This window comes from Leucopleurus acutus, assembly GCF_964270905.1.
Source record: "Leucopleurus acutus genome assembly, chromosome: X".
In the NCBI taxonomy this organism is placed as follows: Eukaryota; Metazoa; Chordata; class Mammalia; order Artiodactyla; family Delphinidae; genus Leucopleurus; species Leucopleurus acutus.
The window spans coordinates 130310066-130587872 of NC_139148.1; the positions used below are offsets into that span (position 1 = coordinate 130310066).

General features: G+C 57.3%; 11 protein-coding genes across 22 annotated transcripts; 6 read left to right on the forward strand and 5 right to left on the reverse strand.

Annotated features, from left to right (window-relative positions):
* Positions 1–34645: 34645 nt before the first annotated feature.
* Positions 34646–37346, forward strand: DUSP9 (dual specificity phosphatase 9; the record flags this gene model as incomplete). Its single annotated transcript, XM_082864881.1, has 3 exons — positions 34646–35039; positions 36315–36764; positions 37021–37346. Exons 1-3 carry the CDS (start codon positions 34667–34669, stop codon positions 37344–37346), a joined length of 1149 nt encoding a protein of 382 aa, XP_082721007.1. The 5' UTR covers positions 34646–34666.
* Positions 37347–50570: 13224 nt separating this feature from the next.
* Positions 50571–52856, reverse strand: PNCK (pregnancy up-regulated nonubiquitous CaM kinase; the record flags this gene model as incomplete). Its single annotated transcript, XM_082864882.1, has 10 exons — positions 52787–52856; positions 52444–52575; positions 52146–52220; positions 51935–52073; positions 51670–51793; positions 51417–51492; positions 51209–51321; positions 51040–51118; positions 50861–50948; positions 50571–50708 (listed from the first exon to the last, which is right to left on the reverse strand). Exons 1-10 carry the CDS (start codon positions 52852–52854, stop codon positions 50571–50573), a joined length of 1032 nt encoding a protein of 343 aa, XP_082721008.1. The 5' UTR covers positions 52855–52856.
* Positions 52857–73112: 20256 nt separating this feature from the next.
* SLC6A8 (solute carrier family 6 member 8) lies at positions 73113–81007 on the forward strand (the record flags this gene model as incomplete). Of its 4 annotated transcripts, none has more annotated exons than XM_082864859.1 (13): positions 73113–73374; positions 74850–74981; positions 76067–76316; positions 76738–76870; positions 77877–78011; positions 78102–78205; positions 78294–78418; positions 79076–79188; positions 79321–79473; positions 79538–79640; positions 79732–79832; positions 79922–80092; positions 80495–81007. In XM_082864859.1, the coding sequence occupies 13 exons, from the start codon at positions 73113–73115 to the stop codon at positions 80633–80635; spliced, it is 1923 nt and encodes a 640-aa protein (XP_082720985.1). In that variant the 3' UTR covers positions 80636–81007. The 4 variants fall into 4 exon arrangements, with proteins under 4 accessions (XP_082720985.1, XP_082720984.1, XP_082720986.1 ...); XM_082864858.1 differs by having other exon boundaries at positions 79321–79458; XM_082864860.1 differs by having other exon boundaries at positions 79321–79449.
* Positions 81008–86298: 5291 nt separating this feature from the next.
* On the reverse strand, positions 86299–111438 carry BCAP31 (B cell receptor associated protein 31). Of its 2 annotated transcripts, none has more exons than XM_082864878.1 (8): positions 111375–111438; positions 110344–110478; positions 108785–108885; positions 104301–104448; positions 89672–89807; positions 88675–88795; positions 87815–87915; positions 86299–86647 (listed from the first exon to the last, which is right to left on the reverse strand). In XM_082864878.1, exons 2-8 carry the CDS (start codon positions 110433–110435, stop codon positions 86609–86611), a joined length of 738 nt encoding a protein of 245 aa, XP_082721004.1. In that variant the 5' UTR covers positions 110436–110478; positions 111375–111438; the 3' UTR covers positions 86299–86608. The 2 variants fall into 2 exon arrangements, with proteins under 2 accessions (XP_082721004.1, XP_082721005.1); XM_082864879.1 differs by lacking the exon at positions 111375–111438 and adding an exon at positions 110948–111051.
* A 363-nt stretch (positions 111439–111801) lies between these two features.
* Positions 111802–129225, forward strand: ABCD1 (ATP binding cassette subfamily D member 1). The gene is made up of 10 exons (XM_082864857.1): positions 111802–113117; positions 115878–116058; positions 120857–120999; positions 121090–121258; positions 121776–121870; positions 124632–124777; positions 125226–125371; positions 127496–127580; positions 127901–128026; positions 128126–129225. The coding sequence occupies exons 1-10, from the start codon at positions 112209–112211 to the stop codon at positions 128331–128333; spliced, it is 2208 nt and encodes a 735-aa protein (XP_082720983.1). The 5' UTR covers positions 111802–112208; the 3' UTR covers positions 128334–129225.
* A 13251-nt stretch (positions 129226–142476) lies between these two features.
* PLXNB3 (plexin B3) lies at positions 142477–154918 on the forward strand (the record flags this gene model as incomplete). The annotated part of the gene is made up of 34 exons (XM_082864851.1): positions 142477–143514; positions 143932–144111; positions 144712–144840; positions 144926–145026; positions 145486–145615; positions 145788–145944; positions 146033–146141; positions 146221–146335; positions 146452–146577; positions 146672–146788; positions 147061–147154; positions 147237–147406; positions 147652–147803; positions 148083–148188; positions 148898–149028; positions 149282–149458; positions 149573–149765; positions 149887–150117; positions 150203–150364; positions 150446–150597; positions 150761–150861; positions 150940–151163; positions 151281–151459; positions 151708–151774; positions 152038–152365; positions 152477–152580; positions 152667–152760; positions 153128–153306; positions 153428–153588; positions 153805–153952; positions 154101–154165; positions 154234–154309; positions 154432–154506; positions 154814–154918. The coding sequence occupies exons 1-34, from the start codon at positions 142480–142482 to the stop codon at positions 154916–154918; spliced, it is 5673 nt and encodes a 1890-aa protein (XP_082720977.1). The 5' UTR covers positions 142477–142479.
* Positions 154919–156609: 1691 nt separating this feature from the next.
* SRPK3 (SRSF protein kinase 3) lies at positions 156610–160893 on the forward strand (the record flags this gene model as incomplete). The annotated part of the gene is made up of 15 exons (XM_082864867.1): positions 156610–156733; positions 156817–156947; positions 157082–157190; positions 157320–157407; positions 157706–157793; positions 158300–158406; positions 158487–158652; positions 158761–158786; positions 159203–159332; positions 159416–159655; positions 159747–159847; positions 160147–160254; positions 160326–160395; positions 160476–160568; positions 160709–160893. Exons 1-15 carry the CDS (start codon positions 156681–156683, stop codon positions 160891–160893), a joined length of 1695 nt encoding a protein of 564 aa, XP_082720993.1. The 5' UTR covers positions 156610–156680.
* Positions 160894–161214: 321 nt separating this feature from the next.
* IDH3G (isocitrate dehydrogenase (NAD(+)) 3 non-catalytic subunit gamma) lies at positions 161215–169506 on the reverse strand. Of its 2 annotated transcripts, XM_082864497.1 has the most exons (13): positions 169273–169506; positions 165676–165714; positions 165319–165330; positions 164963–165060; positions 164525–164637; positions 163334–163394; positions 163104–163236; positions 162841–162974; positions 162479–162581; positions 162241–162387; positions 161810–161904; positions 161667–161727; positions 161215–161413 (listed from the first exon to the last, which is right to left on the reverse strand). In XM_082864497.1, the coding sequence occupies exons 1-13, from the start codon at positions 169351–169353 to the stop codon at positions 161312–161314; spliced, it is 1179 nt and encodes a 392-aa protein (XP_082720623.1). In that variant the 5' UTR covers positions 169354–169506; the 3' UTR covers positions 161215–161311. The 2 variants fall into 2 exon arrangements, with proteins under 2 accessions (XP_082720623.1, XP_082720624.1); XM_082864498.1 differs by lacking the exon at positions 165319–165330.
* A 146-nt stretch (positions 169507–169652) lies between these two features.
* On the forward strand, positions 169653–173549 carry SSR4 (signal sequence receptor subunit 4). Of its 2 annotated transcripts, none has more exons than XM_082864523.1 (6): positions 169653–169799; positions 171648–171766; positions 172550–172624; positions 172779–172868; positions 173125–173190; positions 173394–173549. In XM_082864523.1, exons 1-6 carry the CDS (start codon positions 169733–169735, stop codon positions 173496–173498), a joined length of 522 nt encoding a protein of 173 aa, XP_082720649.1. In that variant the 5' UTR covers positions 169653–169732; the 3' UTR covers positions 173499–173549. The 2 variants fall into 2 exon arrangements, with proteins under 2 accessions (XP_082720649.1, XP_082720650.1); XM_082864524.1 differs by having other exon boundaries at positions 171651–171766.
* Positions 173550–177205: 3656 nt separating this feature from the next.
* Positions 177206–205019, reverse strand: PDZD4 (PDZ domain containing 4; the record flags this gene model as incomplete). Of its 5 annotated transcripts, none has more annotated exons than XM_082865482.1 (8): positions 177206–178756; positions 178944–179054; positions 179298–179399; positions 179830–179892; positions 180481–180579; positions 180993–181083; positions 182226–182461; positions 204960–205019. In XM_082865482.1, 8 exons carry the CDS (start codon positions 205017–205019, stop codon positions 177206–177208), a joined length of 2313 nt encoding a protein of 770 aa, XP_082721608.1. The 5 variants fall into 5 exon arrangements, with proteins under 5 accessions (XP_082721608.1, XP_082721607.1, XP_082721605.1 ...); XM_082865481.1 differs by having other exon boundaries at positions 182208–182461; XM_082865479.1 differs by having other exon boundaries at positions 180993–181125; positions 182208–182461.
* Positions 205020–243121: 38102 nt separating this feature from the next.
* Positions 243122–256633, reverse strand: L1CAM (L1 cell adhesion molecule; the record flags this gene model as incomplete). Of its 2 annotated transcripts, XM_082864185.1 has the most annotated exons (27): positions 243122–243353; positions 244017–244089; positions 244444–244578; positions 245088–245243; positions 245373–245492; positions 245592–245765; positions 245876–245998; positions 246088–246289; positions 246478–246593; positions 247202–247424; positions 247599–247669; positions 247858–248055; positions 248285–248395; positions 248539–248663; positions 248882–249038; positions 249128–249294; positions 249406–249517; positions 250211–250354; positions 250483–250614; positions 250756–250940; positions 251070–251181; positions 251416–251586; positions 251676–251798; positions 252748–252950; positions 253193–253298; positions 253893–253907; positions 256558–256633. In XM_082864185.1, the coding sequence occupies 27 exons, from the start codon at positions 256631–256633 to the stop codon at positions 243122–243124; spliced, it is 3762 nt and encodes a 1253-aa protein (XP_082720311.1). The 2 variants fall into 2 exon arrangements, with proteins under 2 accessions (XP_082720311.1, XP_082720312.1); XM_082864186.1 differs by lacking the exon at positions 253893–253907.
* Between the last annotated feature and the right edge of the window lie 21174 nt (positions 256634–277807).

Here is a 277807-nt window from a genome sequence, read left to right on the forward strand (position 1 = left end):
CCTTTCCCAGGGCGGGCTCAGCCCCTCCTTGCTAAGGACCGTCTGGGGCCAGCCAGCCCTGTCCTCTTGGGGTCCCACCCGTGTCCACAGCCCAGCCTCCTCTCCCAACCTCGGCCCTCTGGCCCCCAAGCTTCCGGCTCTCAAGGCAGAGGAGAGTGGGGTACAGGTGACCCAGCCTTTCCTTCTCTGCACACACCCTCAGTCCCTCCTGGTTCAGCTGGGGGCCCCTCCAGCCAGCCCCCTGCCTCCAGAAATCCCAGCGGAGAGATAGAGGTACCCGCTGTGAGTCCAGTGTGCACCCCCATTCCCGGGGCCACGTACCCAGCTCTCCCCACACCTCACTTCCCGCTTGGAAGGCAGCTGGGAAGAGCAGGGGGGTCCTTCTCCCCAAGTGACACCCTTTGAGCCACCCCTCCCTGGACTAGGGATTACCCCTCCCACCATTAGACCATTAACAGCTTCTGAGTGAGGGGGGGGGAGGCTGCAAGAGGGGCACAGGCCCTGTCCTCCAAAGATGGCAGAGGCTCATGGTGGGGTGCGGAGGGGACTCAAGGAAGGCTTCCGGGGGGGGTGCTGATGGAGAGAAGGATCTAGAGGCCTGGGTGGAGCTCTTCAGCTGAGGGAAAAGCAGAAACAAGTCATGGGGAGGCAGCGAGGTTGCATTTGGAAGCGACTGTGAGGCTGCATCTGCAGCTATCGGGCCTGATTTTCTCCCAGATTTTTAGCATTTTAAGAATTTTTAAGAAGGAAAGAAAGCAAAGCATTCCTCTGAGAGTAGCTTGCGTTAATCTGAGTTTCTGCAGCAGTTAGAGTGGATCTCCAGGCCAGCTCCACGGTAAACAGTGAATGGATTAACCCGGTTAACTCCTCACCTGTGTGAAGGACACACCATTCTTGCCCCATTTTATGGAGGAGGCTGGTGTGACCTGCCCAGGGTCAAGGGCCAGGGACAGTGGAGCCGTTGGGTCCAGACCGGTCCTTTTCTCTTTTCTCATCTCTGGAGTTACTTTAAGGACTTTTTCGCCTTTTGATATAAGGATCTTTCCCTAAAGTTGTTTTGTTCTAGGAATAAGTATATTTTATTAGGGTATTTTGTGCATCACTTCCTGTCTTCTGGTCCTGTTTGCCTTTGTGGATTGGATATAGTGAGACGTTCACAGGCAGCCACTGCCCCTTCACTGGACAGACCCGGGCCGGGCAGCTCTAGGAAACGCTTTACAGCTAGACACGTCTACTTTTGAAAGAAGAACCAAAAGGGCCCCCAGGGGAGCCAGTCACCCCTAACCCAGCGCAAAACAATCCTTGGAAACACACCACAGAGACAGAAGGGCCGTCGGTGAACTGGTTTCAAAATGCTTAATTTTTTTTAATTAGGCAAATTGATCATTAGAGAACTGATTAAGCTGGAGCCACTGTTCGAATAAAAGGTGGAAATAAATTCCTTCATTTGAATTCCAAATTCAGGCTTGGAGGTGACCTGGTAATTAGGCGAACCGGTGAACTGGTCTTTAGGTAAACTGGCTGTGAACAGGGTGGCAAATGGATCCGGTGGGCGGAGGTAACCTTGACTCTTCCCTCCTCCCAGAGCAGGGGTGCTGGGCCCTTGCACAGCAGAGGCCCCAGGGGTGGTTCCAATGTTCCTCGCACTCGACCTGGGGTGGGGGGGCGCCAGGCATGGGGGCAGGGCGAGAGCAGGGTCTCAGGGGGCCTCTGCTGGGCCGGGCACAAGCGCCAGTTACAGCATCAAGATGGGGGCAGGGGGGCAGCAGGCAGGGAGCGGATGGGTGCAGGAGTCCTTCAGCACTTTAACCGCGGGTACCGCCTTACCCGGGGTTCCAGCTGCTGTGACCAGGACTGCAGGGTCACAGCACCCGGCCCTCCTCCCTGGGAAGACGCCAGGGCCTGAGGGCGGCTTCTGAGGTTTCCAGCCAGGACAGGATCCAGGTGCCTCAGCAGAGGTAATTCAGCAGAACCCTTAGTCTTTAAAATTGTTTCTAGTAGATGTAGAGAAGACACAACAGAATATTGACAAAACGTGTGTGAGTAGGAAGAACAGTGCCAGCAGCCCCTGCGTACTCACTCTCTTGCGGGACTAACCTCCACCCGTTGCGTCCCATTGTCCGCTTAATGGACGGTGGGGTTGATTCCACCTTTCATGCTGTTACAAACAGGGCTGCTCCGCACATCTGTGGACAGGTGTCCTTACGCTCAGCACAAGTTTCTCTGGTGATGACACGCAGGTGGAGGCCCCTGGGCCACAGGCCACATGTGTCCTCCACCCTGCTAAGGAAGGAAAAATCGCATTCCCAAGGCTTGCACCGATTGCCAGGCCGACCTGCGCATCTGACTTTGCTCGCGGCTCCCCAGGCTTGCCAACACCTAACGTTGCCAGACTTCATTCTCCACGTGGACAGCCAATTGTCCCAGGATTATTCATTGAAAGACATCTCCTCTCTCCACTGACCTGCAATGCCAGCTTTGTCATACATTGAATTTCTCCACGTGGCTCGTCTGCTTCCACTTTCCCTATTCTGCCCCCTTGGTCTGTTTGTCCCTCCTTTTGCTAACACCGCAGCGGCTTAAACGCTGTACCTTTAGAATCCGTCTCAGAATCTGCTAAGGCAGCTCCCTCCACCTCCTTCCTCGGGAGCGACTCAGCTCTGCCCGGCCATTTGCTCTTAAGAACTACCTTGTCAAGCTCCATTTTAAACATAGTATTTAGTTTTTATTTTTTTAATGGCATTTAGATTACTACTGTATTCGATCTATAAATCAAATGGGAAAGGACTGGCGTATTCAAAACATTGATTTTTTTGGAGCATTCTGGGTAGCCAAGATAATGGCAGAGGGGTCCATCTATCTGGAACTCTCAGCATAGCTCCCAAACAAAAATCAATTAAAAAAACAAGAACAAATAAAACCACACAAAACCCATGCCCTCAGCATAACTAGAAAACAGACAGCATCCAAACTTCAAATTACCTAAAATAAATAAAATCACAAGGGCGGGGGAGGGGGAAATATCCTAAAAATGGAATACAAACAAAAACCAAAAAAACAAACCATACATCAGACAATGTATAACCACTCCGGAGGGGAAGAAACTAAGCCAGGTAACCTTTGAACGGAGTCCTTGGCCTATATCTGCCCTTAAGCTAAAGACAAAGAACTAGAAACAAATATTGAACTCCAGAGAGTAGTTTTCTTGTTTGCAGAGACATGAGTTGACAATTCTGAAACTGCTTTCTGAGTATTCGAGGGTTGAGCAAATACATAAACGAACTGTGGGTGATGGGAGCCAGCTTTTCTCAATGATAGAAAGAAGTTACAAGTAAGCATGTGGGAAGAAGGCTAGAATGAATCTGGAATTAGAGATGTCAGTATGAACTCAGAGAGGGAGAGAGAGAGACAGATAGACATTAAATGATGATAGATGATAGGTAATAAATACAGATGTGTGGAAGTGTACATATATCCATAGATATACATCTACATGTATGCATGAATGTGTGCATATATACTTATATGCACGTGGGGTATGTGTGTGTTAATTTCCTAATAGGTTTCTAAATGCAATAATTATCCACTCAAAATGAACTAAGGATCCTAGGATAAATGGCTGATTGTAAGAATGGGGGCCAGGGAAGGTCTGGAAGAGCTTGGAACATCTTGTTCCTCCAGAAGGTAAGGAATCCATGAGTCCACGTTGATATAAATAAATAAGTAAGTGGGGAGAAGGGAAGCTCTTCCTCGCAGTAGAAGCCAAAGAATAAATGTAGAAGGAATGATAGAACTGGAAAGGCACCATCTGGCAGCCATCATAGTAATGACTGATTCAAGCAAGAATGATCAATGACTGAAAAAACTAGTGGGTGAAAGTTTGACAAGGACCAGTATGTTTAAATAGTCTCAAAATGTCCCCCTCACACACACACAAATGGAAAATATTAGCAACTCACCAGGGGAGAAACCTGGCAGACGCCACCTTAACTAAGTCATCAGAGTTACCTTCACCAGTAACGGGATAAACCACCACTGTGTGCCTCCAGGTTTAGCAAAAGTGCAAAACCTAAACCTAATGGCGAGGAAACGTCAGACCAAGCAAAGCAGAGGATATTCTATCAAATGATTGACCTACGCCCTTGAAAAATGTCAATGCCATAAACACAAAGACCAAAGAACTGCTCCAGGGATATGGTAACTGAATGCAATTCGTGATCAGAGATGCTCCTTTTCTAGAAAAGGCATTATTGGGACAATTGGCAAACTCCGGACAAGGATAAGATTATAGTGTTGTATCAATGTTAATTTCCTGATTTTTATAATTGTACTGTGCTTAGAGAATGTTCCTTGTTTTTAGGAAATACACACTGAAGTATTTAGAGATAAAGGACCATCGTGTCTTAATTGATTTGAAAGATTCAGAAAATGTGTGTGTGGATGTGTGTGTGTGTGTGTAGATGTAAGAGACAAGAATAAAGCAAAGAGAGTAAAATGTCAACATTTGGGGAATCTACACAAAAGGTATACAAGAAATCTATCTACTATTCTTTTTTTTCTTTTCTTTTTTTTTTGGCTGCGTTGGGTCTTCGTTGCTGCCTGCAGGGCTTTCTCTCGTTGCGGTGAGCTAGAGCTACTCTTCGTTGCGGTGCGTGAGCGGCTTCTCATCGCAGTGGCTTCTCTTGTTGCGGAGCACGGGCTCTAGGCACATGGGCTTCGGTAGTTGTGGCACGCGGGCTCAGTAGTTGTGGCTCACAGGCTCTAGAGCGCAGGCTCAGTAGTTGTGGCGCACGGGCTTAGTTGCTCCGCGGCATGTGGGATCTTCCCGGACCAGGGCTCAAACCCGTGTCCCCTGCACTGGCAGGCGGATTCTTAACTATTGTGCCACCAGGGAAGACCTACTATTCTTTTTTAACAGCTATAGTGAGGTATAATTCACATGCCATACAAGTTACCTATTGGGACTATACTTTGGGGTAGAATTGCTGGGTCATATGGTAACTCTACGTTCAACATTTTACCTTTCCATCAGCAGTGCAATGTATGAGGGTTTCAATTTCTCCACTTTCTCACTAACATGTTTTGTTCGTCTTTTTTTTTTTTTTTTCTTTTGGCTGCACTGCGGGCATGTGGGATCTTAGTTCTTCGACCAGGGATCGAACCCGTGCCCCCTGCACTGGAAGCAAGGAATCTTAACCCCTGGACCACCAGGGAAGTCCCTGTTCATCTTTCTGATTGCAGACACTCTAGTGGGTATGGAGTGGTATCTCATGATGGTTTTGATTTGCATTTCCCTGGTGATTAATGATGTTGAGCATCTTCCATGTGCTCATTGGCCACTTGTACATCTCTGGAGAAATATCTATTCAAATTCTTTGCCATTTTTAGATTTGAGTAATTTGTCTTTTTGTTGTGGAGTTGTAAGATTTCTTTTTGTATTCTAGACACAAGTCCTTTATCCAATATATACGGTCAAATGCTCTTCCCCTGCACTATACCCCCTTTTATCCAATATATGATTGGCAAACACTTTCCCTCATTCTGTGGACTGTCTTTTCATTTTCTCGATAGTATCATTTGCAGCACACAACTATTTAAAAGAAGTCCAGTTTACGTATTTTATCTTTCGTCACTCCTGCTTTTGGTGTCATGTCTAAGGAACCATTGCCTGACCCAAGGTCATGAAGATTTACACCTATGTTTTCTTCTGAGTTTTATAGTCTCGGCTCTCATATTCAGGTCTCTGATCCATTTTGAGTTACTTTTTGTGTATGGTGTGAGGTAGGAATCCAACTTTATTTTTTGGCAGGTGGATATCCAGTTGTCCTGGCACCATTTGTTGTAAGCACATTTTTTTCTCCCATTGAATTGTCTTGGCTTCCTTGTCGAAAAATTAATTCACCATAAATGTAAGGGTTTATTTCTGGACTCTTGATTCTATTACATTAATTTATAAGTCTATCCCTATGCCAGTGCCATACAGTCTTGATTCCTGAAGCTTTGTTAGACGTTTTGAAATAAGGAAGTGTGAGTGTTCTAAATCTGTTCTTCTTTTTCAAGATGCTTGCTTTGGTTGTTCTGGATCCCTTGCATTTCCATGTGAGTTTTAGGGTTGGCTTGTCGATTTCTGAGAAAATCCCAGCTGGAATCTTGATAAGCATTGTATTGAATCTGTAGATCAATTTGAAGAGTACTGCCACTTTAATATCAGTCCTTTGATCTATGAACATAGGATGTCTTTCTACTTATTTCGATATTCTTTAATGTCCTCCAACAAAATACTGTTGTACAAGCTTTGCCCTTCTTTTGTTAAATTTATTCCTAAGTATTTTATTCTTTTTTGTGATTTATAAATAAAACGTTTTTTTTTTCTTTTCTTTTTTTTTCTTTCTTCGGTACGCGGGCCTCTCACTGCTGTGGCCTCTCCGTTGCAGAACACAGGCTCCGGACGCGCAGGCTCAGCGGCCATGGCTCACGGGCCCAGCCACTCCCCGGCACGTGGGATCCTCCCGGACTGGGGCACGAACCCGTGTCCCCTGCATCGGCAGGCGGACTCTCAACCACTGCGCCACCAGGGAAGCCCTAAAACGTTTTCTTAATTTCATTCCCATTGTTTATTGCTGTGTATAGAAACACAATTGATTTTTGTACCTTGACCTTGTATCCTACAACCTTGCTCAACTCATTTATTCGTTCTAACAGTTTTTTAGTGGATTCCTTAGGATTCTTTAGGATACAAAATGATGTCATCTGTGACTAGAGATAGTTTTACTTCTTCCTTTCCAATCTGGATGCCTTGTATTTCTTTATCTTACATAATTTCCTTGGCTAGAACCTCCAGCACAATGTTGACTGGAAGTGACAAGAGCAGACAATTTTGTATTGTTCCTGATATTAGGGGGAAAGTTTTCAGTATTTCACCACAAAGTATAATGTTAGCTCTGGGTTTTTCCTACATGCCCTTCATCAGGTTGAAGATGTTCCCCCTCCCTTTATTTCTACTATTCTTGTAATCTTTCACAAATTTGAAATTACGTTAAAAAAAAAGAAGTTAAAGGGAAAAAATTATGTGTTCTAATCCATGAACATAGCATATATTTCTATTGTTTTTTTTAATCTTTCCTTCAATGTCTTTCAAATGATTGTAAATTTCTACATAATTTAGACATTATTGCATGCCCTTTTTTATATTTATTCCTAGATAGATATTTTATGCTATTGTAAATGTTATGTTTCTTTTGTTTATAAATTCTGTCCCTGTTTATTTTTAGATATCAATTTTGTATCCAGAAACTATGCTAAATTTTCTTATTAATTTGAATAATTTATCTGTAGAATCTTCAGGTTTTTTACATAGACTACCACACCACCTGCAACTAATTTCTAAATCTTCTTTTTTTTAAAATTTGGCTTACCCTACTGCACTAGCCAGGAACTCAAGTACAATGTCAAGTAGAATTAGCTGGTAATCTTATCTTGTACCTGATCTCAAACGTAATGCTTTCAACATTTCACAATTCAGTAATTTGGTTTTTAGCTATTTTACCCTGATATCCGTATGTGTGCATTTCTCTTCATATATTCTGCGTGTAGTTTCTAAGCCCTCTTTAATTTGTGGTTTGAGGTTCTGCCCCCCATTTTTGGAAAGTTCTCAGCTATTATGCCTTTTAATACTGGTTATGCCCCCTTCATCTCTCTTCTTCTAATTACACATATGTTGAGCTCTCACATATCCTGTCTCTTTCTCCCTTTTTTTAGTTTCCATCCATTTGTCTCTCCCTGCTTTATTCTGCATAGTTCCTTCTGACTTATCTTCCAGTCCACTGATACTCTCTTTAGCTGTATTCTGCTATTATGCCCATCCATTTGTTTATTAATTTTGGTTAGTGTCATTTTTAGTTCTAGAATTTTTAAGTAGCTCCTTTTTATAGCTCCAGTTCTCTGCCATAATTATCAATGCTGTCATTTATATCTTTGAACAGCGTATGCTTAGTTATTTTAAAGTTTATATATGATCATTCCAATATCTGGAGTCACAATCTATGAGGCCATGAAAACTGAAGCTCAAGGTCACCAGGGTCCACAAATGCTCTCAAGATTGGCCTCAGCATTCTGTTTACCTCTCTGGGTTTTTGTCTTGATTGAATTTTTGGACTCTGGGATTCCTTACTTTTTCACCATCGAATTGGTTCATTTAAAAGGATGATTTTTAAATCTTTTATTCAGCAATTTTAGTTATTTTCATCAGAAAGGTCATGCAGAGCATCTAGTTTATAATGCTGAAAGAAACAGAAATAAATGTGTACGTTTTGAAAGGTCACAAACCTTGCATCCACACTGACATAAAAACGGCTTCCTTCTTGGTCTTCTGATTGCAAAAATCTGGATACATTCATCTAAGATGAATTTCTCTTTCTCTCATTGGTTTTTTGTTGAGAGGTGGCCTTGTGTTTTTCTTTAATAGATAGTTTTGCAATAATAATAATAATATTAATAATAGGTAATTACCACAATAGGTAATAACAGGGACCACATCTGTTTTGTTTTCTCCTCTGTCAGTTAGGATTGGGTTCAGTTACACTTATGAGAAAAAACTCATAATAATAGTGGCTTAACCAAGAGACATTCATTTGTCTCATGTGTTAATGAAGTCCAGAGGTAAAACGCTCAGGACTAGTATGGATATTCCACAAAATCACTGGGGATCAAGAGTCCTCCCAGAGGGGCTTCCCTGGTGGCACAGTGGTTAAGAATCCACCTGCCAATGCAGGGGACACGGGTTCGAGCCCTGGTCCGGGAAGATCCCACATGCCGCAGAGCAACTAAGCCCATGTGCCACAACTATGGAGCCTGCACTCTAGAGCCCACGAGCCACAACTACTGAGCCCGCGTGCCGTATCTACTGAAATCCGCACGCTCTAGAGCCTGTGCTCCGCAACAAGAGAAGCCACCAAAATGAGAAGCCCACACATCGCAACAAAGAGTAGCCCCCGTTCGTTGCAACTAGAGAAAGCCCGCACGCAGCAACAAAGACCCAACCCAGCGAAAAATAATAAATAAATAAAAATAAAATACATTTTAAATAAAATCGATTCCTTCCAGATCATTCCAACTCACTGCTCCGTAATTCCTAGAGTGTGGCCTTCATTGCCTTGATCCAAGATGGCAGTCAGAGATCCAGCCATAGCACCAGGACGGAGAAGAGGAAGAAAATAGGGGAAGGGGTGAACAAGGAGAACACCAGCATCTCTGAAAAGTGTCTCCCAGAAGGAGCTATACTTATAGCTATACTTATACTACAAGACTCCCAGTTAATCTCACTGGCCAGAACTGGCCACATGGCCACACCCAGTTGTAAAGGAGCTCAGAAGTGTGGTCTTTACTCAGGCGGTCATGGGCCCAGCTAAGGATCTGTCAACAGAGAAGCAACCAGCAGTCTCCACCATAATCACTGCATCCAGAGAGCCAACTAGAAAATGCAGGAAGAATTATAGAATCAGAAAATCACCGTTTGTAACCCAAAATAATGGCCCTAGATGGAGATCATCAATGCCTACTAAAACTGCTAGGTGTACATTTGCTGTATCAGGCTGACCCCACGTGCACCTACCAATCCATCTTGACTTTGAAAGTGGGCAACTGGATGAGGTGTGTCTCCTGGCATAGGATGGGAAGCGCTCAGCCCCACCTGAGGAGTCGTCTTACCAACAAAATTTAACCTGAGGGCTTCCCCGGTGGCACAGTGGTTGAGAGTCCACCTGCCAATGCAGGGGACGCGGGGTTCGTGCCCCGGTCTGGGAAGATCCCACATGCCGCGGAGCGGCTGGGCCCGTGAGCCGTGGCCGCTGAGCCTGCGCGTCCGGAGCCTGTGCTCCGCAACGGGAGAGGCCACAACAGTGAGAGGCCCGCATACCGCAAAAAAAAAAAAAAAAAAAAAAAAAAATTAACCTGAATCTGATCATGCCTCTCACTCTAACTATCAGTTTATAGGAAATTCAGGGGGCAAAGGAACACAGTAGACACCACAAGGATGCCATCAGCCACATCTAGGCTGTGAGGAATGCTTCAGGAAGGAGTTGGCTTCTTCAAGATTTTAAAAGACATGAGAGGTGAATCAACCCCAAGCTAAGTGGGCACCTTGCTAGTGTTCATACCTGAACAAACCAGCTATAAGAAGGCAGCTTTCAGGCAAGGAAAGAGTGTGTTAAGTGACATTAAGGACTATTTCCATATCAGTCATTAAGTGTGATCGTGATTTGTGGGTTGTTTTTAGAAGCCCTTAACTGTTAAAAATCCATAGTTGTGTCTTTATGTGTGAAATGACATGATGTCTACAATTTATTTTCTTTTTTCTTTTTTATATATTTATTTATTTGTTTTTGGCTGCATTTGGGTGTTCGTTGCTACACATGGGCTTTCTCTAGTTGTGGCGAGCGGGGGCTACTCTTCTTCGCAGTGTGCGGGCTTCTCATTGCGGTGGCTTCTCTTGCTGTGGAGCATGGACTCTAGGTGCGCGGGGTTCAGTAGCTGTAGCACGCGGGCTCAGTAGTTGTGGCTCGTGGGCTCTAGAGCACAGGCTCAATAGTTGTGGCACACGGGCTTAGTTGCTCTGCAGCATGTGGGATCTTCCCGGACCAGGGCTCGAACCTGTGTCCCCTTCATTGGCAGGCGGATTCTTAACCACTGCGCCACCAAGGAAGCCCTACAATTTATTTTCAAATGCTCCAGACTAAAAACAATGTGGGATCCTGGATGGGATCCTGGAACAGAAAAGGACATGAGTAGAATAACTGGTGAAATCTAAATGAAGTCTGGAGTTTAGTTACTGGCATTGTACCAATGTTCATTTCTCAGTTTTGACAAACGTACCTTGGGAAGGCCAGGTGTTAACATTAGGGGAAGCTGAGTGAAGGGCACCCAGGAGCTTCTGTACTATCTTTGCAACTTTTGCATAAAAGTAAAATTATTCCACAGTCAAAAGTTCACTTTGGAGGAAGCCTCCTACACCTTTGGTGGGAATGTAAGTTGGCGCAGCCACTATGGAGAGCAGTATGGAGGTTCCTTGAAAAACTAAAAATAGAGCTACCAAATGATCCAGCAATCCTACTCCTGGGTATATACTTGGAGAAAACTCTAATTCAAAAAGATACATGCACCCCAGTGTTCATAGCATCAGTATTCACAATGACCAAGACATGGAAGCAACCTAAATGTCCATCGACAGATGAATGGATAAAGAAGACGTGGTACATACAATGGAATATTACTCAGCCATAAAAAGAAGGAAATAACACCATTTGCAGCAACGTGGATGCAACCAGAGATTATCATAGTAAGTGAAGTAAGTCATAAAGAGAAAGACAAATACCATATGATATCACTTCTGTGTGGAATCTAAAATATGACACAAATGACCTTATCTAAGAAACAAACTCACAGACATAGAGAATAGACCTGTGGTTGCCAAGGGGGAGAGGGGTGGGGGAGGGATGGGGGTGGCAGTTTGGGATTAGCAGATGCAAGCTAGTATATACAGAATGGATAAACAACAAGGTCCTACTGCATAGCACAGGGAACTATATTCAATATCCTGTGATAAGGCATAATAGAAAAGAATATAAAAAGAATATATATATATATATATATACACACACACACACACATATAACTGAGTCACTTTGCTGTACAGCAGAAATCAACACAGAACTGGGGAGTGGGACATCGGCCTCCTGTCCGTTTCTTTGCAACTTCCCGTGAATCTAATTATTTCAAAATAATAAAGTCCCCAGGGCTTCCCTGGTGGTACAGTGGTTGAGAATCTGTCTGCTAATGCAGGGGACACGGGTTCGAGCCCTGGTCTGGGAGGATCCCACATGCCGCGGAGCAACTAGGCCCGTGAGCCACAACTGCTGAGCCTGCGCGTCTGGAGCCTGTGCTCCGCAACGGGAGAGGCCGCGATAGTGAGAGGCCCGCACACCACGATGAAGAGTGGCCCCCGCTTGCCATAACTTGAGAAAGCCCTCGCACAGAAACGAAGACCCAACACGGCAAAAATTAATTAATTAATTAATAAACTCCTACCCCCAACATCTTCTTTAATAAAAATAAAAAAAATAAAGTCCCCAAAATACTGCATGCAACACGAAGGGTCTAAAGGAAAATTACAAGCCAGTTGATAACTGTTGACACTGGCTGGTCAGTCCCCAGGGCCTCATTAACGATTCTCTCCACCTTTGCTTAACGGCTGACATTTTCCGCAATAAACAGTTTTCTTAAGAGTCACTGCTAAACCAATGTCTGTTGAATGAATACATGAAGGATTAATGAATAACCAGAGTCAAAACCTGCGGTTCTATAGATCATGGAAGCAAGACCCAGGGAGGCCTACTCAAGGCCACGTGGGATCGCAGAGGGCAGGCCTCAAAGCCAGGGCTTCTGATCTCCAGTCTCACTCTTTGAAAATATACTTTTTAAACTTTACACAAGCAGTACATAAACACGCGCTTGTTATTTAAAAAAAAAAAAAAGGAAGGTGGGGGGAATTGACCATAAACTGAGGGCTGCAACATGGGGGCTTCCCAGGAGACAGCAAAGGGAAACCCGGGGTGCTGTGCTGCAAGAGATTTTCTTTAAGATGAAATCACTTGAATGCGTGGTGTGTTTGAACGTCTTGAGAGAACATTTACACACCAGGACGAGTCTAGGGTTGAATTAGTGATAAGTGCATGGGAAGCTAAGCAAACAGTCAGCCAGAGGACAATTATTAACTCCTGGGAAAACAAAATGCTGTGCAGAGAAGAAAAGTAACCATGGCTTGCTTGCCTTAACTGTGAATGGCATTTACGTGGCCGCATAATTTTCAAGGCTGGTGGGATTGGAGCGGGGGGTGGAGGGCAGAACCCTCGTCCTGCAGAGAAGCCCCGAAGCAGGCGGGGGTGCAAGGGCGCAGGGCCTCGGGGTCAGGCGACCTCGTGAGCAAAGGTTTGGGGGCAGGATGGCGGGAAGCCTACGAGAAGGTTCTCAAGATGTAGCTGGTCCCTCTTCCAGAAGGCCTGCTCTTCCCCCACCCTGGCCATCTCCGTGACCCACCCTGCCCTTCACTCCTCCCGTCCCTCCAGATGGCCTGTCCTTGTTCCCATGTGAGGCCAGCCCCTCCGCGGGGCACCGGGCCCCTCCCCACCGGCCTCCTCTCAGTCACACGCTGAGACCGCTCAGACAGCAAACTGTGCACGTGCCCAGCTGCAGACACACCAGGCCCCTCTGGGGGCTGAACTCCCATCTGGCTACGTGCTGGACAGTGGCAAGGTGACAGCCCACCACAGAGCACGACACAGCCTCACTGAGGCCCCTGCCCTCCGGCCTGGCTGGGGTCACCCAGGAACGCCACAAGCCGTTGGCCTCAGAAGTTGGGTGCTCGAGAGTGCGACACACCATGGGTGTGGCGGGGTGAATAGTAGCCCCCAAAAGATAGGTCCACATCCTGGCCCCGTGAATGTGCCCTTATTAGGACAAAGGGTCTCTGCAGATGGAGTAAAGTTAAGGCTCTGGAGAGGAGATCATTCTGGGTTATGAGGGTGGGCCCACATCCAACGGCAAGAGAAATAGAAGGAAGGTCAGGACCCCGTCGTGGTGCCTGTGAGGGCAGCCCCAGGACACTCCTCTGGGGGAGACAGCACCGGGGGGTGAGGGCTGCTGGCCCCGGCAAGCCCAGCAGGGCTTCACTCGGGGTGCTACTCCCAAGCAAGGGGCAGGGCCGGCGGCCTTCGAGCAGTGAGGGTCCTGGACCCAGCACGGCACCCCGTACGCTCCCACGACCACGAGGCTGGGTGACTGGGAGTCAGCACCGAGGCACGCCTGCAGCCACCACCCCCTTGCTGCAAGGCTTCTGCCCATTCAGGGGCCACCCACCCCTCTTCTGACATTGCTCTGGCCAAGGCCCTCCGTGTCACCAAACCCACTGGCCTCCGCCCTTTCCTTTCTTTCAGCAATGACCTTCCTCCCTGCAGGCCTGATGGCCCATCTATCTGTCTGTCTCCAGTTTTAGCTCCATGGTCTCTGGCCTTGACGGGGGGCGGGGGGAGCAGTAGAGACCCAGGACAGCCCGACAGGCCGGTTCTCCGAGGCATCCTTGGGTTTACGTGTCAAGACGGGGAGACTGTGGAGACCTGGGGATGGCACTGCAGGCAGGAGTGAACGTCGTACCCAAGTGAGACAGAATGTTCATTCAACCAGAGGCGAAAGGAGGGGAGAGCCCCAGAGGTTGCCCCGCAGGGGCGGGGGCTCCAGGGGGCGGCGTGCCAGCCTGAGCCCAGTCCCCTCCCTTCACGGCTGCTGGGCCGTTGCCACCCAGGTCCCACCAGTCACCAGAGGGGACCTGCCACAGGTACACCCTGAGCTTTGGGAAACGTGCCTTTCATCCGGGTAACCGTCCGGCTGCCCTGCTTGAATGTCAGCGCCTTAACAACAGTCACTCGGCTTTGTTCCCCTTTCCACCAGCACCTAGCACAGCACACGACACGTCAGAGGTGCTTCACTATTTTTTCAGTGAATGAAGGGGCCCATCACTCCCACCACAGCCCTGTGCCAGGTGCTCACTGCCCCTGGATCCAGGTCTCTTCCCCACCTGCCACGCCACTGGCCTCTGAGCTAACGCTCACCAGGCATGGAGGCCACGCGCCAAGGGGCCATGGCCCAACAGGCCGGCGGTCCCGAAGGAGGGAGGGGCAGGCTGACAAGGAGCCGAGGCAGGGAGGGGGCAGGGGGAGGCTGCCCCTGGCCCCCCGGCTGGCACTCTCCCCAACCTCCTCCCCGTGTCTGAGGCTGGCCCAGGACAGGCAGTCCAGGTAGTTGAGGCACGGGGGTGCGGGCTCTTGGGGCACTGGCTGGACCAGACATAGCTTCCTCCTGGGGGCAGGTCCCCGGGACCCCAGTGGGGAAGGAACCTAGAGAAAGGGTTCTGGGTGAAGCCAAGCCATCAGTGGGAAGTGAGCCAGACCCTTGGGAAGGAGGGAGAGCCCGAGCCAGCAGTGAGAGGCAGGCACAAGGAGGCCAGGGGCCGACTTTGCAGAGGGCAGGAAGTGACCGTCGGTGCCACGTGGGCTGGGCGGTAGGAGAGTGGGGGTACTGCCGAGAGTCCGTGGATGCAGGGCTGTCCTCCTCCACCTCTGCTCCGTCCGCCTCCCCTTCTTGTGGCCTCTGAGAGAGGTGGCCTCACCCGCTACGGGCAGGGACGGCACCCCCTGGGAACTTCGACCCATGCCTTTGCCAGCCAGGGCAGGGGGCTGGCCCGCAGGGGTGCCTTATGCTGGGCTCCGGCTGCCGAGTGGGGGGTGCCCAGGAACTCTGAGTTCACAAATCAGCCCCTGGTGCCCCATGGGTGGGACCAGGTCAAAGCCAGTGAGAGTGGGAGGTGTCTACCAGGGCTGCACGTGGAAAGCAGGGTCCTGGGATGGGAGCGGCCCAGACAGAAATCGCCCCAGGCGTTTGCCCTCACAAGGAGGGAGAGTCAAGGGGAAACAGGTCATAACCAGAAGAGAGAGAATGTGCGTCAGCTCAGGGCAAAGGTCAGGTGTGACCGGAGCCGGAGCCTCGAGGGGCGGGCAGGAAGGGGGCCAGGTGCACCGAGCCTGGGGCGCTCCCCCCACTGTCCGCGACCGGCTGTGCCTGGCCCAGGCCTGCCACCAAGCCTCAGATCCGTGGGCCCAACCGCCCAGCCACCATGTCTGACGCAGCTCCAGGTGCAATCGCTTCTTCCTACTGGATATCTTCCTGGCCTGTCCTCCTCTCTTCCTTCCAGACTGGCCCACGAGCGTACACACAGGCCTCCTGCCTGGAGGCTGGGTGATGGCCGTGGTGTCCCAAAGGCCCACTCCCCTTAGTACACATACAGGCTGTTTGGGGGTTCTGAAAGGCTCTGGCCCTTTCCCCTCCAGCAGTCCTCTGAGGGGACCGAGTGCAGGTTCACATACATGCACGCACACACACCTGCCTTTGCCTTGCACATACGGGTGAAAATCATTGGCTCCCCTGGGCAGGCCAGCCAGGAGGCTGGACCCTGCAGCCCCGGGGCTCTCTGCACAGCCAGATCTTGGAAGAGTAGCACATCAAGGGGTCTGTCCAGTGGTCACCTTCCTTTTGGCCCGGGAAGGTGGCTGGTCCCAGAGGTGAGCTTCCCAGGTGAGGACTCAGCTGGCAGGGCCGCAACAGGCACTGCTGTGGGTCGGTGGAAGCCTCCCTCCCTCCCTCCCTCCGTCCCTCCTCCAGTAGGCCCACCCTTTCCCACTCCATCAAGACCAGACCTGCTGGGCCCGCCCTGCCTCGCCCAGCCTCCCCTCACCCACCACTGGGAGGGTACAGAGAGCCAGGAGCTGGCGTAGGAGGGGGAAAGGGAAGGCTCTGCCGGAGGCAGCTAGCTACAAGGGGCGCCCCCAAGGGCAACCATGGCTGCTTTCCACTCAGCGGAGGTCAAGAGCTGTGTGTGTGTGTGTCCCAGGGGCTCTGGGAGACAAGCTGGCATCCGGGAAGCACCCTTGGGATCTTGAATAAAGCGGGCAGCCTTGGCCATTGGCCTCCCCATAGCCCCCTCCCCTGATGAGGCAGCCGTGTGTTTGTGCACGTCCAGTTCTCCAGCTTCATTTTTACCCCAAAGAGACAGACATGCATACGTGCCACAGGGAGTCTTTCTGGGTCCCTGAAGAGGTGAAGCATTTTCACGACTCCACGCTCTCACCCGTGCTGTGTCCGCATGGTACCACTTTCTTCCCTGCCCCACCTGGTGAAGTCCTACTTCAAGACTCAGCTCCAGGGGCTTCCCTGGTGGCGTAGTGGTTAATAATCCGCCTGCCAGTACAGGGGACACGGGTTCGAGCCCTGGTCAGGGAAGATCCCACATGCTGTGGAGCAACTAAGCCCGTGCGCCACAACTACTGAGCCTGCGCTCTAGAGCCCACGAGCCACAACTACTGAACCCAAGTGCCACAACTACTGAGCCTGTGCTCTAGAGCCCATGCTCCGCAACAAGAGAAGCCCCCGCGATGAGAAGCCCACACACCGTAATGAAGAGTAGCCCCTGCTCGCTGTAACTAGAGAAAGCCCCCGTGCAGCAACGAAGACCCAATGCAGCCATAAATAAATAAATAAATAAATTTATTAAAAAACCAAAAAAAGACTCAGCTCCAGCGCCCACCCTCTACAGAGCTTTCCCTTGGTCCTCCGCAATCTGTGGATTTTGCTGGCCACCAGTTGAAGGCAGTCCACTTCCTCCTGGGTTCTCAGCTGCCATCTCAGTAACTACTACCAGACCTAGATTACCCCCGGAAAGCAATCAAATTGGTTCGTTCCTTCCTAAAGATAAGCTCTTAGCTAACATAACTAATTATCAATTACTAGGTTGGGATGCATATTTAGGAAAAGCTATAATTTAGAGCAGGGTTTAAAGGAATGCCATTAATCAAGAATAAACTAAGGGGACTTCCCTGGCGCTCCAGTGGTTAACACTCTGCACTTCCACTGCAGGGGGACCGGGTTCGATCCCTGGTCGGGGAACTAAGATCCCATAAGCCGTGCAGTGAACCCCAAAAAGAAGGAGTATGGATGGACAATTTGCCTCGACTCATTCAATCAACAATATCTGTCAGGCCCAAAGCTTCAGAAACATACCCTTTAAAATAAAATTAAAAACCTGACTATAGCAGGAAGCTGGGAGACTTTAGTGCCTTATGTGTCACTGGATATAGATTTTAAACCAGATGAGTTGCACTGAGCCCCGGGTCTGCTTCAAACTGACCGAATTACTCTGAGAAAGTCATTCAAATGCTCCGAGTCCTAGTCTCTTCATCTGTGAAATGCTAAGACTCTCTACCTCGTAGGGATAGTTTAGCTTTAAATGATACAACAGATGAGAGAGCCGCCATAACCAAGTAGCACAAACTAGTGGCTTAAAATAACAGACCTTTATTGTGTCGCAGCTCTAGAGGCCGGAAGTCCTGGGTCACGTTGTCTGCAGGGTCCTGCTCCTTCTGAAGGCACCGGGGAAAGGTCTGCTCCGGGGGCCGCCCCTGACAGGTCTGCCTCCATCTTCATGTGGCATTCTGTGTGTGTCTGTGTCTAAATGTCCCCTTTTGGGATTCCCCTGGCGGTCCGGGGCTTAAGACCCCGCGCTTCCACTGCAGGGGTTGCGGGTTCAATCTCTGGTCGGGGAGCTAAGATCCCGCATGCTGCGCGGCATGGCCTATAAGTAAATAAATGGCCCCTTTTCATAAGGACACCAGTCACAGTGAATTAGAGGCTCACCCCCTCCGGTATGACCTCATCTTAATTACATCTACAATGGCGCTATTTCCAAATAAGGCCACATTCACAAGTACAGGGACATTAGGACTTCAACATGTGAGTGGGTGGCAGGGGGGGAAGGCAATCGATCCCATAACCAGGTCTATACTAACCTTGTATTAGAATAGTTCGGTCTTTTTGATTATTGTGTTTTGTTGGCTACACCTTATTGGTCCAGTTAAATCCTAATTGGCTATGTATGCGTGTGTGCATGTGCGCGTGCGCTTCAACCTTGGCAGACTCCCTGCCGATGTGCCTGGATGGCTGGAGAGGTGAATTTGTGCCACGTGAAGGCTCGTGCACATTCACGTGTGGACACCACGTGGCTACCCCAGGCCTGGATCTGCACGGCCGTAGCACTGCTGAGGAAGCAAGTTCCAGCACCGACGCAGGGAGCCAGGCTCCGGGTGCACACCTCTGGGGCCGTCCAGCGGGATTCCGTGCAGCCTATGGGCGCCCCGTCCCTCATCCCTTGATGAACAGAACTCACACGAGGCTCTGGTTTCCGCAGTAACCAAGGCCTGTGGCTGACCGGTCATGGAACCTGCAGCAGAGGTGTCCCAGGGATGCCAACGGGGTGACATGGCAGCTCGTCCCCCTCCCGCCCTGCCCGCCTTTCCTCTTCAGCGTATGCCCAGCCAGCTCCTCAGAGTGGGGCAGGCATGGCCGGCCCTGTCCTCGGAAGGCACCCACTCGGCCCTCTGAGGGCTGGGTGGGCAGGTGAGGGGCAGTGGGAGAGAAGGCTGGGGGGCTCTCTGATGGTGCCTGCAGGCTGTGGGGTACACCCGAGCACACAGAAGGAATCGAGGCAGTCAGCCAAGCTCAGCCCCAAGAATTCACAGTCCCTGTTTGGAGGCTGCGCGACGCATATGCCAAAAGTGAAGGGCAACCCCTGGCAGGGAGGGGGCGCCAGGATGTGCCTGGAGTCCCACACATGGGCAGGGGTCTCCCAGAGGCTGGCCAGGGCCTGTTCTCTCTGTGCCCTAACAGAGTGCGGTGCCTGGAAGGTCCATGCGGGGTTACACAGCTGCCCTGACTCAATATCGTTCACTCAGGAGACGTCGGTGGAGTGCCTGCGGTGCCCAGGCCCGATGCCAGGCGAGTAGGAGCCCAGAGACATCCTCAGTGTTGCTGGGCTCGCCAGCTGCCGGGCACAGAAGGAGACGACAAACAGGGAAGCCCTGCAACGCATGAGGGCAGGAGGCTGACACCTGAGGGATGTGCTCCGAGCTGTCTGCCCGAGCCGAGAAGCAGCTTGGGGTGGGTGCAGGTCGTGCGGAGGCAACGCCCCAGCGACAAAACGCAGGGCCTGAGTGGCTCCCTCAGTGTGCCCCATGCCACAGCCCATCAGGGACCCAGGCCGGCCCCTCCGCTGGGTCCCAAACGCTCCCCTTCCTAGTGCCCCGCACCCCCTCCCTGGCCTGCTCACGACCAGATGTCCAGTGAGGCCGAGAGCCAGGAAGGGGGTGGGGGACGATGGGGGATAAGATGGGGGGCGGGCCTGCCGCCACGTGCAACGCGATGGAAGTGCTGCCCCCGTGCCACCCGCAGGCGCAGCCACGCGGGCCCCTCTGGGGGCCGCCAGGGCAGGGGTCCCAGGCAGCAGCCCTCTGGCCGCACGGATGGATGGCAGGGTCGGAGGGACTCTCGCTCCGCTCCGCTCCCCGGGACAGAGGTGTCCGCGAGAAAGAGCCCGGCCACCGGCCGTGGCGCTGCGGGCCGTGCAGCCAGGGGCCCAGGAGGGAGGGATCAGGTGGGCTGGGGGGCGCCCAGGATGGCCGGCGCCTGCGTCCCAGCCCCTCCCTCCGGGCCTGCTGCGGGCACTGGGCCACATCAGGCGGGAGCCTCCCTCAGCGGCAGGGCCGCCCGCTCGCAGGGCAGCACTCGGGAGCCCAGCACCGAGGGGACCGGACCGTCCGGCCCCGGGCCACGTGCCTCCCTCCCAGGCCCCTGGCTCCAAACCAAGATGGGACGCTTTGCCCAGCTTCTTCCAGGAGAAACAGAGCTGAGGCCCAGAAGTGGGGAGGGGGTGCCAGGGAAGGTTCCCCCGGGCCTGGCGTGGCAGGTGGAGGCCCGCTCACGGCGGGGAAGCGGGCGCCTGGCCCTCCCCACGCTGCGCACCGCCGCCGCCGAGGGCGCCCAGCGCTTGCGGTCGGGGGCTGGTCCTTTCGCGGAGAAGGGCCCTCCCTGCGCGGTGGCCACCATCGTGCCCAGTGACCGTGTGCACAGACGTTCGGCAGGGAGGCCACCACCGCTCCCCGGTCTGGGGTTTGTGTCGGGACGCGGACGTGCCGGGATTACCGGCGTCCCGTGGTCCGGGGGGCGGAGGACGTTCCCAGGCCAGTGGGGAAGAAGTGCTCGCGGCGGCCCGGTGGCATCCACCTTCGTTCCGGGCCGGCCGGAGAGGTGACTCCAAAGCACAGCACGAGGACCAAGGCCCCGCGCTCTGAGGTCCCCCGCGGCCGGGACGGAGATGGCCGGCAGTGACGCCTGCGTCTCCCTGCCCCTCCCTTGGTTGCCGGCTTGGTTCTCCCGCCTCTTGATCAGGAGGGTCTGGCCATCCTGGGCTGTCTGGCAATTCTAGCCAGGCTCTTGGATCTGTTTGCTCCTGGGGTCTAGACACATTACTGGAGCCCCATCCCAGAGCCAGGCTAGGTGGTAAGCATTGGACAGAGACACCAACGCAACACGGTCCCTGTCCTCCAAATGTTCTGTCAACCCAAAGAGATGGCTTCCCGTCCAAGAGCTGCAGTGGTCCAGGCCTGGGAGTACACAGCCCACCCGTGCCAGGTGGTCCCAGCGAAGGGAAGAAAGAGGGTGTGACCTCACCAGGCTGACGGTGGGCTGTGACAGGAAGTGGCGGCGGCGTGGCAGGTGAAGACTTTAGGGGACGGCAGCGTGGCGGGATTTATCTTGCACGTGAGCTGACGTGAATTGGGGGTACGGGCCGGCCATGGCGGACTGACAGTGGCCCCGGAAAATGTGTGTGCCGGAGCCTCAGGGTGGGAGCTTATCTTGAACAAGGCAAATGGGCACGAGACAGCTGGTACCTTCTGGCGACTGCCAGCAGTGCGATGGGGCTGGAGGGGTGTCCTGGGAGAGAGGGGCTGGAGGGATGTCCTGGGAGAGAGGGGCTGGGAGGCGGCAGGAGCTGCTCACACAGGACCGTGCGAGCGGCTGAAGTGCTTGCACTTTTTCCTCAGGGTCACTTGGGGCCATCTTTAGGGCAATCACCACGTCCACCATGTGGGGGACGAGGGGAGGACGGAGCCCTGAGGCTGCGGACAGTGAAGAGGGGGCAGGGCCTGGCCAGGGACAGGAGGGAAACTCAGCAGAAATCAGCAATGCGAAGGGGTGGTGGAGAGAAAGGTGAACTGGGTGCCACCCCCGAGGCCAGGATGTGGGCAGCTGAGGGGAGACAGTGAGTTTCCCTGTGGCACACACTGCACCTGAGGGCCATGGGTCATCCCGGTGGCAGTGGAGACACTGACGTCACAGTTGTCACCCAGGAGAGGAGCCGAGGTCATCCGGGGACACACAGAGGGACAGGAGGACCTCAGAGCCTGAGACACACTTGAGAGAAACGGCCAGAGTGGTGGGAAGGAAACCGGGAAGGCAGAGAGGGGAGGGTTTCCAGGGTCTGAGGGACAGCAAGACAAGAGGGCACCTCGGCCGGTGGCATCCGGGGCAGCAGCTGAGGGCATGGGACAGCAGGCTGACCTGGGAGGGAAGAGGACCCCACCTCCTCTGAGCCTGGACGCCAGGGGCCCGGGACGACAGCTGTTGGTGGCTTTGACGCAGGAAGGGCAGGAAGTCCAGGGAGCTCTCCCCTGACGGGCCGGAACGTGCTTGGTCACTTGGGTGGCAAAGGCACCCGCTGGGAGGGTGAGGCCTCAGCTGGGCTCCAGGAGACCGACGGAGCTTGGGACTGTCCACTGAGGATCGTGGGAAGGAAGGTAGCCAGGTGCAAGTAAGGGATTCGACAGGTGGAAAGCAGGGTACCGAGTGGAGAAGGGGCCAGGGTCACCAGAGAAGCACTGAGAAGCAGGGGTTCGAATGGGCCACCCAGACCCAAGGCCCCAGGAGTGGATCCGAAACCAGGGAGTGAGAGGTGGGGTGGCTGAGAGGAAGAGCCTTGAAGGCCCTGGAGTCTGACAGGAAGGTGGACTAGTCACACCTAGAAGCCACCACCTTGTGAGGCGAGGTGATGCCAAGAGGCCTTGGGCTCCGGGAGAGGGTGTGGGAGAGCGCGCAGCGGTGTCTCCGCTCTGAAGGCACAAAGCGTCGTGGAAGGATTTTTTTTTTTGACATTTTGTGTTATTTGCCACAGATTTTTTTTTAATTTAACAAAGCATTTAGGGACTTCCCTGGTGGCCCAGGGGTTAAGAATCCACCTGCCAATGCAGGGGACATGGGGTCGAGCCCTGGTCCGGGAAGATCCCACATGCCGCGGAGCAACTAAGCCCGTGCGCCACAACTACTGAGCCTGTGCTCTAGAGCCCGCGAGTCACAACTCCTGAGCCCATGTGCCGCAACTACTGAAGCCCATGCACCTAGAGCCCGTGCTCTGCAACAAAAGAAGCCACCACAGTGAGAAGCCCATGCACCACAACGAAGACCCAACACAGCCAAAAATAAATAAATAAAATAAATACATTTTTTAAAAAAGCATTTATTTATTCATTCATTCATTTTATTGAAGTGCAGTTGATTTACTAGTTGTGTTAGTTTCACGTGTACAGCACAGTGATTCAGTTATATATAGATTCTTTTTCAGATTCTTTTCCCTTATAGGTTGTTACAAAATATCATGGAAGGACTTTTTTTTTTTTTTTTGGCTACATTGGGTCTTCATTGCTGCGCACGGGCTTTCTCTAGTTGGGGCTAGCGGGGGTTACTCTTCCTTGCGGTGCGTGGGCTTCTCATTGCAGTGGCTTCTCTTGTTGCAGAGCACGGGCTCTAGGCGTGCGGACTTCAGTAGTTGTGGCATGTGGGCTCAGCAGTTGTGGCTCACGGGCTCTAGAGCGCAGGCTCAGTAGTTGTGGCGCACGGGCTTCGTTGCTCCGCGGCATGTGGGATCTTCCCGGACCAGGGCTCGAACCCATGTCCCCTGCATTGGCAGGCAGATTCTTAACCACTGCGCCACCAGGGGAGCCCCCATGGAAGGACTTTTGAGAGCTGTTCAGGGACTTGGGCAGAGGCAAGGGTGGTGCTGAAAGGACAGGGGCCAGTGGTGGTGGAGAGGACACGGTGATGGGAGCCGTGAGGCTAAGAAGGAGACAGCGTTCCGAGCGCCCCAAGTGCCCCTTCCTGAAGATGAAGACAGCTTCTGGACACTTGTCTCCCTGTTGCCGTGGAGAATGGGGCCGTCACTGAGAGCCGGAGCACAGGACGTTTGCATCTGGGCCTTGGTGACTCCGTTCTGATGACTGGGAACGCTTATAGACTTGGGGACTCCATCTTTGATCCCCCCTTTCTCCTCTGGGGCTGCAGAGAACAGGCAGCTCAGGTCAGGGGTGCCATGGGGAGGCCGATGTCACGGTCACAGTCCCTGTGGCTCTGGCCAGGTCCCAGTAGCCAAGCCTTGCAGGTTGACACATCGGGCTCTGTGTTACCCTCCTGGTCCCCGCCCACGCCAGCCTCAACAGACGTCCCCAAAGTGGAGGTGCAGTGAAGAGAGGCTGCCACTGCTAGAAAGCCAGCCTCGGGCCACTGCTCCAGGTTTCTAACGGCAGAGACAAATGGGACCCCGGAGTGACTCATACTGAACCGTGACCCTCTGTGCCCCCCACCCCAGGTCCTGCCTTTTCTCTCCGTGATAATGAAATGGCGCTGGCAGGGGGCGGGGGCACCCAGCTGGCAGGTACTGAGCGCTAAACACCTGCTAGGTACCGGGCGAGGCCCGACAGGAGAAGGGACCCGCCACAATGCTCAGGCACATGGTGACGGAGGGAGACAGCTCTGAGGACCCCTGCAAGGAGCTCCCGACTCCCCACAGCCTCCGGCCAAGGGGCCCGGCTCCAACTGCAGGTCTGTGGCTGTCCCCTTCCTGCGTGCGGCGTCTCGGGGCGGAGACCAATCCCTCTGGCTCTGCTGCCACTGGGCCCTGGCCTTCCCCTCCCTCTTCTCCCCGTCTCTCTGCCTGGGGGTGCTCTCCTCTCTGTGGGAAGCAGGTACTGAGGGGTAATAGCTACTCTCTAAATTTAGAGGGGGAAAATCCCCACAGACTTGGCAGAAGTATCCTGCGCCTTCCTTGTGGAACGCCTCTCAAGCGTGAACGTTGGGAGGGGGCAGCGAGGGGGCGCTGCATGGGGACAGCGTTGAGGCTAAGGGACAGTGACGGAAGAGGAGTCCTCACCTGGGCCGGGGCGCACCTGGGGCCACAGCCTGGGGCTCCACCTCGGCCTGTGTGGACGGCTCCCCAGGGCCCCTCTGCAACTGGGAGCTCTGTTCTTCCTTGCTCTGGCTGGGTCGCTGGCCCCGCTCCTGCCACCCCCAAACCTACGAGAGAGAGCAACCTGGACCCGAGCCCCGACAGCAGAGGCAGTGCTCGCTCTGGAGGCTGGGGTCCTCCGCCTCGTCTCTGTGCCTCGGTTTCCTCATACAGAAGGCTCGTGGCCCTTGTTCCTGGCACGGTAACCAGGAGCTACTGTTTTCATTATTTAAGGGTCCCTCGGTGACAGCAGGGCTCCAAAGGGCAGCAAGTTGGCTGTGTGGCTTCACGTGGCGGGGCGCCACCCGAGTCTCCCTGCCAGCGGCCAAGTGGCTCCGTGAGCTGGCCTGGGCCCTGGGGGCCCACCCACAGTGCCTGCTCTGCCGCGGCCGCCTGCCCTGGACAGCGGTTCCTGCGTCCTGCAGCTTCACCGCCGCCGCCGCCACCGCCATCGGGCCATGGGCGAGTCCCCGCCCTGGGCCTTGTCTCCCTCCTGTCTTCCCTTAGCCCAGTCACTGTCAGGGGCTGACTAGGGCTTCCGGGGCCCAGAGCTGGGCCTGCAGAAGTGCTCCCAGACCAGGCCAGAGGGTGGAAAGCTCCTGCAGTGGGAGGAGAGGTGCAGAGAGTTGTTCAGTGGCCCTGACCCCAGAGGAGCAGTGACCCAGCCAGCCTGGTGTTAGGCCTTGGTCTGCGTGCCAGGAGCCAGCGGGGCCCAGGCTGGGCCTTGCAGTGCTGCAAGGCGGAGCGGGAAGCAAGGCGCTCAGTCTGTCATACAGGGAGGCGACCCCTGAGGACGGAGACGAGAAAGACCCTCTGCATCCCCAGGACTCCCTCCCCGCCCCCCAAAGACAACTGAGCCCAGGCCAGGGAGCTGGAGTGAGCCCCGCCTTGGTCTGGCCGCACTGCCTGGTTCACGCATCCCTTCCTGTGGCGAGATGGCTTGACTCAGGAGGCAAGCTCCTGGTGGGGGAACGGAGAGACGTGGCCAGGGAGCTGGGCGGGCCACTCACAGAGGCCTTCACTGGAGCCGTTGGCTCCCGACCTCCTGGCCTATCCTTCCAGCCGTGGTGGCTCCCCTCTCCTGGCCCCGTTCGGCCCTCTCTCTCCTCCCCTTCCACCGCTCTCCCGCCTCTTCCCTCTCGCCTCCCTTTGCCTGTCCAGCCAATGGGCGTGGGTGTCTGGCTCTCTCCTGGTAAAAGGATTATATCATCTGTAATGTATATCCAGACACGCGCACTGCTTCTCGGGAGGACAAGGCAAGGAGAGGGAGCCCGCGCAGCTGGCCGGAGGGGGTTTATAACCAGGTTATTGAACCTGAACCTGAGCCCTCCCGGAATGGGGCTGTTAATGGCTCCCGAGGTCCCGGACCCTCGGAAATCAATCGCTGCTGCACGACACAAGCTGCCTCTCGGCCCTGCCCCCTCCTCTCCCCTCAGCTCCCTCCTGGCTCTCACCCTCACCCTTTCACCTGGGCTGCAAGTGCCGATCTGAGAGCAACCACTGGGCCACTTGGTTTCAAATGTCCGGATGCGGTTCTGTCAGGGGCTGCTGCAGGCAGGTGGGGCTCCGGAACAGGGCCTAGAACGTGTTCCTGAAGGCAAGGCAACTGGTAGTGAGATGCGTCTAAAGGATGCTGGCTAAAGCGCCTCTGACGGAGGAGGGGCAGAGCGAGGCCTGTTACCCAGTGGTGGAGGGACGACGGCAGCCTGGGGGGGTGTTGTCACGTGAGCACGCGGATTCAGCGGCGGATATCGCTCTCAGTGGGACCCAATGGTTGCCCAGAAATAACGCCTCACGTGTGTGTGCACCCAAATGCCGGTGCCCATGGGGAGCAGGGTCTCCACGCAAGGACCAGGTGGGATGCGCCTCTCCTCAAAGCTCCAGCTGCTTGGAAAGGGACCCAGAATCGGACCGGAGAACAGCTGCACCTGCGCAGCTATGGCCGCCTTCAGCCCAAGGCCCGCAGTGGCACACCCCTGGCACATTCGGAGCACGGCCCAGCCTCCTGCTGGTGGAGGTTCTGGTGGGCGAGGGGGCAGGGCCACAGAGGAGAGGGCGAGGGCTGGAGCTGGCCCATCAGCCCACCCCGAGAGTTCTGTTAGGAGCAGACAGGAGCACGGCCCAGCTTCCTGCCGGTGGAGGTTCTGGTGGGCGAGGGGGCAGGGCCACAGAGGAGAGGGTGAGGGCTGGAGATTTCTGTTAGGAGCAACAGCATCTGAGCACGTGGGCTTGGCTGCTTCGGGGACGGAGGCCCAGCTGCATCTTCAGAACAACCTCGATTCCAACACGGTTGGCCTCTCAGTCGAGCGCTCTTCGAGAAGATTCTCCTTTTTATTCCTCAAGAGGGAACAGGTCAGGCCTGGCTACCTAAGACAAGTCCCTGGGGACGAGGAGGGAGACCCCGTTTCCCGAGGCGGAGCAGACCCGTGCCTTGGGAGCTCCCAGGACTGGCCTGGCCGTTTGTGTTGGTCTTCTCTCCCAGAGCTGGGTGGGTCTTGTTGCCTGGAGAGCAGAGGCCCTGTGGGAGGGCTGGGGTAGGAGCTTTGCAGGGGTGGGGGGGCAGCATCATTCAATCCAAATGTTCCTCCTCCAGCCGTTCAGCCCTGAGTCACTAAAGTGCAGGATTGTGGGGGGCGGGGGGCTGGTTATTCAACCTTCCCAGATACTCCTCTGTGAGTCAGCTCACCAAGCCTTTGCAGGGGGCCAGCTGAGTGCCCAGGGCCACGACACGGCTGTCGTATGTCTTCCGCAAATGGGAGGCTCACCAGGGAAGCCAGCCCCATCTTTTTCAGTTTCCACGTATTTTCACGTTTTGACAGATAAAATGGTCCTATTGATAAACGGCACGGCTTTGGGCACATGTTGATTTCTTAGCAAAGGCCCCCTGACTTGAGGACAGCTGGCACCGTGGAGCGTCACAGAAGCACGGCGTCGAGCGGCACGACCCACACACAGCTTCGTTTGCTCGCTCGTGCGGTGTGGTTTTGGCAGTTCAGTTCCACGCTGGACTCTGGGGCCCTGATGCTGAAGAGGAGGTGAAAGGTCAGCCCAGCCCAGGGCACCTTAGGCCTGCCTGTCAGATGCACCTGCCAGCGGCTGCAGCCCAGAAAGGCCCAGGGCCTCGAGCAGGGGGAGGGTTGTAAGGGTGGGCACCTGCTGAGGCCGGAAAGGGGCAAAGGGCAGGGTGGGCATGCCAAGCTCCCACAACCTGGAGAGAAACTGCAGCAAAGCTTAGCAGGGCCCTTGGAGATCATGAGGTCTGCGCCTTTCCCCAAATGTACGGATTAGGAAACAAAGCGGCCCCTCTCCTCTCTTTTCCAGGGGAGCTGACTCAGGGGAATTCAAGGCTGCTGCAGACACTAGCCAGGAAGCCTGGCCTCCCTCGGCCGCCCCTCATCCGTGGGGCGGCTGGCATCCCGGCTCTGCCTACCTTCTTCTCCATGCTCTCCCGGCCTTGAGCCCGCTCGGGCCCTGTCCCTGCACTCCTGTGTGATCGCCAGGAAACCACTGCCTCGGTTTCCCTACTTATAGCATGGGAAAGGTCTCCTCCGACTCCCAGACTGGTATAAGGACCAAATGAGGTCCTGGTGGCCTTGGGTCCGGAGGAAAGCAAACCGGGCCTGGTGACAGCACCCCCTCCCAGCCCCACCCCCAATGTCCAGCCTCCACCCCTTCCAGGCACTGAAGCCCAAATGCTATGACCATTAGCCGGAATCCGATACATGAAAGAGGGAGAAGATAGTGCCAGGGGCACCGGTGGCTGGGGACACTTGCAGTGCCGTCAGCTGGACCTTATGCCCTATCCCCTGTGGCGGCAGGAGGTGGCTCTGGGGGCCAAGCTGCGCCTGGTCCTCGATGGGTCCCTTCGCTTCTCTTGAGGGTAGCAGGGGTGCCAGCAGAGACTCTTCGGTGCAACCGTCTCCCAGCCCAGGCCCTACCTAGGTCAGGGCCCCCCACCCCACTCCGGCACCCCAAGCTTGGAGACCCCAGGCAGCGGGGCCGTTGGGGGCCGGGGGCTGCAGGGGACATCCCGGAGAGGGGCCACATTGGGCAGAGCGGGCAGAGGCTTGCAGGTGGGAGGAAGGCGGGCGGGGGAGGTGGAGGGAGACGCCGGGCAGGCCGCGGCCCCTCCCCGCTCCCTCCCTGCGCGCCGCCGGCGACATTGCCCCTCCTGGGCAGGGGGCGGAGAAGACGGCGACGGGAGAGGAGGAGGCGGCGGCGGAGGCGGGATTTGGAGTTTCCCTCCGCAGCGGCGGCGGCGGCGGCGGCCCCTCGGCTCCAAGCGAGGCCGCCGCCCGAGGCTCCGGTGGCGCTCGGCGGCAGAGGCTGTGGCGCTTCCCGCCGCCCGGGCTTCGGAAACTTCCCGGCCGCGACGCGCGGAGCCGGCGCAGGAAGCCGAGCGGAACGGAGGTGAGCGGAGGTGAGCGGAGCACGCGGCGCCCGGGCACCCACCCCACCCCCACCCTGCCTGGCCGCCCCCCGACGTGCGCTCCTCCACCCTGCACCCCCAAAGTCTTGCCAGAGCGCACCCCACAGGGCCAACGCACGCGCCCCTGGGAGACCCAGGCACGCGCCCCTGGGAGATCCACTCAGTGCTACCACCGCACACCCCCCGTGCACATCCCGCCCGTGCACCTCCCGTGTCCATGGCCACGCACACCCCCTGACACAGGCGCGTGCACAAACCATGCACCGCGGACCCAGGTCCCTGCAGTGCACACACCAGCAGCCGCTAAGTCACCATCCACTACTGTCCCCAACTCAGGCCAGCACCCATCCCAGACGCTGCCACGCCTCAGTACACACCCAGGCGCGCGAGCGCGCGCGCGCGTTCACACTCACACACACACACACACACACACACACACACACACGCCAAACACATCCCTGCGATGTCTGCACTAACATAGCTCTCCTCACCGTGCCCCACCATCTCCAACTCCCCATATGCTCATTACAGACACCCCACCCACGTTCCCAGCCCAGAGACACTGCAATCCGCCCAGCCCTGAACAAACCCCAACACTAACCCCCACCCCAGAGGCCGACCCTCCCCACTCCCTGAAGCCAGGCCCGCTCCCCAGGCACACACCTCTAGCATCCCCAGCACGCACTCCCATACACCCCAACATGTATGCACACCTGCTGGATTCATGCTCTCCAGCACCCTGCCCCGCCCCCATCGCAAATAGCCCTCAACATCCCCCAGCACATCCCGAGTCCCTCCCACCACCACTCCCCAACACCTGGCACGCGGGCTCTAGAGGCTGCAGCGTTTGGTGGCATCTCTGCCAGGCGCCTCTGGCTCGCCTTCGCAGCAGCAGCTCACCATCCTGAGACCCCCAGGTGCCTCCCTAAACAGACCTGGAGGCTCCCCAGCGACTGGCTTGGCCTCCTCCCTAAGAGATAAGGAAGGCACTTGGGGTGCAAGGTACCGTACTTAGATGGGGGGGAGGGGGCGGGGAAGAGGAAGGGAGAGGCAGGCACTGAAATAGAGGCGGCCCAGCTGGGACCAAAAGGGCCCCAGTTGCTGGCACGCACGTAGTAGGTGGGTTTCCTGGGAGCATGAGTCGGAGTGCCGCGTGTGCCCGTCTGCCTGTGCGGTGGGGGGAGGGCCGTGTGCGCACGTGTGCTTGTGCGTGTCTGTTGGGGGCGAGTGTGTGACCCGCTGAGGAAACAAGCAGGAGCGGTACCCTCCTGGGCTCCCTCACGCAACAATTGGTTTCATTCATTCATGCCTTCTTTTGTTAACGAGCATTTCTTCCGTGAGCGCCGCGTGCCAGGCCCTTCACTGGGGGCTGGGGCCAGCTTGGGGCCGGGCACACACCCGCTCCTGCCTTGGAGGAACTCCCAGTCCCGCGAGGAGACCGACCGGGAAAAGCAGAAAGCCATCCCCAGCGGAAAGTGGACTTGGTGGAAAAGACAGTGGATTTGGCAGGAACGCTGTCGCTGGGAGTTCTGCCCCTGGCCATGTGACCCGGCCGCGACAGCCGAAATTCTGCCACTCGGCCCGGCGGGAACCGTGTGTTTCGGGGAGGCGGGGGGGGGGGGGAGTATGGAGGGGGAGGCGGGGCGCCGCTCTCGGGAGGCTCCAGGGACCAGAAGGCGCACGCGGCGCGCGCGAGGCCTACGGGCAGCGGCGTTTCCGCGGCCTCCGAGGGGCACTGGCTGGGCCGGGCGGGGGGCCGGGGGCGCCCGGCGGGAGCTGGGGCGGCGGGCGCAGCGCCCACCCTACGGGAAGCGCGCGGCCTGGCTCCGCCCGCCGGAGGGGGCCTGCCGAGGCCCCGGCGCGCGGCGCTGCCTCCCCCTGCCCGGCGCGCCCGGGGAGCGGGTGCGGGGCGGGGCCGGCGCTGCGGGGGCCCGAGCGCGGGCGGGCCGGGCGAGGGTCGGGGGAGGGGGGCTTGGCTGCGTTCAGCCCTGCAGTGCGGAGGTGGCAACAGGTTCCAGTCTGTCCTGCTGCTGGCGCAGCGGGCGCTGCTGGCGCTGGGCAGCGAGCGCTCACTTTCGAGATTGAATCCCCCTCCTGAGCGCTCTCTCCCGGCGGGAGGGCTGGCCGGCAGGGGTCCGGAGCGAGGCTCAGGGGAGCCCCTCCTCGGCGTTGCGAGGCGCAGGCCCCGCAGAACCCCAGCCCGGGGGCGGGGGTTAGGGTTTCTTGGAGCCTAGTTTCCTCTCCCCTCACCCTTGCAGAAGTTGCCTCCCTTCTCATCCTCAGCTTCCCAGCCCGGCTCCGCTCTCCTCCCCCAGGGAGCCCTCTCCAGAAAGCAGGGCTAGGCACCTCAGGAGCTCCTACCTCCAGGGGGTTGGCGACCGTCTCTCCAACCACGCTGAGCTCTCAGGACAGGGCGGGTGGGGACACGTATCTCTCCACCTCCCTGTCGGGTGCTGCCACCCCCACTGCCCACGACTCTGCCAAGCCAGACACCCCAGGCTGGCATGTTGCAGAGCCCCTTAGTGCCTTCAGCCCCTGCCCACCCCAGGCTCCTGCCCACAGCTGCGGCAGGCCTGGAGGGAGCCCCCAGGCTTGGGGCCCATGGGCAGGTGGCAGCCAACCTCTGTCTCTGGGAGCTAGGATGTGAGGGAAAGGAAATGCCCCCACTCCGCTCCGGCCCAGCTGGCAACCTCGGGGAACTGAGCCCTGGAGCACAGAGGAGGGAGACAGAAACCTTGTGGGGAGGGGGGATGGCTGAAGAAGGAACAGAATCAGGACAGGCTGCAGAGGAGGCCAGGACTAGGGGCAAGGGGACCCAGCCCAGCTGCCTGAGGCCCCTGGATGCATGTGGTGGGACTCAGCCCAGAGACCTAGACATGTCCCAGGCTGGTGGCGCACTGGGCCCGGAAGGGAGGGAGGGAAGGAGGGAGGGAGGAAGGGGGCGACTGGAGGCCCCTTCGAGGCAACTGGCTCTCTGTAAGCTGCCCTCTCCCCAGCATTACCTCCCACGTTTTCTCATCTTACTTTGTGGTCCGTGAGAGGAGTCTTCGGCAGCCACACTGGACTGAACCGTCCCAGAGAGTGGCCCTCCAGTGGCTTTGCACCTTCGCTCCTTAGTTACTGTCTTGTGGTGCTCATCCTGTGTGCACAGCTCTGCCTTCTTTTACTTAGTTCCTTGGGGTGGATTCCCAAAAGTGGCCAGAGGGTGTGGTGTTCTTCCCAGCTGTGGAAGCATAGTACCAAGTTAATTCCCACAAGGGCCATACCAACAGAGAACCCTCTAGCAACCAGCAATGGAGCAGCAGGCCAGTTTCACAGCACCCCTGCCAGCACCGGGAGCTCTCATTTTGAGAACATTTCACTAATGTGACAGGTGGGAAGTGTTACCTTGTTTTCTGTCGTTGTTACCTTGTTTTTTTTTAATTTACTTTCCTTCCACGACTGAGGTTGAACCTTCCCCCAAACGCCTTGGCCGATCGCATTTCCTCCTTCGTGCGGTCTTTTCTGCTTCCTTCGCCCATTTATCTATAGGAGTCTTAACCTTTTGATTAAGCTGTATGAGCTTTATCTTATCTGCTGTACATTTTCCTTCAACTCTGCTGTTTGCTTTAGATGGGCTTGAAGCAGAGAAGGGACACAGACCAGACTTTTCAGAAACCTCCCCCACCTCGTTTCATTGTCTCAGCACTTATCACACCTGGTATTATCTTGTTCGGCCCCTCGGTTTATTACTGACCTGTCCTGCAGGCCTGGGAGTGCTGTGCAAGCAGCGGCCCGGTGTGTCCTGCCTGTTCGCCATCCTGTGTCCGTGGAAGGTATGGAGGACACCATGGGCCTTTGCTGCAGGGCAGGGCTGAGGGGGGTTGAGGCACACAGGCCTGGAGGTAGGGAGAGGCCTTTGGAAGCTATGATGGTGACCCAGGCCGGTGCAGGGAGCAGAGGGGAATGTCCAGATGTGAGAGACATTTAAGTGGACATGACTTGGCTCTTGACAAAACGAGGAGCCAGGGGTGGCTCCCAAGATCAATAATGTGGTAAGAGCACCCCACTTCAGGGCTGAGAGCACAGAGCTCCCGGGGCCGTTGGCCTGGCCTGTCCGAAGGAAGCCACTGTGGTGCCCAGAAGCTGCCCTCTGCCTGCCCAGCCCTCCAGCTGGCCTTGGGCAGGGTTCTGGCCAGGAGGCAGCAACGGGTTTCTGGTCCCGCTTCCCCCTCCCCTCCACGATTTCACCGGCATCCCATGGTAGCCAAGGCGGTGGCTGTGAGGGGCCTGTTATATAGACTGAAGTCCAGTCAGGGCACGCGGTGGTCACCCCAAATGAGCAGGGCTGGAGGCAGCCTCTGGGGCAGGGCCACTGGGCTCTTGTCCCCACCCCTCCCCCTGCCTCCAGGGGCCCGACTGGCGCCGGCCAGGGGAGCTGCAGCTGGCCCCCTGCTGGGCCCCTGACCTGCCCTTGGCCTCTGCCCTGGCCCAGTCCCGCTTCGGTGGAAGCCCCGGCTCAGCGCGCCACTGGCAGGGCCCACTCAACTGCTGTCGAGGGCACCCGTTGGTTCGCTGCCCCCCTGAGCCCGCCCCCGCCGCCCCGCCCCTCCAAACGGCAACTCCACGTCCAAAGGCAGCAGCTTCCAAGGTGGAAGCTGGGTCCCACTGCCAGGAAGCGGCCGGTGCGCGGGCGGCAGTGGACTCGGCCTCCACGTGCGCGCCTGCTCCGCTGCCCCGCCCTCTTCCCGGTGGCCGGGATCGGGGACTCCCTGCCCGCGGACGGCGCCCCTCGTCCCGCGGTGGCCGTGGCTGGGACGTCCGCGCGCGGCCGCTCGCCGCGGGATCACGCTCCAGGTCTCTCTCCTTTTGTTTTCTACGGGGGGGAGGAGGGCAGCTCCGAGAGGTCCGGCCGGCCGAGGTCCAGCACCTCGGCACCACCTCTATTACCCGGGCCCGCCTGGCCATGCGGGAGATCTCGGCCTGGACCCCCTCTCACGCGCACACGCCCCCCAAGTCGGAAGCTCGAACGTGGGGAGTGACTGCGGGCAGGCAGAGTGAGAGACGGACGCAGAAAGGGGGTGTGCGGGGAGATGGCTGCGGCCTTGGGCCCCCAGGAGTGGCCAGGAAGGGACCCACGGCGGCTCTCGAAGGGGCCGTTGGACCCCCAGCCTTCCTCTTCTGGGGGACCTCTCACTTCCCTTCCTGGGACGGGAAGCAACGCCGAGTGGCTGCCTGGGGCGTTTTTCTTGGGGCGCAAGGGGCGCCTTTCTGCATATCCTTACTGTAGGAGGGGTACGAGAAGAGAATCAGGCAGTAGAGGGGCGTCCCTGCGGGACCCTCGGCGCCCGCCTTCAGGACCCGGGCCTGGCTTCCCGTCTTGGCCCCCGGGCCAGCGCCCGTTGGCGGCCGGGCGCGAAGGACGCGAGCTCACGTCGCGCGCCTTCCCTCTCTCTGCAGCTCTCGGGGCCCGACGTGCCAGGAGCCGCGAGCCCATGGAGGGTCTGGGCCGCTCGTGCCTGTGGCTGCGCCGGGAGCTGTCGCCCCCGCGGCCGCGGCTGCTGCTCCTGGACTGCCGCAGCCGCGAGCTGTACGAGTCGGCGCGCATCGGCGGGGCGCTGAGCGTGGCCCTGCCCGCGCTGCTGCTGCGCCGCCTGCGGCGGGGGAGCCTGTCGGTGCGCGCGCTCCTGCCTGGGCCGCCGCTGCAGCCGCCCCCGCCCGCCCCGGTGCTCCTGTACGACCAGGGCGGGGGCCGGCACCGGCGCGGGGAGGCCGAGGCCGAGGCCGAGGAGTGGGAGGCCGAGTCGGTGCTGGGCACCCTGCTCCAGAAGCTGCGGGAGGAAGGCTACCTGGCCTACTATCTACAGGGTAGGTGCGGGTGGTGGCCCGCGGGCACCAGCCCGGGGAGGACCCCAGCCCAGGGAGGGCCGGGCCCCACCTTCTGAGGACATTCATGATTCATTTGACCTTGGGCAAGCCCGGCCTCATTTTGTCTAAAGTGGAGGTGAGGTTTCCCTCCCCTGAGCATGACCTTGGGGAAGTCCTTCACTCTTGGGAGCCCCAGTTTCTGAGTCTGGAAAATGGGGAGAACCTGCCCTGACCTGGCTCCCTGGATGCTCAAGAATGGAATGCCCAGTTCGGGCTCCCAGCCCCCATCCCATCATATCACCCCCTCCCCCAGCTGCTCAGCCATGGGTGAAGGAGGCTGGAGCCACAAGAGGACAAATCCCGCTCAGCAAAGGGTCTGGAAGGGGGAGGGGAAGAGAGGGAGAGAAGCAGTGAAGGCAGGAGGAGGCAGAGAGCTCCCCCCTCCCCCGCCTGCCATGGTCATGGCAGGGCTTGGGGGTGGAGGGGAGATGGGCTGATACAGGCATGTTGGCTCCTTGCCAAGCCAAACACCCCCAGAGATCCAGGGTAGGGACGAGATTCCCATGAACCTACAGAGCCAGCTGTCCCCACCTCCCCATCCAGGAGGGTCATTGGCCTGTCGTCCGTTGCTCCATTCTGAATGCACAGGGACATAGAAATACATAAAATGTCAAATTTCCAGGCCCCCACCGCCATCCCCAGGGAAATAGTAGTTGTTTGTAGATGGAGATGTTCACTTCTTGGGACTTTGGGACCATCCAGGTGGAGCGCTGCACTCTCTCCCAGGCTCTCTGCCCCTTGGGGTCGACCTCATCCCTGAGGAGAGCGCAGACACGGCTGTGACCCGGCCCCTGGCCTCGGGGTGCTCCTGGTCGACCTGGGTCAGGAGACCCCCAGGCAGAGAACTCACATCTGAACCTTTCCTCTCCTTTAACTGATGGCTGCTGTCCTCCCCAAGGCTGGCAGTACATCTAAACTCTGTTGAGCCCTCGTGCCTGCCTTGCCTTGGCCCTGGGGGGGGGTGTAAGGTCCTCTTTGGGTGGCTCTGCCCCCGCCTGGCGCCTTGCAGCTGCAGTGGGCCCTTGCCGTTCGGAGCAGCAGCCACCAGTGCTGAGCACACCACACGGGAGACCAGTGTAGGTCAGACTGCTGGCTTCCGAGTTCCCCTCGGAGACATCTGCCAGCCCCCTCAGGCATCGGAGTTGTCCAGGGTCGGGTCCCTGTCCCCAGCCAGGGCGCTCGGCTACCCGGGATCCTCCCCTTGTCCCCTCCCAGGTGGCTTCAGCAGATTCCAGGCCGAGTGCCCTCACCTATGTGAGACCAGCCTTGACAGCCGTGGGGGCCCAAGCACAGCTCCGGTGCCCAGCCCAGTGGTGGGGCTCGGTGGCCTGTGCCTGGGCTCCGACTGCTCCGATGCGGAATCCGAGCCTGACCGAGACTCCATGAGCTGTGGCCTGGATTCGGAGGGTGCCACGCCCCCCCCAGCGGGGCTGCTGCCATCCTTCCCCGTCCAGATCCTGCCCAACCTCTACCTGGGCAGTGCCCGGGATTCGGCCAACGTGGAGAGCTTGGCCAAGCTGGGCATCCGCTACATCCTCAATGTCACCCCAAACCTGCCTAACCTCTTCGAGAAGAACGGCGACTTTCACTACAAGCAGATCCCCATCTCGGACCACTGGAGCCAGAACTTGTCCCAGTTCTTTCCGGAGGCCATCGCGTTCATTGGTGAGGCCGCTCTGCACTCCCTCCTCCCTCCCCAGCCCCGGCCCCGGCTGCTGGCCTCTCCCACGTCTTCCCTGTCCCTCACCTGGGCTCCTCCAGGCTCAGCTGCCTCCCCAGAGCCCCGAGCCGGGATGGCCCTGCGGGGGCCGGGCACCACTGGAGCAGCTCCCCAGCTCGGAGGATGGGGCGGGGACTGCCAGGGACCCCCCGGAAGGCCATCACCCGCACCTCACGCGGGCCCCCCTCTGCCCCCACCTAGACGAGGCCTTGTCCCAGAACTGCGGGGTGCTCGTTCACTGCCTGGCGGGCGTCAGCCGCTCCGTCACCGTCACCGTGGCCTACCTCATGCAGAAGCGCCACCTCTCGCTCAACGACGCCTACGACCTGGTCAAGCGGAAGAAGTCCAACATCTCGCCCAACTTCAACTTCATGGGGCAGCTGCTGGACTTCGAGCGCAGCCTGCGTCTGGAGGAGCGGCGCGCCCGGGATGGGGGCAGCGGGGGGCAGGAGTCGGCCGCCTCCGACCCGCCCTCCTTCTTCACCACGCCGACCAGCGATGGCGTCTTTGAGCTGGACGCCACATAGGGCCCCGGGCTGCCCCCAGCGGGTGCGCCCAGCCCAGCCACCCGCGTGCTGGGGAAGAGGAGGGAGGGGGCTCGGCCTGGGGGGGCGGGGAGAGCACAATACCTCATGTGGAGCTGTGGGACGAGGCAGGAGCCGGGAGCCCCTCCAGGGTGGCGGTGGGGACAGGCCTGTCCTACCCACTTGAAACATCCACGGGAATCCTATTAAACGTGCCTATGGGCCGGGCCTGGGGCCGCCAGCCTGACCCGCGCTGCTTGTGGGCGGAACCCCGCTCCAGAACCTGCCTCTTCTGCGACTGTTCCTTTTTCCTTCGGGGGGGGGGGGGGGTGGGGATTCCCATCCCCAGAGACCATTCCAGGTGGCTGCACTCGGCCGAGCTGGTCGGGCGCCGAGCCCCCTGCGGCTTCCCTTTCCGGAGGGCCGTGGGCCCGTTCCGGCCACCTCGTCTGCCACAGGGACCCACTCCCTGTCCCATCCCTCTTCCCAAATGGCTACTTATGGGGAGGGGTGCACTGCCGACACCAGCATAGTCACCCACTGCTCCTCCGCAGAGGGCTTGGGCTTCCTGGGACTGGGGGCCTCCCCGGGGACATGGCCTTGGAGGCGCAGCGGCCACCCAGCGTCCGCAGGGACAGCCCCTTTCTGGGTGGCTCCTTGCTGGGCAGCGCTAGAGGGGAGGGCGCCGGCCTGGGAGCCGCTGGGCGGCTCCCGGCCGCACATCTGGCGCCCTGACTGTTTATCCACTTGACATTTGAAAAGATGCTTTTCTTCCTCTTCCCCCAGATGTCCTGACAGGATCACTGGGGCTCTTTGTGACTGAGGGTGGTCAAACTGCCGCCAGAGGAGATGGGGTCTCAAAGCAAGAGCTGGGGTGGGGGAGGGGAAGAAGCAGGCCTGGATTTTGCTGCTGTGGGTCCCACACGGCCGTGGTGGGTTTGGGGGGCGGGGAAGGGGCCGAGCTGCACACACACAGTCATTCATTGCAGTACATACCCCTCATGGGCGGCGTGTGTGCGTGTGTGTGCGTATGTCTATGTGTCAACACTCACACACACACCAGCCCGCTTACGGACCCGGCCCAGGGCCAGCAGTCCCCGCAGCAGGGCCATCTCACCCTTGGGAATGCACACCACGGCTGCTTTCCTCAATTGTTCCTGAATAGATGGTTTCTGTAAGATCCTAAACAGCGGGAAGCAGCTTCCTGAGCACCTTGGAGAGTTTGGGGGAGAAGGCAGGGAGTAAGACCTGGGGAGGGGGTGTGCTGGGCTGCTCGGGCACTCACGCACCACCCGCCCCCATGTCACTTCCCACCTGGCATCCACACTGCCTGTCGGCCCAGCCTCTGGCTGAGCCGCCCATTCACTCACTGAGCTCCTACTCTGTGCCCCGTGGCTCAGGACCAGGACCCTGTGAAGCAGCAGAGAGGGGAGCAGGGACCCAGAAGTGCCCATGGGGGGTTGGTAGCTGAGCCCTGAGAGCGCAGAGTCCAACCCAAGCCCCAGTGTGAGGAGATGGAGCTGCAGAAGGACCCAAGCTGGTGAGGGACACGGGAAAACTGCACATCCAAGCATGTGTCCCTCTGGCTGACACTGTGGAATTTGGCCTCCAAAGGCTGGGTTGGGGGCAGGGAGAGCCTGCGGAGGCCACTGGGCCACCTGCAGTGACCTGCTCCTTCCAGCCTCCCAGCCTCAGCTCTGGCCGCCTCCAGTGCCTTCTGCACACTAGCCGGGGCGGTCGCTCTAAAGACATGATTCCCGGTGATGGAGACACGGCAGGAAGTGACAGGAAGCTGGAGGGTGGGCGGAGACAAGCACAGTGTGAGAATGCAGTGGAGGCCTTGCGAGCAATGTGGACCACGTGTCCAGAGCAACCCTCCTGGTCCAGAACCTCTGAAACATAGGATGAAGTCTAAAAACATTTTTGAATGAATGGCTGAGCTCGTGGGAAAATAAGAGAAAGTCTCCAAGGTCAGAAACAATGATACTTGAGATGGGGAAATAGTCCTGGATTCTCCAGGTGGGCCCTAAGTGCCATCATATGCATCTTATAAGGGAAAGAGAGAGGCGGGAGAGTGAGATGAGATGTGGCGATGGACATGGGTCGGAGCCAGAGAGATTTGAAGATACTACGCTGCGTGGAGGTTCTCCCAGGACAAGACAGCTCATGAAGGCCAGCAGCTTCTCTGCCTAGGTTTGCAGGCGGCTAAGTCAATTTGGAGTGGTGGGTAATATCCACACCAGGGGGCATTGTCCACTGAAGTAACTTCTCAGGGGCAGACAACAGGGAAGGGCCAACAGCTCAGTGCTACTAGACAGGTTGTGCAAGTGGTTCATTGGGACAAGCATATTCCTGCCTAGCTGGAGAAAGGAGAGGTCCCGAGCCATCCACACTCCCCTGACTACCTTGAGGCTGTGCACAGGTATGTAGAAGACTCAAAAGGGTCAGTGAAAAAAAAACCCGGGAAGGCCTGAAATAGCCTGAAGATTGAAAGAACTCCCCTTCCCACACACAGATCCATCGGCAGAGCACACAAGCCTTAGTGGCTTGAGATGTTTGAGCACAGTTTCTGTCCAATCATTGTCTGGCCTCTAAGCTAGGCAGATACGGGGGCAGCCCCTAGAGAACCAGGCTTAAATTTTAAACTGGACTATTTCTTTTTTAACTCAGCAGAGACACCACTGACTGCACAGTGTGGGGCGGGGAGGGGACAGATTTCACAGACTTAGCCCAGAAAAGTCACACAACAAAGAAACAAACAAGTTAAAACACACACACACACACACACACACACACACACACACACGCCAAAACAACTACTTCTAAGGGGAAAGGGAATATGAGAATCCAGAGTTGATGAAAAATATTATCTAAAATGTTCAATTTTCGGACTTCCCTGGTGGCGCAGTGGTTAAGAATCCACCTGCCAACGCAGGGGACACGGGTTGGAGCCCTGGTTTGGGAAGATCCCACAGGCCGTGGAGCTACTAAGCCCATGCGCCACAACTACTGAGCCTGCACTCTAGATCCCGCGAGCCACAACTACTGAAGCCTCCGCACCTAGAGCCCGTGCTCCACAACAAGAGAAGCCACCGCAATGAGAAGCCCGCACACCACAACAAAGAGTAGCCCCGCTCGCCACAACTAGAGAAAGCCCAAGCACAGCAACAAAGACCCAATGCAGACAAAAATAAATTAATTCACTAATTAATTTTTTAAAACTATGAAATGGTTTTTAAAAAATAAAATAAAATAAAATGTTCAGTTTTCAGCAAAAAAAAATTACAAGACATGCAAAGAAACAGCAAAGTGTGACCCACATTAGGGAAAACAGTCAATAGAAACTGTTTGTCTCTGGGGACTTCCTTGGTGGTCCAGTGGCTAAGACTCCATGCTCCCAACACAGGGGGCCCGGGTTCAATCCCTGGTCAGGGAACTAGATCCTATATGCTGCAACTAAAGATCCTGCATGCCACAAAGAAGATCCTGCACGTAGCAACAAAGATCCCGCATGCCACGGCTAAGACCCGGCGCAGCCAAATAAATAAACAAATAAATATTTTTTAAAAAAAGAAAGAAAGAAAAGAAACTGTCTCTGAGTGTTCCCAGATGTTGGAATTAACAGATGAAAACTTCAAAGCACTTATTATAATTACGTTCAAAGTGCTAACAGAAACCATGTTTAAAGAGTTAAAGGGAAATGGGACTTCCCTGGTGGTCCAGTGGTAAAGAATCTGCCTTCCAATGCAGGGGACACAGGTTCGATCCCTGGTCAGGGAACTAAGATCCCATATGCCGCGGGGCAACTAAGCCCACGTGCCACAACTACTGAGCTAGTGCGCCTCAACAAGAGAGCCCGTGTGCCACAAACTACACAGCCCACACACCTTGGAGCCCATGCGCCACAACTAGAGAGAGAAAACCCGCACACCACAACTAGAGAGAAGCCCGCACGCCACAATGCAGAGCCCGTGCCACAATGAAAGATCCTGCGTGCCTCAACAAAGATCCCACATGCCGCAACTAAGACCCCGTGCAGCCAAAAAATAAAGAAAATAAATAAATATTTTTAAAGAGTTAAAGTAGGACAACAAAGAATCAACAGATAGAGATTCTCAATAGGGATACAGAAATTATGAAAGGATAAATAAATGGAAACAATGGATTTAAAGAGTACAATAACTGAAATGAAAAGTCCTCTAGAAGTATTAAAGAGTAAGTTCCAGATGTCATAAGAAATTATTACTGAACTTGAAAATAGATCGATAATATAAATTATCCGATCTGGAGAAAAGAGAGAAAAATGATTGAGCTTCAGAGACCTGTGGAACAACATCAAACATTCTAAAATATGTGTAATGGGAGGTTTTGAAGAAGAGGACAGAAAGGCTCAGAATAAATATTTGAAGAAGCAATGACAGAAATGTCCAAAATTTTATGAGAAACATTAATCAGGTCCAAGAAGTTCAATGAACCCCGAATAAGATAAAAACAGAGAGTGAGTCATAGACACATCACAGTCAAATTGTTGAAAGCCAAAGATAGAAAATTTTGAAAGCAATAGGAGAAAAATGACCCACTTAGAAGAAAACCACAATAAAATTCACATCAGAAACAATGAAGGCCAAAGACAGTGAAATGACATAATCAAAGAGCTGAAAGAAAAAAACACTGTCCATCAAAAATTCTATATCTAGCAAAACTATCCTTTAAAAAAACTGAAGGTTTAAAAAGGACATTTCCAGATAAACAAAGACTAGGAGAATTCATTGCTAGTATACTTCTTTACAAGAAATACTAAAAGAAGTCCTTCAGGCTGACACCAGTTAGTGACTTGAATTCACAAGAAGAAATGAAGAGCAGCAAAAATGATTAATATCTGGGTTAATATAAGTGTCTCTCTTAATATATTTTTCCTTATTTCTTCTCAACTTCTTTAGAAGACATAAGATTGTATAAAGCAATAGCTATAACACTGTACGGTTGAGTTTATATTATAACATATATAGATGTAATATACATGACATTAATAGCACAAAAGAGGAAGGAAGGAATGGAGCTATACTGGAGCAAAGTCTCTACATTTTACCGAAAATTAAATGAGTACTAATATGAAGTAGATTGTGATTAGTTAAGATCCGTATTGTACTGCAATTGTTCTTTGTGGGGTTTTTTAATATTTATTTTATTTATTTATTTTCCTTATTTTTTTGGCTGTATCAGGTCTTAGTTGCTGCACACAGGATCTTTGTTGAGGGATGCGAGATCTTTTTCGTTACAGCGCACAGTCTGCTCGGGCTTCTCTCTAGTTGTGGCCTGTGGGTTTTCTCTCTCTAGTTGTGGTGCATAGGCTCCAGGGCGTGTGGGCTCTGTAGTTGTGGCACGTGGGCTCCAGAGCGCATGGGCCCTGTAGTTTGCGGCACGTTGGCTCTCTCGTTGAGGCGTGTGAGCTCAGTAGTTGTGGTGTGCGGGCTTAGTTGCCCTGCAGCATGTGGGATCTTAGCTCCCCGACCAGAGATCGAACCCATGTCCCCTGCATTGGAAGGAGGATTCTTTACCACTAGACCACCAGGGGAGTCCCTGTAATGCAACTGTAATTCAAAAATATATAGTTAAAAAATCAGCAGCAGAAATAAAATGGTACACTAAAAAATATTTAACACAAGAGAAGGCAGTCAAGGAGGAAGAGAGGAACGAAAAGACAGGCAATATAGAGAAACCAATAGCAAAATGGCAAATGTAAATCCAACCATATCAATCACTACATTAAATACGCAGGGTCTAAACACCCCAATCAAAAATCAGATATTCAAAAAAGCAAGATTCAGCTAACTATATATTGTTTACAAGAGAAATTTATCTTTAAATGCCTAGACCAACAACAACAAGAAAAGGTCTCAAATCAATGGCCAAATGACATACCTTAATAAACTAGAAAAAGAAAAGCAAACTAAATGCAAAGCAAGCAGATGGAAGATTAGTGCAGAAATGAATGAAATAGAAAACAGGAAAACAATACAGAAGATCAGTGAAAAGTTGGTTCTTTGAAAAGACCAGCAAAGTTGATCTTACTTAGACTGATCAAGAAAAAAAGATTACCTGTTCTTCTCTCTGGCGGTCCAGTGGTTAGGACTCAGTGCTTTCACTGCCGTGGGCCAGGGCTCAATCCCTGGTAGGGGAACTAAGACTCCACAAACTGCACAACACGGCCAAAAAAAAAAAAAAAGAAGAAGATTACCAAGATCAAGAATGAAAAGAGAGGGGCTTCCCTGGTGGCGCAGTGGTTGAGAGTCCGCCTGCCGATGCAGGGGACAACTGTTCGTGCCCCGGTCCAGGAAGATCCCACATGCCATGGAGCGGCTTGGCCCGTGCACCATGGCCGCTGAGCCTGAGCGTCCGGAGCCTGTGCTCCGCAACGGGAGAGGCCACAACAGTGAGAGGCCCGCACACCGTAAAAAAAAAAAAAAAAAAAAGAATGAAAAGGGGGGGCTTCCCTGGTGGCGCAGTGGTTAAGAATCCGCCTGCCAATGCAGGGGACGCGGGTTTGAGCCCTGGTCCAGGAAGATCCCACATGCCACGGAGCGACTAAGCCCGTGCGCCACAACTACTGAGCCTGCGAGCCACAACTACTGAGCCCACGGGCCTAGGGCCCGTGCTCCACAACAAGAGAAGCCACCGCAATGAGAAACCCACACACCGCGACAAAGAGTAGCCCCCACTCGCTGCTCCTAGAGAAAGCCCGCGCGCAGCAACAAGACCCAACGCAGCCAAAAATAAATAAATAAATTTAAAAATAATAATACTGTAAAAAAAACAAAAGAAAGAAAGAAAGAAAAGATTACCTGTGAATTCTCTGGCAGTCCAGTAGTTAGGACTCAGTGCTTTCACTGCCATGGGCCCAGGTTCAATCCCTGGTTGGGGAACTAAGACCCCACAAGCTGCACAGCACTGTCAAAAAAAAAAAAAAAGATTACCACGATCAAGAATGAAATGAGGGGACTTCCCTGGTGGCGCAGTGGTTAAGAATCCGCCTGCCAATGCAGGGGACACGGGTTCGAGCCCTGTGCCGGGAAGATCCCACATGCTGCAGAGCAACTAAGCCTGTGCACCACAACTACTGAACCTGCACTCTAGATCCAGCAAGCCACAACTACTGAAGCCCGCGTGCCACAACTACTGAGCCCGAGTGCTTGGAGCCCGTGCTCCACAACAAGAGAAGCCACTGCAATGAGAAGCCCGCGCACCGCAACGAAGAGTAGGCTCCTCTCGCCACAACTAGAGGAAGCCTGCGCACAGCAAAAAAGACCCAATGCAGCCATAAATAAATAAATTTATTTTTTTTCAAAAAGAATGAAAAGAGGGACATTGCTACTGACCCATAAAAATGTTAAGGGTTATAAGGCAATGTTTTGAACAAGTTTATGCCAACAAATTAGACAATTCAGATGAAATGGGCAAACTCCTGGAAAGACAAAAATGACCTCAATTGACTTTAAAAGAAAGAAAATCTGAATAGACTTATAACAAGCAAATAAGTTGAATTTGTAATTGAAAATCTTCCCACAAAGAAAATCCAAACCCAGAAGTCTTCACTGGTGAATTCTATCAAATAATGCAACTGAAAACGTATGTCCACACAAAAACTTGCACAGAAATAATCATAGCACACAATAGCCAAAAGGTGGAAACAACCCAAATGTCCATCAGTGGATGCATGGATAGATAAAACATGGTCTATCCATACAATGGAACATCGTTCAGCTACAAAAACGAATGAGGCACTGATACATGCTACAACGTGGATGAACCCTGAAAACATTATGCTTCATGAAATAAGCCAGACACAAAGAGCCACATATTGTGATTCCATTTATATAAAATAGCAGAATAGGGAAGTCCACAGAGACAGAAGGTAGATTAGTGGTTGCCAGGGGCTGGGGGGTGGGGGCCGGATGGGGAGTTACCGCTAACAGGTACAGGGTTTTCCCTTGGGGTGATGAAAATATTCTGGAATTAGATCGTGATCACGTAAACTGTAAACACAGATCTTCCTCAACTTCTGATGGGGTTACATCCCAATAAACCCATCATAAGTTGAAAATATCCTAAGTCGAAAATGTATGTAATACACTTAACTTACCGAACATCATAGCTTAGCCTAGCCTTCCTTCAGCATGCTCAGAACAGCCATATTAGCCTACAGTTCGACAGAATCATCTAACACAAAGCCTATTTTATCATAAAGTGTTGAGTATGTCACGTACTTGAATACTGTGCTGAAAGTGAAAACCAGAATGGCTGTCTGGGTATAGAAGGGTCATAAGTGTATCCATCGTTTACCCTCGTGATCAAGTGGCTGAGTGAGAGCTTCGGGTGGCTGCCATGGCCCAGCATCACAAGAGAGGACTGCAGCACATATTACTAACCTGGAGAAAGATCAAAATCCAAGATCCGAAGCACAGTTTCTACTGAACGCGTATTGCTTTTGCACCGTCGTAAAAGTCGAAAAATCGTAAGTCAAACCATGGTAAGTCAGGGACATTTGTATACCAAAACAACAATAAATTGTACATTTTAAAGGGTGAGGTTTATGGCGTGTGAATTATATCTCAGTAAAAAAATTTAAGTTTGAAAGAAAAAGAATTGAACAAGATATGACAGGCAAGTATTCACGAAAAGAAAGATACAGTTGCTATGCTACTATCACTGTATAAGTCGACTATAAGGCAAAAGCATTACTAGTATTAATGCATGTTGCTCCATTTTGACCAAATGTGCAACTTACAAAATACGTAGCAATCCTAAACTCATCTGCACTTAATAACCTAACTTAAAAATACATAAGGCAGGGGCTTCCCTGGTGGCGCAGTGGTTGAGAGTCCGCCTGCCGATGCAGGGGACACGGGTTCCTGCCCCGGTCCGGGAAGATCCCACATGCCGCGGAGCGGCTGGGCCCATGAGCCGTGGCCGCTGAGCCTGCGCGTCCGGAGCCTGTGCTCCGCAACGGGAGAGGCCACAACAGTGAGAGGCCCGTGTACCGCAAAAAAAAAAAAAAAAAAAAAAAACATAAGGCAATAATTGAAAGAACTAGAAGGATAAACTGAGAAAAAACAACTGGGCCTCTACTCGGGACATCACTTGAGGCAGGCTGGGCTCCCTGGCATGAGGGGAACTATTGAAATCTCTCTCGGGCTTGGGTGGGGTGGCATCTAGAGATGAGATTTTTGTATTTATCAAGAGGGGCCAGATAGGGTTGAAAAATACTTGGAAACTGTCTTAAAACAAAAATCTCATCTGGCCACCAGTGGCCCTCCAGTGGCTCCCCAGTGCCGTCTTGAGAAAGTTCACCTTTCTGGGCAATCTCTAACCACTTGTCCCAACAACCCTCAATCAACCAAATCGGGTTATTCGGTTTTTTCCCAAACACTCCATACTTTGTGTCTTGCCCACCTGAAGAGACAGGGATGGAGACAGGGGTGCCTGGGCGGAGGTGGGGTTGGGCGGAGAACATGGCTACCATGGGCCCTGAATAGGCCTGCTTCTCTCCTAGACTCCCTCACAGTCCCCCTGCTCAGTCCACCATGACCAATGTCCATCTTTCCAGTCCCTCTTCAGCTCCCTCCGTCAGCACATCTCTCTCACCTTGCCCTCCAACATGGCCCCCAGACGTGCCCCTGCCGTCAGCCCAGGCCCTCACACTGAATCCCAGAGGGGTTCGCCCCATCAGCCAGGTTCCCGTTTCACAGGGAATTGACTCAATGAGCTAGAGGCACAGGGAGTGTCAAAGGCAACAACACCACCCGCAAGGCTGCGCTCAGCGAGAGAAGGGTGGAGAAGAGCTCCCCTGCCTTCTCCCCAAGTCCCCACACGGCCTTCCTGTTCCCAGCGAGCCCTCCTCACTTACACAGAGACCGGCAGGAGGCAGAGCCCAAGGCTGCGCGGCCTTGGCTCAGTTATGCGGCCTCTATGCCCCCGCCTCCCAGTATCCAAAGTGGGGATGACGATGATGAGAGTCGCTACCTCATAGTCGAGGCTGGAGTTGATACGGGTGCCTGGCACACAGTAAGTGCTCAATAAACACTCACCACCGGGACTTCCCTGGCGGTGCAGCGGTTAAGACTCCGCGCTTCCACTGCAGGGGGCAGGGTTTCAATCCGTGGTCTGGGAACTAGATCCCGCATGCCGGGCGGCCCAGCCAAAACATTTTGAAAAAGACTCACCACTGAGCTAACCCTTCTGACACCCCCAGATTCGCTCCAGGACAGAGCGTGTGACCCACCCTGTGTGGCCCAGAATGAGGGAGACAGCTTCTCGTGACGCCCACAGGGGCTCCCCCCTCAAATCCAGTCTGGTCCCTGACACCCGGGAAGGCCAGTCCTCTGGCCCCGGCTCCAGACTCACAGCGGCTCAGCACCTCCCCAGCCCGGACAAGGGCGCTCTCAGGCCCCCACCCCGCCAGCGGCTCATCGCAGCTCAAAGACCGAGGCCCAGCTCTCACCTCACCGGGCTCCAGTCTGACCCGTCCCTCCGGCACAGCCTCAGTTCCTGAGCACCTGCTCTTCCCTGAGCCCGAAATGCTCCCACGGCCTGGGTCACCCAAAGCTTTCTTCTCGCAAACTGCCCCCCCCCAGATGGGAAGGGCTCGGAGGGATGAACGGTGACGCCGCTGCCCGACCTGGGGGTCCCCCGTCTCCCTGCTCCCAGATGGGCAGGGTAGGCCTCTCCCCCAGGCTAGGACGTCCCTGGGGCAGGATTTGGGGGGGGAGGAGAAATGGTTTTGAGCAGCTGCCCCAGGTGCTGAAGGATCAACAGGTGGCTGATGGACGTGGAAAAATGTGACTGTGGCGCCTCCTGCTGGCGGAAGATCAAATTGCGCCCTGTGTCACTGCGGCCGGAGCTGGGGCCGGACTCTGACTCCGCAGCGAGGATGTGGCTGCAGCCTGGGCTGGAAGAGCTGGCTGTCTCCGAAGGAGTGTGGTTCCTTCTGGAAGGCTGGCTCTGGCACTCCTGATCAGGCCTCCCTGAGCAGCCAGCTGCTACCTTCCCCGGGCGGATCATTCCCACCGCCTGAGTAAGCCCACTCCCTCCACTGCAGGACCTCGTGCGTGACGGTGGGCACCTTGGCCGGTGGGCTCAGCGCCTGGCACAGAGTAGAGGCCCAATCAATGTTGATGGCAAAGCGAGAAAACGTGAGTGTGCTGGGAGGCCAATGTGAACAACCAAAAGAGGGGAGGAGAGCCAGAGAAGGGGACGTCTGAGGTGGCAGGACAGGAGATGACAAGGCCCCGCGTGGGGGGCTAAGGGGAGGCAGGACAGGTTGTTGGAGGTGAAGAGGCCAAGCTGTAGAGACCGGGCCAAGGTTATGGCAGCCTGAGGTCCCCCAGGCTATGGACAGAGAAAGGGGAGCTGGCGTGGTGGGACCACATTGTGTGACACCAAAGCCTAGAGCAAAGGATGGCCTAGAATTGGCCGTGGGGACAGAGGGGGAAGCTGCCTACCCCTCGGGACTTGCCCCGGGCTCAGGGGCCTGCGCGGCTGTGCACGGAAGGGGGTGGGAGGATGCTGGGAGGAGAACTCCGGAGAGGGACTTGGAGAGGGACTTGTACGTGGCTACCCTCCTCAGCGGAAGCCCGGCCCCTGCTCCAGCCCCACCCCCGAGGCCCAGGCCAGCCCTGCTCTGGGCCTCGCCATCTCCCTTCAGGTCCCAAAGGTCGACGTGGAGAGGTGTCTTCTCCAGCAGGCTCTGCGATGCAGGCTGGCAGGGACCAGTGGGCAGGGGTGACGGTGGGACAAAGGGGTGGCCAGCTCAGCCAGAACCGTGAGGGTGTTGCTTCTGCCCTGACCGGGGCCAAGGAGAGGCCCTAGGAGCCTTCCCCTCATGGGCGCAGAACAAAGGCCGAGCGGAGCCAGTAAAGGCCTGGCGCCCAGCAAGGCCGGGCTCTGGAGCCCTACCCAATCCAGAATGGGGGTGTGAGGGGCAGGGGCTGCACAGACCAGAAGACCAGCCACCGTTCTTCACACCGGAAGCCACGACCCACCCAGCCCGGGGTCCCCAGGGCCTGGAGCCCAGCGGTGCCAAAGCCACGACCCAGCACAGGGGTTGAGGCCCCAGCAGCGCCCCCTCCTGGCCGAGGGGCCCCTCCTCCAGCCTCAGAGACGGGCGGCAGAGCCTTTCGGTGCAAGGCGTGCTCTGGGAATGCTCTGTCTGGCCACGGCCACGGGAAGCAGGGGAAGGAAGGGAGACGGAGGGGGGGGCAGGGAGGGGGGTGAAGACAGCCCGGAACTCTGGTTGCCCTCCTGGCTACAGCACCCGGGGCTCCACTCGCCCCTGAGCCCGGCCCAGGGCCCCAGAGCCACACGCAGGCCAACCTCGAGGGTGGCAGAGCTGGCCGGCTCGGCTGCCTCTTGCCGGCACGTCGGGGAGTGGGGACAGGAAGTTCTTGGACAACCCGGAGCTTGTCTGCTGTGATGGGGGGAGCAGAAGTTCGGGTGGTGACAGGCGAGGTGGCCTGCCTCCTTGGTTTCCTTCCCAGCCCTCATCCCTCCCCCCAGCTCACCACTGCCCATTGCTCTGTCTGTCTTTATTGATTTGGGGAAGACTGGAGGGGGGCTGGAGGGCCACGACACAAGCAGGACCACCCACAGTCAGCAAAGCACAGAACAGCACGGGAAGGACAGCCCCTGGGCCTCTTGGTCTCTAGACGGGGTGTGGCAGCGACAGGGGAGGGAAGTCTGTGGACGTGCCCCAACAGCGCCCACCCCAGTGCCCTGCACCACACCCACAGGGCTCAAGCTCTACCGCAGAGGTGCCCTGGGGTGGGAGGGGGAGGTGGGGGGGACTGAAAGGGTCCATTGGAAGGGAGTCTGGGGGTCCGTGCGCTCAGCCTGGGGTGGAGAAGAAGAGAGAAGCACAGGGAAGGGGGCAGTCAGGAGGCGCCCCTGGCCTGCCCTGCGCCCCCTGCTCCCAGCCCAGGCTCTCAGCAGAGGTGCTCACTGGGCCCCTCGAGAACCCTCACGCCAGCGGCATGGCCTGCCCCCCACCTCTCTGTCTCATCCACTTCTTGGGGACCCCGGCCCCTCCCCTCTTTCGGTGCTCTCTGCCCTCAGCCCGCTACTCTGTGGGGTCCACCCTGCTGAGCTCTTGGCCACATGGGGCCTGCCACCCCCTGAGCTCAGCGAGGAGCCAGGTCCCCGCGGGCGCAGGGCTCACCCCCACGCACCTGGGTGTCACCACTTGGGGGGCTGGCCAGTGCGGAGGCCCGGGTGGCCGTGGCTCATCACCCTCCGTCCCGAGGCGTCCTCCCCCTCCGGGCTCTGCCCCAGCTTGCGGATGTGGCGCAGGAAGGAGGTAGCATTGAACGCTCGCTGCAGGGAGAGGGGTGTCAGGCCGTGTCCCGGCCCTGGTCCCAAGACTTCGAGGACCGTAAAGACCACCGGCAGCCCAGACCATCCTCGTGAGGCTGACGGACGGGGCGGGCAGCCTTGAGCCGCGTCCCCAGGCCCCTCCCCACACTGACCTTCCAGTGGGTCCGGGCAAAATTCTTCTGGATCTGCTCACTAACTGAGCCCAGGATGTCCTTGTCAAAGGCCGTATCCCCGGAGATCCTAGGGCAAGGCCGAAGGTCAGTGAGGGGTGGGGGTCTCTGAGGGTGTGGACCCTCTGGCGCCAGGACAGCTCAGCAGGGGTCCCGCTCACCAAAGATGCTGTAAGGCCTGCTGGCAGGTGAACCTTTTCTGGGGATCTCGCTCCAGAAGGTGCCGGATGAAGTCTTTGGCTGGGACAGGGAAACCAGGTCAGCCCGCCCCATCCCCACGGCCCCACGGCCCTCCCCGCTCCCTGAGCTTGGGGTCAGCCTCAAGTTCACCTGATTCTGAGATGTCATCCCAAAAGGGAGAGTCAAACTCGTAGCTGGCCCTCAGGATCTGGCTGAAGAGTTCGGGGTCGCTCTCATCATAGAAGGGGGGGTACCCACACAGCCTGGCACCCACAGATGAATCACCCAGCTGTCCAAACCTCCCCAACCCAGCAGGGGGCAGGCAGGCAGAAGAAGAGCCTTCCCAGTGGTCACTCACAGGATGTAGGAGATGACACCCAGGGCCCACACATCTACGGCCTTCCCGTAGGGTTTCTGCTCCAAGAGCTCCGGGGCTGGGGGCCAGAGACAGACAGACGCACGCCCGCGCACACGCACAGCACGCCTTCAGTGCTGCCGGGCTCAGCCTAGTGCACCCCAGGAGTGGCCCACCGCCTGCCCTGCCCCTGGCACCTCGGCTCCCACAGGGTACCCCGGCCCCCGGCGAGCCTCGGGGCACCCCCCTCACTTACCCACATAGCCCGGGGTCCCACAGGCGGTGCCTAGCATGTTGCCAGCCTGGATTTTGGAGAGGCCAAAGTCAGAGACCATGATCTTGGAGTCCTCGAAGGGCGTGGCATAGAGGAGGTTCTCAGGCTGTGACACACCGATGTCAGAGAGAACACCGGGTCAGCCGTGGCGTGGTCCCCGGGGCTGGGCGCCCGCAAGTCCCCCAGACCCGTGGTGCACAGGGACGCGGGGCAAGGCCTGGGTGGGCGGGCAGGAGGGCAGAGGCACCTTGAGGTCTCGGTGCACGATGCCCAGGCTGTGCAGGTAGGAGACGGCACCAAGGACCTGGCCCACCAGGTGGCTGGCGTCCTTCTCCGTGTACGAGCCGCGCTCCATGATGCGATCGAACAGCTCGCCCCCTGTCACCCTGGGGGGGCAGGGGCTCAGCTGACCCGGCCCCCCGGCCCCGCCCACCCCCGCCTGACCCCGCCCTCCTCACAGCTCCATGGCCAGATAGAGGTGGGAAGGGCTCTCGTGGACGTCCTCCAGAGCCACGATGTTGGGGTGGCTGACCCTGCAACGGCAAGAAAAAGCCCCTTACGGGCCGCCACGGCCCCCTCTGGACCCCCAGGGAAGCCCTTCACCCTCTTCTCTTCCTCCCGCCCCTGCCCCCTACCCTACCACGGGCCGCCCCTGCCGGTCCAGCAAGGCAGAGCCCCCGGCCAGGCCTTTCTGGGGACACGGAGGAGGCAGGGCGCTCCACCCCAGGAGGCTCCCAGCCACTGCGAGGCGCACACCTGCGGAGCACCGCGATCTCGTTCTCCACCAGGGCCTCCTTGCCTCGAAGGGCCTTCTTGGGGATGCACTTGAGGGCGACAAGGTGTGAGGAGCCCCGCTCCTGGGCCAGCACCACCTCGGAGAAAGCGCCCCTGCGGCAGAGGGGGAGGCAGGAAGGGAGGGGAAAGGCGAGGAGGAGGGCGGGGCGCGAGAGCAGAGGCGGGGAGGGAGAAGGGCCCCCTTAGCCGAAGGAGATGGGGAAGCCCTCCCCGTCCCATGCCACCCATCCCCCCACACAGATACACACATTCACTCTCACTCACACGCGCGCGCGCGCACACACATACACACACACACACTCACGAGCCGAGCTTCTCCCGGATCTCATAGACGCTGCTGATGTCCTCCGTCTGTTTCTTGAGCAGCAGCATGTCTGGGGGTGCAGGGAGAGGTGGAGGGAAGCTCCCTGAGCGAGGGGCAGCCCCGTCCCCCAAAGCCCAGATCCGGCAGTGCCTCAGCCACCCTCAGCCACAGCCCCATTCAGGAACACAGGTCCCACACACCCTCCCCCAGCCCGTTACATCTTGCCCCTCCCCCACTGTCCAGGTCCGCACTCCCAGGTGGACGCCTCCAGCGAGGCCGCCGCATAAACTCCTCCCCCTCCCAGATACGGCCACGATCCGACGCCCCGCGACCTGGCACCCCGACGACGATCAGCGCCCAGAGACCCCCTCTCCGCCCCCACACAACCTAGTCAGCCGCGATTGGCCGCCTTCCAGAAGGCTCCGTGCTCCCCCCACGGCCCCTCCAGGCTCACCCCCATCCGCAGCGCCCAGAGGCGCCCCCGGCCGCCCCCAAGCCTAGACCTGCCACCCACGGCCCAGCGCCCACAGGCACGCGCCCCCCAGGCCACCGACCCGCCCTAGATGCACCTGCGACCCCCGCGCACAGCCGCCCGCCACGGCCACCCACGCGGCCGCCCGGCTCAGCCCAGCCCTCGGCGCCTCGCGGCGGGAGGGACTCGGCAGCCCGGGCCTCCCGCGTCCCGAGCTGCGTGAGCCGCGCGCGTGCCGGCCGGGGGCGCGCCGGGCGTGACAGGTGTGCGCGGGGCCTGCCGTGGCCCGGGACACTGCACGCCCCCGCCAGCGCGCGCCCGCGCCCCGGAGCGCCGGGTGCGGACCTGGAGCCGAGGCGAAGCCGCAGCGTCGCCTAGCGCAGTAGCCACCGCGCCGAGCCCCCCGCCCGCGCCCCGGCGGCCCCGCCCCCCTCCGCGCGCGCCCCCGCCGCCCGCTGGCGGCCGAGCACGCGGTGGCCGAGCGCGGCCGCGGCACTGCAGGGCGCCTTGTAAGGCAAGCGGCCGGCGCCGGCCGCCCCCGCCTCTCTCCTTTGTCATTCGTGCGGGTTCCCGCCGGCTCCAGCTCCTCCCGGCGGCCTGACTGGGTCGGCCCCAGGGCCTTTGCACCACCGGTGTCCTCCACACAGAAGTCTCTTCACCCACATGTTGACCTGGCTCTCTGGGTGCCTTCGGGTCTCTGCTCTAATGTCCTCTCCGCAGACAGGGCATCCAGGCCACTTGACCTAAAACAGCCTCCTTCCCTAGCCCCAGCCCTGCCACTGCCACTTCTGCCACCTTGGCCTGAACCCCCATCAGCACTCAGTTGGAGGACAGCAAAAGCCTCCTCGCTGGGCTCCCCCTGCCCTCTGCCTGCACCCTTAACCTCTCCAACCGGCAGTTTCTTCCCCACCGAGCAGCCAGAGCATTCCTTTTATTGAGATCATGTCACCCCTGAGCTCCAAACCCTCCCACGGCTCTTCGTGTCACTCCAAACCAAAGCATGAGTCCTTACAGGGGCTTAAGAGTTCTGCGTGATTGGTCCCTCTTCCCCATCATTGCTTTGGCCCCTCTCCACCCACTCCCCACCACCACCCCTTGCTCAAGCAGCTCCAGCCACACTGGCTTCTTAACTGGTCCTCAAGCACACCACACATGCACCCGCCCCAGGGCCTTTGCACTCACTGCCTCTCTGCCTGGAACACTCTTCACTCAGGTATCTGTTTGGCTTGCTCCCTCACTCCATCAGGTCTCAACTCAAATGTCACCTCCTCAAAGAGGCCTCAGCTGTCCCCCTCCGACACATTCTATATAGTAATCACCCCGCCTGCCCTGTCTGAAGAGCCTGCACCTCTGCAAAATTACCTTCTTTGGCTTGTCTTCCTCAGCAAAGCATCCACTCCCAGAGAGTGTCTCTGTCAACTTGGCCCAGGAGAATCACTCAGGAAATAAGTGCTTGGTGAATGAATCCAATCCTTCATCCAACAATTAGTGGATTTGTCCCATCCAGTCTCATCTCGGTTCTGGCGCCCCTCCCAGGGAGTCCAGGTCCCACCAAGGATGGGGGCAACAGGTGTCCTGGCTGTTACCAAGAGTACATCCACACAGGCCAGGGCCCGGGAGTAACCTGCTGGCTCTATCTTTGCAGGGGTCTGTAGGCCCCCAGCCTGACACAAAGTCTTCAAGAGGGTCTACGGGGCAGGCAAAGGTTTTAAAAAATCATCTCTCCAGACCTCAGCTCCTACATGTCCTCTGTTCAAAATGGCGGGTCTGAGAAGGCCCCCTCAGGTTCCCTTTCCCAACCGCCCCTCCCAGTTCCTTCGAGAAGGCTCCAGGGGCCTCAGCACTTGGAAGCATGGGCCCCACTCCCAACTGCTCAAATCTGTGAACAGGGTTTCCTAGATCTTACATCTAAAAGAGAAAAAAAATAGGAATGGAACCGACAGTGAACCCCATCTCATGCTGGTGGTAAGTCCTATGTGTTTATGGACACTTGGACAAATTGACACAAACCAAAGCCCCATATTATTTGCTTGTTTCATAATTATGCATCCACATGTCGAATCCACTGCCCTGTGGTCACAGGTCCTCACAAGAAATGTAATGCATGAGTAATAAAAGGCTTCCCACGTGGGGAAGGACAGCAAAGGAGGCTGCTCTGAGGGGCAGCAGATGGAAAGTGGAGGCAGGAGGAAAAGGACCCACTTCCAAAGTGAGCCTGTGGCATCAAAATCAGGAAGTGGAAGTGTAAAAAGTGATCTCACAGTTTTTGTTTTAAATCAGTATTTACAATACACTGGAAATGACACCCTTCACGACTGTTGAAACATCCGTTGAAATACTGTAGATGTCAACTTCAAAAAACACATGTGTGTGTGTTAGATGGTGGTGGATGTAGAGCTTTTCAAAATCCTTTCAGGGGATGCCTTACAGAAAAATGAACGCAAAGTGGATCACAGACCTAAGTGTAAAATGCCAAACTTCTAGAAGAAAACATAGGAGAAAATCTGTCTTACCTTGGGCTTGGTGATGAGTTTGGGGATGCAATATGAAAAGCATGGTCCATTAAAGAAGAAATGATAAATTGGACTGTATCACAATGTGACATGTTAGCTCTGTAAACAACACTGTTAAGAGAATGAGAAAAAACGAGAGAGAATGAGAAGACAAGCCACAGCTTGGGGAGAAATCTTTGCAAAACAGATATCTGATATAGGACTGGCACCTAAAATATATAAGGAATTCCTAAAACTCAATAACAACACAAACAACCCAATTTAAAAATGGGCCAAAGCAATCAGAGAAGAAAAAGAACTAAAAGGAATACAAATTGGAAAAGAAGAAGTAAAACTGTCACGGTTTGCAGATGACATGATACTATACATAGAGAATCCTAAAGATGCCACCAGAAAACTACTAGAGCTAATCAATGAACTTGGTAAAGTTGCAGGATACAAAATTAATGCACAGAAATCACTTGCATTCCTGTGCACTAACAATGAAAGATCAGAAAGAGAAATTAAGGAAACACTCCCATTCACCACTGAAACAAAAAGAATAAAATACCAGGAATAAACCCACCTAAGGAGACAAAAGACCTGTATGCAGAAAACTATAAGACACTGATGAAAGAGATCAAAGATGCCACAAACAGATGGAGAGATATACCATGTTCTCGGATTGGAAGAATCAACATTGTGAAAATGACTATACTACCCAAAGCAATCTACAGATTTCATGCAATCTCTATCAAATTACCAGTGGCATTTTTTTACAGAACTAGAACAAAATATCTTAAAATTTGTATGGAGACACAAAAGACCCCAAATAGCCAAAGCAGTCTTGAGGGAAAAAAACGGAGCTGGAGGAATCAGACTCCCTGACTTCAGACTATACTACAAAGCTACAGTAATCAAGACAATATGGTACTGGCACAAAAACAGAAATACAGATCAATGGAACAGGATAGAAAGCCCAGAGGTAAACCCACGCACATATGGTCACCTTACCTTTGATAAAGGAGGCATGAATATACAATGGAGAAAAGACAGCCTCTTCAATAAGTGGTGCTGGGAAAACTGGACAGCTACATGTAAAAGAATGAAATTAGAACACTCCCTAACACCATGAACAAAAATAAACTCAAAGTGGATTAAAGACCTAAATTTAAGACCGGACACTATAAAACTCTTAGAGGAAAACACGGGCAGAACACTCTATGACATAAATCACAGCAAGACCTTTTTTGATCCCCCTCCTAGAGTAATGGAAATAAAAACAAAAATTAAAAAAATGGGACCTAATGTAACTTAAAAGCTTTTGCAAAGCAAAGGAAACTACAAACAAGACGAAAAGATAACCCTCAGAATGGGAGAAAATATTTGCAAATGAATCAACCAACAAAGGATCAATCTCCAAAATATATAAACAGCCCCTGCATCTCAATATTAAAGAAACAAACAGCCCAATCCAAAAATGGGCAGAAAACCTAAATAGACATTTCTCCAAAGAAGACATACAGATGGCCAAGAAGCACATGAAAAGCTGCCCAACATCACTAATTATTAGAGAAATGCAAATCAAAACTACAATGAGGTATCAGCTCACACCAGTTAGAATGGGCATCATCAGAAAATCTACAAACAACAAATGCTGGAGAGCGTGTGGAGAAAAGGGAACCCTCTTGCACTGTTGGTGGGAATGTAAACTGATACAGCCACTATGGAGAACAGTATGGAGGTTCCTTAAAAAACGAAAAATAGAATTACCATATGACCCAGCAATCCCACTACTGGGCATATACTCAGAGAAAACCATAATTCAAAAAGACACATGCACCCCAATGTTCACTGCGGCACTATTTACAATAGCCAGGTCATGGAAGCAACCTAAATGCCCATCGACAGATGAATGGATAAAGATGATGTGGTACATATATACAATGGAATATTACTCGGCCATAAAAAGGAACAAAATTGGGTCATTTGTAGAGACGTGGATGGGTCTAGAGACTGTCATACAGAGTGAAGTAAGTCAGAAAGAGAAAAACAAATATCGTGTATTAACGCATATATGTGGAACCTAGAAAAATGGTACAGATGAACTGGTTTGCAGGGCAGAAATAGAGACACAGATGTAGAGAACAAATGTACGGACACCAAGGCATGAAAGTGGCGGAGGGGGGCTGGTGGTCGGATGAATTGGGAGATTGGGATTGACATATATGCATTAATATGTATAAAATGGATAACTAATAAGAACCTGCTGTATAAAAAAATAAATAAAATAAAATTCAAAAAAATTTTTTTAAAAAGGGGGCCAAAGATCTGAACAGATACCTGACCAAAGAAGAAATACAGAGAGCAAATAAGCATATGAAAAGATGTTTAACATCATATGTCATTAGGGAATTGCAAATTAAAACAACGGTGAGACACCACTACACACCTCTGAGAATGGCCAAAATCTGGACCACTGACAACACCAAATGCTGGCGAGGATGTGGAGCTACGGGAACTCTCATTCATTGCTGGAGGGAATGCAAAATGGTGCGGCCAGTTTGGCTGTTTCTTACAAAACTAAACATACTCTCACCATACAATCCAGCAACCGCACTCCTTGGTATTTTACTCAAAGGATTTGAAATTTTATGTCCACAGAAAAACGAGCACAAAATGTTCATAGCAGCTTTTTCAGAACGGGCAAAAGCTGGAAGCAACCAAGATGTCCTTCATTAGGTGAATGTGTTAGTTTCTGCTGCTCAAAATGTGCATTTTAAAGACATGGCAGAGCTATGGGCTCCTGGAGAAGAACAGGTAGAGCATTTGTATCTCAAAGGCCTGGGGAGCAAAAGGCAAGTTCCTTCTAGGATGACTTTGTTCCCTTAAGGCCAGAAAAAAAAATTGTTTTCCCTCCGTACTTACAAGCCTCTTAAGATAAGGAGGGGCGGTTTGAGGGGTAGTAAAGGTTGGTGGGATGTGGATTGTTTCTGGAGCTCCACCTCTGATCCTGTACAGACTAGATTTATAAAACAAGGAGGTTTTTTTTCCTCAAAGAATTGAGTGGCCACCTCAATGGTATCAAAAGACTGACACACTCATTCACCTCATTCACCTATGTTGGAATGTTTTACTTGCCCTCATCTAGCTTAGGGGAGAAGGCCTCCTTCACCCCAAATTCCTATCAGCGATGGTTAGTTTAGTCAGACCAGTGGCCTCCCATTTTGGTAATTTATTTATAAACACTTTTGAGGATCCTCCCTGGGTTTAAGAAGCTCTCTGATCGTGGCCCTCGAGGCTGGCCTACAGCCTCACGTGGTCCCATTTCTAAAGGTAGCCTGACGATAGCAGCTCCGCCAGGGACCTCTGCGTCCCAGGCAGCGGGGTTCACTTGAGAAACAACCTGGGGTGGAGGGGAGACCCCCTCTGGCTTGGGATTGAGGCAGGCTCCCACGGGCAAGAGCAATCATTTTTCTTGGCGGGTGTCTTCTCCGTGAGGGTCTCCAGCTTGGACTATTGTCTGGAATTCAGTGAGCAAGTCCCTTCCCAGCAGGGGACGGGGCACTGAGGGGCGGGGCACTGAGGGGCGGGGCACTGAGGGACGGGGCACTGAGGGGCGGGGCACTGAGGGACGGGGCACTGAGGGACGGGGCACTGAGGGGCGGGGCACTGAGGGGCGGGGCACTGAGGGGCGGGGCACTGAGGGACGGGGCACTGAGGGGCGGGGCACTGAGGGACGGGGCACTCAGGGGCGGGGCACTGAGGGACGGGGCACTGAGGGGCGGGGCACTGAGGGGCGGGGCACTGAGGGACGGGGCACTCAGGGACGGGGCACTGAGGGGCGGGGCACTGAGGGACGGGGCACTGAGGGGCGGGGCACTGAGGGACGGGGCACTGAGGGGCGGGGCACTGAGGGACGGGGCACTGAGGGGCGGGGCACTGAGGGGCGGGGCACTGAGGGACGGGGCACTCAGGGGCGGGGCACTGAGGGACGGGGCACTCAGGGGCGGGGCACTGAGGGGCGGGGCACTGAGGGACGGGGCACTGAGGGACGGGGCACTCAGGGGCGGGGCACTGAGGGACGGGGCACTCAGGGGCGGGGCACTGAGGGGCGGGGCACTCAGGGGCGGGGCACTGAGGGACGGGGCACTGAGGGACGGGGCACTGAGGGACGGGGCACTCAGGGACGGGGCACTCAGGGACGGGGCACTCAGGGGCGGGGCACTGAGGGACGGGGCACTGAGGGACGGGGCACTCAGTGACGGGGCACTGAGGGACGGGGCACTGAGGGACGGGGCACTCAGGGGCGGGGCACTGAGGGGCGGGGCACTGAGGGACGGGGCACTCAGGGGCGGGGCACTGAGGGGCGGGGCACTGAGGGACGGGGCACTGAGGGACGGGGCACTCAGGGGCGGGGCACTCAGGGGCGGGGCACTGAGGGACGGGGCACTGAGGGACGGGGCACTCAGGGGCGGGGCACTGAGGGACGGGGCACTGAGGGACGGGGCACTGAGGGACGGGGCACTCAGTGACGGGGCACTGAGGGACGGGGCACTGAGGGACGGGGTACTGAGGGACGGGGCACTGAGGGGCGGGGCACTGAGGGACGGGGCACTGAGGGGCGGGGCACTGAGGGACGGGGCACTGAGGGGCGGGGCACTGAGGGACGGGGCACTGAGGGGCGGGGCACTCAGGGGCGGGGCACTCAGGGGCGGGGCACTGAGGGACGGGGCACTCAGGGGCGGGGCACTGAGGGACGGGGCACTCAGGGGCGGGGCACTGAGGGACGGGGCACTGAGGGACGGGGCACTGAGGGGCGGGGCACTGAGGGGCGGGGCACTCAGGGGCGGGGCACTGAGGGACGGGGCACTGAGGGGCGGGGCACTGAGGGACGGGGCACTGAGGGACGGGGCACTCAGGGGCGGGGCACTGAGGGACGGGGCACTCAGGGGCGGGGCACTGAGGGACGGGGCACTGAGGGACGGGGCACTGAGGGACGGGGCACTGAGGGGCGGGGCACTGAGGGGCGGGGCACTCAGGGGCGGGGCACTGAGGGACGGGGCACTGAGGGGCGGGGCACTGAGGGACGGGGCACTGAGGGACGGGGCACTCAGGGGCGGGGCACTGAGGGACGGGGCACTCAGGGGCGGGGCACTGAGGGACGGGGCACTCAGGGGCGGGGCACTGAGGGACGGGGCACTGAGGGACGGGGCACTGAGGGACGGGGCACTCAGGGGCGGGGCACTCAGGGGCGGGGCACTCAGGAGCGGGGCACTGAGGGACGGGGCACTGAGGGACGGGGCACTCAGGGGCGGGGCACTGAGGGACGGGGCACTGAGGGGCGGGGCACTCAGGGGCGGGGCACTCAGGGGCGGGGCACTGAGGGACGGGGCACTGAGGGACGGGGCACTCAGGGGCGGGGCACTGAGGGACGGGGCACTGAGGGACGGGGCACTGAGGGACGGGGCACTGAGGGGCGGGGCACTGAGGGGCGGGGCACTCAGGGGCGGGGCACTGAGGGACGGGGCACTGAGGGGCGGGGCACTGAGGGACGGGGCACTCACGGACGGGGCACTGAGGGACGGGGCACTCAGGGGCGGGGCACTGAGGGACGGGGCACTGAGGGGCGGGGCACTCAGGGGCGGGGCACTCAGGGGCGGGGCACTGAGGGACGGGGCACTCAGGGGCGGGGCACTGAGGGGCGGGGCACTCAGGGGCGGGGCACTGAGGGGCGGGGCACTGAGGGACGGGGCACTCAGGGGCGGGGCACTCAGGGGCGGGGCACTGAGGGACGGGGCACTGAGGGACGGGGCACTCAGGGGCGGGGCACTGAGGGACGGGGCACTGAGGGACGGGGCACTGAGGGACGGGGCACTCAGGGGCGGGGCACTGAGGGACGGGGCACTGAGGGACGGGGTACTGAGGGACGGGGCACTCAGGGGCGGGGCACTGAGGGACGGGGCACTCAGGGGCGGGGCACTGAGGGACGGGGCACTCAGGGGCGGGGCACTGAGGGACGGGGCACTGAGGGACGGGGCACTCAGGGGCGGGGCACTGAGGGACGGGGCACTGAGGGACGGGGCACTCAGGGGCGGGGCACTGAGGGACGGGGCACTGAGGGACGGGGCACTCAGGGGCGGGGCACTGAGGGACGGGGCACTGAGGGACGGGGCACTGAGGGGCGGGGCACTGAGGGGCGGGGCACTGAGGGACGGGGCACTGAGGGACGGGGCACTCAGGGGCGGGGCACTGAGGGACGGGGCACTGAGGGACGGGGCACTGAGGGACGGGGCACTCAGGGGCGGGGCACTGAGGGACGGGGCACTGAGGGACGGGGCACTGAGGGACGGGGCACTCAGGGGCGGGGCACTGAGGGACGGGGCACTGAGGGACGGGGCACTGAGGGACGGGGCACTCAGGGACGGGGCACTGAGGGACGGGGCACTCAGGGGCGGGGCACTGAGGGACGGGGCACTGAGGGACGGGGCACTGAGGGGCGTGGCACTGAGGGACGGGGCACTGAGGGACGGGGCACTCAGGGGCGGGGCACTGAGGGACGGGGCACTGAGGGACGGGGCACTCAGGGGCGGGGCACTGAGGGACGGGGCACTGAGGGACGGGGCACTGAGGGACGGGGCACTCAGGGGCGGGGCACTGAGGGACGGGGCACTCAGGGGCGGGGCACTGAGGGACGGGGCACTGAGGGACGGGGCACTGAGGGACGGGGCACTCAGGGGCGGGGCACTGAGGGACGGGGCACTGAGGGACAGGGCACTCAGGGGCGGGGCTCTCAGGGGCGGGGCACTGAGGGACGGGGCACTGAGGGACGGGGCACTGAGGGACGGGGCACTCAGGGGCGGGGCACTGAGGGACGGGGCACTGAGGGACAGGGCACTCAGGGGCGGGGCTCTCAGGGGCGGGGCACTGAGGGACGGGGCACTGAGGGACGGGGCACTGAGGGACGGGGCACTCAGGGGCGGGGCACTGAGGGACGGGGCACTGAGGGACGGGGCACTGAGGGACGGGGCACTCAGGGGCGGGGCACTGAGGGACGGGGCACTCAGGGGCGGGGCACTGAGGGACGGGGCACTCAGGGGCGGGGCACTGAGGGACGGGGCACTGAGGGACGGGGCACTGAGGGACGGGGCACTCAGGGGCGGGGCACTGAGGGACGGGGCACTGAGGGACGGGGCACTGAGGGACGGGGCACTCAGGGGCGGGGCACTGAGGGACGGGGCACTGAGGGACGGGGCACTGAGGGACGGGGCACTCAGGGGCGGGGCACTGAGGGGCGGGGCACTGAGGGACGGGGCACTGAGGGACGGGGCACTCAGGGGCGGGGCACTGAGGGACGGGGCACTGAGGGACGGGGCACTGAGGGACGGGGCACTCAGGGGCGGGGCACTGAGGGACGGGGCACTGAGGGACGGGGCACTGAGGGACGGGGCACTCAGGGGCGGGGCACTGAGGGACGGGGCACTGAGGGACGGGGCACTGAGGGACGGGGCACTCAGGGACGGGGCACTGAGGGACGGGGCACTGAGGGACGGGGCACTCAGGGGCGGGGCACTGAGGGACGGGGCACTGAGGGACGGGGTACTGAGGGGCGTGGCACTGAGGGACGGGGCACTGAGGGACGGGGCACTCAGGGGCGGGGCACTGAGGGACGGGGCACTGAGGGACGGGGCACTGAGGGACGGGGCACTCAGGGGCGGGGCACTGAGGGACGGGGCACTGAGGGACGGGGCACTGAGGGACGGGGCACTCAGGGGCGGGGCACTGAGGGACGGGGCACTCAGGGGCGGGGCACTGAGGGACGGGGCACTCAGGGGCGGGGCACTGAGGGACGGGGCACTGAGGGACGGGGCACTGAGGGACGGGGCACTCAGGGGCGGGGCACTGAGGGACGGGGCACTGAGGGGCGGGGCACTGAGGGACGGGGCACTGAGGGACGGGGCACTGAGGGACGGGGCACTGAGGGGCGGGGCACTGAGGGACGGGGCACTGAGGGACGGGGCACTGAGGGACGGGGCACTCAGGGGCGGGGCACTGAGGGACGGGGCACTGAGGGACGGGGCACTGAGGGACGGGGCACTCAGGGGCGGGGCACTGAGGGACGGGGCACTGAGGGACGGGGCACTGAGGGACGGGGCACTCAGGGGCGGGGCACTGAGGGACGGGGCACTGAGGGACGGGGCACTCAGGGGCGGGGCTCTCAGGGGCGGGGCACTGAGGGACGGGGCACTGAGGGACGGGGCACTGAGGGACGGGGCACTCAGGGGCGGGGCACTGAGGGACGGGGCACTGAGGGACGGGGCACTCAGGGGCGGGGCACTGAGGGACGGGGCACTGAGGGACGGGGCACTGAGGGACGGGGCACTCAGGGATGGGGCACTGAGGGACGGGGCACTCAGGGGCGGGGCACTGAGGGACGGGGCACTGAGGGACGGGGCACTGAGGGACGGGGCACTGACGGACGGGGCACTCAGGGACGGGGCACTGAGGGACGGGGCACTCAGGGACGGGGCACTCAGGGACGGGGCACTGAGGGACGGGGCACTCAGGGACGGGGCACTGAGGGACGGGGCACTCAGGGGCGGGGCACTGAGGGACGGGGCACTGAGGGACGGGGCACTGAGGGACGGGGCACTCAGGGATGGGGCACTGAGGGACGGGGCACTCAGGGGCGGGGCACTGAGGGACGGGGCACTGAGGGACGGGGCACTGACGGACGGGGCACTCAGGGACGGGGCACTGAGGGACGGGGCACTCAGGGACGGGGCACTCAGGGACGGGGCACTGAGGGACGGGGCACTGAGGGACGGGGCACTGAGGGACGGGGCACTCAGTGACGGGGCACTGAGGGACGGGGCACTGAGGGACGGGGCACTGAGGGACGGGGCACTCAGGGACGGGGCACTGAGGGACGGGGCACTGAGGGACGGGGCACTCAGGGACGGGGCACTGAGGGACGGGGCACTGAGGGACGGGGCACTCAGGGACGGGGCACTCAGGGACGGGGCACTGAGGGACGGGGCACTCAGGGACGGGGCACTCAGGGGCGGGGCACTGAGGGACGGGGCACTGAGGGGCGGGGCACTGAGGGACGGGGCACTGAGGGACGGGGCACTCAGGGACGGGGCACTGAGGGACGGGGCACTCAGGGACGGGGCACTGAGGGACGGGGCACTCAGGGACGGGGCACTGAGGGACGGGGCACTCAGGGACGGGGCACTGAGGGACGGGGCACTCAGGGGCGGGGCACTGAGGGACGGGGCACTCAGGGGCGGGGCACTGAGGGACGGGGCACTGAGGGACGGGGCACTGAGGGACGGGGCACTCAGGGACGGGGCACTCAGGGACGGGGCACTGAGGGACGGGGCACTGAGGGACGGGGCACTGAGGGACGGGGCACTCAGGGATGGGGCACTGAGGGACGGGGCACTCAGGGGCGGGGCACTCAGGGACGGGGCACTGAGGGACGGGGCACTGAGGGACGGGGCACTGAGGGACGGGGCACTCAGGGACGGGGCACTGAGGGACGGGGCACTGAGGGACGGGGCACTCAGGGACCGGGCACTGAGGGACGGGGCACTGAGGGACGGGGCACTGACGGACGGGGCACTCAGGGACGGGGCACTGAGGGACGGGGCACTGAGGGACGGGGCACTGAGGGACGGGGCACTCAGGGATGGGGCACTGAGGGACGGGGCACTCAGGGGCGGGGCACTGAGGGACGGGGCACTGAGGGACGGGGCACTGAGGGACGGGGCACTGACGGACGGGGCACTCAGGGACGGGGCACTGAGGGACGGGGCACTCAGGGGCGGGGCACTGAGGGACGGGGCACTGAGGGACGGGGCACTGAGGGACGGGGCACTCAGGGGCGGGGCACTGAGGGACGGGGCACTGAGGGACGGGGCACTGAGGGACGGGGCACTCAGGGACGGGGCACTGAGGGACGGGGCACTGAGGGACGGGGCACTCAGGGACGGGGCACTGAGGGACGGGGCACTGAGGGACGGGGCACTCAGGGACGGGGCACTCAGGGACGGGGCACTGAGGGACGGGGCACTCAGGGACGGGGCACTCAGGGGCGGGGCACTGAGGGACGGGGCACTCAGGGGCGGGGCACTGAGGGACGGGGCACTGAGGGACGGGGCACTCAGGGACGGGGCACTGAGGGACGGGGCACTCAGGGACGGGGCACTGAGGGACGGGGCACTCAGGGACGGGGCACTGAGGGACGGGGCACTCAGGGACGGGGCACTGAGGGACGGGGCACTCAGGGGCGGGGCACTGAGGGACGGGGCACTCAGGGGCGGGGCACTGAGGGACGGGGCACTGAGGGACGGGGCACTGAGGGACGGGGCACTCAGGGACGGGGCACTGAGGGACGGGGCACTCAGGGACGGGGCACTGAGGGACGGGGCACTGAGGGACGGGGCACTCAGGGACGGGGCACTGAGGGACGGGGCACTGAGGGACGGGGCACTCAGGGACGGGGCACTGAGGGACGGGGCACTCAGGGACGGGGCACTGAGGGACGGGGCACTCAGGGACGGGGCACTGAGGCATGAGCAGAGCTGATGTGTGAAGGTCCCACTTCCTAGCAAGCAGCTGCGGGGGGGCGCGCTGAATTGCTTGGTCTCATCATACACGATTGGGAGGACGCGGGGCCTGAGCCATCAGTCTGCACAGACTAGGCGGCCCCCATAGCTGGTAAGAAAATAACATTCCTACCGTCCGCGTCAAGGTTACCAGAGGCTCTTTACCGAAAGCTCGGTCTCTGTGCACCGGCGCCCAATCAAATCTTGGAGACAGAGTTTTGGTGGAAGTAGAAAAGGAGAGCTTTACTGCTCTGCCAGACAAAGGGGGGCACAGCGGGCTCCTGCCTCCAAAAGCTATGTGTCCCCCGCCCACGAGGATTTGAGGAGGGGTTTTATAACAACGGTTCAAAGTCAGGGTTCCTGACAAGATCGGGGTGTGCGTAGGGCTTTCACTCCCTTAATCTCGCCTCAGGTGGTGTGTCCTGATCTGGAGGAGCTTCTCGGGTCCCTTTAATCTCGTCTCAGGTGGTTTCTTGGCCGCTTCTCCCTTGATCAGCAACTGTTCAGCTCTGCCCTTTGGAACCCAGGGAAGGTCACGGAGGCTGGACTCTTGCCTACAAGAAACGGGGGACAAAAGTGCCTCCGTGCCTGGGAGCCCCACAGGGCCCGCTCACTTTCAGCTCCTCCAGAGAAAGGACCAGGTGTCCTTGGGGAGCCAGGGAGGGTCCCGGGCCCCAACAGTCTTAGGTCCTCTCGGCCATCGTTGGTTTGGGGGCTCAGAGTCCCCATCGGGACTGGGGGTGGTCCCACTTCCGGTGGCCCTGTCGTTTGCATGTCGGGCAGGATCCCAGTGGACTTTTCCCATACAGGGAGCATTTGTCCTTCCAGTGGCCCTCTTGGCCACACTTAAAACAGATCCTTTCCTGGTGAGACAGTGGCCCTGACCCAGGCTTCCTGGATCCTGTCCCCGTCATGGGCTTCCGTAAGGGAGGGCAACCCTGAGGCGGTGCAGGGGTCAGGGCTGCCGCCAATAACTGTGCTTTTCGCTGAATCCTTTTTACCTCTTCAACCTTATCTCTATTGTTGAATACTCCAAAGGCCAGATCCGTGGGCTGATTCAGGGGTGTTTGTGGTCCCAAAGCTGTCCAGATGTGGCGTTAGGGGTAAACAGGCCGGAAGACTGTCCCGCCTCAGAATTGGTGGGGGGGCCGGGTAGGAGTTCCTGGTTGTGGACCTCGGGGAGGTGGTCTCATAAGGGGATCACCTAAAACATCAGGCTCCCGTGGGGGAAGAAGGCACTTTGAAGGGATGTGAGCCAGGCACGCCCGGCAGGAGTTCTTTAGACCTGGATCTTAGAATAGGGTCATGAACATTTGAACATATGGGACTCCCATCCCATCTACCTTTCCTTTACAGAACAGGTCCAGCTGCAAGATGATATTGTCATTCAGTGACCCATTTTCTGGCCAGATCTCTTGGTCCCCTAGTTTGTACGGGGCCATGCAGTATTGCAAAAGAAAATTAATTATTTTTCTTAAACCATCCTGTCTACATTTTCCCCGGCTATCTAATATGCATTTTAGTGGGGAGCTCTTTGGGAGTGGGAGGGTTGTCCCAACTATTCTGGACAAGGGGTGGAGAGCAACAGGAACTGGGCCATCGCCCTCTTTCTGGCCTTTTATGGTCAGCCTGGGAACTGTCGTGGCACCTGTGGGGTGTCATTTAGCATGTTAATGCATTACAATGAGGCTCGAGGTCTACTGGAAGTGAATCTTCCACCATCTTGGGCCTAACTGGCTCTAACCAGTTTTTGTCGGATCCTGTTTTTCTCAATGGCTCCTCAGGCGTGGGCCATGGCTAGTGACTTTGTTCCCAAGAGGACAGGATGGGAAGGGGGAAGATTAAATTCAAAGTGGAGACACCTGGTGAACAAACAGGACCTCAGCCAGGTGACCCAGGTCGACACGGACAGTGGGAGTCGTGTTCAAAGCACGGAGTCTTGCTGGGATGTGATGAGAAGGGCACTTCGCCTCCGTGGTCCTCCTCTCAGTAACCATCACCCTGTCTACTCATGACAGAAAACACCAGAAAAACCCTGAGGGGTCCTGCAGGACCTTCGCCACAACACCAAAAACGAGGACAGTCACGGCCCAGAGGAGCCTAAGAAGACACAACGCCGATGCAGTGTGGGATCATGGGGCAGAAAAAAGAGGTGAGGGGAAAGTCAAGGACATATGAATAAGACTCTGGACTTTAACCCTCCTTTTGTTGGCAGGGATCAGGCGTGTGGTCTTGGGCCACGTAATGTAAGGACTCTGGCCCCCTCGGTGTCATGTCTTCAGTACTGGCAGCTTCCAAGCTCCAGGACACAGGGCAAAAAAAAAAAAAAAAGATTCTGGATTTTAGCTGGTGATCATGTATAATATTGGTTGATTATTTTAACAAAGGGACCACACGATGGAGAGTGTTAGTAACAGGGGAAGCTGTGTGTAGGTGTGTGGGGACTCTCACTCCTATCCCTGCAGTTTGTGCATCTAAAGCTATTCTGTTAGAAAAAGTTTATTTAAAACATAAAAACGGGGACTTCCCTGGCGGTCCAGTGGTTAAGACTCCGCGCTTCCAATGCAGGGGTGCGGCTTCGATCCCTGGTCGGGGAGCTAAGATCCCACACACCTCGCGGCTAAAAATCCAAAACATAAAAAAAAAAAAAAAAAAAAAACAGAAGCAATATTGTAATAAATTCAATAAAACTTTAAAATGGTCCGCATCCAAAAAAATCTTAAAAAAGAAAAACATAGAAAACGAATTTCAGAACCCTGTTGGGGGTTCTGCGTGGATGAACACAGCTGGCGGACCAGGGGTGCTGTGCAGGGGCCGCGGTGAGCAGGCCCCGGGCCTCTCAGGTTGCCCGCCCCCCAGCCTCCTGGGCAGCCTGCGCCTTTCTCCCCTTCCCAGCGGTTGGAAGCACAAAGCCCTTCAAGGTAGACTCCAGCCGTCCCTTTGTTCCCAGCTAATTCTAATTGCAAAGCTCCCCAAGCCTGGCAGCCTCCAAAGAGGCCCCCCACCCCCGCACCCATCTCCAGCTGCGAGGTCCTCTAGGCATAACCAGTCGACCCGGGGCCGGACGCCCTCCCACCCCGCCCACTCCGAGGTCCACGGTCGCTGCAGGCACTGGGTCCAATCCCCAGCCCAAATCCCCAGGCCTCCCTGGACAATGGGAGCCCTCCCTCCCCGCCCCCCTTCCAGCTCTCCCCTCCCCTTCCTCCTCAGCTCCTACTCTCACCCCCAGCCTAACTGTGGCTTCTGCCTGGGCAACGCTTTGCTTCTCACCCAGGAGCGGCGGTAGGGCACACCCACCCCCTCGTGCACGTGCTTGGGAACCAGCCTCAAAGGGCCATCAATACCGGGGCCCGGCGCGGGGCAACCTCCTGCCCTCAGCTGAGGGTCTGCCGCAGGGGGAGGGGGTGTTGGCAAATACACCTTTGCGAAGCCCTGAGAACCCACCGAGGGCTGGAAACCCCTCTGCCTCTGTTGGAACACTGTAGACGTCCCTATCAGTTGAGACACTCCTAAGGACTGCTCGGGTCAACACATCAGAGGCCAGAGTTCCGACCCCAGCTCCCACTTTGAGAAACTCCTGCCTGATCATCCCGCCAGAGGCGAGGATGTGTTCGTGAACCTCATGCATCTCCAAAGCCCAGCTCACCCCGTCTGGACACGGGAGGCGGTGCAGCTTGTGTGCAGGGGTCGAGGGCTCCCGAGTCTCCCTCTTTAGCCTCCTGGGCCAGGTGGTGGGTGAGCTGAATCCCACAGGATCGGAAGGAGGTGCGGGGAGGCGCAGCGCCCTCCAGCTCTGGAGAGCCCGTGGGCCAGCTCGTGCCTGATCGCAAACGCCTTGGAGGAGATTGTAGGCTGATCTTCAGCAGAGAGGAAAGCACAGGGAAGAGCGTATAGGGGAGGAACCGGTCAGATCTCTGCTGCTGAGAGAAGCACGTGGTGCCCGGGCCACAGGAGGAGACCACACGGGGGCTGGGGAGGTAGGGGGTGGTCTCATCGCCCACTGGGGCAGACTGGCGAGCGGGAGGGAGCGAGGGTGTGGCCCTGTCACACCCCCAGATGCGGAGGCCCGTGCTCCGAGCGGCTGGTGGTCCCTGGAGCGGCGGTAGCCGCTCTCTGCAGCCAGCTCGCCCTTCGCAGCTCTCTTCAGCCACCTCCAGCGAAGCCACCTCGCTCTTAGCAGCCTCTGAGCCCACAGAGACAATGGCAGCCGCAGGTGGCAGTTCCCCCCCCCCCCCGGTCCTGCCACTGGCCTTGGAACATGTCCCCTCTCGTCCTGGGCACGGCAGCTGAGGTCCCCACCCTTGCTTCTCAAGCTCCCTCGGCCTTGCTCGGTTCACCCTCTGCCGTCTTCAAAAGTGCCATTCCCAAAGTGCAATCAGCTCACCACGTCCTTCCCCAGCCCCTGCCTTCTCTCCCCACCGAGCTCCTCGGACAGGCAAGTTCTTAAATTCTTGTCTCCTGCCCCCGGCCACGGCCTCACTTCCCTGAGCTTCCCCTGGCGCCATCCGGCCTCTCCATCGAAGCCAGCCCTCACCCAGGTCACCGCCAGCTAATGAACGCCCTCCCCTTGCAGGCGTCACACCCTCGGCCGCAAGCACGCCCTGCCCCTTCCCCTCCACTTACTCCACCGGATCCTCTTTCCCCTCTCAGACTGCATAGGGGTGCCTGCGGTTCACTGGGCCAGGCCCCTTCCCCCTCAGTCCTCGCCCTGAGGGTGGCCCCTGCTTCCCCAGGCCATCTACGGGTCACTCGTAGGCTGGGCCAGGGAAGACTCGAGATTGGGTCTCCCGAGGGGCACCGGGACCCCGCCCCCTCGAGGGTCCCCGAGCCCCCAGTGCCCCCGCTCCACCTAAACACTGGAGACCCCGCCTGTCTCCCACACAGGCCCGTTAAGGCTTGCCCCTCCCTCACCTAACAGGTTCAAGCTGGCTCAGGCCGGAACTGCTTTTCTTCCTAAAGCCGCCCGGATGGCTGAGGGTTTAGCTTAACGGGATGAGCCATCTGGGGACTGCAGCGTGGCGACTGGGGAGCCTGGGACTGGGGTCAGGGGTGGGGGCGGGCACACTTCACATCTCCAGCCGGGATAATGACCCCTTCCTTCCCCATCCTATGGCTACTCTTGGCCCTGGGAAATTCCAAACAGGCTGCTCAGCTGCTGATGGGGAAGCAGCTGAACAACCTTGCCCTTGCCGGGGAGGCCTGCAGGTCCCTGGGGAGAGAAGCACAGAGGGTGCGGAGCTGGGCCCTCTTAGCTGAGGCCTCTGGGGGAGGGTCTGTGCACCTACCAAGCACCAGGGGGCAGCCTTACCCTACTCCTGCCAGAGTCTCACATAAGTCAGGCAGGGGTAGGGGTGGCAGGAATCCCTACCACCCTCCACTTTGGTGAAAAGGTGTAGCATTGTCCCTCGGTTGGGCAGGCTCCCCTCTGCCTGCTTAGGAGACTCACGGAGACCTGTCACTCCAAGAGCTGGGACCCTGACCCCCAGCTACCAGTGCTGTGTCCCTCACGGAGGGCCGAATGGCAGGAGACAGGGTCTTGGCAAAGCCCCACAGCACACACCTGGAGGCATACCCACACCCCCGCCCCAGCCGTTCCCCGATTTGGCCAGCTGGGCCCAGCCCTGCAGGAGGCGGAAGCACCCTGCACCCCCTCTGGTGCAGGGGAGCCGGAAAGCTGTAGGCCTTGGTACCCAACAGTGGCCCAAGCTGCAGCTGGGAGTCAGAGAAGGGACCGAGATGGGACAGGCTGGAAGGAGGAGGAGGGACGAGGAGGGGCAAGGATGTCGAGAAGGCAGCCCGGGTAGTGGCTGGCCTAGAACCGGGAAGGGCAGCTTAGGAGGGTCGACGTGCACCAGGCCCGGGTGAACCTGGGGTCAGGGGCGGTTCGGCTCCTGGGAAGGAGGTGCTGGCCGGCGCCCCAGGTAGCAGCCATCCAGCTTCCCGCTGGAGCGGCGTTGCCTCCTCGGGAGGAGGGCGGGAGGAGGTGGGCGGAGTGACGGGGAGGGCAGGCGGGAGGGAGGGACGGAGGAGGGGGAGGGGGAGCAGTCCAGTCGTGGGGGTGGGGCGACAGTGACATCATCCCGAAGTCGGTTCTTAAACGGCAGCCGGTCGGACCGGGGAGGAGAGGCAGGATCGCAGCGCAGTGGCGAGTCGCTGAGCCCGCCGCGGCCCCGAGAGCGGCTGGAGCCGCCGCCGCCGCCGCCGCCGCCGCCAGGAAGGAGGGGCGAGCGCGCCTAGGCCGCCGCCGGGGGAGCCGCGGGCGAGCCGAGCAGCCGCGCGGGTCCGGGCCGGGGCGGGGGGCGCGGGCCGTAGGCCCCTGCTCCGGCCGCAGCTTGCAGACAGTGGGCTCCGGTGGGCTCCGGCTGCCACCCGCGCCCCGTTAGGCTGAGCCTCGGGCCGGCCGAACAACCGCCGCCGCCGCCGCCGCCGCCGCCGCCGCCGCCGCCGCGGGAGCTGCGGGCAGGAGCCTCGGGAGCCGCCGCCGCCGCCCGGCCGGGCCCCGCCGCCGCCCGCGCGCCCCCGGGCCCCCGACACACATGAGATTCTTCAGGCTCACTTTCAAGTGCTTCGTGGACTGCTTCTGACCGCGCCGCCCCCGCCGTCCCGCACCCCGCCCGCCGCCCGCCCGCCGCCCCGAACCCCGGTCCGGCCGCCCCCGGCCCCCGGCGGGCCCGCGCCTTCGGGCCCCCCCCAGTGCCGCCAGCGCCCCCGCCGCCCGCCCGCTCCCGCGGGGCGCCGCGCCCCCGGCCATGGCGAAGAAGAGCGCCAAGAACGGCATCTACAGCGTGTCCGGCGACGAGAAGAAGGGCCCCCTGATCGCGCCCGGGCCCGACGGGGCCCCGGCCAAGGCCGACGGCCCCGCGGGCCTGGGGGCGCCTGGCGGCCACCTGGCCGTGCCGCCGCGCGAGACCTGGACGCGCCAGATGGACTTCATCATGTCCTGCGTGGGCTTCGCCGTGGGCCTGGGCAACGTGTGGCGCTTCCCCTACCTGTGCTACAAGAACGGCGGAGGTGAGCGCGGGCCCCTCCCCCGCCTGCCGCCGGCCCCGCCGGGGCGCCCGTGCGAAGTCCAGGGGGTGGGGAGGCCCCCCCGGGACGGCCGGGGGCGGCCCCTCGCCCGCCGTCGCCGCGCGGTGGCCCAGCCGGGCGGTCTCCGCCCCCCCACCCCCCCCCCCGGCCGGTCATGTGCCTGGCAGCGTGTGGGGGGAGGGGGCCGGCGAGCCTCCTGCCGAAAACGCCGAGCTGCCCCCACAGACTCTGGGCCCGAAGTGATTGGCCACCGAGGTGGCAAGGCGAGGCCTCCCCCTTGGGGGGGCTTCCAGAGGTGAGGAGCCCTGGCTGCCCCCACAGGTCAGGCACACAAGTGGCACATTGTGTGGGCCCCCCACGTGTGCACACACGAACACACACACAATGGGCCACTCTGTCCCTCCCTCTGCTTTCCCCTCCCTTCCCTCCTCTCTTCTCTTCCCCTCTCTCCCCTTCCCTCCCCTCCCCTCCCTCCCCTCTAGCCTGGGCCTGGAACACTGGGTGCCTGAGCCAGGCTTGGGAAGCCTGCAGCCTGGGCCGCCTGGCGCCGCCGCTGGACACACTGCATGCACACCCCATGCCCGCCCCAGCCCAGCTTAGCAACAGCGATGGGCACGCGTGTGTCCTGTGACTGCAAAGCAGCACCAGGGTTGGTGGGAAGCCGCAGGGACTAGATGACGGACGGGTGGGAAACTGAGGCCCAGAGAGAAGGCCTTTGCCCAAGGTCACAAGCAAGAAGGATGCTGAGACCTGAAGCCAAGCTCAGCTTTTGAGTAGTGGAGAGTGCCGAGCGGGGGCAAGGGTAGGGGGCCTGGAGAGGAGAAGGGCTCCCCCACCCCCAGCCTGAAGTCCCTGCCAGCCTCCCCCAACCTTGTCTCCTGTCCTTGCTCATATGCCCTTTCAGACACCCTCCACTCTGCCCACTGGCGGACGACTGCTACCCACCTACCCACCCACCCGCTCCCCTGCACCTTCACACTTGCAGGAAAGAGTCTGGGTGCTGGCACAGTCCAGGGCTCCCTTCCCCTCGCCCAAGCTCGGCACGTCCCCGGGCCTGAGCGCCGGCCACGGAGTGGCTTGTGTCCACAAGTGCATGTGTCCTCCGTGCCCGTTAGTTAGGTCACCGTAGGTGAGTAGGGGCAGAAGCCTTGTAGGGGACCCCCAGCCCAGGAAACAGGGCTCTAAGGCCCAGGGGCTGCCGTAGGCCCCTCGACACTCCACCTCCCCAAGACTGTTCACCTTGGGCCCCTGAGTCAGGAGCCACCCCTTGCACTGATTCACTCAGTGGGAAGTTATGATGGGCTCTGGGCGGAGCCTGAATCTGGGGCTCCACCCGCCTCCCAGGGCTTCTGAAAGCCAGGCTGGCTGGCCTGGCCTGGCTGAGGAGTTTGGGTCAAGTCCCCACCTGGCTAAGGGGCCACCCTGTGCAAGTGGCCACCTTGAGCTTCATCCCCCAGGTGTGTTCCTCATTCCCTACATCCTGATCGCCCTGGTCGGAGGAATCCCCATTTTCTTCTTGGAGATCTCGCTGGGCCAGTTCATGAAGGCCGGCAGCATCAACGTGTGGAACATCTGCCCCCTGTTCAAAGGTGAGCAGCCCCAGGCAGCCCCTCTCACCCTCTCCCTCCGGGACCTCTCCCCTTTCCCGCCACTGGGGCAAAGCTGGTACCCACTTGAGAAACCTCAAGTCTGAGCATCTCCTGTCTGAGCACCAGGCCTGGGATGCCCCCCAAGCTGTGAGGGAGAACCTGGAGGACATGCAGACCACCTGGCTGACCTTGGGGAGGTGGAGACTAGAGTGGGGGATGGACCTCTCCACCAGGGCGAGAAAGCCCAGTCCCAGCAGCACCCGGGACAGGCCCTGCCGAGTATACTTGGCTCGCTGGGGCTGAAAAGAGGGTGGCTGGGCATGAGACGCGATGGCAGGAGAAGCCAGAGGGCCAGCCTAAGGAGCTGGGACGGGAGCCATTGAAAGTTCAGGGTCTGAAGGGAAGGACCAGTGGGCAGGGTTACCACCAAGCCCCTTCTGTGTGTGAGCAGTGTTCCCCCATCAGCTCAAGGCCCTAGGAGGTAGGTCCTACTGTTACCGTCCTCGTTGGCTGGGGCACAGAGAGGTGAAGTAAGTGACTGGCCAAGGTTGCCTCCTGAGAGGGTGACTGTCTCCCACGCTGCCCCAGGTCCCCAGAAAACCCCCAGCTGCTGGTACGGGAGGCCATTGGGTGGGGGGCAGGTGGAGGCATGGCCTTCCTTCAACCGTCATGGTGGCAGTGGGACCCAGAAGGGGACAGGTATGTGAGACTAGGGAAACAAGAGGACTTGACTCTCAGACGGGGGCAGGATGTGTGCTCTGCTTTGGGGCTGGGGAGGATGCAGGAGGTGAAGCAGGGCGGGGGCAGGGAGCAGGGGCTGATATGGGGGGACAGATTGAGGAGTTAGCCTAGCGCTGGGGACACAGTGCAAGGGAGACTCCAAGGGGACTTGGAGAGGTCTGGTTGGACATCAACAGAGAAGGATTTAGTTGCACGGATGGCGGGGGAGGGGGAGGACGGCAGATGCAGGGAGCAGGATGTTGGGGTCCAGCAGGGACCGCTGGCAGTGCCTGGCCATGTAGATAGTGGGGACGGTGGGGAACTGGCCAGAAAAGAGCCTGCATGGAAACTCTGCTCCTCTCCAGGCCTGGGCTACGCCTCCATGGTGATCGTCTTCTATTGCAACACCTACTACATCATGGTGCTGGCCTGGGGCTTCTATTATTTGGTGAAGTCCTTCACCACCACGCTGCCCTGGGCCACGTGTGGCCATACCTGGAACACTCCCGACTGTGTGGAGATCTTCCGCCACGAAGACTGTGCCAATGCCACCCTGGCCAACCTCACTTGTGACCAGCTTGCTGACCGCCGGTCCCCTGTCATCGAGTTCTGGGAGTGAGTCAGGCACCTCTGGGCCAGGCCCCGCCTGTCTCTCTGGTCTCCCACACGTAGCTCAAGTCTGCATGTGTGTGCGTGTGCACGCGCGCGTGTGTCGGGGCCCGCCCTGGGGGGATGATGCCAGGGATGCGTAGTGGGTGGTGCCTGCCCACCTGGGGAGGGAAGCGGGGGGCTGCTGCTGGGCCTGCTGGGGACGGCGTGGGGCCGGACCGCCAGGGGCTCCAAGGCTCCGGGGACACAGACTGCAGCGACTTCAGGCTGCAGGCTTGGCCCGGGCTGGCCAGGTGCATGGGGGAGACCGGCTGGACGCAAGGGCTGAGGCAGCGGGGGTGGGGGGGGCGGGAGGCGCCACCCCAGGACCACCCCCAGTCTCCTGGCCGTTTGCTGGCACAGACCTCATGGGCTTTCCCTCCCCCAGGAACAAAGTCTTGCGGCTCTCCGGGGGCCTGGAGGTTCCGGGGGCCCTCAACTGGGAGGTGACCCTGTGTCTGCTGGCCTGCTGGGTGCTGGTCTACTTCTGTGTCTGGAAGGGGGTCAAGTCAACAGGAAAGGTACAGCCAGGGTGACGCCAGGGCTGGGGGCAGCACTGCCTGGGGGGGTGTGGGTGTCTGCCAGCGACCACTGCTGCCACGGGAGGAGACTGCACCAGGGCCAGAGCCTGAGGAGGGGCAGGGACTTCAGTCCGGACCACTTGATCCCCACCCCCTGGCGGGAGAGTCCTCCCCACCCTGCGCCTCCAGGCCCGGCAGCCTTTCCTCCCGAGTGGAGGTGGAGTGGCCCCGGCAGCGTCTGCCCCTTCCCTGGGGTGGGGGGCATCCCTGGCTCGCCTTCCCTGGCTCGCCTTCCCTCCCTTCCAGTTTCTCTCGTTTCTGGCTCTGAGTCAGCTTTTGACCTTCTCGGTCTGTCTCTCTCACCTGCCTGTCTGCCCTCGGGGACCCAGCGGGGAGTGTGGACCCATCCCTCCCTCAGGGGCTCCCTGTCAGGTTGTGGGCACAACTGTGTGAACAGACACACAATAAGACAGCCTGCCGGTGGTTGCGGGACACGCAGGACACGGCCAGGTCTCTGGAGGGCGGGAGCGTTCCAGCAGGGTCCGCAGAGCAGCCGCTTGGCGCTGCTTGCGTGGGAGGCAGAGGCGTTTGCTGCCGTCTTGATCTTGCCTCTGTCTCTGGCTAGCTGAGTTCTAATCCCCGGCACCAAGGACCCCTGCCTCTCTGCAGACCAGGACCTGGAGTCGGCACGGGAGGTGTGGGACCTGCGTGCGGGCTGCGGCCTCGCTCCCTGCCAGGGGAGGGCCCTGCCTCTCCCTCCCTCTGTAGCTGACCTATGCTCGCCGTGGGGCTGCTGGTGCCCCAGCCAAGCACCCAGCTTCCTTTGGGAGGAGTCGTGGCTCTGATGAGTAGAAGGGGGTGCCACTGGGTGGCCTCCCTCCTCACCACTGAGCACACCGGCCAGCGGGGGTGGGGGGGCGGGCAGGGACGGTGGCCTTCCTGGCAGCTCTGCGCAGGTGGGGGAGGTGGGTGCCACAGGACCCCTCTGAGCACCCCCGCCCCCCAGGTCGTGTATTTCACCGCTACATTCCCCTACGTGGTCCTCGTTGTGCTGCTCGTGCGTGGAGTGCTGCTGCCTGGAGCCGTGGACGGCATCATCTACTATCTCAAGCCTGACTGGTCGAAGCTGGCGTCCCCTCAGGTGAGGCGGAGGTCGGGTGGGGGACACTGTGCGGGAGCAGGCCGGCCTAGCAGCGCTCCTCACACCTGCTCTCCCCTCGCTCATCTCCAGGTATGGATAGATGCCGGGACCCAGATTTTCTTTTCTTACGCCATTGGCCTGGGGGCCCTCACGGCCCTGGGCAGCTACAATCGCTTCAACAACAACTGCTACAAGTAGGCACTACAGCCCTGCCACCCCTGCCCTGCCTGCCCGTGGGCAGCAGGCAGTCTCACCAGCCCACACGGTCCCCTCTGCCCCCAGGGATGCCATCATCCTCGCACTCATCAACAGCGGGACCAGCTTCTTTGCTGGCTTCGTGGTCTTCTCCATCCTGGGCTTCATGGCCACAGAGCAGGGCGTGCACATCTCCAAGGTGGCGGAATCAGGTAAAGACGCCCCAAGCCCCAGCCCGGGCTCCGGAGCAGCGGCAGCTGCTGTCGTAACGGACCGTGTACGCGAACGCACACAGAATGACGTTCTGAGAAACGAGAACAGTTCAAACTCAATTTGTCACATCACTCTGGGCCAGGAGGCCTGGCTGAGCAGCTGCGAGGCACAGCTGTGCAGCCACCTCAGGCCAGGCCACGTGGAGCCCCGAGCCCCCAGCCATCTGTATCCAGGGGCCTCGGGGTATGTCCTCACACTTGCCTGAGTGTTGTAGAGGGAAAGGTCGGCCTTTTCTGGGTCCGTGGTGATCTGCGACCACGGTAGCTGCCGGAACCCAGGTACAGAAGGCTGAGCCAGACACGCCACTCATGAGTACAGGTCTACCAAGGGCTTGCGGGGACCTTCCAGCCCCTGGTATGGCGCGCGCGCGTGCAGACACACACGCACACACATGCACACACACGCACGCACACGCACACGCACACACACACACGAGGGCCCGAGCGGCCCGGCAGTGTCTTGACAGAAGTGGAAAGGCCCTTGGCCACAGGGTGCCCTGGCATCGTCCACTCCTCTGGTACCGTGGTGCAGGGTGGAGGGGGACAGGTCGTGGGTGGGGGGCTCCAGGTGTCCACACCCTGCCCCTTCCCCCTCAGGGCCTGGCCTGGCTTTCATCGCCTATCCCCGGGCCGTCACGCTGATGCCTGTGGCCCCGCTCTGGGCTGCTCTGTTCTTCTTCATGCTGCTGCTGCTTGGCCTTGACAGCCAGGTTTGAGAGGGGGGATGCAAGAGAGGGGGCTGGGAGGTGGGGGGGAGGGGGACTGGCGAGCAGAGGGCACACTGGGCGACGGGAGATGGCAGGTGGGTGGGGAGGGGCACGGCCTGAGTTGCCCGGCCACAGTTTGTAGGTGTGGAAGGCTTCATCACCGGCCTGCTGGACCTCCTCCCGGCCTCCTACTACTTCCGTTTCCAAAGAGAGATCTCCGTGGCCCTCTGCTGCGCCCTCTGCTTTGTCATTGATCTCTCCATGGTGACCGATGTGAGTGGGGGCAGGGTGAGGGATGCCCCTGGCCTCAGGCTGCCGGCTGCCACCTTCCCTGACCTGGCTCCATCCCCAGGGCGGGATGTATGTCTTCCAGCTGTTTGACTACTACTCAGCCAGCGGCACCACCCTGCTCTGGCAGGCCTTCTGGGAGTGCGTGGTGATCGCCTGGGTGTACGGTAGGTCTGGGCCGACAGGCAAGCCGGGGGTGCGGCACGGTCAGGGGTGGTACATCTCTAGCCCTGGCCCTCCGGCCTCACGTTACCCCAGGAGCCGACCGCTTCATGGACGACGTGGCCTGCATGATCGGGTACCGACCTTGCCCCTGGATGAAATGGTGCTGGTCTTTCTTCACCCCGCTGGTGTGCATGGTAAGGGCCGGGAGAGGCTGGGCAGGGCGAGGGACACCGAGGGCCCGCAGTGGTGGCTGCCGGCTGAGCGCGAGGCTTCTCGCCCGCAGGGCATCTTCATCTTCAACACGGTGTACTACAAGCCGCTGGTCTACAACAACACCTACGTGTACCCGTGGTGGGGCGAGGCCATGGGCTGGGGCTTCGCGCTCTCCTCCATGCTGTGTGTGCCCCTCCACCTCCTGGGCTGCCTCCTCAGGGCCAAGGGGACCGTGGCTGAGGTCAGTTCCCCGCGCCCCGTCTCCCGCACACCATCCCTCCCCCCCGTTGGGTGGAGATGTGACCTCCAGAGCGCCCTGCCCCTTCTCCCACCTGCCGGGAGGGACAGACCGCTGTGCCGGAGCCTCTGGGCCAGCTCGGAGGGGGGTGTACGGGAGGAGAGTTGGCCCTCCAGGGCCTCGCTCAGGTGGTGGCGGCGGAGGAGAGGCCTGTCCCTAGCCTCTGTTCTAGCAGCCACTCGGCCCTCCACTGAACCCCTATTTCCCTAGCGTAGGGAGCGGGGCCTGGTCAGGAGGGGCGCGGCCCCGGGCCCCAAGTTGGTGGCAGGTGGCGGGAAGCGGAGAGAGGCCAGGGACAAGCAGGTGCCCCTCCCCAGGGACTCAAGGTGTCCCTCTCTCCCGCAGCGCTGGCAGCACCTGACGCAGCCCGTCTGGGGCCTCCACCACTTGGAGTACAGAGCTCAGGACTCGGATGTCAGGGGCCTGACCACCCTGACCCCAGTGTCTGAGAGCAGCAAGGTGGTGGTGGTGGAGAGCGTCATGTGACAGGTGCCCCGGCTCACATCACCAGCTCACCCTCTCGTAGCCATAGCAGCCCCTGCTCTAGCCCCCCACCCCCCCAGGGGGCTTGCCTTTCCCTGACACCTATGGGGTCTGCCGGGGGGGGGGGAGGGGAGGAAGCACCAGAGTGCTTATAACTAAAATAACTTTTTCCATTTTTAATAAAATGCCAAAAATATCACAACCCACCAAAAATAGATGCCTCCCCCACCCCCCTTAACCAAGCTGGTGCACACGCTGCTTCCCAAGCCCTGCCGCCCGCCCTCCAGTGCCCGCTACCGTCACGTCTCACCTGACCCCACCAGGCCCTGCCTGCCTCTCTCCAGGCTCTGCCCAGCACACCCCTGGGTGGCCCCTCACCCCAGGGGCAGCAGTGGCAGCTCGGGGAACAGGGGGACTGGAGAGCAGAGGGGGCAGGCGAGGGGGGGGCAGCAGAACCAAGGCGAATATTTCAGCTGGGCTAGACCCCTCTCCCCGTCCCTTCTCTAGAAGCTTAGAGAGCCAGCCAGCAAGGGAACCTTCAGTTCCTGAGCCAGTTGCCACCAGTAGCAGTTGTGTGAGCTTGAGTGCATGTGTGCGTGAGTACATAGGGTATAGACATAGATCTCTGTTTCTTAGCCAAGGTGAATACCAGGTGTAAATTGTGCCTGTGGGCAAATGAGGCTTGTATTTTGCACATTTTATAAAAACTTGAGGAGATTTCTGCTTGTATATTTCTAAGAGAAACACCCCAACGTCCCTCTCCTTGCCACGCCCCATCCCTTTCAGCCCCTCTTACACCTCTGCCCCAGCCAAGGAGTGTGAATTTATAGATCTCATTTTCATAGGCAAAACAGAAGCTTCAAGCTGTCGAGTGTGTGAGTCTGTCGTGTGGGTATGCACGTGTAATCCCTGGCCCCAGACTGGGGTGGGAAAAGTGCATGGTGGGGACCTCAGTGGGTGTCTGCACACTCCCCGCTCTACCCACAGGTCGGCAGGGTGAGCCGACGCAGGGTTCTGCGGGGGGATCCAGACCTGGGGCTGCTCACCCAGCATGCTCAGGCTGACCCACACCCTGCGCCCTGGGCCGGGCGCCCCTTCGGCAGGGATCTGAGGTGGGCATCCGTCCCCCGCCCCAGGGATCCTGCGCGCGGCTCCCACCTGCGAGCTTAAGGCTGACGCACTTTCCACGTCTCAAGTCCTCCGCGTAGCAGCTTCAGTTAACCCACGTCTGTGTCACGTCCAATCCCGAGACAGCCGAGGGGGCCCTAGAAAGGCTTCCCTCACACCCTGACGTGGGCTGGAGGGGTGGGGGGCGGGTGAGGGCGGCGGTCCAGCGGGGACACCCTTACTGTGCTCAAAAGCCACTGCAAACATAGCAATAAAAACATGTCATTTTCCAAAAGCTGGCTCCTGCCCCCCCTCTGTTTGTCAGGTGCCAGAGCTGCGGGTGGAGGCCTCCCCACCTCGAGCAGCTTCCTTGGGCAAGTATTCGCCCTGAGGGTCTCTGCACCCGGCACTGTTCTGGGATCTTGGAACGGAACAGGGAAGGAATCCGGCAGGAAGCCTTTTCCCCACGGAGCTGACATACTTGGGGAGCAAGGATAACGGCGTGCTAAAGAGGAGCACGCCGAGCGGGGAAGGTGGGTGTGAAGTCCGGGCGCTGAGGTTTGCAAAGGCTGCCCAAATGCTGCACTGAACAGGTGCTCTTCCGAGGGCAGGCGAGGGAGAAGGCTGGGGAGGAGGCTCCGATAGAGCCCCCGGAAGGAAGGTGGAGATCACTGGGTGGGATCAGGGCACTAGCAGTGCAGGTGAGAAGTCTCTGGGTTAGGGACCTGTTTGCGAGGCAGAGCCAACAGGCTTTTGGATGGCTGGGATGCCAGGGACGATGGCAGTTGCCAGGTCCTGCACCAGGGAGACGAGGAGGTTTGGAGGGGACGGTGGTGTCAACTGAGTAGAAATGTCCAGTAGGCAGGTGGACAAGGAGTTTGAAGTTCTGGAAAGAGTCTGGGCTGGACACAGAATTTTGGAAATTCTCATTACATAAAGATGGCCCCGAGCCTGGAATGAGCTCCCCAAGGCCGGGGCGGGGGGGGGCCACGGGCAGCTGGAGAGGGAGACGTGGCCCAAGCACTTGAGTGGCCCTGGGACACTCAAGAGGTGGCAGAGGGCTTCCCTGGTGGCGCAGTGGTTGAGAGTCCGCCTGCCGATGCAGGGGACACGGGTTCGTGCCCGGGTCCGGGAGGATCCCACATGCCGCGGAGCGGCTGGGCCCGTGAGCCATGGCCGCTGAGCCTGTGTGTCCGGAGCCTGTGCTCCGCAACGAGAGAGGCCGCGAAAGTGAGAGGCCCGCGTACCGCAAAAAAAAAAAAAAGGTGGCAGAGAAGAGGGGGGACCGGCTGCAGAGTCTGAGGAGGCTCGGGAGGGGCCCTCGAGTGCCAGACGGGTCCTGGAACACATGTGAGGACCCCCCCAACCCCGCCCTGGGCGTCAGGGAGGAGGGAGCAATGGGCTCTGTCGGGTGCTGCCCACGGTCACGGGAAGTGAGGCCCGAGATCGCCAGCTGCGTTTGGCGACAAGATAGGTGACAAAATCGCGGAGACCTGGATGAGAGAGGTCTGGTGTGGGAGGAAGGGCCAAAGTCTGATTGGAGTGGTATTAGAAAAGGAGTGGAAGCAACCCAAGTGTCCGCCGACAGAGGAACAGATGAAAACAATGTGATCCATCCACACGATGGAAAATCAGCCTTAAAAAGGAAGGAAATTCTGACACCTGCTACAACACAGATGAACCTCAGACATTACGCTCAGTGGAAGGGAAGCCAATCACAAAAAGACATAGTGTGTGACTCCACTTCTATGATGGCCCTAGAGGAATCAAATTCAGAGACAGAAAGCAGAACGGTGGGCGCCAGCAGATGGGGGGAGAGGGAAGGGGAGTTAATGTTTAATGGCGAGAGAGGCCACACACAGTGTAAGTGTACTTAATGTCACTCAACGATAATCCTAAAAATGGTTAAAGCAGAGTTTGAGATTACACACACTTTAGCCCAGTGTAAGGGAAGGGGTGGGGAAGACCTGGAGAAAGTGAACCCATTCAGGTCCTTGGCTCCATCCCGAGTGATAGGAGGAGGAGCATGACGAGGCATGGACATGGGGTGGCCAGGACCAGCCCGGTCATCATCTGAGGCAGGCCTGGGGTGGGGGTCAAGGTTGGGAACCTGCTGCCCACTCTGAATGCCAGCCTGGGCAGAAGGGAGGGGGTGGCCCTTCAGAGAAAAGTGACAACTTGCTCCTCTTCAGTCCCTCCCAGGCCAGTCCCTCTCCTTAGCAAGGCACAGTCCCCTTAGAGAGGAGGGGGCTTTAGCCCTCAACTGTACAGCCGGAGATGGGCTCCGCCTGTGACACGGCCATCAGCCCATGCTCTCATGATCACCAAGAAGAACCCAGAGAGCACAGGTCACTGCAGAGCTTGGGAAGGAACATCGGCCGAGCAGGCCCAACCCCAACTCGACCTGGGCCTTTGCTGGCGTGGAGAGGCGCCTCGGCGGTGCGACGGTAGCCCGGGCCCTGCAGGCCCAACACCTGACGACCGTTCTTCTGACCCAACCCGTCCCACCCTTCTCTTAAAAGACTTTTCACCCTACAAACCTCTGCTCTCGCCACGCCCACAACTCCAAGAACCCCGTGTGCTGGCAGCTCCCCAAACCTGCAGCCTGGCTCTCCTGAGCAGGCCCCTCACATGGTGCCCAGCCCCCACCCTGCATCCGCTCCTCCATCAACAGTCCCTGCCTCCCCTGCGGCTGGGCCTGCTGTCACCCCCAGGCCCTCGCTACTCCCCACCCTGACTCATACCAACTCCTTAACGTCTCCGTTCCCCCGACCACCGCCATGCCTTGGCTCAGATCCTCATCACCTCTTACCAAATGGCCTCCAAGCCACCTGCCACAGGCCAAGAAAGACTCAGAAAACATCAACAGCACAAAAAAGGGAACTTAGGGAATTCCCTGGCGGTCCAGTTGTTGGGACTCTGTGCTCCACCACAGGGGGGCCGGGTTCGACCCCTGGTCGGGGAACTAGGGTCCCACAAGCCATGCGGTACAGCCAGATAAATTAATTTTAAAAATTTAAAAAAAAAACAAAAAAGGGAACTTGACAGAGGTCATGCTGCTTGGCCAGGGCCCTGAGAGCAGTAGGCTGGCCCCATTCACTTGGGAATCTGTCCGTCCAGTAGGGGCTGAGAACCCAGTGACCAGCAGCCTAGCGGGGGAGACAGGCAAGGAAATGGAACAGCCCAGACCCGTGGAGCCCACGGGGTTACCAGAGCTGGAGGCAAGACAGGGGATACTGTCGGGCACAGTCCCACTCGGAATGGAGGCTGCCGGAGGAAAACAGCCCTCAGGATGGGCCAGAGGGGGCCGGTTTCCTCAGGCAGCCCTCCAGTGTAGGCTGGGCGAGCACCTGGCTTTTCACCTGCCAGAGTCTGCTGCCCCTGCCACTGTCTCTTCCCGTCCCCAGCCCGGGGCCTGATGCCAAGGGGGTTCAGGGACCACCTGGGACTGAACAGGGAAGAACCTAGAGGCACACTGTTTGGACTTTGGCCTGTAGAAGTTCAGAGAAGAGCGAGCTCAGGGAGGCCGAGGTTGTCAGGGAACGCTTCCTGGAAAAGCGGGACTGGCCCTCAGCCTCGGCATAGCAACCAGAGGGCGTCACCTGTGGGCTCCCTCCCCGGCAAACACCACCTAGAAGGCTGCCCAGAAAGGGGTGGCATTCCTCATGAGAATGTGGGGAAACGACAGCCCTGAAGGGAGCCACCAGCCTGCGCCTGGCAGGAGGAGCAGGTGCGCAAGGCTGGGTGTCAGCACCATCTTCAGGGGCCCCTTAATTCCAAGAGAAAACACCTCCGACCTTACCCCAATTCCCCTCGCCCAGCCCTCAGGGCCAGCAGAGGATGAGCACTACGGCCTGCCCAATGGCGGCCACCTGCCAAAGCCAGCCCAGGGGGCCACCAAGGGGGAGCCCGCTGCCAGAGCAGGCTGTCCGATCAGGGCGGTGCACCTACATGTTCACGGGCCGCAGGTGGCAGAGGAGCACTTTACCCGCCCGGAGGCCCTCCCCACTGCCTCGCTCTGCCCTGGGCCAGTCGCAGGTCACTGCCAAGGGCAAGTCTCCTCTCTTGCCAGCATTAGTCAGAGGTCATCCTGCAAACCTTCGGGAGGGGGTGGGGCAGGGAGTGACTGGTGGCACTCTGCCATGCTCTATCTGTCCTAAATGTGATGAACAGGACCCAGAGGAGGCAGGCGAGTCTGCCACCCGGAAGCCCCAGCGGTTTACCTTGCCTCTCAAGCTTCCCTGGGCCCAGCAGCCAACCCCCAGGAAGACCGACAGGATGGACACACCCCACGTGGCCATAAAGCGGGGCCTGGCCTAGGGAGCAGGAGGCAGAGTGGCAGAGAGGGCAAGTGTGAGCCTGCGCCCAGCCTGGGATGAGGAAGCCTTTAGGGGTTTGAACAAATGGAGACAAAATGTCTGGAAGGCCTCCAGGGCAAAGACTGGAGCGGGGGTCTCTGTCCGAGCTGCCTGCCGCCACCTTCCCAGCCACTCCAGAGAAAGGGATCACAAGGAGGTCTCCCTGCGGCCTCAGTTATACGCACGCACCACGGACACAACACAACAACGTTTATTTTGCCCCAAGAGAAATTCTACTCTTTCTGCTCCACCTGCCCTCCTGCAGGACCAGAGAAAAGGGGCCTTGGAGCCCCGAGCATCAATGCGCAACACAAAGGGGCTTAACCCAGCGGGAAGCAAGACCTGCCACAGCCTTACTCATCCTGGGTGGGAACTGAGTTCCCTACAGAATGCTGGGAGAGCGTGAACTGCAAGCGGCATGAGGGAACGGAAGCGGAAGGGAGCGAGCCGAAGTACCGAGGGAGACCGGGCTCTCGGGAAGCAGCCAGCCACGGGCGGGGAGCAGGGGCCCTCACTCCTCCTTCTTGTCCGTGGGGCCATCTACCTCCGCCTGCAAAGGGGACAGAAATTGCAAAGCAGTGGGTTGGCAGGCATACTCCTCCCCTTCGCCTTCCAGCCCCTCCACCCCAGAGGCCCAGTGGGGTGCCCCTTTCTGAAGATGCCAGGCGGTCAGATGAGCAAGGGACCCCCCCCACCAGCAGCACCTCACAGTCTGCCAGGGTGGGAGTGGCCCCACTCCACGAGGGCTGTAACCCTAACTCCAGCCAGGCGGGGGCGTGGGGCGAGGGGGCGAGGGGAGACAAGCCTCTGCTGTCGCTCTTTTCTCAGAGCACCAACCCCGCAGCACCACCTTCTCCTGGGCCTCACTCACACCCACCCTCGTGCCCACGGCTGCCTCCGAACTTGAGTCCCTTCCAAGTCCCAGTTCAGGCTCTTCCCAACTCTGCACACCTTCCACAGGTCCTGCCAGTGAGCCCGCCCTGCACTGAAGCTGTTGGTCCCCCTTTGGGGGCTGGGCCCTCCTTCTCCACCTTCCACGGTGCCCAAACTCAGGCCGCCAAGCACTGAATCAAACCATCAGAACTTAGGGGTGTTTTCCTAGCCCTCATGCCCAATTTCCAGGCCACCTGAGCTTCCAGACGCAGGTAGCCTGGGGACTCAGACCAGGCCTGCGGGCGGAGGTGGTGGCAATGACTCGGACCTACTGGGTGGGAGCTGGCTGTGATGTCCCCAGCTCTCGGCCTCACATCACCCCGCAGCCCCTACGGAGGGAAGGCCAGCAGCCAGCAGTGGAATTTCCCCTGCACTTCTCTGGCCGGTACTTGATGGGGCCCTTCAGTAAACCACACCATGGACCAGGGGTACGTGTAAGGGAAGGAGCTCTTCTCAAGGGCACTGATGCTGGGCACAAGGCTGGGCAGGCCCACAATGCAGAGGGCTGACCCGACTGCCAAGGCGACCTTAGTAAGTGGCTGCCATCTGCCAGGCCACACCCCTCCTGCTCCAGAAGGGGTTCCGGCTGTTGGGCCCATACTGGCCCCAGACTCAGCGGCAACAAAGGAAAAAAGGGGGACTGGGAGAGAAAGCAGCCAGCTTGCTGCCGAGGCCTCTCAAAGGGGACACGTTGGCCCTGAGGCTAAGCGAGTGGGAGGCCTGCTCTGCGCCTGCGCAGGGTGCGGGGGGCTCGGTTCCAACAGAGCGAGCTGAGCGTGCTGACCTGCAACTTCGCGTGCTCCTCCAACAGGCGGTCGTACTCCTTGGTCAGGCCCTCAGACTGCTTCCGCATGGCCAGAGCCTCATTTTCAGCTTTCTCCAGTTCTGGGGATGATGCAAGTGGTGAAGGAAGGAAAATTAAAAGATGAGGATTAGGGAGAAAAACACCATTTGCTGTAGACAGCAGATGCAGCCGCCCCAAATCTGTCCCCAGTGAGGGTGTCTGGGAGACCACTCCTCTCAAGAAAGCTCCTCTGCCAGCTGCCTCGAAAGCCTCCAAAAGTGGGGAGAACACTGAGGATCGCCCCCCAACCCCTTTAATGGAGGGACCCTGCATGGCTCTCAGCAGGGGTGACCGCAGGGAGGCTGACAGCATGGGGTAAACATCTTGAAAAGGTTGGGGGTAAGAGCAGGAGGCAGGGAGCAGAACCCCAGCCTCAAAGCTGAGAACGAGAGGTGTGTCGAGAGAGGCCTTCAGGAAGGGAGCAGATGGGAACATCTCAAGCAGCTCTGATGCAGCCTTTCCTTCCCCACCCACCAGGCCCCTGGTGACAAGGCACACAGCGCCACTCCCCATGCCTGGTGCTGGATGAGATGCTCTGGAGTTAGCCCATGGGCCTCTGGGGTTCCTGGGCCCTCCTCGGTTGGACCCTGAGTGCACTGCTAAACCACTAAGCCCCACCGGCTGGGGCCAAGCCCGGCTGTGTTTGGGCTGGACGAGCAAGGAGCCATTTGTTTGTTTTCACGCAGCTCCTGAGCCTGCGTGTGAGCTTGTTATTAATACTTTGGCAAGAGAGGTGTGGCAGCCACTGGCAGTGGCTCCCGAGCTCTGGGGGCCGCGGGCAACCCGACGACAGTGCTCACTTTGCTTGTTGACAGCCAGCTCGTCCTTCAGCCTCTGCAGATCAGCCTTCAGGCTCCTGTTCTCTTCCTCCACCTTCACTTCAGCGTCCCTGCCATCCAACTTGACTCCACCAGCAGCTTCCTAGGAACAGTGCCAAGGGCCTGGGTTACTCAGGAGGGAGGAGGGAGGAGGGAAGGAGGGAAGGAGTCCAGCTCCGTCCTCCCCACTGAGCTGTGATTCCTCAAGCTGCCCTGGGCACTTGCCCCTTCGGAAATGTCAGCACAGAACTGGGCCACTGCTTGTTCCCAGCCACCAGGCAAAGCCCAGGCCAGCAGGGCCACCTGCTACAGCTCCCAAGCCACACGCCCTGCCTGCCCTGGCCCCCAGCCCTGCCTCCTTTCTCGGCAGCTCCTCCAAGTTGACCAGTCCATCCAACGACTCCATTTACTGTCATCTGGGGATTGCTGCCAGTGACCCCCAACTGACCAATGCCATCGCTTCCTCTCCCCAAGCTCCACAGCTCACTCTAGCCGAGGAGCCCCCAACTCACCCCTGCCCATCCAACTCTATCCTGCCTATGAATCCAAGTCCATCCGTCTCCTTCCCAGCTTGGCTCACACCTCACCTCCTCTGACAAGCCTTCTAGGACTGCCCCGCCTCATCCCCAGATGATAGCAATCCTCAGGGGACCAAGATTGGTCCTATCCTATCTTGTGTTCTTCTGTGCTAACTTGCCCAATGTGCACAGCACAGGGCTCGGCTCCTTAGGGAGTCAGTTTATCAGGGAAGAGTCTGGCCTGGATGCACAGCGGGTAGAGGCAAGAGAGCAGCAAGGGCGCCCCCCTTCCCATCGCGTCCCCCAGACCCCTCCAGTACCCACCCCCTTCGTCCCTCCACCCAACTCCTCCGCTTTTCAAACAACAGCAGTGTTGCACGTTTCCCAGCCTGATAGGCTAACGGCAGCTGCTGTTGCCCATAAAGAATGTCACGTGGGGGGGTCGGGAAGGCCAAACTCACCTTCTTTAGCTGGTCATTCTCTTCCATGTACTTCTTGGCCGCTTCACTAGCGCTCTCTGCCTGCTTTTTAAAGGCTTCATTGGAGGCCAGCAGCGTGGCCTGCTGGGAGATAAGAGTCACCAGGCGTCTAAGCAAGCTGTAATTGTTTACAAAAAGAAGGGAGAAGTGAGCAAAAGAAAGAGGGAAAGATGGCTAGCATGAACTTCCTTCGTTTGCTCCCACCCCATACCTGCCTGCAGCCTAGACCTGTCCTTCTGGATTGCCAGGGAGGCAAAGCAAACGTGAGGGGAAAGATGGAGCCAGGAGCTGTCCTCTGCCACCAGAAGGATTACTAGTGCCCCCAAAAGGCCGCTCACAGCCCTGGGGCTCTCCTCCAGCCCAGAAGGCACAGGAAGCAGGAGCCTGATAGGACACAAGGGGCCACGCCTAGATACAGCCTAAAGGCCTAGAACCCGGCACTTTACAGGGCAGGGCCTGGACGTGCCAAAGCAGCCATGCTGCCACTCTCCTCACTGCGAGGCTGGGCTCGCCTTGATAAACAAGGGCAGCCCAGGACTTCCCTGGTGGTCCAGTGGTTAAGACTCCGTGCTTCCAATGCAGGGGGCGTGGATTTGATCCCTGGTTGGGGAACTGAGATCCCACATGCCATGCAGCAAAACAAACAAACACCACACAAGAGCAGCCAGTGCTGTGGGGGCTTCCAAAGGGCCGGCCGAATCCTCCAGCCCGCCTTGTGAGACAGTTGCTGCCACTGTCCCCGTTTCACAGAGGGGATGTGGAGGCTCAGCATGCTGAAGCAACTGGTCAAGAGCCAGAGACGAATGTGGCTGGAATCCGCACTCCTGCCTGTCTGACCCCAAGGCCTGAGCTGCCAACCACTACATGTTCTTGATTTCCAGGGAACCACTAGCTGGGCCAAATGAGAGAGATGGAAACAACCCTTCTCTCCTCACCCCCTTCCCAAATGCAGTCTACAGGCAGCTGCCAGACCACACCTGTTAGAAAACATCACCACCTTGAGGTTTCCCCAGGCAAGGGGGACAGAAAATGAAAAATCAGGGCCCAGGCACACATCTCAGGTTCAGGCCAGCCACGAGAGGCAAGCACGTGGCAGCTGAGCACACGCTGCTCCATTTCCCGACAGCCACCCTGCCCTGAGATGTTAGCTGGCAGAAGAGAGGATGGGAGGACTCACAGTGGGGGGCAGTGGGGGCACTTCCCCACATGTCTGGGACGGGCCTGGCCAGCCACTGCCCCGAGGAGGGTGCAGAATAGGCAGGCCCCGGGGACGAGGGGAGGACTCAGCATGTGTAGGGCGTTTCCACAACAAAGTGCTCGCTCAGAGGAGACAAAGCAGCTGAACCTGCCTGCTCAGAGCCGTCTTCCCTGGCCTTTGCAGGGCTCCTGTGGACACCTGCTGCTCATCAGGCCCAAGGGGACGAGGGGACTAGGGAGGGATGGGAGAGCAAACAAGGCGCCCAGCTCTCCCTGGCCAGGCCCTGGCAGAGCCCCTGCTGGGAATGAGCCCGGATGGGGAGCGGCTCGCAGGGGCTGTGAGGCACCCATCACGCTTCCTGGTTTAGGGAGCGGCTCCAGGGGCCCCTGTCAGGACCGGGAGAGCCAGGCTACTGGTTCCTGGCAGGAAGGGAGAGTTTCCAGTGACATGTGCTCTCTAAAATTAGCGACCAAGACCTCGTGGCCCAGGGCTCAGGTTTCCCTGTCTCAGCCGCAACTGCCCACCAGCCTGCCCCCCACCGGGCTGAAGCCCTGGAGGTGGAGGGGGCTCCCGAGTGCCCCAGGAGCCAGAGAGAAGCAACGTGCCTCAGTCACACAGGCAGAGTGGCAGTCACTGGGGGAGCCCAGAAAGAAAGGCAAGTCTGACTAAGCCCCAAGCTCGCAAGCACAGGGCGCTCAGGCAGCTCTGAGCAGATCCTGACGACGTGGAGGAGGCTGCTCCTCCCAGCCAGAGACTGGGTTGGGGGGGGAGGGCACATGTGCCACCTGGCAGACCCAGACAGCAAAGATGGAGCAGACAAGCCCAAAGGTGACGCTCCCCCTTCGCCTGCCCCCCCGCCCGACGAGGCTGGGCAGGCGGCTGACATGGGGCAGGACTCCAGCAGCACCGTGAGCCACCACAGCTGTCGCCCCAGTTACCCAGGGAGGCCAGGCCCAGGATGGTGGTGGCAGCGAGGACCACAGCAGTACAGCAGGGGCCGAGCTCTCCTCGGTGCCGTCCCAGCCCATCCCCACTTATGGAGAACCAGGGTTGCCAACAAGAGCCCGGGCAAACACGCGGTACCCAGCGCCAAGAGCTGTCCAGGGGGCCTCCCGCCACCTCAACCCGCTCAGCCCCCTGCCTGCCCTCGGGGTCTCCCACTCAGTGCAGGGCAAGAGCGTCTAGGGTAGATGCCCCTCCCCGCCCACGTGTCTTTCACAACATCCATCCACGCCATCCATCCCCTTCCTCTCCCTTCCTGTTAGACCTGTTCCTCCAACCCAGCCCCAGATGATTCTGGGTAATTCCTCCCTCCAGGAACCTCGCCCCTCAAGGCTCTGCCTCCCACCAGCCCAAGCCCCTCCTCTCTTCCTCCATTCCTCAACCACCACCAACCTATATCCTGCCCTGGCCATGCCACCAGCATGATCACCGGTGCCCTAACCGCCCAATCCAAGGAGCACCCTGGAGTCCTTGGGGCACTCGTTCTGTAGTACTTGGCACAGCTGACGGGTCACCCCCTTGGAACTCTCCCCTACCCTTGCCTCAAGCAACCCTCACCGCCCACCAATCCCACCCCCGACAGGGGTTTATCTCAGCCAGATCCTGACACCCAGCTGCCGACTCACCAGTGGCTCCTGCATGGCCCCGAGACACGCCTGACTCAGCCCATCCATGACAGGCCAACTGCTCCTGCACCGCGCCATGGTGGACGCCGTCACTGAGCTACCCAAGCTCTTGGGCCTACACGCCACCTTGGGCCCCAGACATCCCTGTGGCCTCACTGCTTCTTTCCTGGGTGACTTTAATAGCTCCTAAGTGGCCTCCTCCCTACCCTCCACCATACAGCTTTGCAATCCATGCCCCCAAGGAAAGCCAGTGATCTTTCTCCAAGACAATCTGATCATGTCACTCCTCTGCTTCCATCGCTCTGACGCACGCCCACTGTTCTGGCTGGCACACAGCCCTCTGCGAGCTGGCTCTTGTCCCCTCACCACCCGCATGGCCCTCTGCTCTACTAACACCAAACCACTGGCTGCTCTTGAACACGCCAGTCCTCACTTGCCTCATCTCCTGTCACTGCACGTCAGCCCACCAGTCTGCAGGGGTGTCTCCCCTTCTCTTTGAGAACTCTCGCTGATGACTCAAGACCCAGCTCCAGGGGACTTCCCTGGTGGCGCGGTGGTTAAGAATCCACCTGCCAATGCAGGGGACACGGGTTCGAGCCCTGGTCCAGGAAGATCCCACATGCCGTGGAGCAACTGAGCCCGTGCGCCACAACTACTGAGCCTGTGCTCTAGAGCCCACGAGCCACAGCTACTGAGCCCGCATGCTACAACTACTGAAGCCCACGAGCCTAGAGCCTGTGCTCCACAACAAGAGAAGCCACCCCAATGAGAAGCCCGCGCACCATAACAAAGAGGAGTGCCCGCTCACCGCAACTAGAGAAAGCCCACCTGCAACAACGAAGACCCAATGCAGCCAAAAATAAATTAAAAATAAAAAAGGGGATTTTAAAAAATCCGCCTGCCAGTGCAGGGGACGTGGGTTCGATCCCTGGTGCGGGAAGATCCCACGTGCCACGGAGCAACTAAGCCCGTGCACCACAACTACTGAAGCCCGCGAGCCACAACTACTGAAGCCTGTGAGCCACAACTACTAAAGCCCACAAGACACAACTACTGAAGCCCGTGAGCCACAACTACTGAAGCCCACGAGCCACAACTACTGAAGCCCACGAGCCACAACTTCTGAAGCCCACGAGCCACAACTACTGAAGCCCACGCGCCTAGGGCCCGGGCTCCGCAACGAGAAGCCACCACAATGAGAAGCCCGTGCACCGAAACGAAGAGTAGCCCCCCGCTCGCCACAACTAGAGAGAAGCCCATGTGCAGCAACGATAGACCCAATGCAGCCAAAATAAATAAAGACCTAGCTCCATTACCACTCTCCCCTCAAAGCCTCTCCTGAACCTCCCAGGTCCCCCTTCCACATGTTCCCACACCAGCCCCTGTGCCCCCTCATCTGGTTGCACGGTTCTTCCTCTCTTCTCCTCCCAATCATCTCCCCGCATCACACTGTCACTTGCTCCTCAACTGGCTGCCCAGCCACAAATGCCTTCAGACCAGGGAATGCACCTTCAACCTCTACACGCCCCCCCACCTGGTCCACTGGGAAGGGACCCTGCAGATGACTCCCCCCCGTCCCCCATGTGTGTGATGCCACACCTCAGGCCAGGACAGAATGTGAGTCTGGGGCCCTGGCTCTCCCCAAACTCAGCCTTCCCTCGGCCCAGCCGCACAGAGGGGGACACAGGCAGACACGGGCGGGGCTTGCCAGTCAGTTGAGCAACAGGGTGACGAGAAACAGCAGCAGGAAGGCGCCATGTCAGACCCGTGTTGATGAGCCAGCCAGGCTTGTGACTGCAGCGGTAGCTGAATAGGCACTTGGGAAAACACTCATCACCAAAGCTGGGGGCAAAGCCCAGTGCCCCGGCCCAAGTCCAAAGGGTGCCCCTGCAGGGCCCCCGGCTAAGCCAAGAGCAGCATTCCCTAGCACGGCCGACCGGGCCTGCCCAGGAGCTGGCCTTCTAGAACTTCTTAGTGCCCCTCACACATTAGGCCCCATGCTCTTGTGCCTGTCCCCAATTCACCCAAGATCCAGCTCCAACACTCCCCGAGAGCCTCCACCCTCTCCCAGGCACATCAATGTGCCCTTTTCGTGTCTGTCCCCTCAGTGTTCTGAGTCTCCACCGAGACGCAGGACAGAGCAGGGCATACGGTGGAAGGTGCTGAGCTTCAGAATCTCCAAATTTCAACAGCCCAGAGATGTCAGCCTAGAGAGAAGGCTGATGGACTGCTGTTCCCACTCCTGCTGGCCATCCTCCACCGTGCTCGGCTGCACTGTCCAAGTACTGTTATGCAGGTAACTATTTCTAGCCATTTCTGGACAACAGGTGAGAAGCCACAAGCCGAAGGGATTTCCCAAAGGTTCAGGGCTGGTAGAGGGGCCATGGTCTGGGTTAAATGCACCCAGCGACTGGGAGAGAAGTCAGTGCACGAACCGTAAGAGAATCCAGATGTGCCCTTGGCAGACAAACGTCATCCCCAAATACCTGAATTCAACTGGGCTTTCTCGGTAAGATGTTTCTGGACGCTGAGTGGGGCTTTCATGCTTTTATAAAACGTTGAGTAAACAAGGATCGGCAGGAGAAACAGAGCCAACCATATCAAGCTATGGAGACGTGGTTTCACATGTGCTTTACACCCATCCTGTCTCCCTCCTGTGGGCGAACAGGGAGAGGCAGACTTGGACTTTACAGGAAGTGGGACGAGAGCAAGGAGGAGGGTCCTCCCAAGTCCCAAAAGGAATATTCTATGCTTGTGGCCCCCCCTTGCCAATCCTGCCCACTAGCATTTACCAGGCATCTCCCAGGTGCCACGCCTTCGGGTCACTCAGCCCTCAGGGCCCCGCAGCGAGACAGGTTGGGCAGGCAACTCCCCTCACCCTGCTGCCCTGGGGAAGCGGGAAGCTGGTGTCACAGCGCCACCTGTTGACTCTCCAGGCTGACTACAGCTCTGCCTGTGGCGCCGCTCCACAGGGTGGCAGGTGGACTCCAGGTGAACTCGGCCCAGCTCGCCAGCAAAAAAACACTGAGGAGGCGGCGGCGCGGCGGCGTGGGGAGGTGGCCACCGTGGCGAGGAGCCAAAAGCCAGGTGCTGCCCCAGCAAAAACTTCGGACAAAGCAGACCAGTAATAACAGGGTGGAAGCCACCCCAGGAAACTCTCACCCTACAGAGTCTGGAGTCATGAAAATAAGGAGGCAGCAGAATGGGAAGAAGGAGAGTTTACTCAGAAAGATCCAGGGAAAATCTTTCAAGGGCTGCCCCCATCCATCTCAGGAGTACATCTCAGCACACATGCTCGGCCTTCCTCTTAGCCCTTGAGTTCGGACAAAATGGGAGGGGGCCAGGGTCGAGGAAAGGCCAAGGCCCTGCAGCAACTCCAGCTTAAGCCCAGGTGGTGCCTATCTACCCTGGGGACAGCAAGGCCAGCTAGAGGGAGCGGGGATGGGGGGCCCTCTAGAGCTGAAGAGAACCAGCGAACAGGAGCGAGCCTGTCACGTTGCCTTCTTGAAACCAGGGAGCAGAGGGATTCTGTATAAACTGGGGGAACAGAGAGCAACCAAAAGAGGCCAGACAACCTAGACAGATGTTCCAACGCTAAAATATGCTGGTGGCCCCCTGGCTACTTCAAGGGGACGGGAAGGAGGGAGCTGTCGACCCCCAGATGTGCCCCACGTGGTACTCCAGTCCAAAGGCAACAAGGCAGTGTCACCAGCAGGCGGTGGCGATGTGCTGTGGAAAAAGCCCAGGAAATAGGCCTGGCCCGGGCTGGGGAACCAACAAAGCAAAGAACGAGAGGTGGCATTGGCTACGCCGTCCAATACAGAGGCCACCAGAGATCCTTTCAGTTCAAATAAATTAAAATTACATTAAATGAAAAATCCAGCTCCTCAGTCACACCAGCCCCATTTGTTCACAGCGAGAGTGTCTCCAGCCTGCAGGCAATTGGTCACATGGCGCTGGGCTGGAGGAGCCAATCGCCCTTCCCATCTCCAGCCCTGCTCTCCGCTCACCCTACCCTCTGCCTTCAGAGAAAGGGGCCCTCCTGGAACATCAGGCTTCCGATGACCTTGGAATCAGGAAGACTGAACCCCTGTAGTTTGGCACCCTGCCCCCAAAGAGGTCATTCACCATTTGCCTTTAGAGTATGAAGAGAATTCTTCGGCCGAAATCCAGTAGCTGAGCAAACAATCCATATTTTAAAAGAAGCCAATGCGTGTCAGATGGTCTTCCATGGCCTCTTCGTAGCAACTCCCCCCGCATTAACACGGTCCCCCCTTTATCAGAGCCCCCTCCTGGGCCCAGCACCCACAGGACACCAGCACACTAGTAGCTGGGGTGAGTTTGGCTGGGGGGGGGGGGACTAGAAATCAACGGACTTATCGAAAAGGCTCTTACCCAGTGCTGAGCTGTGAAGCACTACTGTATTTGTAGTCTTAGAAAATGATGGCAGGGCTTCCCTGGTGGCACAGTGGTTAAGAATCCGCCTGCCAATGCAGGGGACACGGGTTCGAGCCCTGGTCCGGGAAGATCCCACGGGCCACAGAGCAACGAAGCCCGTGCGCCACAACTACTGAGCCTGCGCTCTAGAGCCCGCGAGCCACAACTACTGAAGCCTGTGCGCCTACAGCCCGTGTTCCACAAGAGAAGCCACTGCAATGAGAAGCCCGCGCACCGCAACGAAGAGTAGCCCCCACTTGCCGTAACTAGAGAAAGCCCGCGCGCTGCAACAATGACCCAATGCGGCCAAAAATAAATACATTAATTAATTTTAAAAAAAAAGAAAGAAAATGATGGCAGCTGATGGATGGATCGTCGGATCAAGAGGAAACAAAGGTCAGAAATCCCTTTACCTGGCCTTCTAAGGTCAGTCCTCCACTTAAATCACTTTATCTTTGGGTAGGCCCTGAGCATCAGATTTTAAAAACCCCTTAGGTTCCCTTATCTAGACACAGATTTAAACAAACAGTAAAAAAGCATAAACAAAACCTGCAAAGTAATCTGGGAAACGTGAGCAATCACTCCTGAGTTGGTTACTAAGGAGTTACTGTAAGGTTCTTGTAATAAGCAAGATGCTAGTATGCTTACGGTTTTTTAATAAAGTCCCTCTCTTTTCCAAGCGATAATCCAAAATATTATTTTGCCTGTAAACATAATATTTGGGATTGGTTTCAAAATAATCCAGAGAATAATGGGGAAGGGGGCAATCAAATGAGACTGGCCAGGGAGACACTCATGTTGAAGCTGAGTGACACCACAGGGGGTTGGCTCTTCTATGCTGCCTCCAGTGCTGAGAACCGGATGCCCAGGGTCCTGAGGATTCCTTGGCTTGGCCACCTCCAACCCTTATTTGGCCTCTCCCTGGGGCAGCCCTCCCCCCACCCTCTGCTCTGGCTGCAGTACCCGTCCTCTCTGTCCTTCTGTCCCACTCTGCTCTCCCGCCCCCACTCTCCCCACCCTGTGCCCAGCCTGGAATGTAAGACCCCTGAAGGCCAACACCAGCTTTCTCTTCAACTCCCTACCCAGGCCCAGCACAGCCTACCACGTGAGTGGGAAAAATCCCACGAAACTCTCTCACTACTTGGGGTGATGCCGGTAACAACTACCATTTATTAAGCACTCCCCACGTGCCAGGCATGATGCTGAGAACATAACCCAAGTCACCTCCACCCTCACATCAAGTGCTCGAAAGAGGCATCCTCAACCCCTGCGCAACAGGTAAGGAAAAAGGCTCCGGAAAGTTAAGTGACTTACCCGAGATCACACAGCTAGACAGTAACAGACCCAGAATCCAAACCCAGCCAATTCCAAAGTCCACTCTCACTACGCCCATCTGTCTCTCAGGACCACCATGGGCTGTTATACTCCCTTGGGCAAGGGAAGAAAGCACCCCGTGGCCACTGCAGGCGGCAGAGCCCAGGCTGGACGTTCATCCTCGCCTGCTGGACCCACGTGGCCTCCGTGGACACGGTGGCTCTGGCTTGTCTCGCCATCAACACAAGCCCCAGCGGCCACCTGGGCACCAACTATCTGCAGAGCTGAACGCTGGCAGCAAGCAGGGCTGACCCAAAAGCAAAGAAAGCAGAGCAGAACGTCCCGCTCACCCCAGAGGGTCTGGATGGATTCCACCTCACCAGCAGTTTAAAGGGCACGATCAACCTTCCAGGAGACAACCCAGCCCCCAAGTCACTGGTGGTTAAGCAGAGGAACTTTGTAGCAAAGCACGGGCAGCTCCATCTGGACTGACTGTGGTGACACAACCCAGCCCCAGAGAGGTAGGCAGAAAACAAGAGCTAACTGTGGACCAAGTTCAGGTCACTACAGATCGAGGGGCCTCACGCACAACGGTGGACCTTCCTGGGTCTGGATGGCGACCACTACTTGGGTCCTGACCAGTAACATTTTAGCAAAGGCGGAGAAAACAGAGCACTGCTCTCAGAACATGCAAAACTCAGCCCAGCAAGAGCTGCTGTGCAGCCACACCTGTAGCTCCAGAGGGATGCCGGCCAGAGGCGCTCCCAGAGCAGGGAAGTAGGCACTAAGGCAACGGATGGGCAAGAGCCCGCGAGACAGAGCCCGCGCTGCCGAGTCCACACTAAACAGTGCCCTGCGCCACACCCATCACAGACCAGAGGCCCGCTACGCAATGCTGGGACCAACGGCATCCACATCCACATCCTCGGGGCACCCAGACATGTGTCTTCACGAGCACCGCCCCCACCCCCCGGCGTTCCTGCTGCCAGAGCTCAGGAGACCTGAAGAGCTGGGCATCCAATCTAAAACACTCGACACAGCACTTCGATGAGTTCAACCTGGACATGGGCCTGAAGCTGTCCCTGTGTGCCCAGGACACTCCATTCAGTCCCTAAGGTGAAGGTGGCACAGAGCCAACCAGACTAAAGGGGGTGAGCCCAGGTCCCCACGCTGCCCCTCACAGGCCGCTGGGGCCCTTGGAGGACAGCTCTGTAAGCCAGTCCACAGCACAGCACGGGCCTTGCACGGCAGAATCAGGAGGGAAGGCCCAAATAAGCATGAAGAGGAGGTCTTGGCTAGACCAGCAGACAAGAGTTGGGGGGTTCCAGGCAGAGGCCACAGAAATACTCAGGGAAGGGGACCCACGAGGCTGGTTCACGACACGGGGCAGCCGAAGCAGAGACTGCAGAGGGCTGCAGGATGTAGGTTTCAAGCCTTGATGCCAAAGGTGCTCTGAAGGCACTGGAAGCAGGGGGTGGTGGAGTCGGTTTTACATGCCAGAAAGGTCACTTGGCTGGGGCAGGGTGGACAGGCTGGGAGACCAAAGCCAGCGGCAGGAAGCCTACTTGGGATGATGCAGCCCCACTGTGGCAGCACTTCCCCGGGGAACGAGGAAGAGAGGCTCAGGAGGTGAGATCCCTGGCTGTGGAGTGGGGACAGAGTTCCAGTTTTGCAGATGAAGAGTTCTGGAGGCTGCCTGTACAATAGTGCGCACGGGCCCAACACTACTGAGCCGTACACTTAAAAATGGTTCAGATGGCCAGTTTGATGTTAATGCATTTTATCGCAATTTAAAAAAGGAAAACACAGGAGCAGGGGATCACATGGGACAAAAAAAAAGAGGCAGAGCACCCCCAGGTTTCTAAGTAGAGACAGCTGTTCTCAGACTTTGGGGCCCAGCCCACAGAGAAAGGAGCGTGAGGACATGGGAAGGTAGCAAGCTGCCCGACGTCAGGGCGACCACGAAGCAGACGCAAGACAAAAGCCCAGACCCTGCCCCCTGCCCCTCCCCAGCAGACTGTTGCAGGGAAGTACAGACTTGTTTAAGGACGTGATGCGTCCTTTAAGCCTGGGGCCCCTGTTTTCAATCATGAGGGCTGCTCAAGGTTCCCCCCAGGTGCTTTTTTTTTTGGCCGCCCTGCACAGCCTGTGGGATCTTAGTTCCCCAATCGGGATTGAACCCGGGCCCTCAGCAGCGAAAGCGCAGAGTCCTAACCACTGGACAGCTAGGGAATTCTCCCCCAATGTGCTCTTGACCCCAGCCCCACGAGGAACCAGCGCCACCCCCAGCCTCTCTTCTGAGCATTGCTCTCTGCCTCTGTGGTCCCCTCACCCACTAACCTGCTGTCTCTCCCCCTGTCTTGCCTCTCCCTGCATCTGCTTTCATTCCCCTCCATCTCACTTCCAGGGAGCGGCCAGCACCTCCCTGTCGCCCATTCCTCGACCCCTTGGTGCAGTCATCGCCCTCCTCTCCCCCAGCTTCTTCGTTCCTTCCAGCAGGCCTCACCGGCTCCCTTCCTTCCACGCGGGTGGGTGTGCAGCCTTCCTCTGGGTGCTGCCACTCTGTGGGCGCCCACAGGAGAACCCACCACCACCTCAACCTCAGAGGCTTGGCATCCCCACTAGTTCCTCCCCTTTCTTCCACCAGCACCTCTGAAACCAGGTTCAGGCCACCAGCATGTCTCAGTTCGGCGACCTCTGACTTGGTCCCCCTGCTTGCAGGCTCTCCTGCTCTACTCCACCCCAGGCGCCAAGTATGAACACGCAACTCTGACCATGGCGCAGCGCCACTGGAAAAACTCAGTGCTGTACCACACAGAGTTCGGGTACAAACTCTGAAACTGGCATTCAAAACCCTCCACCCTCTCTCTGGCCACTCCTGACCCATCCACCCTGATCCACGTGCTCTTTTCCAAACAGCCTACAGGGGTTCAGGGACTGAGCCAGTACCTGCAAGTGAGACTTGCACAAATACAGATGAGAAAGAGACAGACAGTAAGAGGGGCAGAGACACTTTGAAGAGTACCAGGCGGTCTAGCTGAGAGGCACGCAAAGTGACAATTGAGAGGGGTTTTCCCTGTTTATGATATCAGAAAAATGGGGAGATCGGCCTGATGTTCACCAGCGGGGAATTGGTAGACACCTAAGAATGCTGGCAACAGATGGGGTGTCCTAGAACAATGTTAATGACAAACTCAATGGAAGACCCACGTTCCCACGTGGTAGTTACAACCTGACCCTGTTTTGAAGAAGCATGTGGCTGCTGAGGTCCCATCACTTCAAGTCTGAATTCTCAGCTCTGCTGATGACTAGTTCTGGGAACTGGGGTCTCTGAACCCCAGTTGTTTCTTCACAGGGCTACTATAAAAATTAATGTGTGCCTGGCATACTGAACGCTTAACAAGTGGTAGCTGCTATTAGGCATAGAAAAGTCTAGAAAAATATCTAACAAACGTATGTGTCAACAGTGGCTATGACAGCATCTTATGTTTATTTAAAGCCGCAACGTCCTCCACAGGTTCTCGACTACCAGATTGCTTAATAATCCTCAGATGCACAAATGGAGCTAAGAGATTAAAGTCGTTGGACTCCTAAAACTTAGACTAGTAAGACTGATGTACAGATCGTGTACTTGATCCAGGCACCTTCCTACCAAAATCCAGGGGAAAGAAGCAGCCCACTATCCAGTCTATGGTCTGAGGCAGGCTATACACCAACAATCTGGCACCAATTGCTCACTCCGATGCACACTAGCTGGCATCTGAACAGAGGGTCGGAACTCGGCGTGAGCTCGGGCTGGCCACTTAGAACCTGTGCAACTCAGGCCGCTCCATCTCTCTTGGGCTGCCCTTTTCCATTTATAAAGGCCCACTGAATTATGAAGAATTATTAAAGTCCTTACTGACTTCAAGCAGAACCAGAACCCAAACAGCTCACACGCACACAGGCGAGGCCACCTGGCCATCCAGTCTTCACGATAAGCTTTTGTTTTCTTTCTTTTTTTTTTTTTGGCCATGCTGCGCGGCTTGTGGGAATCTTAGTTCCCTGACCAGCGATTGAACCCAGGCCCTCGGCAGTGAAAGCGCAGAGTCCTAACCACTGGACGGCCAGAGAATTCACACGTAATCTTTTTTCTTCTTGGATGGTTAATGTCATGCAAATAGAGAAGTTCCTCAAGGGCCACGGCCGCCATACAGGATCTGACCCCTAGACTAGGGAGGAGTATATCATCTTAGAAAATTCTAGAAACAATTAAACAGCTCATTTGTGGGCAACTGATGAATCCACACTGATCCTTGGGGTCACTGTTTCCTTTTCTAAGAAGTCACACAAGACCAACCTCACATCCTTTTTTTGATCAGCTACTGGCCAGGAGGGACACGGGAGGGTATGGCAGGCACAGCAAGCTAAGATGGACAGGCAACAGATGTATGGCTGCTGGAACAACCAGGCCCAAGAAGTTACTATGCCCGACATGTTTTAAAGGGAATTCGATGAAGCCTTCCTTACACGCCTGTCAAATGGAGAGGTCAGAGCAAAGTGAGGGAGGCAGCTGACACGACAGAGCACAGAGTGGGATTGTGAGGGAGCATGGGACCTGTGGGCCCAAATCTCACTCTCCTCTCTCAGTCTCCGCGCGTCCCTTCAGGAACAGCCGAGGTATAAATGAGGACTGCTCTTCTTTGAATTCACCTGCTTGGGTTAGGAGACTGCCAACTACTCTGTACCCTGACGGTGGTGGTGGTGTTATCCTACTCTGCATTTGTCAAACACTCACAGAACCAGATGCCCATTTGTGCTATATGTCAATTTTTTAAAGTCAACTGCAGGAATTAAGCTGGAACACCTCGCTTCACAGTGTCGCAGAGAGGACAGAGCTGAGCACACACTCACTCGTCTGGTACACCTGGTTACCCACTGTCCCCTGGCCTTGTCAGATAATACCTGCCCTGGAGATCTCCTTCTGGAAGAGATCACAAAAGCAGAGCAGTCAGGAGAGTCTCAGTCCACAAGATCATACTTCTTTTTTGGAGCTTCCTGAAACCCTAAAACTCTAAGCTATGTGTCCAACTCCTCCCAGCCTTCTCAGTTCCTGACTCTCAGAAGTTGGAAGACAGCAGCCTTGCAGATCACTCCTGTGATCAAATGTATCCCCCTGAAAAGCCCTTTCCAGCTCCACCACCCGGCACTTTCCAACTATGGAAAGTGACTTTTTTTCTGAAACACTGAAACCCAGTCATTCCAATGCCCAAGAATCCATACACTGACCCTACTTCTCAGTAACCTCACGGTAGGCTCTTCCCAATAACTCCGGAAGCCCTTGGCCCCCAGGCTCCAATAGGCCTCATGCTCCTGTGACAGACAGGTCTACATCTGGGAAGGCCCTGGGGACAGGGTCGGTCTCAGCCCCTTCGTGCCATTTCTGCCCACTCTTCTCAGGACAGGACCCCATACACAAAAAGCCCCTGTTCAACTGGTCCCTTTTTGTTTTTCTTTTTTGCAGTACGCGGGCCTCTCGCTGCTGTGGCCTCTCCCGCTGCGGAGCACAGGCTCCGGACGCGCAGGCTCAGCGGCCATGGCTCACGGGCCCAACCGCTCCGCGGCATGTGGGATCTTCCCGGACCGGGGCACAAACCCGCGTCCCCTGCATCGGCAGGCAGACTCTCAACCACTGCGCCACCAGGGAAGCCCTCAACTGGTCCCTTTTAAGCTGGGCTCCAAAGAGCCTCTCCCAGAAGAGGGTAACGCCTGTCATTTACTTCACTCTGTGTACAGAAAGCGAGCTGGTGATAAGACATTTGTCCTAAAAGAACGTGTTGCAGATTACGGCAGAGCCAGAACGTGGTCTTCTGACCTTCTAGTCAGCCCGCTCCCACCCTCCATGCTGCCTCCGGAGGTCAGGAGAAAAATCAGAGGCCTCTGGGGAAACTGTGTGGTTCCCCTAACACAGAAAGGGCCTCCAGTTCAAGGCCACAGACTGAGGAGGCAGTCATGGGCTAGGTCCCTTCACAGTCCCCCAGCCCTCCCCACTCACAAGGACAGCAGCAAGGAGAAGCCAGCAATGTAGAGGTTCCTCTGGGCACGGAAAAGCTTCATGTGGAAGTGTTCCACAGCCCCGGGGTTGTTCTGGAGGTTCACCTTCTCCGTCACGTCATCGTACTTTCGAATCTCGCGAACAGCATCTGTGGCGGAGCAGAGAAGAGATACGGGCATTTAGCTCCCGCTCAGACTAGGCTGGCCTGTCCAGGTAAGACAGGCGGCATGAGCTGGGGCAGTCTTGCTTCCCTCGAATCTGTCTCCCCTGCTATCCCCCTTCTGTACACACCTTGGGGGATGCCTTGTCAGAAGCGCTGCCCTTGGACCTACTCTCTCCTCCAGCTTTTCTCACGTCACCCCCGGACCCATTCTACCCAGGCCATGAGCCTGCTCTCCGCGTCAAGATGCTCATCGAATCTGAGACATCGCCAGCAACAGAGGCAGCTCCCCTTTCCCATGGTGCCCCCAATGTTTGGTTCTGTTTATCTCAAACTGGGCTGGTCATGGGCCATCCAACTGATAAGCCGGGGTACTCCTGTTTATGGAAATGCCGGCTAGGGAGGCATGAGCTGCCTAGGAGTCAAGACCTGAAGCATGCGTGCTAGAGATTCAAGGGTTTTCATTTCTAAGCTTTATAACCCATTTTATTATTTAAACTGTTTTATTCTGATTACAAGAGAAATTCACACTTATCAAAGGTTCAAACATAGCAGAAATGCAGAAGGAGTAAGAATCCCATAACATAATCACCTCCAGCAGGACCTGCTACATGTGGCCAGCTTAGCTAAAAAGCAGTCATTTTCAGTCCCATTACCTGATGTCATTCTCTTTGCAATACACACATCTGAAATTACCCCAGTTACAGGTTTATTGTCCATCTCCCCCAAATTAGACTACAAACGCCACGAGAGCAGAAATCTTTTCTATTACACCCCTAGGGCCTAGCATAGTGCTAGGCGCACAGGGGGCACACAAACACCTGCTGAATGGTGAACAGCCTCTGCTCTGGAGAGCTGCTGCTGGCCACACAGCGCTCTGGTTCACCCGTGTATTCACATCTATGTGTTTGTGGAATAGAAATGGAACCATCACACAGGGAGGGGGAAGGGTAAGCTGGGACGAAGTGAGAGAGTGGCATGGACATATACACACTACTAAAAGTACAACAGCTAGTGGGAAGCAGCCGCATAGCGCAGGGAGACCAGCTCGGTGCTTTGTGACCACCTAGGGGGCGGGATGGGGGGGTGTGATAGGGAGGGTGGGAGGGAGACGCAAGAGGGAGGGGATATGGAGATATATGTATACGTATAGCTGATTCACTTTGTCATACAGCAGAAACTAACATAACAATGTAAAGCAATTATACTCCAATAAAGACGTTAAAAAAATAAGAAAAAAAAAGAAGAAATGGAACCATCCCATACCTACCGCTTTTCTCCCTCAACCCTGAAAGCTCTTTTTTCTTGAGGTACACTGATTTGTAACATTATGTAAATTTCACGTGTACAACATTTCTACTTCTGTATACCCTACAATGTGCTAAAAAACATGGAATGCTTCATGAATCTGTGTGCCATCCTTGTGCAGGAGGCATGCTAATCATCTCTCTTTCCAATTTTAGGATATGTGCTGCCAAAGTGAACATCTGAGACATCTTTTTAAGTCAGTACGTAAAGAGCTACCTAAAGAGGGCTCTTAATGGACCCCCATGGGAGAGGCTTAAAGTATCACTGTATGGCTATTGTCTGGTTCTTAATTTCTGGTTTGAGACTGCTTGTTTTTTAAGCTGATCTTACATTATAAAAATCTGTCCTCCTTTACTGGTGTTTTTGTGTTACATCTGTACCATGAAGCAAGCCCTCTTTCAACACTGTTGGCAGGGATATAAACCAGGACAACAATGCTTTTTATGGACTGCGTGTTCCTGGCCCCAAAAATTCCTAAGTTGGCATCCTAACCCCCAACCAGATGGTATTAGGAAGACGGGCCACTGGGAAGTGAGCACGAGGCCCTCGTGAATGGGATTAGTGCCCTTATAAAATAGACCCCAGAGAGCTCCCTTGTCCCTTCTTCCATGTGAGGACATGGCAAGAAGACAGCCACCTATGAACCAGGAAGAGAGCCCTCACCAGACACTGAATCTGCCAGCACCTTAATCTTGGACTTGCTGCCTCCAGAACTTTGAGAAATAAATGTCTTTTGTTCAAGCCACTCGGTCTATGGTCTATCGCAGCCCAAACTAAGACATAAAATTTTAAATGTTCATGCCCTTGGGTTCATCCATTCCACCTCTATGAATTTACCCTACAGAAAGTTTTGCATATATGTGCAATAATATGAGGATGCCTATAAAGAAGGAATTACACTATAACCATATGATAAAATACTACCCAATCTTTAAGAAGAATGAGACTGCTATAAGAAAAAAAGCCTAAGATACAGTAAGTGGAAAAAGCACAATCCAAAACAGTGTGTACTGTGATCTGAATCCAAGCCAAAAGGGTATGTACTAGTTTAATAAAGACGGCAGCATAGAAAATGCCTGTGGAAACATACCATAAACTTTTAACAATACTCACCTGTGAGACATGGGCTTATGGGGGACTTTACCTTTCTAGGTTGAATTTGTGAACTTTTAAAGATGTGTTATTTTTGTGATTTAAACAAACAAAAACCATGTTTTCCTACACTGTCTTCTGCATCCAGAAACCCCAGCACCTCCAGGACCACCTCTGGCTGATGGCAGAGAGCAGACCGGGGATAGGGGCGTTGGGCCAAACTAGCCCAAGTCACGCAGCAGAGTGCTGCCCTCTATCTCAGGCCTCCAGCCCAGGGTAGTTGACCCTGGACCCTCATTAAGCCCACTCCCCCAGTGAGATGTGCCCTAGGCCCCTCCCAGTGATGGCTAGGGGCCAGCCAGGCCTGCAGCTTCTAGCTGGTTATGTTATGTCATCAGTATTTGCTACTAGCTAACAACTTATTTAGGTAGGCCTCTCTAGATTATGCTTCTTACCCTTAGGATAGAAAGCAGCCTATCATCATAGCAGGACGTCTCTCTAGAACATCCAGGTAGTTCCCTGACCCCCAAAAAAGAAGAATGGCACCTTTGCCAACTACTGCCTTCTGCAAAGGGCCCCCCCTGGCCCACTCTGCCATACTAGGAGAGTTTGTGGAATCTGGTTTGCAGAGGGGCAAGGCCCCAAGTGAACACCCTCAGCACGGTCCCTCCCCACCCCAATTCTTGCCCCCAGCCCACACCCAAAAGCAAAAGCACACACACCCAATTCCAAAACCCTGCAGCCTGGCCTTTCCTGCTCACGGGAAGACACGCATAATCCCTACCTGTTCTGGACTCAGAGGCTGCTCAGGGAGAGAACCCTGATTGGAAAGAGCTGCCTCTTGGGGCCTTACCAAGTACTTCAAGAACAGTGAGGTCTGTGCGCAGCTGGCACCCACCCTCCACGGCTGGGAATGGATAGGCTGCACCTCACCTGTCCAGAGGCAGTCCTGCCTGAACCTATCCCATCAGGCCCCGAGACATCAGGAAGGAGACACGCCTAATGCTGCAGCTGGTGGGTGGAGCCCTGCACATTCCCCTGAACTATGGCTCCCTGGCCTCCCACCCCCTGCCACATTTCTGCTGGGGACTCAGGGAGACAGAAGTGCTCTGAGTCTAAGCAGGCATCGCACCTTGGAGACAGGACCACTGTCTATGGCAGAGGTGAGCCAATACTTTGGAGACCAAGCAGGGGGATGTACTGATCACTTACCGCAGCAAAAGGCACATTTAACAGACAGATGAGAGCTATACTGATTCCTCGGGTCTCCAAACAATCATGCCACCACCTGGCCTCAGGCCCCACCCCTGTTCATCTTTCAAGCCCCTGCTGGTGTGTACCTCAATGCAGGGTTTATAGAACTTCAGAACTGGAAGGACTTCGAGGAACCTGCAGTCTGACCCAGATCCAGAGAGGTCTGGGATTTGCCCCCTAGATATGCTATCAGACCTCTTGCCCCCCGTATACTTCAGGACATGGCGGCTTCTTTCCCAGCTTGGCTCCCTATCTATTTGGTAGCTCAGTCCCCTATCTGAGGCCTGTTTCAGGCACTGAGGAAGAGACTGACGCTGCTAAGTGCCCAAGGAGCAGCACTACTTGGACCAAGGTCAGCATGAGCCAGTTAGCTTCTCTTGGTTTCAGCTCTGGAAGGGCGTGAGGAGCTGCCTGAGACATGAGGTGGTCATCGCCAGGTACACAAAGGCCGCCGGTCAAAGTGAGGGCCCTGCCAGCAGCCAGCATCGCCGTCTTTGTGCATGAAAGGAGCCTCCTCCCCCAAGAGAAAGACAGACGCCCTTCAGTGGTCTGTCTCTGAGAAGCCAAAGCTGTACACTGCTTACGGAACATGGCACGGGGCTTTGCAGCAGAGGCTACTTTGGTCAAAGGGTCTAGGTCAGGTAGCTGCCCTCAGCCACAGCTCACTCACCAATGAGCAGCAGCACAAGGATGACAACGAGAACCACAAAGAAGGTGTTGCCATAGGTCACTACCAAGTGCACGAGGCGGGACTTGAAAATCTTCTGCCATCTGTGAAGAAAACAAAAAGGCTAAGGCCTGAAGAGAAAGAACGCACGCCGGGGATCCAGGGCCCTGTGAACAGAAATACAGTTTTGCACTCGTCTCCAGCGGCTGAATATCCCATACAGATTCAGCCTCAGCCACTTGCAATTCTCCAATTTATGGCATCCATTCAAGAGTGTTAAAAAGAAAAAAAAGATACATGTCCGTGTATAGAAATTTCTAGAAAACCAGTCTTAAACACTGGTAGGCTCTGGGGAGGGAAATGGGAAACTTACTTTCCCCTCTGTAGTATCAAAATGCTTGCCACGTACACATTTCTTTAAACTGTTTTCCCCCGTTGACCAATCGTGGTTCACCTAGACTCCCACCACCCTACATTACCATGAAGCAGACCGCAGACCTCTCTTCATTTCCCTCCATGAATACCTCAGGATACAGCTCTATCAGAGAAGAGCCTTCCAAAATACTAATCACGATGCCATCACCAGACCTCAAAAATATCAACAAGATCTCTCATCATCAGAACTCCAGAGCCAGAACTCCAAAGTCCAACTGAGACAATTATTTTTAGTTGGTTTGTTTGAATCCTGACAAGATTCTGATTCTGCATTTAGTTGGTAAGTATCTTAAGTCTCTCTTATTCTATAGGCTCCCTCTTCCCTTGCTCTTTTTTCTTTCCCAGTTTACTGTCTGCAGAAAACAGACTGTTTGTCCTACAAAGCTTCCCAGATTGCAGCTCCAAGGGGGCCTCTGTTCTGCATCTCCTGTGAACCGTACGAGGTGACTCACATCTCGCTTTTGTCAAGAATATTCCTTAAGCAATGTTGTATACTTTCTATCACATCACAACAGGGCCTTCACTTTTTCATTAAAAAAAAGCTTTTAAAAAAATATCCATAAAAACACAGCCTCATCTGTAATGCCCCAATTTAAGTCCAAACGTGTTCATATAATAAATGTAATTAAAATTAATTTCCAGTTAACTTTCTACAGGTCCTCTGTTCATTGAAAAGAAACATGGCTCCAGCCTTCATAGGCTGAGTAATGCTCATGAGGGCACTACGCAATGCCAGTGAGACTAGTTAAGAGAACAGAGGTCACCAAATCAACGGCAACGTGACCCCGTGATGCAAGTTTTGCAGATCCCACAATGCCATCCCCTGAACGCCAGGGCCCCCGAGGGGGTGGCAGGAGGGCATCATTCCCAGAACCATAACTAGGTCTTCTCCCCTCTGGGACATTCTGAAGACCAGAAGGCAGGGCGCACAGGAAAGGAACTCGGCAAGATGTGACAGAGCAGAACTGTGGGGAAGGTTGGCGATAATCAACGCAACCCTTGCCACCCCTACCCCAGACAGGTTCTACCTGCTTCCATCCGGCCTCAGTTCCAGGGCCCACCAACTCTGCAGGGATAAGCTGCGGAGCAACTCTCCCTGGCTCGCCTGCGCGCTCCACGGGCCATACCTTTTGGGAGAAATGAAGGGAATGCAGAGAAGCAGCACAGCGAAGACCTCTGCATAGAGGAAGGTGGCGACTGCAGTCCACTGCAGACTCATCGCGTTGCTAGCAGCTTTCCAACGGGGAGATGTGAGCCTGTTCCTGCGGGAGCACAGAAAAAACGGGAGTCGTGACAGCTGGGCGGCCCCCGCACCCGACCTCAGAGCCTTCCAAGGCCTGGCTGACACGGGCTCGAGCCCCGGCAGTCTGGGCGCTAACACACCCAGAGCCGCCTTTTCGGACAATTCCTTCCCGGTGGAGTCCGGGAGGCTCCTCCCGCCTGCGGAACCGGGGCAGCGTCTGGAATCGGAAACCCGTGGAGCCCGGAGACCGTCCTCGCAGCCCAGCGGGCCCGCCCCGCCCGCCCACCGAGGGGAGCGCTGCGCCAGACGCTGCCGCCCCCCACACCCCAGCCCCCGTCTCCATAACGCCCCCGTCCCCTTCCCTGGCGCCCGCGGCCCTCCCATCGGGGCCCACAGAGAACCAGCAGCCCCTCCCGGGGTAGGAGCGGGGCTCCAAGGTCTCCCGCCCACTGCGTCCGCCTCCGAAGGGGCGGAAGGGCTCGGGGTACCTCAGAAAGCCCCGGAGAGCGACTCCTAGAGAACGGGAGTCGGGGCCAAGGGCAAACGCGGGTCTCGACCCTGCACCTCACGGCCCCATCCAGAGAAACTTCTAGAAGACTGTCTCCTCAAAAGCCGGAGGGTCGGCCACGGCGTCCACCCCGCTCCAGAGAAACCCCGACGTGGCCCCGACCCGGCACGCCCTCCCAAGCCCCACCCCGGCGGCTCCTCCGGATGGACTCGGCCGTCGCCCCCCGCCCCCGGACTCCACCCGCCGCCGCCCCGACTTCCCTCTGCCCGGCCCTGCCCTCGCACTCCCAGCTCGGCACCGGCCCCGCGCCCCGGGCCTCGCCGCGCTGCCCGCCGTTCCCCCCCTCGTCGACGAGCCGGGGCACCTCGGCGACCCCGGAACCCGGCCGGGAGCGCGGGCTCGCTCACCGAGTTTCCCACAGTCAACCGTCACGCCCCGTCGCCGCCGAACTCTCCCACCTCAACCTCGGCCCCGCCCCTTCCCCGCAGCCGGAACCGGAAGCGCCCGCCGGGTCCCGCCGCGCCCCCAACCGCCGCGAGGCCCCGGAGGCCCCTCCCAAGGCGGTTTTCCGCCCCGCCCCCGAGCCGAGGCTCCGACGCCCAGGACTGGGGAAGAAGCTGCGCCTCGGGCGCGCGGGGAGTCGGGGCGAGGCCTTGGCGGGAAGGCGAGGTGCAGCTTCTCTAGCCCGCGCGGTCCTCCCACGTCTCTGTGGTCCGGGGAGGGGGCGGGGCCCAACCGTGGGGCGAGAACGGGGTGGGGCGCCCCGCGCCCTGGCTCCGCCTCCCACCCCTCCTCCGCCTCCTCCCCTTCCCCCGAGTTCCCCCTGGGGAAGAGTGGGTGGGTAGGTGGGGATTCCCGGCGGGTGGCGGAGTCACAGTCGCTTCAGCCAGGCTGCGGAGCGGACGGACGCGCCCGGTGCCCCGGGGGAGGAGGAGGTGGAGAGGAAAAGACGCCCTCTCTGCCCGAGACCTCTGGAGGCTCTGACCCCAGGGGCCAGGGGACTGACAAGTTCCTCCACCTCGGCTGCCTGAAGAGGCCGCGACCCTGGAGGCCCCTGAGCCCACCGCACCAGGGGGCCCAGCACCACCCGGGTGGCCTAAAGCGACAGTATCTGGGACCACTGCGAGGTTTCCAGTTGCCTAGACAACGAGCCTGGGGTCAGAGCCTCCACCCTTCCAGCCACCTGCCTCCTCTGCTGCCTCAGGCACCAGTCCCAGACCCGTGAGTCCAGCCCAGGTGACATGACGGTGCTCTCGACCCCCCGGCCCTCGCGGGTGACCACGCTGAAGCGCACAGCTGTGGTCCTAGCCCTCACGGCCTATGGAGCCCACAAAATCTACCCCCTGGTGCGGCAGTGCCTGGCTCCGGCCAGGGGCCCTCAGACGCCGGCTGGGGAGTCTGCGCAGGAAGCTTCCGGGGCCACGGTGGGCGCAGCGGCCAAGGCCGGTGTCAACCGGGTGTTCTTCCAGCGACTCCTGTGGCTCCTGCGGCTGCTCTTCCCCAGGATCCTGTGCCGGGAGACGGGGCTGCTGGCGCTGCACTCAGCCGCCCTGGTGAGCCGGACTTTCCTGTCGGTGTATGTGGCCCGCCTGGACGGCCGGCTGGCCCGCTGCATCGTGCGCAAGGACCCCCGGGCCTTCGGCTGGCAGCTCCTGCAGTGGCTCCTCATCGCGCTCCCCGCCACCTTCGTCAACAGTGCCATCCGCTACCTAGAGGGCCGACTGGCCCTGGCGTTCCGCAGCAGGCTGGTGGCCCACGCCTACAGCCTCTACTTCTCCCAGCAGACCTACTACCGGGTCAGCAACATGGACGGGCGGCTCCGCAACCCGGACCAGTCCCTGACGGAGGATGTGGTGGCCTTTGCCGCCTCCGTGGCCCACCTCTACTCCAACCTGACCAAGCCGCTCCTGGACGTGGCTGTGACCACCTATACCCTGGTTCGAGTGGCCCGCTCCCGCGGGGCCGGCACAGCCTGGCCCTCGGCCATCGCTGGCCTTGTGGTGTTCCTCACGGCCAACGTGCTGCAAGCCTTCTCGCCCAAGTTCGGGGAGCTGGTGGCAGAGGAGGCGCGGCGGAAGGGGGAGTTGCGCTACATGCACTCCCGGGTGGTGGCCAACTCGGAGGAGATTGCCTTCTATGGGGGCCACGAGGTGGGGCAGCTTGGGGCACCGGAAAGCGTGTAGCTGGGGGCTCAGGGGCCGGAGAGCCAGGGCTGCCTATGGCTGATGCCAGAGGTGTGGGCCAACCAGGGCCTTGGGCAGCTCAGATGGCACAGTAATGAAGAGGCAGGAAGGCTGGGTGGGGACTGCCCTGGGCCACTTCTGCTTCTTCTCCGCCTCACTTGTCTTGGCCTTAGGGCCGTGGACCCTAGCGATTTGAGGCTAGAGTTCCCTGGTTGCCCCATTCTTCTAGCCAACAGAGAGGAGGCTCCTGCCATCTGGGGACGTGGCCTTATGCCTGGGCCCCCAGACCCTTTGAAGGCTGGCCTCTGGCCCAGCTGGCCGGCTGGGCAGGCGGGCAGTATGGGCATGACTCAGCCCAAGCGGAGGTTAACGAGCAGCGCGCAGCGTGCCGGCCGCAGCGGTGGTGGAGCTCAGCGCTCCAGGTCAAGGCTTCCCCCATCTGGAGCCTGAAGGCCCGCCTGGCTGTGGGCTTGGCCGCCTCTCCGAGGCCCCGGCCCAGGATGCTGGGCCCAGGCCGCCACTGCGGCAGGACGCACTTCCTGCCTGCCCGGCGGCCACCCTGCCCCCAGCGTGGCCGCCCTTCCGCCTAGGTCCCAGTCGTGCAGCTTCCCGGCAGGCCGGGTCGGGGGGCCGGGCCAGCTACGGCCAGCCTAGGAAAGGTTACTCCAGGCCAATGCTCCCTTTATCTCGCCTCGGCCTCTCCCCTTCCTCGCGCCTGGGGTTGCGGCTGCCTCTGGCTAGGCTCTCTGCAACTCTGGTTTCAGTTCCCAGTGTTTCTCGGGGGAGGGGCACAATGGCATCCATCTCGTGAAGGCCCATGTGTCGTCCCCGGGTCAGGTGGCCTTGTGCCCCAGACCTTGTCTCACTGGCTGCGCATCACATCAGGCAGATAGGCAGGCTTGTCTCTGATTTTTAAAAAGGGTTTATTCCCGAGCAGATAGGGGGCATCCCGGGCATGGGCTGGGCTCCAGATTGGAGAAAAAGTGCCTGGTCTGCAGCTGCAACCCCCTCTCCTCCTCTCCTGTCCTCTGGGCCGCAGGGCCTTGGCAGGCAGCCGTGGCCTTGGGTGAGGCACTTGGCACGTTCCCCGTAGCTACATTGTCAGCTCCTGCCAGCTCCCAGCACGAGCCTGGATTGCCCGGGTGCTCATTTCAGGAACAGGAGATGGGCTTGAGGCAAAGCCACTGAGCCGTGCTGCAGACCTGGGTGGTGGGGGGCAGAAGAGAGATCACTGGCTCCTTGAAGGACTTCCTCTGGGCTAGTTTCAGCAAATCGCATGCTCACCGGGAGGATTCACCGGCCAGGGCGGGAGGGACCTTGTGAGCGTCCACAGCCTGTCTGTTGAGGCCTCAGCCAAAGGTCTGAAAGCAGTGTGGAGTGATGGGCCTTCGTGGGTGGGTTGATTGCCCTTACTGTATAATACGGCAGGTGGCTCACCCCAGTCCCATAGGCGGATGTCCGCATGCCCAGGCTCAGATCAACAGGCTGGGACGGAGGTGACTGGCTGGAGGGCAGACAGCAGGGTATTCTGCTGTCACTGGGATCTCGAGGAGGCTTATTTAGACATGCACATACAAACACACAACCTCTTATTGGCTTGTGCCTAGGTAGACCTTTCTTCATAAGTGGAAGCATGAAGCATCGTTTACAAGAATTTGGTCCTCCTAATGGCTCAGCCAATGTGACCCAAATTCCATACCTCTTGCTACCTCCAGGCTGGGTGAGCTGGGGCAGGTCACTTTGCCTATCTGGGCTGCAATGGACATGAGAATACACACACAGTGGGACGTGGTGAGAATCAAATGGAGAGTCAGCTGTGAAACCACTTGGCGGAGGAAACGGTTCCAGGCTGGGCAGCTGTTGTCGGTCAGGGGTGGGAAGGCGGGGCTCGGGCATGTGCCCCCCCCCCACAAGAAATCTATGCCCCAGTGGCCACCTTGCTGTGACTGCTTCCTGACCACTCCAGCCCCCCGCCCGTCTACCTGCTGCTGTCACAGGGAGCCTCTTTCTCTCCCACTCCCTCTCCTCCTCTCTCTTCTCCAGGCCCTGCATAGGTCCCTCTCCTGAGATGGCAGGTAGTGGCCAGTGCAGGAGGGGGAGGGCAGGGGAGGCCCACTCTCTGCTGAGCGGGTGGGCCAGAGTCCTCAGCTGGCTTGGGCATGGGGCTGTCCACTGAGGGCGATGCCTGCACGAGCTGGCTTGGGAGTGTGCCCTGCAGGTTCTGGTGGGAGAATGCAGTGCAAGTGTGTCACCCAGAGGAACTGTGGGAAAGTAGAGGGAGGTGGGGCCTAAGCAGGTAGAGGTTATTGAACCAAGTTCTTCAAAACCAACAACCGCCTTTTGCTTTCCTGTGCTGTGCTTCGCTTAGTTCAGGGTAGCCCCCCAGCAGTTGCCCAAAGAAACAGGCAAGGTGGCTGCCCTCAGCCCATGTTGAGAAGCTGTCCAGGGCAAAGAGGTAACGGAAAGGAGATGAGCGTGGGCCTCGGGAGGTGGGGGGGTGAGCCCCTTCACTGCCGCTGTACCCCAATGCTGTGATGTCGATCCCATACCTCCCCCGAGTTTGAGACCTGTCCCCTGTAAACGTGGCCCGGTCTTAACCCCCGGCTTTCAGCCTTGTCGTGCTCATCATACAGCATGGCCTGTGTGAGCGACACTTGGGGACTCTCGCTGTCGCCCCTGTGGGACTGACCGCCAGGCCTCTGGGTCTCTGGTGCCCGATCCCTGCAGGTGGAGCTGGCCCTGCTGCAGCACTCCTACCAGGACCTGGCTTCGCAGATCAACCTCATTCTGCTGGAACGCCTGTGGTACGTCATGCTGGAGCAGTTCCTCATGAAGTACGTGTGGAGCGCCTCGGGACTGCTCATGGTGGCAGTCCCCATCATCACCGCCACCGGACACGCCGAGTCAGGTGAGTGGGGGCCTGTCCTCCTGCACCGCTGGGCTAGGCTTGGGGGGCCCCAGTGCTCAGCCGGCCCACCTGACTTTTCTACTTCTGGGGTCGGGGGGCACCCGGCAGGTCACACTCTCCCGGAGCTCCTCGCTGCCTGCCACCCTGTGTGCGGCTCCCCTTTACAGCATCTCATGCTTCTTGGTCCCACTTGGCCAGGCCCAGGGACTGCAAGTCAGGAACAGCCTTCACCAGGCGCGTGCACCCTTGCGCATCTGGCCCTGCCCTCGGCTCATCTTGGAAGTGGGAGGGTGGGGAAGTACGTCGAGGGAGCCCCTTCCTGGCTTGGGCTTTGGCTTTCCCACCCACGCCTACAGTAGCTCTTGCAGGTTGTCGAGGGCAGAGCCCCCTTCCCCAAGGCCTTGGGGGGACTGGGAAGGATTCGCATTTTGTTCCTCTACTGGTTTGCAAGGAATTCATTCTGTTTGCAGTCTTTTCATGGTTGCCCTTCGAAGGTTAACGTGCTTACTTGAGAACAGTCTGGGTTAATCAGTAGCTCCTCCTCCTCTGGGCCCTTACTTAGAACACGTGGGCTGGAGGGCCAGCCCGCCTGACGTGCTGATGTCCCCAGCAACGGGTTTGCCGTTGCTTTATCCGGTTGGTGCGTGTTCAGATTCACCTGTGAGTTTCTGCTTTCTTGGCTTCCCAGCCCTTCCCCGCGGCCCAGTGACCCTCCTTCAGACAGCCGTCCTTCAGAAGTCCTTACTGTGACGCTTCCATCATGGAGCTTCGAGATGATTTTCTTGTCTGAAAATGTCTTTATTTTATCCTCCCCCTACCCCCGAACTGAAGTTCAGTTGGGTGAGGGAGTTGAGACGAACGGTCGGTTTCTCTCAGCCCATTGACAACATCCCATTGCCTCCGTTGGAAAATCTGTTACCAGCTTAACTGCTCTCAGCAGCCTGCGTGGTCTCCCTGGTTAGACTTTTCTCTTTTTCTGCAGTTTCTTTAGGAAGCGTTTGCCTGTGTGTTTCTGTCTATTCTGCTTGAGACTTGTTGTATGGCCGTTGAATACTCAGATTGTTCCATCGTTCTGGAAAGTTCTCAGCTGTTACCTTTTCAAATATTGCCTCTCTCATTCTTTTTACTCTTTCCTTCTGGAACTCTCACGATGTGTTGGGCTTCTCACTCCTTTGTGACTGTCCGTCTCTCTTCACTTTTCCCCATCTAGCACTGTCTATGCTGAATTCTGGGAGTTTTCCTCAGATTTTCCTGCTCACACATTTGCTAGTTTTCTCTTCGGCTGCATCTAATTTGAATTTTCTTTTTTTTGGCCACACTGCGCGGCATGAGGGATCTTAGCTCCCCGACCAGGGATCGAACCCGTGCCCCCTGCATTGGAAGCACAGAGCCTTAACTACTGAACCGCCAGGGAAGTCCCTAATTTGAATTGTTTTTTATTTCAATGGCTATTTCTGTAAAGTTCTGCCGGCGGCCATATTAATCATGCTCGTTCCATGGTTTCTGAGCAGCTATTCGGTTGTCTGAATTCTTGGGGGTCTAAGCCAGCTTTATCTTCCGTCTGCCGGTCTTCTTTGCTCGTGGTCGTTGTGGGTTCTGCAGCCTAACTAGAGGGTAGGATTGCCCTGCGCACATTTGCTTTAGTTTTAGCCAAGCGGCTGCCCAGTAATGAACCAGTTGGAGGCCACTTTCATGTTAACTTCTCTGCTTGGGGGAGGAGGGGTCCCCGCACTTGCAGGTGATATTAATTTGCAGCCCAGACATATAATTACAAATTCTTAGAGGAGACCTTTTGGTCCTTGCACCTAGAGCCCTATCTTCTCCGTCTCTGGGGATGTCACAGGAGCACCTGGCTACTGGCTTCTCATCTCACTCCTGGGAATTTCCCTTGCTTTCCTGCAAGCACAGCTCTGATTTAAAAGGTGTTACATTTTATGCAGTTTGGTAGTAAGAGGGTTTTCAGATCTATGTAAAGAGGGAGCGCCTGAAGTGCGTGCTTCAGAACCAGAAGTCTCTCTGATTCTCTCCCTATTGGTGTCTGTCCCTTGGGGCTTCCGTACCCTCAGCTGTCTGTCCCTCTCTGGGTGACCCCCAAGAGGAAAGATCTAATTGAGGGGGTAGTTGCTTCCACCAATGGACCTACACTAAGGGTGGCCTTGATTTAGGCCAGGAGCATGGGAACGGACCCAGGAGGAAACCCAGCCGTGGTTTCTGTGAGGAAGTGCCTGTGGCCGCTTCCCTCTGAAGCTGGCACAGGGCACAGCTCAGCCTGTCTAGTCCCCGAGGCCTCTCCCTCCTCTGAAGGCCTAGGACTTTTTGGCGCCTCTGCTGTGTCGGGCTCTGTCCCCACCCTCATGGCCCTTATAGCCAGTCACCTGTGAACACGTGGACCGCTCCCATCCCCCTGGCTCACTCCGCTTGTCTCACTGGCCTGCTTCCGCCTCAGGCCCTTTGCTCCTCCTGGCTCTGCCAGGAATGCTCTTTCCTCTGCCACCCCGTGGCCCCTCCCTCCCTCTATGGGAGCTTTGCTCACAGGCACCCTCTAGGTGAGACCACCGCCCCGCCTTTCTCTCCCCCTCCCCTGCCTCGCTGCTCTTCAAAGTGCTGAACAGCCGTCTGCTCCACGTCTGCGGCTGCCTTATAGAGGCTCTGCCACTTTAAACTCAAGGAGGCCAGAGGTTTGTCTGTTTTGTCCCTGCTGTGTCCCCAGTAACTGGAGACTGAGAGCGCTGGGAACCGGGTGAGGAGGCCAGCGATTATCCACAGGGAAAGATACCTTTGCCTTTCTGGCCTGCCGGCATGGCGGCCTGGCTGGGAAGAGCTGTCAGGTGTCTGGCTCTGGGGTACTCATCGTAGCCCCCAAGGCTCCGAGGAAAGCTGCAGAGGGTTATGCTGTCTCCAGGGAGGGGCCCACTGTTGCCAGGGCCCCCGCGCAGACCCTTTCCCTTTGTGCGCAGTCCCTTTCCAGCTCTCAGGATGTCCGGGGAGGAGGGTTTATGTCCCCCCTGCCTAGGGACCTTAGACTGTCAGAATCACCACTGCCCTCCCCCGCCCAGTTCCCTGGACTCCTGGTGCTCTAGCCAGCTGTCTGGCCCTATCCACCCCACACTGCACCTGCCCTGACCTGACTCCCTGGCCCTTCCCAGCCCACCCCCACCATCACATCCTTGAGGCTCCAACCTCAGATCCATTTATGCCCCTGGATAGAGTTAGCCCTCAGAGTTGGCCTCCCCCTTGCTCCCCATCACCATTTCCAGAACATTCCTTGTGTAAAAACCTTGCCCCTCTAGGGGCTCCAACGGTCAAGGGAGTCAAGACCATTGACAAGAAAGGGTTGAAGTGAGTGACCACGGGGTCTCAACTGAGACAGGGAGAAATAGTAGCATTGAGGACGGCCACAGAATACGGCAGCAAGGGGAGAGATGAGGGCGACACGGGGTAGACCGGAGGTCTGAAAGGGGATATTCCTGTTTGAGAGGCTCGGGAGGGGCTGCTGTTGTAGTACAGGACACAACATCTGCGTTACTGAGACATAATTAACGTACCATACAATTCGGCCTTTTTAATGGGTACAATTCAGTGGTTTTTGATGTAGTCACAAAGTTGTGCAACCATCACCACTATCTAAGTCTAGAACATTGTCACCACCCCAGCAAGAAAGCCCAGACCCATTAGTGGTCACTTCCCACCCCACCTGGCAGCCCCCAGCGACCACTAATCTGCCTGTTGCTATGGGTTTGCGTCTTCCGGACAGTTCACATAAATGGAATCACACAATATGTGGCCTTGTGTATCTGGCTTCTTTTACTTAGCATCATGTTTTTACATTTCATCCACGCTTTAGGATTAATCAGTACTTTATTCCTTCTTATGGCTGAATAACGTTCCATTGTGTGTACATAGCTTCCACGTCGTGTTTATCCACTCATCCATCGGTAGACATTTGGGTTGTTTCCATCTTTCGGCTCTTAGGAATAACTGCTACACATACTCATTTATCATTTTTTGTGTGGACCTCCGTTTTCACTCTTGGATATATGTACACCTAGGAGTGGAATTGCTGGGTCATTTGGTAACCCTCTGTTTAACATTTGGACGAACTGCCAAACTTGTCTTCCGCAGCAGCTGCGCATCGTTCATCGCCACCAGCGGTGTCTCATGGCGCCAGCTGCTCCGCTTCCTCACCAGCACTTTTACTGTCTTTTCAGCTGTAGCCACATCCTGGTGAGTGTGAAGTGGTGTCTCATTGCAGTTTTGATTTTGTATTTCGCTGGTGACCAATAAGCATCTTTTCGTACGCTTCTTGGCCATTTGTATATCTTGCAGAGGAAATGTTTATTCAGGTCCTTTGCGCATTGATTAATTGAGCCGTTTGTGTCTTTATTGTTGAATTGAAACAGTTCTTTACGTATTCTGGGACCTGGGACCTGGGCCCTTAGCAGATATATGATCTGCAGATACTTTCTTGCAGTCTGTAGGCTGTGTTCTCGCCTTCTGGATGATTTGTCACTTGTGCTCTCTGGTGTCGTACTTAAGGAGCCACACCTAATCCCAGGGCACGAAGGCTTACCCCTGCTTTCTTCGAAGAGTTGTGTGGTCTTAGCTCTTCCGTGCAGGCCGCTGCGGTGCTGCACTCTGAGTGAGTTTCTGTGTGTGGTGTGCGGTAGGGGTCCTTCTTCTGCATGTGGATGCCCGGTTGTCCGAGCACCATTGGCTGGACCGACTTGCTCTCTCCCCCAGTGGGTCAGTTACGATTTTCCACTGTCCTCGCCACTCCCCACCCCACTGTGCTCCGCAGACTCGGAGGTGGCGAAGAAGGCGGCCCTGGAGGCGAGGGAGGAGGAGCTGGTGAGCGAGCGCACGGAAGCTTTCACTATCGCCCGCAACCTCCTCACAGCTGCCGCGGACGCCATCGAGCGGGTCATGGTGTCCTACAAGGAGGTAACCCCCCGCCCAGCCCCCGCCCCTACCATCTCCCCTCCCTCTCCGCCCCCACTGGTGGGGGCTGAGCCACGGTCGCCCTCCCTGCAGGTGACAGAGTTGGCTGGCTACACAGCCCGGGTCCACGAGATGTTCCAGGTATTTGAAGACGTCCAGCACTGCCGTTTCAAGAGGCCCGGGGAGCCAGAGGACACTCAGTCAGGGTCCGGGGCCGTGGTGAGGTCTGGTGTCCGTGTGGAGGGGTCCCTGCAGATCCGAGGTAAGGGAGCCCTCCCCAAAGAGGCCGCCCTGGTCCCGGCCCTCCCACAGCAGGCTGCCCGGCGCCCCACGGAGGGCTTCCTGGGCACGTTGCGGCCCCCACAGCCCTCCCTCTCAGAGCGGCCACCGCTGGCCACCGTGCTCACGTGCCCAGTCCCTTCCAGGTGCCCCGGTCAGGGTTTCCCCTTGCGAGAGAGGGGGGCGCAGCTCCAGTAGGGGCTGGGGCACTGGGGAAGAGGCCCCAGGCGTCGCAGCCGCCTTTCAGGTGGTGTGGCGTTGAGGGGCTGCAGGGGCGGACGCCACGCTTGGGCTCCAGAGGCCAGGGAACCGGCTTTGCCCCTCCGCCGCCCAGAGCACAGCAAGGGGGCTGTAGTCAGCTGGTGGGCAGCCGCACTGTATTCCCAAGGGCCCCTGGGCCACACAGTGGCGTGCCGTCACGGGTGGGGGTCCATGGCGCCCAGCGGCAGGTGGCAGGAGAGCTCTGCTCCCTCTCTCCCTTCCTCACGTTCTCTCTCCAGGCCAAGTGGTGGATGTGGAGCAGGGGATCGTGTGTGAGAACATCCCCATCGTCACGCCCACGGGGGAGGTAGTGGTGGCCAGCCTCAACATCAGGGTAGGTCGAAGGGCAGAGGGGAGCCCCAACCTGGCAGCACGGGCAGGGCCGAGCCCAGCTCTGGGGCCCGGGGCCTGGCCTTCTGCACCCACCTCAGCCCTCAGCATCCAGCCTGGCCAGCCTGCCCGCACTGCCAGTAGCCATTGACCCCAGGTCTATGTGGCAGGCAGGCTAAGCTCAAGGTGAAAGACCAGCGTGTCTCTGACTGACTGTTAGTTCTGGGGCAGTGGAGTCAGAGCTGATTAAGAGGGCTGGGCTGGAGTCACCCAAAGGTTCCTGGCCCTATCATTGGCAGCACCCCACGCCCGCCCCTATCCCTGAGTAGCCCAGGACTTGGGGACTCTGGTCCAATTCCAGCTGTGATGAAAGAGATTCTCTTCCACTGACCCGGGCTTGAGGTCCCACAGATTTGCTGTGAGAGGCCCCCAGGGTGGGTGTGTGCCGGGTGCAGCCTGGCACACTGGGAGGGCTCTCAGCCATTACGCAAGCTGTCTGTGGAGAGGATGCCCTGGGGGCAGACATCCACCAGTGACCTGTGTCCCCAGCTGGAGCTTTGGACAGGGTCAGGGAGTGATAGAGTGAAGGGGAGTCCTGGGTGCAGTAGTCATTCATTCATTCATTCATTCATTCAACTAATGTTCCCTGAGCTCCAGGCTGGACACTGTAAACCCCAGGTAAATCAGGGGAACCCCAAAGCGTTACAGAGATCCCGGATTTGGGACTTCCCTGGTGGTCCAGCGGTTAAGACTCCACGCTTTCACTGCCAAAGGGTGCAGGTTTGATCCCTGGTCAGGGAACTAAGATCCCACATGCCGCCCAGTGTGGCCAAATTAAACTTTAATAAAAAAGAGAAAAGATCCATGGTTAGATGGCTGTCCCGGGTGCAGCGAGGGCCACAGGAAAGGCAGAGTAGAGGTCTGCATCCCTGGGGGAGTAGAGGTCACATGAAGCCTCACCCAGGGCAGGGACGAGGGGCCAGGGGCTGCGGGCCCAGGTCCTGCAGGGGCCACGCGTGCCCCGCTGAGGAGCCAGGGCAGCGGAAGCCACGGCCAGGCAGGGAATAGGCAGGAAGGGCCAGTGCCTAGAGCGCCTTTCCTTGAGCTGCTGAGAGGGGGCCTGAGAGCCAGCTGGAGGCTGGACGCAGGCCAGTGGTGTGATCCCCGTCACCCCGGGCAGTAGTCACCCTTGGGGTGTGGGGCTGCCACTGACGGCCGGTTCCTGCAGGGTGAATGGCTTCCAGGCAGGCCCAGTGGAAGCCCAGCTGGGCAAAGCTCAGAGGCCATGGTGAGCAGGGGCGTGGCTGGTTAGGGTGTCCTGGCAGAGCCGCTGGTGGAGCTGGGCTCCGGGGCTGGGAGATGTTGGGGGCGGCCAGAGGGACGCACGGAAGGAGACAAGGGAGGCAGCGTGGAGCTGGCTGGGGCCACGCAGCTCCCCGGAGCCAGGCACACAGAGGAGCCGGGCCCTGACCGACCAGCCCTCCCACATTTGCACGGAGGTAGGCCTGGGCCCTGCCCGGGGGAGTTTACAGTCTAACGAAGGAGGAACAGCAAACGAGGGGCTCAGCCAACAGAAGTTCACATCAGGGTGTCTAGGCCTCTCCCGGCTTCTGGTGTTTTGCCTTCATCTTTTTTTTTTTTCTGGGCCGCGTTGGGTCTTTGTTGCTGCGCGTGGGCTTTTCTCTAGTTGCTGCGAGCGGGGGCTACTCTTCGTTGCCGTGCGTGGGCTTCTCATTGCGGTGGCTTCTCTTGTTGTGGAGCACCAACGCTAGGCGTGCGGGCTCAGCAGTTACGGTACTTGGGCTCAGTAGTTGTGGCGCACGGGCTTAGTTGCTCCGCGGCATGTGGCATCTTCCCCGACCAGGGCTCGAAACCCTGTTCCCTTCATTGGCAGGAGGACTCTTAACCACTGCGCCACCAGGGAAGCCCCTGCCTCCATCTTCACATGGCACTCTCCCTGTGCACGTGTCTCTGTGTCCAAATGTCTCCTGTTTATAAGGACACCAGGTCACACTGGATTAGGGGCCCACCCCACTCCTTATCTAAATTTCATTATATCCGCAAAGACTCTATTTCCAAGTAAGGCCACATTCTGAGGTCCTGGGAGTTAGGACTCGAACACAGGACTCTTTGAGGGGACACGGCTCAACCCATGGCACTGACCGAGATAAACCAGATGGATGTGCGTATCCGCCACACTCTGGGATCTCGCGAGGACTGCACTGGCTGGAAGGCCCTTAGTGTTGCTGTGATGTCACACATGGCGGGGGGCAGCGGAAGCTGTACCCCGCGTGCCTTGACTCCGTGCCTCATGCTCTCCCCCACCCCGAGGATGGCGGGCTCCCTGCCATCTGCATGCTCCCCACCTGCTCGGGCGGCCTTTTTCCTATAGCAGGTGTTTCCAGAACACCAGTGGACATGATGTAATCGGCTCATGGCGGGCCTCAGGCGCTTGACGCTTGGCTTCCAGGTGAAGCGGGCTGCAGCTGCCATTGACCTTTTGGGGCGCGTACCCGTTTGCTGGACTGTGGCAGAACAGGCCCTCCTCCTGCTGGCCCCCTGCTCTCTGGGGACAAGGCAGTGCCTGAAACAGGCAGCCGGTTAGGGCTCCGGATACCAGAGCTCACCCTCGGGGCCCTGCCATTCCTCACCAAGAGATGGAGGATGGCATGTGCTGGGTGCGGGGGCCTCTCCGAGGCTGTCAGGCAGGCCGTGGGTAAGGGGAGGGAGGCCCGGGCCGGCTTCCACGGCTGCTGCCTCTACAGGTGGAAGAGGGCATGCACCTGCTCATCACGGGCCCCAACGGCTGCGGCAAGAGCTCTCTGTTCCGTATCCTGGGCGGTCTCTGGCCCACCTATGGAGGCGTGCTCTACAAGCCCCCACCCCAGCGCATGTTCTACGTCCCCCAGAGGTGAGCGGTGGGGTGCTGGGGCCACCGGCGGCTGGGTGGGGGTGGGGGAAGAGGGAGAGAGCCAGGGTCCCCAGGTCCGCCCCCACCCCTTCTGACCTGCGGAACCTGACGTCCCGGAGATGGCAGGGCCTGAGGCCTGGGCAGAGGACGGCAAGGTGCTGCCACCCCGCCCCGCCCCGCCCGCCCAGCAGCTTCACAGCTGGGGGTGCGTGTGCATGCGTGAGTGCGTATGGGCGAGTACCTGCATGTGTGCCGTGATGCGTGTGTGCAACCTGAGTGTGCGTGCGTGTGTGAGTGGGTGGGCGCGGCACGCTGTGCGGCAGTGTCTGCGGCCTTCCGGTCAGCCCCCCTCGGGCAGGCAGGGCCCATGCGGAGCCTGCTCGGGAGCAGGGCATCGGCAGGGAAGCCGGGCCGCCCTTCCCTCGGCGGACACGTGGCTCTCCCGCAGACCCTACATGTCTGTAGGCTCCTTGCGCGACCAAGTGATCTACCCAGACTCTGTGGAGGACATGCGAAGGAAGGGCTTTTCAGAGCAGCACCTGGAAGCCATTCTGGACATCGTGCACCTGCACCACATCCTGCAGCGGGAAGGAGGTAGGGGAGGGGGCATCCCACTCATCAGTGCCATACGGGGCGCCGTCGATCGATCGTCCTTTGTCCCAAGACTCAGCTGGGGAACCTGCTGCTGCCCCTGCCCGTGCCTCCCTCCTGGCCCCCGAGGGATAGTCCCCGAGGGACTGCCCCAGCCAACGTTCGCGAGTCCGAAGTGCTACGTGGCCTGGGGAGCCCCCCCTCCCCGGGGAGGACCGACAGGAAGCGCGCGGCCCCAGACCGCCCGAGTGCACTGCACTCGGGAAGGGAGCCAGGCCTGGCGGGGGCCATCCGACGGGGCACCCTCTCCAGGCTCTGGGCTCTGTGGCAGGCAGGGCCTCTTGGGCCAGGCAGGGAAGGAACAGGTCAGTTATGCATTTCAGCGAGAGGGCAGAGCACGGGTGTGGGCAGGGCAGCCTGGAGCGTGCGGAGCAGAGGTGGAGGGGACGCCTGCCCACCCACGTGTCTGGCTCGAGCCTGGGAGGTGTGTCTCCTGGGAAGAGACCGCAGGAGGGAGGGACAGGCCGATGGCCAGAGAACGCATCGCCTGGGGACTTCTCAGCTTGGTCTTTAATTGCCCATCGTGCCCAGAGGGGCGGAAGAGGAGAGTGCGGCCCAGCTGCCAGAGTTTGGATTTTTATACTGAAAGCTGAGTGGCAGAGGTCCGAACCCTGCCTAGGCTACCAAGGGGCAGCTTGACCTTGAGCAAAACCTGACCTCTTGAGATGCTTTCCACGTGTAGAAGGGGCCAGGTACCAGTCTCAACCTCAGTGCCGGCAGTAAATGAAAGAGCGCCTTTCAGGACCCATGGGGGCTCTGCAGGACATGGCGGGTGACTCATGAGAGTCCCTCCCAGGTGTCGTCACCTGGGCAGAAAGGGGGCCACAGGCAGTGGATTCAGTGGGGCTGTTCCTCCCGGGCCTGCCCTGGTCGCCACGGTCCCTGCAAAGCTTCATCCCCAGCTTCCCGCTGGCCTGGTCGGGCCTCTTTCGCTCGCCCTGGGAGTGTACCCCTCCTCCTGGGCTGCACACACCCCTGAGTGCCTGGGGCCCCTGAGGCCGAGCCCCACTCCACAAAGGCGCCCAGGTCACTCTGCTATATGTGGCTTCCTTTCCCAAGGTCACCTCACGGTCCAAGGTGGCTGCTGCGGCATCACATCATATCCCAGGCCATAGGATGGAGAAAGTGGCAGGGGCGGGGTTGGGGTGCAAATCATAGAGGGATTTAAAGAAAGTTCCAGAAGCTGCCACGTGTGTTGACACACTTATACCCCATTGGCCAGGATTCATCAAAGCAAGCGTGCCCTGCCAAAACCTCTAGTTTTCTGGAAAGGCAGTGGAGGGAGCAGGCGAGGAGGCGTTTCTGATGAATCGCCCACTCGCCTCCTGAGATGCACAGGCCTGGCGCTTGTGGGTGAGAAGCCTTCTGGAGAGCCCATCGCAGCCATCCTTGGGGCTCTGCCATGACTGTTTGATGCCCACTGGCACCCCATTAGCACCCCGTTAGGTCCTGTGTGAGTTCGCTGGCGCCACAGACTGGGTGGGGCAAATGACAGAGACGTGTCGTCTCCCAGTTGTGCAGGCCGGGAGGCCAAGATCCAGGGCTGTGGGCAGGGGCAGTTCCTTCTGGGGACCGCGAGGGAGGGTCTGTTCCAGCCCTCTCTCCTGGGCTTGTAGTTGCCATCTGCTCCTTGTGTCTTCACGCCGTCACTCCTCTGTGCGTGTCTGCGTCTCCAAATGTCCCCTTTTTATAAGGACACCAGTCCCATCGGATGAGGACCCACCCCCGTGACCTCACTTTAACTCGATCACCTCTGTAAAGACCCTGTCTCCAAATGCAGTGGCATTCTCATGTCCTGCGGGTGAGGACTCCCATGTGTCTTTTCTTGGAGGGGATGTAATTCTGCTCCCAACTCTTTTGAACTATTCCGGTGTCCCCACAGACGGACAGGTACCCAGAGCACACGTCCCCAGCAGACAGCCTTTCTCCGAGTCACGTGCGCTGCTGTGTTCCGCTATTGTTGGTGGCCCGGCCCCTCCCACCACAGCCACTGCGCCTGGGCCCGGGCCCTCTGCCCGTGCTGCCCGGCCCTTGTTGAACTGAACAGCGACCTTTGTCTCCTGCCAGGTTGGGAGGCCGTGTGTGACTGGAAGGACGTTCTGTCTGGGGGCGAGAAGCAGAGAGTTGGCATGGCCCGCATGTTCTACCACAGGTGAGCCACTCTGTCCTGAGTGGTTGGGCTCCCTCGGGCACTGGAGGTCCTCCAAGCCAGCGGCAGAGACAAGGGTGCTGCCTGAGTGCTCCCAGGAGCCTGCTCGGCATCTGTGCTCCCTGGGAGCCCCTTAAACGGGGAGGGCAGCGCCACCAGGAGGCCTTGCCCTGCCCCCCAGGGCCCAGCAGGGATGGGATCGAAAGGACATGGGGTCAGCACGCAGATCAGGCTTCCCGCCCCCACTGGGGGCTGGGGCCGGCCCGGGCTGTTGGGGCTGTTGGAGGGTCCACAGGCTCACCCACTCAGCCCCCACCCCCAAGGCCCAAGTACGCCCTCCTGGATGAATGTACCAGTGCCGTGAGCATCGACGTGGAAGGCAAGATCTTCCAGGCGGCCAAGGATGCAGGCATTGCCCTGCTCTCCATCACCCACCGACCCTCCCTGTGGTAGGTGCCCTCACTTCTGGCGAGCGACGCGCCCATGGCTTTGCAGCTGGGGAGGGGGCGGTGCTGCCAAACAACCTCCCTCTCCCTCTCCTGGGACAGGAAGTACCACACACACCTACTACAGTTCGACGGGGAGGGTGGCTGGAAGTTCGAGAAGCTGGACTCGGCCGCCCGCCTGAGCCTGACCGAGGAGAAGCAGCGGCTTGAGCAGCAGCTGGCGGGCATCCCCAAGATGCAGCGGCGCCTCCAGGAGCTCTGCGAGATCCTGGGCCAAGGCTCTGGAGTCCTCCAGGCCGCTGCCACCTGACAGACGGCCCTGGCTCTTAGCCCTTGGCCCACACCCCACACCAAGCCCTCGGATCACGTGAAGGAAACGGAGCGCCTGCCCACCAAGCCTTCCCCCCCACCGCCCCACTGCAGGCCCACCCTGCATGCTTTGCCGTCCTCCCAGGCCTCCCAGAGGACAGCCAGCGAAACCCATGCCCACTTCCCAGCCCCACCAGACTGGGACCTGGGCAAGTAGAAGGGGAGAGGGGCCAGAGGCGCGGCCCCGCTCACAGCGCCAGCCTGTGCCCAGGAGCCTTGGTGTTTGTGGGGCAGCGCCTCCTAAGTCTGGAGTCCCCCCATTCCCTCCTCTGTGGTCCCTTGGAGACATCACAGATGGTCCATCTCTCTATTGCCATCATCCCAGTGGCCCGCCGAGGCTCCCGTCCCCCGGAACACCCTCACTGCCATAAAGACGGCCAAGTGGGCCCAGCGATGAGGCAGGGCCCGTATCTGTGCCCCTTCTCCCCACCAGTCATCCCAAAGAGCCCTCGGGAGAAAGAATTGCACAACGTTTCCTACCGAGCAATGACGAGAATGTAGTCCCTGTCCGCCTCCGTCCCCAGCCCTCCCTCCTTCAAGCTAATTTATTGGATTCCCCTTTGCAGCCCTCTCCATCGCCAACATGAGCACCCTGCTAGCGGGAGAGGTGGCCTGGGCCCCCAGCCAGCCCGCTACCCCACCGGCCTACACTGCCAACCGCCAGGGCGTGGGTGGGGGCGGGGACGCTGGGGCTGCCAGTTCAGTGCCAAAGAGGGGTCAGTGGGGAAGCTGTCTCTGCAAAGACTGCCCCCACCCGAGGGGGAGACCCCGCCACCGCGCCGCCGTGTGCCTTTCGGGTCGGGGAACCTCCCTCAGTTCCTCAGTAAAAACCTCCTGTGGAAAGTGCAGTCCTGCCTCCCAGCGTCTTTGTCCGTCGGGGCTTGGGGGAGAGGCGGGACGGGCAGCAGTGGCCTGCGTGGGGGGAGGAGCCTTGATCCCACCCCCAGGCGAAGATGCTGCCCTGCGCGTCCTCTGGCAGACACAGCCGTGGGCAGGCGGCATCAGCAACATCTCTCGGAAAGGATGGCTGAGCCGGAAGGGGACTCTGGACCCAGCCCGACCTTGTGCCAGGGTGGAGAGGAGAGGACCGAGGTCCAGTCCACCCGTGACGAGCTCCAAGAGAGATGCTGAGAGAAAACCAGTGAGCTGCCAAACGGGCTGGCAGGGTACACGGAGGAGGAAGAGTCCCGAGCCAGCCAGGCAAGGAGCAGTGGGGACACAGTGCTTCTAGACCTCCTAGGAGGGGGAACGCTTGTGCCGAGGCCCAGGGGTAAATCAGGAGCAAGATGCAGGGAGCAGGGAGGGGCCTCACTTCCAGAGCCTGGCCTTCAGAAGCAGCGAGAAGCCACTGAAGGGTTTGCAGCAGGATGGAAACAACATGGGATTCATGTGTAAAGGAGGCTGCGTGGAGGGTCGCTTGGAGGGAGGCAAGAGCACTGCGCTTGGCTCACACACTGCTGCTGGGACAGAGGTGGGGCAGCCATCGTGGGGAGCAGTGTGGCAGGTCCTGGAAAGCTAGGCAGAGTTCCCGTGTGACCCAGCACTTCCACTCGGAGATGTGGACCCAAGAGAATGGAAAATAGATGTTCAATCAAAACCTTATACATGGGGCTTCCCTGGTGGCGCAGTGGTTAAGAATCCGCCTGCCAATGCAGGGGACACGGGTTCGAGCCCTGGTCCGGGAAGATCCCACATGCCACGAAGCAACTAAGCCCGTGCGCCACAACTACTGAGCCTACGCTCTAGGGCCCACGAGCCACAACTACTGAGCCCGCATGCCACAACCAATGAAGCCCACGCGCCTAGAGCCCGTGCTCTGCAACAAGAGAAGCCACCGCAATGAGAAGCCTGTGCACCACGACGAAGAGTAGCCCCCACTTGCCGTAACTAGAGAAAGCCCGCGCGCAGCAACGAAGACCCAATGCAGCCAAAAATAATAGATAAATAAATTTTTTTAAAAAAACCTCATACATGAACATTATTAACAGTACTATTGATGGTAACCAAAAGTGGAAACAACTCGAATGTCCATCAACAGATGAATGGACAAGCAAAATGTGGTCTGTCCGTACAATGGAGTATTATTCAGCTTGACAAAGAAAGCAGACCAGTGGGTACCAGGGGCTGGATAGTGACTGCTGAATGGGGTCAAGGTTTCCTTTTGGGGTAATGAGAATGTTCTGGAACTACAGAGGTGATGGTGGCACAATACTGTCAGTATGCTAACTACCAACAAATTGTGCACTTTAAAAGGGTTAATTTTGTGTTATGTGAATTTCGCCTCAAAAAATAGATAATAGGTGATGGATACATTGATCATAAAGAGGTAGAAGTGATCGATGATTGATAGATAATAAAGAGAGATGATAGACTGGTGATGATGATAGATAGATGGATGGATGGATCACAGGTAAAGAGATAGACATAGACGAAGGAGCACACCGCTTGACGCAACCCAGGCCAGATGTGCTGAGGCCTGAAATCCCAGATGCACTAGAGAGAATAGAAGAAAGTCATGCGGGGGGTACCTCAGACTCTGGGGGAGGGGACGGGTGGAGTGAGAGTCAAGGTGACCCCTGGGTTCTGGCTTGGGTGGCCGGTTGGGCGATGGCATTCATTGCAGAAGAAGGGACAGGTCGGGGAGAAGGTGCTGCCTGATTAGTGCTTGCTGGGCCCAGGCCCTTGGCCCCAGCGGAAATGATGAGTAAGCGCTAGGAGGGTGTGGCTGGCTGAGAGCTCCAGACTGGGGGTGGTCCGAGGGTGCATTGGCCAGCAGAGAGGCAGCTGGTGGTTGAAGAGATGCATGGACGCGAGGTGCTTGGTCTCTCATCTGGGGGACGGGAGATAGACGGCATTTTCTCTGAGTTTTTTTTTTTTTATTTATTTTTGGCTGTGTTGGGTCTTCGTTGCTGCGCACAGGCTTTCTCTAGTTGCGGCGAGTGGGGGCTACTCTTCGTTACGATGTGCAGGCTTCTCATTGCGGTGGCTTCTCTTGTTGTGGAGCACGGGCTCTAGGCATGTGCGCTCAGTAGTTGTAGCACTCAGGCTCAGTAGTCGTGGCTCACAGGCTCTAGAGTACAGGCTCAGTAGTTGTGGCGCACGGGCTTAGTTGCTCCGCGGCACGTGGGATCTTCCCGGACCAGGGCTCGAACCCGTGTCCCGTGCATTGGCAGGCGATTCTTAAGCACTGCACCACCAGGGAAGTCCCTTAGCTGAGTTTTGAGGTTAGGATTTGTTCCTGATCCAGGACAAGTGGCAATTTGGAGGGTTAGGAGGTGTTCCTCCATCTCTTCCCAAGATTGTGCAAGCCGTCCCTACCTGATAAAAAATCCTTTTTTTTTCAACTTACAAAGCTAGAATGGTTCTGTGGTCTGCCACCAAACCCTAATTGATACAAATGGAAACAGACATACCCAGCGAATACCATTCAAAAGGGAGTTAGTGGAGAGAAATTAACATCAGACAAAGTACACCTCAGGGCACAAATCATTATTAGGAATAAAAGGGGTTGCTGCCCAATGATTAAAGAAGCATTAACCATTCTGAATGTGTGTGTAGCTGCCTAATGACAGAGCCTCAAATGTACATCAAACAAAAAAGTAGCAGTGGGCTTCCCTGGTGGCGCAGTGGTTGAGAGTCCACCTGCCGAGGCAGGGGACGCGGGTTCCTGCCCCGGTCCGGGAAGATCCCACATGCCGCGGAGCGGCTGGGCCCGTGAGCCGTGGCCGCTGAGCCTGCGCGTCCGGAGCCTGTGCTCCGCAACGGGAGAGGCCACAACAGTGAGAGGCCCATGTACCGCAAAAAAAAAGTAGCAGTAAAAGGAAAAATTAATAAATTTGTAAATTCACCACAGTAAATCACACTACCTCTCACTCCAATTGGTAGCTCAAGCAGACAAAAATAGGAAGAATATAGCACAAACTGAACACACTTGATTAACAGACATCCCAGAACTAGAGACTACACACTTCAAGTTCACCTTGAACACTTAATAAAACCCACCATGTTCGCAGCCACAAAACAAATCTCAGCAAATGCTAGAAGAATGGGTATCATACAGATCGTGTTCTCAAACTGCAATAGAATAAAATCATAAATGGATAATAAAGCTAAAATTAAGTCCTCCCATATGTTTGAAAATTTAAATTTACAAATTTAAATTTAAAAATACACTTCCCAATAACTGATTGGTCCAAGAAGAAATATAATGAAAATCTAAAAAAATGTTAGAACTGAACAACAATGAAACGCGACATTTGAAAACGTGTGGAGTGTAGCTCAAGCAGTACTTAAGAGTAAATGTATAGCCTGAAAAAAGTAAGCTGAGCCCCAACCCAGGAAGTTAGAAAAACCACAGTAGAATGAACCCAAAGAAAGTAGAAGGAAGGAAATCACAAAGCCAGCAGAAATTAATGAAATAGAAAAAACAAAGATCAAGAAAACCAAAAGTTGGTTCTTTGAAATTAGTAAAATAGACACAAGGCTCTGGCAAGAATGAAAGGAGAGGAAAAGAGGGGTAAGACCACGGATACCATAGCCCTTTCCAACGTAATGAGAGACTCTGGCTTGAGCATGGGAGCTTGGACACCTGTGCAAGAGGCTGCTAGATCACATATATTTCGATTATATATATATATCAGCTTTATATATATGAAGCTGCTAGATGCTCACAACTTTACCCCACCTCATGCAGAAGACCAGACTTTATTCCCTGGCAAGTTAGAACAGAGGGTCTTTGGAAATGCAGATTAAAGCCACAGTGATATATCTTTTTATTCCCATCCACTGACTGATAGAAATGAAAAAGTCAGACAATAGTAAGTGTCGCCATTGATATGGAGTAGCAGGAAGTCATACACTGTGGTGCTATACAAACTTGTACAGCCACTCTGGAAAACAATTTGGTGTTATCTAGTAGAATTAAAGATGTACGTATTTATGGCCTAAAAAGGTCACTCTTGGGCACACCCTAGAGAATGTCCTTCACAAATACCCCAGATTACACATACAGGTCGTTCACAGGCAGCATTGTTTATAATAAGCAAAAGCCAGAAAAAACCCAGGTGTCCATTAACAGGTGAATAAACAAACTATGTTGCAGTCATATGATGGAAAACCATTCAGCAAATGTAATATGGAACTAAAGCAACAGGCTACAGAAAAATACATCCAGTATGATTCCATTTATATAAATTCTAAAAATATAAAATATATTGTTTAGAGATGATGCATATATGGGACAAGTAAGAAAAGTAAGGAAAGGCTAGTGGTTGCTTATGTCAAGGGAGGAACAGGGTATATGGGGGCTTCGGAGTCATTGGGAATATTGTCTTCTGGTTGACAGTAGGGACACGTGTAGCAACAAAGGATACAACAAACAGAGTAAAAAGGCCTCCTACAGAACGGGAGAAAATATAAGTCACATATCTGATAAAGGGTTAATACCCAGAATATACAAAGATCTCCTACAACTCAACAACAACAAATCCAATTACCTGATTTAAAAATGTGCAAAGGGACTTCTCTGGTGGCACAGTGGTTAAGAATCCGCCTGCCAATGCAGGGGACACAGGTTCGATCTTCCCTGGTCTGGGAAGATCCCACGTGCCGTGGAGCAAAGAAGCCCATGCGCCACAACTACTGAGCCTGCGCTCTAGAGCCCGAGAGTCACAACTACTGAACCCGCGGGCTACAATTACTGAAGCCCGCAAGCCTGGAGCCCATGCTCCGCAACAAGAGAAGCCACCACAATGAGAAGCCCACGCACCGCAACGAAGAGTAGCCCCCGCTCGCCGCAACTAGAGAAAGCCTGTGCGTGGCAACGAAGACCCAACGCAGCCAAAGATAAATTAATTTAAAAAAAAAAGATTTAAAAAATGTGCAAAGGCCTTGAATAGACATTACCCCGAAGATGATATACAAGTGGCCAACAAGCATATGAAAACATGCTCAACATCACTAATCATCAAGAAATGTAAATCAAAACCACAATAAATTACCTGACACCCATTAGAATGGTTACTATTTTTTTAAAAAAACCAAAAAAACCCAGAAAACATCAAATAGTGTCAAGAATGTGGAGAAATTAGAAGTCTTGTGCACTGTTGGTGGGATTGTAAAATGGTGCAACTGCCATAGAAAATGGTAAGGAAGTTCCTCAGAAAATTAAGTATAGAACTACCATGCGATCCAGCAATCCCACTTCTGAGTATATAGCTAACAGAATCGAAAGCAGAGCTATTTACACATCCATGTTCATGGCAGCACCATTCGCGACAGTCAAGAGGTAGAAGCAATCTCAGTGTCCATTGACTGACGAAAGGATGACCAAAATGTGGTCTATACACAAAATGGAATATTATTCCTCCTTAAAAGGAAGGAAATCCTGCCAGATGCTACAACATGGGTGACCCTTGATGACATTATGTTATGTGAAATAAGTCAGTCACAAAAGACAAATATTGCATGATTCCACCTATGTGAGGTCCCTAGAATAGCCAAATTTATAGACACAGAAAGTAGAAGGGTGGGTGCCAGGGGCCGGGGAAAAGCAGAGTTGCTTAATGGATATAGCATTTCAGTTTTGCAAGATGAAAAAGTTCTGGAGATCCGTTTCACAACAATGTGAGTGTACCTAGCACTGCTTAACTGTACACTTAAAAATGGTTAAGATGGTAAACTTTGTTATGTATTTTTGACCACAATAAAAAAAATTGACTCAAGAAGAAACAGAAAACCTGAACAGTCCCATAATTACTAAAGAAATCGGCAATGTAATTTAAAATGTATGGATAGAGGGGCTGGTGGCTGCAAAAACAAGGAAGGCCTAGATAGTTTTACAGATGTATTCCATCAAGCCTTTAAGGAACTGATAACCCTCGTCTTAGATAAATTGTTCCAGGGAACAGAAAAAGAGGACATGCTCCAAAAACAACAACAAAACCAATCCAGCCAATACACCACGACAAAGTTGAGTTTAGCCCAGAAAATGCAAGGGTGGTTTAACATTAGATAATCAATTAACACAACTGAACACATTAACTGATGAGAGGAGGAACATTCTGTCATCAACTCCGTGCTTTTTCTGAATGCATTTGATAAAATTCAACATATAGCAAACTAGGACTGGAAGGGACCTGCCTTAATCTCATAAGGGTGTCTGCAAACATCTTAATTAATGATGAAACCTTAAGAATATTCTCTTTGCTTCCATTCAACCTTGTACTGTCCAGGGAAGTAAAGTGAGAAAAAGAAACTGTAGTTAAAAGGACTGGAAAAGAAGAAACAAAACAGTCATTCCTCCCAGATGGCATGACTGTGTAAGTAGAAAACCAAAAAGAATCCACAGGGGACTTCCCTGGTGGCACAGTAGATAAGACTACGAACTCCCAGTGCAGGGGGCCTGGGTTTGATCCCTGGTCAGGGAACCATATCCCACACGCATGCCGCAACTAAGAGCTCACGTGCCGCAACTAAGGAGCTGGCAAGCCGCAACTAAGGAGCCCGCCTGCCACAACTGACACCCAGCGCAACCAAATAAATAAATAAATTTTTAAAAAAAGTCACCTTCCTTGGAAAAACATAAAAAGAATCCACAAAAAGAATCCACAAAGAATTATTAGCCCTAATACAAGCATTTATGAGGTTGCTTGAGACAAAATGCATACGCCAAAGTCAATTCTGTTTCCTTTGTTGTACGCCGGAAACTAACACAATATTGTAAATCAACTGTACTTCAATTTTTTAAAAAGTCAGTTGTGTTTCTATGTACCAGCAGCACAATCAGAAAGTGAATTAAGAAGATAGCATTTATAATGCCATAAAAAAGCAAGTCCTGGGACTTCCCTGGTGGTCCAGTGGCTAAGACTCTGCACTCCCAATGCAGGGGGCCTGGGTTCGATCCCTGGTCAGGGAACTAGATCCCGCATGCCGCTTCTAAAAGATCCCCCATGCCACAACAAAGATCCCTCACGCGGCAACTAAGACCCGACGCAGCCAAACAAATAATAAATAAGTAAATATTTTTTAAAAAGCAAGTCCCTAGTGACAGCTCTACCAAACACGTGATGTTCAAGTCCTTAGGGGAAAATGTACTGAAAGGATCTTAATAACTAGAGAGAGATGCTATGCTCAGAGATGGGGAAATGATATTTTAGAGATGACTAGTCTTCAAAGGGATTCAACAAAAATTCAACAAAATCTCCATTTACCTCTTCAAAAAAATCCCAACGGTGTTTCCTGGAACTTGACAAGCTGTTTTTGAAACTTCTAAGGAAAACTAAAGGGCCTAGAATAGGTGACAGAATTTTGAAAGATGATGACCCCCTCCCGGTATCAAGGCTTGCTTTTCAAGCTGTAGTAAGTAAAGCAGGGATAGACAGAGAACTACATTCAACATCCTGCCATAATCCATAACGGAAAAGAATATAAAAAAGAATCTATATATGTGTATAACTGAGTCACTTTTCTGAACAGCAGAAATTAACACAACATTGTAAATCAACTATGCTTCAATTAAAACATTAAAATAAAAAATAAGACGGGGGGACTTCCCTGGTGGCACAGTGGTTAAGAATCCACCTGCCAACGCAGGGGACACGGGTTTGAGCCCTGGTCTGGGAAGATCCCACAGGCCGCGGAGCAACTAAGCCCGCACGCCGCAACTACTGAGCCTGCGCTCTAGAGCCCACAAGCCACAACTACTGAGCCCGCGTGCTACAACTACTGAAGCCCACGCGCCTACGGCCCGTGCTCCACAACAAGAGAAGCCATCACAATGAGAAGCCCACGCACCGCAACGAAGAGCAGCCCCCACTCGCCGCAACCAGAGAAAAGCCCACACGCAGCAATGAAGACCCAACGCAGCCAAAACGAAGTCCAGCAAGGCATCACCATTTCACACCCATTGTATTGACCGAAAGTACGAAACACAAAGTAAAAGTACTAAGTCCAAGTACTGGTGAAGATGAGGAGAAACAGAAATAAATGTCTATACAGTGGCAGTGGGAGTGTCGTGTGGGCCACCAGCTTGGAAAGCAATTCCTCCACCCCTGGCAAACTCGGAGCGCACGTGCCCTATGACCCGGCGAGTCCCCTTCCGGCATCTAGAGAACCCCGCCCTCAGCAAGGCCGCCTCCCCACCCCTCTCAGGGATACTGATGGAAGGATCCCATGCAGCTGGACGAATGGGCCATCCACATGGATCGGCACAGATACATCTCCAAAGGCCAGCTGCGAGGGGAAGGAGCCATTGGCAGAAGGAAAACAACACGATTCCCTTTGTGTAAGATGTTAAAACTCACAAAGCTTGCAAAGGTCCTTCACCGTTGCCACTGACTTCAGACTAGGGGCTGCCTGTCTTCTGCCTGGGACCGGTGGACACGGCCCTTGCAGGCCATACACATACATACTTATTAAAAATTGTGTTGCCTGGAGACAGATTTATTTTCTTCTGTGGAAAGGTAGGACAAATGTTCCCAGCGCTGGGACTGAAGGCGTCTGTCTTTCCCGAAGCCACCAAGGACACGTGTGTGCTGGGGTGGAGGCTGAGGAGGGACACGGTGGAGGGGAGGGGCCCAGCTGGCCATGGGGGGGGACAGTCCTTCCAGTCTTAGTGTTCAGAGACCCTCCCCCATCACTCTCCCGACAGCCTGCCTCTCCCGGAGCTTCCCTGGCCCCTTCTTGGGCATTTGGCCTTCCCCCTTGGGGGAGGGGGGTGTAGCCCTCTGGATCTGCTAGGCCTTCAGGTTCTGGGTCGCTCGCCTCCCCTGACGCCCCTCGTCTCCCAGTTCCCTCTTGTGACTCCCACCCACCCCCAGTGCTCTTCACCCTGAGCCAAGCTTCTTACGCTAAGACCCCACCAGCTCCATTGGCCACCTCCTCCTGCCTTGTGGGCCCCTCAGTCCTCCCCTCCACTGGCACCCGTGCTCCATAGGGAGTGATGCCCCAGCAGAAAGAGCCCAGAGATCTCCTGGATCCTTCTGCGTTCGCCGCCTACACCCTGTCCACCGCCACGTCTCCTGGGTCCTGCTCCCCCTCTCCACACCTACAGCCCCCCCGACCCAGGTTTCCCCCATGCTCTCCACCCCTGGGCCACCAGCTTGCGCTTGTTCAAATGCAAAGCCATTTGCCAGCCCTCCGCAGCCTCGAAGCTCACCTCGACCAACTTGTGCTCCAGGTAGGAGAAAATGCCCTGTGGGCGTGTAACCTGCAGGCTTGGCCTCGGCCAGTCCCCATCTCCCTTCCTGCCCAATGCCTGCTGCCCTTCATGGTTCAGGGCCTCGTGCCTGATGGTTAAGGGCAGGGACCCGCGGTTGACTCTTAGCCTTACCACTTATTAGCCCTGTGACTTTGTGCAAGTTTCCTAACCTTGCGAGCCTCAGTCTCCCCACCCGTGAACCAGGGGAAATAACTGCACCCGCTCTGGGGTCATTGGAAGGACTGAATGAGTTCACGTCCACAGAACACTTAGACCAGCCCTGGTACATTGGAGGATGACAGTAGGAGTAGCACGGTGTGGTTCAAGGTCAGCTTAAACTTCACTTCCTCTGTGATGCTCTCCATGATGCCCTGAGCGGCCCTAGACTTGACTCCCCCTCCTTGGTGACCCACAGTGCCCTCCACAAATGGGCTGTCCTGGCAGTGGGGTCTCATCTGTTGGCAAGTAGTTCTGCCCCTGAGACCCGGGAGACTCTTGGGGCAGGTGGCTGTGGGCTTTGTCTCTGAACGGTGCCAGTGCCAGGGCCAAGTCTGGCGCTCAGTCAGGGCACTTCATGGAAGGCTATGGAATGCCCGCCTGCCCCCACCTCCCCATGGGATGGCACCGCCCCCTCTCACCTCCTCCGGGCAGGTGCGCGGCCGGCCCTCTGCCATGCCCACCGAGGCCGGCAGAGGGCAGCAGTGCCCTGCCCTGCGCCGTCGGGCAAAGGGGTGGGCGCGGAGGGGCTGGGCTTCCCGGGGCACCCAGGACAACTCGGGCTGGGAGCCATTGCATTGTGGGGAGGGAGACTGGGGCTCCTCCGGGACGCACTCCTGGCACCGCCAGCTGCTCCTCGGCCCGGCCGGCGGCCCGCTCAGGTAGGCAGGAGCCGGGGCTGGCTAGGGCGCGGGGTGCAGGGGCCGCCGGGTCGGGGTGGGGGGCGCCGCCTGGGAGCCAGGAGAAGCCAGGGGTCCACAGGCCGACTAGCCCGAATAAGGCAAAAGCGCTTAGGTGCCAGACCAAGTCCTGCGACGACACCTCCTGATGCCTGGGGGCACGGATCCCCCCAGTCCTGGCCAATGGGTGGCCCTGGCGCTGGGAGGTAGGGCTGCGGCTGCTGCCCCCAAATGTGAGAGCTGGCGCCTCTGGCCACGGGGCAGGGCACGGGGTAGGGAAGCGGCCCGCCTGGCTCCCCACTCCTACAGCCACCCAACTGGCCCAGCCAGGTGGCAGCGAGCCCTGTGGCTGTCACCTCACCCTGGAGCCTGCCTGCTGCTACCGCACCCTGTGGAGGAAACGGGGAGCCTGACTCAAGCACACCTGTTCCCGCACCTCGGGTCACGGCCTGAGCCCTGCCGCCTGGTGTGCGGACGGTGCCCTCTGAGGGAGGCAGAGGAGCCGGCTGCTGGCTGCCACTCCCCTCCCCACCCCACACGTGAAGGGGGAGATCCAGACCCATCCTGGGATGGTATTTCCCCGAGCGAGCGGGAGGGGGACAGCCTGCGACCAGTTGCCAAGTCTGAAGCTAAGGGCTGGGTGGGCTGTGGGCTAAGGGCTGGGTTCCCACCCCCTCCCGTGCATCCTCTATGCCTCAGCTCCCTCCAGAAGCATCCTCCGCTGGCACCAGACTGTACCTGGCACGACTTTGCCAGTCCCTGGGGGTGGGGGGGCGTGAGGGGAGAAGGTCTCCCAGGCGGGCTGCCTTGGCCAGTCTCTCCCCTGCCCCCCGCCTGGACAAACGCAGGCATTGAGGGTCAGGACTCCCCTCCAGCCAGGCGCCAAGGCTACCGAGGGTGAGGCCTGCTATGCAGGGGCGCAGGGCCCTGGCCCTCGCAGGGGGGCTCCGTGGCCCACTCTGCGCCCTTCACAGGGACCCCGGGGGGACACAGGGAGGAGCACGCTGGCTGGCACGGGGCGGGAGTGGGGGACTGGCTGTGTGGGTCTCATTTTTCTGGCTGAAGGAAACCCTGTCCCTTTGTCCCCAGATCCTAGGGGGTGTCTCTCTGGGGGTGGGGAGTGGCAGGGAGCCCCCTGGTCAGAACAGCCTGGATGGGGATAGGAACACCAGATAGCGGGTCCCTGGCCTGGGCCTCTGGACAGAGGGGACATTGTTGGCGTGGAGGCAGGGCTGCCTTGGCCCGGCCACTATTGACAAAGCTGCCAGCTGTGGTGGAGCCCGGCTGCCAGGCCTCGGCCCCCCTGGCCTCCCTCCTCCCCCGGGGTTGAGTGTGAATGGAACCAAGCCTTGCCTGTCTCCCTCCTCCTCAGGACGATGCCCCCCACAGCCATCCTGTGCCCGTCACCACTGCCCCGGGAGACGCCTCTGCTGCTGCCCTTCGCTGCGGTAAGTGCCTGAGTCCTGCGTCCCCAGAGACCCCCCCTCTGGGGCAGGGAAGGCAGGTGAGGAGCGTGGAGGAGCCTGGAGCCTGGGCTCCCACGCGCTGCGCCTCCAGCTGTGGGCCGTCTGCCCCTCACCCGCCGCAGACACTGCCACTGATACCAGGGTCCAGAGGAAACGGCCCTGTCCCCAGGCCAGGCCTGACCTTCCTGTCTGTATTCCCAAGATAAGGGCCCAGGGGCGTCCTCGGAGCTCTCCCCGCAGCTGGCACGCCCACGGGGGCCGGAGCTGGCAGGCTGCTGAATGACAGTGGGCCCACTCCTGGCTGGCACGCGCCCACACACCCAGCTGTGCGGGACCTTGGCTCAACTCAGGACCTGGCTTCTACCCCGTCCTTGTGGCTCTGTGCCGGGGTCAGGAGGAGAGAGGCGTGAGGGGCCATCACGGCCCAGGGATTCGTGGCGCGTGTCACCTGGGCACTGCAGGAGGCTGCTGGGCAGCGGGTGCTAAGGCCCCTGGCCGGGAGGTGAGCTGGAAGGCGCAGCCCAACCCGGGATCGGAGCCTCCTCTGGAGGCTAGGGCCCTGCCCTTCCCTCAGGGCTCAGCCTTGGGCCCCAAATGGGTGGGGAAGGGAGCCCATGCCCAGCTTCTGGCTAGGACTTTCTTTCAAGCTCTCCTCTCCCCTCCCACCCTCTCTGGCTGTCCTCTTCTCACTCCACCCGCCCCCCCCACATTAACCCTCCCCGTGCCAGTCCCGGTGGACCCTGGCTGCCGGGGCTGATGGGGCAAGGGACAGGCCTCCCCCAACCCCCTGCACCCTGGGTTGTCTCTTGGTGCCCCCCAACTCCCCCATCCCCGCTCTGAGCACCCCCAGCTCAGTCTGGGGCCCTCCCAGCCCTCTGTTCTCCTCTGCCTCGGCCCTGGTCACCGGCCCCTTGCTTTCTCTGGGGCAGGCAGCGGGGTGTCTGGCTCTCTCCTCTCTTCCGTTGGCTTCCCAGGGCAGCTTTCCTCTCCCACCCTCGCTGGCCCTCAGGCCCTGGTCTCCGGGCTCCTGTCCCCTTTCCCCTCGCCCTCCACCATCCTCCGCCACCGCCCGGGGAAAGGCGCTCCCCACCCTCCGCGCTGCTCTCCTTTCTGTGGTCTCTCCTCTCTCTGCCACTCAGTCCTGTTGGTGTTCCTGTGGCTTTTCAGGATCTGCCCCCTTCCACAATCTAGATGCATCTAAAGTAGACGAAGGAAATTCCTCGCGCATGCGTGCACCCCGCCCCCACCTCCTGGGGACTCTCCGTGTCCACCCCCCCACCCCCCCACCCCCCCCACCCCACCCCCCACCCCCCCGTCCCTGTCTCCCTCTGACTCTTTCCCTCTCCGCTTCCCCTGCTGCTCCCTGCCCCCGCTTTCTGCTGCTGTCTCTCTGCCTCTCCGTCCTTCTTTCCCCCCCTTCTGTCTCTGTCTCTCCTGGATTCTCCTTTTCCTCCTGCCCCCTCGTCCTCCATTCCCACAGCCGCCCTGACTCATGCCTTCCTGCCTGGCCTCCCCCAGGGCCCCGCGATGGCGCCTCGGCCTCCACTGGGCGCCTGCCTGCTGCTCGTGCTGCCGCTGCTGTGCCCACCACTCACCCCGACGTGGGCACACCGCTTCCCAGCGCCCAATACCACCCTCAACCGCTTGGCGCTGGCCCCAGGCCGGGGCGCGCTCTACGTGGGCGCGGTGAACCGCCTCTTCCAGCTCAGCCCCGCGCTGCGGCTCGAGTCGGTGGCCGTCACAGGCCCGGTCCTCGACAGCCCCGACTGCGTGCCCTTCCGGGAGCCGGCCGAGTGCCCGCAGGCCCGGCTCACCGACAACGCCAACCAACTGCTGCTGGTGAGCAGCCGGGCCCGGGAGCTGGTGGCCTGCGGGCAGGTGCGGCAGGGAGTGTGTGAGAAGCGGCGCCTCGAGGATGTGGCGCAGCTGCTGTACCGGGCCGAGGACCCCGGCGACGGGCAGTTCGTGGCTGCCAACGCCGTGGGCGTGGCTACGGTGGGCCTGGTGGTGCCCGGGCCAGGCCAGGACCTCCTGCTGGTGGCCAGGGGCCTGGCGGGCAAGCTGTCGGGCGGGGTGCCACCCCTGACCGTGCGCCAGCTGGCTGGGCCACAGCCCTTCTCCAGCGAGGGCCTGGGCCGCTTGGTGGTGGGCGACCTCTCCGACTACAACAACAGCTACGTGGCGGCCCTCGCTGACGCTCGCTCGGCCTACTTCGTCTTCCGCCGCCGTGGGGCCCGGGCACAGGCCGAGTACCGCTCCTACGTGGCTCGGGTCTGCCTGGGGGATGCCAACCTCTACTCCTACGTGGAGGTGCCCCTCACCTGCCGGGGCCACGGCCTCATCCAGGCCGCCTCCCTCGCCCCAGGCGCCTTACTGGGAGCGTTTGCTGCCGGCCCGAGGGGGACGCAGGCGGCCCTGTGCGCCTTTCCCCTGGCCGACCTGGACGCGACCATGGAGCGGGCCCGGCGCCTTTGCTACACCACGGGCGGCCGGGGCCCCGGCGGCACGGAGGAAGCCACCGTGGAGTACGGCGTCACATCGCGCTGCGTCACCCTGCCGCCCGTGAGTGGCTGGGCCCGGGCCTCACCCCTGCCCTCTCACCTGAGGCTTTCCGCACCGCCACCTGGCAGCGGCTCCCGCCTCTCCCGCGGCCTCGTGTTGCCCGGCCTGCCACCCCGGCCCTGTCCCTCTGTGGACCTGCAGCATCTCTCTGACCAGGGCCGGGGCTGCCACACGTAGTCCTGGCCGAGGGCAGCTGGACGCTCTCATGTGACAATCGCCTGTGACCTCTGCTTTAGAGGATGTCAAGGAGGGGCCCGCTCGTCTGAGTCTCTTCGGCCAGTCTCTCCCTCTCTGCGGTGCAACCTTGAGCCCTTCTCGCCTGCTGCCTTGCCATCCTGGGCTGACTGCAGATCTGGGCCCAGGGAAGGTACCTCGTGCCTCTTCCAGGAATTGAATCCCCCCTCTCCGCCCCTGCAGGACTCCCCTGAGTCATACCCCTGTGGCGACGAACACACCCCGAGCCCCATTGCGGGCCGCCAGCCCCTGGAGGCAGAGCCTCTGCTGCAGCTCAGAAACTCCATCAGCGCAGTCGCAGCCCTCCAGGCAGACGGACACACGATAGCGTTCCTGGGGGACGTCCAGGGCCAGCTGCATAAAGTAAGGGCCTGATGAAGGCAGGGCGGGCCTCGGCCAGACCCCCGGTCCCAGCCTCAATGCTGCCAGGCTGGACCCGGCCTCAGTGGCCTGACTGGAGGCGCTCCTGCCCTGTGGTGGCTCACAGGAGCCCCGTGAGCCACGGGTTCCTTCCACACCTCTTGGCCTGTACCCTGCTGGCAGGTCGGAAAGCCAGGCCACACACTGACGGCTGGTTCCCAGATGTGTGGCTTAGGACGCCTCCCAGGCGGCCCCCGCTTCTCCAGCCGATAAGAGGAGACTCTTGCCTTTTCATGACCTGCTTGTCTCTCCACAACTGCCCTTCCTCCCCTGGCACCCAAGGGCCCCACCCAGGGTGGCTCTGCCCCCCTAGCTGGGGGAGGCGACATGGGCAGGCTGGATGCCCATGGGCCTGCCCCACCCTCCACGGCACAGCCTGGCCGCCCTGGGCCGGCAAGAAGGGGAGACAGCTCTGTGGGCCGGGATGCTCCCCGGGAACCCCAGCCGGGACAGCACCTCCTCCGAACGGTTAGCCTGCGGCCATCTTGAGAGCGGGCCTTGGCTCGGCGGGCTGGCCCAGCCCTGCCCTTGTCATCCCCCCAGGTCTTCCTCAATGGCACCCGAGGCCAGGTGTACCACTCACAACAAGTGGGGCCCCCGGGCTCGGCCATCAGCCCCGACCTGCTGGTGGACAGCAGCGGCAGCCACCTCTACGTGCTGACTTCCCAGCAGGTGAGGGCTGTCCCGGGGGTGGGGGGTGAGCACACGAGGCCCGAGGCCCCGCAGCCACCACCTCCGTACCCCGCCGCCTGTCCAGGTGGACCGCTTACCCGTGGCAGCCTGCCCCCAGTTCCCCGACTGCAGCAGCTGCCTCCAGGCCCGGGACCCCCTGTGCGGCTGGTGCGTCCTGCAGGGCAGGTGAGTGGGGGCCGCTTCCGGAGCACTTCTAGGTGGGCCAGGAGGCCGGGTCGTGTCCCTGAGGTGGGACGCAGGGCCGTCGCTGAGTTCCCCCATCCTGCCCTGCGTGCCCAACCGAGAATCTGGTGGGCATCTCCTTCCCCCCACTGCCCAGCCTGTCCACTTCTCCTCCCCCCAGCCCCTTCTGGGCCAGGCCTCCATCACCTCTCTCAGGTGTCCCCTGGCCCACTCCAGCTCCTCTCCAGCCCACGCTCCTCACAGCAGCCTCAGGAATCCCTCACGGCAACCCTAAGTCAGGTTCACGTGCTCATGCGCTTGGCCCCTTCCTCTCTGAGCAGAGTCCCTTTCACCCCCACTGCTTGCTGCACTCCAGCTGGGCCGTCCTCCCAAGCCCCTTGCCGCAAATCACCCAGGGAGCCTGAGTCCTACACAGGGACCCAACGGGCCCCTGCCCCACAGGTGTACCCGCAAGGGCCAATGCGGGCGGGCAGCCCAGCCCAACCAGTGGCTATGGAGCTACGAGGACGGCCGCTGCCTGCACATCCAGAGCCTGCTGCCGGCCCACCATCCCCGCCAGGAGCAGGGCCAGGTCAGATGCCTGCCGCCGCCTGCCGCCACCTGCCGGGGCGGGGGCTGCCCCGTCTTCCTCCTCTCCCGCTGCCTCCGCTCCCAGCCCTCCCTTGCCCTGGATCCCTCTCCCTCGGCGAGCTGGGCCCCCCAGGAGGCCCCCGCCTGCTGTGCTTTCCTCGCATGCGTCGCAGGTCACCTTGTCTGTGCCCCGGCTGCCCACCCTCACCGTGGACGAATACTTCCACTGTGCCTTTGGGAACTATGACAGCTTGGCTCACGTGGAAGGGACCCACGTGGCCTGCGTCACCCCTCCCCAAGACCAGCTGCCGCATAACCCTCCAGGCACAGGTGAGGGGCCCCCGGGGCGAGGGGCAAGGGGGGAGCCGGAGGGGCAGGAGCCACATGGCCACCCCTGCCACCACCATATGCCCCCCAGAGCACATCACCTTGCCCCTGGCCCTGATGTTCGAGGACGTGGTCGTGGCTACCGCCAACTTCTCCTTCTACGACTGCGGTGCCGTGCAGGCCTTGGACGCGGCTGCCCCGTGAGTGCCGGGCCCAGCTGCTGGGTGGGGGTGGTGAGTCCCGATGGCGCCCCACCTGAGCGGCCCCCCGTCCCCCCAGGTGCAGTGCTTGTGTGGGCAGCCGCTGGAGGTGCCACTGGTGCCCCCAGAGCAGCCGCTGTGTGTACGGGGAACGCTGCCCGGAGGGCGAGAGGACCATCTACAGTGCCCAACAGGTGGGCGGGCCCAGCCTGCTGGCTTCTCTTCACCTCCGCCTTGCGCCCGCCCTACCCCGGTCCCGCCTAGGCCCCTCGACTCCTGAAGCGCTAAGGGAGGGGTCTCCTTCCCCCAGGTGGACATCCAGGTGCGGGGCCCAGGGGCTTGTCCCCGGGTCGAGGGCCTGGTAGGCCCCCTCCTGGTGCCTGTGGGCTGGGAGAGCCGTTTGGCCCTGCGTGTGAGGAACCTTCAGCATTTCCGGGTGAGCATTCCGGCGGGTGGGGGACAGCGACAGCGGGGGAGGGGCAGTGGTAGCGGCTGACAGCGTCCAGGATGCTGACAGAGCCCACCCCCAGGGCCTGCCTGCCTCCTACCACTGCTGGCTGGAGCTGCCCGGAGAACTGCAGAGGCTGCCAGCCTCCCTGGAGGAGGTGGCCGGGGACGCCGGCCTCATCCACTGCCAGGCCCAGCAGGTGGGCAGCTGCCCCATAGCCTCACCTGCCACTGGACGCGCGGGCCCTCAGGGGCTCGCCCCCTTCAGCCTGTCGTCACTCAGGAGGCCTGCCGTGGGCAGGCCTGGGCGTGCACAGGAACGTGGCGCCCGCAGCCCCTGCTGGGAGACGCGGGGTGAGGGGGGGGGGCTGAACAATGGCACGCATTCTGGGAGGAGCGTCCTGGAGGAGGCGGGCGGGGGTCAGGGGGTGTCCCGAGTTGGGTCGGGCCTGACCCCGCCCTCCACCCACAGTTCCAGCCCTCCATGGCCCAGCGGGAGCTCCCGGTGCCCATCTACGTCACCCGGGGCGAGGGCCAGAGGCTGGACAATGCCCGCACTCTTCATGGTGAGCCTGGGGGCGGCACAGCAGGCAGGGCGGGGTGTGCAGCTGGGGGAGGCGCCTCAGCGCACCGCCTGGCCTTCCCTAGTGACCCTGTACGACTGCGCGGTGGGCCACCCCGACTGCAGCCACTGCCAGGCGGCCAGCGGGAGCCTGGGCTGCCTGTGGTGCAGCCACGACCGGCCCACCTGCCGCTACGGGCCGCTGTGCCCGCCGGGGGCCGTGGAGCTGCTGTGTCCCGCACCCAGCATCAACGCGGTGAGCCCCCAGCCCTCCCCCACGGCCCAGCCTCTCACTCATCCGCCATCCCCCATCGCGGTCTGCCTGGCCCCGCCCTGCCCCCCACTGTCTCAGCTTTACCAGGGTCAGCGCAGCCCTGCCCCAGGCCCCCAACCCTTAGCAGCTGTGTCCCACCTCGGTCTGGTCGGCTGGCCAGGCACCTCCCGACACCGCATAGGAGGAGCAGGTTGGGGGCATCCCATCACCACCCTTCCCTGTTGCAGATTGAGCCCCTGACCGGCCCCCCTGAGGGCGGCTTGGCCCTCACCATCCTGGGCTCCAACCTGGGCCGGGACTTTGCCGACGTGCAGGACGCCGTGAGCGTGGCTGGCCGGCCCTGCAGCCCTGACCCCTCTCTCTACCGCATCTCTGCCCGGTGAGGCATCCCGGCAGCCGGGGGCGGAGGGACGCCCTCCCAAGGAGGCCCTCAGAGACTGGCCGCCCAGAGAGAAGGGAGGCTCGCAGCCAAGAAACGTGGGCCCGGGTCAGATGCGCCGAAGGAAGATGAGGCCGGGGGAAGGGGGGGGGGGGCTGGCAGCGAGAGGAGTGGAGGGGGTGGGCTCTGGGCAGCGGCTGGCAGGCGGCCTGTGGCTCCCGACAGGCGAGGGCCCGGCCCACGGGGGTCCTGAGCAGCTATCGGGCCTTCGCTCTGCAGAATTGTGTGTGTGACATCTCCTGCCCCCAACGGCACCGTGGGCCCAATCCAAGTGGCCGTTAAGAGTCGGCCACCGGGCATCTCAACCCAGCACTTCACCTACCAGGTCAGTGCCCACCCAGGGTGGTCCCCACAGAGGGGGCAGTAGAAAGAAGGGACAGGAGGGCAGTGACACCTACGTGAGGATTTCCAACCTGACCTAAGGTTAGTGGGAAGCGTCACCTCATGTCCAGGAGGGAAGCCACACGATCCGAGTGATCGTTCTGGCCACTGAGTGGACGGTGGGCTGTGGGCAGCGGCGGGATGGTGAGGACGCTGCCCACCGGCCGCTGTCCAGGAGGGAGGCAAGCAGCGGAAGCAGTGAGTGCAGCAGCCGCCGGATGGCCAGGGGGACCACTCGGGGACGCAGACCTGTCAGGACTTGCTGCCCACCCGGATGCCTGCGGGCAAGGGGATGGGGGAGAGCAGGGATGCCTCCAGGTGCCAGCCTGAGCCCTCGAGACTTGCTGGAGCCAGAGAGCCCGGGGTGGGAGCAGTGGGTGCAGGGGCAGGGGCAGCACCCCAAGGAGGTGACTGGATCTTAGGGCTTAGAGCTGCGGGGAGGGGGGCCTGGGAGGTGCAAGCCGCGGCAGAGGACGAGGAGACGCAGCGAGGAGAGAAGAGCACCCCCTGGTGGGGCAGGGCGGCTGGCAGGAGAGCTGCGGGCTGCAGAAGCTGGGCACAGGGCTTCCGGAGGGAGAGCAGGGTCAGTCGTGGCCCAGGAGGCAGAGCTGAGAAGTGGGCCTCCACGTGCCCCAGCTTGCCCTGTCCCCCAGGACCCCGTCCTGCTGAGCCTGAGTCCCCAGTGGGGCCCCCAGGCAGGGGGCACCCAGCTCACCATCCATGGGCAGCACCTGCAGACGGGAGGCAACATCAGTGCCTTTGTGGGCAGCCAGCCCTGTCGTATGTGAGTCCCTCCTCCTGGCCCCAGCTGGTCGCTGTCAGCTGGGGATACTCCCTACGGGCCCCAGCGTCCCCTTGCGTACAATGCGGGCGATGAGCTCAGGGCTCCCCAAGGCCCCCGTGAAAGTCCCAGGTCCACGGCTGCCGTGCCCACCCCAGGGGTCTCTGCCCTTGGTGAGGGAGGCAAAGCAGGCCTCTGGTGGGGAGGCCGGGCTGAGGCTAGAGCCCAAGATGCCAGACACCTCCCCACCCTGCAGAAGGGAGCCAGTGTGTCCTGAGGCCATCGTGTGCCACACCACGCCCCAGGCCAGCCCAGGAGAAGCTGTGGTTCGAGTGGTCTTCGGCCGTGCCCAGCGCACGCTGCTCGCCAGCCCCTTCCACTACACCGCCGACCCCCAGCTCGTGGCGGCGGAGCCCAGCGTCAGCTTCCGGGGGTGAGGACCTGATCCACCTGGGGCAACCTGTGCACCCTGCCGGGAGGGCGGGCAGCCAGGACTGGACTGGGCTGCCCGCCGCCCCTGGTCCTGCTGAGTGCTATCCTGGCGCAGGGGCGGGCGGCTGATCCGAGTCAGGGGCACGGGCCTGGACGTGGTAGAGCGGCCCCTGCTGTCCGTGTGGCTGGAGGCCGCGGAGGAGACGGCTGTGGCGGTGCAGCCCCGGGACCCGACCCCCAGGGGGAGCTGTCGGGCCCCCGCCGCAGTGCCCCAGGCTTGCACCCAGCTTGAGGGGGGCCTGCTGCAGGTGAGGCCCCACCAGCAGGTGACGCCGTGCCCCGCGAGGGGGTGGGGTGGCCCCCACGTCCCTGGGAGCGAGTGGGCAGCCCCGGCTCACCCTGCCTCGTCCTGGCCCCGCCGCCTCACAGTGCTCCACCGTCTGCTCCATCAACTCGTCCAGCCTCCTCCTGTGCCGGAGCCCTGCAGTGCCGGACGGGGCCAGCCCCCGGCGCGTCTTCTTCGCCCTGGACAACGTGCATGTGGACTTCGCCCGCGCCAGTGGGGGCCAGGACTTCCTGTACCAGCCCAACCCCCGCCTGGCCCCGCTCAGCCGCACCCGCCCCTACCGCCTCAAGCCAGGCCACATCCTGGACGTGGAGGTGAGGCCTTCTGCCGGCCACCGCTGCGCGGGGGCTGCGGGCACCAGCTGGGTGGCTCGACTCAGGCCCCGGATCCGGCTTCCAGGGTGAGGGTCTCAACCTGGGCATCAGCAAGGAGGAGGTGCGCGTGCACATCGGCGACGGCGAGTGCCTGGTGAAGACTCTCACGCTCACCCACCTGTACTGCGAGCCGCCCGCGCGGGCCCCGCAGCCCACCAACGGCTCCAGACCCCTGCCGCAGTTCGTGGTGAGGCTGGGCCCCGGGTGCCGGGCTGGGCGGGCGGAGCGCTTCAGGCCGGCGCTCAAGAGCCCTGCGTCCCCACCGCAGGTGCAGATGGGCAACGTGCGGCTGCCGCTGGGCCCCGTCCAGTACGAGGCTGAGCCCGCACTCTCTGCCTTCCCCGTGGAGGCCCAGGCGGGCCTGGGCCTGGGCGTGGCCGTGCCGATCGCCGCCGTGCTCCTCCTGACCCTCGTGTACAGGTGAGGGGGCCGCCCTGCCACGCGTGCACCCGCGCCAACTCCCCTCCTCACCTTTGGAAAGGGTGGCCCACGGCGGGCCTCTGCACAGGCGGCCATCTTGGCTCAGTGGCCTCGGCCCAGGCAGTTCTGGTCCCATGGCTGACACCTGGCCCCTGGGCCGCAGGCACAAGAGCAAGCAGGCCCTGCGGGACTACCAGAAGGTTCTGGTGCAGCTGGAGAACCTGGAGATCGGCGTAGGCGACCAGTGCCGAAAGGAGTTCACAGGTCGGGAGAGGGCGGTGGGGAGTGGGTAGAGGGCGGACCTGGGCCTGAGCTCACACCTCGGTGGCTCCTGGCCTACAGACCTGATGACGGAGATGACTGACCTCAGCAGCGACCTGGAGGCCAGCGGGATCCCCTTCCTGGACTACCGCACGTACGCCGAGCGCGTCTTCTTCCCCGGGCGCGGCAGCTGCCCGCTGCAGCCTGCCCTTGAGGGGCCCGGGGAAGAGGGCCGCCGCGCGCCGGTGCGCCAGGGCCTCATGCAGCTCTCCAACCTGCTCAACAGCAAGCCCTTCCTCCTTACGGTGAGGGCCGCGGGGGCGGGGGGCGGGCCAGGCAGCAGGCGTGGGCTCAGGCGTGGGAGGATGTGTGGGGCGCGGGGCTTCCCGGGGTGGGTGCCAGCACCCCCTCCTCCCGCCTAGCTCATCCACACCCTGGAGGAGCAGCCCAGCTTCTCCCAGCGGGACCGCTGCCTCGTGGCCTCGCTGCTGTCCCTGGCGCTGCACGGCAAGCTCGAGTACCTGACCGACATCGTGAGGACGCTGCTCGGAGACCTGGCTGCCCATTACGTGCAGAAGAACCCCAAGCTCATGCTACGCAGGTTGGCCTTGGCCTGACCGGTCCCGGCAGCAGGGGAGCTGGCTCCGCCCAGCCCTGTCCTGGCGTGGGTGGGGCTGGGAAGCCCTGGGAGGCGGGCTGGGTCCGGAGCCGCTGGTGGGGAAGCAGATGGGCGCCGGGCACAAAGGGTGGCCAGGCGGAGCAGCTCTGCCCTCCTGCTACCGCCTGCCTCAGCCTGGACACAGGGTGGCCCTGCAGCAGCCCCTCTGACCCGGGGCCCGCTCCCTGCAGGACGGAGACTATGGTGGAGAAGCTGCTCACCAACTGGGTGTCCATCTGTCTCTACACCTTCCTGAGGGTGAGGGCCCCTCTCCCCTCACGCCATTCTGGGGCTGCTGCCTCTGGCCTCACTGATCTGCGCCCCCATTCCGCCCAGGGGCCTCGGGCTCGAGGGCGGGGTGTCGGTGAGGGGAAGGCTACGAACATTTGCCCGGCTGGATGTGAAGCAGAGGCCGCTGGCATTGCCTGCCGTCCATCTTCGCTCCGTGCAGCGGGCCGCCCCTCCCTGCCCGCACCGCCCACCGCCCCCCAGCTGACGCCAGCCCTTCCTGGTGGTTGCAGGAGGTAGCGGGTGAGCCGCTCTACGTGCTCCTGCGGGCCATCCAGTACCAGGTGGACAAGGGCCCTGTGGACGCCGTGACAGGCAAGGCAAAACGGACCCTGAACGACAGCCGCCTGCTGCGGGAGGACGTGGAATTCCGGGCCCTGACGCTGACGGTGCTGGCTGGCCCGGGGGTTGGTGGGGCTGCGGCGGGCAGCGTGGCGCAGCGCGTGCCCGCCCGGGTGCTCGACACGGACACAATCACCCAGGTCAAGGAGAAGGTGCTGGACCAAGTCTACAAGGGCACCCCCTTCTCCCAGAGGCCCTCAGTGCACGCCCTAGACCTCGGTGAGAACCTACCCCTCCCGCCCCGCCCGAGGCTCTTCTCACCTGTGGCCACTCGGCTCTGCCCTACGGGAACAGGCCGTGGGCTGACCGGCTTCCCTGGGTCCCCCCAAGAGTGGCGCTCAGGCCTGGCTGGTCACCTAACCCTGTCGGACGAGGACCTGACCTCAGTGACACAGAACCGCTGGAAGAGACTCAACACCCTGCAGCACTACAAGGTGCCGGGCAGGTGGGCGCTGGGGGCAGGCTCCCGCCTCGGGGTCAGCCAGGGAGGGAGCCCAGCCTCTGCTCCCCTCCCCGCCAGGTCCCGGATGGAGCCACGGTGAGGCTCATTCCCCAGCTGCACAACGGAGGCGCCGTCTCCCAGAGCCCGGCCCCGAGCTGCCCCTCTGGGCAGAGTGAGTCCCGTGGCCCAGCCGCACCAACCTGCCCCCGAGTTCGAGGTGGGCAGGCCGGAGTCCTGGTCATGCCGTCTGCCGTGTCCGGGTCTCCCCAAACCTCGCCAGCGGGGAAGCCACAACTCCAGGCTGAGCCAGGGGCCCGGGGTGGACGAGGGCGGCAGTGCGTCCGGGTCGGGGAGCTCCAGGGCCGTGGGGTGCTGGGCCGAGCGAGCCCCTGGGCTGCCACCCTGTCCTCCACATCTCTCTTACCCTGCGGCCCTCGGCGCCCCCCACCCTGCCCCACCTCACCAGGGAAGCAGGCTGGGCCTCCCCGGCCGGCGGCATGAGGGTGCAAAGGACTGAGGCCCGGCTTCTGTGCCCTCAGACGTCCCCGCGCTGGAGGACGGTGAGGACGGCGGGGTCCGCCTCTGGCACCTGGTGAAAGTCACCGATGAGCCAGAAGCAGCGAAGGCGCGGCGCAGCAGCCTGAGGGAGCCGGAGCGGGAGCGGACGCGGGCCAAGGCCATTCCGGAGATCTACCTCACCCGCCTGCTGTCCATGAAGGTAGGTGGGCCGGGGAGCTGGGGTGACGGGGCGGCCCCACCCACTGAGGCAGGCCGCGGCTGGCCGCGGCTTCGAGGCGCCCACACCCTGCCCCCCCATACCGCCCACGCCTGCCTTCTAGGGCACACTGCAGAAGTTTGTGGACGACGCCTTCCAGGCCATCCTCAGCGTGAACCGGCCTGTGCCCATCGCTGTCAAGTACCTGTTTGACTTCCTGGACGAGCTGGCCGAGAAGCACGGCATTGAGGACCTGGAGACCTTACACATCTGGAAGACTAACAGGTGCCTCGTCTGCTGCCCCCGTGCAGAGAGGACGCTGCCAGGGCGGGGGCGGCAGGGCCGGGACAGAAGCCCAGGCCCGGCGGCCTTCGCCCTGGGTTCCCGGCTGCCCCCGCACGGACTCGCAGGCCAGCTCCCCACGCAGCTCAGGGCCGGGGACCAGGCTGAGGATGGGAGCTGGGGCAGCCTGCTCACACCGCGGCTGGCCCGTGTCCCCAGCCTGCTCTTGAGGTTCTGGGTGAACACGCTGAAGAACCCACAGCTCATCTTTGACGTGCGGGTGTCGGACAACGTGGACGCCGTCCTCACCGTCATTGCCCAGACCTTCATGGACTCCTGCACCATCTCGGAGCATAAAGTGGGCCGGGTGAGGGCAGAGGAGGAAAGCCTGGCGGGGGAGCCACGGGGGCTCGGAGCAGAGCCCTGGGTGGGGCTGGGGGGGCACGAGTGGCACAGTCAGAAGGCCAGGGCAGAGCTCCCCAGCTCCCGCTCACGCCCACCCCTGCCCAGAACAGGATTCCCCCGTGAACAAACTGCTCTACGCCCGGGAGATCCCTCGCTACAAGCAGATGGTGGAGAGGTAGGTGTCGGGGCATCACGGATGAGGGAATGGGTGCTGCCTGCCCCTAACTCCGTCCCCTCCTCCAGGTACTACTCCGACATTCGCCAGAGCTCTCCGGCGAGCTACCAGGAGATGAACTCGGCCCTGGCCGAGCTCTCGGGGGTGAGGCCCGGCCCAGAGGGTGCACCCTTCCACACCTGGGGCGGGGGCGGGGGGCAGAGGGGAAGGGGGAGGCTTGGCTCGAGGCCCGGGCTGGGGCCTCAACCTCCGCGTGCTACCCCTAGAATTACACCTCCGCTCCCCACTGTCTGGAAGCTCTGCGAGAACTCTACACCCACATCCACAGGTACTACGACCAGGTGAGGCCCGGGGCACTCTGGGGGGGAGGGGCATGCCTCCAGAGCCCGCAGCCCAGAGCCCAGGGGGAGGCCCCAGGAGTCTCCCCGGGGGCGAGAGGCAGTGTCCAGGCCCAATCTGGGCAGAGGAGAGGAAAGGCCCAGGCTGGGGAAGGGGCTCGGCACCCGTCCAGATTCCTCAGGGAGCTCTGGCTCCCCAGGCTGCTACTGAGATGGAGCCAGGGCAGGGCGGCCGGTGGGCCGAGGGCCAGGGCCTCAGGCGGGCCGAGGGCCAGGGCCTCAGGCGGGCCGGCCTCCTCTGCTCTGGTAGATCATCAGTGCCCTGGAGGAGGACCCTGTGGGCCAGAAGATGCAACTGGCCTGCCGCCTGCAGCAGGTTGCCGCCCTGGTGGAGAACAAGGTGACTGACCTGTGAGCTGGGCAGCAGCAGGGTCTGCCAGTTCAATGCCCTGGACGGAGCCTGGACGGAGCCGGTGACACAGGAGACCTGGCAGAGAGCGGGAGCGGCTCCCTGCTGCCTACCCGCCCCCCCCCCCCGCCCCCTCCGCTTCCCTCCTTCCCCGCCTGGGCTTCTAACTTATAGCCATCCTTTCTCCCTCCCCCTTCCCCACTGTATTTATGTGTTTGCTGGAGCATCACATCTGGAAATAAAATAGAAATGTCTTTAGAAGCAGCCCAATGCCCAGCCCCACCTTCGCCTGTGAGTCTCTTCAGTGCCCCAGCACAGCCCTCCCCTCGGCCCAGGGCTACGACTTCTGCTACCTGAGAAAAAGAGGACTCCGAGGCCTTGCTCTCCTCCCTCCCCGACCCCTGCGGGAAAGGTGCCCCTGCCCTCAGGCCCCCAGCTATGCCACCCCATCCTCCCAGTCCTTTCCTCGGCACAGGGACGTAGAAGCAAGTGTCGCCAGTCACCGCCAGGCCCCCTCCGCTTCCCTCTGACTCTGACAGTCCCCAGCTGGCCTCCTGGCTCCCCTCTTCGCCCCCCAGCCCTCCTGGGAGCAGCCGGTGTTCTTTCCGAAGAGCCAAGGTGCCCACCGGTCTCTGCCGGAAGCCCACGGTAGTGCCCACAGGCTCGGGGGGCTCCTTGGCCGCCCAAGGCCTCCCCTCGTCTTCCCCACCCACGCCAGCCACGGAGGTCTCCAGCCCATCCTGCTGCCTCCCTGGAGGCTTCCCCACCCACCCCCTTTCTGGGGACCCAATTCTTCTTCCTGGTCCCTTGGATGGGGTCCCAAGGTCACAAGCTCCAAGGGCTCTCTGCCTGACCCGGACATCTCTGCCACTAGCCCACTAGAGCTGTGGGCTTACTTGCTTCCCACTCGAGGACCCCTGAGGGCGGGGCCAGGAAGAACAGCTCCCTACACCTCCTACGTGGATATGTGCACGTGTTGGAGCCAGTAAGCAAGGCAGGGCTGGGCCGCGGGGAGCCGGGAGAGATGGTGCAGCAGTAGAGTCCCAGGCGGGCCATCCCCAGGCCGTCACTCAGGCCCAGCACCTGTGGTGGGAAGAGCTGCCCGCAGCTCACGCCCCTGACCTTTGCCTGGCCAGGGCCCCCAGCGACGCTACACTGAGGGACAGGAGGGCCCCAGCCTGTCTTGGGGATCAAGGAGCCATCGGAAAAGCGGGGACCCAGCAGAGAGGGGGCAGGGAATGAGGTACCCGTGGGAATGCAGGGATCGCCTCTGGGAAGGCTCCCCCAAGGGCCAAACAGGAAGCCAGAGAATGTTCCCAGAGTGTCACCGGCACCCTAGGGCATGTGAGAAGGGGTGAAAGCCCGGCCTGCCATGGCCGCAGTGCCCTTGTGTCCCCATCAGCGGGCTCTGGAGTACAGGGGTTCAGTCTGAGGACCAGGTCACCGCCACATGCCAGCCCTGAGGCGCAGGGGCTCAGCCTGGGGCCCGGTTCGTCACATGCCAGCGTGGGCGTCCCCCTTGGCCCTCACTGTGGAGGATGCGTCACACCGTGTCGGTGGAGGGGTCCCCTCTGCCAGCCCCGGGGGGCGGGGGCCTCGTCCTGGGGGCCGCCCCCTCCCCGCCGCATACCTTGCCCACAGCCGAGCAGCTGGGAGGCTATTTATAAAGGCGGTGAGATCAGCGGCCGAGGCTATAAATGCGCAGGCCGCGGCCGGGCCCCACAGGAGCAGCCGCCCGGGCGCCGGAGCCGCGGGCAGCGCTGCCGGGATGAGCACCAGCGCGCTGGGCGGCGGCGGGGACAGTGGCAGCAGCAGCAGCAGGTAGGGCTCGGCCTGGGCGCCCGGGGCCCCTGGCGCCTCGCGCGCGCGCGCGCGCGCTCACCGCCCACCCACCCCACCCGCAGCTCGCAGGCCTCCTGTGGGCTCGAGTCCTCAGGCTCCGAACGGGCCCCCGCCGCGCCGGCGCCACGGATACTACGGGGGCTACTGGGCTCCGACGACGAGGAGCAGGAGGATGCCAAGGACTACTGCAAGGGTGAGGCCTGCCTCGGCGCCGCCCGCGGGGAGGGGCCAGGGCCAGCCCACGTGGGCCGGGCGCCGGCGGGCCGCGCTGTCTCGGGCACGGGGAAGGCAACACCCCCACCGCGCCCGACGGGCTCCCTTCCCCAGGTGGCTACTACCCCGTGAAGATCGGGGACCTGTTCAATGGGCGGTACCACGTGGTGCGCAAGCTGGGCTGGGGCCACTTCTCCACCGTCTGGCTCTGCTGGGACATCCAGTGAGTGCCCCCTCCACCCACCGAGGCCCCACGCCAGCTGGGTCCTGCCCTTGGGCACCGCTGAGGCCACGGTGACGGCCCCGTGGGTCTGGCCGGTGCCGGCAGCCGACGCGGGTCTCGGTGTTGCAGGCGCAAGCGCTTCGTGGCCCTCAAAGTGGTGAAGAGCGCAGGGCATTACACGGAGACAGCTGTGGATGAGATCAAGCTCCTGAAATGTGTGAGGCGCCTCCCCTACCCGCTCCCAGCGCCCCAGGAGCCGCCCAGGGCCTGGCAATGTGGGTGCAAGGCCTGCCGGGGCTCCGCGGGGGTGGGGGCAGGGCTCCCGGAGGGGCAGGCTCCAGCTGGCTCCGTGGAGTGGGAGGACCCGAGGAGCGGGCAAGGGCGGGCCGGCAGCCTTTCTTCCAGCGGGGCCCAGCTGGGGCGGGAGGGAGGCCCCCACCCCGGAGGGGCCGCCCGGGGAGCAGCTGGCGAGGGGCAGGTTGCAGCCGTCTGTGGCCCCTTGGCTTTTGCTCCAGGTCCGAGACAGTGACCCCAGTGACCCCAAAAGAGAAACCATTGTCCAGCTCATCGACGACTTCAGGATCTCAGGGGTTAATGGAGTCCGTATCCTTCGTAGGCTGAGCAAGCAGTGTGGCAGCTCCTAGGGCCTCAGTTTGCTGATCTGCACGATGGGGGCTTATCCCTTCCAGTGACACTGCGCAATATCTCCATCACCACTTTGGGGATTTGTGTTTCTGTGTGGGGGGCAGGGAGCGGATGACCAGGTTGGCACTGGCTATCCACGGGTGTTGCTGGCTTACCCCCAGGTGGGAGGGCCCACCTCTGTGGCAGTGCCTTCCCTTTCGGGGGGCTGTCCGTAGGCTCTTTGGCAGACTTGGGCGTAGGACTGGGGATGGGCTGAGAAACCCGCCTATTCCTCCAGCGCCCTCTCCCTAGGGTGACCGCGGAAGGTACTGTCCCAACTGGCACACCTAGAGTGACAGGGACACTATGACACGGGGATGGTAGCAATACCGGGACCTCCCAGACCCAGCTCTGCACTGCCTGAGGCTCGTCGCTCCCCCGCCCCAGCTGCTTGCCCACTGACCGCCCTTCACTCCCGGCCCAAGACGTGTGCATGGTACTGGAGGTCCTAGGCCACCAGCTCCTCAAGTGGATCATCAAGTCCAACTACCAGGGCCTGCCCGTGCCCTGCGTGAAGAGCATCGTGAGGCAGGTGAGCAGCAGGCGCCTGGCCGAAGAGCGCTGCGAGGCGGCCTGGCGGCGCCGGGGGAGCTCAGGCGTGGCTCTCCCCAGGTGCTGAGCGGCCTGGATTACCTCCACACCAAGTGCAAGGTCATCCACACGGACATCAAGCCTGAAAACATCCTGCTGTGTGTGGGCGACGCCTACATCAGGCGCCTGGCTGCGGAGGCCACGGAGTGGCAGCGGTCAGGGGCCCCGCCCCCATCCCGGTCCACAGGTACCGAGAGCCTGCGCGGGGCGGGGCGGGGCGGGGCCCGTGGCCTCAGCCCCTGCCTGAGTCTCGCTTCCTTTCTGTCACTCCATGCTCTGCCGGCCCCACCCCCAGTCAGCAGTGCCCCCCAGGAGGTGTTGGTAAGTGGGGGCGCCCCTCTTCCTGGGCCTCACCCTCCCCAGCACTCCTGCAGTGGCGCTTCCAAGCGGCTGGGTGGCCCGGATGCGGATGATACGCAGAGTGGGCCACGTGCCCCAAACTGCCATGGGTGGCTGCTGGGCTCGCCCCCGTCTCAGTGGAAGGACACTGCATCCGAGGCTGGGAGGGGCCAGAGCTGCCCCTAGGGGAGGCTGGCACCCACAGGCAGGCCTGCTGGTTCCTCCCCAGCCTCAAGCTCTGGGGAGTGGCGGGCAGGAGGGGAGACAGGAGGCGGGTGAGGGGGCACTGCCACGTCTGGTGTCCCTGGAGCCCCCGGGCCTGCAGGCCACGGGCAGAGGCTCGGGCTGCTCGGGGATGGGTGACGGGCACCCCGGAGTGACCCTGGCTCTAACGGCAGACCGGTAAGCTGTCCAAAAACAAGAGGAAGAAGATGAGGCGCAAACGGAACCAGCAGAAGCGGCTGCTGGAGGAGCGGCTTCGGGACCTGCAGAGGCTGGAGGCCATGGAGGCAGCCGCCCAGGCCGAGGGTGAGGGGCCAGGGGGGCGCAGGGCCGCCTGGCACGTGCCACAGCGGCGTCTGCTCACACACCACCTCTGCCCGTCTCCCCAGACTCTGGCTCAAGACTAGAGGGGGGCAGCGGCTCCACCTCCTCTTCCGGCTGCCACCCTGGGGGGGCCGCGGCCGGCCCCTCCCCGGCCTCCTCCTCCCCTGCCCCCGGGGGCAGCCGCAGCCTCAGCCCCAGCTCCCAGACCTCAGGCTTCTCGGGCTCCCTCTTCTCCCCCGCCTCGTGCTCCATCCTCTCAGGCTCTTCCAACCAACGCGAGACCGGGGGCCTCCTGTCACCCAGCAGTAAGTCAGGCAGCGGCAGGCACAGGTGGGCGGGGCCGGGCAGGGCAGGTCCAGGCCAGCTCAGTCTCTCTCCCTTCTCTTGCTTCCCCAGCACCATTTGGTGCCTCCAACCTCCTGGTGAACCCCCTAGAGCCCCAAAATGCAGACAAGATCAAGATCAAGATCGCAGACCTGGGCAACGCCTGCTGGGTGGTACGAGCGGGCGCCCTGCTATGAAGGAGGCAGCACAGGCCTGAGCTGAAACCAGCACCGGCCCGCCTGGTCAGCAGAGCTGGGCCCACGGCAGGGGGCGGGGGCCACAGGGAAGTGGCCAGCCTCAGCCTCAGGTCGTCTGGCCAGACCCTCGGGACACCCGGGGACGCTGAGGCTCAGAGTGAGCCCCACTGTGCTCCTCGGGTGCACGGCCCAGAGGAGGTGGGAGACGAGAGGGGGGCAGTGAGGGGAGGCCAGCCACGGCCCCAGCTCCTCCCCAGGGCTCCCCTTGCCTGCAGCACAAGCACTTCACCGAGGACATCCAGACACGGCAGTACCGGGCCGTGGAGGTGCTGATCGGCGCCGAGTACGGGCCCCCGGCCGACATCTGGAGCACGGCGTGCATGGTACGTCCGTTTGGGCTACCCCCGCCCAGAGCTGGCCCACCGGCCGCAGCCTCACCCTCTCCCCCTTCCAGGCCTTCGAGCTGGCCACTGGCGACTACCTGTTCGAGCCACACTCCGGCGAAGACTACAGTCGTGACGAGGGTAGGGGGAGGCAGGCCCTGGGCTTGGCCTCGGGGTCTCCCGGCCGCCCGGCTTCCTCCCAGCCCCCTGTCTATTCACAGACCACATCGCCCACATCGTGGAGCTGCTGGGAGACATCCCCCCGGCCTTTGCCCTCTCGGGCCGCTATTCCCGGGAGTTCTTCAACCGGAGAGGTGGGGCCGAGCGGGCGCAGGCCACCTGGATGCAAGGGGCGGGGCAGGGACCTTGGGTTCTGAAATAGGGGGAGCGCGGGGTCCCAGATCAGAGTCCTCCCTGGTGGAGCCTGACCTAAGGCCCACCGGCCTGCCCCCAGGAGAGCTGCGGCACATCCACAACCTCAAGCACTGGGGCCTGTACGAGGTGCTCATGGAGAAGTACGAGTGGCCCCTGGAGCAGGCCACGCAGTTCAGCGCCTTCCTGCTGCCCATGATGGAGTACATCCCCGAAAAGCGGGCCAGCGCGGCCGACTGCCTCCAGCACCCTTGGCTCAATCCCTAGGCCCGGCTGGTGCTTTGGGCAGCGTGGGACGGTCCTGGCTGCCCCCGACCCCCAGCCCTCAGTGCCTTCAGGGAAAGCAGGACGGCTCCGCCCCACCCACCCTGCTGAGTGCCTCACACCGCCCGCCCGCCCTCTCACACCGCCCCCCCCCAGCAGGGCAGACAGATACCAGGGCCAGGCCTGCCTTTCAGAATTCGTTCTGCCCCCAACCCTCGCAGAGGGCCCTCTGAATGGGAAGTGCGCTGCCTGTTTTCTTAATAAAGTGTGACTGAAACACCAGCGTCCTGGAGCGACAGAAGCACGCGGCCAAGGGCTGGGGCAGAAGTGGGTTTATTCTGGGTCCACCCACCGAGCCACTCAGGGTGCTGGGGGCGTGAAGGGGATCTAAAGGGTGGGCCGAGACAGTCCCGGGGACGGCCTAGGCCTCCACGGCCCGGCCATTGATGACGCGGATACGGCGGATGATGTCCTGGATGGCTTCTGATGTGGTGCCCTGGCCCCCGATGTCTGGGGTGTGCATCTGCAGGAGACGGGCAAGCTTGGGCACACAGCGGGGCCCGGCCAACACCTGCGCCCTAGCCTGCAGGCAGCCCAGGGCTGCCCACAGCGCCCCGTGGCCTGCAGGGGCTGGGAGCGCCACCAGGAGGGCAGTAATACCAGCTAAGGCCCCAAAGGCCCCCACTCTGCCTGGTACACCCCCCCACCTTGGGGGCAGCACAGGTGCCAGGTCGCCATTTCCAGCCCCTCAACCCGGGCTGGGGTGGGAGCCTCACATTTTCATTGTCCATGGACGCCAAGACGGCCTTGCGGATGGAGGTGGCGTAGGAGTGGAGCCTGAGAAAGAAGGGCAGACCTTGGTCCTCGCGGCCTGGGGTGCGGGCCGGGGGCCAGGGCCCGGCATCGAGAAGCCACTTACTTGAGGTGGTCGAGCATCATGCAGCTTGCCAGCAGCGTAGCCGTGGGGTTGGCGATGTTCCTGTTGGCGATGCTCTTGCCTGTGTTCCTCGTAGCCTGGAAGAGGCGAGACGCAAAGGAGGGGGCTGGGAAACACAAGAACATCGAGCGTGCACTGCATTTGTGCAAAGCGTCCAGAACAGGCACATCCAGAGACAGAAGCAGATGACTTTGGTGCCGGGGGCTGGGAAGGGGGAACAGAGAGTGACAGCCACAAGTACAAGATTTCCTCTGGGGGGATGGAAACGTTCTGAAATTAGAGAGTGGGGATGGTTGCACAACTCTGAATATCTTAGAAACCAATAAATCGTACACTTTCAATGGGTGACCTAGGAAGTTTGTGAGCCATAGTTCACAAAAGCCAGTGGCCCTGGCACTGCTGGTGGCACTCACCGTCTCAAACACGGCATACACGTGGCCGTAGTTGGCCCCAGCTACGAGGCCGGGGCCCCCAACCAACCCCGCGCAGACGTTGTTGACGATGTTGCCGTAGAGATTGGGCATCACCATGACATCGAACTGCTGGGGCCGGGACACCAGCTGTGGGGCAAGGAGGGGACGGCCAGCACCTGGAGCACAGGCAGCCCCGGGAGCCCAGGGCAGGGGCCACGCAGCATGGCAGCCTAACTACCTGCATGGTGGTGTTGTCCACGATCATATTCTCGAAGGTGATCTGGGGGTAACGGGCTGCCACCGCCTTGCAGCACTGGAGGAAGAGCCCATCGCCCAGTTTCCTAAGGGGGATGCAGGACACCAGCTTGGCCACTGCAACCGTCAGCTGGAGGGACGGGGCACGCAGACGCCACAGAAGGCTGGGTTCTAAACTACAACCAGTGCCGTCTGCGGGACGGGCAGAATCCCGTTCCACCTCCCCTAGGTGTGCACTGCGGTGAGGCCACAGCTGGGAAACGGGCAACAGGGCGTAGTCCCGGGCCCCGAGTCCCAGAGAGCAGGCCCAGGCGGCAGCGCGGAGGCGCGAGGCGGGGGGCATACATGATGTTGGCCTTGTGCACGGCCGTCACTTTCTTGCGCCCGCTCTCCCGGGCCAGCATGAAGGCATACTCAGCAATGCGCAGCGACCTGGCCTCGGTGATGATCTTCAGGCTCTCCACCACCCCTGCCACACTCTGAGAAGGGGACGAGGGAGAAGAGGCCCACGGCCTGTCCGAGCCTGCCCTCTAGCACAAGGTTCCCCTCGGGCACGGCGTCCCAGACCAGCGCCCTAGCCGAGCTCACGCCCGCCAACACGCCCCCACCTCATGCTCCAGGCTGCTATACTCGCCCTCCGTGTTTTCCCGGACGATGAGGATATCTATGTCCCTGTGCCGCGTCACCACTCCCGGCAGGCTCTTACAGTGGATGACGTTGGCGTAGAGGTCCAGGCTGGTGCTAGGGGCACAGAGGGAGAAGCAGCCGGCAAGTGCAACATCTCTCTGCTGGCACCCCCACCCCCGCCAAGCCCCCAGCCCATGCACTTGGCTCTCACCGAAGGATGTTGTTTCGGGATTTGTGGGATGGCGGCAGGTTATGGTTTGTTTCAATATTGCCTGCAGGACAGAAACAAGACCAGCAGGCTGGAGAGGGCACCCCAGGCTCAGCTGTACCACCATATCCCCCTTTCTGACCCAGGGGATGTGTGCCAAGGGTGACTCCAACAGAAGGACACAGCAGCTTCCGGCGGCAGAAGTGTTTCATGGAGCACTCTAGCGTAACTTGCAGCGCAAGCCCCATGGGGCAGAGGGGCATGTGTGTCTATGCGCTTGGTTCACTGATGGGCTCCTGGCACGTAGCATGCACTCAATAAATACTGAACGAATGAATGAATGAACAAGGGTTGGCATCTGGCCAGGTCTTGCTAGACCCTGGGTGGGGAATGGACAGAAAGTGACCATTCTTGCTTACTAACAGGCTGGTGGCTAGGCTGGCACCAGCAAGGGGACCTTGGCCACGGTTAGTGCCAGGCCCTGCGTCGAGGAAGCACAAGAGCTGCAGCTCAGAGGCAGGCAGGGGTTGCCTGGAAAAGACCACAGCTTTACCTTGGCTGGGACCAGGGCACCCAGAGGGCCAGCAGCTGCTGAGAGAAGGCAGTCAGAGAGTGCCAAGTAGAGGAGGGCTTTCTCAGGGCCACCAGGGCCGCCTGCCCTCCAACTCACACCCTGCCTGGACTTCCTTCACCCACAGTGCCTTGGGCACCCTGTAGTTGACATGGCTGCCCCTCCACATGACTGCCAGGGCCTGGGGCTCTAACTGGGTTCATCTTTGCTCACTCACTCCTCACACAGAGCAGGTAATGGTCTAAAGTTTGCAGAATGAGTGATGGAAACAGTTTAAGGACCTGGAGCAAACCAAGGCAAACTCAGAAAGGGTAAAGCTCCCGTCTGTAACATGCACAGCTGTGCCAACTGGAACCAAGGCGGCAGGCAGAGGGTTACAATTGCATCTCTGTGACACGTGGTTTGTGAAGAAAGACTCTGAGGGTCAAAGCTGACTCCAGCAGAGAGGGCTGCCTCAGGAGGGAAGAAGGGGGTGGAAGGGGGCCCATCCCTGGACAGGCTCCCGCAGAGCCTAGTGCCACTGAGACCTCAGAATCGCAGCATCAGTGGGGCCCCAGGGACAAGTGTCAGCTTGGAGGTGAAAGGAATCACGTGCGGTGCCCCATCCTGGCCCCCGAGCTCACCCTTCAGGGCCACGCGGTTCCGCCGTATGGCCATGATGGCGTTTCGGATGTCCTCCTCGTCGGCGTTGGAGCTCACGTGCACCTCTTCGAAGTCCACAGGCACACACGCATGCCTGGGGCAGAGCAGGGTCAGGGCGGCGGCCCCAGGCCTCCGTCTGGGAAGCCTGCCTGGACCACTGGGTGCAGAGGCCTCTCCCCTGCTGCTGCCCACCCTGCCCTGGCTCTGGCTGAGGGGAGACCGAGCCCACCTGCGCCAGCTGACAGGCATGCACTTACACTCCACAACACTGTCAGTGGGCCTGGTTCCACCCTCCCCGTGCCCGGGCCGGCCTGCTAGGATCGCAGACACTGGGACAAAAGGCCTCCCACCACTGGCTCACTGCCCCTCTTGGCACAAAGTTCTCAGGGTCCCCCTGGCTGGGCCCAGGGGCTCTGTACCTGAACACAGACTTGACGTGCAACATGAGCTCTGGCCCGATGCCATCCCCTGGGATCATGGTGACCGTGTGCCGCCCACCATACTTAGCCGACGGGGGCTAGAAGGACGGGGAGGCTTCAGTTCCCTTCCCCCCTCCAGCACTGACCCAGTAGGAAGGCCCACTGGGAGGCGCCAGCTTGGGGTACCACACCCCTACACCCTGCCCCACCCACCCCAGACAGGGCTGCTCACAGCGGGGGGCGCTCCTGGGTCGCGAGGACAACAGCAGAAACAGGCCCCGTCCCCGCCTGGACCCGGGTCAATCCCAAAGCAACTAAAAGCCCCAACCTAACAGGCAGATGAGAAAAACACTCACAATTGTTTGTTGCTAGAGGTGGGACAGGAAGGAAGAAGACACAGATCAGTCAAGGCTGGAGGAACAAGCTTTGCTGGGGAATGGGGCTGTTTCCCTGGGGTGCCGTCTAGCACGGTTCAGGGGAGAAGGGGTGGGCGAGCTCTGGAGACTGCACCTCAGGGGGAGAGACACAGAAGGGCAGGGAGCCCAGAGGCACGACACACGCGCGTGCACGCGCGCACACACACACACCTCTGCACCCACGCCTGCGAGTGCATCCACATGCACCTGTACACACACGCCTCCGCACACACACAGGTGGGCACACGTGAACATCAACACACGCACGTGCATGCACACACTCGGGTGGGTACTTACTGAGAAGCTCCTCCGGGGGGCTTCGTGGGCACCTAGAACCTGGCAAAGAGAACCCAGACTCTAGTGGTTGCCGTCTAGCCCAGAAAGCCAATTTGGCAAAAGGGCCAGCCGAGCTCCTGGCAGGGAAGGCGAGCGTCCTCACCGCGCCCAGACAGGCCCTGCGCCTCACCCGTGCACCGCTGTCTAGCGCACAGCAGCACACAGACCAGCCCGTCGGAGCACCGCGGAGGGTCGCTACAACGCTTTACACCTCCTTCAGGTCCCTGGTCAGTTTTTTAAAAAATGTTTACATCCCCCTCCCCACCTTTTCTTGTTTCTGGTCTTCTTCAGCCAATTATTCCTGCTCAGTGATGTCTGTAACTTGGAGAAGTTGGCACGCCAAACGTAGTACAATAGGGAAATCGTGATAAACCACTGGGCCACCACGACCATCATTTACATCATTTTAAAGATCATGTTTTCTTGTTACAAAAGTAGCATATGGACAGAACACGAAGATCGGGAGGAAGAAGATAGCACCCAGCCCCGTCCACCCAGAGATAAGCACTGTTGGCACCATGCGGAACAGCACTCTAGAATCAGAAATCTAAAAATGCAACCATTTGCAGAAGAATAGCAGACGCCAATCTTTCAGAAGGCTTTCATGAAGGATTGCAAAACTGCTTTGTGGCCTACATGGATGACAGATGTCCCCACCCCCCACCTGAAACAGCCGCGCTTGGTCACACCGGTGCCACGCCTGACAGCTTCAGAGCAAAAGCCACCCGAGCCAAATGGGACAGGTGCTCAGAGTGACCCATCTGGAGTCCCCACACTTTCCTGGAAGAAGCAGCCCATGTCCCAGCTCCCAACGCAGCGGGGCTACAGGCCCACACACTTTCCTCCCTGTTGTGCCCCGCCTGGGTGCCCTTCAATCCAGAGACAGGGGCAGGGCCAAGGTCCTCCTTATCGCTTGGGAATGCCCTGCCACTTGCCTGCTGGGGCAGCCAATGGCAGAGTCACTGTGGCCATTTTCCAAAGAGCCATGCCTTCCTGCTAGAAGTCTAGAAAGCTCCAGCAGAGGCTGACCGCCCCATCTGGGTCTCCCCGGCTGGTTTTCACAAGGCTCCCCCTTGCACAGAACTCTGGCAGCACAGGGGTTAGGAAGGGGGTGACTAACAGGACAACAGGCCCTGGGGGTTTCTGCTGATCCATGGGGCCCCCCGGGTCTGCAGTCTGACGCATACTTTGGGGCTTTTCTGTTTTCCTTCTAGCAATTGTCAGTATCTGGATTCATCTTATCTGTAGGCTCTCAATACAAACTTGTGGATGGTGTTTGTATTGAGACTGCCTTTCCTCCAGGAAGCCTTCCCTGATGCCCTAAGGCTGCTGAGCTGTTGGTCCCCCCGGCTCCCAAAGCCCTACCCACCCCACTCCCTTCCCCTCAACCACAATCTCACTAGGTTATTGCTGCCGTGCTCCCTCTCCTACCCCTAAGCCCCTGAGAGTGGACACCATGTCTGTCTGATCCCCTACTGTCACCCCAAGACCGAGCAGAATGCCTGGTCCAGAGCTGGGACACAAAAAACATTTACTGAATGAATGAGCATATCAGAAAATGAAGGAAGATATGACGGGCTTTGAGGCTAGGTCGACCTCGGTCCAAATCCTCCATCTACTACTCTTGCTGGCAAATAGCTTAACCTTGCTGAGCTTCCCACCCTTACCTGAAATCCACAGAATAGAGGTGCCTACTTTATCTGACTGCTGGAAACATTAAGCAAGAAGAGGTATGCAAGCTGTTCAGTCGCTAGAAGAGCACACAGGGCTATGCAAAAGCATACGCCCCCCTTTACCCCACCAGCCCCTCAGGCCAGTGTTCAAGGCTGCTGGCCAGTGAGGGGATGCTGGGCTGACCCCTACAGGTCCGTGCAGTAACTCCTCCTGGGTTTCAGCCCTCTGAGGTCTACTGGCACCTGGCAGGTAACCTGGCTGTGCCGGTGAGCCAGCGCTCACACCAGGCCTGGCTCTGCATCTGCACAACCACACCCCACAAGACCCTGGACCCCATCACTACCACCAGGGCCGAACGTCTCTCTCACCTGGTCCCAATGCTAGATGTTCCATCCAGCTTTGGCCAAAGACCCGGAGAGCTCTCAGGATAGTGACTTCCCTGACTTTGCTCTGGACACATTCAGGCACCTTCCTTCAGGAGGTTACAAAGGTTCTGTGAAGCTACCTATCAAAGGAGCCCAGTATGAGGCAGAATGGGATATATGCATTGGTCTCCAGCTTGTTCATCAAGCAGGAAGGTGGACTGTTACCCTCGTCCTTTGATAGTGCCACAGAAAGAAAGGAGTTCAGAATGGTACGTGTCCCAGCCTAAGGGCTCCCATGATCCACATTTTAGTGAGGGTTCTCTCATCAGCATGTTTCTGTTGGATCAAGTACCAATGGTGGCTGCATATTTTCCCACGAGGTCCCAATTAGTGGGACCAAAGATCTGGGCTTCATCTCTAAAGGTTCCCATACCCAGGACAACCAGTCTCAGGGCAAGGCATTGCCCAACTAGCAACCTTTCACTGCTCCCCATCCCTTCCCCAATATAGACACAAGCACACACACAGGGGAAGTCAGGGAGGAGACAGATGCCCCCACCAAGATCCTGCAAGAGCCTAGCTGCCAGGGACCTCTGGAAAGCCTCTGGCGAGCAAGTGGGAGGAGTCAGCATTTTAAACATAATTTCATAAACCAGAAGCTGTTACAGGGCAGTCTTCCCCAGGGCTCAGAGGGGGGAAGCATGGCTGAAGACATGTCCACAAGTAGTGTCAGCAAAGTCACAGAGTTCTGGAAGGTCAGGGTTGGGTGGATCCTTTGAGACAGAGGAGAAACTGGAACCCAGAGAGGTCAGACCTCTCGTCCCTCAGGGCCAGTCCTGACTCGATGACGCTTCAGATGGCTTCCAACCCACCCAGGGACTAAATTATCCTCATTCAAGCGTGTCAAGAGAGAGGAATCAGACCTGAATAACCAAGATCCTAAACAGAGAACAACGGAAGCAAAGCCCTCGCGGCCTCCCAACCCGCCAGCTTCAAGAATCCTAGCTCCTTCCCATTCCAGGCGCCTGCGGTGGTGGGGGGAGGCTCTGGGGCACCGGCAAAGTCCGATTCACCACCTCCACTGGGAGAGGTGGCAAAGCGGTCCACAAAAGGGAAACTTGAAGAGGCAGGGCGGCCAGGAACCGACTCCCAAGAGGGCAAGAGCAAGGCGGGCCGGCCACGTGACCGCCTTAGGGGAGGGGTTTCCCACAAGGACACTAGGGAGTTGACACTGCCCCCCGGGGCAGTCCACTCTCCCCGCCCATTGGGAGCTCCCCCGCCACAAGATGCAGACCCCTGAGAAGCCAGACCAGAATCAACTTTGGCTAACCCCTTCAGTGACAGCGAAGGTGGCCAATCAACCCTGGCCCGCAGCGCTCTCCCCTCCCCTCACGGGACCCGCAGCCAATCGGGCCCCAGGACGCTCCGAGAGCGGCGGCCGCCGGCCTAACCCCGGCGAGGTGCAAGCACCCCTCAGCGATCGCCGCGGCTGTTCCCGTGGCCCGCTCCTGCTTCTCACCTCCCAAGGACGGCAGAGGAGGGCCGGCCTGAGCACTGCCTTCACAGCGCCGCCCGCGGCCGTCGCCACCTTCAGCGCCATGATGGAAAGTGAGAACTGCCGCAGGTTCCGACTCGCAGATGCCGCTCTCGCGAGAGTTCGGCGGGGCGCGAAGTCCCGGGAGGGGGCGTGGTCCCGCAGTGCGCACGCACACGGCCGTGCCGGTTTTCACGCCCTCTTCCGGCGCCGAGAGCGCCGCCGCCGCCGCCGCCGCCGCCGTCGTCGCCATCTTGCGGGGGAGGGCGGCCCGCTGGGCCCCTGGTCCGGGGAGGGGACACGTCAGTGCCGCTGGCGACGTCACAGGCCCGCCCGGCCCGCCGGCCCCTGATTGGCTGCTGCGGCCGCTTACGCGTCGCGCTTCCTCGTCTGCTCCTCGTGTTCAGGGGAGTCGCTCTCTTTTTCCCTCGGCAGAGAAGAGGCGATGGCGGCGCTGGCATCTCTCGGCGCCCTGGCGCTACTCCTGCTGTCCGGCCTCTCCTGCTGCTCAGGTAGCGGCCTGGCCGGAGCTCGTTTCTGGCGAGCCTCTCACCCACGACTGGTGGTGCGTGGGGGGAGGAGGGGTGCGGGCGAAGCGGGGGTCTGGGCTTTCTTCCTCAGAGAGGCAGGTGGTCTCTGGTCGCGGCAGCCGAGCCCACCACGCGCTTCTGCATCACACACGTTTACCAAGCAGCTGGGCTGCTGGGAGAAACAGCCTAGTCTGTCCCTCGTCTACTTCCGCGAGGAAGAGTCCCAGAGCCTCTCCCGTGCGCCTGGCCCCAGCTCCAGCAGGAAAAATGACACACGTCCCTGCTGCCACTCCAGGAGCTCCCGGTCCCGGAGGGGGGTCGGACAGGAGCAAAGCTCTGCAGCGCCGGGCGATCGGAGCGAGAAACTGGGCCGGTGGAGAGGAGCCACCTGACCCGGGGCGGTGGGGCCAGGCCTCTCCAGGAAGAGAGCTCTGAGTGAAGAGGGAGCAGGGACGGTCCAGGCAGAGGGGCCCGGAGTGCGGGCGAGTTAGAAAGGAACTGAAGAGGGAAAGATGAGTGGGCCTAGAGTGCCTAGATCAGGCGGTTGATTTGTTTCCCCCGAGGCCTTGCCATATCTTTATAGGGTTTTTCAGCGGAGTCAGATGGCTTCACGTTCTCGAGAGGTTGTTAACACTTAGTGGCAGGGCTGAGCTCAGACTGGAGTCCAGAAGTTTGTTTAGGAGGAGGTCCTTGCAGGAGCCCCCACCCCGGGCCTGGGGGCCTGGACTGGGTCAGGGCCACTTTCAGTGCATTCACTTTACCTGCCCTACTTCAGGCCAGCGCCCTTGATGCCTGCAGTGTTTCACCAGCCTAACTGGCCTCCCCGCCTGCACCCTGCTCACCTGCTCCTCAGGAACCCCCCCACGCTATAGTCAGTGATGCCTGGAAAGGACAGACCTAACTATAAAGCCCCTCTGTGCTCCCCCGTGGCCATAGGAAAAAGGTCAAGTCTAGCAGAGCGTGGAAGGATCTGGGGGATGTGGCTCCTGAGAACCGCCTCCCACCCATGTTCCCAGGCATCTTCCTCCCGCCATTCCAGTCCCACGGCCTCCTCTGACTGCTTCAGCCTAAGTCACGGCCCTGCCCGGACACCACATTTGGAGAGCAGTGGACGCCTTGTGATTTAGGTGGCACCTTTCCTTCCCTTTAGCCTCTAGCAGTGTGGAGATGACTACGGCAGCATCCTTTTTCTCAGTGCAGCCCTGTTCAAGGGGACAAGTTATGCTTATGGACCCAGACCCTCTGCCATTTCTTTCCCTCCGGAAACACTGGGGCCAGTCGTGGCCTTCTGTCAACTGTCTGGGGCAGAGACCCTTTCCTTCATATCAAAAGCCCCGTAGGTTGCCAGCAGCACCATGCTTTGTGTCTGCAGAAGATGCCTTCAGTAAACTGTCCAGAGCCATGCATGGCTCTGAATTGAGGTCAGCCTGGCCACCCCCTGGGCTTCTAGGGTGCTCCAGGGCAGACTGCATCCCTAAACCATTGCACGGCTTCCCTGTCTGCAGGTCCAGGCACAGACTCGAGTCGTGCAGTGAATTCATGCAGCACGCCCCCCCCCACACACACACACACACTCACCTGTTCTGCCTGTACGTTGAGGTTCCACCTGTACAAAGCCTTCGTGTCTCCCTTCCCCTGCCTTCCTTCAAGACCACTGTAGTTCTGACTGATCATTTGAATCTGTCTCCCAGACCCCACCTGGCAGGGTGCAAAGGGCCCTTTGTGTGCTCAGCTGATGAGCTCTGGGAAGTGGGGTTAAGGTGGTCCCTTCTGGCCCTAACCCAGCAAGCACAAGCCAGGCCTTAGCCGTTCATCTGTGCCTCTCCGCAGCAGAGGCCTGTGTGGAGCCCCAGATCACCCCTTCTTACTATACCACCTCGGATGCTGTCATTTCTACTGAGACTGTCTTCATCGTGGAGATCTCCCTGACTTGCAAGAACAGGGTCCAGGTGAGGCAGCGGGGGTTCAGCCAGGAGGGTGCGGGGGCGAGAGGTGAGCAGTGAGGCTGAGACCTGGGGCCCTCACTGGCAGTGGATGGGGTCAGACCTGGGGGTCCGTGTGGACAGGGAGAATCAGGGTTTTGATTCCCAGGTGTAGGAGAGATCAGGGCACAGCCAGGCCAGATTCTAGCAGATATTTAAAGAACATTCCCCTCACCTGCCTGCTCTGCTGCATCTATGCGGTGATATAGACGGGCATCTTGCTGTGTGTGGAAAGAGTATACGTGTGAAGGGAGAGGCAGCCAGGGTCAGCCCCCAGGCTTCTGCGCCCCTTTACTGGTTGCTCTTTGCCGAAGTGTGTGTCCACATGTGTGTTTCGTCATTTCAAGACCAAGCAGCCCTGGCCTCAGCCTCTGCAACCTAAAGGCCCAGAGAAGGAAGGAAGTTGGGCCTTTGTAGGTACAGTCTTCTTTAGGCAGCTCATTGGGTGTCCGCGACCGTGATACCCCCTTCCAGGCTCAGAGAAGAAACAAGAACACTTCACTCATCCCGCCCGTGTCCAGTTAACAGGCTTGCCGTGCGTTAGGGAGGCCAGGCATAGGGGAGATGTGGCCCCCAAGGAGGGAGACAGACGTGGAGAGTACCCCCGCCAGACACACCACAGTCCCCGGCTGTGCCCGGCGGCCTCCTTACCCACACACAGGCGGAGGGTGCTACTCCGGGTGGCAGAGCGGGGCCTCACCTGCAGCCAGAGAGGGGAGAAGGTGACTCTCCTTTTATCCCCTCCCCCAGAACATGGCTCTTTATGCTGACGTCAGTGGAAAACAGTTTCCTGTTACCCGGGGCCAGGACGTGGGCCGATACCAGGTAAGGGATGCTGTGGTGGTCACTTTGGCGGGAGGCCACCCGTTCACGGGTGTGGCTTGAAGGCCGGGCCAGCAGGGCTGGGGTTCTTGAATTCGATGCGCTGGCCGTGGCGCCATGTGCACTGCCCACCCCCTGCTGAACACACCCCACCCAGGTGTCCTGGAGCCTAGACCACAAGAGCGCCCACGCAGGCACCTACGAGGTCAGATTCTTTGACGAGGAGTCCTACAGCCTCCTGAGGAAGGTGAGTGTCCCCGAAGGCCACCAGGCCTGCAGTAGGGGGGGCATAGCCACTGCCCCAGCTGGCTCCACCCTGAGGTCCCCTCTCTGACTTGGAGCAGGACGGCCGGTGGGCGCCTTCCTGCTCACCCACCCCACCTGGCCCTGTGCCTTCCGTGTCGCTCCTTCACCCGCATTTCTCCTTCCACGACTCTGGCCGGTGTTCCTGCCTCTCCCACCCCACCCAGCATCGCCCCCTGACCCCAGCACCTCCCTCACAGGCTCAGAGAAATAACGAGGACATTTCCATCATCCCACCTCTGTTCACAGTCAGCGTGGACCATCGGGTGAGTGGCCAGAAGGGGCTGGCCTGGCACAGGGGAAGGAGGGAGCCGGTGGCAAGCCTCGCGTTTTAGTGAGAGCTGGGGGCTGAGCCAAGTGGACCAGTGTGTCTTCGCGCCCCAGGAGGAGGGTGGCTGGAGCGGCCGGCCTTCTCGCCTGTCCCCCGCCCCCCCCCCCCCGAGAATGACTTTGGTCTCCTTTCTTGCAGGGCACCTGGAATGGGCCCTGGGTCTCCACCGAGGTACTGGCCGCTGCCATCGGCCTAGTGATCTACTACCTGGCCTTCAGCGCCAAGAGCCACATCCAGGCCTGAGGGTGATGCCCCCCCGCCCCCCTGCTTCTTTCAATAAACAGTTACCAGCTATCCCAAGCACCAGGGCTGTGTCACACACACGGGCAGAGCTGGGTGGCCGGCATCCCTCCGCCTGCCTAGACGGCACAGGCACCGAGTGGGGCAGGTCTGGAGGTCCCCTTCCTCCTTGTGTACATTTGCTTTACTCTTGGCCATTGTTAGCGCTCCCTTCTCAGCCCCCTAATACCCAGTGCCCACCGTCTCCCAGGGCTGCCTGCCTGGTTCCGGGCGGGGCACGGGGCTGTCTCTTCCCTCCGCCCCCCAATCTCTGGCAAAGAGTGGCCTTGTTCTCCTGCCTGGGCCCGCTTAGGGAAGGACCCTCTGACCACCTGCCATTTTGAGGGCAACTGCCCAGGGCAGGTGGCGTGGGGAGCTTCCCCGAAACCCAGCAGTCGGCAGTGCACGTAGCCACGGCCCCTCCTGGCCTTCAGAAGGGCCCTGGGCAGGAACCACACACTGAAGTACTTCCTGTGCTTTTCCTGGGGGGCGCTGCAGGCGTCCCTGTGGCGCTTATGTGGTCGAAGCTAGTACTCTAGGTAGCTGTCCGCTCCAGCGTGGTGCCTCCCAGGATGCTCTCACCTCTGGTGTCGGGTGGGGCACGGAGAAAGGCACAAGAGAGGACCTGGACCCCCAAGCCTCCCAGGAGCCCATCGTTAGCCCTTTCCAGCTCGGCTGTGTCCCTTCCCTCCAGCGAACCCGCTCTCTGAGCACTGATGTTCTCGAGAAACCGGGCGGGCGTCCCTGTGCAGGCTCCACGCTCCACGTCAGCTCGCAGCCCTCCCACCAGCCCAGCGTCCCTGCTGCCACCTGGTGACTGCAGAGGTGGGGGGCCCTAGGGTTCAAGAGACCTGTGACCTGGCTTCCTCCAGGCTGTCGTGAGGGGTCCTTGGGATCAGCGTCCAGGGAGGCTGCACCCCAAAGGAGGCCCAGAGCCTACGGGAGTGGGTGGGGCTCTCCTCTGGGCCTTGTCCTCCGCGGGAGTGTGGAGGGACTTGCCTGGGGACCTTCTCCAGGCTAGGGGACGCCAGCTGTTCCCTGCCCCACACCCTCAGTCCAAGCGAAGCGGGTCAGCATGGGTGGCTGGCAGGAATAGGGAGGCTCTAGGGAAGAGCCCCGTCCTCGCTCCCAAAACGGGCACAACAGGAACCATGGGGCCCCTGAAGACCAGGCCAGGCGCGAGCTGCTGGCTGAGGCGCTTTCTGCATCCCAGACAGGGCTGGTGGGAGCTCGGGTGGCGCCTGCTGGCTGAGCACCGCTCCTCCTCCTTTTAAGGGGGAAAGTGGCAGCTGTTGGCCACCCAGCGGCTCTTTTTGATCCCAGCTCCACCACTCCTGGTCCAGCGCGCCGGTTGCCAAGGGCTTCCAGATCTCCTGGTGTCAACATTTCCCGGAGCCAGTGAGAGCCAAGCCCCAGCACCAGCCTTCACACAGCCGAGGGACCCTCGGATCCGGGCCTGTCCTGGCCCCCACCCCAGAGCAAAAGTGAGGTGCCTCTAGCGCCATCACAGTGAGCCCCCAGCAGCCAGAGAGGGGTGCTCAGGGAGCAGGTGGCCTTAGTCTCCAACCGCAGCCAGTTTTCTGCGAGGGGCTGGGTCCTGGGAACCCATCCTTCACAGGGGCCTATATGGAGTGTCCCCTCCCAAGGACCGGGGCCGGTCACGAGTTGATGTTCCTAGCCCCCCGCTCCAGAGGCCTCTGAGGGGCAAGAGGAAGGTGGTGTCTCGTGTTTGCCCCTTTTCATCAACAAGCCCTTTCCTCCCTTGAAGCCACCGGTGTTCTGTGCGACGTGCTGGGTCTTCCCTCCCAGCTGTTCAGACAGCAGGGCACTCTGCTTCTGGGAACACAGGCTCAGGTTTCCTGCTCACGCCAATCTCAGCAAGTGAGCAAAATTAACAAGAGGTCTACATTGCTCTTTCAAGAGAATTTTTAAATGTGTCCTCACCCACTTAATGTGCTGGCAGCACCCTGTGTCTTTTCAGGAGACAGCGCCTACTCAAGGGCTCACCGCACAGACAGTACCCCTGGAGTTGCTGTCTTTGGGGCCTTGGCCCCAGCCAGGACTTAGCAGGGTTCCTGACACTGAGCAGATGCCCAGTGGTTTGCTGTGCTGAATGGAACCTCTGGGAGTTCCCGCAGCCACCTGGTACTCATCTGGTCAAAAGACACTTCTTTGCATCTTCTGAGGGCTAGGCACTGTGGGGTCCCCAAACAGAGAAGGAAGCCTGTGCCTTCCAGAAACGCTAGGGCACTCCCTGAGCTGCAGGGCAGGGAGAGGGTGGAACCACTTCTCTACGACTCTGACCAGAGCAGGGCTGTTGGCCTCACGCACATGCCGGCCCCAGGCTCAGTCGCCAGTCCTGAGACAGGTGTCTGCCATCCTTCCTGCACTGGGCACCACCCTTGCGACCGTGGCAGACCTCTGAAATGACTCTGGTGGCTCTGTCCCTCCTCCCAGAGTGCTTTTGCTCAGCTTCCCCCTGACCCGCCCGGCCCCACGCCAGCCCCCCGGTGCTGGATGAAGGAGAATGAACACGAGGAGGCCAGGAGTCACCCTCGAAGGCAGCTTGCTTTATTCTCACGATGCCGGCAGGGGGCGGGGGTGAGCAGCCTGTCAGCCTTCCATCTGAGGCTCTCTGAGCCGGGAAGGGCCCGCAGGCCAGCTCTCACTAATGCACAGGTCCCCGGGGGCTGCCTGGCCCACACTGGCAAAGTGGGGCGCAGGGCATCTTCTCCCGTCAGCCCACCTGGCGGGGCCTGCCCGTCACTCAGCTCCAGGCCGCTCCCTAGCTCTGCGTGGGTCGTGTCACCGAGGTCTGCTGCTACTCACACCACTCAGGAGAGAAGCCGAGCTCCAGAAGGCGTCTGGCACAGCCCTGGGCTCTCTTCCTTCTTCTTGGACGGACACTGACCCTTCAGTCCCCGCAGTCGCCGGGGAAGGAGGTGACCTCCAAGGTGAGCCTGGCAAGCCACATCGGAAGCTCCCAGTCGCCACACCTCAGGGCGGAGGCCATCTGCAAAGCTGCTTCCCATTCTTGCCTTCATTCCCCCACCTCCCCTCCCCCATCCCCCTCCCCTGCTTCCCCCCACCCCCCCCTCCTTCCCAGCTATCACTCGGGGATTCCACCTCTGTCAGGCTGCCTGAAGGAGCTGCCAGCCCTCAGAGCGGGTCCACAAAACGAACAAACCCAAAAAACAACAATTGGCAAGCACAGAAAAGGAAAAGAACCACAGAGATCAGGGTTGCCTTTGTCTACAAGTAACGGACATTCTCTTGTGCTTAGGACAGTCTTCTTTGCCTCTGCTTTTCAGCTGACTTCCCTGTCCCCAAGTGGCCGCACTGAGAGCGCTCTGGAGGGAAATGCGTGTGTCTGCATGCGTACATGTGTCTGGGCTCGTGTCTCACACACACACATGCCTACGGCTGAAGGAGGGGCCGATACGGGTCTGCCCCCAGGCCAGCTGTTGATGTGGTCTCTGTACTTGGGGAGAAGGAAGTCACCAATGGAGAGAAGCGTCCCTCGTCCTCCAGGGGCTTCTGTCTGGTAACAAAGTCCCACGTGCACACACAGACACACGCTAGATTCTAAGGGAGAGCAGAAGACGGGGTCCCGGCAGGCTCAGTGGACCTGGGCCAGGGCGGAGGACCCGTGCCCTGGAGCACAGCTGGGCTCAGACAGTGGTGACGGAGAGCAGAGGGTTGTAGACCCGCTTCCCATCGGCCGAGCGCGTGCCGTGGGCCAGCATCTCCTGGATGGTGATCCAGTTGTCCAGGATCTTCTTGCTCCGCTTCTTCATGGTTTTGCGGTGGCTCAGGGCGATGATGTTGAGCTCAGCCTTGCTGTCGCCGCTCTGCTGCTCCCGCAGGCACTCCAGTCGGCTCTGCATCATGAACTCACGCCGCTTCCGCTGCTCCCGGGCCCGGATCAGGTGCTGCTTCCGCTGCTCCTTGCTCCAGTAGCGGCCCATCTTCATCTCACTCACCGCATCGTCGTCGGTGGTCATGCCGCTGCGCTCCTCCCGGATCTTCAGGGCCCGGGCTTTTAGGAGGCGGTCCCGCACCGGTCGCTTGGCCACATAGCGGGTCCCGTCGCTGCGCACCTTGACCTTCCACTCCATGCGGGGCGCATCGGTGGCCGCCGCCGCCACCCCACCCACCCGAGGGCCACTGGCCAAACTCAAGGGGCTGCGGCCCAGCTCTTCCAGACCGCGCGGCGGGGCCAGCTGCATGCAGCTGTGGTAGTGATCGCCCTCCTGGCCCTGGATGCGGTGGCGCCGCGACAGGTAAGGGCTGCCCTCGGGGCCCACGCGCTCCAGGGTCACCCCCGTCTTGGGGCCGCGGCGGACCCGCTCCCCCGAGTGCTGTCTCCGGCCCACCTCGGGATCCCGGGAGAGGGATCGGAAGTTGGCGGGACCCCCCTGCGGAGGGGCAGCCTTGGGGTGGGCGGCGACAGGGGGTGCGGAGGGGGTCCGGTTCAGGTTGGAGTTGCCCCCGGCGGTTGCCCGCCTCAGGGGGCTCTCGGGCAGGGGTTCCGCCAGCAGCGGAGTGCTGCGGCAGCTCTCACCCGTGTTGTAGGCGCTGGTGCTGTCCTTGTCCGACTTCTCAGGCAGCTCGGAGATGTCAGACAGCTCGTGCTTCTTGGGCTCGCCAGCCCCCAGGTCGTAGAGGCTCTCCTCCTCCAGCAGCCAGGCCTTCATGCAGCGCTCCCGCAGCTGTTGCATCTTCTGCGCCCGCAGGATGTTGCGGCACTTGAACTCCAGGTGCCGCAGCTCCTCCTCCAGCACGGCCATCTCGTGGCCCACACTCTCGTTGCGGTTGACATCCAGGGCGCCGCTGCCGCCGGCGGCCCGGGGAAAGAGGAGGCCCAGGGGGTTGCCATTCTCCAGGTGGCACTTGATCTCCAGCAGCTCGCGGTAGCGCTCGTACTCCTCATCCGTGAGGCCCGGCACTTCGCCGCCACCCAGCCCTGCGCCCTCGGCCAGCAGGGAGTCCATGCTAAAGTGGAAGTCGCGGCTCTGCAGGGCGTCCCCTTGCAGGCCAAACTTGCGCAGGGGCCCGGGCGTGTTGGCGGTACTCAGGGGCTCGTCCCCCAGCAGGTCGTGCTCAGAGCTCTCCTCGTTGCGCGTGCTCTCATCCGTCCTGCCCACCCCGCTGTCCAGCTCCTGGCTGTTGCTCAAGCCTGGGCCCGCATCAGGGGCCCCTTTCTCCTCTTCGTTTCCAAGCTGGAGCTGGAAGATGAGCCCCGCTCAGTCTGGGACCCACCAGTGGGGGCGCCGTGGGGGGAGGATGGAGATCGGAAGGGCTTTCGGGTCTGGTCCATCTCCCGCAGCCCCCCCCAAGCCTCTACTCCGTCTGCCGTCCTGCCCGCCCTCCCTGCCCTCCCCCCCACCGCCTTCCCTCCTTCCTCACCTGCTGGGCAGGGGGGGATTTCAGCTTCCGCGCCCGCAGGTCCCCCTCATTCTCAGAGCCAAAATCATCCAGGAAGTCATCCCGGTCACTGTCCTTCCACCGCTTCGCCAGCTGCAGAGACAGGCCTGTGCTGTCCCCACTGCCTTAAGGACCTCCGCAGACAATGACCCCACTCGCGTCTAGGTCCCAGCCCACTCAGCCATCAGAGGCCACAAAGGGAAATGGGCCCCGAACACCCCCCCACACACCCTCCATCAGTGCCAGGATGTTGGCATGTTTGTGCCCTAGTCGGCAGCTTTCAAGACAGAAAGCCCCACATCAGGGGACCCAGGACGCCCTGTTGGGCACACATACCTGGCTCTCAGGCCGGGCCACCAGCAGGGAGATGTTGGTATTCTCCTCCTGGCTCAGGATGGCCACTGCTTCTTCCCGGTTTTGGACGTCCACACCATTTATCTGTGGCAGGCCAAGGGACAATCAACGAGGACACCAGGGCTGGCTCTGGGGCAGGCTCCAGTTGAGCTACAGGGGTCCCCTCGCAGGGAGCTCCAAAGCGAGCACCCTGGGCCAGGACAGGCTCTCGAGCTCTGGCAGGATGGAGACAAGTGGAAGGTGCCGGGGGCGAAGACAGCCTGGCCCACACAAGAGCACACGTGCTTGGAGCGGCGAGGAGCAGGACGCACGCTCACGTCTGGGGCACGGAGGGACAGGCTGGTAAGGGGCCCGAGCAGAGACGCCAGCAGAGCCCACGGGCACATGGGAGCCACCGCGTGGTCGTGCAGGAGGGAGATGGTCCTAGCCCTGGTTTCAGGCATCGGGCGGGGCTCTGAGCAGGAGGGAGCTAGAATCGGCTGAGGAGGCTGCGGGGCCTGCCTGCCCTGCTCACCTGGATGATGCGGTCTCCCTCGCGGATGCGGCCGTCTTTGGCTGCGATGCTGTTGGGATTCACCTGCAAGGCACGCGCATCATGGGGACTCGGCCCCCTCCCTGAGGTGCCCGTCTGGTAGGAAGGGGCAGCCTCGCCTCAGAGGCCCCAATGTGAACGGAGGGCTGATTTTTTGAGCATGGCAAAGTATGGGAAAGTACCCAGCACCTGCCAGACGGGTGGCGGAGAAGAACCCCTGTGATTACCAGCAGGGCTCCTGAAGGACGTGGTGGGAGAACACAGCCTGGCTGGACCACATCCTGCCTTACCCCGCAAGGCCCCACTGTTCCACTACGGGCACAGGTCTCCCGGGGAGGACTGCCCGGCTGGACGCACGCCGAAGCCACTGGCTGCCTTCCTGTGACGCTAAGCTGCCTCCTTATGGGCAGCCTCAGAGCCCTGGGCAGCGTGACAAGGCTGTGGGGATAGGGTGGCATGGGAGTCTTCATGTGCCACACCCTGCCCCAGCACCTGCCTCCGTGCTGCCCTGGCCCCTCATGGGTGCCGTACAGATGGGCACCCGAGTCCAGCTGTCATGTCCCAGCACGCAGGAAGGCACGTAGAGCTCCACTGCCTTCTAGAAGATCCCAGCCGCCCGTCCCACCTTCATACCTCTCCAACGTAGATGCCCAGGTCCTCCTCGTCATCCGTGCGGTAACAGACCATCAGGCCCAGCTTGTCCCGGTGGCTGGTTTTATACAGCTCCACCTCCTGCCACAAGGGGGATGGATAAGCAGAGGGAGAAGCTGCAGGGACGGCAGCCTCCGCCCAGCCTAACCGCCCAGACTGCATCACCTGAGCTGAGTTTCCAAAGGTCTCTCTTACCATCCCAAATGGCACGTGTGTCCTGGGGTGTCCCTTACCAGGAAATGCCCAAGACACACACAAGACACACAGGACACACAGCGTACAGACATGCGTGGGACACAGACTCGCCGGCACACACTGACAGAGGGACCTCACCCGTGCCCTCCCCAACTCAGCCCAATTTGGCCCTTGAGCCCTTCAGCCATGCGTGGGAAAGGGCCGCGAGGCCCAGCCGCCTGGGGGTTCGGGAGCCAGGCCTGAGCTGGGCCACAGACAGATGCCCTGGGGCTGGCGCCCAAGGCTGGCCACCAGCTCACCTCATACTCCAGCTCTTCCATATGGTCTGCCTCCTGCGGGCTGCCCTCCATGAACTCCGCCGGGTCATAATACTCATGGCTGATGGGGGGGCTGCCCAGGAGAAGCGGGGCGTCAGGCCAGCCATCTGCTCCCCTCTCTCCCTAGCCCCGGCTCCCAGCTGGCGGGTCCCAGTGCGCTCGGCATGGAGCCCCGCTCGGGGTGCAACCTTGGGAGGCGGTGGCCCAGCTACCTCTTCTGTACCCCCTCCTTTTGAGCTACATGCATCTATGCAAAGACCAGGAATATTTCTTGAACAGGAGTGTGAGGGCATCCGCAGCGAGGACCCAGGCATGCCTAGCTCTCCCCACCCCGCCCTGTCCCATCCCATCCCACCCCATCCTGTCCTGTCCGCTAGCTCAGACTCCTCTAACCATGCCAGCCAGCAGGGACTGACTTCTCCAAACTGCGGGTGCCCCTCCCACCTGGCACTGGCCCCACTCATGCAGTGCCCCCAGGAGTTATCCAGGCCCTGGAGGATTGCTGGGCAGCGGAGGAGGGCCCAGACTCTCTCCACGGGCGGCCCTCCTTGCCCCGAGGCTAAGCTTGGCTACTGCCAGCCCCAGGCCTACCTCTCTGTGGAGGAGGGGATCCCGGGATGACCTCCCTGCCGCCGGGGTGAGGCTAGCGAAATGAGTCAGCGCTCACACAGTCATGGGCCACCAGGCCCGGATGAGAGGCCCTTCTTCCGAGCGGGCCAAAGAAAGAAGCCGAAGAGATGGAGGAAGTTCAGAGCAGGCAGAGGAATGGGACAGACAAGGATGCAAGAAGATTCAAGGGATGATGCTTGTGAGGCAGAAGACGATGGGGCGGCAGAGGAGGAGAAAGGATAGAGGAGGAGCTGAGGACCTCAACCTTCCGGCAGCAAAGTCCCGGGACGGTCCTCCCTTGGCCCTGGGGGTAGATACAGCGGGGAGCCTGCATGTCAGGACCCCCAGGCCCATTCACCAGCTGCTGTCCAGCCAGAGGCTAAAGGCCCGGGGATGCCTGAGCCCTGGGGTGAGACGGTCAGCTCTGGAGGCCAAGGAGCCTGCTTCCTGCCCGGGGGCAGCCAGTCGGGGTCTCCCTGCCACGCCCAGAGCTGTGACAGTGTGGCCTCTGGGTGGCACGGGGCAGCCACCCCAGGTGGCTTGCCCTCTCTGGAGGCAGGGCCCGGGGCCCTCCTGAGGGCGACTCACAGCTCAGACGGGACGTACGGCTCCAGGATGACCATGGGTGGGGTGGGTGGGCGCAGCTTGCCCAGCGCCATGATATGCTCGAAGGTGATGTCGGTCTGAGTGCCACTGTCCACCAGCTGCAGGTCGTGGGAGGAGCCATCGCCCCGGAGGCGGGGACTGCGTCTCAGCACCTGGATCACCAGGGGCTCCTTAGAGGCACGCAGGGCCTCCAGGGTCTGCTCCTGAGACAGCTTGGAGAGCTCCTTCCCGTTCACCTGCGGCAGAGACGACATGTCCCCGTGAGGACCCGCTGAGGCCCTGCTTACCCCTGGGCGCCCGCATTCCCAGGTGAACCCCACTTCTCAGCCCTGCCCCCGCATGGCGCCACGCCCCGAGGGCCCTAGATCCCCTTCGGCCATCCTCCTTCAAGCAGCACTGAGGCCAGAGCTGGTGTGGGAAGATCACGGGGAACCCCCTTAGCAATGACCGAGCATCTGCTGGGAACGTCCAACGTATCAAGGTGGGAGGGAGACCTTGACTCCCTTCTGCCGACAGGAGTCAGTCAACAAACGGGTTCAGGTGGGAGAGTCCGGAAGACCAAGAAGCCTCAGAGGACGGGGTCTCTGTCCTCAAGGCAGCAACGACTCACCACAGAGAAAAGGCCAACACACACCGAGCCTAAGAGGTGCTGAGGAAGTGGCCCTTACAAGACCGCTGTTGCCCCAGTCTTCACGTCTCACAGTGCCACCCCCTCCCCGGGAGTCTCCGGAGAAGGGGTGCTTCACAGAGATGACCAATGCAATTGCAAAATCATGTCTTCCAGGCTGCAAAGAACAGGCCAGCCCCGGATGTCGTTCCAGGAAGACAGGCTGTCAAAGGCAAGCACAAGGAGTCCCAGGGACGCCTGGCCAGCCAGTGGCTCCTCTGATTCATGGAACCCAAATAATCACCTTGCTGCTACTTGGTTGTGTCCTTGTAGACAGTAGTTTCAGTTTTTATGTTCCCCTCTCTGTAATCTTCGCATGGTCAGAAAAGATTTTTTTAATCAGGTCTGTCTAATTATTAAAAAAAGCAGTTTCGTTGTAGAACATTTGAAAAATACAGAAAACCATAAGGAAGAAAACAAAAATCACCCATCTCAAGGGTGTAAAAGCTGTGAATGTGTTGGCATATTTCATTCCTGCTCTTTTTCCAATTTGTAACTGCAGGCGCCCCGAGGCCTGGAGCACGCCAGCCTGCGCGGGGACCGTCCGTTGTGTATTGGCTTGGTCCCTACTGTCCATCACTAGTGGGTTTCAATTTTATTATAAAGAAGGTTGCAGAGACACATTGTTTGTATGTTCTGTACCTATTTTCTATGTATATCTTTGTGTAATCTATGGTTGTTATGTTAGAGAAATTTTCCAAAAGTGGAATTATTGGATCAAAGGGTATCAAGGAAACAGCTTGTCAACCAAGAAGCTATTAGTTGTAAGAATGTGGTCAGCACAGCCCAAGAGGATCTGTACAGCTGGAGAGGCCGCAGTTATAAAGCGAAGAGGGAACGGAGCCCGCGGGGCCAAGTGCATGGGAGAAAAGGGCTGGCTGCTGACGTGTATTTGGAGACGCGTGTGAAGGGTGGACTGGCAAAGGCTGGGCACCAAGGGAATGTGAGGACTGGCCTTGAAGCCCTTAGCAGAGCCAAAACTGTCAGGAAATTCTTGAGGCAGCATTAAACACAGCCAGTATCGACCTTTCAATGGAACAAACTTACAACTAAATGAATTTTATTAAAAACAAAGGCAAAAGCAAACATGCATGTTCCTTATATAAACACCAATATTTAACATTTAACTCAACCCTCAGGATTCATTAAGAAAAGGAAATTCAATAAAGTCAGACAGATGTGACTACAGGAAAAACTACCTCCAACGAATCTGGCTGCTTTCAGAACTTTGAATAAAAGAGAAGTCAGTTTTACTGAAACCATTTCCTCTAAGATCAAGAACAAGACAAAGTTGTCCACTCTCACCACTATTATTCAACATAGTTTCGGAAGTTTTAGCCACAGCAATCAGAGAAGAAAAAGAAATAAAAGGAATCCAAGTCGGAAAAGAAAAAGTAAAGCTGTCACTGTTTGCAGATGACATGATACTATACATAGAGAATCCTAAAGATGCTACCAGAAAACTGCTAGAGCTAATCAATGAATTTGGTAAAGTAGCAGGATACAAAATTAATGCACAGAAATCTCTGGCATTCCTGTACACTAGTGATGAAAAATCTGAAAGAGAAATTAAGGAAACACTTCAATTTCCCATTGCAACAAAAAGAATAAAATACCTAGGAATAAACCTACCTAGGTAGACAGAAGACCTGTATGCAGAAAAGTATAAGACACTGATGAAAGAAATTAAAGATGATACAAACAGATGGAGAGATATACCATGTTCTTGGATTGGAAGAATCAACATTGTGAAAATGACTCTACTACCCTAAGCAATCTACAGATTCAATGCAATCCCTATCAAACTACCAATGGCATTTATCACAGAACTAGAACAAAAAATTTCAACATTTGTATAGAAACACAAAAGACCCCGAATAGCCAAAGCAATCTTGAGAAAGAAAAATGGAGCTGGAGGAATCAGGCTACTGGACTTCAGACTATAGCTACAAAGCTACAGTCATCAAGACAGTATGGTAGGGCTTCCCTGGTGGCGCAGTGGTTAAGAATCCGCCTGCCAATGCAGGGGACACGGGTTCGATCCCTGGCCCGGGAAGATCCCACATGTCATGGAACAACTAAGCCCATGCACCACAACTACTGAGCCTGTGCTCTAGAGCCCGTGAGCCACATCTATTGAGCCCACGTGCCACAACTACTGAAGCCTGCATGCCTAGAGCCCATGCTCTGCAACAAGAGAAGCCACGACAATGAGAGGCCACGCACTGCAACAAAGAGTAGCCCCCACTCGCCGCAACTAGAGAAACCAGCAACGAAGACACAACACAGCCAAAAATAAAAACAAATAAATAAATTTATTTTAAAAAGACAGTATGGTACTGGCACAAACACAGAAATATAGATCAATGGAACAGGATAGAAAGCCCAGAGATAAACCCATGCACATATGGTCACCTTATCTTTGATAAAGGAGGCAAGAATATACAATGGAGAAAAGACAGCCTCTTCAATAAGTGGTGCTGGGAAAACTGGACAGCTACATGTAAAAGAATGAAATTAGAACACTCCCTAACACCACGAACAAAAATAAACTCAAAATGGACTAAAGACCTAAATGTAAGGCCAGACACTATCAAACTCTTAGAGGAAAACATAGGCAGAATACTCTCTGACATACATCACAGCAAGATCCTTTTTGACCCACCTCCTAGAGAAATGGAAATAAAAACAAAAATAAACAAATGGGACCTAATGAAACTTCAAAGCTTTTGCACAGCAAAGGAAACCATAAACAAGATGAAAAGACAACCTTCAGAATGGGAGAAAATATTTGCAAATGAAGCAACTGACAAAGGATTCATCTCCAAAATTTACAAGCAGCTCATGCAGCTCAATATCAAAAAAACAAACAACCCAATCCAAAAGTGGGCAGAAGACCTAAACAGACATTTCTCCAAAGAAGATACACAGATTGCCAACAAACACAGGAAAGGATGCTCAACATCACTAGTCATTAGAGAAATGCAAATCAAAACTGCAATGAGGAATCACCTCACACCAGTCAGAATGGCCATCATCAAAAAATCTACAAACAATAAATGCTGGAGAGGGTGTGGAGAAAAGGGAACCCTCTTGCACTGTTGGTGGGAATGTGAATTGGTACAGCCACTATGGAGAACAGTATGGAGGTTCCTTAAAAAACTACAAATAGAACTACCATATGACCCAGCAATCCCACTACTGGGCATATACCCTGAGAAAACCATAATTCAAAAAGTCATGTACCACAATGTTCATAGCAGCTCTATTTACAATAGGCAGGACATGGAAGCAACCTAAGTGTCCATCGACAGATGAATGGATCAAGAAGATGTGGCCCATATATACAATGGAATGTTACTCAGCCATAAAAAGAAACGAAACTGAGTTATTTGTAGTGAGGTGGATGGACCTAGAGTCTGTCATACAGAGTGAAGTAAGTCAGAAAGAGGAAAACAAATACCGTATGCTAACACATATATATGGAATCTAAAAAAAAAAAAAAGAAATGGTTCTGAAGAACCTAGGGGCAGGACAGGAATATAGACGCAGACATAGAGAATGGACCTGAGGACACGGGGAGGGGGAAGGGTAAGCTGGGACGAAGTGAGAGAGTGGCATGGACATAGAAACACTACCAAATGTCAAACAGACAGCTAGTGGGAAGCAGCCGCATAGCACAGGGAGATCAGCTCGGTGCTTTGTGACCACCTAGAGGGGTGGGATAGGGAGGGTGGGAGGGAGGGAGACGCAAGAGGGAGGAGATATGGGGATATATGTATATGTATAGCTGATTCACTTTGTTATACAGCAGAAACTAACACACCGTTGTAAAGCAATTATACTCCAATAAAGATGTTTAAAAAAAAAGAGAAGTCAGTTTTTGAAATAAAATGCCAAATATAGCTGGTGACCATCATTATAAATATTTTCTTTTGTTTTTAATCCTAGAGTGACTATCTTTTGTATCTTAAACTACCATGTTTCTTCAGTCCCTTGGAATACTTTTAAAGAATCTCATTGTGTGAACTTTAAATAAACAAATAAATAAAAATAAAAACAAAGGCAATGAGTCCTCCAAGCTCATGGCTTTCTAATTATTTCACTACACTTTTATCTGGTCTAGTGTGTCTGGAAGGAGACACCATAGGACAGTGTGCGACTGTGCATGTCTTCCCATCCCCGCGTTCAGTGACATCGGGCTGGTGGCCATGGTAGGAGTATTTATACCATGGAAATCGACAAAGGCTCCAAACGAGGGCTTTGCGTTTCAGAACATTTACCGGCTCCCCACTGCCCTTAAGTCAAGGGCTCCTGTAAGCAGCAGAAGGGCCAAGGGCCGAGAGCTGTGCTCGGCATCTGTGACCGGGGTTGGTGGGGGGTGCAGTGGGACGCTCAGGTGACACTGGGAAACACAGGGATGTATGTCTCCCTGGAAACGTTACCCAGCAGCAGCGTTGCTATGGAAACTGGGCCCAGGCAGTGGGAGGGGAGTGCAGGGTGGTCTGGGATGTCAAGAGGGGGGTGGGCACACACACCACGGAGCAGATCGAGGCCACCGGAGTGATGCCCCTGACAGCCCAGCAACCTTCCCTTTGACCCACGTGGCGCAGAGCAGAGGCAGACCTCTGGGTGTGGAGGCCTGGAGCTCCTGGGCCACTCCTGCAGAGAGCGCCTGGGGCTCCTTCAGCCTCTTCTCTTCTCCTCAGCAGTCACGATGGGCCCCAAGAGCTAATGAAGGTGTGTGGGACCAGGACAGGTAAGACAGGAGCCCTCCCAGAAAGGGTGAAGGCTACAAACAAGATGCGGAAATGCGGGGCAATGGGCAAAGCAGTGCGGGCCCAGGCACACGGTAAGGATCCAGCGTTCTGCCGCTTCTCGTCCTCACTCACCCTACGGCAGTGAAGACTCGCGTGCACCAGCGAAGCCACCATTCAGATGGCCCCGCTCCAGTCCCAAAATGTCTGAACCCAAGCCAGCTTCCCTTCAGAGTCCCCCTCAAGCTAAGGCCACCGGGGGGCGCTCCCCACCTCCCCGGCTGCCACTGCTCTAAACCCACACCAAGCAATTCAAAATGGATCAAAGTCCTAAACGGACTGAGCTTTAAAACTACCTTGGAGGCGAGAGAACAGTGTCTTTATGATGCTGAGATAGAGAAGCAATTCTTTCTTTCTTTCTTTCTTTTTTTTTTTTTTTTTGGCCATGCCTCGCGGCATGCAGGATCTTAGTTCCCCGACCAGGGATCGAACCTGGACCCTGGCCGTCAAAGCGATGAATCCTAACCACTGGACAGCCAGGGAATTCCCTTAAGACAAAACATGGGCAAACAAGAATGGAAAAGATAAATTTGACTATGTTAAAATGTAAAACTTCTGGACAACAAAAGACACCATAACTACAGTGAGAAGATAGGACAGGCTGAGAGAAGATCCTTACAAACGCACAGAACTGATACAGGATCCTCCAGAATAAAGGGAAACGGGCGCCTGCACCCACCCATAAGCTTGAATCGATGCCCCTTCGGGACGCTGCGAAGCGAGCAGCGCCACCTTAATAGCTAGAAAGAGCCGAGGGCCGGCCGTCGGTGGGGTGGCTCCGAAAAGTGTGGTGTAGTCATACATGTGGCTTGTGACAACACACCTGCTTGTGAATAGCACACACAGTAGAAAATGTGCCTCAGAATGGCAAACCTGCATCCCCTCGGACAGAGAAGGAGAGGAACGGGGTCAGGGATGGGAAAAACACTGAGGCCAGCAAGGCCCACATCGAGGCTGGGTGGCAGTACACGCGCGTGCTGACATCATTTTTGATGCTCATACTTTCCCAAGCTCAGGAAATATTCCAGAACATCTCCACGTGGAGGAGCAGCTAGGGGGAGGGAGGCCAGCTGGGGGGCTCTTGCTGCCGTCACCCATTAGGATGTGGAATGGGTGAGACCTGGGGGTGTGGGAGCACAGAGGTTTCTGGCCTGGGTGGCTCTAATACTGGCCGGGATGCCATTACTATTATTACTAATAATAGCTACAAACCAATACTAATAGCTACCACTTACTAACGGGCGACCGTGCCCCATTCTGCTGTGAGTGCTTTATGGCCAGTACTATGAAACAGGCACTGAGAGTACGTCCACCTCACAGATGAGGAAACTGGGGAGGTTAAGGGATTCACCGAATAGGCCCACCACGGTCAGCATCTCAGGCTGCTGAGGGGCAGGGAGCATGCTCAGTCGGGACAGCTTCGGGAAGCCCCCTCCTTGCGGGCTGGGGGCGTGTGGGTGGTGGGAACCCATGGGGGGAAGGGTGCGGAGGAGCGGGGTGAGAAGGCGGGGCTTCGGCTCAGGTGGGGGGCTCTGGGCTGGTGGTCTGGGTAGGGGCGTGGGTTGTGGTGGGATGGCTTGGTGGCCCCCTCCCTTCGCCACCCTCCCCCTAAGCGCTCCAGCCAAGCTTATTCATTTCTTGGGCTCCCTACTCCCGCCCTGGGCCCTCTCCTGCCCGCTCCTGCACACCTGCTCCGCACCTCCTGCCCCCCTCCTGTCGCCCACACTCACTTAAGGCCAGGGGCCCAGGCGTGTCCATTCCGAGCCCAAGCGCCACTCAAGGCCTAGCGACCACCCAGGGAGAATGCCGAGCAGGGGGTCTGAGGGTGACTGGCCTTCCATCGGGCTCTGGAGGCCGCCCGAAGGCCTGGCCGGATACACTCACACCACCCCTCGCGTGGACCTGCGCTCAGCTTCACCAGGAACCCTTCTAGTTCAGGAAATCGATTTGAAGATGCTGCCCAAGGGGACCGCCCTGTGGACCCAGCTGGGCTGGAAGTCGCTTTGCTTCCACTGAGGACTCCGCAGAAAGGTGCCCTTGCCTTGCCAGGGGGCGGGGACCTGCGCCTCAGAGGCGCCTCTTTGCCCAAATGTGGCCCAGGTGGCCCTCCCCCTCCCCTCGCTGAGGGCCTGACTCCCGTTTACCTGGAGATCCCTGCCCTGGAAGCAGCTGCGAGCCTGGTCTGGGGCGCGGGCTGGAGAGGTCCCTGGAGTAGCAGCCGCCTCCGCCCCCCCCCCCACCCGCACTGCGACCCTTGCGCGGGCTGACCCCATCACAGACCACACACTCTCAGTCTGAACGTTACCCCAGAGCATAAAATGGTAAACTTGCTGGAGGAATCTGTCAATAACTATAAAGAACCTTGAAAATGTTCATCACACCCTTTGATCCAGTAAATTGACTCTACGTAATAGATCCTAAAGTAATCAGAATCGATATTACATGAATCACAGGATGTTCAGAGCAGCATTCATGATTTTTTTTATTGGCCATTTTCAAGGGTGCAGCTCAGTAGCATTTGGTGATTCACGTAGCCGTGCAACCATCACATCTATTTAATTCCAGGACCTTTTCATCCCCTCAAAAGGAGACCCCCTGCCCATTCTCTCCAAATTCACCCCAGGCCCTGGCACTCACCGATCTCCTTTCTTTGCCTCTAGACATTTCATAAGTGGAATTCTACAACAGGTGGTCCGATGTGTCTGGCATCTTTCCTCAAGCATGTTTTCTAGGTCCATCCACATTACAGCCGGCATCAGTACTTCATTCCTCTATGGCTGGGTAATATTCCATCATATTCCAAACTACTGCATTGGGCGGACAGACCGTTGATCCCTCAACAGACATTGGTTTGCTTCTACCTTTTGGCAATTGTGAATCACGCTGCGGTGAACATTTGTGTACAAGTTTTTGAGTCCCTGTTTTCAAATCTTTGGGGCCATATGGTCATTCTACATTTAACTTATTGAGGTACCGGCATTATTTTTAATGCCCAAAACTTTACAACAGTCTTAAGCACAAGTGTCTGCCTCGAGACTTCCCTGGTGGTCCAGCAGTTAAGACTCTGCGCTCCCAATGTGAGGGGCCTGGGTTCAATCCCTGGTCAGGGAACTAGATCCCGCATGCTACAACTAAAGATCCCGCACGCCGCAGCTGAGACCCAGCGCAGCCAAATAAATAAATAAATTTTTTAAAGGTGTCTGCCTCATCGAAGTGTACAGCTGCCCTACCAGAGTCTTCCAATAACAAGCCTGTTTCTCAAAAAAGATATAAAATGGCATGTAAACTATGACGATTGCCATGTAAAGTATGTTTATGGAAAGACTGGGAAAGAATATATAAAAACATTGTTCAAGGGACATGGAAATCTGAGAACTTGCTTTTTTCCAAACTTTATATACCATGGCTAAATTGTTTCTTGAAAAAATGTTTACAAACTTCAAAAAAAATAGCATTGCTGACCCCAGTTCTGAGAGTGTGGATCTCAGCACGTGGGAGGCAGCTGACAGGTGAAGGTGGGGAGGGAGGTGTGAGCCCACGGAGGCTTCATGATGCTACAAATGTGCCAGCTCACAGGGTGCACGGGGGCTCACGGGGCTTTGAAAACTATTTGGAATGCACGTGCCCGTTATGTATATTCATTGGTACGTGCGTAAGTATCAATTATCACACAATATCTTCTTTACAGACTGGAAGGAGGGACTTCCCTGGTGGGGCAGTGGTTAAGAATCCGCCTGCCAGTGCAGGGACACGGGTTCGAGTCCTGGGCCGGGAAGATCCCACATGCGACGGAGCAACGAAGCCCGTGTGCCACAACGACTGAGCCTGCGCTCTAGAGCCCGCGAGCCACAACTACTGAAGCCCGCGTGCCTAGAGCCCGTGCTCCACAACAAGAGAAGCGACCGCAGTGAGAAGCCCGCACACCGCAACAAAGAGTAGCCCGCCAAAGCCCACGTGCAGCAACGAAGACCCAATGCAGCCATAAATAAATAAATTTTTAAAAACTACAACAATCTAGCCTGCGCTCGGTTTCCCTGAGGCCCCAGGCTCGGGGGCATGGGCTGCTTTGTGCTTCTACTCCTGGGCAGCCCCTGCAGGCGGTACAGCCTCTGGGCTCAGGCCCCTTGGGAGCAGGCCATGAAGTCACGTCAGACTTCACAGCCAGATCCGATCTGAGGAAGCTCGGGACGTGCTTTCTGGCCCAGGTGTCCCCAGAATGCAAGGGGCAGCTCCCAGGAGCCTGGAGCCCAGATGGGGGCAGAGCCTTCACTCCAGGACCTCCGGCCTGGAAGGTGGGGGAGATGAATCACAGCCTCCACCCCCAGGAGGGCCCCACGCCCACCCCACAGAGCATCAGGAAGCTGGTTCTGCAAGGCTGGAGAAGGGCCTTGTCATGGGGCTGCCAGCTGGTCTCAGGCCTGGGACAGGACAGAGCAGACACCATCCCACCCCCCATTTCCCCCATGCCCCTCCCCGTCACACCCACCCCCCACTGGCTCTAGGACTGCCTTTGCAGAGAGGTTCTGCGGGTGGCCAAGGAGCGAGCCCTGAGCTCCCCCAGCCCAGTGTGTGAGCAGAGGGCGGCAGGAGGCCCCTGGGTGTGGAGGCACTGACCTGCGAGCGGGGGAGCACAGCCAGCAGGCCCCCAGGCCTGCCTTCAGAGCGAGGCCGTGCCCAGCCCAGCCCCTCAAGGTAGGCCAGGCCCCGGGGCAAGGCCCCTCACACCAGCGGAAGGCAGATGCCTGTGGCGGCGGGGAGTGAGGTGAGGGTGGGAGGGGTGCGGGAGAGGAGCCAAGACACAGCTGGCTCCCAGCTGGCTCACAGCTGACACACAGCTGGCTCAGGGACTGCCTCAACCCAAGCTCCAAAGGAGGACTGTGAGGCAGTGCGGGGGGGCATGCGAAGGCCTTTCCAAGGATCCAGGGTGTTGGGGGTGAGCAAGGAAGCAGAGGGCCCCCAGCGTCAGAGGCTGAACCCGGGCAGGGAGTCTGGGTGCCTGGGCCACTTGCCACTGCTCAGGCGCTGAGGGGGGCCCTGGGGAACACCCAGTCCCTTATCCCCAGGGGGCCGAGGACAAGGGTTTCCTGGCACAAGCCCATGCTGTGCTGTCTCCCCGGGGCTTCTCCAGGGATCAGAGAGACATGGGAGAATGAGCCCAGGAAGGGAGGGGGAGTGGGATTTCCTCGCCGCCACCCACCCCGCCATGCCGGGTTGCTCTTTCGGAAGCTGAGAGGCAGCCTGCTTCAAGCTGTGGGCAGAAGCTTGAGCCTGGGGGGATCCAGCACACAGCCCCTCCCACAAGGGTCCTGCTGGAAGGTAGGAGGGAAAGGGGGGGCAAGGCTGCAGCTCAGAGGGTCCACGGCAGAGCACAGGAGGTGAGGCCGGCACATGGGGTGTGGGTGCACCAGTGACCCAGTCCCTGGTCGGCCAGGAACCACTGGAGAGAAGAGGGCACGTGTCCCGGAACAGGGCATTCGGGGACAGGCCCACTGCTGGCCCAGAGCCCAGGCTCACCCAGCACCGGCAGAACAGGGGCAACAACCTCGGGCAAGACAGACATGACCCCCACGTTGTTTGGGGCAGAAATGAGCACACAGAGCCTTGAGCTTGGGCGGGGGCTGCTTTAGATAGAACGCACAGGGACAGCCTCTCTGGTGACATTTGAACTGAGACCTGAAAGATGACAAGGAGCCAGCCATGCTAGGGACTTCGAAGAACATTGCAGGCAGTGCTAAGCCCTAGGATGGAATGACTTAGCGCTTGCTGGAGAATAAGGCACGTAGGGGACAGGGCGGAGGCAGGGGACAGACCGGCAGACAACTGCAATGGCTCAGCTCAGGGGGTGGTAGTGGAGACGGGGCTACCATGAGCTGCTGCTGAGCTGGGGAAAATGACCAAGGAACCGTGAGGGAGGAGGGACACCGAACAAGCACAAGAGAAGATGCTCAACGTCACTCATCACAAGGGAAATGCGAATCAAAACCGCAATGAGATAGCCCCTCGCACCCACTAGGATGGCTGAAATAAAAACACAGAAAATAACAGTTGATGAGAACGTGGAGAAATTCAGCTCTCACACACTGCTTGTAGGAATGTCAACAGCAGTGGACGTGGAAAACTGTCTAGAGTTCCCAGATGACCCAGCAGTAACACGAGAATTGAAAACAGGCACCCAAACAAAAACTTGTACACAGATGTTCATAGCAGCACTATTTTTATTTTTTTGGCCACCCCACGCAGCTTGCAGGATCTTATTTCCCTGACCAGGGATTGAACCAGGGCCCCAGCAGTGAAAGTGCTGAGTCCTAACCACTGGACCGCCAGGGAATTCCCAGCAGCACTATTCATTTTTTGCTGTTGTTTGGCTGCGTTGGGTCTTCGTTGCTGCACGCGGGCTTTCTCTACTTGCGGCGAGTGAGGGCTACTCTTTGTTGCAGTGTGTGGGCTTCTCATTGCGGTGGCTTCTCTTTGTCGTGGAGAACGGGCTCTAGGCGCGCGGGCTTCAGTACTTGTGGTACATGGGCTCAGTAGCTGTGGCTTGCGGGCTCTAGAGCGCAGGCTCAGTAGTTGTGGCGCACGGGCTTAGTTGCTCCGTGGCATGGGGAATCTTCCTGGACCAGGGCTCGACCCCATGTCCCTTGCATTGGCAGGTGGATTCTTAACCACTGCACCACCAGGGCAGTCCAGCAGCACTATTCTTAATTGCCAAAATTTGGAAGCAACCTACATTGTCCACCAACAGATGGATAAACATAATGTGGTAACATGCACCCAGTGGATTATTCCACCGTATAAAGGAATGAAGTCCTGCTACATGCTACGACGTGGATGAAAACAGCCCAGCTGAGTGAGAGAAGGCAGGCACAAAAGGCCATGTACTGTATGATTCCAGAACAGGCAAATCCATAGGCACAGAAAGTAGATGAGTGGTCGCCAGGGACTGGGGAAAGGGAGAATGGGGATTGCCTGCTTAATGGTGTGAAGTTCCCTTCTGGGAGGATGAACACGATCAGGCACTAGCCGGTGGTGACAACTGCACCGCACCGTGGACGTACTCAATGTCACTAATGGTAAACTTGATGTCATATATCTTTTCCCACAATAAAAAATTAAAACTGCTGCCCGGATCCAGAGACCACCAGTACCCTTACAGAGGTGAAGACCACTGGAAAAGACACAGGGGTGGGGGGGAGGGGCGGGACCTGGGGAACTTGTTTAATCAATGCACATCTTTATCTCTGATTTGAAGTTCCTGAGACCTGCAGACATCCCCAGCGTCCCCACTCCACTTACAACGTATCCCAAACCAAGCCACCAAACCAGGTGTCATATGACCACTGCTACTGAATTCAAGCAGGGATTGATTGTTCTTGACTTAAAATCATGAGACGGAGGCTATCACCTGGGGATTGAGTGTAGCAGAGGTTAAGAGGCCCAAGGAGGACCCTAAGGCACCCTGACATTGAGCAGTTGAGGAGACACAGAGCTTAAGTCAGCCAGAGAGAAGGAAAACTAAGGAGGGAATCTGGGCAAGACAGTGCACCACGGACCGGGAGGATGGACTGGATCAGGACGCAGAAGGGTCCTCAGGATTTGCTAAAAGGGGGCAATCGGGGAGGGCGACCTGTACAGATACTCAGCCTTGGGGAGCTTCTGCAGAGAATGGGGTGGAAGCGCCTTGGGGCTGTGGCTTGGGGATGCGGGAGAGCACTAACGTTTGGGTTTTACCAGGTCAGACGCCTGAGAGCGTCTGAAAGCTTGATGGGAAAGGTAGGTTCAGAAGAGGAAAAAATTTTAAACGCCAAAGAAAGCGAGGGAAAGACCTGCAGAAGGTACGGCAATAAGAGAGGGGAACACGGGGGCAGCAGAAGGGATATCGGTGTCAGGTGAGACATGGGGGCTGACTAGAGGGACATGGGGGCAAGAGGGGACTCGGGGACAAGGGGTCAGGCAAGAGCAACGCAGGAAGCTCCCGCAGGGGCCCAGTGGGCGAAGCGGGAGGCACGGCCCCACCCCCACCCCCGCCGCGAAGCGCCGGCGCCCAGGGAGGCGGGGGGCGGGGCCCAGGCTCGCTCGTCCCGCCTCCCCGGGCGCGGAGCCGCAGACAAAGAGCGCGCGGCGGCGGCGGCGGCGGCGGCGGCGGCGGCGGCGGCGGCGGCGGCGCGAGCTAGGTTGGCAGCCCGTTGGCTGCGTCTCCGGCGCCAGCAGCCGGCGCAGCCCGGCCGACCGGCGCGAGTCCTCCGCCCCCACCCCTCCGCCCCCACTCCCGGCCGGGCCGGGTCTCCGGACCCCGCTAGGAGGCCTGGCGCGACTGGGCCGGAGGCTCCGGGTGGGAGGTCCTCGCCGTACTTCCCAAATGCCCTGCTCGGGAATCTCTGAGCAGGCGAGAAGAGGGAGGGTAGGCTGAGAAAAGAGCCCTGGCCCGGGTGACTGGGGGTCCCGCGGGCCCCACGGCTCCCCGGGAGGTCTAGGGACCTCCCCTTTCACCCAGGGTAACGCGAGGGGGAGGGGTTAACGACACAATTCTAGGGGCGCCCGCGGTTGGGGTGAGTCTCCCAACCCCACCCTGCGGATTGGGAAACCTAGGCTAGGCGAGAACACAGACCGGAAGTTAGCCTCTGCGCTGGCGCCCTGTTGCACCCGCTATCTCAGCTCTGCTGTCGCGAGTGTCCAAGGAACACCTTGGACGCAGCCGTGTCTGGCTCAGCAGGACCGAGAAAGGAGAAGCCAGGCAGGCTCTGTGCGCTCCCATCTTTTCAGTGGCCCAGCAGAAGTCCTCATTCATGTGTTCCCATCTCTGGAGCTTAAAAATTGTCAACCCACAGGAACGTTGGCGCATCTGACCGTGGACATCTGCATTCCCCTCACCCAGCTCTCCCCGGAGTGCACATTCCACCGCACCTGCTCCCTCCTCTCTATACACACACACACATTCCCAAGCAAAATGCTGGCACCAACGCTCTCCACACACCCCCACCCCCCGGGAAACCGCGACACCCTTAATGTGCTCAGGGATTTAACACTGACACAGTCAGCACCTCTGCATCTCTCCAATTGTACTGCTAATGCCCTTATAGCTGTTTTTTTCTTCTTCTTCTTCTTTTTTTCAGATCCAGGATCCAATCAAGGATCACACACTTGGTCATTAGGTCTCTAGTCTCCTGTAATCTAGAACAATCTATGCATTAAAAAAAAAACAACCTTTCATGACACTGACCTCTCGGAAGAGTCTAGGGCACGCGCCTTGTAGAAAGTCCCGGTCTGGATTTGCCCGCTCCGCTTCCTTCCTGGTTAGATTCAGCTTAGGTGTTTTGAGGACAGCGCTGCCCAGGGCAGGCTATGTCCTTCTCCCTCCCCGCACAGGGCGAGGAGGGGCAGGGGGCCGGGCTGCCCACCGTTAGGGAGGCTCGGTTTGATCACCTGGTGTCTCCCTTGTAAAGTTGCATTTTCCCTCCCCAATGCACAAGTAATCTGGGTGACACCTTGAGACCCAGTGACTATCTTTTCTTCCCCAACAACCTTTATCTAATGGTTTTACCTTCCAAGGATGATCCCCAACTGGATGAATTGCACTGGTGGCTGCAAAATGCCTTAATTTGTTAGAACTCTAGCAGGGACACAGCACTACACGCCAACATGTGACTGGCCCAGTGAATGGCATGCCCCCAGTTGAGGCTGCCTGGACAGGCCATACCATCCGCCCCCAGAACTCTGTGCCCACTTTCTGCCCAGGGGCAGGAGCGAGAGAAGGAAGAAGCACAAGAAGCCTTCATCTCAAAGGACTTTTTAGTAGTTTGGGGCTGGTGTGTGTGTCTGGGTACCCGTGTGAGCTGCCTGTAGGTTGGTAAGGTTGTGGGTGATGGGAAGAGGCTCAGTTAGTTGCACGTAGCCTGGAAGAACAGATTATGTCCCTTGGGGCCCCACCTGGTCAATTATCCCTGGAAATTGATCCCATAGGTGTGAGGCCTCCCCCCTCTTATTTGTAATAACCTCACTTCCTGGGTGATATTGACATAATTTGGGGCTTCACTGATTTATCCAAGTCCTGAGGGAGCTCCTAGCTACTCAAAGTGTAGTCTGAGGGCCAGCAGCATGGACATCCCCTGGGAGGTCGTGAGTAATGCAGAATCCCAGGCCCGCCCCTGGACCTGCTCGAGCAGATCCTGCATTCTAACAAGGGCCTCAGGGTAGAGACATGCTGGCCCAGAGCACCCCCTTGAGGAACCAGGGAGGACTTGCACACACCTTGACAGGATTCAGACCACAGGCAAGTGCTTCGAAGGGTCTCTCCTCCCAGCTCTCACTCCACAAAGGGGAGTGGGTGGGTGGTGCCCATGGGGCAAGCGGAAATCTGATCCACCTGCCCTGGCCCCCCTGCCTTTCCAGGGAAGAGCAGGCCTCTCGGGCCCCTCTGAAGTCCTGCCTGGAGAGAGAGGCTGGGAATGAGGGGTGCCCCACGTGCGGCCAGTATGGAAAAGCAAAGAACTTCCGGAGGTCATCGTTAAGATCAGTTTTGGGGGGCTTCCCTGGTGGCGCAGCGGTTGAGAGTCCGCCTGCCGATGCAGGGGACGCGGGTTCGTGCCCCGGTCCCGGAAGATCCCACATGCCGCGGAGCGGCTGGGCCCGTGAGCCGTGGCCGCTGAGCCTGCGCGTCCGGAGCCTGTGCTCCGCAACGGGAGAGGCCACAACAGTGAGAGGCCCGCGTACCGCAAAAAAAAAAAAAAAGATCTGTGTTTGGGTGTGTGCTCACAGCTTCCCAGGCACCTTGGGTGATGATGGAAAACGTCCTCCCACCCACCTACCTCTGGGCTAACCTGGCTGGCCCAAAAGCAAGCTCTGTGTCTCACAGTAATCAAAATGATATCCCTTATGGAGTGCTTTTCATTTCCACTGCTCAAAGCAAGCATGAGGAAGAGACAGATTGCACGACAAAGAGGGGAGACGCCTGTCACACCCAAAGCCAGCTCTGAGCCCCAGCTTCTCAATCTTTCTTCTTTTGACTTGGCTTACGTGCAAAAGGACCAAATGTGCCTCCACCTTGGCACGTGTCCATCGCCTAAGTAATCTTACACGTTACACTTCACAACTCACGGCGCCTCTGTTTTTCTCCCCCTTCTTTCTTACTAGAAAAACCCTCAAAATAATATTGGACATTCTTCTGTCACTGGACATTAATTGTGACATGTTCATGAGGAATGCCTTCTCCATCCAATTTCCACGCCTTAACACCTGACCAAATGGCCTGATGGCAGCAACTCCACCCCCACCCAAATGAGATCCCAGGGGACCCAGTGCCGCCGATTTCCCAATGGCAATGACGCCGGGAGGCAGGCGCTCTTTATTCCCATAGAGCGGGTGAAGAAACTGAGGCACTGAGCCAGTGAGCCGTTGAGTGTCCCCACACCACACTGTCTTCCCCGGCAGGGATCCCGAAGTAGAAGGAAAGAAGGGGCTCCTGGTGGGCTAAGTGCTCTCGCGTGCTTTTCTTCCTTTGGTAGGGGTACACGTGTTTCTTGCTTTCAAAGCTTTACCGGGGTACCATTGCCACATGATCAGCTGCACATATTAGAGCGTACAGTTTGAAAAGTTTTGATATAAGGTGTACATACACATCTGTGAAGCCACCACCACAATCAAGATAGTGACCATTTCCATTATCCCCGAAAGCGTCCTCGTGCTCCTGCCTGTGCTCCCTCCCTCCCACCCATCCCTGCAAATACTTTCTGTCACTATAGATGAGTTTGCATTTTCTAGAATTTTTCTATCAATAGCTCAGACAGATCCACGTCATGGGGGTCATGGTGTCAGAGAGAAGGACACAGGCCCGGCAAGCAGGGACAACAGGAAAGGCTCTCGGAAGGTGCTTTTGTGTCTCAGTGTTAGGTGACCAGGCTACCTCCCTTTCGGCCCTTTATGACCTGGCTTCTTCCTCGTCCTATCAACATGCATGACCCTCCCCCACTCAGGGTCATTTCCAGATTTTTCAAGCTCTCCCTGTGCCCCCCCCCCATGCCCCCAGAGCCCACACTTGGTTAAGTATCCTTGGAGGACTAGACTGGGATAACAGAAATGGAGCTGCGGTTCTGACATGCCGCACTTAAGGTGCCTGTGATAGACCACGTCAGTGGAATCAAGGGCCCAAAAACCACAGGATCATCTCAAGAGCCACAGAAAAAGCATCTGACAGAACTTAACAACACTTCATGATAAAAACGCTCAAACTAGGAACAGAAGGGAACTTGTTCAAGCTGACAAGGAGCATGTATGACAAACCAGAATTGTGGGTGAAAGACTGGAAGCTTCTTAGACCAGCAGCAAGACAAGGATACCCACTCTCACTTCTATTCAACATTGTACTGGAGGTGCTAGCCAGAGCAAATAGGCAAGAAAAGGAAATGAAATGAGAGGTAGCCACAATGGAATATTACTCGGCCATGAAAAGGAACGAAATTGGGTCATTTGTACAGACGTGATTGGATCTAGAGACTGTCATACAGAGTGAAGGAAGTCAGAAAGAGAAAAACAAAAATCGTGTATTAATGCACATATGTGGAACCTAGATAAATGGTACAGATGAGCCAGTTTGCAGGGCAGAAATAGAGACACAGACGTAGAGCACAAACGTATGGACACCAAGGGGGGAAAGTGGTGGGGGCGGGGGTGGGGTGGTGTGATGAATTGGGCGATTGGGATTGACATATATACACTAATATGTATAAAATGGATAACTAATAAGAACCTGCTGTATAAAAAAATAAATAGAATAAAATTCAAAAAAAAGAAAAGAAATGAGAGCTATTCAGATTGGAAAGGAAGTAAAACTATCCTCTATTTATATATAGGAAATTCTGAAGAACCCACTCAAAACAACCATTCGACCTAATAAATGAGTTTAGTAAGGTTGCAAGATATAAGACCAATATAAAAAAATCGATTGTATTTCTATACAGTGGCAATGAGAAAAATGAAAAGGAAATTAAGAAAACAATTCTACTTACAATAGCATCATAAAGAATAGAGTACTCTGGAATAAATTTAACAAAAGTGCAAAACATTGGCGAAGGAAATTGAAGACTCAGGGAATTCCCCGGTGGTCCTGTGGTTAAGACTCTGTGCTCTCACTGCCGAGGGCCGGAGTTCAATCCCTGGTCAATCCCCGGTTGGGGAACTAAGATCCCACAAGCGACGCGGCAAAGAAATTGAAGATTCAAATAAAAAGGCATCGCATGTTCATGGGTAATACTCTCCCAGATTCAATGCAATATTCAATACAAATTCAATGCAATTCGTACAAAATCACAGCTGGTTTTTCTGAAATTGCCGAGCTGATCCTAAAATTCATATGGAAACTCAAGTGACTCAGAATAGACAAAACGACCTTGAATAGCACAAAGTTGGAAGACCCACAGTTCAAAAGTTACTTACAAAGCTCTAGTAAAAGCAATGTGCTACAGGCATAAAGATAGACATTTCTCCAGAAAAGATACGCAAATAGCCAATAGCACGGGATAAGATGCTCATCAGGAAATGCATATGATGTCCCCTCAAACCCAGTAGGATGGCTATAATAAAGAACGTGTGTGGGGAGGGTGTGGAGAAACGGAACCCTCATACACTGCTGGTGGGAACGTAAAACGTAAAATTGTGCAGCCCTTGTGGAAAACAGACAGCTCCTCAAAATACTAAACACAATTACCATATGATCCAGCAATTCCATTTCTGGGTATATACACAAAAGAATTGAAAGCAGGGACTCAAACAGATATTTGTACACTCATGTTCACAGCAGCACTGTTCACACTAGCCAAAAGGTGGAGATAAGTCAAATGTCCATCAATGGATGAATAGATAAATATTATGTGGTATAGCCATACAAAGGAAAATTACGCAGTAATAAAAAGAAATTTAGTACTGATACATGCTACAACATGGATGAACCTTAAAAACACGATAGGGGCTTCCCTGGTGGCGCGGTGGTTGAGAGTCCACCTGCCGATGCAGGGGACACGGGTTCATGCCCCGGTCCGGGAAGATCCCACATGCCGCGGAGCGGCTGGGGCCGTGAGCCATGGCCGCTGAGCCTGCGCGTCCGGAGCCTGTGCTCCGCAACGGGAGAGGCCATAACAGTGAGAGGCCCGCGTAACGCGCAAAAAAAAAAAAAAAAAAAAAAAAAAAAAAAAAAACCACGATAAAGGAAAGAAGTCGGACAACAAAAGGTCGCGTATCGCATGGTTTCATTGAGATGAAATGTCTGGAACAGGCAAGTCCATAAAGACGAGTAGATTGGTGGTTGCCAGGGCCTAGGAGGTATTGGGGGAAATGTGACAGCTAATGGGTACGGGGTTTCGTTTCAAGGTGATGAAAATGTTCTGGAATTCGATAGTGGTGATGATTGCACAACTCTCTGAATATACTAAAACCCACTCAATTGTATGTTTTACAAGGGTATGTGAATTATATCTCAATAAAGTTTTTTTTAAATGCCTGTGAACTATCGGAAGAAAAGGGTCTGGAACTCAAGGCTAGAATAAGACACTCGGCACTTAACCTGGGTGTCAGAGACCTCTGGGGATCTAGGAAGGGGCCCCAGGGCGCCCCAGCAAAATGAAGCCACATGGCAAGTGGTGTAGGTGTACTTGTGCATTTCTCTGGGCTGAACTGTATCCCGGGGGGGTTCCTTATTTTGGCAAGGTGCGGAGGCCACAGGTGGGTGTGGACAAACCATGGAGAAGCCTCTCTGAAGCTGTGAAGCACCAGAGTTTAAGGGGGGGCAGGCAAGGGGTCCTGGAAACTGACTGGTGTTCTGGGACAAAAGCTTCCCTCCCCTCTGAAAAGAGGCTGGGACCAGGAGAAGCTCCCTGCTGCGCCTGGGACGCCAGCCCCCAGACCCAGAGTCATCTGGGATAGTTAATGGTTTTCCCTGCTCTCCAGATTTTTTTAAATTCAATTCTCTTTTGTCTTCCCTTAATTTTGAAGGATAGTTCCTTTTTTAAAACTGCATCCATACTGTATAGCACAGGGAACTCTACTCAACTCTGTAATGACCTACATGGGAATAGAATCTAAAAAAGAGTGGAGATATGTATAACTGATTCACTTTGCTGTACACCTGAAACTAACACAACGTTGGAAATCAACTATACTCCAACAAAAATTAACTTAAAAAGATAAATTTAAAAGGTAAAATAAAATAAAACTGCATCCAGTCTCGGATTCTGTCCAAACTTCTGCAGGAGTTTTAAAAGGGAGCAGCACCCCCAGGGACTGGGCAGTGAGGGCTGCAGATGAGGAAAAGCAGAGGCGGCTGGCCTGAGGCCGCCCTCCTCCTGGGGGGCTACTTGCCCAGGGCTTGGGGTTCTCTCTCCAGAAAAGCCTGGACTGCGACCTTCCAGCCCAGGTTCACCTCAAGCCTTCCTGCGACATGAAGCCTCCCTGAAGGCCGTCCCAGCCAGACCTGTGGCAGCCTCCCTGCCACTGCCCATGGGGAACCCGAAGGGTCACAGCAGCGTCGCCTCCCAACCACGGCTCATCTCGGGCCTGCAGCGCGGCGCAGGTTGCCCTCCACTTTCCACACATCCGCAAGGGACTGGCCTTTAACGAAGCACTACCTCAATCCCTCTGGGAGGAAGTTAAGATTCGCTTTTTGCCATTTGATAGAATGATCCCAAGAAAGGAAGCAGTGAGGACGGGATCCCACGGCCTCATCAACCAACCACTGCAGCCCACCTCCCGCCGGGAGCCCTGGTGCCACTACTGGGATTCCACGGGACTGCTCGGGGTCCAGCCTGGGCCATTCCCGAACCTGATCCCACGAGAGCGAATAGCAATGGCCAGGCAAGATTTCCAAACAGCTGGAACGAGAGATGGGAGGAAGCACGAGGCGGGGTGGGGGTGGCGGAGAGAATGGCAGAAAGAAGGCGGAGGGCCGAGAGCAGGGAAAGCAGAGAGCCCGCGTGTCCCGGGAGAGCGGCCCGAGAGCGCGGAAGAGGAGCGCCGCCAGGCTAGGCAAGATTCCCGTCCTGCCCCCCTCCCCTCCCGCCCAGGACGGCCAGAGGCTCTCAGCACGAATGCAGCACTCCCGCGGGCTCCCCAATCCCCACCGCGCCCCGGCCGATGCCTGTAGGGGTTCCCCCTTTTCTTCTAAGGAGACCCCATTCCCCCAGCCAACACCTCTCCGACCTGCACTTGCTCCCCAGTCCGGACCAATAAACTCAGAGCAGAAACGTTATCCCTGTCTGCGCCCGGTCTGCCCCCGGGTCCAGACTCCCTCTAACCTTGAACTCCCTCCACAGAGCCCTGGGGGCGTCTCAGACCACGCCATCCGGGACATTTCTCTAGACAGCTCTCAGAGCGCACACAGAAAGTACACACACGCAGGGCCGGAGAAGCCTCCGCGAACACACAGACGGGGCACAGGCACGCACTCACGAAGTCACGCCACGCACAGGCAAGGAAGCCGAGCTCCGGGTCCGAGAGCGCGACCTGGAGTCTCCCCTCCCTCCCCGCCGATCACTGCCCGGTACACGCCCCCACCGCCCAAGACCCGAAGGCCCTGCGGGGCCTAGGGCAGGCCGGTCACCGACTCCCGAAGACTGCCCTTCTGGCAGACCCGGCGACAGCCACTCACCCGAGGCTCCCAAGGGCTGGGAGCCCACCGTTTGTCTGGGCAGGGCCGGAGCGGAGAGTGCGTGCGGGGATAGATGCCCGATCCTGGCCAGGCGGCGGCGGGGTCCCGGGGCGGCCCGCGCGCTCCAGTACCCCTGGCCCACGGGGACCTGGATTTGCCCCGCCCCACCGCGCCGCGGGCGCCCTGCTCCCTCCCCCGCCCTGGGTCCACCGGGGCTAGCGAGTGCGGGGAACGGAGGCCGTTGCTATGCAACCCCCATCCCGCGCCGGCGCCGGCAGCAACGCGTTTCCCGGCTCCCGGGCCCGGGATGTATGAGCACAGGACCTAGGCTGAGCCCAACTTCCCGACCCGGGCCGATCTGGACCCAGGGCTCGCGTCCCAATCAATGTACTCCGGGCGAGCCAGGGATGCGCCCCGCACACCTAACCCCGCGCAGGGACCCCCCATCTTTGCCTGGTTCCCACGGAGCACCTACACCCAGCAACCCCAGAAACTGAGGGCGAGGATGGCTCCCTACCTCTTCCTCGTCGAGCCCTCGTGCCCCTCCACCCGGCCCTCCCCGCGGGCCAGCTCTTCCCCAGGTGTCGCCCACGCCCCTCGCCCCAGCTGCCCAGCCGCCCTACCTGAAGCATCACTTTGTACTGCTCCTCCGGTTTCTGGACCACGCACATATTACATCCCATGGTGCTAGCCGGCGAGGGAAGGAGGGCGGGAACGGGAAAACGCCTTTCACTGGCCCGTGCGCAGGACCTCGGGTCCCGGCCCAGGGCCGGGGGCCATACCCTAGCGCGGGGGGCGGGCCGCCTAGCGGGGGAGGGGGGCACGCCCCCGAGGGGGGGGCAGCTCCACGCCCCTCGGGTTAACTCTTAGCTGGCTGAGGCCAGGCGCGGGCATGCTCCCTTGCACCCGGCCAGGAAAAAAAGGGCAGCGGGGGATGGGCGGGCGCGCCGGGCGTTGCTTGGCTACGGCCCCCCAGGAGGCGCGGGGGCGCGCCAGGCCACTGGGGACCGTCAGGGGCCGTAGGCCGCGCGCCTCCCCGCCCGCGGGGCCCGCCGCTGCCGCTGCCGCTGCCGCCTCCGGCTCCCGCCCATGGCCACCAGCCCCGGGAGCCCGGCCCTCGCGCTTGGCGCCGCGGCCCGGCCAGCCGACTGGGGGGCGGCGGCGCGGCTGCGGCCCCCGCCCGCGGCCCAGGCCCGCGCCCGCGCTCCCGCCTCGCCCGGCCGCGCTCCCGGCGCCTGCTCTCGGGCCCGCAGCCGGCCCCGCGGTCTCCAGCTCCCGCCCGGGACGACGGGCACAGCGCGCGCGCCCGCGGCGGCGGCGGCGGCGGCGGGGGAGGGGCGCGGGGACCGGGCGCAAGCGCGCGGGAGAGTGGAGCTGGGCTGGGTGGGAGAGCGAGCGGCTGGAGGCCGCGGGAGCTGGCGCGGGAAGCTGGGGGCGGGGCCTTGACGGGGGTGGAGTGGGTCCCTGGTTCCCCGCGATCCCCGGCGTCCGTCTCCGAGCACCCGGCCCAGTTTGTGCCGCCCGCCCTGTGCCAGCCCGGGAGACGGGGATCCTGTTTGGAGGAGCGCCTCCCGGGATCCCCCAGAGAGCTCAGGGCCTCGGGAGGGGGGCGCGATTTCAGACCCTTTCCCAGTTCCTCCGCGCCGCATCCCGAATGCCTCTAGCCCTCCCTCAGGTTGCCCTTTAACGAGTGCTTCTCTCCTTCAACTTAGCCGTTCTCTCGTTGTTGAAATGGACACCTTTGTTAAAATTTACAAAGAAACAAATGTTTTTAATAAGAAGGAGAAAAAAGCATGAGGTGGGGTGGGTCCTGGGGAGAGCCGACTAAGGGCCTTGGGGTGCCCTGGGGCCCTGGCGTGCAGCCTACCTGTGTCTCTCTCAGCCACAGCCTGCGCTCAGGCACACCGCTTTAACGTTCCCTCCATCTCCCTCTTCTCTCCCACAACCTGTCCTGGCTCTCTTCTTGGGCAAGCCTGGAGAGGGACAGCCTGGGAAGCAGCATCGGATTGAGGGCTGGGTTCCCATGGGGTGCCAGGAAGAGCTGCAGAGCCCAAGCCCTCTGGCTGCAGATCACTTGATTAAATTGTTGCATGCTTCATTTCCAGGCTTTGGCAAGTGATAGAATCATTAACCACACAGGGCCGAAGGCCCCTCCAAAGCCTTTCATTCCTCCCTGACTCCTGGTTTAGAGAACAGGAATCAGGAACGGTGGGCCTGCCTGGAGTCTGGAAAAGGAATGTGGGTGTTCCAAAATGCAGACCATGAGACAAGACAAGGGCTGGTGTGCAGGTTGCATATGTCAGAAAGTGGTCTCAGGGGAACGAGAGCCATTCTAAGGGCACATTATCAAGTTGGTCGGCGCTTGAAGCTGCTAGGACTTGACTCTGCTAGGGGCTGGCTGGGTAGAATTGTCTGCCCCGCACCCAAAGAGGAGACTGCCACACCACAAAAGACCACGAGCCCGGTGGCTTAAAACAACAGAGACGTATTCTCTTCATAGTTCTAGAGGCTCCAAATCCGAAATTAAGGTGCTGGCAGGGCCACGCTCCCTCTGAAGGCTCTAGGGGAGGGTCCTTTGCCTGTGCTGAGCTGCTTGGCGGCTCGTAGCCATGTTTCGTGTTCCGTGACTTGTAGCTGTATCGCTCCAATTTTTCCCTTCATCTTCGTATGACCTTCTTCCCCACGTGTCTACTCTGTGTCTGGGTCCAACTTTCCTTCTTCCTTACAAGGACGCCAGGGAGTTCCCTGGCGGTCCAGTGGTTAGGACTCCGTGCTTTCACTGCCGTGGGAAGCCATGCTGCATGGCAAAAAAAAAAAAAAGAGAAGACACCAGTCATTGGACTTAGGGCCCACCCAAATCCAGCATGACCTCCTCTTAAATTGGTTACATCTGCAAAAACTGTAAATCCAAATAAGGTCACATTCACAGGTACCAGGGACGGGAACGTGAACTTCTGGAGGACGTAATTCTACCCACTACACATCAGCAAGTCCAGATTCCGAGCCTGCAGAAGTGGACTCTGCCTCTTGGTGGGAGGAACGACAAAGTCACACTGGATAGGAGCGTGAGTGTCTGTGTAGACCACATGCGAGGGCTTTGTGGACATTTTGCCATTGACTGTACCCTCCTCCATCACCCATTCTAGATTTCCCTCGCCCTCAGAAGGCCTCTCCACGGGTCGAGGTGATTTTCACGGAGGACTGAACCACAGCTTTATCCACCACAGGTCAGCGCGTTTCATTGCTTTCCCCTTGTCAGGCCACCAGCGTGCAATCACCTGTTTACAAACACCGAGAGACACACTAGCGAATCCGTGTGTCACCGACATACTTCTTGCTGTCCTTGGAGAGCAGCAGCTCTAGCTCGTGATGTACTCAGGATCAGCTGCCCTGCCGATACAGCAATCTTTTCTTGAGTGGATGGTCCCTGGGTACGAGGAGCTCACATTGACCAGATGGTAGGTTTCATTTCAAGTTCTGCAGAGCCCTTACCATGAGCCCTGATGGAAGCAGTTCCCGCCACCCCAGAAACCAGGATCGCTGGTCCAGGAGGGCCTAAGATTTCAGAAATGGGGAGCACAGATTCCCCAGATGGGTCACGGGGAAGCAATGGGAGAGCAGCCAACGCTACTCTCATTCCTTGGTTCACAGCACCATGGATTCTATCCACTGGGGACACAGCACCACAGCACCACATACTATTAACTCAGTGCATTCGTCACATTATGAAGTAACACTCTGCAGCCCCACAGGGTGTATTTCCCGAGCTGGCATCTTTGCAGAGCAAGACCACTGACTCCCATGGTCGTGTGCCTATTGTCACACCTCCTTTCTTGGAAGAAGAGTCCCTTACTCTGAAGCACTGTTACGTGGCATACTATGTAAGCCCTCAGATTGCTGGCAGACACGCTATGCACAGGAAGGCCAGTCCACATCTGGAGTAAACCAATTATCGCCCCTTCCAAGGTGGAAGGATCCCAGTGTAATCACCCTGCCTCCAAACGGCTGGATGGTCCCCTGGAGGAATGGCATCACATTGAGGGCTGAGGTCACTGCTCCGGCGGGTTGGGCACTCAGTGGTGGCAGAATCAGGATCGGCCTCCTCGGTGAGAGGAAGCCCTAGCTCTTGGGCCTTTGCAGAACCTCCAGCCTTCCCACTACAGCCACTGCCTTCACGGGTCCAGGGCACCACGGAGAAAGGCCAGCTGACCTCCGCAAGGCAGAGACACAGGACCCACACCCTCTTCCCACGCACCCCTTTCGGTGTGCTAGCTAGCTCCCACGCTCTTCTCCAAATCTTCTAGTCTTTGGCTGTGATATTGTGATTTATGATAAGAAATATATATACTTGGTATTTGTCCCTGTTTCTGGCACGGAGCTCCTAAAACTCTTGGAATTTCCTAAGTGATGAGAGCTATAAAAGTGTCTTTATTAAGTGAATGAGGTGACTTTGGGACCCCACCTGAGGATGGGGGCTGGTTGCCAGGGGAACCAACCGGGTGATTAGAAGCTTGGGATTTTCACTTTCTCCCCCCATCTGCCTCTGGGGAGGGGAGAGGGGCTGCAGGTTGAATCAATGGCCAATGGCCAGTGATTTCATCAGTCGTGCCTGTGTGATGAAGGCTCCATGAAAACCCACCAGGACTGGGTTCAGAGAACTTCTGGGTTGGCGAGCACATGGAAGTGGCTGGGAGAGTGGCCCCTGGTGAGGGCGTGGAAGCTCCGGGCCCTTTCCTCATGCCTCGCCCTGTGCCTCTCTTCCATCTGGCTGTTCCTCAGTTATATCCCTTTATGATAAGTCAGTGATCTAGTAAGTAAAGTGTTTCTCTGAGTCCTGTGAGCTGCTCAACCAAATTAATTGAACCCTCAGATGGGGTCGTGGGAAGCTCCCATCTATAGCTGGTCAGTCAGAAGCACAGTTGACAACCTGGGCTTGCAGTTGGCATCTGAAGTGGGGGGTGGGGGAGCGCAGTCTCATAGTCTCGTGGGACTGAGCCCTTAACCTGTGGGGTCTGATGCTATCTCCAGGGAGACAGTGTCGGAATTGAGTTGGATTATAGGACACCAGCTGGTGTGCAAGAATTGCTTGGTGCTGGGGAAAACCCCACCCCACCCCTCGGAATTGGGTGCAGAACCCTTTCTACCGACCCAATCTTACCCCCTCTGGGTCCCTGACCAATCAGTTAAGTTGTTCTCCATGGACACCTTTAACTCAGGCCATAAGTCTCTCTACCAAGTGGACGGCCAAGTGTATCGCTCACCGGGGGGGGGGTTCCCTCACCACCGTCCCTGAGGGCCACCTGAATGGGACCATAGTGAGACAGCAATCCACGTTTATTAGTACCAACATAATGCGGTGACCATCCATGAGCCGGGTCTGAGTGCTTCCCCCGCATGGGTTAGTCACAGGGAACCTCCACCCATGAGCCCACAGGTGTGAGCTGAGGAAGAGTACAGAGTGTGATGGAGGCAGGTGACACGTGGGGTCTTGACTACCTGTCCATGTACCTGACCATGTAGCCTTGGGCCCCAGTTGGGCCTGGTCTGGAAGGTGTCACCTCCATTGGATCGCTGCTGTGTCTGCCAGGCCACAGGGCTCAGTGGGTCTGCCAATACTCAGCTCGTGATGGGCAGCTCTGGTTACACAGGCACTTGATAACCTGGCATGAGGCTCTAAGTCTGGACCACGGCCCGGTAGCATGACAGCAGCTTCTTTTTTTTTTTTTTTTTTGGCTGCATCGGGTCTTCGTTGCTGCACGCAGGCTTTCTCTAGTTGCGGTGAGCGGGGGCTACTCTTCGTTGTGGTGCGAGGGCTTCCCATTGCGGTGGCTTCTCTTGTTGCAGAGCACGAGCTCTAGGCGCGCTGGCTTCAGTAGTTGCAGCACATGGGCTCAGTAGTTGTGGCTCACGGGCTTCGTTGCTCCACGGCATGTGGGATCTTCCCAGACCAGGGCTCGAACCCGTGTCCCCTGCATTGGCAGGCAGATTCTGAACCACTGCGCCACTAGGGAAGTCCCAGCAGCTGCTTTTTTGAGGGGTGGGTAACTCTGCCACAGAAGATATGGCCTTGCTCCAGACCTTTATGGGTCTGTACTGGGATCCTTCTACAGAGGCTTCCCACAGACTCCCCCCAGCATCATTGTCTACCATGGACAGATCCCCTTGAGCCTTTAGACTGGCTGCATCTTATAGCCCTAGTGGCCTAGCATCTTGCACTGCAGCCCAGATCTTCTGCACGGCCCTTTCTTACTCTGGACCACTCTCAAAACAAGTGACACCTGTGCATCTCAAGACCTGCTTATAGACATTCTACCAATTCAGTGATCTACCCAGCATCATGCCAAATAAATCCCTTTTCTTGCTTAAGTTAGAGTCAGTTTCTTCCTGCAATCAAAAAGCCCTAACATGAAAAACCCTGTGAGAGTGTGGGAGAGGAAGATCGGAGCCAGTCGATCGATCGAGGAGCAGCTGCTTTGATCTGAGCTCAGCAATTCAGCAATGAGGACGAGTGTGGAGGGGTGCCCCAGCATGGCAGGAGGGCAACAGGTATGGCAGGCAGCCAGGCTGGAGCAGAACAGCCGGCTCAAGAGACAGACATGGTGAGGGCAGTCACCACCATCATCTCCATGGCCATTGCAGCATTCGTTAACCTGAGGACCAAATACCAAGGTGAGCCAGCCCAGGTTCTCATCTGGACTGGTCCTATCCTGTGACTCTGGGTTTCTTTCCCTCGATGCCCTGAAGCTTGGTCCTGCTGAGGACACCATGTCACCCCACAGAAAGTTTGCACTCCAACTCACCCCTGGTTGCTGCAAAGAGGTCAGGAAGCCAATCTCCTATTTTTCCAGTGGATGTACGGTCCCTGCCTGGTCTTCACCCCAGCCCTGCCATATGCCCAACTGGGAAGCCCTGTTTCCCAGTAGTCACTCATGACCTTGCCCACTGGCATCCCCAGAAGGGAGCTCCCAGGGAAGCAGAGGCCAGACCACAACCGGGAAACTGTCCAGCTTCTCATCTCTGGAGAGTCTGGACTCTTTGTTGTCTGTCATCCTAGAATGAAGAGATTGCACTCTCCTAATTTGTTGTGTTTGCCACTCTATTTTCCACTGCTCGTACCTGTGGTGTTGTGAGCCAAAGAAGTCATCAGCAAACGCAAGGTCACCTAGATGTTCCTCTAGGTTATCATCTTCTAGGATTTTATAGTTTGACATTTCCTGTTTAGGTCTACGATTCATTTTGAGTTAATTTTTGTGAAATGTATAAGGTCTGTGTCTAGATTCATTTTTTTGCATGTGGACGTCCAGTTGTCCCAGCACCATTTGTTGAAAAGATTATCCATTCTCCATTGAATTGCCTTTGCTCGTTGCCAAAGATCAGTTGACAGTAGTTGTAAGGGACTATCTCTGCTATTCCATTTTGCAGAACTGAAAACCCTGTTGATGACACGGAGGAAGCAGATGGTGGGCCCAGGGGGCTTCTCATGTTCTATATGAGAACATGTCCTGGCTCATGGGAACATAGGTATTTGCTTTTCTAGTTTTGTTCTGTTGTTTTGTTTTTTTAATTCAGATGCACAGAATTGGATTACTCACTATCCACCAAATTTGTCCACTCAAGGCCCACTTTCATTTTGTTTATTTTAAAAATAAGCTCGTTAACACCGACTAAGCCAGCACCCAACCCTGACACAGGACCATTACCAGTAACTTACGTACACCATCCTGACCCCGCCTGCCCCATGCCCCACAGTGACCAATAGGCCACAGTTGGATTTATCATTCTCTTGCTTTTTAAAATTGGGAACAAATATGTATAACGCAAAATTTGCCATTTTAACCACTTTTAAGTACAATTCAGGGGCACTAATTACACTCACAGTGTCCAACCATCACCATATCTCCAAAACCCTTCAATCACCTCAAACAGAAACTTTGTACCCATGAAGCAATAGTTCCCCCTTCCTGTCCCTGAGCCCCTGGTAACTTCTATCTATTTCCTGTCTGTATGAATTTGTCCATTCGAGATATTTCATATAAGTGGGATTGTATAACATTTGTTAGTTTATTAGTATTATTTTTTTAATTTATTATTTTTGGCTGCATTGGGTCATCGTTGCTGCGCGTGGGCTTCTCATTGTGGTGGCTTCTCTTGTTGCAGGGCACGGGCTCTAGGTGCGCAGGCTTCAGTAGTTGTGGCGTGCAGGCTCTAGGGTACGCGGACTACAATAGTTGTGGCTCATGGGCTCTAGAGCACAGGCTCAGTAGTTGTGGCACACGGGCTTAGTTGCTCCGTGGCATGTGGGATCTTCCCAGCCCAGGGACTGAATCCATGTCCCCTGCATTGGCAGGCAGATTCTTTTTATTTTTTATTTTTTTTGCGGTACGCGGGCCCCTCACTGTCGTGGCCTCTCCCGTTGCCGAGCACAGGCTCCGGACGCGCAGGCTCAGCGGCCATGGCTCACGGGCCCAGCCGCTCCGCGGCATGTGGGATCCTCCCGGACCGGGGCACGAACCCGTGTTCCCTGCATCGGCAGGCGGACTCTCAACCACTGCGCCACCAGGGAAGTCCCACGACTGGCTTACTTTACTCAGCATAATGTCCTCAAGTTTCATCCATGTTGTAGTGTGTGTAGCAGAACTTCATTCCTCTCTATGGATGAATGGTATTCCATTGTATGGATGGACCACATTTATTCCTCTAGTTATCTCTCTATGGACGCTTGGGTTGCTTCCCCTTGTTTTATCATATATGCTTTCAGTTTAGCTTATTTTTTAACTTTATGCAAAAAACTATCTCATCTGTAGTCTTCTGTGACTTGCTTTTCTCCCCTCAACATTATATAACTAAGACTTTTTCCCATGATGTTGTTTGTAGCTATAGGTAATAGGTAACAATAGGTAAGAATGCATAATTTATCTACCCATTCTCTTGATGAAGGGCATTTCAGTTGCTACCAGTGGGTCGTGTGCAGTCTCCTAGTGCAGCGTATGGAAGTTTCTCTTGAATGTGTGCACATATTCAAACGAACAGATGAGGCCTAGCTGTTTCCCAAGGTGGTCCTGCCAGTGTACACTCCCACTAGCAATGTGGAAATGATCCTTTGGGATCTGCATCTTCAACTCTTGGTATTTTCAGACTTCATTTTTGCCAGGCTTGTGGGTGGAAATGGTCCCTCACTAAGATTGTGCATTTCCCTGATGACTGATGATGGAAGAAATGTTCACATAGTGAGGTCTGGGGAAGTCATTCTGGCTTATGCATGAGTTCATTTGAATTTGAGGCTCACTAAAACAGCTTGTCTGTGGCCTGTCGAACATACGTTGCCCATCTGCTTTATTAAAGAAAAGGGTGCATTGACCAGAAGTAAAGAACGTCAGTGATAAAAATATGAAATGCCTCCCCTCCTAGAACTCCTTTGATTTGATAAGACTCCCTTCCCAGGTGCCAAGGCCATACTGACTCGCTGTGGACATGCCGGTCTGGTCTGTTTTTTTAAACCTTGAAGGAATGTATCCTTGACTTGTTTGATGGTCTTTGTTCTGACAAGTTCTAAAACTGTGCTGAAAACCATGCGTCTCTGGAACAGTTCCTCAGAGTCATATGAGAGGCTGTCTTCCAGGCTAGAGTCCTCAGTTTGGCTCAAATAAAACTCTTTTTTATTCCTATTATAGATTGTTTATTGATTATTTTCGTCGACACTAGTGAGGCAAATATTTTCTTCCGTGGTTTCTTGGCCATTTGCATTTTCTCTTCTATGCTACACCTGGTTTTGACTTTTGCCTTTTTTTGTATTGTTTTCTTTTTCCATTTGCTTTCACTGATTTGTAGGAATTGTTTGTATATTCCGGATACTAATCCTTTGTCAGTTACAAATATTACACATATTCTCTCTCAGTCTGTGGCCTGCCTTTTCACTTTCTTGAAAGAGTGTTTGGTAAACAGAAGTTCTCAATTCTAATGTAGTTAAATCTACCAAAAAAAATTTTTTTTAATAAATTTATTTATTTATTTTTGGCTGCATTGGGTCTTTGTTGCTGCGCGCGGGCTTTCCCTAGTTGCGGCGAACGGGGGCTACTCTTCGTTGCGGTGCTCGGGCTTATCATTGCAGTGGCTTCTCTTGTTGTGGAGCATGGGCTCTAGGGCGTGCGGGCTTCAGTAGTTGTGGCTCGCGGGCTCTAGAGCTCAGACTCAGCAGTTGTGGCACACGGGCTCAGTAGTTGTGGCTCACGGGCCCTAAAGCGCAGGCTCAGTAGTTGTGGCGCACGGGCTTAGTCGCTCCGCGGCATGTGGGATCTTCCCGGACCAGGGCTCAAACCTGTGTCCCCTGCATTGGCAGGCAGATTCTTTTTTTTTGAATTTTATTTTATTTATTTTTTTATATAGGAGGCTCTTATTAGTTATCCATTTTATACATATCAGTGTGTATATGCCAATCCCAATCTCCCAGTTCATCCCACCACCCACCCCCTGCTTTCCCCCTTTGTGTCCATACGTTTGTGCTCTACATCTGTGTCTCTATTTCTGCCCTGCACACTGGTTCATCTGTACCATTTTTCTAGGTTCCATATATATGCGTTAATATACGATATTTGTTTTTCTCTTTCTGACTTACTTCACTCTGTATGACAGTCTCTAGAGGCAGGTGGATTCTTAACCACTGCGCCACCAGGGAAGACCCTAGAAAAAATTTTTTTAAGGATCAATGCCTTTTATGTTTGGTTTAAGAAGTCCTTCCGTACCCCAAGGTCAAAAAGATACTTGCCTATATTTTCTTATAAGAATTTTAAAGTTTCCTTTTTGACTTTTAAATTGTTATTTGCTGGGGACTTCCCTGGTGGTCCAGTGGTTAAGACTCCGTGCTTCCAGTGCAGGGGGGCGTGGGCTCGATTCCTGGTCGGGGAACTAAGGTCCCACATGCCAGGGGATGTGGCCAAATAAATAAATAAATAAATAAAAGTGTTATTTGCTAGACAAGCCCCTGTTCATTCATCTTCTTCAGGGGTGTATTACCTAGTCTTGACCTTTGCTGTTCCGTAAAACCAACGATAAACAAATATATAAACCTTTTGAAGACAAGTGCAAAAATTCTAAAAAGATAAGCGAGTAGATTCCAAAAGAACGAGATATTATGTATGACCAAGTAGGATCTAGTCCAGAAATACAAAGGTAGTTCTGAAGCAGGAGATAGATGGGCCCCAGTCTGAAGTTTCTCCCCTGTGGACGGAAACTCCGTAATAGCAGAAACTCCATAAAAACAGGATGGTGGAGGAGGCTGGCCCTGCCCAGATAAGAGATGCGAGGCCACATATTCCCATTCCCGAAGTCAAGGAGACCTTCCCGACTACACATGCTCAGAAAGGCTCCTTGGAGGTCAAAAAGGGAGGGGGTGCCACCCCATAGTAAGTAACGCCAACTACCCATAGGCCTCTTCGCTAGAATCCATCTTGGCTAAGAGATGCGTATGCGCACATGGGAGGACCCTGAGTTATACCAAATACAGACTCAGAACCAGGCAAAGCAAGACGACTGGCCAGAGGAAACCCGGAAGAAATGCCCCATAAAAGTGATTCAAACCACCACGCGGGCGCGACTCTCTCTGAGCCTGCCTGTGTGTCTATCCACACGTACTGTACTCTTTTCCCTCCTAATAAACATGTTACTTGCTTCACTACTTTCCTTCTCTATGTGGAAATTCATTCCTACACAGCTAACGGGCCAGGGCCTTGTCACTGGCCACTGGTCCCTGGTGGTCTGCTGGTTAGGGTTCAGCTCTCTCACTGCCGCTGCCTGACCTCCATCTCTGGCCGGGAACCGAAACCCTGCTTCAAGCTGCTGCAGGCCGAGGCCACCGGAGATCAGTTCAACAGGAGAAAGTCTTTTCATAGAAATCATTACTCAGCAAATTAGAGGAAACAACTTAATCACATCAGTAGGTGCTAATAAGGCATTTGATCAAATTCAACGCTCATTCCTTTAAAAAAGAGTACGAGGTAGATCTTATACTGGTGAAATAAGACAGAAGGAAAAAGACAAATGCCACATGATATCACTTATATGTGGAATATAAAATATGACACAAACTTATCTACGAAACAGAAACAGACTCACAGCCATAGAGACTAGACCTGTGGTTGCCAAGGGGAAGCGGGGATGGGGGAGGGAAGGACTGGAGGTTTGGGATTAGCAGATGCAAACTAGTACATATAGGACGGGTAAACGACAAGGTCCTACTGTAGAGCACAGGGAACTATAGTCAGTATCCTGTGATAAACCATAATGGAAAAGAATATGAAAAAGAATGTATATATTCGTATAACTGAATTACTTTGCTGTACAGCAGAAACTAACGCAACATTGTAAATCAACTATACTTCAATAAAATAAATTTTTTAAAAAAGTGCAAGGCAGTGAGACAGCGTTTTGACTCTTCTGGTGATGTCACAAAAGCAGTAAGTTGCATGGAACCCCCCCCAAAAAAAACAAACTTCCATTTTCAGCAAAACTAAGAGACAGATCTCCTCAGCCCCAAGGCAGTTAGAATTCGCGTCGTGCAGAGTCCACAGTGAGGCGGCCCCACCCTGGCGTGTCCCAGATGGACCAGCGCACGCTGTCCAAGTAGGGAGCTGACTCTGTGATGGTAACCCTATGTCCCTAACTACAGCAAGAGCTATAGGACCTGGGGGACATTGGGAGGAGGCGGACCGAAGCCACACGGGGGATACGTGCAATTAAAGGGTAAAGAGCAGAGAAAAGCAGAAAATCTCAGAAACAAATACACTTCTGTAGGCGAGGGGCTCATCCTGACATAGTAATCCTACCCGCCTAAAGCAGGAGCTTGGAGATAGGGGTCAAGAGAAAGAGAGCAGGAGCCACGCTGCGGGGGGAGGGGCAGGGTGCAGGGAAGACTTGAAGAATAGCAAATTGGCCCAGCGCCGGCAGAGCTCAGAAAACACTAACTTATCAATATCTTCTCCTACGGTTAGTGCTTTTTGTGTCCCACCTAAGAAATCTTTCCCAACTCCGAGATCATAAGGATGTTCTCCTGTCGTCTTCTACAAGTTTTGCTATCTTGCCTTTTATTTTTAATTTCCAGTACAACTGAAATTGATTTTTGTGTATGTTGTCAGGCAGTGGTCACGATTTTTTTTTTCTTAAAAGAGAAGAAAAAGACTCTTCCAGGTTGAAGATGCTCTGTAGGGTCTAATCACGAGGTCCAGGTTGGTTTTCCAGGCTGTTATTTTTAACAATGCCAGGAAGCTGACCAAAGTACTCTCTTCCTTTAAAAAGACACAGCATTGAGATGCAAGTCCCTTTGCAGGCGGGGCATTTGCTTCTACAGACTGGGTCTTGGGCACTTTTAAGTTTTAAGCGAAGTCCTCCAGGAGCAAATGCATCTCAGGAGTTCCTGGGGAGGGGATGTTGGGGGTGCTCTCCTTTGACTACTCTCCACTCCTCTAAGAACTTAAGTGTATTGAAATGCAAGTCCTTTGGAGGGCGGAGGCATTTGCTTATCCATATCGGGGCTTGACAATTTTTCAATTGTAAGAGGGCCGTTGGAAATTCTCTGGGCCAGATCACAATTCCTTCCTGGAGGAAATGCACCTCGTGAGTTCCTGGGGGAGGGGCTGCTGTGGAGTCTCTCGCTTTGGCAATCTTCAATTGACCCTTCCTCTCCTTGCTGCCTTGGGTCCCACCTTCTCTCGAAGTCCCCTCAGCCCCCATCTTTCCTGCTGCTGCTGGGGAGGGCTTTGCAAAAGCACCTCTGTTCTTGGGGAGGGTGGTGACCCAAAGGGATGTGGAAGGTAAATGCTTCTTTACCATCTTTGGGTCTCTGGCTGGGCCTGAGAATAAAACGGACACAAGACACATTAACAGGAGACAAGCATCCGCATTCTATTAAATGTTAACATGTACCTGGGAGCCTTCACTAGAGAATGAAGACCCGAAGAAGTGACCAGAACGGGAAGATTTTCTACCTTTTAGACACAGGCATGTTGCATTTGTGAAGAATTGACAAGAGAAAGGGGTTTGGGCTTGGGTGGCAGGTAGTAAAGAAACAACTCGGAATACTAGGGTGAGACTAACAAGGTTTGTACAGACTTCCAGGCCCTCGCTCCCGTCCCTGGGGCACGGAAGCACTTTCGTGGAGGCGGGCTAGCTCCAGCTCTCAGGAAGAGAAAGGCTCAGTACATTCATGACCTTTCACTTTCCTGCCTGGTGGTTACAACTGAGGAAGAGTTCAGTGAGAAGACTTTTTTTCTCCATGTAGATATTCAATGAACACATCTCCATTGAAGCAAAAGTTGCCCTTTCTCCCTGGCTGCAAAGTGTGTCAGAGAAACATAACTAAAAACAAAATCTCCCAACCTGGAACACCTCTCCACAAAAGCAGAAAAGATAGAAAACGGGTGTAAAAAGCCTGAAAACAGAATGATCTGTGCAAACGCAGGCACCCCGCCCGAGGGATGCGGAGACAGAAGGAACATCTCCACAGGGGTAGCAGACAACAGCCCCGCCCCCCACCTCCCGCACTAGTTTTGCCATTTGGAGTCCGGTCGGCTGAAGTCAGACGGAAGCTGGGAGGTCTGCAGGGCCAGCGTCTTCCTTGATTACAATTCAAAAAGACGCTCCCAGACCCTGGAGTGGGGGAAACATTCCTGAGTTGTGAGAATGACCGGAGGCTGATTTAGCCATTAAAAAGATTTACATATATTTAAAAGGACAGAGGGAGAGATTCTGAAAGAAAATGTCTAGGAAGGGGAGTCTCTCACCTTATCTTCTCCCAGGAGAATTAAGACTCTTACTCTTACTTTGTATTCGTCCTTACAATTGCCTCCCTGTGTTCCTATGAAATAGTAACATTACAACATTTCATTATCTCCATTGTCCTTTTAACTTTCTCTGGGCAAGGGACAAGTTGCAGGTGCCTAATTAGCCAGGAGGAAAAATGTGGGGCAAAACGATTATCAGAATTACAATAGGATGACGGCCACCATGGAGAACAGTATGGAGATTCCTTAAAAAACTAAAAATAGGGGCTTCCCAGGTGGCGCAGTGGTTGAGAGTCCGCCTGCCGATGCAGTGGACGCGGGTTCGTGCCCCGGTCCGGGAGGATCCCACGTGCCGCGGCGCGGCTGGGCCCGTGAGCCATGGATGGTGAGCCTGCGCGTCCGGAGCCTGTGCTCCGCAACGGGAGAGGCCACAACAGTGAGAGGCCCGCGTACCGCAAAAAAATAAAAATAAAAAAATAAATATATCATACCAATGGGGAAGGGTTAAATCAGATTCTTGGGAAGCAATGCGCATTTTCCTTCTTCATAGATTAATTTTACTAGCGGTTATGACCTCTTTATTAACTGACCTTTCAAATGGTTAACAATTTGAGTATTATTTTGAAATTCCTTACAAAGTCTTGTCCAATCCAAGTCTAGAGTAGCTTAACTCTGGAGTTTTATAATTTAAAATTTTAATTCAGAGTTTTTCTTGTAAGGCCCAATACCTTTCTCCTGAGTTTTCATCAAATATATAGGTTACATCAGTTTAGGCCCTTCTGTAATTGTTCTACCTTCTCACATACTGTGTCTCTCATGTGGACCACAAAGACACCCATGGCCACCATCCAAGTCTTAGGTGGCACCAATCCAAGGGCACAGATGGAACTTCCAGTGTTTGACGTCCATGGCCGTATTTGTTTTTAGTCTTGGGACAAACCAGTCCCTTGCGCCATTTTTTTCATGCATCAGTCCAAATCAATAGTATTATAACGTTAAGTCAACGACATCTCCCTGAATAAAAGCCAACCTTTGTTTATCCCTCCGTACTGGGATTGGGAGAGCTTGTGTCCGAAAGTTAATCAAGTCATATTAGACCCGTCTTTTGGAGCCTCTGTCTGCAAATGCCAGATTTCTGTTTGTCTATTAATTAGATTCTTCTTCTGAACACCATCCTTTCATCTCTTTTGGAAGTCGTGGCCCAATACCTAACTGTTCCTTTAAATATCAATAGTCCTGTAACTTTGAACTATCTCAGTGCTCTTTTTTTTTTTTTTTTTTTTCCGCGGTACGCGGGCCTCTCACTGCTGTGGCCTCTCCCGTTGCGGAGCACAGGCTCCGGACGCGCAGGCTCAGCGGCCATGGCTCACGGGCCCAGCCGCTCCGCGGCACGCGGGATCCTCCCAGACCGGGGCACGAACCCGTGTCCCCTGCATCGGCAGGTGGACTCAACCACTGCGCCACCAGGGAAGCCCTCAGTGCTCTTTTATAGCTGATTGCTGCTGGACTCTTCTAGTGAAGGTCTCTGAGATCTGGGTGGGATGATTTTTTTCCCAGTATTAAACTATTACACATTTTTTAAATGTAATTATCTTTTTAATTTTTTATACAATGTTTAAAGGTTACACTCTATTTACAGCTATTACGTAATATTGGCTACATTCCCCGTGTTGTACAATCCATCCTTGTAGCTTACCTTACACCCAATAGTTTTTACCTCCCGCTCCCCCAGCCTTATATTGTCCCTCCCTCCCCACTGGTAACCACTAGTTTGTTCTCTTTAACTGGGAGTCTGCCTCCTTTTTGTTATACCCACTAATTTGTTGTCGTTTTTAAATTATCTACTTTTTTAATATTGATTTTATTAATTTTTTTGGCTGCATCAGGTCTTAGCTGTAGCATGTGGGATCTTTTGTCGAGGCAGGCAGGATCCTTTGTTGGGGCGCGTGGGCTTCTCTCTAGTTGTGGTGCGTGGGCTTCTTTCTAGTTGTGGCCTACGGGGTTATTTGCCCTGTGGGTTTATTTGCCCTGTGGCATGTGGGATCTTAGTTCGCGGACCAGGGATCGAACCCGTGTCCCCTGCATCGGAAGGTGGATTCTTTACCACTAAACCACCATGGAAGTTCCTGTTGTAGTTTTTAGATTCCACATATAAGTGAGATCATACAGTATTTGTGTTTCTCTGTCTGACTTATTTCACTTAGCATAATGCCCTCCAAGTCCATCCATGTTGCTGCAAATGACAATTTTTCACTCTTTTTTTTAAAACCAATTTTTTAAATTGAAGTATAGAAAATTTCATTCTCTTTTTTATTATTATTTATTGGCTGCGTTGGGTCTTTGTTGCTGCCTGAGGGCTTTCTCTATTTGCAGCGAGCGGGGGCTACTCTTCGCTGCAGTGCACGGGCTTCTCATTGCAGTGGCTTCTCTTGTTGCGGAGCACGGGCTCTAGGCGCACAGGATTCAGTAGTTGTGGCTTGTGGGCTCTAGAGCGCAGGCTCAGTAGTTGTGGCGCACGGGCTTAGTTGCTCCGCGCATGTGGGATCTTCCCGGACCAGGGATCGAACCTGTGTCCCCTGCACTGGCAGGCAGATTCTTATCCATTTTGCCCCCAGGGAAGCCCCATTCTTTTTTTTTTTAATTGAAGTCTAGTTGATTTACAATGCTGTGCCAAGCTCTGCTGTACAGCAAAGTGACTCAGTTATACACATATAGACATTCTTTTTTTTAATATTCTTTTCCATTACGGTTTATCACAGGATTTTTTTTTTTTTTTTTTTTTTTTTTTTGCGGTACGCGGGCCTCTCACTGCTGTGGCCTCTCCCATTGTGGAGCACAGGCTCCGGACGCGCAGGCTCAGCGGCCATGGCTCACGGGCCCAGCCCCTCCGCGGCACGTGGGATCTTCCCGGACCGGGGCACGAACCTGTGTCCCCTGCACTGGCAGGCGGACTCTCAACCACTGCGCCACCAGGGAAGCCCTGTCACAGGATATTGAATATAGTTCTCTGTGCTCTACAGTAGGACCTTGTTGTTTATCCATTCTAAATGTAATAGTTTGCATCTACCAACCCCAGAGTCCCCGTCCATCCCTCTCCCTCCCCCCACCCTTGGCAACCACAAGGCTGTTCTCTATGTCTCTGAGTTTCTTTCTGCTTTGTAGATAGGTTCATCTGTGGCATATTTTAGATTCTACATATAAGAGATATCATATGGGGCTTCCCTGGTGGCGCAGTGGTTGAGAGTCCACCTGCCGAGGCAGGAGACACGGGTTCGTGCCCCGGTCCGGGAAGATCCCACATGCCGCGGAGCGGCTGGGCCCGTGAGCCATGGCCGCTGAGCCTGCGCGTCCAGAGCCTGTGCTCCGCAACGGGAGACGCCACGACAGTGAGAGGCCCGCGTACCGCAAAATAAATAAATAAATAAATAAAGATATCATATGGTATTTGTCTTTCTCTTTCTGACTTATTTCACTTAGTATGATAACCTCTAGCTGCAGAAAATTTCATTCTTTTTTATAGCTGAATAGTAGTCATATATGTGTATATACTACATATATATACACACATATACCACATCTTCCTTATCCATTCATCTATTGAGGGACACGTAGGCTGCTTCCATGTCTTGGCTATTGTGAATAGTGTTGCTGTGAATATAGGGGGTGCATGCATGCATCTTTCTGAATTAGCGTTTTGTCTGGGTACATGCCCAGGAGCTGGATTGCTGCATCATATGGCAACTCTATTTTTAGTCTTTTGAAGAACCTCTATACTGTTCTCCACAGTGGCTGCACCAATTTACATTCCCAGGAACAGTGTAGGAGGGTTCCCTTTTCTCCACATCCTCTCCAACATTTGTTATTTGTGGTCTTTTTGACAATGGCCTTTCTGACGGGTGTGAGGTGATATCTCATTGTGATGTTGATTTGCATTTCCCTGATGATTAGCGCTGTTGAGCAAACTATTTCAAATTTTAAACCTCTTACCTTTTACAAGCATTAGTTCTACTAAGTTCCCAGTAAAGTGGGTCAGGGAGAACTTCCTGCGCTTAACTTGGCAATTGCCCGTAGAGGATTCTGCTGATAAATGGCACATCTCTTTGATGTGCTTTGAATAATTTCGTTAAAAAAAATTTTTTTTAATTTATTTAGTTTTGGCTGTGTTGGGTCTTCGTTGCTGCGTGCGGGCTTTCTCTAGTTGCGGCGAGCAGGGGCTACTCTTTGTTGCAGTGCGCGGGGCTCTCATTACGGTGGCTTCTCCTGTTGCAGAGCACGGGCTCTAGGCACGCAGGCTTCAGTAGTTGTGGCATGTGGGTTCAGTAGTTGTGGCTCGTGGGCTCTAGAGCTCAGGTTCAATAGTTGTGGCACATGGGCTTAGTTGCTCCGCGGCATGTGGGATCTTCCCCGACCAGGGCTCGAACCCGTGTCCCCTGCATTGGCAGGCGGATTCTTAACCACTGCACCACCAGGGAATCCCCAAATAATTTCATTTTTTTTAGTGGACATAGTAAGAGTCTAGTACCTTTAAAATTCCTCTCTTAGATGATTTTTGTTGATGACACAAAAACACTAACCAGGCAAGTAGGGATTGTGGTATAAGAACGATTTTGGATTCCCATAGCCCAAACTTCTCTTAGCCCCGTTTTCAGTTCATTTGCCCATTTCCTTCTGTGGAGCTTTTTTTTTTTTTTTTTTTTTTTTTTTTTTTTTTTTTTTTTGCGGTACGCTGGCCTCTCACTGTTGCGGCCTCTCCCGTTGCGGAGCACAGGCTCCGGACGCGCAGGCTCAGCGGCCATGGCTCACGGGCCCAGCCGCTCCGCGGCATGTGGGATCTTCCCGGACCGGGGCACGAACCCGTGTCCCCTGCCTCGGCAGGCGGACTCTCAACCACTGCGCCACCAGGGAAGCCCGAGCTTTTTTTTTAATGAACAAAATCTTCTTACTGTAAAAAGCGGAGCGCCTGTGTTTGGAGGCCGCCATGTTTTACCAGCAGCTTCGGCAGCTCTAGCCAGAGAATCCTGGCATTCAGCAACTTCCTCCTTCTGCCCCGCGTGAGCTCTGCAATGATTTATTGATATCTGAGCAGGCAGTTGTAAAGCCTCTGACGAGCCAACTATCAATTTTTCCATGAGATATTTTAGTCCCTATGGAATCCAGAAATCCTCTATTTTTTCAAATTCACCCTGTGGTTTGGCCTGATACCAAACATAGAGTTATTATTTATATATTGTATATAAACTGTATATATAAAATATGTATTCATTTTAGGTCCAGAACCAAGAATTGCAGCCCTAGTCACTGACATTAACTCGTCTGCTTGTGCGGGCTTAATTGCAGACAAAACACCAACCTCCACGGTTTTATGACAAGTCACCACAGCACAGGAAGCTTTGGGTGGCCGCTTCTTTTTCTAAATTTATTTTATTGAAGCATAGCAGCTGATTTACAATGTTGTGTTAATTTCTACTGTACAAATCAAAGTGATTCAGTCATACATATACATATATATATTCTTTTTCGTATTCTTTTCCATTATGGTTTATCACAGGATATTGAATATAGTTGTTCCCTGTGCTACACAGTAGGACCTTGTTGCTTATCCATTCTGTATCTAATAGTTTGCATCTGCTAATCCCAAACTCCTTCCCTCCCCCACCCCCTCCCCCTTGGCAACCACAAGTCTGTTCTCTATGTCTGTGAGTCTGTTTCTGTTTCGTAGTTAAGTTCTTTTTTTTTTTTTTTGGCTGTACCTCGCAGCATGTGGGATTTTAGTTCCCCGACCAAGGATCAAACTCGTGCTCCCTGCAGTGGAAGCGCGGAATCTTAACCACTGGACCTCCAAGGAAGTCCATGGACGAGTTCATTTGTGTCATATTTTAGATTTAAGGGGGCCACTTTTATCCCAAGTACATGACCCATGAGTAAACGTCATCAGAGGTGCGATATGAATAGGAATATCGGATGAATCGGGTTGGGATTTTCACAGTTTGGAACCCCCAAAGCTGGGGGAGAGACTGGAAGCCAATTTCAGTTGTTCAAAAGCCTCTTCAGGTTCCAGAGACAGAGACCGGGAGAATGTGCGTGCAGTCGCTCCCCCTGAGGTTTGGTCTGCTCTGCAAAAGCTGGAGATAATCCACTGTGAGTTAGACTGCACCAGCCCCCACATTGGCTAATTATTTTCGGTCGGAGTAAGCTGTTTTATCTGCAAAATGGGTCGACTCCTAGACTCTAACACTCTATGGCCGGCAACTGACAACAGATGCTCTAAATATTCGACCTGAGTTTAGCAAGATTGCAATTTGTCTGGTGAGGCTTATGTGCTTATTCAGGGAGAAATTGTAAGAAAACCCCAAAGCAGGCAGATTCTTAACTGCGCCACCAGGGAAGTCCCTCAGTCTTACTTTTTTAACCACTCTCATAAGCTCTGCCTTTTAATTGGTCTGTTTAATCCATTTACGTGTGATGGTTAGGTTTAAGTCTATCATCTTGCTATTTATTTTCTATTTGTCCCATCTGTTCTTTGTTCCTTTTCTCCTCTATCCCTGGTTTCTTTGGATTAATCAAATATTTCTGGCGTTCTATTTTTTCTCTGCGGTTGGTTTGTTAGCTCTGATAACGAGACCACTGGTTCTGCTCAGGAGCCCCCTCTTCCTGCACCATATTCTGGAAAGTACCTCCAGGCAGAGATGCAGGCTGCTCGGAGCCATCTCCACATCTGTCTTCCTTCTGATCACAGTCGTGCGCTGCCCGTTGGCCAGCAAGTCATCTATATCCTGAATAACCTTAGAGCTCTCTGGTGGACACATCTCTCTAAGTTTTCCCATAAATGCCTAGAGGCAATAATAAGAGAGTGTGAAACCCTCGAGGAGTCCCTTGCTATAAATATCAGACTTTTTTCATAAGCAAAAGCAAACAAGAATTTAGACTCATCTGCTAGAGGAACAAGAAAGAAAGAAAGAAAATGCAGGCCAATGATCAGATACAGAAAAACTTGTGCAGACAATGGTACCAAAGTCAAAGGAGCTGTAGGAGCTCATGAAACAACAAATGTATTTACTTCTTTGAGCTCTTGTACAAATCTATGTAATGGTTGATTATTTTTACCAAATTTACCTTCCATTATGGGATGAATGTGTCTCCCCCAAAAATTCATATGTTGGGGACTTCCCTGGTGGTGCAGTGGTTAAGAATCCACCTGCCAATGCAAGGGACATGGGGTCGAGCCCTGGTCCGGGAAGATCCCACATGCCGCGGAGCAACTAAGCCCGTGCGCCACAACTACTGAGCCCATGTGCCACAACTACTGAAGCCTGTTCTTAGAGCCCGTGCTCTGCAACAAGAGAAGCCACTGCAATGAGAAGCCCACACACCACAACAAAGAGTAGCTCCTGCTCTCTGCAACTAGAGAAAACCCGTGTGCAGCAACGAAGACCCAATGCAGCCAAAAATTAAAAATTAATTGCTTAATTAATTTTAAAAAATTTATATGTTGAAGCCCCAATCCCTGATGGGATGGTATTTGGAGGTGGAGACATTGAGAGGTAATTAAGTTTAGATGAGGTCATGGGGGGGGCCCTTATAAGGGATTAGCACCCTCAAGAGAAGAAGAAGTTAGAGGTCTCATTCTTTCCACCCAAAAGCACGTAGCAAAGGCTGTGGGAGAACACAGTGAGACAGGAGCTCACTACAGGAAGTGAGCTCTCACCAGGAGCCACATCTGCTGGCATCTTGATCTAGGACGTCCAGCCTTCAGCACTGTGAGAAATAAATGTCTATAGTTTAAGCACCCTGCCCCCAATCCCAGGTCTATGTTATTTTGTTATAGCAGCCCAAGCTGACTAAGGTATCTTTATTTTTTACTGGAAGTGTGGGAATTTAGGGGGTGAGTGCCTTTTAAAAATTATCCTTTGTTTTTTGAATTCTTTTATAACGTGTGTGTTATATTCCTTCTAGTTGAGCTCTTCACAAAGGATTTTGTTTTACACATGACTATGTCTTATCCCTTTAGTAAACTATTTGTATTGTTTCTATATCTCGAATTTAACTAACACCTTTATTCTCTAGGGTTCAAAAGATGCAACAATTTGTTTCAGCTTGGGGTGCTTTTCCAGCACGGTGTGACATGACCACTTCTGTCATCCCCATTTCCTTTCAGAAGCCACAGAGTAACCAGATCAGGTGCTTTTCCCCCCAGGAGCTACACAGACACTCCCTCTGGAGGACAGAATATGGCAGCCTCTAAGTTGCACAGCAAGCCCCTCTCCCCAACAGGTTTGTGCTGATTCCAGAGGCAGTGAGAACACACATTCCTTGGTCAGAAAAAGTATCTGTGTGGGAACTGCAGAGGGAAAGGAACAGCAGCCCTTACTGGTGGGAAGCGAGACATTTCTCAGGAAGTTGCAGAACAAGCAGCACCAGTATCTGCCAGAAAAGGCACTGAGGGATTAGCCCCAGGAAAGGAGGAAATGTTATTGACACAGAGGTTCCCCACTTCCCATGTCTCAAAGTCCCACAGTCTGTGAGCTTTGAGCCGTTTGCCAAGTGTTTCCTAGCTGAGGGTCTTGCCCTCTAGGCTCTCCTGATTCTCTGGTCCCTGCAATTCCTGCCTCTTCCGATCTCTTTCTCCAAAATTCCTCTGCCTGGGAGTCTTTGGCTTCTTCGGTTAAAGGTATACAGGGTCTTTCTTCCTTTCTCCTCCTTACAGGTCGGCCAGAGTGAGTTCCAGCTGAGCAACTGACACTGCTTCACGCTGCCAAGGGCTTCAGCAACATCTGGGGCCTTATTTATTTATTTATTTATTTGGCTGCGTTGGGTCTTCATTGCTGCACATGGGCTTTCTCTAGTTGTGGCAAGTGGGGGCTACTCTTCGTTGCAGTGCGTGGGCTTTTCATTGTGGTGGCTTCTCTTGTTTCGGAGCACGGGCTCTAGGCGTGCGGGCTTCAGTAGTTGTGGCTCACAGGCTCTAGAGCGCAGGATCAGTAGTTGTGGCACACGGGCTTAGTTGCTCCATGGCATGTGGGATCTTCCCAGACCAGGGCTCGAACCCATGTACTGTGCATTGGCAGGCAAATTCCTAACCACTGCACCACCAGGGAAGTCCACTTCTGGGGCTTTAAATGGTAATATCAGGTGTCCAGGAAGGTATGTGGATGACCTCAGAGTCCTGGGTAGTTTCTCAGTGGCATCAGCCTTGCTGACCATCTAAGTAGGAAGAGCTCGTTTTCCTCTCACTGCAACAAGAAAAAGGTAGAATTATATTGCATTTTGCTCTCCTTTCCAGTACTGACGTCCAACAGCTTAACACCTTATTAATAACAGAGAGACAGCAGGAAAATCTCTAAACACTCGGAAACTAAACAACACACTTCTAAACAATCCATGGGTCAAAGAGGAAGTCCTGAGGGAAATTTTAAAAGTCTATTGAGCTGGATGAAAATTAAAATACAGCAGAGCAAAATGTGTGGGACAGCTAAAGCAGTGCTGAGAGGGAAATTTATAGCACTCAAATGTGTACATTAGAAAAGATGATAAGTCTCAAATCAATAACCTGAGTTCCCACCTCAAGAAAGTAGAAAAAGAAGCACAAAAGGAACCTAAAGCAAGCAGAAGGAAGGAAACAATAAAGGTAGGACCAGAAATCAAGGACAATGGAAGCAGAAAATCACATGAGAAAATTAATGAAACAAAAGATCAATAAAATTGACAAACCTTTAGAAGACTGACAAAGAAAAAAAAAGGGAGGGGGCTTCCCTGGTGGCGCAGTGGTTGAGAGTCCGCCTGCCAATGCAGGGGACACGGGTTCGTGTCCCGGTCTGGGAAGATCCCACATGCCGTGGAGCGGCTGGGCCCGTGAGCCATGGCCGCTGAGCCTGCGCATCTGGAGCCTGTGCTCCGCAACGGGAGAGGCCACAAGAGTGAGAGGCCCGCGTACCGCAAAAAAACAAACAAACAAAAAAAAAGAAAAAAGGGAGGGACTTCCCTGGTGGCACAGTGGATAGGACTCCGTGCTCTCAATTCAGGGGGCCTGGGTTCGATCCCTAGTCAGGGAACTAGATTCCACATGCATGCCGCAACTAAGAGTTCGCGTGCCACAACTAAGAAGCCCGTGTGCCGCAACTAAGGAACCTGCCTGCTGTATCTGAGACCCAGCACAACCAAATAAATAAATAAATATTTTTTAAAAAGGAAAGAAAGAAAAAAGGGAGAAGAAACAAATAACGAGTGTCAGGAATGAAATAGGGGATATCACCATAGACCCTTCAGGCATCAAAAGGATCATAAGGAATTCTACCAATAGTTTACAAAAACGTGACAATTTAAATAGAAATGGAAATGGACAGGAACTTCCTTGGCAGTCCAGTGGTTAAGACTCCACGCTTCCACTGCAGGGTGCACAGGTTCGATCCCTGGTTGGGGAACTAAGATCTCAGGTGCTGCGCTGCACTGTCAAAAATAAAAATAAAAAAAGAAATTGAAATAGACAAATTCCTCAAAAACACGAACTACCAAATCTCACCCAATATAAAATAAATAATTTGAATAATTCTATAACTATTAAGGAAATTGAATTGATGATTTAAAATCTCCCCAAAAAAGAAACTTCTAGTCATAGATGGTTTCACTGGAGAATTCTGCCAAACATTTAAAGAAGAATTAATATCCATTCTACACAATCTCTTCCAAAAAATGGAAGAGGAGGGAGTATTTCTTAATTTATTTTATGAAGCTAGTATTACTCTGACACCAAAACCAGACAAAGAACATTTAAAAAGAAAAGACTACAAACCAGTATCCCTCATGAACCTAGACCCCAAAATGCTTAACAAAATATCAGTGAATGGAATTCAACAAAATATGGAAAGACAAATGCTGAGCCCGTGTGCCACAACTACTGAGCCCACGTGCCACAACTACTGAAGCCCGCACGACTGGAGCCTGTGCTCCGCAACAAGAGAAGCCACTGCAATGAGAAGCCTGTGCACCACAGCAAAGAGTAGCCCCCGCTCGCCGCAACTAGAGAAAGCCTGTGCACAGCAACGGAGACCCAAAACAGCCAAAAATTAATAAATACATTAATTAATTAATTTAAAAAAATGAGATGTCACTTTACACCCACTGGAATGGCCAGAACAAAAAACAATTGTTGGAGAGGATGTGGAGAGACTGGAACCCTCATCTATTGTTGGTGGTTGTGATTGTTCATTTTATGTGTCCACTTGGGTGGGCCCTGGAATGCCAGATATCTGGTTAAACATTATTTCTGGTGTGTCTGTGAGGGTGTTTCCAGAAGAGATGAACATCTGAATCGGTTAGACTGAGGAAAGCAGATGGCCCTTCCCAATGGGGGTGGACCTCCACAAACCCCTTGAGGGCCTGAATAGAACCCAAAAACCCAGGGAGGATCTCCTCTCTCTGCCTGACTGCGAGCTGGTGTCATTGGTGGTCTCTCCTGACCTTGGACTGGGATTTACACCATCAGGTCCCCTGGTTCTCAGGCCTTTGAAGTCAGACTAGAATTTATATCACCGGCTTGCTGACTTTAGATTGTGGGACCTCTGAGCCTCCATAATTTCATGAGCCAATTCCTTATAATAAACCTCATGGTGTGTGTGTGTGTGTGTGTGTGTGTGTGTGTGTGTGTGTGTGTGTGCGTATATATATATATAATCTCCTGTATTCCAGACACTGCAGACACAGTCTTCCTTACCTCCAGTGTGGACCAGCAGTCCAACTTCCCCTTGGTAGTCAGGATCAATGACCCCAGCCAGCACAGGAAGTCCATTCCTTGCCTATTGATTCAGACTCATGAGGAGCCCAAGGTGGCTGAGTGACAGTTTTAACTTCCGGTTCAATGGAATCATGGCTGTGTTTCCTTGTGGAAGCCTCCGCCTTCTGGAGCTAAGACCTCTAGGCCCGCAGAGCATAATGCTGCAGAAACAGGAAGCAAAGCTTTTGCCTGTGGGTCACTGGGGGTAATAGAGAGTAGTGTCACCACCATTTCCAGCCCCTGATGCCTGCACCTTGAATCCTGGCTGTGGGAAAAACAGTATCGTACACTGAACGCTGACTCTGAGTGTATACAGCCTTCTGGAGAACCTTGCCCCTGCCCTGGAGGGTATCTCCACCTAGCTGGCACTGTGAGTCTGCAAGGGGCCTTTCCACCCATCTACCAAGCCCTTTCCACAGTGGAAGTGGTCCAATGCAATCAACCTGTCACCAGGGAGCTGGCTGATTAGTCTGGGGATTGGTACCATATTGGGACTTGGTACTAGTCTCTGTTGCTGGCAGATTGGGCACTCAAGAGTGGCCATAGCCGGGCTGGACTTGGTGAGTGGAAGTCCACGTTGCTGCACCTTCCATCATAGAATGAATACCATATGCACTAATATTTAAAGTGTTTTTGTTTGGCAAATTATCTTGCTTCTTGCTTATCTTATTGAATTTAGGTCAGATTGACAACAATTTCCTTGCAGGGGATAATGTCTATCATCTCAACTGTTTTAATGTTTTATGTTAATAAATGTCATGGTAGCAAAGCAATGATATATTGTCAGGAATGGAAGAAGAGTTTTTAAAGTAACTTTCACAAGCTCAGGATATTCATTTTACACTTTTCTCTAAAATGAAGCTAGTGATGCTGTATTTTCAAAATTCATCTTCAATCTTTCTTTTTTTCATGATTTTTTTTAATTTGGTTGCACTGGATCCTAGTTGTGGCGGGCGGGTTCCTTAGTTGCGGCACATGGGCTCCTTAGTTGTGGCATGCAAACTCTTAGTTGTGGCATGCATGCGGGATCTAGTTCCTTGACCAGGGATCGAACCTGGGCCCCTTGCATTGGGAGTGAGGTGTCTTATCCACTTCGCCACCAGGGAAGTCCCTTCAATCTTTCATCAATAGTCAGTTCCAACAAATTATCCTGTAAAGTCGTAGTCAAATTTAAAGAATATTTTAGAGAAATGCAAATCAAAACTACAATGAAGTATCACCTCGCACCGGTCAGGATGGCCATCACCAAAAAGTTGACAAATAGGGAATTCCCTGGTGGTCCCGTAGTGAGGACTCGGGTCTTTGCTCCAGAGACAATCTATATTTGCCTCTGGCTGACAGTTGGGACACTAGAAATCCCGGATTTCCTTAATCCGGTTTCCAGGGATCTAAATAGCTCAGATCTTGAGTGCAGTCCCTTACAGGACAGAGCTGCAATCTTTTAGAGGGCTATTCTAGTTCCGCCTTACGCTTACTCCTAGACCTTTGGGTCTTTAACCCAAAGCATGAGGTACCATCGCCAAGTTTTGATCCCCTGCCACGTAAGTCTGTCAACAGCTGTGCTCAGCTTCTCAGACTCTCAGCTGCCTCTCCAGGACTCAGCAGGTGGCCTTAGGGGATAAGTCCCCTTAAATGCTGAGCTCACATCTCTCTCACTTTCCTCTTTCTTCCATATTTTGGCCTCAATTCTTCACCACCTGTTATCACTTGGACATTTCCAAGCAAATGTTTTTCATACTTTGTTGAGCTTGTCTAGTTGTCCTCAGTGAGAGCTGTGGTTCAAATTGCTTATTCTATCATTGCTGGCCACAGACGTCATTCAGCACCATGATTTGAGGCTCTCTTTATGTCACTGGGTCTACATGTAAATATTTTCTTGTTTGTTTGTTTGGTTGGTTGGTTGGTTGTTTTTTCTAATTTATTTATTTTTGGCTGTGTTGGGTCTTCGTCGCTGTGCACGGGCTTTCTCTAGTTGCGGCGAGCGGGGGCTACTCTTCATTACGGTGCGCGGACTTCTCATCGTGGTGGCTTCTCTTGCTGCGGAGCACAGGCTCTAGGCACGTGGGCTTCGGTAGTTGTGGCTCGCGGGCTCAGTAGTTGTGGCTTGCGGGCTCTAGAGTGCAGGCTCAGTAGTTGTGGTGCACAGGCTTAGTTGCTCCGCGGCATGTGGGATCTTCCCAGACCAGGGCTCAAACCCATGTCCCCTGCCCTGGCAGGTGGATTCTTAACCACTGAGCCACCAGGGAAGTCCCTTTTCTTTTTTTTTTGTCGTGCCCTGCAGCCTGCGGGATCTTAGTTCCCCAACCAGGGACTGAACCCGAGCCCCGGTAGTGAAAGCCCCGAGTCCTAACCACTGGACCACCAGGGAATTCTCTACATGTAAACCTTGCTTGCAAAGACGGCACAGTGCTCCCTAACGTCCTACCTGCTTCCTCAGTGATGGATGTTCAGATTGCCTGCACCTTCTTGTCACAGAAAATAAAGCTACAATGAGCTTTGTCACACATGTAACACCTTACACATTGTGTCTTAGGTGACACAGAATTACAGGGTCTTAGGCCAGGTATATACATACTTTTTTTTTTTTACATTTTGGCCATGCCGCAAGGCATGTGGGATCTTAGTTCCCCGACCAGAGATAGAACCCACACCACCTGTTGTAGAAGTGTTAACCAATGGACCGCCAGGGAAGTCCCAGGTGTATACATACATTTTTTTAATATTAAATTTATTATTTTTTAAATTTAAGTTTGTTAGTACCCTTTTTTCTTCCAGTTTTATTGAGATATAACTGACATACAGCACTGTATGAGTTAAAGGTGTACAGCACAATGATTTGGCTTCCATACGTCATGCAATTATTATCATAGTAAGTTTGGTGAACATTCATCGTCTCACATAGATATAAAATTAAACAAATAGACATTCTTTTTTTACATGCCGCGGAGCAACTAAGCCTGGGCTTCAGCAGTTGCGGCACACGAGCTTCAGTAGTTATGGCTCTCGGGCTCTAGAGCACAGGCTCAGCAGTTGTGGCGCATGGGCTTAGTTGCTCCAGGACATGTAGGATCTTCCCGGACCGGGGCTCGAACCCGTGTCCGCTGCATTGGCAGGCGGAGTCTTAACCACTGTGCCACCAGGGAAGCCCTCATTGCTTTTTTAATTTAATTTACATTTCTCTGATAATCCATGGGCTTGAGCATCTTCTTTTTATTCTTCTCAGTATTTTGGGTTTTTCTTCTGTAAACTCCCTGTTCATATGCTTTGCCCGTTTTTGATATTTTAATTTTAATATTTTTCCAGCTTAATTGAGATGTAATTGACATATAACCATTAAAATACACTGTAAGTCAGGAAAACGGAAACTACACTAAGTATTCCAACAGAGAGGATTTAATACAGAGAGTTTATTAAGCAGGAAGCAGAAGACTGGGCATTGGAGGAACTGAGATAGCACAAAGGCAATAACTACAGGCAGCAGTCGCCCACCTTCAGGGCTGGGAGAACACAAGGAAGAGCTTGGGTATGGATCTCAAAGCTCAGAGGAGGGGCCCTGCAGAGTTGGAAATCAGACACGGAGGAGAGGGTGTTGAGTTGCTGCTGCAGAGGCTCAGGGGAAGGGCCACATCGGTCTGGGACTCTCACCTCTGAGGAAGAGTGCCCCTTGGCCGGTTCTAAGAGTGCTGAAATCAGCTCGAGATGGAAATCAACTGACGCTGCCAGGCTGAGGCCCGAGGCTGGGCCAGAGTGATAGGAGCAGAAAGCGAACAGGAAGGAGTAAGACCCTTGTCCACTTCTCCAGCCTTTCAGTCTTCCTCTAGTGCCCCTACTGGTGGAACCCAACAGACAGAGAGCCAGAAGACAAGGAAGCGTTGCGGAGCCCAGCGTGGCCCAGCTCCCGGCTCTAAGCCTCTTCAGCTTCTCGGCATCAGCACAAACCCTTCTACATGTATTTGAACTGCCAGCAGCAATGGTGACAACTTTATGTTTCTGCCTGACCAAAGGCCAGCATCTTCCATAAAAATATGCTCCCACCCTCTCCCCAAAGAGGAGAGAGGCCAATTCCCAAGAGCCCTTTTTTTTAATCTTAGCTCCCCCACCAGGGATTGAACCTGGGCTCCGGCAGTGAGAGCGCCAAATCCTAACCACTGGACACCACGGAATTCCCCCAAGAGCCTTTTTAATCATCTCTGATGACACCAACAGTGCTTGCTGGTGTTAATTTCTCCTCTAAATGTCATAGTTCCACTTTAATACCCTGTGATCCCGAGACTAAATTGTAAAGTTACGATCAAAACAATTGCTATATAAAGTAATAAGGGGAGAGGAGAGGAAGCAGAGAATTCTATATATATAATGTGTATATATATGTATATATGTAGTATACATACCACGTCTGGGACAGTGTGAATCTCTGCTTTTGGCGGGCTAAGCTCTCTGCAGTAGTGAGGGCCAGGCCGACCTTGACCAGGGGAAGTCTATGTTGTTGCGTCCATGCATAACACACCGCTGCCACCACGGCCGCTTTGTTCAGGGGCCTGTTGAGCGAGCGCTGGGGTTGCTGGGAAGGAGGCTGGCTGGCATCCACAGAGCACATCTTTCAGTCTCATCTGCAGTGGACGCCCCTCTGAAAGGTCCGTCCACATTCCTCTTCCCCAAACCTCTGTTGCCAAACTTCCAGCCCTGTTCTTTCCAAGTCATGACCATTTAGCCAAATCAGTAGCAGTTTCCTACGAATCTATGCAGATCCATGCTTCTGGCCACCCCTCAGGCCAGTCAGAATGGGCAATCAACTACATCAAGTTAAATAGCTTCTGCACAGCCAAAGAAAGAGCACTGAAAAAACAACCTATGGAAAGGGAGAGATATTTGCAAACCATCCAGCAGATAAGGGGTTAATATCCAAATATACATAACATGCAACTGAACAGGAAAAACTAAATAATCTGACTTCAAGATGGGCAAAGGACCTGAACAGACATTTTTCCAAAGAAGACATCCAGATGGCCAACAGGTTCATGAAAAGATGCTCAACATCACTAATCATCAGGGCAACGCAAATCAAAATCGCGGGGTGATATCACCTCACACCCGTCAGAACAGCCATCATCAAAAAGAGACAGAGGGCTTCCCTGGCGGCGCAGTGGTTGAGAGTCCGCCTGCCGATGCAGAGGACACGGGTTCGTGCCCCGGTCCGGGAAGATCCCACATGCCGCGGAGCGGCTGGGCCCGTGAGCCGTGGCCGCTGGGCCTGCGCGTCCGGAGCCTGTGCTCCGCAACGGGAGAGGCCACAACAGTGAGAGGCCCGCATACCACAAAAAATAAAAATAAAAAGAATCTGCCTGCCGATGCAGGGGACACGGGTTCGTGCCCCGGTCCGGGAGGATCCCACATGCCGCGGAGCGGCTGGGCCCATGAGCCATGGCCGCTGGGCCTGCGTGTCCGGAGCCTGTGCTCCGCAACAGGAGAGGCCACAGCAGTGAGAGGCCCGCGTACCACAAAAAAACAAAAAGCAAACAAACAAACAAAAAAAGAGACAGATAACAAGTGTTGGTGAAGATGCGGAGAAAAGGGAAGCCTTGTGCACTGTTGGCGGGAATGTGAATTGGTGCAGGTACTTTGGGTATATTATATATGCAAAGGAAATCAAACCACCTTCTTGAAGAGTTTTCTGCGCCCCAATGTTCACAGCTGCACTATTTACAATAGCCAAGACATGGAAACAAGTTAAGTGTCCTTTGATGGATGAATGGATAAAGAAGATGCAGTATATATATACAATTGGATATTATTCAGCCATAAAAAAAGAAAGAAATCCTGCCACTCGGGACAACGTGGATAGCACTTGAGGACACTACGCTCAGTGAAATAAATCAGACAGAGAAAGACAAATACTGCGTGTATAATCTCATTTCTGTGTGGAGTCTAAAAAAGCTGAAGTGATAGAATAGACAGTAGGACGGTGGTTGTCAGGGGCTGGGGGAAATGAACACGTGGTGGTCAAGGGCACAGACTTCCGGTTAGAAGAGGAATAAGTTCTGGGGTCTAAGGTGCAACATGGTGAGTATAGTTAATAATACTGTATTGTATACTTGAAAGTTGCTATGAACAGCAAAGTGACTCAGTCATACATATATATGCATTCTTTTTCATATTCTTTTCCATGATGGTTTATCACAGAATATTGAATAGAGTTCCCTGTGCTCTACAGTAGGACCGTGTTGTTTACCCATCCTATAGATACTAGTTTGAATCTACTAATCCCAAACTCCCACTGCTTCCTTCCCCCACCCCCTCCCCCTTGGCGACCACAACTCTGTTCTATAAGAGTAGATCTTAAACGTTCTCACTAACAACAACAACGACAAAATGATAATTCTGTGAGGTGAAGGATGTGTTCACTAACATTATTGTGGTAAACGTTTTGCAACAAATATGTGTACCAAATCGTCGTGTTGTACACCTTCAACTTACATAATAGTATATGTCAGGCTCGCCCGTGAATGGTTCTGCCAGGCTCCCAGCAGACTGTGCAGCGCCATCCACAAGCCAGGCTCCAGTTGCTCCCTCCTCACTCACCTGTCCTGCAAAACATCCCGGGAAGCACAGACGTGGCAGAAGGAGAGGATGTGCTGCAGGAAACCGAGGCGCTTCCTCAGGCTGCTTTCCTTCTGAAACCACCTGAGCTCCTGTCTCTAAAATCCCATTTCCACTCATGGCGCCGCGCCGCTGCATGTGCCCAAACTATGGCTTGACAGGTCAGACCGACACCCAGTTCTGGATGGAAAACTCAGGTCACCCAGAGTCCTAAGAGTTCAGTCTCTTCCAGGGCCCGATAGCAAAGCCAAGTCTGCTTCTCCAAAGGAGAATGGTTATCGGAAAGAAGAGGACATGGATTTTCTACAAAAGCCTAAAGGTCTGCGCGGTGACCCCCCATCGGTGCTGGCCAGAGACTCCGCCCAGTCTCACCACCTTCCACAGACATTTTGAGAAGTATTGGACCTGCTGGGTCCCAAGGCCCAGTTGGAAGTGCTCCTTGCACGGCAGCCTGGACTCACTGCAGAGTTCTCTCCTGCTCAGGTCCCCACACAAAGTGGCAGCCTTGAGTTACACACTCGATGGGTCAATATGGCACACTCACCTGTGATATATATTCCACAATCGGAAAGAGTACACCAAACGTTATTTTTAGAGGTGTTTGGTGTAGGTTCAGTGTCCTGTCTTTCACCTTGAAGAGGGTAGCTTTACATTCTGTAGAGCATTGAACTTCCCGAAACTTCACTGAGGTTTTACTTCCCTAACTTTTCATGGAGTAACTCTCCCCCCTTCTAGTCCGGGTATGTCTTACTAAGGCATCTCTAGTACTTTCTGCCTCTGCTCCTCATATCCAATCAGGATGATGTCATTGACGTAGTGAACCAGTGGCTGTTGTGAGACAAAGTCTCTAAGCGTTACATTACGTCAGAGAGGAGGCGAGGTGACATGGCCCTTAGGTGCACTGTTGTCCCTGCCAAGTAAAAACAGAGTGCTTCTGGTGGACTTTGCAAAATGGTATGGAGTAAAACAGTCAATAGGGCAAGACCTGCGTACCAGGGGCCAGGGGTTGTGTGTTTACTGCTTCGGTAAAGAGACTACCTCTGGAACAGCAGCTGTAATCCGAGTCACTGCCTGATGAAGTTGACATCAATCCATAGTCATTCTCCAAGATCTATCCACCTTCTGCCCAGACTCAAATAGACAAATGGGGATATGAGCAAATATCATCACAACTGCAACTTTCAAGTTCAAGACACAAATACCTGCAGCTCCCCCTAGGACACACCTTCGTGTTCCTTCCTCTACATCAAGCCAGGGTTGTTCCGGCATCTTGATATCATTGAACTTAGGCCACAGCTGAGTCCAAGTTTAAGTCAACCAACCAAATAGGCTGTTAGAATCCCTTCCAGCTGCATGGGCTAACATTAAATATAGACTCTCTGGGGGACTTCCCTGGTGGCACAGTGGTTGAGAATCTGCCTGCCAATGCTGGGGACAGGGGTTCGAGCCCTGGTCCAGGAAGATGCCACATGCCGCGGAGCAACTAAGCCCGTGCGCCACAACTACTAAGCCTGCGCTCTAGAGCCCGAGAGCCACAATTACTGAAGTCTGCACGCCTAGAACCCATGCTCCGCAACAAGAGAAGCCGCCGCAATGAGAAGCCCACACACAGCAATGAAGAGTAGCCCCCGCTCGCTGCAACTAGAGAAAGCCTGCACGCAGCAACGAAGACCCAACTCAGCCAAAAATAGGTGTCCCCTTGCAAAGCATCAGAGAGCTTCCACGACAGCCCTAAAAATTCTCTTCCTCTTTGCAGCCGTGTAGCTGAAAGTGCTGCAAATCAAGCACAACGTTTCATTGTGCGGGTTGCAGAATCCCAAGGTCAGATGAGTTCCCAGCCTCTCCACGTTTCTCATGTGAAAGGCAGGGCAATGGGTGGGGAGGAGTGAATGGCGCCTTCAAGCCGAAAGACGCAAACAAACCCATCCCCAAAGCGCCTCTCAGGATGTGATTCCTGACACCACTCCGTTACCAGTTTCTCCATCAGCCTAGATCCAATCAGGAAGCAGAAACGATGGCAGGTCCTTCCCTAGCGCCCTGCACAAGCCTGCCAACACCTTGATCCTGGACTTCCAGCCTCCAGAACTGGGAGACAATTCATTTCTGCTGTTTAAGCCCCTCAGCTTGTAGTCCTTTGCTACAGCAGCCCCACAAACTCATACAGCCCCTAAGCCTGGAAGGAAGGGAAGGGGCTGCGACTCCTCAAACAGCAGCTTGGACAGGGGCCCTGATCGGTGACACTCAGTGTGCGAGTCGGGGCAGAGCCTAGCTAGTGCTGGGGTCTCTGAGCTCAGAAAAGAGCCCCAGGGGGCGGGGACCCAGACCTGTGAGGAGGCCGGGCACTGGTGGCCTGCGAAGTGGGATGCAACAAAGCTGCTTTTGTAAGTGTTGGGAAATCTGAAAATTGGATTCAGCTGGTGCCGTGCGGACGCGCTGCTGACAGCTCGGATGAAGAGGACTCGCGAGGCGATGCTCCCAGGAGGGCGCATGTCCCTTCTCCCTCTTCTGGCTTTGCCGTCTCCCTCTAACACCCCGTGAGAGCAGAGCCTACGACGGGGCCAGCTTGGCAAAGCAGGAATGTGGTTTGCAGAGCCTCTGCTCAGGCATCAAGAAGCAGAGGACAACAAAGTGGGTGGGACTCAAGAGACAATGGCTTAATACCTGGCCCAGCCGCGTTCCTCCTAGGGCATATACACCCCCAAAAACGGACTGCATAGATCCACTGGACCCAGAATAGCCAGGCAAATGGATGAGCAAATTGCGCTGCGTCCATACGATGGATACCCCCCAGCAATGAACGGGAGGGCTGACGTCACGAGAGGGACTGTCTCTGGAGCAAGGTGTTGGCTGGGTAGGGGCATAGAGGGGCTTTCCGCAGTGACGCAAATGTTCTGAGTGGTGGGTTCAAAAGTGAAAAATGCAGGTGTGCACTTTATGTCACGCGTGCTAACTCCCAACAATGACATTTTGGGGGGGGCGGTTTAGGGCAGTGAAATGACTCTGTATGATACTGTACATTTGTCCAAATCCATAGAACATACAACGCCAAGAGTGAATGCTAAGGTAAGCTGTGGACTTCAGTTAACGAAAACGAATCACTACCGGATCATCACTTGTAACAAATGTTAAGACGTGAATAATGAGGGAAACTGCTGAGGGGCGGGACTGAGGGACTCTTAAAAACAATGAGGCAGCCAGGGCAGACATGGCAGCTCCAGCTCAGCAGGACCCCAGGCTCCTTTTACGTCGCTGCCCTGCCATGTCCTCCATTCAGCGGTGCAGGATGGCTCTCCTCGCAGGCTGGGGAGACGGAGCCGGGCAGAGGAAGGCACACTGTGCTTCTTTAAGGGCACAGCCCAGAGGTTGCCCCTGCACTCACATTCCTCTGGCCCTACCTAGATGCAAAGGAGTCTGGGAGATGTATCTTCAGCTGAGCAAAATCCTATTGTTATGTAACAACAAGAAGACAGGTATTGGCGACAAGAAGCAGATGCTGCTACAGGTGGAGATTAAGTGGGGCTGATGAGCGTAGACAGCTCTTGAGGGGCGGTGCGGTCAATAGGGGCAGAGAAGCCGGACAAGAGCTGGAGGGGGGCGTGGTGTTAGTAGTGGGTGTTTTTAGTGATGGAGGCTGTTACAGCATGTGTGCCCGTGGACTGATCAACAGGGACAGAAAAATTAGAGATACAGAAAAGGCAAGGTAGGCTTCCCTGGTGGCGCAGTGGTTGAGAGTCCGCCTGCCGATGCAGGGGACACGGGTTTGTGCCCCGGTCCGGGAGGATCCCACGTGCTGCGGAGCGGCCGGGCCCGTGAGCCATGGCCGCTGAGCCTGCGCGTCCGGAGCGTGTGCTCCGCAACGGGAGAGGCCACAACAGTGAGAGGCCCGCGTACCGCAAGAAAAAAAAAAAAAAGAAAAGGCAAGGAAGGCATAGCAGGAGAACAATCGTTGATGGGTCCTGGTGGGGCGGGACCCAGTGCCTGGGTGATGGGCTCACCCACAGGGGCCGGAGGACAGAGCGTTCAGGGCTGGGGCTGGGGCTGGGGCTGGGCAGGGGGTGGGGGGAGGGGACAGAGTTGATGGTGTGAACATGGGCAAAGACGGCCTCTTCTGGTGGTTTCTAGCTCAGCTAAAGATGAAACCAAGGCCTCGGCTGAGCGCAGAGGCCAGGGGCTGGGGAGCGGTGCGGGAATCCGGCCTGGGAAAGCCAGGGAGTGAACCGACGCAGAGATCCCCAGGCTAGGCTGGCTGTCCCTGTGGGTCCACTTGCGGTGTTTGGTCACTGCTTTAGAGGGCTGGGCAGCCCTGGGGCCCGAAACCGTGGTGACAGCCTAGAGCTCAGCTCCCCTGGAGGCCAGTGGGAACGAGAAGCAGGCAGCAGGTCCCAGGGGGCGGAGAGCCGGGCCTGGCGGGGCAGGTGGACCGCAGCGTGGAGCACGGTAGGGGACGGGTGTTCGGTAAGATGACAGCAGCGCCTCTTTGTTTCCAGGTTTTTATTTGCCTTTTATAATTCTGATATTTATGTACATATATATATAGACTTTTGCTTTTTGTAAAGGGCTCATCCACAGACCGAGCAAAGGCGTATGGGGAGATGGGGCTGCTGGGCGGGAGCGCAGCAGAGCCGGGAGAACCAATCTTTCCTTTTTTTTTTTTTTTTTTTGTCTGTTTTTATTTTTCCTGGGATGGGATCATCAAAGCTAATTGCTATAAAACCTAGAAACCACCTAGAGACTCAGACATCTGCCTACACACTAGTGGCATATGGGGAAAGGGCATGGGTGCAAACTTTCAAAGTCACGGTGTATTTACATCCCAAGGTGGGGCTGGGGGAGGCTGAGGAAGGGAACTGTTCAGACTGGGGCCGGGGCGGGGGGTCGCTAAGGGGTCCTGGGGTGCGGTGGAGGTTGGGAGAGGCCAGGGTCAGGGGGGAGGAGGTGTGCCTGCCCCGCACCTGGGCAGTGACGGAGGCCACTTGGATGTCGTCTGGCGGGTACCAAAGGCAGCGTGTGTATGGAACTCCTGAAAGCCGGCCGCAGGGTGGGGTGGGCCGGGCCGAGTGCGACACCGGCAGGTGGGACTCTGGGCTCTCCAGATGGCCTCCTCTGCACCCATGGCCAGCCTGCCCAGCTCCCATCCCAGTTGGAGCAGAGATGGCAAAGAAAAGGGAGCAGATGGTGGGGACACTGTGTTCTGTCCCCTGTCCCAGCCAGGCTGGCCGAGCAATGGCTGGGGGTGCAGGTGCCAGCCATGGTCCTGAGGAGACCCCACCAGGCAGCATCTCCGCTTCCTCTGCCCTGACCACAGCCTCTCTCTGCCCAAAGGCCGGCGAGGCAGCACCTGAAGGCTCCTGATGTGTGGGTGACTGGCCCCCGAGCTGGAGTAAAGCAGTGTGTGCCCAAGAAGGGGTGCAGCTGGGTTTTGGCAATCAAGTGGGGACCAGGCAGTCAGAAGGGGATTAGAGGCAGTGAGTTCCTCTTCTCTGCCCCCGACTTAAGCCTCCCTCGGGCTCAGGATCAGAGGGCCGGGCCGCCGCCTGGTGAAGAGAGGGAGGGGCCTCAGCCCCAAGGTCAGGGACCCAGCACAGGCCTCGGACGGGGGGTCTCGGCCTCTGAGTCGGCTGCGGCCTGGCCCTGGGCTGGCTGGACCCTGCTACTCCAGGGTCCCCGCAGGGTTGATGGGGGAGGCGGCCCCTGAGCTGTCGTTGCCTCCCGCCGCCTCCTTCTCCTTCTTGCCACTGTACTGGCCGATGAAGGAGCCGTCCTCGTTGAACTGCACGTCCACGCTGCCCCCGTAGTCGGCCAGGCTGTCGTCACTGCCCAGGGGCTTGATGTCTCCGTTGAGGGATGGCTGGCTGCTGCCGAAGGCCTTCTCCTCGTTGTCACTGCAGGGGGAGGGCAGAAGGGAGTGGGAGGCTGCCCAGCAGAGCCCAGCAGGAGCTGGCAGGTGCTGGCCTGCAGAGGAGGCCTGGCTGGGGGCGGGGCAGAGCCCCAGGGGCCTGGGTTCCGCTCGTCTTCCGTCTTCCGTGTGCTCTGAATGTACTGGGGCAGAGGCCCTCCGCCTGGACACACTGCCGGGAGGGCAGGTGGCATGCACAGCACGAGTGGGGCGAGGCTTGGGCGTGCCCTGGATCCTGGGGGAGGTGGGGAGCTCGCGGGGCCTGGCTCCCATCTGCAGACGAGATGGGCGGGGGTACCTGTACCGCTGTGGCCCCAGCAGAGCCCAGAGAGTGGCAGCTGGGATGGGGACAGGCAGGCCCGGGAGCTGAGTGTCAGCGTTGGCTTCTCCCTGAAATAGGGAGCTGCCGGGCCGGGGAGCCGGGGGCGCGCAGAGGCCTGGCAGGCAGGGGCCAGTGGCACTCCCGGGCACACGGCGGCCATGGGAGGCCCCCGGCCCTGCAGTCTAACAGCATCTCCCCACCCGCCCCGCCTTACCTCTCCAGGGACCTGCCGGTACCCCGCAGCACGAAGGAGAGAGAGAGAGACGGGGTCAGGCCTGAAAGCGAGCAGCTGGGCGGCCCATCGGCGCCTGCCCCCGCCCAGCTCACCTGTACTCGCCGAAGGCTTCGTCCTTCATGGGCCGGGCCTCCGAGTCCGCCTGGGTGTCTTCCTTGTCCTTCACTGCAGACACAGAGAGGGCCCAGCTTCTCCTCCCGCCCAGCCTCCACCGGGCAATGGGCCTCGCCCCAGGCGGGGACGCAGGCGAGGCTGTCCCTCTGGGCCCTGAACGCTGACAGCACCCTGTTTCAGCGGCTCTCAGGAACCGACAAGCCTTCAAGGGTGAACTGCTCGCCCCCCGTGGGCCTGGCTACCACGCGCCCCGGTGTGCGCAGAAACTCCCCTTAGGCCTCCTGCCTGCCCCCAACACGCCCACCCCATCCTGCCAGGGGCTCCCGGGACCAAGGAGAACTCGCAGGAGGGATGAACGGGGGCCCTCGGCGACCATCCTCCCTGAGCCCTGGGGTCAGGAGTTACCTGAGTACTTGCCACCCTTGCTGCGCTTGATAAAGCAAAGGATGAGGAAGATGAGAAGCAGGACGATGATGGCGCTGACGAAGCCGATGAACCAGCCCTCCGTGGCAAAGCCGGCGGGAGGGAGTCTCACTCGGCCTGGCAGGGACAGTGGGAAGGAGAACGAGCCCAGGCCCGGGGTAAGATGCTGGGTCCCGGGCGCTGCAGACCCACCACCTGAGCCCGCCCCCCCCACCCCGTTCCCAGCCTTGTGCGCGGGCTTCCCTCAGAGCCTCTAGTTCCATTGGTCCACTCCCGACCCCTCCACCCCCGGGGACCGGGCAAGGGCAGGTGAGGGCCAGGCCCATGGACGCCAGAGGGCCCGGGAGGAGCGATAAGCTGGGGCGAAGCGTGCTTGGAGCTGAGGCTTGCGGGGGACCCTCTGCGGGACAGGGAGGAGGACCTTCTGCAAAAGTGGTTGCCCTGGCAACAGTTCAAACAGAGGATACAAAAAGGGATCGTTCCAGGGACCCAGACTTCTCCATCCTGGGCCGAGGGGCACCCAGGTACTGGGAGGAAGAGCCGAGCCGTGGCCTGGGGCCTGAGGTGGCTGTAGCCTGGCCGGCGACGGAGGGAGGCTGACCAGTCAGTGCCCGAGGCTCCCTTACCAGTGCCGTTGGTCTTCACGGCCATCTGGTGCAGGAGAACCCTCTCCTTGAGCAAGTGGATCTCGTAGTCGGTGTCAGGCTGCAGGTCCCACTGCGTGTAGGAGCTCTGGTTGTAGCTGACGTACTGCGGCGGGAGATGAGCGCCCAGCTTCTCATCTGTAGGGGTGAGAGGGCAGCGGGGGTGAACGGGAGGGCCCGGCAGCACCCTGGCTCCACGCCCCCCCGCAGCCCCTCTGGGCCCTGAGCCCCCTTCCCCCCTACCACAGGGTCCCCTTTTGCGCTCACCCCCCAGGGCTTTGAACCAGATCTGGAACCCGAAGTTGCACTGGCCCTCCTTGGGGACCCAGGAGACCACGCTGTAATTCTCGCCAGCCATGGCCGAGATGTTGCCAAAATCCGGGGTCCCTGGGGATTGAGGGGAGGGTGTGGGACCTCGAGGCAGCCCCCGGGCCGCCCTCGTGGGCCCGGCTGCCTAGCCCCCCGCCTCAGCCCCCTCCAGCTCACCAGATAAGGCCATGGTGCCTCCTTCCCGCACGATTGCCTCTCCAGGGCCCTCCTTCGTCGTGGCCTGGAGCTGGAAGCGGTACCGCAGGTGGGGGCTGAGGTTCGTCAGGTTGTGCATCCGCAGCTCAGGGTCCGGGAGGTCGAAGGACAACTGCTCTTTGCCCCCATCATCCACTGCGAGGACAGGCGAGGAGTCGGCTTTGGCCGCCAGCACCGCCCACCCCCGGCTCCCCTCCACCTCCCAGCCGGGCTGGGCCGAAGCTCCGGGCCCACGACACACGTACGAGGTTGGTAGGAGAGCACGTAGCCCGTGAGCACGCCATTGTGGCTGAGCGGGGGCTGCCAGTGCAGCAGCAGGCTGGTGTCCGACTGGCACTCCAGGTGCAACGCCTCGGGGTGTCCAGGTACTGCGGGGCACGGAGACCAACGGCAGGTCGTCGCCCTGGCAACCCGGGTGGGGGGAGGGCGGGGCAGGGGTGCAGGGCGCAAAGCTCACCTCCCTCGGGGGTGCTGAAGGTCATCTCGCTGGCGGGCCCCAGTCCCCGGCCGTTAAAGGCCTGCACCTCCAGATGGTAGGAGCTGTAGGGCCGCAGGCCGCCCAGGATGGCGCTGGTGCTGTTGGCAGGCACCAGCACGTGGCCTCTGTGGACGTGCCTCTTGCTGTGCCTCCTCTGACTGCCCTCCCACCAGTACGTCACCTGCAGGCGGACAGGAGACCCCGAAAGGGCAGAAGGCCTCTGCCAGTGACCCTGGGGCACGTGTTCCCCACTGCCCTCCCAGGGGAGCCTTCCTTCCAACCTGAGCACTTCCGGGAGAGCAGCTGGCAGAAGCCCGCCCCCAACCTCACCCGGGGGATCTCCCCAGCCCCTACGCCTCGGACTCTTACATTGTATCCCCGAAGGTGGCCCTTGACCTGGGCTGGGTCCACAGGCCACCATCTGACCAGCACCGTGCTCGAATTGAGGATCTTGATGCCTTCCAGCTCAGGGCTTGCCTGGGGGTCTGGAAACGGCCAATGACACGGATGAGGGCCTGTGGCATCCTGCGGCCAGCCCAGAACCCCGCCCTCCCGCAGGGGGATGGCGGCTCTGGATGCGATATGAGGCGTGGGCAGTTTGATGAGCAGGGCGTTCACATGGTCTCAGGGTCTCTCCCTGCAGACTGTTTATTAGTCGCGAGAGAAGACGGTAACCACGCTGAGTAGTAACTAGAAAAGACCTTGACTGGATGACCAAGCTTAACATCTGGTAACGCTCTACATTCAAGGAACGGACAGAAGCAGGATACCTAGACCCCATGCAGGACCCTGAATGGGACCCTGGACTGGGGTGAAGACACCACTGGTCCATACCACGGGGGTACGGGCTGCCACCCACATAGATGCAAAGTTATAGATGCCAACTTGCTGACGGTAAATTTCTTTCTGCATTTTCATAACGGCACTTTGGTCATGTAAGGAAACATCCTTACTCTTAGGAAATGCACTACTGTATATTAAGAGGTAGGAGCTGGGCACCTGGGCGGATCCCTGAGGGGTTGGGGGGGAGTGGGCCACGCCGGCGCACGCAGGCTCCACCCCCGGGTGTGGGCGGGGCCCGCCCAATACTCACAATCCTCCCCAGAGTAGCCGATGGTGATCTGGGGCTCCGGGCCCTTGCCCTGGCTGTTGACGGCCTGGACCTTGATCTCATAGGGCACAAAGGTGGAAGTGTTGGACACCACCAGGAAGGGGTCGCTCACGATCTGTTCCTGCCAGGCCCCCTGTGTCTTCTGAGGGCGCCACTGCACGCGATACTGAACCTGGGGGGCATTCCAGTCCATCCACCGCAGCGGCTGGAGCGGGAGAGCAGAAAGGGAGCTGGTTGGCCAAGAGCCCTGTTCCCCGACCTCTGACCCACTCCCCAGCCCAGCCTCAGGTCCCTGGTCCTTAGGACAGCCAGGGGGAGCTGCAATATCTGGGTGCCGGTCTTATGTCTGGGGGTGAGCTCAGCCTAGGGGCCGCCTCACCTTCCAAGTGATGACCATGTTGTTGGTCTCGTTTCCTTCCCCCTTCACGTCCACGGGGTTCTTCTCCGGGGCTGCAAAGTAATGTGTTAACACATCAACGCTGTGTGGGGCTCCTGCTGAGGCCGTGAAGGCCCAGGACCAAGGAAGCAATGAGCCGTTCTGGCCCTGGAAGCAGAGGAGCTGGGGCACAGTCATTTCTCTAGACTCTCCTTGCGGAGCCCAGGGGGCCCGGCGCCTGGGGCCCCTCCCAGGTGCTCACCTGCTTCTGGAGTGAGCACAGTCTCTGAGGCTGGGCTGGGCTCCCCAGGGCCGTATTTGTTGATGGCAGTAACTCTAAAGGTGTAGTGGACATAAGGCGACAGCTTGAGGGTGGTGGAGGTCTGGTTCCCGGGCACCTTGCCCAGACTGTGCCACTTGTCAGGCGCCATCTCCTTGTCCTCGAATTCAATGTCATACTCTGCCAAGAAGTGGGGGGCGGTGACGGGGCGGCAAGGTCTGGCCCTCCCTGAGGAGGGGAGAGGGGGCCCCAGGCGACTGGTGTCCTCGGGCTCCTGCGAGCGACCTGGAGCCCCTGAACACAGGTGCGTGCTTCAGTGAGCCGGGCGGCCCCGGAGCCGCAGCTCTGGGAGGAGGGTGGGCCCGCCAGGAGGGAGGGCCAGTGGGGCGCCACGCTGGGGGCCTCTTACTCTCAATGGGGGCGTTGTGGTCGTCAGCGGGGCTCCAGGACAGGCGCACCTCGCTCTGCTTCAGCAGGTGGCGGTCAGACAGCTCCAGCTGAGGCACGGGGCCGGGGCTCCCTGAGGGCCACAGAGGGTGGATCTCGGGCCCACTCACAAGCCGACCGCCCCACCCCCCTGCCCGAAAGCGCCCTGCACTGTAAGCCTGGGCTCCCGTGCCCCCACACCTCTGGGCCACGAGCCTCATACCACGCGGGACTCACCCACCACCAGGAGCCCTGCCCTGCTCTCCACCGCGTCCAGCTTGGTGCTGGCCACGCAGCTGTAGTTGCCCTGGTCGCTGTAGTCCAGGCTGTGGATGACCAGGCGCCCGTCCTCTATGAAGTACCTGGCGGGGGTGGGGGGCACGCGTGTTCTTCTGCTCCCGGCGGACCCGCTACTCCCTGCCACCTGCACTCTGCTCGCCCCGCTCCCCTCTCCTGCCAGAACCTTCCCCCTCAAAGCGGGGCACCCCCCCCCGCCATGGATGAGGCCAGGAGGTCTGGACGTCCTGCCTTTCCCACTCTTCCCCCTTCCACCGAGCCCAGGTTGGGGCTGGGCCCGCACTTGTCACTGTCCCCAAGCTCCTGGAGGTCGCGACCATCCCCGCGCCAGGTGATGCTGTGCTGCAAGGAGGGGTCAAAGGAGGCCTGGCACGTGAACGTCACTCGCGAGCCTTTCTTCTCGATCGCGCTGCGGGGCCCCTGCGTGATCTGAGTGGCATCTGAGGGCAATGACGGGAGGGGAAGGTCACTCCGGGGTCCCCGAGAGACCCTGACCCCCCTCCTGGAGGGGCTGCTGATCACATCGGACCTTTGACCTGCAGGTTAGCCACAATGGTCACGTTGTTTTGGTCATTGGCAGCCTGGCAGAAGTAGTGGCCGGTGTCATTGGCCTGGAGGTCTCGGATGCCCAGGGTCCCGTTGGTGTAGGGGAAGAAGCGCTCGTCCTGCAGCACCGTCTTTCCTTCCCTGTCCAGCCTGGTGCGAGCAGGGCAGGCCTGGCTCAGATGCCAGTGGGCTGGGCCCCCCGGCCCTCCCTGGTTCCCTGGGCCAGGAGATGGTGCCCCCCGCTGGGGTTGGGGCACTCACCACTGGACGCTGGGCACAGGGGCTCCAAAGGCCTTACACAGAAGGTAGGCGGTGCTGCCCTGGACCGCCATGTACGTCTCGTTGTCTGGGGTCAGGATCTTGGCCGGCAGCTCTGAGGGAGGAGACGTGGCAGGACTGAAGGTTGGGCGGGCACCCACGCGCCATCAGGAGGCACATGAAGGGGCTGGCGGGGCAGCTTCTCCCAGGAGGGCTCGCAGCCTCTGGAAGCTTCCAGTGACTTCCAGGCGTTCTCAGGCCCCCGAGAGCCCTGCCCATCTTGCTTGCCGGCACCCGGCTCTGGCCCGCGCCAAGCTGAGCCTCTCTCGGCCTTAGGACACGCCAGCCCCTCCGCCTCAGATGCACCTCCCGTCCCAGCCACCCATGTCGTACCAATTATTTGAGGTCCCCCTGACAGTCTACCTCTTCCCAAAAGCCCCCCAGGCCTAGCCCCCTAGTCTTCCCCAAGACTCTGGGAGAGGAGCCGCTAGGCTGGCCTCGGGCACACCCTGGCCAGGGTGAGCCTCTGCTCAGTGACCTGTGCTGCGCCAGGCCACTCCCTGAGGCTGCTTCTTCACCTGGAAATACCGACAAAGAGCCTGCCTCTCCCCCATGATCCCCACCGCGCTGTTGGGAGGAGGGGCGGGAGAAGAGGGGAAGGCTCCCGAGAGGAGAAAGGGAGCCACGGCGGACAGAGCAGCCGTGGGCTGAGTCAGTGTGGTGGCCCTGCCTCGTGGGCTGCAGGGACGGACTGGGGGCTACGAGGCAAAGAGGCGGCGGCGGCTGGGTCCAGCTGGCTGGCACTCACCGACCACGTAAATGTAGGCGTTGGCCAGCAGGAGCCCGTGCCGGTTTCGGGCCTCACACTGGGTCACCATCGTGTCGCTGGGCTGCACGTTGCTCAGGATCAGGGCTCCATGGTGGATCCGGTACTTCTGGTCCTTGGCCAGTTCTGTGTACGCAGAGGTGGCCCGCGGGCCCAGGGCCAGAGCAGTGAGCCACGCCAAGGCCGCTGCTCGTCCCCGCCGTCCCCAGGGCTCCCCGAGCTCACTCCCTGTCCCCGCCCGAGGCCCTGCTCACCCTCCACAGGGATCCCATTGATTCTCCAGGTGACCTCTGGTTGGGGCCTGCCCTGCACTTGGCAGTCCAGGCGGGCAGTCTCTCCCGGCCCGTACAGATGGCTCTGGGGCTTGTGTAGCCAGTACGGGGCAGCTGCGAGGAAGGGGAAGAGCCGCCCTGAGCCCGCAGCCTGCAGCCAGCTCTTGGCCCTGGCCCAGACCCTGCCCACCCCTGCGACAGTGAGGGCTGCATTCTGGGCAGCCTGAACGGGATGAGCCGGCAGAGGCACCGTACCCTCCACGGTGACGTAGTAGGCATGCTGGTCACTGCCCAGGGAGTTCTCAGCCAGGCAGCGATACTCGCCGTCGTCCTCCTCCCCCACGTTCAGCAGCTGCAGGGTCTTGTTGTGGTTCTGGTAGGTGACTCGGTCAGCCGGCATGGGGCCGCTCGGGCGTAGCCATTTGATGGTGGGCGTGGGGCTGCCCGGGGCCACGGCGCACGGAGGCCAAGGAGAGAGCACAGGGGGGAGAGGACCAGGCCACTCAGCCCTGCCCCGGCAAAGGCTCCGCCCCGCCCCGCCCCGCCCCTCGCAGGGGGCGCAGACTCACAAGCCCTCGGCGATGCACTCCAGGGCCAGCGGCTGCCCCTGCAGGGCCACCAGGTGGGTGCTGGCGTCGGTGGGGAAGAGCAGGCGCGGCTTCCTGTCCATCATGCTGTTGGCTGTGAGGACACAGGGCTGACTGCGGCGCGGCTGACTGTTCCCTCCACCCACGACGTTCCCAGGCTGGGTGATCTGGACACCCCAGCAAGCCCCCAGGGCTGCAGTTTCCTCCTCGCCCTCACCACCCGGGGAGGCGTTTGGGCCAAGCTGTCTTCGAGGAATGCCGGGGTGGCCTGACTGATGGGATGGGCCATGCCTGAAGGTGAGAGAGCAGTAGGGCCTTTGGGACTCACTGGCCTTGACCCGGAGGTCAATGGGTTCCTTTTGAATGATGGTCCGGGTGCCAGGGAAGTGGGCATGGCAGATGTAGTCTGAGTGGTTGTCCGAGGTAAGCACATTGGCGAAGTAGAGGTTGCCGTTCTGCCCCATGGTCACCCGCTCATCCTGCTTGATGTGCAAGATCTCTGCGGGGTGGGGGAGGCAAGGAGGCAGAGGTCAGGACCCCCACCCAGGAATCACACCCACTGACACCCTCCCGCTCGCGGGCACCCACTGCTATTCATCCAGTAGATGCGGAGCGGCTCTGCGCTGGGGGGCGGGTGGCAAGGCAGAATCACCGACTCCCCTTCCTCCGCCTCGACGGGCCTCACTGTCTCCTTTGGCCACTTGGGGGTACCTAGAAGGGACAGAGAGACTGGCACTGTGGGTCTCAAGTCTCCTCCCGGCCAAGGCAGAGCAGGGGAAAGGAGGAGGGATAGCCAAGGGGGTGGGTCAGAGGGCCAGGCCGTGAGGAAGTTCACGGAAAGCGGGCAGACACTCTGGGTCCTTTTTGGGCTCAAGGCAGAGACCGGGCACTCCATGCAGAGGAGAGGACGGGCAGGAGGCCGGATGGCTGCGAAGGGTTAACTCTCCACAATTCTCAGCTCCCACCAGGAGGACAGGATGAGGGCGGGTGGGGGAAGGCTGAGGTGCAGCGGTGGGGGGAGGGGAGCTGCGGAGGGATGCTGGAGTTACAGACCCTTCCATCATCCTGACACAGAAACCATGGCAACGGTTCCCAAGGTAACTGGAGGGGCAGAGAGGGGAGAGGAGTGCAAGCTCAGGAGGCAGAAAGCTCAGGGAGGATGGAATGCAGAGGGAAAACCCCAGGGAAAGGGCGACACAGATAAAGACAGAGCCAGAGAGCAGGAAGGAGGGAGCTGGAGGGGCCAGGTGAGAGGCGGAAAGCAGCGGACGGAGCGATGGGGGAGGCGGAAGGAGGTGACCGAGAGTGGTAGAGAGGAGATGGTAATTCGGGGATATGGACGGGGCGGAAGCCAAAGCCCAGGTAGTGGCTCAGACGGGCTCAATCCTCCACCCACTCAGTCGGTCAACAAGCCCAAGCCCACGCGCATCCCCCAGGCGGCAGGCCCCCGAGGCCAAGAGGGCGTAGAGCACAGAAGAGAGGGAAGGGGAGATGGAGCCGACCAGGAAGAACGGAGAAAGTACAAGGCAGGGAAGGAGGATGCGGCTACGGGCACACTTATCAGCCAGCTGAGGCTGGACTCTCACACGCGCTCCCCAGGCCTGTTTGGGGACCTTCTCACGTGCCCCAGGCCCTCCCCGGTCCCTGCAGCGCCTCGCACCCTCGGCCATGAGCTGGATCTCGTGGGACATGGCGGTGCCCAGCTTGTTGCTGGCAAAGCAGCGATAGGTGCCCTGAAAACTCTGGGCGAAGTTGCTGTTGTTGCCCGTGATGGTGAAGGAGCCAGAGTGGGGGGCCTGGTTCACGGTCACACCCGGCTCCTCCTTGGGTTTGAAGAGGACGCCGTCCCGAGTCCAGCGGAACCTGCGGGCAGAAAAAGGCTCAGAGGCCTGAGGCCGGGAACCCAGGACCGCGGCTGGCACAGGCCACGGCAAGGCTGCAAGCCGCCAGGGGCCCCGGGGATGGGCTGAGGCAGGGCGAGGACCAAGGGTGACGAGGGAGATCTGGGGTATGTGCACCCAGCGGTTGGGAGGCCCTGGGAGACACGAGGGCTGGAGATAAAGTCAGTGGTCAACCCCAGGGCTTAGAGGGTGAAGGTCACTCACTGCACTTGGGGTTTGCCGCTGGCCTCACACTTGAGGCTGATATCATCTGTGGGGAACACGACCACGCGCCGTGGAGACTGTTCCGTGATGACAGGGGGCTCCATCGCTGGGGGCAGGATGGGGACAGTGGTGGTGAGGGTGGCCTCTGGCGGGCAGCGGGCCTTAACCCCTGTTCCGTGGTGAGGGAAGCGGGGTCTGGAGCCTTATGGGCCCCACGGCAATGGGGTTGCGGGGAGAGGAGGAAGAAGCTGGGCCCAAAGTGAAAGGAGACAGAATAGAGAGAAGACGGCACTAAAGGAAGAAGCCAGAGGAGACAGATGGAGCCAAGGAGGAGGGCAAAGAGTGTGAAAGAAAGAAAAGAGAGACAAGGACAGACACAGACAGACACAGACACAGACACAGACAGAAGGGCAGACCCCTCACAGTGAGAGAGGGGACCAGAGGGAAGGAGGCAGGAAACCCCGCGGACACAGAACAAACGTGTCCCCCCGGCACCCCAGGAGACAGGAGGGAGGCTGATGCGGCCTCCAGGCCTCCAGCATGGGACCCAAGAACCAGAAAAGACTGCAACCCGCGCAGGGGACACGGCACACAGGGAGAGCTGAGCGTGTGCAGGAGAGGGGGAGGGACGCGCCGACACCCCCTCTTTTCCTCTCTCCTTGGCCTTCTGGGAAACACTCCCACCCTCCCTGCAACTTACCGTGGTGTCCTTCATCTGAGAAATCCAGGCAGCAAGGGAGAGAGGGAGAGAAAAGCTGACATGCCGCCCCAGCAGGGGGCCCTGGCAGGGGAAGACACCCCTGGGGGAGGGGAGGCCGGGAGAGGAGGTGTAACGTGGGGACACGTGCCGGCAGAAAGAGGGGACACAGCTCGCGTCACCAGTCCCGGGCTGGGTCAATGCCCAGGGGGAGCCAGGCCTCGGCTCCAGCATGCAGGGAGAAAGAAATCCGCGACTTTAGCGAAGAGTGTGCTTTGAACAGACCCTCGCATCTTCCTGGCAGGCCTGCAGAACTGACCCCCACCCCACGCAGGATGCCTCAGAAGGCTGGGAGGCAGACAGTCGTCAGCCAGGGCGCCCTCCCCTGCTCCAGCCCGCTTCCCTCCTAATCCAATTAGCACAGCTCAGTGTTTTCAATTACCCAGGCCCAGTCTTCAGAGCCCAGCTGCCCCCTCCCCTCCAAACCCTCCCAAAGGCCCTGCTGAATCTGAGTATCCATTGCCTGCAGGGCCGGCGCCAGCCCTCATTTTCTCCCCTTCTTTCCTCTCAGCCCGCCACCAAGCTCCCTGGAGCTGAGGCCCGAGCTACAGCCCCCAGTGCCGCTGGACTCAGCGCAGCACTGGCCAGGGTGGCTGTGAGGAGGGGAGAGAGGGGAGGGAAGGGCGGAGAGCAGTGGGCTGCCTCTGAAGGCTTTGTCTCTGCCGAAGACCTCAGTGTAAGGGCCCCCAGGAGAGAAGAGGGGCTCCCTGGGGACACTGCGGAGAGGGCCCTGCGCTGGGAAGGGGCCGGTGCCGGCAGCCCAAGGGCCAGAGCCAGAGAGAGGGACGACAGGCTGGGGAAAGCAGGGAAGGAGACAAAGGGGCCTGGAGTGGCCGGGGAGGGAGACAGCTGGAGGACAGTTTCCAACAGGGAGGCACCAGGCCGCCCGCCATATTGTATTGGGGTCAATAACAAGCGCCCGCCGGTGCCCAGGGCAGCCTCAGACTCGCCGTGCTCTTCGAGCTACTTCTCTTTCCTCTACCCTCCTTTCTCCAAATTCTCCCTGCGCCTCCACACACAGGTGTAGCGGGGCAGGCGGACGCCCAGGGCAAGGCCTGGCAGCGACTGAGAGGAGAAGGACGGGGGAGGAAAGCACGTGTGTGGGAATGTGGAAGGTGGGAGTCTGGGCACGTGCGTGGATGCTGCAGGCTGAGCTGCAGTGACTCTGTGAGCATCCGCTCATGCGTCTGTACACGGGTGTGTCTCGCCGGAGTACATCTGGAGGCTGTGTCCCGGCTTGCATCCCGTGTACAATTTTGTGTTGCACACCCACTTCTGTGTTTGTGTGCATGACTGTGTTGCTTTGTGTCTAAACTTCTCACTGTGCCTCTCGGAGTCTCTGTGCCTGGGTGGGTACGGGTGGCTCGTCTGCGTCTCCCCACGTGCTTGTCCGTGTGCATCCGCAGCGGGGGGAGTGGCATGGGCGTGAGTGCATGCACCTACATGTGTGTATGTAAGGAGACATCCCGGCCTTTCTTCCCATCAGTCCCTCTCCACCTCCTCCAAACCCTCACTGTCCCCCAGTGCTACGTGCTTTCCAAACCCACCTCCCTCAGCCCCTGTCCCATTCCTGGCACGGACAGTCCCCACGTTCAGCCCAGGGCTCATCTCTCAGTGATGCTGGCCTCCTATAGGTCCAGGCTCAGAGACAAAGGTGGAAAGGTGAGGGGGGAAGGGAGCGGAGCTACCGAGGAGACTGCCCCTCACGCAAGCCCAACAGCCACTCACAACGGTGTGTTTTCAGGAGAAAACATCGTCACAGTAACACACATTCCACACACACACAGGTACTCACATGCACACACGACCCACTACAATCCAATGTTAACAGTCAAATACCTACAGACCTTCACAAATGTGACCAGTAGGTAACGGTTATACTGACTCACAAACTTACCCATATAGGAGATCAAGCTCACATTCGGGAATACCCACACGCATCTACAAATACATCCAGACAAAAATAACGTCTGGCCAACTCACAAGCATACACAAATACTCATGTTCGTTCAGTCACAACCTTCCAGCCACACTCCGCAACACCCACGCACCTACCCGTGACCCCCGCCCCCCAAAGGTAATACTCCAACAGCCCCACCCCCAGCCCCACCAAGTAACTACACATCAAATCGCGAGGACCCAGAAGGCTAAGGGGTCTGTTCCTGTCCCAGTTCACAGAAAGGGCTACCAAGGGCCCAAGATAGGATTACCCAAGCCAGAAGCCGGAGCGAGGCTAGAGCGAGCTAGCCGAGGACTGGGGATGGCCCCATTCACCTGCCCGCCCCATCCTTGGAGGAGGGGTGGGGCGGGCCGAAGGAGAGCGCGGAGGCCGGGAGGAGGAGGGTCCAGGGCCTGGCCCGCTGTCCGTGGTGCTGAAATCTCACCAGCCCTCCCTCGCCTCTGGTCCCTGTCCGTGGTACTGAGATACCCCGAGTCTTCCACCCTGTCCTTTCCAGAGGTACTCAACGTCCTGGGTACCTCTTGCCCACTCCATGCCCAGGAAAGGAGGGGTGAGGGGCCGGAACCGGGAGAAGGTGAAGAGGTAGAAGATAAAGAGAAGCCCAGCGCGGCGGTGAAGGGAGGCGCCGAGGCTCCACCGGTTACTCACATTCCTCGGGGATCTGGATGAGCAGGCAGGGGCTGCACAGGAGGAGAGGCCACAAGTACCGCAGCGCCACGGCCATCTTCCCGGCGGCGCCGGCGGCTCGGCGCGGCCAAAGCCGGCCGGGCTCGGCTCAAGCTCCGGCCAGAGGGAAGGGGGCTGGTGGGCGGCTTGGGGAGGGAGCCGGGGGTGGGGACACTGCGAGAGGGGAGGAGGGAAGGGAAAGGTAAGGGAGGAGAGAGAACGGACGGATGTTAGTGACTAACATCTGGGCGAGCCTGGGCTCCTGGCCCCGCCCCCAGCCCCGCCCCCGGCTGTCCGGCTCCTCCATCCCTCCCTCCCCCCCACCTTGGAGAAGGCAACCTGCAAGAGACAGCAGAGGCTGGGGCTCCAGTTTGCCTTTCATCCCCTTCCTACTCTCTGTCTGTGCCTCCTCCGCCAGCTGCCTCTCCAGCACCAACTTGTTGCCCCGATCAGCTCCCCTGGGCATGCCACAGGCTGCTCTGTGCATGTCATCCTCGTGTGCGACTCAACACCCAGCAAGCAGATGCCTACGGGCATGAGTGGGGATGTGGGTCTGCACGTAGCCAAATATGCACATCAGTATCTTTGTGGCTGTGTGTGTCCACCTTCATCTTCCCACGAAGGGGGATGCACTCATGAGTGGGTGCGTGCACGCGGAAGTATATGTGTGTCTCGTGTGTCTGTATCTCTGGGGGATGAATCCCCATGTCTGCTATCTCTGTTTGCACACACAAGCATGCCTGCGCACACATGTGGAGAAGAACTCATCACCGTCTCATTGCTGTGGGGTTCAGAGCCAACTGATCCCTGGGTGCTGTTCAGGCCTAAAAGGCTAGTGAGGGGCAAGGGGGACTTGGGAAGTGGGAACAGAGAGAGAAGGAAAGGGGCCCAAGAAGGCTGCATTTCACAGAACAGGTTGAGGAAAAGGAAGCCTGCCCTCAAAAAGTGGCAGGAGAGAGGCAAGGAGGAAAGCACCTCCCTGCTGTCCCTCAGGCTCCTGGGGGGACAATAGAAGCGACTGTGGCCTCTCCCCTTCCAGATGCTCCAGGCCAGGGTCGGAGCAGGGGTCAGGAGAAGCTCTGGGACAGTGTTTCTGACATCTCGAGTGTCTGGCAAGCCCACCTTCTGGGTCTTTGTCTGAGTCTCCAGGGCTCAACTGATAGATGTGTCCACCGCAAGCCCAAGTGATGCCAGCTATATGCACATCCCACCTGCGTGTAAGAAGCCCCAGCGACTGAGGGCCCGGGGGAGGGGGCTTCTCTGCCAACGACTGGAAGAGAAGACACTCCCAAGAAGACAGACCGTTTTGACTGTAAACGGGAAGAGGTGTGAGAAAGAGACAGAGGTAAAAGTGCAAGAAGGGCAAGAGCTTGGGGCCCGGGGCCACCCCGGGCATCCTCGCCGTGCCCAGCCAGGACCTTATCAAAGCGCGGGCCAAGCCCCAGCCAGAGTGCTGAAGGGGTGGGTGGGGAGGCCTGGAACGCCATGCTAAGACATCCAGTGTGTCAGGAGGCAAGCAGAAGCCACATATTGGTTTTGTGTAAGGTGACCCGAGGGGGGTGAATTCAGCAGACGGCCTGGGGACTGGGCAGGGAAAATGGACGGCGGCGAATAGCAATTAGATTAGACCCAAAGTTGGAGGGGGAGGGGGCGAAGCACCAGCGTGGGTCGACGTGGACGGGCTGAAGGCCAAGAGAAGGACTCGGAGGGTAAGAAGTGGCAAAGGCGTGGCCGATTCCCAACTTGCAGGAGCCAAGCTGGGGCCCAGAAAGGAGGGGCAACAGCGGACCCGTTCTGCCCCCACCTTCCTCCACAAAGCCAGTGCGAGCAGGGTGGGCCCCTGCAGCCTCGGCCTCGCCTTCAAGGCCTGTTGGAAGCAGTAGGAGACCCAGATCAGAGGGCAGGTGATCAAAGGCAGCCTTGGGAGCTCTGCGCGCTCTGGTCTTAGGAGGGGGAGGGGAGAGAAACGAGGGAGAATCTCAAAGGCGGATGAGAGGAGACCAGAGCACTCCCTTGGCTGGAATGACGACGGCTGTCTGTCCCCAAACTAGGTTCCCAGAATTGGGTTTGGCGTGTGTACCCCAGCGTATACGCAGGGGATATATGATGCTGCCAAAGCCCCTGGTCCCCACTCTCTGCCCCATCCCAACGCCCCACAGTCTCACACCCAACCTCTTTTAGTCCCTGGTATCTGCCACCCAGCTCACCGCCTCCTCCCGCCCCACTGCTGCCCGCCGGCTCTCGGATCTCCCCCCGCTCCTCAGGCGACTACAGAGCAAGCAGCTCCAGGGGCGGGGCGGGCGGGGGAGTGCCCCGCAAGCTGGTTCCAGATGGAGCCGCGGCCGTGTCTGCAAAGCCATGTCTGCAAGGCGGGGGCAGGCTGGGGAGGACTGAAGGGTGACAGACGGGGTGAGAAAGAGGCAGGAGGGAGCAGGAGACACAGGGAAGCAGGGCCGGGGGAGGGAGGGCAGGGAACGGGAGACAAAGACGGATGCTGGACCACCACAGCAACCACGATGGGGAAATCCAGAAACAGAGACCCAGGCAGCGGGGAGAGGAAGAGAAGAGGGGAAAGGAGCACAAAGGATGAGACAGCTGCAGAAAGCACTGATGAGAAACGGCCGAAAGAGGAAGAAGACTGGGGGCAGGGGGCGGGGCGTGTGCGCACGCGCGTGTGCACACCTACGCGCAAACCTAGTGGCGCTTCCTCGGCGTCCTTGTCCCTGGGGGGTGTACCAGGCAAGAGACAGGAAAGGAGGAGAGGAGGACCTGAGTCGGGGGAGGTGGACTTCTTGGGCTTGGAGCTGAGGTCGGACTGGAGACAAGCAGGAGGCAGAGAAGCTGCGAGCCAGGACCACAGACACACATACAGAGCAGCACGGCCCTGGCCACTTGTGGCACTAGGGCAAGGAGACAGTTATAGACAAGATGAGCAAAGCCACTGCTGGCCAGCCCTCAGGGAGCAGCTGGGGATCCCCACAGGGGAGGAGGGAGAAGCACCCAGAGGACCCCAGTGCCTCCCTCCAAGATTGCTGTTGGCATGGAGAGAGCAGCCGCCTGGCTGACGGGGTGCCGATGCGTCCACGGGCCGGCACAACCGTGAGTGCCCACGTGCTGGGGGAGGAAACGACCCAGGCAGGCCGAGTACCCATCCTCTCTGGAGGCCTCATGCACACTCACGGGGGCAGGGAAGGAGAAAGGGCGTGGCGGGCTCTGAGGTGGCAGAGCCAGCAGGGAGGGGCTCAGTGGGACCCTAGGAGAGCGCCAGCCCTGGGTCCCGCGGCCAGTCCTCTCCTCTGGCCTCCGCCCTCTGACCGGGGGCTGGGGGACACTTGGGAGGTCGCGGAGCCAGGCTGGGACCTGGGATGGCTGCTTTCTTCTCTGTGCACACACACACCCTGGGAACCTCCAAGGGTGCCCTGTGCGTGCTCGCTGCACACAGGCCCACCGGCTGCCAGGTCCTGCCTGGAGTCCTCTCTGCCCCTCCCACCTGAGAGAAATGCATCTGCCCAAGGAGAAGTCACAGGCAGGTAGCCCAGCCCGTCTGTTCCGAGTGGGGGCAGCGCTGGGGGCTCAGCCCTGGTATGTGAGATGGTCAGAGTGTGAGTGCCAGGTCCACATACTTGTGGGCTTGTGGGGGCACTTGGGGGCACCTACGCCTGGGCTGTCCCCTCAGCAGGGTGTATATGAGGGTGTGGGTGTCACCTACACCCCAGGCACTGTGTTCCTTTAAGGCTCCTCCTCACGCGCCCCCCCAGGCTGTGGCTGGCGGGTTTCCATGGAGATGGAGCCAGCTCCCTCCACTGGCAGAGATGGGGGAAAGCTTGCCGCAGCCTAATGGGTTATTTAGATAATACATAAAAGAGGCTGCTGGGTGGGAGCCCCCAAATGTACGCGGGGGCCCCGGAAGCCCTCGAGGACGGCTGCTTAGTCCTTGGTGCTCTCTGCCCCGCCCCTCCCTAAGGGAGAGCGCGCCCTCAGCCCCGTTAAGGCTGCGGTCTCCAAGGCAACGGCAGCTCACCTGTAATGGACCATTCTCCTTACAGGATAAGGAAGGGGCGGGCCAGAGGTTAACCCTTTGTGGGAGAGGGGAGAACAGACAGTCTCCATTGAGAAAGCGAGGGGGTATCTCGCCATCGGCAGCCAGACAGACATTCCGCCCCCCTTCCCTATTTTATTAACTGAATTCGCGGATAGCACTTACCGCACACCAGGGACTCTTCTAAACACCCCTACACGCATTACTCGTTGAATCCTTAAGATTACCCTGGGGACGGAGCAGTATCATTATCCCCATTTTACAGCTGAGGAAACTGAGGCCCAGAACCGGAGCACCATGTCCAAGGTCACGCAGGTGGCACTGATGCTCAGCAGGTACGGGGTTCTAGGTGGGGTGGGGGCGCCCAAAGCCGCCTAAGAACTCGGGCAGTTAGCTGCCTCTCGGCGCCTCAGGCATCCCAACATGTATGCCTGCTTGCGTTCGCAGAGGGCCAGGGCCTGGGCCCCTGGGGAAGGGCCTATTTGCTAGGCAGATGGCAGGCAAATGCAGGGGAATCTTGGGAGGAGGCCACGCGGAAGTAGGATGTGACCCACATCACGCCTCAGCGCAGGGCAGGAACCACCCTATCCCTCAACGCCCCCAAGGACTCTCTGCACAAGAGAAGGCAAACAGCTCCAGGACAGCCAGGCCATGGCTGTGCAGAATCTTGGGTCGCTCTGACTCCTTTCTCAAAACCAAAGGCTCCAGGGCCCCTCACAGAGCACTTGGCTACCTGGGAGGCCCCCCTCTCCAGACAGACCTTAGGCACAGCATGGACTCCCTTCCCGTGCAGAAGGGAAAACTGAGCTCCAGTGAAGCAGGGGCCAAATCTCCGGCCTCCCAGGCCCCTGGAATGCAAGCACTGTAGCCAAGCTACCCATGCGCGGTTGGGGAAATTGACGCCCACGGCCTAACAACCGTGCCCTTTCACCCCCTCTAAGCCCTCCTTCCAGCTCTGCAAAGTGCGCTTAGAACAAGATCTGAGAAGTGAACCTGGCACCAGCGGGGGCTTCAGGGGCCCGGCAAGAGGGAGCGACATATGTCGGCTCCTATGGGCCAGCAGGGCTTGCCCCAGGACCCAGAGGAGGGAAGGAAGGCAGTGCGGGGGAGGGAAGGTGCCAGGCAAACAGAGAGGTGGGAGGGGCCCAGCCCGAGGCCCACCCGGAGCTGCTCAGCCCTGCGGGCCCTGGGACACCTGGCCCAAGTGAGGGGGGCAGGGGGCGCCTGGAAAAGCTCAGACACTGCCAGCCCCCTCCAGCCGCCTTGGGGCTCCCCATTCCAAAGGGTTAAAGAGCAGAGGGGGCACAGGAAGCCTGGGAATGGACAATGGAGCCTCTGTTGTTCCCTGGGCTTCAGCATTCCTAAGGCATGAACGCAGGCGGTCAGGGGAAGGGCCAGAGGGCACCCCCCTCAGCGGGAAGCCCCGCGGTCTTACAGGGAGACACTGCGGCCTCCGCAGCCACCACCAGCAGCCCCGCCCCTTCCCAGCACAGATCAGTGCGGGCACAGGAGGATCTGTGTGCGCACACTCTCACCAGCACACACACACACACACACACACACACACACACACACACACACACACGATTGCACACATGCAACCAGATGGCTAATGCCCACACGTGCGAACAGGAACACGGGACGCCATGCACACACTCCCACACCCAAAGCCGCCCCGCGCAAGCCCCCAATCTGCCTGGCTCTGAACACTTCAGAGGGAAGCGTGGCTCCCGGGGACTCATCACCTCCCTTCAAGCTCCACCATCAGACTGGCAGGAAGACGGCCCGGCTCAGAAGGGCCCCTCAGCGTCAGGGCCCCTGAGCCAAGCGCGCAAAGCCCAGGACACTGCGCATTCCTGCTCCACCCAATCCGGGGTCATCCCAGGGGCTGGCGTGAGCTGCCGGCTGGCAGGACAGCGGCCAGGCCCTCCCCCCACAGCTTCATGGCCTGGGGAGAACACGGAGGGGGGCGCGTAGGCAATAGCCTGCGGCCTCGGATGGGGTGGGGGGGGGGGCACTGGACAAAGAAAAGCTTCTGGAAAGACTCGAAGTCCGTCCAGACCCTCCCCGGCTCCTCCCTCTCTCAGACCACAGCCTCTAGGAAGCCACAAAGATCCTGTTGCTATCTGGGGAGAAGGTGGGCTGGCCTTGCTAACCGCCAACCGCCTCCCCCAGGGTCCTCTGCTGGTGGCCACCAGGTGCCCCCTGTACACCTTCCAGGTCAGACGAGGCCCCCACGGGAGGTCTGGGCCCAACCCAAAGGCCTAGAGTCCAGGGGACGTGTGCTGGGTGGCGGTCACCCCCGTGCTGAGGTGCAGAGCCCAGGCCGACCTTGGGCTTTAGGAATCAGGGCAAGGAGAGCTGCAGAGAGAGAAGATGGACAAAAGGGGAAGTGCGGAGATGGCGACAAGGGCATCCAAGGAGGGGTGGGGCAGGCGGAAGCAGGGGAAGCAGAGGAGGGCAGTGCTGTGCGAAACTCCAGCAGAGCAGGGAGGAGAAAGGCGACAGTGTGGGAGTGGAGGTGTAAAGAGGCAGCTGAGAGCAAGGCGAGGGCAGGGAAAGCAGGACCGGGGCATCCAGGACGGGCCAGGTCAGCGAGCAGGAGGGAGAAAGACTGGGGGGTGGTAAAGCCCCCCCTCCAGGGACCTCAGCCCAGCCTTCCCAATTATGAGAGGAGGGGCAGGGCAAAGACAGCAGCCCAGCGGTCTGCATCACAGGGTGCGACAGAGCTCCTGGGATGGCGCTCCGGGTCGCCACTCACGCCCACAGAGGGGGGCCTGGTGGAGCAGGGCACTTGGCTGGGATGCCCATCTTGGCCAACCTTTGCCCAGGGCCCCCCTCTGCTCCATTCTCCCCAGAACAGGCCCCTCCTAGGCCCAGGGCACCCCTGGGAAGCAGCCCCCCATCTCACTCCAGACCTGTTTCAACCTTTTGCCCCAAGAAGGGGTTGGGGGAAAGCTCCCCTCACACGTTCGCCCTGACTCTCCGGAAGGCAGGCCCGGCAAGGCAAGGCCACTCGCCCCGCTGGCAGAAAGAGCGCCCCAGGAGACGTTCTGTCCAGCTGCAGCCATTTACACTGGCACCAGGGACCGTTTGCCTTGAAAGGGACCTTGGAGATTAACGAGTCCACGCCCCATGTGATAACCAAGAGGGCTGAGACTCAAAGAGGGGAAAGGACTGAGGGTCCCATGTCGCTGGGCTGGGCAATGGTGGGTGTGGCACACGGGCTGCTCCCCCACCCTCCCCAGCTGGCCTCGCCCGAGTGCGCACCGCGGAAGGCATCCGCCCCAGCAGGGCAAGAGGCTGATGGGGGCACAACCTCCATCCCGGCCTCCCCTTTCCCTGCGAATAGTCACAAAGGAAAACAGAAAGCCAGTCCACACCCCCTGAAGACAAAGACGGTGTTGGTCCAGTTTGTTACTGGCTTTTCCATAGGTAGCCCCGAGCCTGGTCCAGGCAGGCACCTGGCAGTGCAGCTGCCCAGCGAACGACTGCCCGCCCCGTGGGCCACTGAGCTCCTGGGCTGGGAGGAGCTCCTTACTGCGCGCTAAGCGCCGGCTCGCGCCGGCTCCAAGCTTTGCAGGGGGCTGGGCGCTGGGCGTTGGGGGAGGAGCCTCTTGGGAGTGGGTTGTAGCAAAGCAGGGAGACTGAGGCTGGGGTGTGCTGAGCGGGATTCTCCCTCGGTGAACCGATCACCCAGGATCCTTAATTTCTTTTGTTCTTTTTCGTATATTTCAATCATACCACAATAAAATGTATCACTTTGGGGATCGCACACACACAAGCATAAATAAGTACGAAGAGAGAGGCTAGGATGCAGCAAAGAAAGTGTCCGGGAGCCAGGGACGGGTTGGGGGGGGTCCCCAGCCTCAGCACTGACAAGAACTTGCCATGTGGCCACAGATTAGCTAAGGCGCCCCCCGAAAGCTAGGGGGCCCATGGGTGCACGTGTGGGTGTTGCATGGGCGCTGTGCTGAGAGGCCAGGCCAGGCTGAGTCCCATCGCCTGCAGCAAGGAGTTGGTCAGAGGACACAGGCCCCAGGCCGCCCCCTGTCCCAGCCACCTCACAGGGGACAAGTTCTTGGGAAGAAAGGGTGACTCTGGCTTATTCACCCTCGAGCCACGTGAGTCAGCAGCGATGGCACCGAGCTGCCCAGAAGCCCCTGCCTCTGGGTGGAGTGAACTGGAAGCAGGGCACCTACTTAGAGGGGGGTGTCAGGCCCCCCACTTCTTGAGTCGGGGCAGATGGCCCTGGGCCTGCCTTCCTGAGACAGGCAGCGAAGGGCTGGGCTCCAGATACGCTGCAGGGGCAGCAGGTTGTACTAGGGGCTCTTTGCAACCCCTGCCAACCAAGAGTCCCCCAAAATTTTCCCTAGGAAGGGGGAAAGAGGAATTGCAGACCCCTCTCATAACCAGACAGCGACAGGGAGACGTGGCAATGGACGAAAGACCTGCAGCGGGCAAGGCAGGGCCCCAGGAGCTGAGGCCCTCCCTTCGTCGTCCCCCTACCTACTGGGCCCACCTTCTACACTCATGTGCGCAGCCGCACCCTGCTGGGTGCCCAGGCCAGCCTCACTTCAGTGCGCCCTTTCTTGGCCACAAGAGCCTGCAGAATCTGCGGCTCCAGAGGCACCCCACGTTCCAGGGCAGGAGACTCTGGTCCTGGTGCAGGCTGGGAGCGTAAGCCCGGGGAGTCCAGGCTGGGGTTTAGAGAGGAGGAGAACAAAGCCCCCCTTCCCACCTTGGGGCTGAGGGCCAGGCAGGGCCCAGCCCAGTTCCTTCCCCTGCCCCCCACTGCAGGGGCAGCCTAGTCTGACCTCCCCCCAACCGTGCTGGCAGCTGGATTTTCGGCCAAACAGGACTCTGGACTGGGGAAGGGGGGCAGCCACGCCCCGGGCCACACCCCACGGCGGCCGATGGGGGGATGGGGGTCACGGCCCCACCGCGCTCCCCTTCTCACCCACTCACACACCCGGAGGGACGTGCCACCTTCAGCCCCCGCCAGCCCGCACAGACCCTGCCTGACTTCCCCCAGAGCATCCCTCCCCGGGTCGGCATTTCGGGCGCCGCCCAGGTACTCTTCACCTGTCGGGCTCCGGCCCCCGGCCGCCTTTCCCTGCCCCGCTGCGCTCCGCGGGGCCCGGAGCCCGGTGCCCGGCCTGGGTGGGGCTCTGGCCGCTCCGCCGGTGGCCGCGGGCTGGTCCGGGTGGGGCTCCCCGCTTTCGCCCCCGGGGCAGGGCTGGGACGGGAGGCTCGGGGAGCTGCAGGCGCGGCCCGGGCGCGAGGGCAGGCCTGCCCGCCTTACCTGCGCTGCGGCCGCCGCTCGGGTTACCCGCCCAGCCTCCGCACTCGCCGGCCTCGGACCCGCCGCCCGAGCGCGTCTGCGATGCTGATGCTGCGGCGGCCGCGGCGCCGGGGCGGGGGCGGGGCGGGGCGGGGCGGGGCGGGCGTGCGCGCAGGGGAGGGGGAGGGGAGCGCTGGGGAGGCGGGGGAGGGGAGTGAGATCACCTCCCGGGCCGCCCGCCCCGCCGCGCCCCTCGTCCCGGCGGAGTTGGGCTGCCGAGGCCGCCGGCACTGGGAACCGCGGCGACCCCCTCCGGGAGGGAGCTCAGTGGGACCCCCGCCGCCGGCTCCCGCCTGACCCGCGCCCGCAGCTCTGTAGTCCCTGGCCCGGCAGTGCCCCGCGGCAGGGCACCCACGCCGCAGTGGAGGCTCCGGGCGGGAATCTCGAGGCAGGGGTGCCCCCGGGGCGCGGTGCTGGGCGGTGGGGAGAGGAGTCTGCTGGGGAAACAGATCCCCTGAGCCTCCACCCAGCCCTCGAGGGCGCTGGCGAGCGCCCGGCACCCACACGCGACGCGGTCTCGGCCGCGCCCTGGCCGTGGGGTGCTTGGACGCCCCCCCCAGGGCAGGATTCCCGAGGCCCTGGGCTCTTCCCGGAAGCACCCCCCTCCCATCCTAGGCGCTTGGTCCGGGAGGGGCGCACGGGCGTCAATCTCAGCCCTCCAGGGAGGCGCAGAGGGGCGCGGGCTCCTGCGCAGCCCAGAGCCGGGGGTGGGGTGGGGGTGGGGGTGGGGGGTGGGAGCAGGGAGGTTGCTGAGAGAGCGCCCCCCGAGCTGCCATAGCGCATCCCCAGATATTCCTCCGACTCCCTGTCGGTTTCCCTGGCGTCCTATTTCTTTGTGGTGGGGATTGGCCCCATCCCGACCTCTCCCGGCAGCCCCACTCCTCTCACTGGAAAGCGTGGGGACGTATCTCCTCCCCAGCGCCCCCCACCCCCCCGCCCCAGGCTCGCGGTCGTGACCTCCGAGGCCAGGCGGAGGGCATAACTATTCCGGAGTGAGCCGAGCCCAGCCGCAGGGCAAGGAAGGCCTAGGGCCCAGATGGCAGATTGCGGCCCTGTTGGCCACGGTATTTTTATGGGCATGCCTGTTGCCCAGTGAAGCATGCCCGGGCCCTCAGCTCAGCCTCCCCAGACCCTCCAAGCCATGCAGGGGGCCCACGTAGGAAGGGGCCTGGAGTCACCCCCCATCCGACCATCTCCCCACCAGCTTCAGTTTCTCCTGGAAGGGGAGGCCTGGAGTGGCCCCACTTGCCCTCAGGGAAGGTCCGGACGCCAGGTTTCTAGGTGTCTTTAGAAGGGGCGTGGACAAGACCAGAGTCTTGAGTGAAAGTGCGGGCTGGGGTAGGGGGGGGGACCAGGGAGCTGGGGGCAGGGTGTTCCCCAGAGTTGCCAGTGGCCCACCCTCTGGTTCCAGCAGACCCAGGGTGGGAGTGCTGGCTGGGCCCTTGTGCCACGGTTGCAGCCCTTTCAGGAGCAGTGAGGAGGCTGGGGCTGGGGAGGTGGGGTTTAGGCTGGTGGGCGGGGCGCTGGGCGCGGAGGAAGCTGGGCCCGCGGGCAGGCCTGGGCGCCCGAGAGTGGGTATTTTCCATGAAGCACTGAGCTGCGGTTCGCTTCCTGCCTGCTCTGATCTGACCTCCGATAGGCCTGGCCTCTCTGCTCTCCAACCGCCTCCACTCACTACCCTCCCCGCCAAGTTCCCAACCTCCGCCTCCAGCCCCAGCTTCCACAAATCCTTTACGGAGCGCAGGGTTCCATGCTGATCCCTGGGATGAGAATGACTAGGGTGAAGTAAGAAGGGGGTGGAGCCACTTCCTCTGCTCCTACTAAGTGCTTAGTGATGGGTTCCGTCTCCATTTGTGATACTATATTCATTACTATTATGCCACTAAATCCCGTTTATTGAGCATTGCCCCGGGGCCTGCCAGTTAGAAGCACATGTCAGGTACTGGCACAATTATTTCGCACACCAACCAGGGAGGTCAACCATTAGTCCACATCACAGAAGAGGAAACCAAAGCCCAAAGAGCTCAAGGAATGTGCCCAGGGAGCAAGGCTGGGAAGAGCGTCTTTGTCTCATTAGTTCACTGCATCCACAGGTAACCCTGTGAGGAAGTTTCCGTTACCCACCTCTCCAAGCAAAGAGCCCGAGAGGCAGAGGAATAATCACGCAGCCGAGAGGCCCTGTGCCGAGCACTCCACAGGCATTCACCCACCTGCTACTCAGCCCATCACTCTAAGTAGGCACCAGTATTGCCCCCATTTCACAGATGAGGAAACTGAGGTTCGGACCGGTCAAGTGACTTACCCAAGATCTCCCAGAAGGTAACCGGCAGAGCTGGGATTTGAACTTCCTTCTATGTGACTGCCTTGGGACCAGCGGGGGCAGGAGAGGTTGGCCTCGAATGAGAGGGAAGCCATCCCTGCAACTGCCGCATGCTTGCCGGGAGGTTGGGAGGCTCTGAACAGACAGACGGCTGGGTCTTGCCCAGCCACACCCGCTTCGAGGGCAAGTGCTCCTCACAGCCCCCGTGACTCACCCCTCTTGGGCACAGTCAGCTAGAGAGGGAGGCCCCCCAGAGTCTTGTCAGAACGCCCCCAAGATGAAGGGCCATGTGATGAGGGGGTGGGAATCACAGAAGCCAGTGTTAGGGGAAGAAAGCGCCAGTGGGCTAGCAGGGTGGGCTCCTGAGCATGACATGTCTTTACTCTTCTCCTTCCCGTCTTTCTGTGTCTTCGTGTCTCTTGAAACAGCATATAGTTGGGTTTGGGTTTAGTTTGATCCAGTCTAACAATCCTTGTCTTTTTTTAAAAAAAAAAAAAAATCAGCTTTACGGAAGTATGACTTACAGACAGTAAAATTTGCCCTTTTGAGGTGTACAGTTCAATGAGTTTTGATAAATGTCGTGTAACCACCACCAAAATCAAGATTGAAAACATTTCCATCACCTCCCCAAATTCCCTCAAGTCCCTTTGCGGTCAGCCACTCCCTCCAGCCCAGGCCCTGACCCCCAGAGCCCCCTGCTCTGCCCTCTGTCTTTGCTGGAATGTATTACAAATGGAACCATCCAGTGTGGACTCTTCCCCCATGTTGTTGTGTGTGTGTGTGTGTGTGTCAGCAGTCTGTCCCTTTTGATTACTGAGTAGTACGGCATTGTTTGGATACAGCGTAGTTTGTTTAGCTGTGCACCCGTTGAAGTACATCTGGGTTGTTTCCAGCTTTGGGGAGTGATGAACAGAGCTGCTCTAAACATTAACGTACAGGCTTTTGGTTGAGCGCGCTTTCGTTTCTGTGAGGTAACCACTGAGGAGTGGAATCACTGCATCATATGGGGAATTTGTCTACCTTTTACCTGCAGGGTTTAGTTGATTACACTGGTGGGGGTTGCTGTATGTTTGGATTTATCTTTGTCCGCTTGTTAAGTCCTTTCTACTTGCCCTGCTTTCCAAACTTCTCTCCCCGCACTCCCGCTTTCTGTCAGTGAAGGTTAGGGGCAGGAAGCAGTCCAACCGTCTTACACAAAAAGAGATCTCGTGTGGGGAGCTAGAAGTGAGCACAACCTTTGGAGGGGCTGAGGAGCATGTTCTGGGTGGGCTTCCCAGGACACCACCACAGCACTGGCTCCCCAAGGAGCTGCTGCCTCTGCCCCCATCAGCAAGGTGCGGGAACAGGCGGCCATGGTCTACCTGTTGAGTTCAAGAAGACGCCACCATCGTCATGACCTGGGGATTGCTGCCACAAGAAACAGAGGCCAGGGCCTCTGCTGCCGAAGCCCCACACCTCCTGGCCTTGACATCCAGCAGCAAAACAATTCCACACAGCAGAAAGACAGACAGCCTTTCCTTCAGGCTTCCAAGCCTCACGTGGGTGCACCTAACTGATGAAGCCCAATCTGCTTTCCGCAGCCCGGCTGCACGCAGTCTGGACAGTAAGTATAAAGGCACATAAAAAGAAGGCGGGACTCACACACTACCGTATGTAACATAGATAAACAACAAGGACCTACTGCAGAGCACAGGGAGCTCTGCTCAGGACTCTGTAACAACCTATATGGGGCTAGAAACTAAAAGAGTGGCTATATGTATATGTATAACTGATTCACTTTGCTGTACAGCAGAAACTAACACAACATAGGAAATCAGCTATACTCCAATAAAAATTACTTTAAAAAAAGGAACTGGGGGCTTCCCTGGTGGCGCAGTGGTTAAGAATCCACCTGCCAATGCTGGGGACACGGGTTCGAGCCCTGGTCCGGGAAGATCCCACATGCCGCAGAGCAACTAAGCCCGTGCACCACAACTACTGAGCCTGTGCTCTAGAGCCCGCGAGCCACAACTACTGAGCCCGCACGCCTAGAGCCTGTGCTCCGCAACAAGAGAAGCCACTGCAATGAGAAGCCCGCGCACCGCAACGAAGAGTAGCCCCCGCTCGCTGCAACTAGAGAAAGCCTGCGCTCAGCAACGAAGACCCAACACAGTCAAAGATTAAATAAATAAATTTATTTAAAAAAAAACTCCTTAATTTCCTCAGGGAGATAATAGGATGAATATCCATGAGAGAATAATGGCTGCCATAAAAAAGAACATTCAGAGAACAGACAAGAACTTCCGCAGCAGCAGCAACTCGGAAGTCAGTAGCTGGTTATTTTGCTTCTGCCTAGGATACAGAAAGTTGCAAGACAGCATCCCTACAGGATCATAGGTTCTTCTTCTTTGAAGCCTATCAGGGAGCTGAAGTTGCAACAACAACAACAAAGTCTGAAAAATGGCAAGTCCTTCCCAGGGAAAAGACCCATTGCTGCTTTTATCCTTGGCAGAAGGAGGAACTTTTAATAAAATTTTTAAACGTCGAGTATGGGATGATGTGACAGTTTGAATCCCTAGGGGCCTTAGACACACAACACAGACACACACAAGTAGCCTAACAGAAGAAGAGGCGTGTCCTTTGTGGGGCACAAATGTTATTTATTATATTCCCTACTGTTCTATTACAATCAATGTCTGGCATTCAATTAAAAAAAAAGATACATGTGGAAAAGCAAGGAAATATGACCCATCATCAAAAGAAAAGTATCAATAAAACCAGACTCATAGATGGCCCAGATGTCAGAATTATCAGAGACTTCAAAATGATAACATGTTTATCATGATTCCAGCATCCCCTAGGCACTTCATTGTCAAACTGCTGAAAAACAATTTTTCTTAAAACAATCTTGAAAGCAGTCAGAGAAAAAAAGACACGCTACATCCAGGGGAACAATAAGAGTGACAGCAGACTCCCAATCTAAAACCAACAGAGGCTAGAAGATAATGAAACAACACCTTCAAATGCTGAAAGGAAAAGAAGAAGTTTCAATCTGGAATTCTATATCCAGTGAAAATATCCAACAAAAATTAAGACAAAATAAAGTTGCATCCCCAGATGAGAATGAATAATTCATCTCCAGCAGACTTGCAATGAGAGAAATGCTAAAATAAATTATTTAGACGGAAGATCAATTATAGCAGACTGAAGAAAGGAATGAAAAACACCAGAAAGAGTAAATATATGACTATTTACTCTTTAAAGTAAAAATAATAACGATGGAATGTGGAGTTATCTTTTTGTATATTGTGTGTAAAAATACTTATATGACAACCAGAACACAAAGTTGGGACTGTAGCAATTGGAATACCGTTGTAACATTCTTACATTGTTTATAAAGTAGTGGAATTTGTTTCTGAAGGTAGAATGTGCTAAGCCAAAGAAACAGACGGTAATCTCTAGAGCGACAATTTTTAAAATAACACAAAAAGATTTGTAACCAAAAAGTCAATAAAGAAAAAGAAAAGAAAAAGTCAATAAAGAAGATGAAATACTGAAAAGATCCAATTTGTCCCCCCACCAAAAAGAAGGGCAGAAAAGGAGAGAAAGAAGGAAGATGGATGGAACAGATAGAAATTAAACATTGAGATGATATATTTAGACCTAAAATTATCAATAATTTTAGTAAGTATCAATGGACTAAAACTCCATTCCTGTTACTGTTGCTGCATAACAAATCGCTCCAAAATTTAGTGTTTTTAAGTTACAATCGTTTTCTTATTGCATTCTTCAAAAAGCTAAACATAGAATGACCATATGATCCAGTGATTCCACAGTTTTTATAAAAAAAGGATTTGGGAAGGACTCAACTGGGCAGCTCTGGCTGAAGGTCTTTTATGTGGTTGTCATTAGACGGTGGCTGGAGGTGGAGCAGCTTAGAGCTGGTTGGGCATCTCTCCATCTTCCTGTCCTCTCAGAGCCTTTTCATGTGGTCTCTCCCGTAAGGGCTAGTTTGGGCCTCTTCATACCATGGCAGTCTCAGGGCAGTTGGACTGGTCAGGTGGTAGCTAAAGGCTGGAAGAGTGAGTATCCTTGCTAACGAGGCAGGAGCTGCATTGCCTTTCCTGATCCAGCCTCAGAAATCAAGTGGCATCACTTTTACCATATCATGTTGATTACAAGCAAGTCACAAGCCTGCCCAGATTATAGAGGGAGGGTTAAATCCCACCTCTTGATGGGAAAGTGGCAAGGCTCCAGAAGAGCATGTGGGATGGGAGATATTGTTGGGGCTACCTTTGAAAAACACAATCTGCCACACACACCAGTTAAAAGGCAGAGACCGTCAGGCTAGATGAAATAGCTGTGTGTTATTCACAAGCATAAAGACACAGAAAGGCTGAAAGTAAAAGGACAGAAAAAGATACACCATGCAAACACTGAACATAAAAAAGCTGGTATAGCTGCATTAATGCTAGATAGAGTAGAATTCAAGACAAAGAATACTACCTGAAGTAAAGAGGAATATTTCATCCTGGAAAAAGGACAAATAATCAAGAAGATATAATCATTTTAAATATGTAAGCACCCAGTAACGAAGCTCCCAAATCATGAAAGACAAACTGACAGAGGGTTGGAGAAATGGACAAAGCTACAAACATAGTTGGAGACGTTCCCATTCCTTTCTCAGTAATTGACAAAATAGACAGGAAAAACAATCATTAAGACCTGCAAGATTTGAACAACACTATCAACCAAAGTGACCTAACTCATATTTCTAGACTGCTACAACCAACAAGAGAATACACATTCTTCTCAAGTGCAGATGTAACGTTCACCAACATAGACAACATGCTGGACAATAGAACAAGCCTCAATAAATTACAAAGGACAGAAATCATACAAAGCAGGATTTCTGATCACAATGTAGTTGAATTAGAAACCGATAACGAAACGACATCTAGGAAATCTGACTATTTGGAAATGAAAATATAGATGCTTCTAAGTAACACATGGATCAAAAGAGAAATCACAAGTTGAATTAGAAAATATTTTTAATTGAATAAGACTAAAGACATAAAATATCATAAATTGGGGATTCAGCTAAACAAGTGACTAGAAGAAAATGTATAACATTAACTACTTATATTAGAAAAGGAGAAAGGTCCCAAATCAGTTTTGTTTTTTGCAGTTTGTTATTTCTCTTAGATTTTTTTTTCTGTACAGGAATTAAAAGAATTTTTTAATAGTTGAATTTAGGGGCTTCCCTGGTGGTGGAGTGGAATCCGCCTGCCAATGCAGGGGACACAGGTTTGAACCCTGGTCCACGAAGATGCCACATGCTGCGGAGCAGCTAAGCCCGTGCGCCACAACTACTGAGCCTGCACTCTAGAGCCAGTGAGCGACAACTACTGAGCCTGCACACAACTACTGAAGCCCGCGCGCCTAGAGCCCGTGCTCCTCAACAAGAGAAACCACCGCAATGAGAAGCCCGCTCACCGCAACAAAGAGTAGCCCCCGCTCGCTGCAACTAGAGAAAGCCCACGCGCAGCAACGAAAACCCAACACAGCCAAAAATAAATAAATAAAATAAATTTTAACAACAACAAAAAATAGTTGAATTTAATGAATTTAAGTGAAATAATACAGGCACAGAAAGACAAATACCGCATGATCTCACTGATAGGTAGAATCCAAAAATGTGGAACACGTAGTAACAGAGAATAGAATGGTGATTACTAAAGGCTGCGGGCCAGGGGAAATGGAAAGATGTTGGTCAAAGGGTACAAATTTCCAGTTATAAGATCAATAAGTTCTGGAGACCCAATATATAGCATGATGACTAGAGTTAATAATAATGTATATTTGAACTCAGCTAAGAGAGTAGATCTCAAGGTTCTCACCACCACCACAACCAAAAAAAAAAGGTAACTAGATGGGGTGATGAATATGTATATCAAAATATCACATCATATACCCTAAATATATACAATTTCAATTTCTGATCATAGGTCAATAAAGCTGGGGAAGAAACCTGGAATTTATTTGTTTTTTCTTTTATAGTTTCTTGTTTTATCTATCTGCGTGTTTGTTTTACTATACTGAAGATGGCTTGTCCCCAGCAAAATAGAGAAATTCTCCTGTGTTTTCTTCTAGTACCTTTGTTCTTTCACTCCTCACATTCCAACATTTTCTCCCTCTGGAATTTCTTTTGCTATAAAGTGTGAGGTAGTGGTGATCCAATTTTATTTTTTTTCCAGATGTCTTTCCAGTTTCCCCAATACCTTTTATCGAATAATCCATCTTTTCCCAACTGATTTATAATATCATCTTTATAATAAATTCATATATATAAATCATATGTAACATTTCACATATATATGTTTCTAGGTTTTTAATTTTGTTTCATTGATCTATCTGTGTACTGTTAAAAAACAAAAGTCAAGCAAGTGAATTTGAGGATATAATTGGCTTTATTAGGTGATTCATGAATTGGGCAGCATCCCATCTGGCGACTAGATTAATGAAATTGATAAACCTCTAGCCTGTCTGATCAGAAAAAATGGAGAGAAGATACAAATTACCAATGTCAAAACTGAAAGAGTGGGGGGCTTCCCTGGTGGCTCAGTGGTTGAGAGTCCACCTGCCAATGCAGGGGACACGGGTTCGTGCCCCGGTCCGGGAGGATCCCACATGCCGCGGAGCAACTGGGCCCGTGAGCCATGGCCACTGAGCCTGCGCGTCCGGAGCCTGTGCTCCACAACGGGAGAGGCCGCAGCAGTCAGAGGCCCGCGTACCGGAAAAAAAAAAAAAAAAATGAAAGAGGGGCAATCAATACAGATCTTACAAACGTTAAAAGGATATTAAGGGGGCTTCCCTAGTGGAGCAGTGGTTAAGAATCCGCTGGCTAATGCAAGGGACACGGGTTCCAGCCCTGGTCCGGGAAGATCCCACATGCCACGGAGCACCTAAGCCCGTGCGCCACAACTACCGAGTCTGTGCTCTAGAGCCCGTGAGCCACAACTACTGAGCCCACGTGCCACAACTACTGAAGCCTGCACACCTAGAGCCCATGCTCCCCAACAACAGAAGCCACCGCAATGAGAAGCCCAAGCACTGCAACGAAGAGTAACCCCCACTTGCCACAACTAGAGAAAGCCTGTGCACAGCAACGAAGACCCAATGCAGCCAAAAATAAATAAATAAATAAAAATAAAAGAGTATCAAGGGAATATTGTGAAACACATATGGCAATACAGGTGAAATGGACGAATTCTGTGAAAGATACACACTATCAAAGTTCATTCAGGAAGAAATAAATAACCCGAATAAACCCTATAGTTATTAAAGGAGTTGAGTTTGTAGCTAAAAACATTCTCACAAAGAATACTCCAGGCTTACATAGCTTCACTGGTGAATTCTACCAAACGTTATGGAAGAAATAACACCAATTCTACACAAACTCTTCCAGAAAACAGAAGAGGAGGGAACACTTCCCAACTCATTTTATAAGGTAAGAATTATCCCTATACCAAAACCGAAGACATTACATGAAGAGGAAACTACAGACCAGTATCGCTCGTGAATACACATGAAGTAAAAGTACTAACCAAAATTTCAGCAAATCAGGGAATTCGCTGGTGGTCCACTGGTTAGGACTCTGCGTTTACTGCTGAGGGCCGGGTTCAATCCCCGGTCAGGGAACTAAGATCCCACAAGCTGTGTGGCATGGCCAAATTTAAAAAAAAGCAAAGCAAATCTAGCAAGATATAAAAAGATAGCACATCATGACCAAATAAGGTTCCAGTTTGCTTTGACAGTTGAAAATCAGTCAATGTAATTAACCATATTAACAGAGCGACAACAAAAAAAGAGCATCACGTGATCATCTCAATAGATGCAGAAAAACATTTGATAAAATTGAACACCCACTCATGCTAAAAGCTCTCAGTAAACTGGGAATAGAGGAAGACCGCCTCAGCTTCAAAAAGGGCGTCTATGAAAAGCCCACAGTTACTATCATATTCAATGGTGACAGACTGACTGCCTTTCCCTTCTGATCAGGAACACGGCAAGGCTGTCTGCTCTCATCACTTACACTCATCATTGCACTGGAGGTCCTAGCAAGCGCGGTAAGGCAAGAAAAAGGAATAAAAGGCATATAGATTAGAAAGAAAAAAGTAAATGTCTTGATTCAGAAATGACATGATTGTCTGTGTAAGAAAAAATTCTAAGAAATCTGCAAAAACCAGTAGAACTAATAAGTGTTTAGCAAGGTTGCAGGATAAACAGTCAATATGCAAAAATCAATAGTATTTCTATATACTAGCAACAATCAGAAATTGACATTTAAAAGTACCATTTACAGGACTTCCCCGGTGGTCCAGTGGTAAAGAATCCGCCTCCCAATGCAGGGGACACGGGTTCGATCCCTGGTCGCGGAATTAAGATCCCACATGCCTTGGGGCAACTAAGCCCACACACCACAATTACTGAGCCTGCACGCCTCAACTAGAGAGCCCGCGTGCCGCTAAGTACAGAGCCCATGCACCCTGGAGCCCGTGCACCACAACTAGAGAAAGAAAACCGGTACACCACAACTAGAGAGAAGCCCGCGCACCACAACAAAAGATCCTGCATGAAACCTGACGCAGCCAAAAATAAAAACAAACAAATAAATAAAATATTTTAAAAGTACCATTTACAGTAGCATCAAAAATATCAATACTTAGGGATAGCTTAGTAACATATGTGCAAAACCTGTATACCAAAAACGACAAAATATTGCTGAGAGAAATGAAAGAAACTTAAATAAACGGAAAGAAACACCACAGTCATGTGTCGAAAGACGCATTATTGTTACGATGCCAATTCTCCCCAGATTTATCTACAGATTCAATGTAATGGCAATTAAAATCCTGGCAGGCTTTTTTTTTTTTTTTTTTTGTAGAAACAGACAAGCTGATTTTAAAATTTATGTGGCAATGCAAATTACCTAGACTAGCCGAAACGATTTTGAGAAAGGACAAAGTTGACGGATTTATGCTATCTGATTTCAAGACTTACTATAGGGAATTTCCTGGCGGTCCAGTGGCTAGGACTCCACGCTTTCACTGCAGGGGGCCTGTGTTTGATCCGTGGTTGGGGAACTAAGATCCCACAAGCCGCGAGGTGTAGCCAAAAAAAAAAAAAAAAAACTTACTATAACTCTAGAGTAAGCAAGACAGTGTAGCCTTGGTATAAGGTATAAGGACAGGCATAGAGACCAAGGAACAAAACTGAGAGTCCAGAAACAGACCCACACACATATGATCAATTTTCAGGAAAGGTGCAAGTAATTCAAGGTGAAAAGGACAGTCTTCTCAAGCAATGGTCCTGGAACACCTGGTATCCACACACAAAAGAAGGAACCCAGGCTTTCACCTCATACTATGCACAAGATTTAACTCGAAATGAATCACAGACCTAAATGTAAGAGGTAGAAATATAAACCTTCTAGAAGAAATCATAGGAGGATATGTTTGTGACAGTGCATTAGGCAAAGACTTTTTAG

What these genes read in the sequence shown, in the direction of transcription:
- BCAP31 (XM_082864878.1), bottom strand. Translation starts at nt 110,435, where the DNA reads ATGAGTCTGCAGTGGACTGCAGTCGCCACCTTCCTCTATGCAGAGGTC. An exon ending in CCCTTCATTTCTCCCAAAAG is followed by an intron (nt 108,886 to 110,343) that starts GTATGGCCCGTG and finishes TTTTCTTCACAG; the next exon opens with ATGGCAGAAGATTTTCAAGT. An exon ending in AGAATGACCAGCTAAAGAAG is followed by an intron (nt 88,796 to 89,671) that starts GTGAGTTTGGCC and finishes CACTGTTCCTAG; the next exon opens with GAAGCTGCTGGTGGAGTCAA.
- ABCD1 (XM_082864857.1), top strand. Translation starts at nt 112,209, where the DNA reads ATGACGGTGCTCTCGACCCCCCGGCCCTCGCGGGTGACCACGCTGAAG. An exon ending in TCATGGTGTCCTACAAGGAG is followed by an intron (nt 121,000 to 121,089) that starts GTAACCCCCCGC and finishes CCCTCCCTGCAG; the next exon opens with GTGACAGAGTTGGCTGGCTA. An exon ending in CATCCTGCAGCGGGAAGGAG is followed by an intron (nt 125,372 to 127,495) that starts GTAGGGGAGGGG and finishes GTCTCCTGCCAG; the next exon opens with GTTGGGAGGCCGTGTGTGAC.
- IDH3G (XM_082864497.1), bottom strand. Translation starts at nt 169,353, where the DNA reads ATGGCGCTGAAGGTGGCGACGGCCGCGGGCGGCGCTGTGAAGGCAGTG. An exon ending in GAACCGCGTGGCCCTGAAGG is followed by an intron (nt 163,395 to 164,524) that starts GTGAGCTCGGGG and finishes TCTGTCCTGCAG; the next exon opens with GCAATATTGAAACAAACCAT. An exon ending in ATGATGCTCGACCACCTCAA is followed by an intron (nt 161,728 to 161,809) that starts GTAAGTGGCTTC and finishes CTTCTTTCTCAG; the next exon opens with GCTCCACTCCTACGCCACCT.
- SSR4 (XM_082864523.1), top strand. Translation starts at nt 169,733, where the DNA reads ATGGCGGCGCTGGCATCTCTCGGCGCCCTGGCGCTACTCCTGCTGTCC. An exon ending in CGGCCTCTCCTGCTGCTCAG is followed by an intron (nt 169,800 to 171,647) that starts GTAGCGGCCTGG and finishes GCCTCTCCGCAG; the next exon opens with CAGAGGCCTGTGTGGAGCCC. An exon ending in CTTGCAAGAACAGGGTCCAG is followed by an intron (nt 171,767 to 172,549) that starts GTGAGGCAGCGG and finishes CCCCTCCCCCAG; the next exon opens with AACATGGCTCTTTATGCTGA.